This window comes from Poecile atricapillus, chromosome 10 (assembly GCF_030490865.1).
Source record: "Poecile atricapillus isolate bPoeAtr1 chromosome 10, bPoeAtr1.hap1, whole genome shotgun sequence".
Taxonomy (NCBI): domain Eukaryota; kingdom Metazoa; phylum Chordata; class Aves; order Passeriformes; family Paridae; genus Poecile; species Poecile atricapillus.
The window spans coordinates 4,538,623-4,826,980 of NC_081258.1; the positions used below are offsets into that span (position 1 = coordinate 4,538,623).

Sequence of the window (288,358 nt, forward strand, 5' to 3'; positions counted from 1 at the left end):
AAGGCTAAAGCCAGAGAGATCCCTCCATAGACAAATTACCTTCACAGGCAAAACAGCCTCATGGACGATTCATTTATTACTAATTAAAGAAGATTTAGGTGGTGAGAAACAGAGGGAAACCCAAAAATGCCTCCCCTCCACCTCCTTTTCCCAGGCTCTATTCCAGTCCTTCATTCCCAGCTCCTCAGGTGCCTCCAGGGCTCTGGCTCAGAGGGGCTGTGGTGTCTCCAGGGCAGCTGCTGCTTCCTCCTGTGCCATCCCCAGCTCCAGCACAGCTCCCTCTGTGTGCTGCAGCCCTTCAGGATAAAGCTGCTCTGAAATGGGCTCTCCAGGGCACATCCACTGCCCTGGGATGCAGTGTGGGTGTCTCTCCAGGGACAACACTGTGCCACGACAATCCTCTGCCCAGGCTGCAGGAATGTCCACTCCAGAACTGGGAGCGTTCCCTCCTGCACCTTATTCCCACCTCAGCACCCACAAGGTTATTTATTTCCTTGCTTTTCAAGTGCTTTTTCACTTTTCTTAGATGCATTTTCCCAGAGACATCAGTGCCTTTGTTTACTGTCCCAGCTGTGACACCTCGATGTTGTCATCAGATGGATGTCATGGATGGTGTTATTTCTCCTGAGGATACTGGTGGGGGGGGTTTAAATGTTTGGGGGAAGCTTAAAATTCCTCTGGTACATCAGATCCAGTCATCTGGAGCTTAGAGGTTTTTGAAGGCTTTAAACTCATAGTTTAAAAAGGAAAAAAAAAATATCTTTCATTCTTGTGTAATTGTAGTGATTTGAGTCTGTGGTGGTGCTTTCCTGCTGTAGATTTGATTAACAGGAAGAAACAGGGTTTATTTTATAAGTGGTACTTCATGATTTTATCAATTCACATCTTTTCAATTTCAAAAGGGCTTGAAAGCAACATTTTATTGTAGTGTAATATTAAATTGTAGTCCCTTAGCAATGCTTTTACATGAATGCTGATTTCACTTAATAGCTAAAGGCAGGACAGGTAGCCAGGAATTGGTAGTGAGCGGTTCAGGTGTGGAAAAGCTCTGTTAGACAATTTCTCACCTGAGGAGGGGCCTGGGCTGCCAGATAACATCATAGGTGAAGCATTTGCTTATCTGCTTTTAGGAGACAATATAGTTTGTTGGGACCAAAATGATATTTTTTCTTTTTTTTTTCTTTCATTCTTACGTTGTCTGTTTTAGTAATAATGCTATTTTCCATGTAACATTTGCCTTTTTATTCTCCTCCTCCCTCACAAAATTTCTCAGCAGTGTCCTTAATTGTCTCCTGACTTTACTGGTATGGCCCTTCACACACTCCTATAGACAGCATGGCTCATGGAGCTTAATGAGACTAAGTTCATTAAATTAATCCTAGTAATTAACAAACTTGCTGCTTACTTCTCACTTGTCTGATTTGTGACACTCTTGGCAATTGGTTTCCTCTGGAAGCAGAATTGCATCCAAAAAACCCATAAAAGTGAAAAATAAATTAATCTTCATTAGAATTATAGTATTGAATGTAAAGCCTTTTGCTGATGTCTATTGACTTAGAAATGTGGGTTTTTTTCCCCCAAGGAAAAGAAACCAATAAAGAGAGAGTTCACTACAGGAGCTTTTATTCTATTTTCTTCTTCTATACACCCGTGTCTGGAACAGGTTTGGGATATACTTCTGATAGATATATATCTATATATAGATGTCTAGAAATAATATACTGATATTCCTGGAGTCCTTCTGATCCATTAGAATACACCTTTGGGCTCTGTGGGAAGACCAAGTGGAGAGGATGGGGGGCAGCCCATAACTCCATGAGCAACCTGATCACTCCTGAAGGTAGCAGTAAATCTCAATCCTGTCACATCTGGAGCTTAGACTAAACTTGTACCAGATCAGCAGCTTTCTCCTCAAAGGAAATGCTAGAAAAATATCTGAAAAAAAGGCACCACTTCCTTTCTCTTCTCACAGCATACATGTAATATTGCAGTGGTGGGGCTGGCTGTTGCTAAAACAAATTTCTTGCTGCTGAACTGCAGCTCCTGACCCTGCAGCATCCCAATGTCTGTTCTGTAAGCTGTGGAGCCCACCTGCAACCACCTGGGGTGCCCTGACCAGCTGCTTCTGAAAAGCTGGGACTGTGCAGCAGTGAGAAATTCATGGAACAGGAAAGCAGTGGGAACCAGGAGTGCATTGCTGGAGGAGTTGATGATGCAGAAACAGGATGCCCTGTCCAGGGCACCGGGCAGGATGAGCAGCTGTGATGATTGCACTTTGTATGGACATGTGGCACTAAAAAACCCCAGAAAACATCCTACTATGCTGCTAAATGAAATTCAGCTTCAAATAACTTCTCCAAAGCTTAAGGTTGTTTTGTTGGATGTCCTGCTCCTAAAATAGAAAATAGCTTTAACTGCAGAATAAACAAGGCTAAGATCTGTCTGATTCTACAAAGGCAGAGTAGTTAGGGTGATACCTACTCTTGCAGATGTGAATTTAGTTTTAATTTTCCTGTTGGGTGAATGATTAACCATTTTGAATGATAATAGTACCATTTTTAACCTGGTACTATTACAATAAGTATTTGTCCATGGAAGAGATTCATGGTGCTTTTAGGCAGGTGGTCTAAATCACCTGATCTAAAATCTTTAGTAGTGGCTGTATCTGCCTGGATTGCAGCTTTATGGGTTTGCAAATCAGTGGCCTGCATGTGGAGGGAGAGAGTGGTTTTCTTTCTTGAACCAGCTTTCTTAATTCAGCTTTCCCAAGGGGATTCTGCTAATGATGATCTAATTCAAACCAGGATGCCTGGCTCGAAGGCAGGCTGTTTTTCTGTTTAAAAACCAACAGGAGGTTTTCTGCTCTAAGGCAGAGAGGGGCTGAAAGCAGCATAGATCAAACTAAAAAGAGAAAATTTCTCTAAGAAAATATTTCTTCCTAAGATCACTGAAAAATTAGATTTAATCACAGAATCATTTGGGTTGAAGAGACCTCTGAGGTCATCCAGTGCAAGCTGTGTCTGATGCCCACCCTGTCCCCAGCCCAGAGCACTGGGTGCCACCTCCAGGGATGGGCACTCCAAACCTCCCTGGGCAGCCCCTGCCAAGGCATGAGCTCCCTTTCCATGGAGAATTTTTTCTTGAAATTAAAAAAAAACCAAAAAACCCCACAAAAGCAAACAAACAAACAAAATAAACATGGAACCAACTGCTTTTTTTTTTTCTCAAACAAAATTTGTGAAAAAGCCCCACAGCCTGACTTGTTCATGCTGCATAGAGCTGCTGGTCTGTGAGAACTCAAAATGTGGTTCAGGCTGTTGTATTATGAGATCTTCTGCTTCCATCTGGTTTTTATGGCTTTTGATTTCACTAGTTGAGAGGCATCACACCTTTCCAATTTCCTTGATTAGCTGCAGTTAGAAGGTTCTGAATGTGTGTTTATTTGTAATCTTCTATGATTGACTTCAGGCAAAATGTTTATTTTTAGTTTGTGAGTAACTGAGATCAAAATTATTCTTCCATTGTTTGCACTCATCCAGGTGCTTTCTTTCATTTAAAATAATGAAGTGGTTCAAAAAAAGAACTCAAACCCTTTGTGTGTGAACATGTGCTGCATTTCTGATTTCCTACTTTAGAAAAATCCAGAAGCAATCCTCACATTTAAAGACTTTGAAACCCTTGTTGAAATTTTGCAGATAAGATTCACCTCAGTGGTTTTGAGTATGTTCCCAGGCATTAAACTTTGCAAATTTGCAGTTTCTAAGATTCACAAATTGTTTTTTGTCTTTTCAGATTTATAAGTGCTGAAGCAAAGCAGTAAGTACAGTGGTAAACATAAGGGGCAAAGCAACAGTAGTGAAAGCATTTCAGACCCAAGTTCAGTTATTTCAGTAGTAGAAATTTAATAAAAGTTTGTGCAAATTTTCTAGGCAACATTGCAATGAAGAGTTGTAATTTAGGTGGTCTGGATCTGCCTGGTATAAACTCTGTCTGTGAATCAAAATAGATCTTTAAAGAAATCACTGCAGGGACATTAGAAAACTTAATACTTAATGTTACTCGGTGAAACAGGGTATCAGTTTTGAGTGATAGTGAGAAGCAAACAAAAAGTGTTTGGGGGGCAAATAAAAGAAAATAAAATTACAAATAAAAGAAATTGTAGTGTCGCTGGAGAACTATGGAGTATCTATTCCAGGTGGATAAATGCCTTTCTGAAGGGATGGCTGGATGGAGATTCCCAGAGTGGGAAGTGCAGTCTCTGTCATCTCTCCCTGTGCTCTCCTGGAGAACCTGGTTTGCAGTCCAGGGAGTGGAATCAGCGCTGCACAATGGGAATGCAAATCCGTGCTGACAGCAGCACAGCCAGGGAAAAGTAGGAGCTTGAAATGTTTTTAATTAGAATGCAAAAATTAATTTGCCAGTAGAGGGGCCTGTGGAATTTTGCTGTGATCACTGTGCAAGAAGGAAAGAACTGCTGAGGGAGGCTCCTACTTAGGAAAGCAGAGCAGTGTTGTATCTAGTCTGAAAAATGAAGTGTCTGTGTTTCCTTTTACCCTATTTTTGTGGCTATTATGTTTTGATAAAACTGATGAATAAAGCATGATAACTTAAATAGAAGAGTGAAATTAGCATCAGCCTTTTAATCTGAATGATTGGTTTAAGACTAAGTCATTAAAATCATAGTTGGCAAAAGTAATTTATTCTGTAATGAATTATGTAATCAATAACAATAAGAGATTTTGTGAAGTCATTCTTTTCCTGAGTAAAATGTGTTTAAATCCACATTTTAAAATTATTATTTAAGATCTATTTATTGCTATTCATGTTCTTTATCCTTGCATAAAGTCCCTATTTTGTGCAAGTTCACAAACAAGAATCCAGCCCTCAGTTAAGTGGCTGATTTAGTAGGGGAATAAAGCTTGTGGTTCCAGAATCACCTTTCCTGTAATAATTTACTCATAATTCTGAACAATTTATTTAAAAAAACAAACAACCAACCAACAACAAAAAACCCCCAAAACACAGCACCTCTTATATTGTAATTAATTTGCCTGCTATGAAGCAAAAATATATGAATTGTATTTTCAAGATGAAAGGATTACTTACTGAAATAATTGGGCATATTTTTCTCAATTTAAAATAAGTATGTGTTCAATAAGCCTGAAATGCAACTGGTTCTTGTTCTAGAGAATATGGAACAGAGCCAGGAATTTCCTGAAGGCTGTACTGGAATATGATTGGATAATGATGGTCAGTATTGATCTAAAAGCCTAAAACATCTTTCTATATTTTTTTCAGTGATGTGAAGATGATTTTGATACTGAGGAGAAGGAAGAATTAAACTGTAGAGGTGATACAGTGTTTTCTCAGTCAATTAGCAGATAGTTTTGAGTTTTCTATTAGCAGAGTTGTATATATCCTGAAAGCTCTTTCAGATGTGAAGAAAAGAATTCAGCAAAATCTCTTTTCTGTTATGAGTTTGTCCCTTTGGCTTCATGTGAAATGGGAGCTGCAGGTCATGCACAGAGCTGCATGCTGACCTAAGATAATTGTCCCTGCCATGCTTGATACTTGTCTGCCATATCAAATGCAAAAAAATCTTGATGTAGATAGAATAGTCCACTTGAGACTGAACTGAGCTGATTCAGTGTTTGCTTGGTAGAGGTCAAGAGCAGAGACACAGCTCTTGTGGCTGGGGGGGATGAGAAGCAGCTCATCCATGCTCCTGCAGCACTCTTCAGTGCAGTATTAGCTGGCACTTTTTGAATTGCATGTTCCACAGATCTTGGCATTTTCAAGTCATTGCTTTGATGGCCAAACAAAAAGAAATAGTGAAAGGTGGGTGCTGTTTTTTTTTGTGGTAAGTTTCTGATAGCGGCTTGTGTGCTGCAGTGGTGAAAGTGGTGCTGAGAAACAGAACCGAAACCATTGCTGACCCATTCATTTTGTGTAGAGTTCACAGACTCACAGAATGGTTTGGGTTGGGAGGGATCTCAAAGCCCATCCATTCCACCCCAGCCATGGCAGGGACAGCTCCCAGTGTCCCAGGTGCTCCCAGCCCCAATGTCCAGCCTGGCCTTGGGCACTGCCAGGGATCCAGGGGCAGCCCCAGCTGCTCTGGGCACCCTGTGCCAGGGCCTGCCCACCCTGCCAGGGAACAATTCCTGCCCAAGATCCCATCCAGCCCTGCCCTCTGCCACTGGCAGCCATTCCCTGCCTCCTGGCCCTGCAGCCCTTATCCCAAGTCTCTTTCCAGGTCTCTTAGAGCCCCTTTAGGCTCTGGAAACAATTCTAAGGTCTCCCAGGAGCCTTCCCTTGTCCAGACTGTCTTCTCTAGTTTGTAAATTTGGAATAATGCATGAAGTCCTCATACACTTTCTTAGTGGTTGAGAAGCAGGAATTTATTTCCTATCTCTTTTCTGTACTTTTCAAGATACTCCTTTATACTGTGTGTGTTTTTCAATGCTGTGATTCCTAAATCCTGTTATTTTCTTGTACAGTGACCAAGTCACAGTATCTACTGGGAGTTCTCAACTCCTCTCAGGTTAGTACTACAAAACAGAGTCTGTCTTATGCTTTAAAGCAACAGAACCTGGAAATTGATTCTTTGTGCTGTTTCAAATTTTCCTTGCTTCTTTAAATAAGTTAATGTTTGTCACAACACTGTAATGTCTTGGTAGCCTTTGTATTTTTGTTGTCTCTTGAAACCTCACGTACTCAGCTCTTCCTAGGAAAATGTAATAATACTGCACTGTTCCCCAGCTGTCAAATCCAGACATTTATTCATGATTCAGATTGTGTGCATGTGTGGGCATTGAAAATATGATCTATCATTCAACACCTTTGTTTATGCTGGTCCTGTCTTGAAACATATGTTAAGTGTTGTTGGTTTAATCCTGTGTTCCCCTTTCCCACTGGATTTAGATAAAACATGAAAGGCAAAACAGTGATGAGGAGAAGTGACAAAAAGCCTGAATTTCTCCTGATTTCTATATTTGTGCTTTTTTCTGTGCTGAATTTCAGGTTAAGGCATGTTGTACCAGCCTTTCATCCCTCTGAGTGTTAAAAGGAAGATCACCATTATGTGCTGTCATAAAACCTTTTTTAAAGGCAAATCTTTCAACATATTTGAGATAGGGTAAGAGGATAAAACAGTACAAAAAACTCTCGAAGTTGTAAATAAATCTATCTGCCAAAACAAAATTTTAATGACAAAATTGAAGCATTTAAAAAGACAAGGAGCACTAAAAACAACATAAAGCTCCCTGAGAAGGTGGAGCTGTTTTTAGTTTGGGGTGGTGGGGTAGAGAGAGCCTTTGGTTTCTGATATGATTGATCTGAAAAGTTTCCAATCAGTGGAAAATATCCTGAGTTTTGTGCATATTAAATGGCTGCTTACAGAAGGTGGACAACACGAGCGTGTGCTTTTCTTTTCTGCTTGTGGATATTTTTCAAGCTTTGTTGGGATTTTTGGGTTTTATGATCACTTGGGAGTGATTGAGTTCATGGTTTGATTTCCACCCTCTGCCAGCAGACTAGTTTGTGCAGGTTTTGAATCTCCAAACAACTTTCTGTAGCTACTCCGTGGGGCTCAGAGTAATTTACCTCATGGCTCAGCCTTGACATAAGAATGCTCATGTGATTTGCTGACCTTTATCTCCTACCTCAATGCCAGACCCCTTTTTTCCCCTTATCTTGCTTTATGTCTCTGTGGAGTGAATATTTTTTGGCAAGGTGAATAAGGCTCTGTAGTGCTAAAACACACTAAAATTGCAGTGTGTTTTCTTTTCTCAATAATGATTTCTCTTTGCAAATTTTTGTATTTTCATATGAAAAAGGCATCTAGAGAAAGCATCATTTATTTCTTATATTAAAAGATGAACAAAACAAACAAGTGGAAACTAAACTGAGATATAGCCAAGTATTATGTTACTCCTTTTTCTTGTTGACAGAATTGGTGTTTGCTCTGAGAGAAGATGTTTCCCTGCAGAGTCCAATGCCTTTCTCCAGGTTTGAATTGTTTGAGGAAAACAAGTGGTTTTGGTTTTTTTTCGCTTTTGCTTCTTACACAAAGGCAATAACTAATTCAGTTAATCGATGTGTGCTGTCCTTTGAGAAGGGCTTGGAGATGAAATTTTTAGTTGTATTTTTCATGTAAAGGCTTGTACCATTTTTTTTTTCTTAATTTTAATAATAAAAATTGTGTAGGTGAGGTTAAGCAGACTTTGTAAGTGCGTGGTGAAGCCAGAGGTGTTCCATGTCGATCTCAGTTTTCAGAGATACTCTTTTCAAAATCAGCCTTCACATACTTGAAGCCTTTGATTGTGAGCATTTAGTAGTGATACCATTATTTCAGAATGAGGCTCACAGGGTGCTTGTATATAAACTTCAGTTTAAAAGATTATTTGGCAATGGATATAAGCATAGAATATCTCAGTTCTGTGCTCTGAAACACAGAAGATGGCAGATATTTTGAGTGATTATTGCTTAATGATAGCTGTTGACTTACAGGAACAATAGAATTACAGTCAGCTGTAGAACTGAATATAAATTCCTGCATCCTGTAACTTGTACACTATGGAGTTATTGCCTCTGTAGTTTTTAGCTGCTCGTTTGTTTGAATGGTCTCTCGCTGGTCTGTAACCAATTTCTTGGTCTCTTAATGCAGAACAGAAGCAGTAACAGTAACATTCATGTGATACTTGGGATAAATTGAAAGAGTAGTGCCAGCAGGAGCTACTCTCTAATGCACTGGTACTCTTTCAGACCCAGAATGTGACAATTTCTTTGTCCTAGATTGCATTTCCAGCAGGAAAGAATACTCCAACTCTGTGGCATAGTTTCCTCTCTCCAAAGAGTGCGTGTCCTACCCTGTTTGAGTCTGAGGGGGGATGTGATTTATGCAACCAGCAGTTGGTTTCAGCACCACAGAACAACTCTTTTAGAGAGAGTCAGATTATTTACGTGTTGTGGTAGCATTGCTTATATCTCTGCCTGGTGACTTCTGCTTCGATTTATGTCACTGCAGAAAGCATCTGGTTGTTCTTTCAGTTCCCTGACAGTTCAGGTTTGGGTTTCACACTCTGCTTGCACTGTTTTCACATTTCTGCCTTCTCTGGCTGACTGTTGTTATAAATCAACGTTTGGTCAATTTGTCTCCCACTCTGTCTCAAGGCTCCCCTAGATGCATGTTGACAGTCTGAAATAGTTTCTTCAGGCTGACCCAAATGGTTGCTGCTTGCATGTAAAACAAATTAACTTCTGCCTCCCCAGGATGAGAAAGGATTGATTGGATAAATTAAATCCAGGCTATATTTATCAAATAAGTGCTACAGGAATTTCCTGCATTCCTTGAGGTGCTTTAGTACCTCCCTGTACTTCACTGAACCCCAAAGTCCCTCATAGTTGTCTCAGTGGAAAGTGCCACCACAATGGTTCTGCCAAAGGAATGGTTGCTTCATTTAAAAGTTTTGTATCAGGAAACAGAGTCAGCTCACTGCAGAAGAATGCATAAGGTACAAATGTCAGAATGACCATTTCTTAGAGAATAACAGGTTGTGCAACTCCAATACTAGCTGAGAATTTGAGAGCTCCCCTGTGCAGCCAGGCTGGGAGAGCTGGGGCTGCTCAGCCAGAGAGGAGAAGGTTGTGTGGAGACCCCAGAGCTCCTTCCAGGGTCTGAGTGGCTGCAGGGAAACCAGAGAGGGACAATTCCTCAGGAGCTGCAGGGCCAGGAGGCAGGGAATGGCTGCCAGTGGCAGAGGGCAGGGCTGGATGGGATCTTGGGCAGGAATTGTTCCCTGGCAGGGTGGGCAGGCCCTGGCACAGGGTGCCCAGAGCAGCTGGGGCTGCCCCTGGATCCCTGGCAGTGCCCAAGGCCAGGCTGGACATTGGGGCTGGGAGCACCTGGGACACTGGGAGCTGTCCCTGCCCATGGCTGAGGTGGGAATGGAGGAGCCTTAAGGTCCCTTCCAACCCAACCCATTCCATGATTCTATGACACAGCTGAGTGCAGAGCAGATTTTTAATAATGGTGAAATGGTTTGTGGATGACATTATTCTCACTTCAAGGGAGAAAAATGCAGAAACACCTTTGAGCCCTACAAAGCCCTGGTCTCATGAAGTGAATGAAGCCTGTGAATGCAATTTGCAAACAAGTGAATTCCCTGCTTTGTCAAAGGATGAGCTCTAAGCAAAGCATTGTGTATTTACTCTCAAGTAAAACCAATGCTTTCATCTGGAATGTTGAGCCTATTTTAGTTGCTCTGGCTGTACAAACTCTGTAAGCTGTTTTTAAGTCTGCATAGGGAAAAGGTAGGAAGAATTCACCACAGTTCTGATGAAATCAAATTAAAAATTCATGGAAGTAAAGCACTGTTCTGCCTGATCCAGTAAGAGTCAAGTTTGGGAAATAAAAAAGCATTAGGAGATGCAGAAGCCTCTGGTGCGTTATTTTATTTAATTTTAAATGTAACTTGTCTATTTTGTGATGATATTATCACTTGCCTCTTGAATACAGTAATTCTCAGAGGAATAATCTTCCCTCCTACGCTGCTGATGTAGGAATGTGCTGTATTTGATGATCAACAAGAGTATATTCCATAAAGGGCTTTAAGCCAGTTGTGCTTGGAGGAAAGAGAGCTTGTATCAGTAGCAAATCAATACTTTCTTTTTATATTTGTGGAACATACATATTTGTGCTAGATAAATACAACACTGCCTAGCTCTGTTTAGTTTGCTTACCTGCACAAATTCCAGAGACCACATCTGCATTTTTGTCATTACCATCTCACAAGTCTATTCACAACAGATAGCTACAATACTAGGGTGGGATTTTTTAACATTCCCTTTTGTATGTTGGAAGAAGGCATGGCCAGGAAAAGAATTGAGAAGTAATAGTAAACCTTTGTTAAATTAGCTGTTGCAGTTGGAATTAGCAAGGAAATTTAAATATCCCTCACAGGAAGAATTTAGCTTTTTTCAGTGGGATACCTCATGGATGTCTGCTATAAGCCAGAACAAGGCAGGAGCACTATGAGACTAATTTGCAGCATAGAAACTCAATTAAAATGAGAAAAAACACAACAGTATGAAAATGGAATGGTGTGATGAACAAGTGCAAATTGTATCTCCAGTTTCATGCATTTTGATAATTACAGTTTCTTGACAAAGTCTCTGTACTTCCAGCAGTGTGTCAGGCAATTTACAGCAGGAGAGAAGGTCAAGTTCACTCTAAGTCCAAGCGTGGTCTCACATCATTCCAGCAGAAATAAATCAAGTTCCCAAGAAGTTTGGGGCTGCCCAAACACATACTGAAGTTTGTAAACGAGAACTTCATATTAGCTGGGCAATGTTTTGGGAACTGGGCACCTTGCTATGAGATTTGAGAGCAGCAGATACCCTGAGCAGGGAGCTGGAGGGGCAGGAATGTGACCAGGAGCGCTGGGCATGGAGGTCAGCAGAGCACAGCTCAATCCCAGTTCAGGGCCCCTGGGCTGCAGGGAGGAGAGGAGAGGTTTTGGTCACACAGCATAAGGGTTAAGGGTCTGGTTCTTAGTTCTGTCCATGCTCAGCAGTGCCAACATTTCCATAAAACAGACCTAGGATCCAGGACTCCTGTCCTGGAGTGGCTGTCTAAGCAACAGGAGACATCCAAACTTTTAATTAAAAGAGTAATCAGCACTCCAAAGAGCCATCTTTGTGGGGATGCATTACTGCTGCCACTGCAGAAGGGCACAGAAGGAGGTGCTGTGGCCTTTTATGAGTGCAGATTTTTTCAGTTGCTTAAGTTCTATGTCCCACTTTAAATATTAATGATCTCCATGTAAAGACTTGATATGGCTGTAATCTCTAGGATGTAAATGGTAGCCTAAAGGAATAGATTTTATAAAGTACTGGGAAATTGCTCTGCATTATGTTCAGAGGAGCATTATGGAATGGAAGCAGTACTTAAAAAATTGTGCTTTCCTCTCAAGATGGAAAAATGTTGGGAAACCTTTATTGTCTAAAGTGTTTAGTGCCTGAGAATTCCACAGAAGCTCCATTCTGGATCTTGTAATAAATATTGTCCTAGTCTGCCATAGGAATGTGGCAACTTCAGCTGTAGTAAATGAAGAGCATTGTCTGAGTGCTGTAAGTGGATTGGATTTAAAATGGTTAGATTGTGGCTTTGTCAGGGAGAGAAAAAGGACAGCTTCTCACTGAGATAGCTGTCGAACTGAATAGTCCTTTGGAGATAAGGCATCAATAACTTCCTCCTAATCTTAGTTGAGCTTAATCAAACACCTCACTTATCAGACTTAGCTGCTCTCAGGTAAAAGGTTCCTTATCTGGCATTCACAGGGTTTTATAGGAAGTTAGTTAACATCAAAAGGCGCAGATTTTGAGCGTGACAAAGTCACCCCTACTCCCCAGAATACAAGCAATCATACTGCTCCCAGCCAGGAAAAGCAGCTCAATCTGAAATCTTAAAAGGTTCCAGTCACAATTGGGAAATTTTTCTTTATTAATAATGATAATGGCTGGGAGTTTTGTTCTTTGGAGCTGTTGTGCTCCTGAACAGAATAGCACCAGGTTATAGGAGCAAAGAGGGTTGTAATCCTTCTTGCTTGGAAAAAGAAAAAATCTACAGGACAGGGAAAAAGACATAAATTTACATTGTTGGAGGGTTATTTTTATAATAATTCAGTATGCCAGTGGGTGATACTAGAGAGTCTCCATTGCCAAGCCAAGTCCTACATAGCAAAGCAACTGTTAATTTTGCTTGTTTGATGCACTTCTATCTCTGAGATAGAAATTTCACTTATTGAACATGCCCACCCACAAAGCAGGGGAGGGCTGCCTTTGTTCTGATTCTGCTAATTTTGGTTAGAACAGTGTCCTTTTTTTGTGAGTAAATACCCTGGGAAGATCCAGAGACAGGACATTGTTTGCTAAATGGCAAAAAAGATATGAGAGGAAAGATGAAATCCAGAAAGGGAATTGACTTGGCACTGATGTAAGGTAATAGGGGTGATATGAAAGTCTAAGGGAAATGTTTCATTTCAAAAGATAAAAAGCATTATGAAGATTTCAAAGACCTAGACTGCTACTGAACTGTATCTGCTGAAAGAAGAGTCTGAAATATTAAGCATTTGAAATGTTTTGTTCATATGGGAATTCATTTGAAATTGTTGTTGATTTTATTATGCAGTTCATGTTAATGGATATTTGACTGTAAGGTTGATTATTAATGAAGGACAAATGAAATCTATGCTTAATGTAATGCCATAGTATGTCACCTTGAAACTTTAATTGTAAAAATTCAGTGGGGCCAGACTTGATCAGTATTTCAATTGAAAGCCACGCGACAGCTGAAGTACTGCTGTGACAGGGCCCTGAACAGCTTCATTGCAATTCCTGCCACCTTTAGAGACAGGGACAGAATGGCTGCAGCCTTTCATGAGAGTATTTTATTTTAAGATGCAGAAAAAAGTAACCAAACCAACCCACAACCCACTTTGGAAGGTTTTGGTTGGCCACCAATCAACAAAACCTGTGTAGCACTTTCTATAATAAACAGGTTTTTTGCAGTCTTGCTGACTGCAATATTTATTTCAAACTATTCTGAGAATGGTTGTTTTGTTCCTTTCCATGATCTACAAGTACAAATTCTTCAGAATTCTAAGGCTCCCTTAGAAAATATTTTGCAGAGGTACAGAAATACCCATTGGAGTGGGCCAGGACTTTGAGGGTGGAGGTCTTTGATAACTTGGTGTTTTTTTCTGCTAGAAAATATTGGTTTGTCAGAAGAGTTTCACTGAATATAAAATATAAAAAGTTAGCTCTAGGATGGGGTTATTTGAAGGAAAAGCAGCATTCTTTATTCCCTTTCCACAACCCCAAAGCACAGCTGCTGTCAGTCACCCAGCTCTGGGATTGCCCCTTGCTCCCACAGGAATTCCTGCAGAATGGGAGCCCTGGAGCCTCTGGAATGGGATCCAGGATTGCAGGTGATGGGGACAGAGGGAGCAGAGCTGCAGAGCCACCCAGCTCTTGCAGGTCACCCAGCCCAGGCGCTGTTTTGGGGGCTGTATCAGGAGCCTGGCTCCAGGGAAATAAAGCCAGGTTTGCAGTTGGAATGTCACAGTGCCACGCTGTGGTGGTTTGCAAGATCGATCATAGGCAGGAAGCTCATCTGAGGACCCCAAAAACCCCGGGACAAGGCTCTCCGTACCTTGCTAAGCACTGGTGTGACAGATCTGCACAGGGCTGATACCTGGAAATTTTGCCAGCATGGCTCTTTGCCTCCTGCTTTTCTTCTGCATTTCACTGAAACCTGCACTTGTCTTTGGGAGGTTTTTATTTCCCTGTGAGTAACTTCCTCTGAAGTCAGCAGAGGGGAATATCAGGAGAAACAACATAAATTCAGTAGTCTTCAGTTTGTCCTTGTTTTCATCTTTTTCTAAAGAAAAATAAATTTCAGTATCCAGTTGCTTTAGTCAGGCTTCAGATGTAACCTGTATATTTAATATAATCTAATATTCATTAAACAAATCTTTGGGCTGATTGTTCAAAAATATATCTGTCATTAGGGTATCAGATGGATTCTCCTAGGTGATCCCGGTGGAACTATTCATCCTTAGAAATCCCTTTCTGATCTCATCCGTCTCTCCACTCAATGTGCTTGTGAAATTAAAACCCTACACAAAATCAGAAGAAATAAGCAGGGTGGGAAGGACAAAGCTCTCTCTTAAAGCTGCTGCTTTCCTTGTCTGTGAGCCAGGCCGGGGAAGGATCAGCCTGTGCCCCTGAAACAGCACAGGGCTCGCTCTGGATAAAGCAAGAAAAGTCATAGTGAAGCAATCATCAATCTATTTAAACTTCTGTATCTCCAGTCTGATTTCTTCAGCTCAAAGCAGACAGCAGGGGAAAACAAGTGCAGCCACTTGCATTGTTATGTTGTTTGTGCAACAGGGCCTCAGGTGCTGGGCACAAAAATTTCAAATCTTCTGAATTATTTGCAGAGTTCTAAAAGGTAGAAAGTGAAAGAAGCATAGTCAGGAGTATACAGTGGCTAAAGCAGAGCTAGAAAGAGAATTAGGAGTTTGCTCTTCCACTTCTATACATGAGAAGAGATTTCTTTAATGGTGTCAGGCCTCAATATTTTTCTAGGAGTTGAGGAGAACAACTTAAATTAATTGGAATTTTCAATAAGATTTTAAATGAACAAATTAGTGCTCCTTTGTGACATGGGATACTACTGCTACCTTTATAATTGAGATATATGGCCTTAACACAGGTTAGGCAACCTGTTTACAATTAAGATTATAGAAGCCTTCTCAAGTTATAATTACAGTGTTGTCTTTTTGCATTCCCTGCTACCAGCAGCACATATGTGACTTGGCATTTAACCATGTGCATTGTTCACATGGTATCACATTAATAAGGTCAGTGCACCTGAGGTGGAAGGAGCTCTTGCACAGTTTTCCCCCTCTCTGTTCCTGCCTGTGTCACAGCAAAGGCTCCCCAGGTCATTGTGCTGGTATCTCTGGGCTTTCTCCTGACAGATGGTTGGGTTGCAAGTGAGGTCTCATTTCTCATTCTTCTTTTATTTTTTTCCCCCTCCTTTGGAATATCTTTAATTCTGGAGAGTTTGTTAAATCTGAGTGCAGCAGGTATAATTTTCTCATTAAATCAAAGGACAAGGTCATTATATGTTAAAAGGAGGAAATAACTAGTTCACACGTGTTATCTTCACAAAAATATGAGCTGAGCAATTCTGTACTGACCTTTCAATATCATTCAAAATTAAATTCCATATTCACTCTGCTACTGACTTCTGCTGCTATGATGCTAGAATGGCTTTTAGAAAAAATATAAATGGGAACTGTTTCTTTAGAGCTAATCCATTGCAGTCGCTTGGCCCTGATTTTTTATTTGTTTGTCCATATTTAACATTTTAATGTAGCACACACATGGTCTCACTGTATTGATCATAGCAACATCAGGTAGTTTTTAACTGCAATAAAAACCACGGTGATCTTTTGCATGCACTACTGTCTCCAGAAATACAGGCCTTGATATGCTTAGGAGTAACAAGTGGAAGGACTTGCATCATTAAATACTGTAGAAAAGGCATTAATATAGATTTGTAGTCATAAAATGAATTGGTCTGTCTCAGTGGCAGGAAGCAATTTCTGCAGGGTGTAATTCCAAACACAAAAGAACATTGCTGCAAAGGTGCTGTGAAGACACAGAACAGTAACAGATAACCCCCCAGAGAACACACTTACTAGAGGAATATTTGAGTGATTTGAGAATGAAGGAATGGAGTAGTAACACTCAGGGCTGCAGTGTTCACATCTGTGAATATGTTTAATTTTTTTATTGCAGTGCTTTAAGTGTGGTGCCTGACAGGTAGGACTCTGTAAGATTCCTCCTCATCCTCAGGCCTTAGGATGGAGGTGTTTCTGTTTGCTAGCAGGAGTGTCCTGTGTGAGGCAATCATTTATGAAAATTTGGAAACTCTGCTAAGGGAGGCAGGTACTTTGTGAGGAAAGCTTTGTCTGGCTCTGCTTTCAAAACCCAGCAGAGCTGGCTTGCAATAGTTCCTGTGGTCCTGGAAAACAGCAGAACATTGATAAATATTTGGGGTTTGGGTAGGCTAATGATGACTGTAAATGATGACTTCTGTACCTAAAAATGAGGCACTTATGCCGGAGAATGTGTTGGATAAATGGGTAGTATTTTATTGAAGCCTCTTGACTGAGACTTGCTCTGATGGTGATGAAATTAGAGATGGGTAAGAAAGTGTTTCATCTTAATGTAGGCTGGCTTTGGAAACTCAAGGTACAAACAAAAGGTTTGTACAGGAGGAGAACAAACTTTGCCAAGGTTGAGGGCAAAATATTAAACAGCAACAGGAGTGCCATGTTCAGATGGTTCTCCTCTGTTCCAGATTAATGTCCTGACCTTTGTATTTTATTAGTCGGGGATATCTCCATCTCTTTCTGGGTTTGACCAGAAACCTTTTCCAGCACAGTGCTGTAGTTGGTCTATTCTCAGCCTTTTGTCTATTGTGCCTAAAAATAGTTGAGTTGAGCGAGTCAGGAGTTTGGCTGTTTCAAATACAGAGAGGGTGACTTGCCAAACTGGAGGGAGCACGATGAAATGGCTTCAGTTTGAAGTTGAGTTCATCCCTTTGCTTTAAGATAAGAAATTCCTGAACTGAGAAGGCAGATACAACTTCCACTTTAAGAAAGGACACGAGGAAAGGTCAAAACAATTTAGAAGAGATTTGTCTCTTCAAATAAGGCAAGTAGTTATGTTGTTTTAAAAAAGGAAATGAAATCTTCATTGTGGAGGACTTATTCATGTAAAACAGATTAAAATATGCATTCATAATATGTAAATATAGAGTCAATTAATATGAAGCTTTTTTACAGTATAAGTGATTGTAACCTGCAAGTGTCCTCTGGGACGACTTTGAAACTGAAATGCTTCTTCTCTATAGTCACAGTTAACAAAAATCAATAAACAGTAAACATAAAGCAGTCTGTTGCCAAGTGAGCAGTGTCTGAATAGGACAGTTTAATTTTCAGCAGATGAGCAGAATTCACCAGGAGCAGATAGGCTCAGGAGCCTGGTATGCATTCCAGGACCAATTCCAGTAGGTGACAGAAAGAGTAAAATTCAGAAAGGTTTAAAATCTGTGGGTTTGGGCTGACTCCTGTCTGGTTTCACTCGGATTTCATCACTTACACCCCTGTGAAGTCAAGATGAAGAGGGCATAAAAACACTGAAGCATTTATTTCCCACTTCCAGTTTGATCTTTTCTTTGATCCTTGAAAGATTCCGTCAAAGCAGGACAGCTGGAATCTGTCAGGAGGCCTGTTGGTGAAGGAGGTCGTGGTGTGTCAATTTAGCAAAGGTGACATCTCTCCCCTGCAAAAGATGGTTCTGCTCACAGGGAAAAGGGTGCCAAGGGAACAGGCAGAACTCATTGCAGTTCTCACTGTTGCCACAACTCCCTGTAAGCCTGGTGCTGTCAGGAATGCTCAAGTCACAGTAAGGAGATAACATTATTTATACTTCAAATTATACAAGGGGATGTCTGAATATTTTTCCCTTGAACAGGTGCAGTAGTTGATAAAAATAATAAATCATGCCATGTGATGCAGTGTTTTAAGTGGTCATGCTCTGTTCCCCTTTCTAAAATTTAGCCTTTTGGAAGTCATAGAATCTCTTCAGTTTGGAGATCAGGGATCATTGACCCAGCTCCTGTCCTTGCACAATCCCGAACAATTCCCCGGGCATCCCTGGCAGCGCTGTCCAAAGGCTCCTGGAGCTCTGGCAGCCTCAGGGCTGGGACCATTCCCTGGGGAGCCTGGGCAGTGCCAGCACCTCTGGGGGAAGCAGAACCTTTCCTGATCTCCAGACTGAGCCTGCCCTGGACCAGCTCCAGCTGTTCCCTCTGGTCCTGTTTCCAGTGACAGCATCCAAGGGAACAGCACAAAGCTGTGTCTCCTGTATGAAGTCCCCTTATAGGAACACAGGTAAGAAGGTATTTGTCCATTTCTACCAGTGATCTGCTTGTGTACAATGTTCTGTTCATTTCTCTGATTTTCACTTGTATTCATCACTGCATCTTTAGTTGCATTAATCCAAGTTGCAAATAGCTGCATGTTTCTGGTGGTGCACACGCTGGCTCAACTAAGTACAAAATTTAATTTTAAGTAGATTGCAGAGGGTTTTGCACACTTGGTATGTTCAGCTTTTGAAAGCAGTTTCTGCTGAAAGTCTGTCTACTTAAAATTCAGGCACTCTGCAACTAAGGAACTCCAAAAAGAGGTAATGAACCATAAATTATTGCCGTTAGATATTTAATACTCAATCAGTATGTGCTCTCTCATGCATATCCCACTGGCATTGCATTTATTCTGACAGTGTGGTACTGGTTCAATTACTTTGCTCATTTACAATAAAAGATTAATGAAAAGAGGTATATTTTAGTTCACAGAGATTAATTGCATCCCTTACTTTCCCTACTCTAGAAATATTCAACCCATAATCCTGATAGCTTTTTCGTCAACAAGTACATGGAAAATTAATAGACTTCCTTCTGCTGGAATCCTCAGTAGGCTTGCAGATACAAACATCCAGGGAAAAGCTGACTGAAAGTTGGCTTTTCTGGTATGGAGGAATTAATTTACCTCCTCTCCCTCATTCTTTCTCTTTCCTTTGCTCTTTAATCCATTCTGATGACACTTTGAATTAGCCAGAAGAAGAACAGGTTTGTGCAGTAAGTGTTGAAACCAGCATGTCCTTTGTCTCGTGTCTTCCAACCAAAACTTGTGGTGTCTTCTGATGCATGGCCAAAGACCATTGTGAGGGGGAATAGACATTCCAAGAGCTTACTGGGGTATTAATGCCTTATAAAACTTAACAGCCTTTATATTTGCAGAGTACCTGCCAAGGTAACTAGTAAAACATATTTTTAATCTTGCTATGAATGTAGCTGGTACTTGTTTTCTTATTTTATTTTATTTTTTATTATTTTTATTTTAGAGGACTTCTGTTTACATTAAGAGAGTGAATCTAAGAAAAGGCAATAACTACAATATCACAAGAAAACACACCAGTGGCTATCATTTATAACAATACAAACTGAAGTTTACATGAAAGCTTACAGAACCTTAAGGTAGATTTTCAGCACTACATTTATAGCAGGGCAGGTTTTAGAAGGGATTGCTTTGAGTTCAGCTTAGATAAACATCCAAAAGTTCATAACTTATCACAAATTTCTAAACCTGCTAACCTCACAAAATTAAAAGGGAAATCTGATTAAATGAATCATCCTTACAATGTTATGGCAGTTGTGGATCTGCCTGTTACTGGATATTATTAGTGAGGGAAAAAGGGATAAAATATTTAAATATTTTAAACTTTAGACGTTGTATAAAAATAGATGTACACTTTGAATATGTATCTAGCACATGCACATGTTTGCCTCTCCATGGTCATATAGGAAAGGCTCTTGAAATTGCTTTTGAAAATGCTCCCTGGAAATCCTTCTCTAAAGCTACAGTAAAATATGTAACAGCCAGCTAAAAGTCTACATCCAGCTCAACCTCAAAATGCAGTTTTATGCATTATGATCCTTTTTAATCTGCACTATTTTCCATCTTATTAAAGCTCAGCACTAATTCAGAGTGAGCCCCACAGATTTAGGGAGTAGAAGGGAGCTGAACTGGTTTTTGGTGGGGCAGCACAACTTATGGCTACCAACAACTGCCAACTTTTGGGGCAGTTTGGGCTGAGGTGAATGAAGAAGCACAACTTCAGGGAGTCCACATCCTCGGTGGTCACTGCACAGCCAGATTTGCCTCTCCTGAGGGCTGAACAAAAGACATGGATAAAATATTCAGCTTTGGATTGTTCGTATCTTACTAATGAGGACTTGAGAGATCTGTGGAATCCATCTGGAGTAGGGCCTGTGCCTCCCTCTTCAACCTTGTCTCACTATCAGTGGATGGGATAAGGAATTCTGAGTCCTGAGCTTGAAAAGGAGAGTTAAATCACACATGTGTGCAAGTTCTGAAGAACTGAGCAGAGACAATATTGCTTAATCCACTGTGCTCTCATTTTATGATGCTGTTGTTCATTTTCCTCCTCTTGCTAGGCATGGGAATCTTTCTGGAAATTGTTTCACTGGGGGATAATTGTTCTTTGGCTGCTCTTCAGGATAGGCTGGGTTTATTTCTTAGTTTGTTGTAATGAGAGCTGAATAGTTTGCTGGTAGCTACATCTGTTTTAGAAAACTGCAGCAAAACACTGCTGCTGCATATAATTCTTCCTGTGTAAAAACTGTGTTTTAAATCTGAATAATTTAGCTTATTTCATGTCTGTCTGTGCCTACTTTTTCTTTGAATGCTGGATGATTCTATATTTAATTTCTGATCTTTCTACTAGCAGATTTTTTAATTTAATAATACAATAATATGCTTTAGAGCTGCCTGTAATTACTTGGAAGATATGACTTCTCTTTGTGTAAGTTATATGTCTGTAATTAAAAGAAGATCTGGCACATATATCTCCAGTTAATAATACTCATGATAATAGAAAACTTGTGTCAATTTTAATAGGAAACAACTTTTTAATTTGCTTTTATTGAATCCTGTGTAAATTGACACAAAACTATTTCCCTCCCATTGCACAGTATGTCTTAAGGAGAAAATTTGATAAAAAAGACAGTTGTAAGTTCTGCAGAGTCCTACTTTAAACACCTTTGCAGAGTGCCCCAGGGAGCTGTGCCCAGCCATTGGGTTCCTCTGCAGGAAGATAATGCAGCATCTGAAATCAGAAGCTGGTTGAGTGTTTTTGCTCAAGTCAAAACTTGTAATGCTGAAGAATCACTTGTTGCTTAACCTTATAGACACCAGAGCTGCACACACAGCTCAAATTTTGACCTTCAACCTTTTGCACAGAGGTGGAATTTTAGATGTTTGTTATCACTGTGTCACTCTCCACAGCCTGAGTGATGAGCCAGGAGCCTGAGAATAAGGCCAGAGCTGGTGGATTTAAATCCCCTGTGGCAGAGAACAGACCTGAGATAAGAAGAGAGTTCCAAGACCAGTGTGACAGCAGAAACTGGAACAGGCAAAGGAGATTGTAGAGGCTTTTCTACGGCATCACTTATTTTCCTGATAAATGCCATAAAATCATGGAATGGCCTGGCTGGGAAGGGACTGTATAAATAAACTTCCAATCTCAGCCATGGGCAGGGACAGCTCCCAGTGTCCCAGGTGCTCCAGCCCCAATGTCCAGCCTGGCCTTGGGCACTGCCAGGGATCCAGGGGCAGCCCCAGCTGCTCTGGGCACCCTGTGCCAGGGCCTGCCCACCCTGCCAGGGAACAATTCCTGCCCAAGATCCCATCCAGCCCTGCCCTCTGCCACTGGCAGCCATTCCCTGCCTCCTGGCAATTCCTGCAGCCCTTGGCAATTGTCTCTCTCCAGCTTTGCTGCAGCTCCTTCAGGCCCTGCAAGGCCACCCTGAGCTCAGCCCAAAGCTTCTCCTGTGCAGGTGAACAATGGCAGCTGTGGCAGCCTTTCCTCCCAGCAGAGCTGCTCCATCCCTCTGCTCATCCTGGAGCCTCCTCTGGGCTCTGTGCAGCAGCTGCAGCTCCTTGCTGTGCTGGGCCCAGGCTGGGGCAGCTCTGCAGGTGGGGTCTCACCTGAGGGCCAGAGGGGCACAATCCCCTCCCCTGCTGCCCTCGCTGGCTCAGCCCAGGCCAGGGGCTTTGGGCTCGCAGCGCCCACGGCCGGGGCAGGGCCAGCTCTGCCCCACAGCTCCCCAGGGCCTTCTCCCAGGGCTGCTGCAGCTGCTCAGCCCAGCCCGGACGGATCCCGGGGTGCCCTGAGCCAGGGGCAGCCCCGCACTCGGCCTTGTTCAGCCTCAGCAATTCCCAGCGGCCGCTCCTGGAGCCGGCCCTGTCCCTCAGGAGTGTCCCTGTCCCCTCAGCTCTGTGTCACCTGCAAACCTGCTGAGGCTGCCCTTGATCCTCTTATCTTTTTATGCCTTCAAGCCTGCAGGACCATGTGAGGAGAATATTTTGATGAAAATCCTTGTTGTGTATGGATGCTAACTATGAGCAAAAGCAGGGAGCACAGTGCCTGTGGAAAAGCAGGCAGCATAACTCCCTCAGTCTGCCTGAGAAAGTGGCCTGGGAGATCATAAAGAGGAATTCAAACAATCCTCAGAGATAGAAGACAGAGATAGAACAGCCTTGCAGGTGCTGTTTGTCAGTTTGTTGTTTCCTTGCAAGAGAAGGTCGAGGGGTGGTGAACCCCACTGACCAATGATGATGATGTGTTAGTTCACTAATGAATAAGAGTTTTACCTTTCTGTACTTTCATGTATCGGTCTATAAAAGAAGATCTGAGGTAATAAACCTCGCTCTCCTCTTCAACTCCCAAGAGAGTCCATGTCGTGCTTCTCACCATTCCCAAGAGAGCGACATTTGTGGGCTTCTAGGCTATCAGACAGTGAGGAGTTACCCACAGCAGTGTGTCCCAGTGAAAATCCACTTCATTTGGCTGTACTTGCCCTTTCCACTCTGTTGGAAAATGGAATGCCTGCACCTTGGACAAGTCTAACACTGAGCTTTTGTTCTGCTGCCTCAGTCTGATCCCCAGCTGGTTGTTAACATTCTACGTGGATATTTATATCTCTGTGCTTCTGTTTCGTAACAGAGAAGGAACTGGTGGTCTCTAATTTGAAAATGTAATTATTCTTTAAGCAGTGCTCTTGTAGCGACACCCCTTAAAAAAAATTTCACAATTTATCAAATCTTACATGCTTGTACAGTTGCACCCCAAGTCCTGAACCAAAATTCAGTGTGGCATTAAAAGATAAGAGCAAAGGATATTGAGGGGGCAAGATATTTTTTAACTGGGTTTGGTGATCTTGTCTCACGTTTTCTCTGTCTTCTACCTTCTATCAGAGATCACATCTTAAATTGTAATATTTTAAATTTCCTTGAAACTCTTCCCAAAAATCTGCTGCAAAACTATGTGGTTTTCTTCATCTTAAATCGTAACTAAGTCTTTATCTAAAATTTTGGACAGATAATTTTCCACAGTCCTCACTGAATAAATAAAAGCATCTGTTTCTTTAGCATTTGATTTTCTTTCTGTTGCAGTCAGGGATGGACCAACCAAGGGAGAATAGAACAGCATTGATCTCTTTTCTTCCACTTGGCTGAATAAGATCTCTGGTGATGTTTGTTTCTGGGACATAATTCAAAAGTTCAAGAAAATCAAAAATCTTCCCATTTGCTTCAAAAAGCTTTGAATATGGCTTTTAGAGGATAATTACACATTTATTTTTTGTGCATGTATATAAATATTAAAGCCAGAAAAATATCTGTGCAGAACCACCTTGCTTAATTAAAAATTGGCTTATACAGATATCGATTCTTTAGCTCAGCAAAAGCAAAAATGAGGCTAAGAGTGAAATGATGACGTGTCTTGGCAGGGGGGATAATATTCCAGCAGAGCACGTTATATCAAGTAAGTAAAAAATAATATGGAATAACAAACAAGGCCTGATGGGCTGGGTTCTTTCAATGGACTAGAATGCTGACTCAGATTGTACAGGATCTTAATTATTTTTTAAAGGGGGTGGAAGATCAGCTTAGTACTAAAAAGTGTAATCAGATGTAGTTCTGCTCTAATTTTAAGGAAAGTAAGACAAGATAAATTTTAGTCATTTTACTTAAAATTAAATTCTGTTGAAACTTAGTGTCTTACCTTTATTAATGCCATATTTTAAGTCAGAGCAACTCTCTGAATGACTTTGTGAGGCAGAATAAGCAGAAATCAATCACTGAATTAATAGCTGTATAAAAGAGTGGTTCTTGGTGTCTTCTCAGAACTGTTCTCCTTTAACAATGTCTTTTTTTACTCTGGAGTGAATAGTGAAGGAGTTGCTTGAATGCATCTGCATCAAATATATTTTAACATTTTCCTAAATCTGTTAGATCCTCATCCTGCTCCCTCCATACTGTGACACTGCCCAACTCCATGACAATAAATGAACTAGGTAAGGCTATAGAAGGGTTTTATTGTGGAGGCTGTTGGATCCTCAGGAAATTCTGTCTGCCTCTACATGCTGGGGAAGAGCATGCACAGTCTGAGCTACAGAGCTTAAAATTACTAATGCATTATAAATCATAGAGGAGTGAGGAAGAGGTCTAGAAGCTTAAAAGGTAATTTAGGTCAAGCCTAAGTATCTTGTTCCAAAATCAGGCTGCAGTGCTACCATGCTCAGCCTTTACATGGATGAGATCCTGGAGTTCTCAAGATTGGTCTAATTTGTATTTTATTCAATTTCTGAACTTTCTACTATTGTTTCTTATCCTCCAAAAGTAATAGCTAAGGGTGGTAAAATTGATTACCATTGGGGAAATTCACAGATGCTTCATTAAATGGATTCTCTTTTACAGAGAAACAATGCATCTGAATCTCCATATCTTCAGAGATTTTGTGTTCAGTTTCATCTCCTTGTGAGGAAAAGATGAAATTTTATTGCCTGAATCTTCTGTATAAAAATGTTACAGGAAAAGCACCATATGCTGATACTGGCTATTCCACAACATGTTGTGTATTGCTTTATATGACCAAAACTGTTGGAAACCATGATTTTAAAAAGCTTACATTAAACAAACCCCTAAAAATATCCCCAAAACAAACAAAAAAACTTAGAACTTTTGGTAGACAGTGTTTATTAGCTGAAGAGTAGGCATTGTTACTGAAATACCAAGCAAGTTGTTATTGGTTGCTATCTTTACAAAAATATAATCAGGTGGGAAGGATGATCAGGGATCATTATCTTTTGCCTTTTATCACAAATTATTTAGTATTTAATTCTATGTGATTATGTGAAAAAAGCTGAACACCTTTTATGCCAAGAAAGCCAAACCAAACAATACTGTTTGGACAAATTGTTCTACATAGCAGCAATTCTATCTGCATATATTTATTTATATCTAAAGAGCTGTCACTAACTAGGTGATGATTTCAAGGAAAAGTACATAGCCATCCTCATGAGGGGGAATTATATCAGTTTGTTTTTCTTGCAGCAGTAAGAAACACCAAAATATATTAAATTAAGCTCTAAAAGCAGTTCTTTGTGGTGTGCTTTACCCTGCTGTTGCTCTTAAGCCCTGGCATGTCTGAGAGCCCAAACACTGACTCAAATGCTCATTTGGGAGCATTTTCCTCATGAAGGTAACATGGATGTGGTCAGCAGTTCAGCTGGCCTCCCTAGTTTGTTGTTCAAAAAAAGAAAAGGACAAAGCAATGAGTGTTTGAGGGGGACCCTTCTATAAAAAAGTGTCTTGTGTTATCCCATTGCAGCTAAAGCCAATGTTGCTGCTACAAAGCTGACTGGAGTGGAACTTAATTTGAAAGTAATAAGGACTAAACAAAACAATTTAATGTGAGCCCAGGATGTTTAGTAAAAGTGCTGGTTCTGTTGGGTGAACAGGAGAAAAGCAAAGCTCTTGGAGCTCTCCTTTTTGTTTGGTCTTTGTCAGAATATTATTTTACTCAATATTTATTAAATGGTCATTTTATAGACTTAAAAAGCCATCAGGTTTTGCACTTAGCTGCTCAGGTGGTCTACTCAGTTTCTGTACCCACTGACTCTCTTGATCTTAGTGCCAATGTGTGGAAGACAATGCTTTGGAAGGTTTATTGTATCATCCTCTAAAGGAGCTCTGCACCATAATTTATAGTCATTAGGATTACATTAAAAGGGTAAAACCCCCCAAAGTTTCTGAAGTAACATTCACATTAATTTGTTTTGTGGTTCTGAGGAGGAGTTAACTCCCAAAGGTTCAAGAATATAGACCTGCTTTGAAGGACAAGAATAAAAGCAACCAGGAGGTTTCTCCTAAAAAAAAAGAAAGAAAGGGCTGGGGAGTAAACAAGAGAGTGGTGGGGGGATCTGGAGAGAGTCAGGTCACTGTAAATGGGGGATGTGCTTCTGGGAAGAGTGGTCAGACTCAGACCTGGAGAGAGGCAAAACAATTCTATGAAAGCTAATGACACTATTGACAGTTACCAAATGTATTTCAGCATAAGACTTATTGTGAATACACCTGAAATGACCAGCTGGTGCATTTATAGTCCCTGCACCTTTTGAGTTTATCCTCTTCCAAACTCCAGTGATTTCCCTTCTCTGAATTGTTTTTTCTTTGCAGTCTCTATCTCACTCTAGGGTTCTCTATTCAAAGTATAAAATGAAAGAGTGGAAAAAAGGAAACTGAACCATTTCACAAGAAATTTATTGCAGATAGCAATTTAGTAGACTCATTATCCCAGTGTGAGGAAAATATAGTAGAATCCTAAGAAAACCAACACAATAGAAATGCAGTGAATATACCCAGGGATTGAATAGACAATTTCATAATTTCTCAGTTCAGGTTAATAAAGATTGTAATTCATTTTGCTCTAACAGAATGTATTAAGTAAATGTTAAGTGCTAATTAGTATCCTGCTATTGAAAATGCAAGAAATATATCACAAGAGATAAGTTGAAACTGGTAGAAATTGTTAAGTTTCTGGGTAATTGGGAGTGGTATAATGAAGGTCTTGGCAGAAGCTTCAGTAGCAAAAAGGTTAAAAATGCTTCTGAGAATTTTCCAAGCAAGTCTAGTAACAAAAATAAAATATACCCAGTGCTGAGAGAAAGATGGAGAAAGGATGGTTTTACGTGTTCAATATATATTTTAAGACTGCAGCAAACAAACATGAAAGGCAGTTTCAGCATTGCCAGTGCTATTAACACAGCTTTCTGGTCCGCAGCAGTTTAATGTATGCTGTTTCCTGGTTCCTCCCTATATCCCCACTAAACACTTGTTTTGAAATGCAAAGACACTCTTGTAAGTGGAGTCAACAGAGCTGGTCAAAACCAGTGAAAGGAGAGTCAGTTTGTTAGACATATTCTGGGGTGATGAAAATCAATAACACTTCAGACAGTGCATTTAGATATATGCTCATCTCCGTGGTGTATCTCAGCTTTTGGCTCCATGGGAGGTATTTCTGCCATGGATGTCCAGGTCATGCAGTAATCTCTGGTGTCCTGAAGTGAATTGTGTTAGGCAGCTTTGACAGCCTAACCTGTGCCCTTCCAAATCTGTGCTCTCCCCTCATTGCAGAAGCAGTAATTCTAATTTAGCAGGTGAAGTGATCAGTAGTGCATCAATTTTATTCTTAAAGGAAACATTTCACAGAATCATAGAATGGTTTGGTTTGAAAGGGATCTTAAAACAAGCTCAATCCCAGCCATGGGCAGGGACAGCTCCCAGTGTCCCAGGTGCTCCCAGCCCCAATGTCCAGCCTGGCCTTGGGCACTGCCAGGGATCCAGGGGCAGCCCCAGCTGCTCTGGGCACCCTGTGCCAGGGCCTGCCCACCCTGCCAGGGAACAATTCCTGCCCAAGATCCCATCCAGCCCTGCCCTCTGCCACTGGCAGCCATTCCCTGCCTCCTGGCAATTCCTGCAGCCCTTGGCAATTGTCTCTCTCCAGCTTTGCTGCAGCTCCTTCAGGCCCTGCAAGGCCACCCTGAGCTCAGCCCAAAGCTTCTCCTGTGCAGGTGAACAATGGCAGCTGTGGCAGCCTTTCCTCCCAGCAGAGCTGCTCCACCTCTCTGCTCATCATTTCAAGTTGCTGTCCATGATATAGCAATTATGAGCTGATCTGTGCTCTTAAATTTACCTTTTACTTTGGGAGAGTCTAGTTAGCAAATTAAAATATCTTCATTTCTATCTCTCCAGCTCCTCTGCCACTGTTCAGTGTTCATGTGATCACTGCCTCAAACCCCTTCCTCTCACTTATTCTGACTTATAAAAACTTGGGCACTTGCTGCTTCCTGAGAGGTAACACCTGCAAATCTAATTTCAGACTTCTGCTGAACAAGGGACTGCTCCTGTTCCTTCAAGGATTTCCCTTAAGTGCTCGACAGACTATATCCATGCAATTGTTTGCTTAAACTGTGGGTTTGACTGACCTTTTTCAGCCTGTGGATGGTCTGGAGAGGGTTGAGGAGATAACTTAGCGATGCAGAGAGCAAACTGCAGGAGTGCAGTCTGATGTCTCATAAAGCTGACAAAGTAGGCAAAAAGTAGATACTCTTCCTCAGTTCATTATTAAAGAAAAAAGAATAGATGACCTTAATCCTTCCTCTGTCTAGAAAAAAAATGTGCTCTTATAATTAGTTATGTCAACTACTTGCCAGAGTCACTTTGTACCATCCAGAGACCTTGTAAACCTTTCCCTAAACTGAGCTATTGAAATACACTTTTAGATAGACTTCCTCTAATGGATTTGTATTTGTACTGCTGATGCACTCGAGAGAAGTTATTGAGTCCTTCTGTGCCTCTTTTACTCATTCATTCAAACAGTGCCATAGAAAGGGTTTTCCAGGGCTAATGCTATATTTTCTGTGAATATATTTTTATAAACTCATTAAAATTACTTTTTATGTGGGTGCTCCTCTTTGATGATGAGATTTTAAAGTCTTCTGCTTGAGAGCAGCAGGGAGAAAAATAAAGACCATTTAACAGTGCACCAGATTTGGCTCTTTTCTGTACAATAAAGCATTACAGAAATGAGGAAAACTTGTACCAAACCAGGTGCTTCAGCATGTGATATGGGGTCCTGTATGTGACACAAATGTGGGGAAACTTACTGTTGCTGTGCTGCTGCAGAATTAAGGACCTCATTTTAATTGAGTTTCCATGTAATGATGACTTCAACAGTAATTTACTAACTTTAATTAAAATACTTTCCAGCTAATCTTTGGACATTATCCCTTTAATTATAAAAGGCATCTGTTATATTAATAGCCTTGGAGACTGCCTTATTTGCTTTAAAATGTAGGTGCATGTACAATTAAACTTTTGCCATGTTTCACTGTGTTCTGGGCAGGATCAGTGACCATTATGCATTACAAGGTTTACAGAGCTGTGATAATGAAGCAAATTTGTGCTGAAAACCTGTACTTCAAGGGAGTATTAAAGCTCATTAATTTCATTAGCTGAATGTATCTTTTTCAACATAATTTTAAAGAAATCTTGCAACCCATGTGAGAATACTCTGGCACTGCAGAATGGACCAATTTGTTTAATAGCTGTGACTTCATGGCAAATAAACATTTTCACATGATTAGTCTAATAGTGTGCTAAGACAGGATTTTCTTTCAAAGTTTGGCATTTTCTCTTTTGCATATTTCTTAACTGCATTCAGCAGTGACATGTTATATTCCACATCATTAGGAACCAGTAGAATCTCAGGAAATGATATTGCTTGGTACAGAACAAATGAAGCTCAGAGTTGCACAGAGCAGGCTGGAGCAAAGCTGTAATCTAGGATGGGAGGACAAATCAAATTGATGTCTGAGTAGCCTGGAGTTGGCTCTTTCAGCTCAGCTCTTGTGCTACTCTTGCAACTCTTTTGAGCTTCAGTTGTTGTGTTTACCATGGATGTGAATTGGAAAACTCCAGTCTTGGAACTGCTGTTGTAGCTGAACATCTTTCTTCTGAGCTCTTGTGTTTCTTGAAGTAAGAGAAGATCACAGCTTTTTTACACTTTTTTTTTTTCTTTTTTCTTTTTTTTCTCAGTAGCTGAGAAGGATACAGAGCATGGAGAAAGCAAAGCAAAGCTGCTCTTTTGCAGAGGGAGTTAATGGAGAGAGCTGGAAGGTGCACAGCTGTAGGACAGAGGACATTGAAGGTGTCAGAGGAGTTTGTGATTAGAGAGAGGAATTTCAGGAGTGAAGTGGACTGAGCAAGGATGGCCTTGAGCATGGCCTCAGTTCAGTAGGAGGTGATGCAAACAGAACCTGGAGTTCTTGGAGGTGGAAGGATCCTCCCTCCCACTGTTGGGGTGGGCAGAGGACAGGGTCACTCATACCTGTTTGGGTCAGCTCTAAGTACCTTCCCGAGCATCATTTTGAGGAACCACGCACTCAAAAGACAAATTTCCCTTTTTCTAATGAACCCATTTCCATACTGGTACAATGGAAACACTAGAATGTCAGGTTAGAAGGGACTTCAAGGATCATCTGGTCCAACCTTTCCTGGCAGAAGCAAAAGTTGGTTTGTGTTTTTGAAGGTGCTGTCTTCTGGGCTATGGGGGTGGCTCTGTCCAGTTGCCACACTGGGGGATAGCAGAGCTGACTCCTCTTGAAGGCTGTCTCCAGATTTAGGTGGGTGTCTGTCAGGCTTTGGTTTATCTTCTCAAGAGTTTTGTGTCAGCAATGAAAGATGGTTCTCTAAAGGATGAGGTTGTGGCATCTGCTGTGGAAGGAGGAGCAACTCAGGCTCCAACACTGGGTTCAGCATCCCACTGAAGGCAGTGCTGCTGTCAGGCAGCTGATAAAAGATATCAGAATTTAACCTGAGTCAGTCTCCCAGAGATTGTACAGCCTCAGCCACTTAAGCAGCTCTGTTGCCTTGCTGTTATTCCAAGAAAGGCTTGTTTTACTAAAATAACATTCTTCTGGTGATATTAAGTACTGCAATTAAGGACTGAAAGTGTCTAAATATCCTTTCTTAGACAATGCACTATTACATAAATATTTTCCCCTCTTTTTCTCTTTAATGCAAGTGAGATCGAAGTGTTTTGTGCTCTAAATTTAAAAAATCTCCATAACCCAACTGTGTAGCTAAAAGTACTTATTAGAAATTGTTGCCTTCATATCTTCCACATCTTAATTGTTATTTTCATTAAGAGCTAAAAGCAAAGAAACCCCACCTGTTAAAGTCATGACAGATTAGTAGTCTGAAGGAGATGAATTTTGCAGTGATAACATAATCCAAATAAGCAGTGCTTTGCTGTAAGCTGAAGAGCACTATCCACTCAGTTACTAAAAATGTACTCCCCACAAATAAACACAACTCTACACTTTTAGAGAAGTCTCATATTTGTTTCTGTATTTAAGGAAGTAATTTAAATAACGACTTATAATGATCATAATTCATCCTAAGATTGGTTTAGCTAATATTAACTCTAAGCCTCCTTCCGTAGCTGTTGTTCATCTGGAGTAAAACCCTTCTGTACTGTCTGAATTCTGGTTTAGTTTCTCACAGATCATTCTCCCTGCTCTGAGGTTTGGTACTGTGGATTGCCAGAGATGTTCCTTTCTTCTTTACATAGACACTATTCTTTCTCAATATGCAGAAGATACAATAAAGAATTCAGGAGAGCCTAAAAGTTTCAACTGTTTCTAAAACAAGGTAAAAGTTTGGCTTGCAATTATGAAAAATAGGTTTAAACATGATCCCATATTTAATCCTATCAAATAATGGCAGTACATTTTCTCATAAAAATTATAGAACTGTTATTACTTTTATCTCAAGAGAACAACTGAGGGAGTTAGGATAGGGAAACTGCAGCCCATATTATTTTCCTTAGTGTTGATCATTTCCAAGCTCTCTGCATTCATTCACACACAGCAGAGCCCCAGTTACAGAAAGGACAAACACACGGTGTAAGGAGCAGCCAAAACTGTGATGAGTGAGGAAAGCCTTCCTCCAGAGCTACACTGGCAACTCCTGGTGCTCACCCAGAAGACTACTCTGAAATTTTGCTTCTTTCCTTAATCAGTATCTTGTGACTCCAAGTGTTTGTGTAAATCTTGTATCCTGGTTGAGAAGGGTTTGCATTTCAATACCTTTTCCCTGAACTGCATTGTTTACTGGTTTTTGTTGGAATGTAGGTGTGGTTGGGTTTTTTTTTCCTTTTTTGTCCAGATTTGTCTGCTGTAAGCTACAACACAGCATTTCCCTTGATTTACACATCCAGGAGAAATCCTCAACCAGAAAGCAATTGTTGTTAATTAGTATCACACTGCCTTAAAGAAGAGTTGTTGAGTCTTTTAATTTTGCATAGTTGATTTTATTTTAACGTCCCTGCAGACTGCTTTCTCCATGAAGTTTAATGATCTTAATGATAATAAAGTCATTTGCAATTACTGTGATACAACTTTGGTTAAGACAAGCTAAAAGGAGAATTGAGCTAGAAACTGGTGATCCTCTCCTTATTCAGTAGCTGTTTTTATTAACTAATATAGTTACAGGGTATTTATGAATGGCTTGGGTGGTAAGTTTGGATGTTTACCTAAAATAAATCAATCACCTGAACTTTCTGACACAGACAATATTTCATGGTGATAAAACTGTGGGCCAGGCTCTCTGCTTCACTTAACTTGATTTGACCTCACTGGAGTCTATTAGTTGTGCTGCTTCAAAGTGACTTCAAGTCCCATTATCTTCCATGGAAATATTCATCCACATCCTGATCTGTTTTGAATAGAAGCCCACTTGGCAAAAGAGAGATCATGTGCCACCCTCTCCCTCATGTTTTCTTAATTTTGTTTTTAAAGATCAAAACACTGCTTCTATTGCAGTATTCCAAAATTTTTGTTATAAATAGTCGATACTTTGAGGGAGAGTAAAGGTGAAAATACAAGGCAGCATATGTTATATCTGCTTTTTTTTAATGTTCAAACTTTTTCTGGCAACAAAATGAAACAACAGGGTTTCAGTGCACTGTGGATATTTGTAGAAGTAATATTATCTACACTTACTGTGATAGAAAACTGGACAGAAACAACTCTCTGGAGTTGTTGAAGACAAAAATAGAAGTTTTTTCATTGTAGCTGCAAGCTCTCAATAATGTCCCTACCCATGATTATACCATTTCTTCTACAATGCTGATATCAAACTTGGAGTTGTGTGGTATCTCACTAACTTCTAATTGCTCTGTCTCTAATGGAGTGTTACTTATTAGGTCTTGATCTTTTCAAAATTATCTGTTTAAACCATCTCAAATGCAGTTCTTTTCAACACTGAAATAGAAGAGGACAGATTTATCCTATTAATGCTTAACTCTTGCACACTACCTCCAGCTGGTGACACGGCTGATTAAACATCATGCATTATCTAGTGGGAATGACTCCTCTCTCTCTCTGAATGCCTTGTTCTCTCTGTCATCACCTCCAACTTGCTGATACTCAGCATTCTGAGGCTTTTTTTTTTTGTTTTTTTGTTTTTTTTTAAGCCATGGTTTAACCTGAGGTAACAGATGAAGCAGTGTGTTTTGTGTAAAAGGGCTCATGCCCTTAAGAATTAAGAAATTCTGACTGTTTCTGATATATGATTCTGTTCTAGGATTTCCAGAGGTTTTGATTTATAAAAATAAATCATGTAGTAGATATTTTTACATTAGACTTAGCTGAATAGTCATTAGTTGCTTCAAAAATCATAGAATCATGGAATCATAGGAGGATTTGGGTTGGAAGGATCCTTAAAATCATCAGGTTTCATTCCCCTGCCATAGGCAGGGACACCTTCCACTATCCCAGGCTGCTCCAAGCCCCATCAGACCTGGCCTTGGATATTTCTGGGGATGGAGCAACCACAGAGCACTTCCTGTGAATTTGGTGTCATCTGGTCTGGAGCAAGTTCATAAAAAGGCCTGTTCATTCAACAGCTGCCCAAATAAAGTATGGAATTTATATTTACTTTTTTTTTTAGCCTGCATGTATCTTCATTTGAAAATCTTTGTAGTTCTTGCAGCCTTGGCGATGTTAAAGGCACTGCCTTGTGTCTCTTTAAAAAACAAAAATAGGATATTTACTTTTGACTTCCAGTGCTATAGAGTTTTGAACAAACTGCATTGATACCTTCCTATTTTAGAAATATTTTACACCACATATTTCTGAATTACTCTGTGTTTTGATAAGCAATCCTTCAGTGGCTTTTAATTAAAAAAAACAAAAAACCAAAGCTGTTCTTTTGTCACTGGGGGTCACTTGATAATCAACATCCATCAGATGGATCAGCTGGACAACACAGAATTATGTGCTGTGTTCTTGCAGGTATATGTGGGATGGAGACCTAAAGCAGAAAAAAACAAACGCTGGATACTCAAGGAACAGGCCATGGGAAGTGAGAAGAGGACACTGGACACTTAAAATTAGGTTGGTTTTTAAGAAAAATAAACCCAGAAGCTGAAGGCCCTTGATTAAAAACAAGCAGTGTGAAAAGATTTCAAGATTATCCTAAAACAAATATCTATTGAATATCCTGTAACAATTCTATATTATGCTTTTCCTTTGAATTAACTACCTGATCCAATCACTTTTTCCTTCCAAAGGTCCAGCAAGGCATCTAAAATCATTTGCACTAAACTATTCTGAGTTGTATAAATATTTGATGACATGAACTCCTGTGGGCGCTGCAATAATTATACAAATTGTAATGCTAATCCGTGGTATCAATAATGCCTTTGGAGAAAATAGCATTATATACTTCAGTCCCAGAGAATAATAACAATATTAACGCAGCGCTGACACTTGGCAGAACTGCCTCCCCAGCCTGTGTTCACTTGGCAATTGGAATTGCAAAGAAGCAGGGAAAGCAGACATTTCTGGCTGCAGTTCTGCTTCCAGAGTGGCAGAAAGAATTTGGCATTTAATGATATGCAAAGTGTTGTTCCTGTTTGATTGTAGTATACTATACATGCCTTGGAGCATGACTTAGAGTAATTTAACAACTGGAATAATAGGCGTTGGGGAAGAAACTAATTTCATAGGAAGGCAGATCACAGACACTAGGCTTGTTCATAAAAATGTTGCCTTGTCATGCTTTGTGATGTTGCACCTCAAGCTAGCAAGAGGATGTGGGGGGCAGCATCCCTCAGCTCAGACTGCATGATCCACTTGAGAAAACATCATCATTAGTGACTGTAAACATGTCCTAACCTTTACAGACCCACATTAAAGATCAAAAGGTTGCATTTTTTTTTTTTTTTTAATTTTTTTTTTGTCTGGCAGTTTGGACTCTTGCACAGGTTTCCCCATGGCTGCCCCATCCCTGGGAGTGTCTGAGGCCAGGCTGGATGGGCTCTGAGGAACCTGGCACAGTGGAAGGTGTCTCTACACATGGCAGGGGGTGGAATGGGCTGGGGTTTAAGGAGGTCCCTTCCAACCTTCACCCCTTCTGGGAGGTCCCAGGCTGGGTGTGGCTGGAGGGGCCCACGGGGGCTCCTCTGGTGCCACCTCCCTGCTCCAGCAGGGCCATCCCAGAGCCCAGGGCACAGCAGTGTGTCCATGTGGCTCTGCAATATCCCCAGGGAGGAGACTGCACAGCCTCTCTGCACAATCTGCTCGGGGCTGGCCACTGCCCAGGGCACAAGTTCTGCCTCCTGTGCAGGGCAGGGCCTGGGCTCAGCCCCTGCCCGTGGCTCTGGGGCCATTGCTGGGCCAATCCCTGCAGGATGGATGCTGTCAGGAGAAGCCCATCCGGACCTGTGGGTGTCTAAAAGGCAGAGCAGGCCATTAGCCATTGCTCCTGGCTTAGGGGGGCTGGGACAGGATGATTTTAAGGTCCCTCCCAAGCCAGGGTGTTCTGTGATTCTATGGGGCTTCACTCAGTCATCAGTTTCCAGCTCTGGGATCTGGGTATCCTGAGCTTTGGTATTCAAGAGAGAGGCAAAAGGGGCATGAAGTAGCTCAGCCTTTCCCACATCCCACGATGCCCTGCCCTTTGCATCCAGCAACGGACGAGACTCTCCTGAGCCTTCCTTTTGTTGCCAGTGCATTTATACAAACTTTTGTTCATTGTCTTTACCTGCAGTGGCCAAATTAAGTTCCAGTTTGGCTTTAGCCCTTTCAGTTTTCTCCCTCCATAGCCTCTCAACATTATTTTAATCTCTCCAAGGTACTTGTCCCTCCTCCACAGATGATAGACCCTCTTTTTTTTTTCCCCTGAGTTCTCTATTTAAGGAGTTTCCAGACTGCAATTATCTGCAGTCTTTTTCCTTGACAAAATATATATTTTGGAGCTCTGTGATTATATAAAATACCTTTCTGTGAGATGCTTATGTATCCTTACTTAATGAATAGGATTACCATATAAAATAAAGAGAAAATAACTTGGAAAAAAAATCAATTTAAACAACCTTCAATCACTGGAGTTTATAATGTCTTGGTATGAATATCTTGCTTAAAAAACATCCCACATATTTCCTAAATCAAGTAGGAAATCAAGACTGAAAGTGGTATATTCTTGCCATTTCTGTATTATTATGAAGACTTCAGGGTGTCTGATGGTGTAATAGAAAAAATGTAGTAGGAGATGGGTGTTCTATCCTGAATTTTGTTACAGTTGCCATTTTTGGTGAATATTAATTCAGTTCTATGTGACACCTCTCCTGAAACATTAGAATTCAATGATATAATAAAATTCAGAGTAGAAGATGCCAATGCTCTTTTGAAGCCTGTTTATCATATTTCTGTCAGTTGAATAAAAAAAGATCACTTAGGAAATGTTTTAGGTGAAATTACAGATTAGTTTTCTATCTGTTCATGCTAAAAGTTGGGTTCAATTTCAGCTGTGGTGGCCTATAAATTTGGTATTTTAGAGGCTTTTTTCCACTTTAGTTCTTAAAGTTCATTGGGTATCATCAAGCGATCCTTTTTGCTGCATTTTTAGCAACTAATCTCTGATCAAAGGAATATAAAAACCTAAACATCAAAAGTGCTTCTTAAGGGTTTACAAATCCCTGCATTCTTCTATATCACAGAATGTGGTGGCTAGTTTGGAGGATGCTGCATATTATTTTGGGGGAGGAAGCCTACAATCACTTAAAAAGTAAGAGATCTACTGCTTATTTTTATTATTCTGTATTATATTAGCTTTTCCATTTGTTCATCAGAGCCATCTGGAAGGTAGATGGCAATAAAGACATTGAGTATAATTATAGTAATTCAGACCCAAAAAAGAAAAAAAAAGAAGTTAAAAATTCTAGTATGACTTTCGGTTTCTGAAAAAGAAAAGCAGCAGAACTGGCTGAAGGAATAACAAGTGGAGCAGAGAAGACAGATAAATATCAGTGCTGAACACTGGGCATCTCCCTGGCCCTGGCAATAACTGATCATGTCCATGCAGCAAAATTGTACAGGATTTGTTTTTTTAACTTCACACATAGATCCTTTATATTCATTCATTAGTGTTCTTCTCTTCAGGAATTTTACCACAGTGAGAAAATCTGGACATCCTCACATAATGGAACATTTATCAAAGCTGTAGGCATGAAGGAGCACGGCAGCAGTGTGGGAATGTGGGAATGTGTGTTTGTGTGTGTGGCTTGATGGGGAAAGCACTGGGATCCTCAGGAGTGCTGGTGTCCCCCCAGTGAGGAAGTCAAGTGTTTGTCTGGCTAAATCATAGAATCATGGACTCTCAGAATGGTTTGGTTGGAAGGTTCCTGTCTAGAAATCATCCATTCCCACCCCAGCCATGGCAGGGACAGCTCCCAGTGTCCCAGGTGCTCCCAGCCCCAATGTCCAGCCTGGCCTTGGGCACTGCCAGGGATCCAGGGGCAGCCCACAGCTGCTCTGGGCACCCTGTGCCAGGGCCTGCCCACCCTGCCAGGGAACAATTCCTGCCCAAGATCCCATCCAGCCCTGCCCTCTGCCACTGGCAGCCATTCCCTGCCTCCTGGCAATTCCTGCAGCCCTTGGCAATTGTCTCTCTCCAGCTTTGCTGCAGCTCCTTCAGGTAAATCCTAGGGTCAGTCATTTGTTTTATGTGTGCTGCCTTCACTATTAGAATCTCCAACAGACCTCAAAAGAATTTTCAGTCAGCTCTGCTTTCTGAGGTTTTTCAGTGAAAATCCCCTAAAATCCTATGTTGGCTGCCAAACTTGTTGTATTGTGATGATTTCTCATGTACTTTGCCATGACACTGCATCTCTGAAAGCATATCTAATCAAAAAGCTACCATGCATGGAAGAGAAAACAGCATCTATTTCACAGGCCAGGTGAGATCTCAAGGTCTGTAAGACCCTCTGATCTCCTCTCCTTTGTGGCAAAGTTCAGGTGTGGTCTCTGCACTGATTCCTTTGACTTTTCTGCTGTTTTTAACTCTTTCCTTGCTTGCTTTCTACTGGACACAACCTAGCATGTCCTCAGCTCCTGTTATTAACCACTGCTGGTTCTTTCAGATTGTCATAAAATCATAGAATATCCTGAGTTGGAAGGGACCCACAAGAGCCATCGAGAACAACTCCTGGCTATGCACAGGACACCTCATTATTCTTCCTTTCTCACCTAATCTACAGGATATCCACTTTTTTCTCCCTTTTTTTCCCCTTCCTGCTAGAGATTAATGCTAGTGTTGTGGTTATTAGGTTTTTAATTTACTCTGTATTTTCCAATTTTAACTTTTGGATGCTTTTTTTTATCTCTCCCTGCTCTCCTGCCACAGTGACACAAGCACAGGGAAGAGTGAGCAGCACCTCTGGGAGTTTGCAGAGCTTTGCTGTTTCCTGTGTGTAGGTGGTGGGAGAGCTGTGTTTTCTCCACTTTCAGTAACATTTCATTCAGGAGAAACATGGTTTAAACCAAGTTGTGACAGGCCATCACTTCACACTCATGGAGGAATAAAAAATGAAGGCGATAGTAACAGTGTCTAGGGAGAGGATCTGCTGCCAAACCCTTCTGAGGAGGTTTTGTGACCACCTGCTATCAACTCCTGTGAAGCACAGGGGTCCCACACTCTGTTTCTGAATGCAGAGAACATGGGGTGGCCCAGATGTACCAGGTACAGATTTTTAGGAGGTCTGTAGTTTTCCCATAATAATCCAAAGTCATGGCATGGAATTCTGCATAAAATAACTGCATGGCTTTTCCCTTCCTGTTGCTACTGTCCTGGAAAGTGATGTTAAATTCCTTATTGATCTGTGTGGGAGCTCAGCTGGACTAGCTCCAAAATGCTTTTGAAAGTCCTGCTGGTTCTCCCCACACTTTGATTTATCCAGTCTATTCTAAAGGGCAATTTCAATCCCTAATGGAAGCCATCGGTATTTTCAAATGAGGCACCTTTTAAAATGTGGAAATAGCTTGGAGAATAATTCCTGGTAAAGTAAACGTTGAGTGTTGGCTTTTTGTTGTTGCTGTGCAGAAAAATACAGTTTTGCTTGGGGTCGATAAGAGATTGAAAAGTGTGGGTAATAATAAAAGCTGAAGTGGGAGTTACTTTAATAATGGGATGTCATGTGTAAGCCTATAAAATAAACAGTAATTATCACATTTGAGAAACGACTCTGTTAGAATTCACATTGCTCTTGACAGCTTCATCTGTACATCAAGCCTTTCTGGAATATGCACTTTCTTGTTCCTAATGAGCAAACAAATGAAACAGGAATTCTTACCCTGATAGAAGGTGTTGATTTCAACAAACCTAAACAAAAAACTAGATAAAAGAGAGCCAGAGCAGCAGAATGCTGGATTAGTTCTTGCTAACACGTTTTGCTTTTACAGAGCAAGATAAAAAACAGCTGTACTTTTATTATCTATGGTTTTCCTCCATCTTTTATATGGCACATGTTGAAGTGGGCTTTATGTATTGCAGCAGAAAATCAGAAGTTTAAAGAGCAGATTGAGAATAAACTTTGTATATTTTGCAAAGACATGGTAACATCTCATGATTGTGAATCATAAACTTGGGTGTATCAGATTAGGAGGAAATAGTGGGCATTTTATTTTGTTTTTATTCTTTTTTTCTCTATATCCTCACACACTCAACATTTAATGTAAATGCCAGCAGTACCTGTCCTTTGAGGAATGTTTTGGAGGTTTTTTTTGTAATTTAATATAATGTTAAACTACCGAATTTTTTTCCCCAAATATAAATGTATCCAAGAAAATAATCTATAGCTGTTTGCTGTATGTCTTTTATAACTTTTATGTAATAACTTTTACTTTTTGTTCAGCATTTCCAATGGAATTTAGGTGGGTTTTGTATTATTGAGAGAGGTTGAAAGTGTAACACTGATTCCAGTAATGCAAAAAGCACTTTGTCTTATCAAAATGAGCTTCATCAATACCTAATTTATAAGAACAGAATGTATTTAATTTGTCAGTCAATAACATATATTTGGTTCTAAGAAAATTAACTTCAATAGATATTAAAAGATATTTCAAAATATGTAACATATCTTCTACACATTATTTCTGAATGTAGACTTCTGAGGCTTTGAGAGTCAGTCTGAGTTGAGGTGTGTCAAGAAATAGGAGGAGTTAAATCAAGGGAAGTAAAGAGCAGCAAATAAATTGTTGGAATCACATTACACTGTCCCTTGGAAAGAGTTTAGCCATGTTATCAATTTTCTTCTTTTATGTTTATGGGGCAAAGTCTGTGAACCTGAGGTGTGTGAGAAGAGCAGGTAGGGCACACACCACACGGGTGGATTCACTACACCAGCTGGTTTTTATTTTTATTTTAATTTTCTTTTTTTGTTTGTTGAGGAAATATATCTTCAGTAAAAGTGATATCAGTGCACTGACTTCATTCACAGGGATGTTAATGGCAAAGCCATTGATTTGGACATCAGCAGGATTGCAGACTTCTCTGCAGTTTGCTGAATTCAGCCTTGTGTCCGTGGGCACGCTCTGGTGCCAAGGAAAACGGGGAGATGTCTGTCCAACAGGGCAAAAATGGGACTGGGCTTTCATGGAGCAGCAAAGGGAAGGAACAGCAAAGGGAAGAGCAGCAAAGAACAGGAGCAGCAAAGAACAGGAGCAGCAAAGGGAAGGAGCAGCACCAGCTGAGCCCTGCACGCTGCTGTGGGCAGAGGGAGCCCCTTGGCTGGGCAGAGCATCCCTGGGCACTCCCCGGGTACCACCCAAGGCAGGGCTGACACAAAGAGCACCTGGGGGAGCGGCAGCAGCACCCCTTCATTCCCACACCTGTTTGTCACCCCGCTCAGCACAAAGGATGTTAAATTAGTCCCAGTGACAGCCTGGCGGTGGCAGGCTGGGCTGTCACTGATGTCACCCCAGGGCAGGGGTTCTGGGAGCCTCCAGCCAGCCCCAGGGCTGCTCTGGCAGTGCTGAGGGAACAGTACTACTGCAAAGGCTCCACAATTCCCTGGCAATTACACTAGAGACAGAAGCCTTGGCGCAGCAGAGATCTTTTTGGGTAGGGATAATGTTTGAGCTGAACGCCTGATGCGGAGCTGTGACACGAGAGGAGTTCCAGGGCACAGGTGGCAGCAGGGCAGGCTGCAGCTCCATCAGCTGCAATCTGAGAGCAGCACCTCAGCCATTCATTTCCCCCCATGGGGCTGGCTGCTGGCCCCCAGCTCCACACAGGGAGCTGCAGTCAGATGTTCCCACTCCTGGAATATGGCACTGTGTGCTGACAGAGGGGACCAGGGCCAAGCACTGCAGATGGCACGAGGGGCTGGAAAACGCCAGGAACATCTTCCCAGGCAGGGTTTGAGCAATAGGTGTCTGGATGGAAGAGCCATATCCGAAATCTGAGGAATCTGGGGAGTTTATCTTCAGCTGTGCTTGGCTATTCAGTGAGCAGTCAGGGAATGTGCAGCTGGAGCACTGTGGCAGGTGACTGGTTTGGGTTTCCTGCTGCTTCTGACACAGCTCCCAGGCACTGGAACATGGTCTGCAACTCCCTGGCTGTGTTTTCCCCAGTGAAGTGTTTTAACCTATTTGATGGTGCCTTCATACAACATTTTTTTTTTGTTATGGAAGTTTCCTTTGTGGTGATGATGCAAAAGAAAAACACCTTAAAGCCAGGGCAGGTTACACACAAGGAACAACACGTGGCTTTAGGAGATTGATGTGCTGTGGAAGCCTGGAAGGAACAATCACACAGGACTAAAACACTGCTGAATATATTGAGCTCATGGATTGATGTTTTGGGGTTTTTTTTGTGGTTTGTGTCAATCTCCATCCCCTACTCAAAGCTTTATAATGTTCCAGAGAGCCAAATACAAAGTCAGAAAGGTGAAGAAAATCAAGGGGACAAATTAGCTGTGGTTTTGAAAGGTTGAAATGAGGAAACAGAATGAATGCTAGGCCACTATTCCTATAGCATGATATACCAGGAATCTTGTGTCCAGTTTTTGTGTCCAAGTCGAACCCTTTTAGCTTCAAAAAACTTCATAAATGCAGAAATGTCAGCTGACTGTGGGCTGTAATTTGTGTTCGGTTTGTGCTGGTTCATTGTTGCATGTAAGTATTTGCACTTTAGCCGTGGAATAAAACATCTTTAAAAATAGTTGTGATAAATCAGTAGCAGAAGACAGAAAAGCACTAAACCCTAAGGATTAGGAATATTTTGGCTACTCCACACTGTGTCAGGCAGTCAGGCCTGGGCTCTGCTTGGGCATTCTTTTCACGGGTTGACTTCTGTTCTCACTCCGGTCTAGAGCCAACAGAAAAACTGGGAAACTGATATTTTCTGTAGCAAATATCAAAGGCACATCTACAGGTGGGGTGGAGAAGTGATTGAGAGCAGATCTAGGGAGAAGAGAACAAGGTTCCATGGGATCTTGGGCAGGAATTGTTCCCTGGCAGGGTGGGCAGGCCCTGGCACAGGGTGCCCAGAGCAGCTGGGGCTGCCCCTGGATCCCTGGCAGTGCCCAAGGCCAGGCTGGACATTGGGGCTGGAGCACCTGGGACACTGGGAGCTGTCCCTGCCATGGCTGGGGTGGAATGGATGGGCTTTAATGTCCCTTCCAAACCATTCTGAGATTCCATGATTCTAATTTCAGTGGAAAACATTTATTTTCCACATGTCTTCTTTTCTGCTGGTCACAGATAATGCAAGTGACTGTCTCTGGTGTTTGTATTTCTTTTCAATCAATGTAATACCTATTCTTTGCTTCCTCCTTTTTAAAAGCAAGGACCATCCCATATGTGGTGGTGCTATAGCTCTGCAGTAAATTTTCCCTGAATTCACAAACCCATGGGAGTTAGTTTGCATTTGAAGGAGAGGTGCTAGTTTTTCCTTTTAAAAATTAACATTCAGAGATGTAAGTCTTATTTACCAATGTCCTGCAGTGTTGAGAATAACATTAATATATGACATAGCTTCAACTAAGCTAAGATTTCTATCTGGTAATTATTTTTTTTCCATCTGAATTTTTCTGTCCCTCACAGAGAAAATGCTTTGTGTTATACAATGGAGTTTAAAAAGCCACAAGCTGATCTGGATTTGTGGTGCATAATTTCTAGTCATTTTTATGTATATTAATGTTAAATCATGTTCTTGATTTCCATAAATGACCCACATAACATGCCAAATTTCTTCCACGTTTTAAACAGCCCTGGGTTTTGATGAACAAAAATTGATAGGTATGAGATGAACAAAAGAATATTGATGACACATAATATAAGCCTTGATCTAAAGTTGTGAACTTGTCAGATGATCTGCCAAAAATGGATTATTTTCTAAAAGTTTGAAATATGGCTGAGAAGCCTGCTGGCCATTATTCAAAGGCATTAATTTATTACATTGATGCTGTTAGACAAGTAATAATCATAGGCTTTAATTTCCTGCAGAATTGGACATAGGTGTAGAATGCTTTATATCATTTAATATGCAAAAAACCCCTCAGATCAGAGAATGGAATTTCTATCTGTGTCACTGCAGGCTGTCTAATCTGACACAGATTGGTATTAATACACTACATAAAACTGGAATTTTCCTAGACCTCTGGTATTTCTTTGCATTCTTGGTGTTCACACTTTCAAAAAATGTCTCTGTTCAAGTTCATGTCCATCTTCAGTATTATACAAACTGCACAATTTTGCTTCATTAAATGCCCAATAATTTTCCTCTGCATTCAAAATACTTTTGTTCTTTACTCGAGCTGGATTGTTGAGATCTTTGGTGGGTTGCACCAATCATAAACTTGTTGATTCTCTTGTCTTTTCCTGCAGTTAATAGTAACCCACAGCACTGTTCCCAACGTGACAGTCATCCAGCAAAGACAATTGTTTTTTTTTTGTTATAGGTTTTCAGATTCTGTTTGTGTAGTTTTGTCTTTTGCAAGAGATAAAAAGACACTTGGTCCCCAGGGCACGGCTCCCCTGGCTCTGCTGAGTGCCTGAGCAGCTGAATGGAACTGATAATCTTTGGCATTTACCAATAGGTTGATTTCACTCAGCTACATATGGGGTTCCAAGAACAATAGGTTTCCAAAGATTTTAATTTTTTGGAAGGCTTTTGTGAAAAATATTTCATACAAATTGTTTTAAGCTTACTTTAAAACAGCTTTTTCCCTTTGCAGATTTACAGAAAACTTTCCATTTCCTTCCTGTGTGTGTTGGTTTTTTGTTTGTTTGTTTTGTTTTTTTCTTAAATTTTTTAAATTAAATATTCTTCACAACATTAAAAATATTTAATGAAAATTATCAATTCAGACTGGAGAAGAGGTGGTTTCTTAATTGTGGTCCTTGAAGAACCTACAAGAAAGATGGAGAGAGACAACTGACAAGGGATGGAGTAACAGGACAAGGGGAATGGCTTCCCACTGCCAAAGCACAGTTTTGGGGTTAGGTTGTATATTGGGAAGGAATTCTTCCCTGTGAGGGTGGGGAGGGATTCCATCATCCTAATAATTTCATGGTCTTTAGTTTATATTACTTGAGAACCTAACACAGTATCCTAGCAAGTGAGACATTTTTCTATGTCATGTGTTTCTTGGTGGACTGAGAGTATAAAAGGATCTGACTTCGCACTGCAGACTAGAACAGGCTATGTCTGTTTGTAAGTAAAAGCTAATGTTTTGCATTTTAACAGGGAAGGAAATGAACAGTGGCACTAAAACCACATCTGCCAGAGCAGAGCCTGGTGGCAAAAGTTACCTCTTGTTACAGTGATGACAGTATCCAGATGTCACACAGTTAGGGGCATTTGCTAAAATCTTTTTGAAGTAGGAACACCTGTGACCGTCAAAAGTGATAAATATTAGATAATAAAATGCATTCCTGGTAGGTGCACAGTGTAACCAACACAGTCAGGGATAGAACAATCACATTCCCTCCACCTCCCTTCAAAACACCTGCTTGCCTCTGTTTATTCCTATTTATATAGTGCTGAATCTTTGAGGGCCTCCTACTTTGCTTTTTTGCAGCTATTTTGTCAACATTTGCGTGGTTTAAACTATTGCATGGTTTCCCATGTGCTTTCCTGGGGCGTTTTGGGGGGAGTTTTGCATGTGGGGTTTTTTGTTGTTGTTGTTTGGCTGTTGTTTTTACACTGATATTCTGCAGGACCAAAGTTCAAACACCTGGAGTTTTAGGTTTGGGTAAGCACTGAGAACTGAGGGTGAGTTTTTTCTGTGCAGCTGCACATTTGCTTGGGGCCTGCTGGGTGTTGTCCCATTAAAAGTGATCAAATTGGATGCACACGTTGCCATGAGCGACATTTAAACTCAAACACTTGAAATGTCATTCTGTGGGCTTTGCTCTCCTCACTTTCAGTGAATCTGAAGCAGAGTTTTAGGCTATTGTGGAAACAGCCTACAGCATGCCTGAATTCTTTATTCATTTGAAGATGGCCTCGTCTAAAGCAAAAAAATCCCAAAACAACACAACAAATCCCTTTGTTTTCAGTGGATCAGAAAAGCTTGTCCACTTGCAATCCCTCCTTCTGGAGAGTTAACTGGAGCCATTCCTAGCTCAGATATGCTTTGCTCCCTCCTTACAGCTTGGAAGAGGTTGGTAACTCCCTCTGTTCTCCGAAACAACAAAGAGGGCAGTAAAACACCATCCTCTTGCCATGGAGGAGAATGTTGTCTTCCCTAACTGCACTTCTTTCAAATGTGCATGTTCAGTTCCAAGAGAATATTCAAGTATCTGAGTATCTGTGTTTAAATGGAAATGGATGCAATTGTGCTCTTCAGGGGGAAAAAAAAAAAAGATTACACTTTAAGTTTTTGAATAAAAATGGAATTATTTAAGTCCTTGCAGCATCAAAATCCACTGTTTCTGTTTGACGCATCAATAGTGACCTCTGGGGCTGCTGTTCTGCTTCTCAAGGGGATTTTGTCTCTGCTCTTTTGGCTGGACTCCAGGTTTGGATGACAATTTCAAGGTTACAGTTTGTTTATTTTTTTTATCCAGAGACAGGGGAGATCAATCCTAATCTATAGAGAGACTGAATCTCAAATGCCAGAGTGCCAGAGGCTTGACCCTCCCAAGTGCTGTGTCGTGTGGCACCTCACCCACCCCTGCCACCCTCTGCTGGGCCTGGGAACTGAATTAGTCTCACTTTGCTTTCAGAGCAGAGAATTTTCTTCCAATAGACTCAGCTGAAGTCTGTTTTTCCAAGTAAAGCGGATAGTAGCTTTCACGAGTTTCTCTTCATTCTCAAAGGTAACGTTTGAGACTTACTGGTTGTTTTCCTTTTATTCTTCAACTGTTTTCCACTAGTCTGTTCTGCTTTTGCATGCTGTGATGCTTTGTTTTCTATGTTAGCTCTGAAATATAAGAAAAACAGGCTACTGGTTCAGGCAGCAGCTCCTTTTTAAGGAACTAACCTTTGGTCTTTGGTGGACTTGAGGCAGTGTTGAAGAGCAGAAGGCTCTACTGTTCTGGGTGTTGTCAGCACCAGCAAAGAGAAACACAGACAAACTGATTCAATTCTTTCTACTTCAGAGTAATCCTGAGAACATTTTCCTGTGGTCACCCAAGTGGAGGTCTCCCTCCACGTCCCCGGTGCTCCGTGACCTTTAGCAGTCCCAAAAGGAGGCTCAGTGCTGGTGACAGTTGGGAGATGTCAGCAGAACCTGAGTGAAAATATCACAGCACAGCACTTCTCCAGGATGACTGAAATCCTATTTTTGGAGACGATAACATCATAACCTTTTAATTTTCCTTTCTATTTTTTCCTGGGTGACAGATTGACAATCCTAGAGGATGAGGCTGTCTATTCTTAGAGCAGGTCTGGCGTGGGCAGCAGCCCCGGTTGTTCCCCACGCTGTCCTGCTGGTGTCAGGAGCTGCTCCCGAGCCCAGGACTGCAGCCAGCAGCCCAGAGCTGGCTCCTGCTGAGCCTGCCCAGGTGACTGATGCTCAGTGCCAGAGCAGAAGTGGCTCTGCAGAGCAAACAGCTCCTCCCAGACATTGCATTGATCACTCACCAGCCGAGCTGCTCCGAGTTTGCACTTCCAAACAACCATCTGATTTCCTGCCCCAGCCAATCTTTTCCTCTTGGTCTCCAGTCTTTCATGCTCTTACCCACTGCTCACTTCAGATGGCATAATTAAAATCTAGGAGCAGAATGTGGGTCTTCTCTCAAGCAAAATTATTTTAAGTATTACCAGTACAGTCAAAGAAATAAGAAAATATAATTTTACAAGTTGTTGTTTATTTAATGCTTCCTTAACATAGACAGCAGGTTATAACACGGGATAAGAAAAAGATGTGCCATAAAATAACCTTTAAAGTTCATTTTTCTCTTTGATGGTTAGTTCCCCCTCTCTAATCCTTATTTTCAGTGCTGATGTTAGCACCATCTCCATTTGTTGTATGTGAAAGATAACGCTTCCTGATAATGTAGATATTAGTCAGACAATTACCAGAAGTGCTGCTTGTGAGTGTTTTATTATGGCAGTGTGTGTGTGAGGGGGGGTTTGCAGCAAGAGACTGAGCACAAGGACAGAGACTGTGCTGCCCCTGCTCGTGCTGGTGGGGATTCTCATCCACTGCCTCTGAGAATGAACAGCAATAAAGAATATCCAGAACAAAGATAGGATAGTATCTAATAATTTCCTGAATGGACAAAGGAAGTTTTAGGGTGAATTTAGAAGGGTATTACTATCTCAGCTTTAATGATATGATACTTTATATTAATTTAAAATTCCTCAACTTCAAAATATTCTTATGGCCTCCACTCTCAGCCCACACAAAGCTGCTAAGACAAGGTACCTTTCCAGGCTGGAAAGAGCCATCAGTCAGCAGCACACAATAGATATCAAAGACATCTCACTTCTAAAGATATCATTAATGCCAGTGCAGAACAAAGTGCACTGCAGCTTTTCATGCCTCATCTGAAAGAAAACCACAGTCAATCCCACCTTGCCTAGCTGAGAAGGAGGAAGGGATGTATGCACTTTAAGGTTTCTCAAGGATGAACACAAATTATGTCTGTTCAGGCAGTGTTACTTGGCTTTCTATTTGCTTATGGATCACTCCAGTTATTCCTTTAGGAAATAAAGCATTATACTGTCAGTCTTCAAAAATATGTATTGTTAACATTAGCTTTACTTTACATTAAACATTTAAATTATATATGAGACAACTCAGGGTAAGGGTGTGCAGTGAACTGTGGGGTGGAGACTGGAAGTCTGTGTGAAGGCACTTTCAGAGAGCTTTGTGTGAAGGCCCTACACCTGGCCAAGCTCATCTGGGCTCAACTACAAAGGAAATGATAAACCCTCTCTTAGTCCCAGTGACAGCAGCCTCCTGCTTTTCAAGAAGGAAGGTTTGCAGAGCTCCCACTGAGCCCTCTGTGCATGTGGGTATGGTTTGGAGTGTGTGCTTGGGAGGACAGAGCCTGGGAATGGTGCTGGGAGTCACCCTGAAGTGAAAAGGCAAGGCAGAATTGCCATGGGAAAGCTTCCTCAGTTGGGTGCTTCCAGCCCTCCTGTCTCTGCTGGCACATCTTCACCTTTACCCTGTCAGTCCAAACACGCAGAGGATGAGGTGGAAGCCCTTCCAGAACGTGCTGAGGTAGATCCCTGAAGCACACCCAGCTGGAATCTTGGTGGGGGCACAGCTGGAAGTGGTTGGAATCTCCCACATTCCCTTCACCTTGCTGGGCTGTAGCTGTGCCTAGGCAGGGTGCTTTACTCCACATTTCAGTGCTGAGCCCTTTGGACCCACGGTATCCATTTTATTCCTCATTTGTTCTGCAGATTAAGCTTTTTATTTGTGAGCATAGTGTCACTTTTCACTGTTCTGTACCTTCCCAGGCAGAAACAGGTTTCTTATTTGTGGAAACTTTAAAGCACAGTGAAACATAACACTAGTGGAAGTATCATGTTATTTCTACAGCCTCTTGAGCCTTAGTTAAGTGAAGTGATAGGATATGACAATGCTTTCTATTTGTTTGTTTGTTTTTTGGTAACTTTTCCAAATAAACAATCTCCTGGAAATAAGGTATGACATTATCAGGCAGGTACTGAAGTGAAAGCTCAGTGCTTGTTTGCTTTGTAGCATTGTTTTACCTGTGCAGTGAAAAGAAAAGGATACTGTGGCAATGTGAGTGGCAGCTACACATAATGGAATATGTGTTTATCCCTGTTTATGTTTGCAGCATCAGGAGTGTTAATTAGAAGACTCCATCTCCTGTGCAGCCCTAGCTGCCGTGTATAAATAAATGTTACCTACTTTGAGGTGAGTTATCCCATGTGTAAACAAGCAAACCAGACTTAGTTCAAACTTTTTGATAATTCACAAGATTATTCTTTCACTAAGATCTGATTTGTATGATTCTTTAATATTCTGCACAGTATTTGGATTGCATAATGGCAGTACTCCTGCCAGCAACCCTATGCATCTGTCTATCAAAAAATAACATTTCTGTAATTACAGGATGGGTGATGATGGATACAGGAGAGGGAAATGCTGAGGGACAGCAGGAAGACAATCATAGCAACAAAACACATAATCTACAGAAGTCAGAAGAGTATTACAAAAATAAACAAAAACTTGTGGGAATTTAGATCAGAGTAAGTATTACTGTGGTAAACAGAATGGTTTAACTGCAAAAAGCACAGTCACTAAGCAGAGAGGGCCTCAGAATTTTGTGTGCTTGCAAATGAAGAGAATTTCCACTAAAGCATCGTTAAACTGTAGCCTCTGATAAATCTGAAATGCTGATGAGTTAGATTTGATTTGTCACTGTTTGCCATTTGATTTTAATCAGTGTTTCTGCGAGTGCATGCAAAGCCTGGCTTTCCAGGGGAAAGCTGAGACAGGCAGATGCCCTGGCTGTGGGGTTTGTGTGCACAGCCAAGGCAGAAAGGGGGGCTGGAACACTGAAAAAACAGAAATGCTGACTTGAAGTGCCATAACTGAAGGGGAATGTTAAAAGTTTTGGAGGTGTGCTATAAAAAGAAACTTCTTTCTGGTAGGAGTGCAACGTCGTGGGCTGAATTTGGGTTGATTCGGGAACTTTTTGCTTTAACTTTTCTGCTGTTTGTAGAGTAATTAGAAAACTTTAGGGAGATGAGGTGAGCTGAATTAACATTGAGAACAGAATCTGTGGCATCTCCAGAAGGATGAGGAGGGGATTTTTCCCCTTGCAAAGCTTGTACCCCCTAATCCTTTGCTATCAACTTGACTTTTTCTGTTGTTTGCAAGGTGTGGATTTCCTGAGGATCCCCTGGGAGTTCCCAAGTGCTGCTTTCACCTCTGTGTCCTGTCAGGGACAGGTTAGAAGCTCAATGAAATGCTACAAACATGGACAGAGACGAGGTTTATTTGTGCTGGATTAACTCAACTTCATCAGCACAGAGAGAGCCAAGCTGGACCTAAAAAAGAAGAGAATAATTGAAGAAAAATGCTTAGCAAAGACACAGCCCCTCACCAGCCCATCCAAGCAGGGAGCTGAGGCTTGTGGAAGCACAAATTGTTCTCTCCTGAGAGCTGACCTTGAGTTGAAGAGGTAACATTTCTCACTTTCTTTGTATTTTCATGGCTACTAAAAAAAAACCCAAAAAACCCTTCTTTTTTTTTTCCCCTGTATCTTAAAGGCATTTTACTAATGTAATAGATAAAAAAGAAATATGTTAAATAAAAACATTTATTAGAGGACATAATTTTAAATATTTAATGATATAATTAAGTCTTATTAATGTAATGGTCTTTATTCTTCAGTTTAAAAATTCACAAGGTTAATTTCCCTTTCATCTTTATTATGCAATGTTTGCCACAATTATTTGTTATATATTCTTATAAATATTTGATGAATATTAGAGATTTTAATTTAAATAAAAATATAGGTCATGTTTTACCATGGTGTTACTCTGGTGTTAAACTGGAATTAGTGAAATTAGCACAGCAGTGAGTCAGGCCCTGCTATTCCTCCAGTTGTTCCAGAGCTGGCTTCTTTGACTTGAGTGATCCATGGAAAACACACCTTTCACTACTCTCTCTCTTCACTTTTAAAGGCTTGCAAAGAAGCTGAGGATCACCAAGCTGGGGATCAGTCACATCATTTCCATGTTGCCTTCTCTGGGGGACATTATTTGCATCATCTCAGTCTCAGATATTTATTCACTTGATTTTACTGCATTTGACAATAAAAACCACCTATCAGCATTGGTAAATGAATTTAGAATATATTTCAGGAGGTATTTACTTGATTCATTAAATTCCTGGCATTAAAAGCAGTTGTTTTGAGGAACATAATCCTCCCTCTATATGCTCTGCCTATTTAGCTCCTTATGGAGAAGGAAAGTCCTTCAGCACAGAGTCCTGTGCATTTAAATGATTGATACTCTCCTTCATTAGCAGTATTTCTTACATATGCACCAGAAATATTTTTAGGGGAAATGGATGCTTTATTTTACCACAGCACTACGATTTTTTTTAAGATCAGTCTGCCAAACTACAACGTCAGCAGCTGCTGAAAAAATCACTTTATGGGCAATATGTTGACTTACCTTCTTAATTAAATAAAGAAACAAAGCAGAACTCTCTAGAGAAAAGTACTTTGAAATAAGCATAAACTCCTGTCACTGCACTCAGAATGGAAAAACAAATACCATTTGAGCTAGCAGCTAAATTTCAGCTTGTGCTGCTATTAGATTTGGGTTATGAGGTGTCCAAAAGTACTTTTTGGTGAGTTTCTTTGGGTGGCCCATGCTGAAACCTGGGCTTGTGCTGCTTTCCCTCCCATGAGTAACCACGGCTCCCTTTGGAATGTTTGCCTGCTGTACCTGTCACCTCACACAGACCCAAGATCTGCTGCTTCTCCTCCAGATAAGGAAGGCACTCCATCAAGAACTGGACTAAATGATTATCCTCAGGACAGAGGTGGCAGAATGCTGGCTGTTTTTAGGGTATCCATTTTACAGCATGAGGCTGCCCTTGCCACTGGCTGCCTTTTCCCTTTCGTGCTGCTCTCCTGATGCCCAGAGCAGGTGAATTTCTGCTGCTGCAAGAACAGCTCACTCATCCCTGCAGTGATGAGGCTGAACACACCTGGGGAAGGTTACTCCAATCTGATGGAAATGAAGGCAGTTTATTTACCCAGATTACTGCCAAGACCCGTCTAACCCTGATGTACTTTAGCTCTAAATGATGAGAGCTCCTATTCCAGCCTTGTTTCTGGAATAACTCTCGTTGTTGTGTTACTGGCAGCATGGTGCCTGGGTGCAGAGTGGCTGTTAAAATAGGGCATTATGTGTTAGAAAACCATGTATTGGCAAGGTGTGGTGCTTTTTCTGTCCTGTTTGCCTCCTATGGATGTTAAACTGCACCAGAACTGTGTGTTCTCTTCAGAATGCATGAGGAACAGTCAAGGTGCAAAAATTAACCTTCAGCAAAGCCAAGCTGGCAAACGGGAAACAATCCTGTGGGCTTCTCTCAGCACCTCACTTGGAAACCACAACTCTGCCACCACAGCCCAGCTCAGAGGTACTGATGATGTCTCTTTCCACTTATAGGAAGTCCAACTGATTTTACAACTCATAAAAGATTCAATTCTCTCACCTTGTGTAGCATATCCCTATTATAGGCAACCATTTCATCTCTCCTGGGATTCACCCATCCCTCTTACCTCAGCTTTCAGAAGTCCATTAAAAATCTGTTTTGAGTATGCTTAGGCTTGCTATTATCTTGGAATTTTATGGTAAATCCTGCCTGAAAGTGAATACTTGGCTTTGAGGTCAGGCCACAGTGAAATGAGGAATGGGGAAAAAACTCTTCAATAGTTCCCCCCAAAATGAACTCATTTGTGCAGTGGAGAAAGTTATGTGGGGAACTCAAATGTTAAGCCTGCTTTTTAAATGCAGGGGAGCCCTGAGAAATAAGCTCAAATAAGAGAAACTTATTTAATCTTACAATTGAAAGTTATTTGTAAGTTAAACTCCCTCTTGCAGATACCCTTCCTCACGGTTTTTCATTCTTTGTTTTTGGAGCTGCAGCTGGTAATTTTACCTCTCCACACTTTTATCCCCCAACATCTTCTCACTTCTCCTGCTCTCACTGACAGACAGAACTGGATTTGTCCAGCCAGGTGATGCCAGAATTTTGAGGGAGAACATCAGCATTACAGGGCAGATGAGAACGCACAAAACTTGTTCCAAGTGTGCCCCAGTCATTATTATATTTATTATATTCATGTAGATTTGCCTGCTTTCTAAATTGTAGACAAAGAGTACTTTTTTTTTAGACCCTAGAAGCATAATTAGCGTTTTGTTGATGAATATCAACAAAATTTCCTTTTGCAGAGAGAAAATTGTTGTTTTGGTTCTGATAACACCAAAAACTGTTTGTACTTTGACATTTGCACAATGCCCAAAAAAATTATTGGGCTTTAACTTATACCCTTGTGAATAAAATCAGACAGCAACGGGGGTAATTTGATTTTGCATGGAGGAGATAATTCATTTCTAGCCACACAATTAAGGCAGTGAACATTGAATTTCTCTTTCCTCTCGAAGAAAAGCAGTGTTACATACTACTTTGGGATTTAGGAGAGTAGCTGTTAGGAAAAAAAAGGAGAAAAAAAATTATTTTAACCTACTTAATTACTGCACACTAGAGGGCACTTGAGGTAGAGCAAACAATATTTGCACAGCTCCTGCGACCGATCCTGTTCCTGATGCTCACAAGGCAGAGTGAAAACCCACAGTGAAATATTAACTTCCCAAATTGCATCCTGTACAACTTGTATCCTTCTGTACATTAATGTACAAAAAAGAAAAAAAAAAAAAGCTTGAATGCCTTGCTGGATGTAATTTTCTTTTGTCTTTCTCCTGGTGTTTGAAGTACAAAAGGAATAATTGTTTTTATAGCAGCCAACCTGACAGCAACTAGTCAAAATTGCAAACAGTGCCCGAGGAATAATAAAATCTGATAATGCATTGTTGTTTTTATGCACTCCATAATATCACTGGTGCAAAAGGTACACAAATTAGTAGTTGGGGGGTTTATATTTTATAATCTCTAGAGAGTGGAAGCAGCTCAGGGCTAGTTGTGTTTTATAGTGCTAAATGAAGTGTTTGGGGATGGGAAAGGATATGCTAAGGGCCCTTAAGCCCAGGGCTGCTGCTGGGTTAAACTTTTGTTTCTGTCTGACAGAACAGACTTTTCCTTGGGCTGGAGGAGGAATTTGAATGGTTATAGGAATATGTTTGTCCAGTCAAAGCTAAAATAACTTCAAAATCAAAGCATCTGGTTCTCCTCACATCTCAAGTAACAAGGGAATGGAGTTGGATTAATGCTGTCCCCAGAAGGCCCAGACTCAAAAGCAAGGATTTTTGGGTGGTTGAGAACCACTTCTGTCACTTATGGCTGCTGCTGCTGCTCTTTCTTCAGTGAGGCTTTCCAAGCTTTCTGTTCCAGTGCTGGATATTGAATTTTAACCATGTGTGATCTCTGAAGGAATCTGGCATTCCTCTGCAAATCCCTCACTCAAGTCTCTCAGGGTTTTTAGCCTTGCCTGTTAAAGTGTAAACATGAATTTCTTTCAGAGGAAAAAAATGGAAACCAAACCTACCCCAACCCTGTACCTTTATCTCAGAGGCTGCTGGTATCATTTCCCTTGTTTTAATCTATAGGATCACTTGTAAGCATTATATAATGGATCTTTTTTTTCAAGTTACACATGTCTTCAGTGACTTCCCAAACACAGGAGATCATTATTTTTCCTGATAACCAAGTTGTGATAACTGTATGCAAGCAGGTTTTAAAGGTTGCAAGACAGTGATAAGAACCTATGTTCTAAAGGTAATTATGTCTGTGTGCTGACACAGGGAGCTGATAAAAGTGCATATTTTATTCAGAAATGTTCTGGACTTAAGATAAACCTTCTTGTTTCTTTTTATTTTATGGAATGTCAATTCTACCATACAAAGCAAATTAAATTAAGGAAGAATCCCTCATGTAATCGGAGTAAGAGGTGCCAATCATGTAAAGTGGGTATTGCCTAAGAAAACAGCATTTAATGTGTTTAAAGCTTTAATGCAACAATGGCAGGTGACACCTCTAGTCTATAAACTTGCTTTAGGAACATTCAAATCAGTTATTAATTTCTTACTACTTTGAAGTGGCACTTTAGTGGCAATCCCTGTAAGCAAAAGTAGCTCGCAGTAAAGTCATTTATCTTGATCAAGCAATTCACTCTGGACTCATTAATTGCATGTAATTTTGGATCAGGCCCCATTTTCCGTATTAAAAACTGAAACCAGCTACTGATGCTTTGAGGGAAGTATCTCACTGGTAGGTGATCTGATGGAGTAAAATGTGAATATGAGGAATTAGCACAGTAGTTTCTTTTCCCCTCTCAAGCCCTGACTTTGGCACTGTTATTTAACTGGGATGACCCCAAGCACTGACTCCACAGTAACCCTGGCAAGGCTGTGCTGTGACTGAGCTGCCCCTGAGGAGCTCATTTTAAGCCACTTCTACTGAATATTTTTAAGCAGCAAAGTCTCTGTGTTCAGGAAACAGCTGATTGCACTGCTGAGGAACAAAGAATTAAGTGGTCATCAACAACTGTTTTCACAGGCACATGAAAGTGAGGAAAGATGGTGGAACTCCATTATTCCACATATTTTAGGTGACAGATACTTCCTGTCTGTATATGCATGGGAAGTCACATTGGGGTTTTTATCCTTCTTGCTCATAAAAGAAAAGCAATATAGAAGAAAATCTCCTGGTCCTCTTCCAAGCTGAGGTTAATTTTTTCCCAATTCTCCATCACAACCAGTCAAAAAACCAGTCAAAAAACAACCCCAAAAAAACTAAAACCCAGCTAAGAGAAAAAACAAACACACAAAACTCCCAAAACCACAACCAAAAAAAAAAAGTAACCAAAAAATTACCACAAAACCAACATGAAAAAAAACCCTGAAATAACAAACCCAACAAGCAACCCATACCACAAGCCAATACATTTTGTAAATATTCTGGTTTGTTGTTGTTTTTTTTTTCCCTAATCCCAAAATTTAATATGAAAAATTGCATTCCAGTTTGATCCAGGATGGGATTCAATCATATGCATTTTGCAGATGACTTCTTTCTTCAGTACAGTCATTAAACTTAAAATCTTCATCCCTTTGCAACTGGAGTCAGATCTGATTTTTGCTTAAAAAATGAAATGGCCGTTTAGAAGATAGAGGAATAATCTTCCTTATAATATTTATTTAAGGGGAAACAATTTCTAGCCAGCATATTCATCAGTGTTATGCAGTAGTGTGTGTATATATATCTCCCTATGATAAATATCATTAAATCATTTTGTCTGGATAGGATGCAGAAAGTTGCAAATGTTCATTTGCTATGCCAATCTTATTTTTAGATTAATTTTAATCTACACTCTCCTTCCTGTCAAGATTTACTCCATGATCTGAAAGGCTTTCCAGCAGGGGAATCCATGGATGGCATAATCCATTTTAACAAGACACTTACCATCCTCTCCTACAACCTGAAGATGAAAGAGCACAGCTTTTGCCCTGGTAATTTCCAATTGCAAGAAAGGTCACGTAGAACAAATGGCACAAGTCAAAGGTTGAAATCAAAACAAAAAACTAAACTTTTAAGCTGCACTTGCAGGTACAACCTCTACCATTAGCTTTCTTCCCACACACAGCCGTGCTGCCTACTTAAAGCAAGGACACGAGGGTTCTTATTAGGAAGATTTTTTATTCTTGGTTGCTTCCATCAGGTGTTTTCAATAGAAAATAAAACCAGGTGTGCAACCACTCTTACTGAAACCTTAAAAAAGTTTGAAAAGTGGCATTAATTCCCAAGAGTCAAGCCAGGCTGAGCATCCTCACGCTTTCTTTGTGGCAAGATCTGTATTTTCACTGTGCTGTTCAGTTGGTGGAACGGTGGGGGAGAAAAATACTCTGCCTCAGCAGAACCCCAGGTAAAAGGAAACCACATTTCTGATCTTATCTATTGCACTTCCAAATGTTTTGTATTTCCCTCAAGGCTCCCTGCCTGCTTCAAGTATTGTGTGTTTTTATATCCATGCTCCTCCAAGGAACCCTCCCAGGCTCACAGCTCAGAAAGTAAGAGCTTGGGCTGAGAGAAACAAAGCGATACTTGGATGTTTCTTCATTAACCTTGAAAAATGGCACATTCTAGGTGCATTCTGCTACATTCCCGTGAGTCTGAGACTTTTCAGAAGGGGGATTTGTGCAGGTAGAAATGCACCTGTTATCTGCAATAGCTTGCATTTAGTTAAGATAAAGTTGAGCAAGTAAGAGCTACACATGGAGGGTCTCATGCTCTGTCTCACACACGTGCATGCACTCGTAGGGTCAGCATGGAAAATAAGATTAACAATCATGAAACTGAATTATATGGCATTCTTACTATATAAAAGAATATTAGGGTCCACTTTCTGCAATCCTAGGTAGATCAGAGTAGTCATCTTTTGCTTAAGGTGGAGAGGTTTTCAGGGGCTCTGAAGGAGGTTCAGATGACCAGCCCTTTAAAAATAAAAGCAACGAACCTGCTTCATGAATGTAAAACCACAGCATGTTCATTTCAAGCACACCATCGTACTGGTCAGGAGAGTTGGAGAAGGATGGAATTGAGTGCAATTAAACTTCTCCAACAGCACTAGTTCAGTGTGGAATCAGCCCTCCATTTTAAGAGTCCCTGCTCGTACCTGACCACGTCTCCGCCTTGCGCTCTTACCCCTTCCCCTTCGGCAAACATCAAACTTGGGCAAGATTCAGAGCTATGATGTATTATTGAAAATGATACATTTAACCAGCTAACAGAAAATCCACGCAACCTGAGAAGGAGCAAAGCTCCGCGGATGAGGAAGGATGGCAGGGGATGGCAGTGGTCTGTCCCTCGCTGGCCGTGCTGTTTGTCCGTCCGGGATGGGACGAGCCCCCCGCAGCTCCGTAAAGCCAAGGGCAGGTGTCTGCCGCCAGTGCTGCTCTCCCTGAGCCTGCACCCAGCGCTCCTCCAGCCGGGCTTGTGGCTCACAAAGAGGATTTGGGGACGGGGCGAGGGTCAAGGACTCACTGCGCGGTGCTGCCTCCATCCCGCTGCGGCTGCCGCTGCCCTGGGGCCAGCGAGGCAGCGCCGGGCCCGACCCGCCTCGGGAAAAGCCCTTTCAAAGGACGCCCTCCGTGTCCCCGGGCCGCCCGCCGCAGCGCCGTGCCACGGAGACGAGCGGCTGCCCGCGGCCCCTCGGGGTGCTGCCGCATCCAGCCCGCGTCCCTCTCCCGCCGGGCATCGCCCCAAAGCACGGGCACAGCGCCGGCTCCTCCTCGCCCACGCTCCGGGCACGTCCTGGCCCCGGCCCGGGTCCGCCCGGTGCCCACCCCCGCCCTCCCTCCCTCATCCCTCCCGCATCCCCCCGCACTCCCCCCCGCATCCCCCCCGCATCCCCCCGCATCCCCGGTGGCTCCCGGAGGAGATGCCCCGGCGCGGAGTTGGCGGCCCGGGCTGGCGGCAGGAGCGCGGGGAGCGAGCGGCGCCGCCGCCCCTGGAAAAGTTGTGTGCCTGGCGGGGGGAAGGCGGGCAGCGGAGGGAGGGGGAAAACCACCACCCCAAAGTGCTTACACGAATTTCCCAGCGCTAGACCTGCCTCCGAGATCGGCCCAATAAGAGCTGTCAGGGGAGGCTCCCGGCTCACTTTTCCACATCGCTTCACAGTTACGTTTGGCAGGCAGGCGGGCACGGCGGCGCGCTCAGCCCCGGAATTAGCGGATTTATTTGGAATATCCCTGCTTTCCTGGAGACGTGCGGCTGCCGCTGGCTTGTGCGAAGGGAGAAATTAATAACTGAGCTCCGGCATGCAGGCACAGAGACCCGGGAAGCCCAGCAAGCGGCGGCTCCGCCAGCATCGGCAGCCTCGGAAAGCATGAGAAGAAAATCTGGAGCACCCTGCCCGTTCCCAGGGACTGGCTGATGTTTTTTACCTCACCCTTTCAATCCGTGAGTGAAGTGGCTGTGGGCGAGCGGCTCCCTTGCTCCTTGAAAGAGTGAGTATTCATTTTATTCAGACAATTTGTGGCTGGCTGGCAGAGGGCTCTGTGGCTTTCTGCCTGACTTGGGCTCTGTGTGCGTGCAAGGTGCGCTGGGCGAGCGCCTTCCTCGTCCGTAGGTGCGGTATGAGACTGAACTGGGCTGCCTCATTAAGTCGGATGTTTTCAAATTGCCCATAATGAAAATGTCGTGGGATGCTTGTTAGTATTTTTTTTATTATCATTATTATTCTCTAGGGAGAAGAAGTGGTGGTAATTGTATTTTTCCTCCCGCTTGTTGGTGGTTTTTTTGGGGGAGGTTTATTTTTTCCTTCCCTTCCCAAACCCTCCTTTAAAGAATCGGGAAGACTTTGGATCACAGAGGGTTGCTTTTAAGGCTGGCGAACCCGTCTCTTCTCCTTGTTTTCTTATTTGGTACAATAAGTCTCTGGGCTATTTCACTGCGTTGAATAGATGCAGGGCTGCATTCATGCATTGAAATAGATTGCAGTTTTCGTGCTGAGAATAAAAATCACCCACCAGCCAGATATGTAAATGAGGGAGGAGGAGGCTGGAAGAACCTTTGGGGGGGGGAAATCCCCCCCGGTTTATTATCACCTTCCCTCCCCCCGAAGCTTTGCACCCCCTAAGTGAGTAAATAAATAGGAACGTTTTCATAGCTTCCTTTCCTACTTTGAGAGAGGGAAGCATCCCAGAAATACAGCTCTTCTTGAAAGCTGCGATGGGAATGAATCTGTAGCCATAACTAGCCAGGAGTCATCCCTGTCCCACAAGTTGTTTTCCTTCCCATCCTTTGGCTGACTAAACAGAGGATGCACCCAGCTGAAACTTGGGAGAAGGAGAAAGCCCCTTATCCCCAGCCGCTCGTTTGCTGCCAAGGCTCCCAGAGCAGAAACGCAGGAGCCTGTGGCCCCCTGAAGCTGCTGTGCCACTAAACGCTTCATCTTCTCTTTGAGGAAGGCAGAGGAGGAACACATCCTTCTGTTCTGCTTGGCTCCGGTATCTGCTGGGTAGCAGCATCCCAGCCGGGAGCCCCGAGCCGCCAGCCAGCATCCCTGCTCGGCAGCAGCAGCAGCAGCAGCAGCGCCGGGCTCGGCTGGGAGGCACTGCGAGGCTCCAGCACAGCAGCCTGTGGCAGCTTCTAGGTGGGTAATAGAAAAGAGATTAATTCAAATCCTTATTTAGGCTCTGCCTACCGCCATGAAGGTGACACTGCTTAACGCAGGCAGGAATTCCTCTGCGGTTCGCTGCCGTTCAGTCATGTCTTGAATTTGTCTCAATTCAAACAGTTCGCGTTTCGTAGCAGACTAAACAGGGTGGAATCAATCCAAGCTGGCATTTAGCGGCGCTGCACAAACCCGCTCGCCTTGCCAACAGGTATCAAAGTGTACCCTCGCTCTCCTCCCTTGCAGACAGGCTCAAGCACACGCTCTCCCTGCCATGCAGACGAGGAAGGAGAAGAAACGCTCATACAACTTTTATAAAGGCTGACACCTCTAAAGAGGCAGCCTGGGCTCGCCCGTGTGGCTATCGCGGCCAGGTGTTTTGTGGGGGATGCTGACTGCAGGAACTCAAACAGAGACAACTGTTTATTGTTTGCAGTAAATGTACAATAAATGTAACGTGTTAGTGCTTAATGGGAGGGGAGTTAACAGCTGCTCACTTCAGTTTCAATTAAAGAATAGAGCTGATCACTACCGAAGCTACGGATAAAGAATCCTCTTAACTTCACTCATCCTCTTTTGGAAATTCTTCTAGAGTTTCTCTGCAAGAAGGATAAGGAGAAATATGCAATGCTCTCTTCATATTCCCCCTCGATGTTCAATACTAGACTGCTGTGAACAAGTAGAGACTTCACAATAGGCTTCTCAGTATATATAAGTAAATAATAAATAAATTCAGAAGAGTGGAAAATTACTTTTGTGTACATTTTACCTGTCTTAAACAAGATGATGAATCTTCTGGAAGAAGTTAGTATTTGGCATAACCGTGAAATTAGCAAATTTCACACCCATAAAATGTGATAACATCAGAACCCAGAAGCTCTCTGCCTGTGGTGTTACCTCCCAGCCTAAATGTATGGATGGTTGTGCCAGAAGAACCCTAGCAAGGGAAGTGATTATTACACGATATTTTCATCCTTTAAACCTTATTGTTCCACCTCACTGCTTACAGAAGGAGCACAGCTTTCTGGTAGCTTCCTCCTAAGCTTTTTATTAACTCCCTTCTTTTTCCAAACTTGCATCCTGGCTATGGAGGACTTTGATTTCCATGCTTAGTTGTAAGCTGAGGGCCTTCCGTGCCCTTGGAGATTGAAGCATTTAATATAAGTTGGTTCTTAAATTATCCAGGTGAGCAATTTGTTAACTGGGCAGGCTGCTAGCCAAGAAACAAACTTTGGACATTTTCTTCAATATTAAAAAATCAATAACACTCCATGCGCCTGCTTAACAAATGCAACTGGTTTTAACAAGAAGTTCAGCTGTATATGACAGCTACTCCTTTTATGCCTTTCCTTGAAAGTAAAACAGAAGTTTTAATCTCTCTGAAGTGAGGTAGAATCTTCCTTAGATTAAGTCTTTCAGTGCTTTTTGAATATTATTTAGTCATTCCCATCACCTCCTGCTACTGAAGACCAGAAAAGAGTTGTAGAGGAGGAAGTAGTACCACAATCAGATTTAAATTCACTTTTTTGTGAAATCTGTTATCTTTTGAGTTTTTGTCATTTGTGATCTTCAGGATTTTTCCAATAACATTGCACCTTTATCAAATTGATTTAATCAATCCCTGGGCACTTTATTTGCACCACTGTTAACATATGATGTATTATCTTTGAAAAAAATATCCTTCTCCCTTCTTCAGGATGTGGAACCATTTCAAGTGAGGATTCACAGTCAGCCATGGACTTGAATTTAGGTCTGTTAGCCCCTGAAGCTCTTCTTGAATTTCCTTTCTATTTCCTCTCATATAATTGCAGATTTAATATTTAAATCCTCACTTAGGAAGACCATTCCCAGACTTTAGCTGTGACTTTTTCGGACATTTATTGAAAATAGGGGCCTGGAACCCACCCACTTGACTCTTGGTACGCACAGATAATTTGATTTCCAAAATCTGGGGGAGGTTAAAGGGAGAGAAATACTGATCTCTGAGATTATGGACAGGAAGGGATGTGAACATGTCCTATAATTTCTCAGAGCTGTGTATTTCTAAGTGATGATTATGCATGTTTTGTTACAGAAAGCGACTGCTCATCGAGGTATTTCTTATAAATCCCCCATACCTATCAGATACCCCATCTCTCAGCAGTATTCCTTTTCCATTTTAAGATTATTAGAACCTGACCTGCTATTAATGCAATTGTATGCTTGTAGTATACACTAAAGTGGTATCATAAGAGTCTTTCATCTGTGAGTATAAAATAATAAAACCTAAATTCTTTCAGTGGGAGGCAAATGCTACGGCAATTTGAGCTTGGAACATTTTAAGCATCATTGCTACCATAAGATCACATCAATAGAATTAAATTAGATCATGGAAACTCAACATTTTTCTTAGTGTTGTTGCCATAGAAAAGGTGGCTCACTTTAGAGCTTTCTGAACATAACTATTTGAGCAACAGACAGACAGAGAACAAAATAAAGTCCAATTTGAGATTACAAATGTGTCTATCTATCTATCTATCTATACATTTTCCTCTCCTTTGTTCTAGAATCTGTTCAGCATGTTTCTCATTTTGTCAGCCACGTAAATAACATCAGCTCAGTGGCATTTCAATTGCATTAATAAAATTTTGTTCCCAAAATACATTGGGTACTGATGGTACCTGGAGTAGTAAGTGCCAGCTGAAAAGGAAAAAAAATAAATGTCTGTGAACCAGTTCAGTTACCAGCAGATAGTCTTTTACCTGGAGTCAGATGCTATAAAATCTGATTTCCACCTGCCTTAGCCATGATAGCAGCCTTTATCCATGGGTTGGTTGCAGTGATAGCACTCATAGAATTGATTTGCCGAGGTGTTGATCATGATGTGCCTTGTGGAAATCATTTGAAATTGAGAATGATGAGCACCCTGGCTCAGATTTGAGATTAGCAATGTCTCCCAGTCCCAGACCTGAGCAGGGAAAGCTCCCATGGAAGTGTCTCCAGTACCCTGTGGTGCCCAGTTCCTAGGCAAGCTCACAGAGGTGTTTCTCAGTGTGTCTTGGTCAGGTTTTTGCAACAGATGTGGAAGTCCAAAACATTAGCAAAACAGTTTTGGCAGTCCCTAGTCCACAGTTTCAGCTTTTGTGTGCATTCCCCCAAAGTGGCTTTTTCCAGGGAAGCAAGCTCAGCCTCATTTGAGAGCTCCCATTTATACCCATTTCCTTTGCAGTCACTGATGATCAGATGCATGTATTTTATGTATTTATGTTTTATAAAAATATAAATCTTACATATTTTTATACATATCTATTATTTCCAAGCCCTAAATAATACAGCAAATGGTGTGCATGCACTCAAGAGGGAGTGCAAATCTCTAATTGAATTTTGCAACTCTTCAGATGTGAATCTCTCTTATGGATTAAATGTAACAGCTATGATTGCCCTTTAAGTAACAGAGCATCAAAACTTCATGTCACTGAAGTTTAGATTGAGCCCTGTATTCTGGTCTCTGACCTTTATTTTTTGTGTGTTCCCAACAATTAGATGAAAACGAATGGGGGGAAAAACTCCCATAAAATCTCAGCTTTGCAGCTCCCAAAGAAATAAGTGTAACATTGGAGAGCCCTGATTCTTTCCAAACAACTCATCTAAATTGATGGTAAAACTGTCATTAAATTCAGTGATGCAAAATTAGAAACCTTCACTTCTAATTTCACCTATCTCAGCAGAGATTTGAGGTTTCCTGCAGTCATACTGCATGGTTAGAAAAGTCCAGGTATGTTCAGAATTTTCCTCTTTAAAGATTTTTTTACTGCACACACACTCATGCATATGGGTGGAGAGTTTATGTAGCTTTCATTAAGTCATGATGCCCAGTCATAATTTTATAATCTTAGTTTAATTGGAATACATGCCAGGAAAATGTGTGTTTTTCCTTAAATATTATATTTTGTTTAATTCTGTAGAGAACACCCATTGTCGGTTAAATAAAGCCGAAGAATATGAAAGTTCTGTTGTACGTATTTATACATTAAAAAAAACAAGGCTGAAAAAGAAGCCCAGAAAGCAAGATATTTATGTCTTCCATTAATATTTAAAGATTTTTTTTTCAGAAAGTACAGGATAAGCACATCCCAGCTGCTGAAAGTCTCCTGATAAACAATGCCCCAGGCAGAGCACGGTAACACCTAATTCTCAGTCGCAGGCCAATCTGTTTGCCTTTTTATGAGCTGGCCTCATGTTGAGCACAAGTTGCCTTTTCTCCCTTCTCTCCTGTCAGTGACAGAGGTCTCAAATTATGTAATGCACTTTCCAAGGGGGGAGAGGGGCTGGGACAGCTGAGGCTGAGCTGGTGCAGTCTGTGCAGCGCAGTTCTGGTTTAGACACAGGAAAATCGCTTTTATCAGTGGGCTGGAGAGAATAAAAATTACTTCAGATCATTTCTTCCTCTTGCTATAGGATGAAAACAGTGCTGATGGAACTGTTTTTCTTCTGGTTAAGTTTTTGGACCACTCTGGAGGTCTTGTCTGTCTCTCCTCTCTGTTTTGAACCTGCATCATGAGATGATGTTCACACATCAGTGGAGTGTCTGACTCCCAGAAACCCAAAACTTCCTTTTTGCCTAAGTATAAGAAGGTGAAAGGGAAGGTTGCAATTTCCTTTTGTTCCTCTGTAGAGCTAAAACAGCTGTATTGCCATTTTAATGCCTATGGCTTTAGTACCAGCTGTCATGAAAAAAAACAAACCAACCCACACAAAAAAAACCAAACCAAAACCCAACCCAATCAAACAAAAATCCCACCCAGCCAACCAAAACCAAAATGACATTAAAATATTTAAAATACTTATTTCATTAGGGGGGAAATTTCACCTTCAGCTGCAAACTTTGTAGCACATGCTGTCTCTTTGTCCTGCACCCAAGGCTGTGTAGCACACTGGAAGTCCAGAGCACTGCACAGAGCAAGGAATAATAAAGAATAAAAATAGTTTGAAGGTTCTGACGACACCCTTGGTGGGTTTCTTTAAAAGCATTCTGGTTCTATAAAGTAGTGGCTGCTTCTGGAAAGACTGACAGAATTATGTACAAAAAGTCTAAGGCTTGACAGCTTTAAAGTTTTTCCATATTGATTTTACTATTGAAGAGTAACAAAAATAAGAAATTATATGGATACCAAGAGAAATTGTACAGTAAGTATGATATCACTGGGTCAAGATACTCTTTTGTGGTTTGGCTTTTTTTAATAAAGGATTACCTAATAGTAAATATTTGTCAAAAATCATAAAAAATACTTAGCTAGTCACATAAACCAGACTTTGTAGATACGATAAAGTATCATGTCAAGCAGGCACATAATAATTTTTTATAATAATAATCATTGAGATATATTTCAGTGTGATGGATGTTGTCATTTTCTCTCTATCCCAAAGCCTCAGTGAAGTTGTGACAAGTAAGGACCTATCCTATATCCCAAAACAGCCTCATCTCCACTCCAGAGCACCAAGTTATGATGGTTCCCAGTTAAAGCACCAAAGAGAAAGAAGGATGAGGAATTTACCTTAGAAAAGTTTTTCTAAACCATCTTTCTGTCTGCCTCTGAAGCAGACCCCTAAAACTGAAGTAACCTGCTTTTGGTAATGATCTTCTAGACAGACAAATCCTTCATTAGGAGCTCTAAATGTTGAAGAAACTGTTGCATTTCTGTAGCTGCATGTCCATATTTTCCCAGTGCATGGATTCCCTCAGCAACATGTGATGCAGAGGCTGACAACTGTGCCTAAACCAGTCATTTAGCATTTGACACAAGCTCAGGAACTCACTTAATAACCTAAAGAACTGTGCAGAAGTCTTTAAAGAGTAACAGAGCATGACTAAGCTTAAAAAAATAAAGTGACATATCTTTGCTCACTGAATTACTCTGTGTGTGGGTGTAGGGCAGAACACCTGAGCCAAAAGCAGGAGAAAGGTGCTGCCTGTTGCTGCTGAAATAAATAATGCTTTAGGAATCTGCTTTTGATTTCCCAGGCAGCCATAAGCAAATTGCCACAAGTGGTACATCAGAATAAAGTCAGACAGTTGATTTGCAGTTGGATTGGCAGGAAGCTCTGATGGCACAAAGGGCTCCTGGCCCCGCTGCCAGAGCAGAGTTTGTGGAACATTCCCCATCCCCTTTCTCACCCTGTGCGATTCCAGGTGCATGGCCGAGGGAAAGGATGTGTGGATAATGCTTTAATGCTTTTCTGTGTTACAGCTAACTCCAGGTGACGGAACAGTCCCTTAAAATCACTGTTAGTGGAATCTACTGCAGCTCTTGTGGTGTGCAGCGGTGCCTGGGCTGTGCTGCCCTGCCCAGCCCCTCTCCAGGGCACTGGGGTGTGCTGGGCCACAGGAGCTCCCTGCTCTCACTCCAGCTCCTCTGGGGGAGAGCTTTCTGTCCCTAAAACCTGCCAGCATCCATCCAAAACCACGGCATGTTACCATAGCACAAGTCCATCAGACATTTCTTTAAGTACTTTGCTTGTCCCTAATTGCCTGTTTCTCCTCCAGAAGTTTTCCTTCACTCAGTTTTGTTGATTCAACTATTTCTGTGCTCTCTGAAGTATATAATGAAACTTCATATGCTTTTTGTCAGCACAGTTGCTCTCAAAACTTCCTGTTGTTGTCCTATTGTTGATGGGTTTTTTAGTTCTGCAATGATCTGTTTTAGAATCTTGAAGGAAAAGACTTTTTGGAGGAGGATTTTGTTGCAAATTGTTTCTGTTAACTCACATTTCACTGGTCTGTCTTACAATGCTGATTGCAAATAGCATGACTGCAGGGACAGTGAACTGCAGTGGAGAAGGAATGGGAATGGAGACCAATTATTTGGAATGTGTAGCTTGCATGTTGTGGGGGCTGAGGGGGGGGTAAGAGCCTCTTAAATGAAAATTGCTCTTGGTGGAATTACAGCATGAGCAATGGTCTAACCCAGCTCTGTCAAAATGATTTGGTTTTAAAAACACCTTACTATTAAAGGCGTTTAAGTTAACAAGATGATTTTGACAGAACTGGGTTAGGGAGTGACTGCACGCAGTTCTGCTGGCAGATAAGAGGCAGGAGAGTCTCGCCAGGGCATGCAAGTGGCACTTTGCAGTGGGCACTGTGAGCAGCATCTGAGCCACTGCCATGGCAGCGTGGCTGATTACAGCCTCAATCCCTCCTCATCTTGCTCTTAGGTGGAGAACTGCCTCTTAATTTGACTGTTCTTTGAGTAAGTGAGTAATCTTTACACAAACAAATAATCCACTGAGGAAAAAGCGTTATTTTTTTATGGCAAGAAGTATTCATTCCTTTTCAGAGGGAAAGATGAGCATGCTGCCTTATCCAAGGTGATTTAAATCAAGTTCAGGTACAATTTAATAGATCTGTACTGGAAACAGGATGAGTATGGAGCTAAATTATGCAGGCGAGGATGACAAATTTATTTGTTGGATATGGTGACTTGATAGCTCTTTTCTGGTGGAATTTAGGATTGTTCTGTTTTAATGGCAAATTAAAAACCTTTACCACAGTTCTCTTGTGAGCAGAGGGATGGAGCAGCTCTGCTGGGAGGAAAGGCTGCCGCAGCTGCCATTGTTCACCTGCACAGGAGAAGCTTTGGGCTGAGCTCAGGGTGGCCTTGCAGGGCCTGAAGGAGCTGCAGCAAAGCTGGAGAGAGACAATTGCCAAGGGCTGCAGGAATTGCCAGGAGGCAGGGAATGGCTGCCAGTGGCAGAGGGCAGGGCTGGATGGGATCTTGGGCAGGAATTGTTCCCTGGCAGGGTGGGCAGGCCCTGGCACAGGGTGCCCAGAGCAGCTGGGGCTGCCCCTGGATCCCTGGCAGTGCCCAAGGCCAGGCTGGACATTGGGGCTGGGAGCACCTGGGACACTGGGAGCTGTCCCTGCCATGGCTGGGGTGGAATGGATGGGCTTTGAGATCCCTCCCAACCCAACCCAACCCAACCCAACCCAACCCAACCCAACCCAACCCAACCCAACCCAACCCAACCCAACCCAACCCATCCAGTGTTCTATGAAGAAGAGTAAGAAGAATTCCTAGAAGTGGGACTGGAGCATTAAGGACTTTTTTTTCTGTTGCTGAAAATGTAAGGCTATGTTGTGCTGCCCAACAGGGATGAGTGAAGCAAAGATAATCACTCTTCCCACTGTGGGAAGGCTTTGCATCATTTTTGCTGCTTTTGGTGGGAAAGGACCTTTTCTGAATCCTTGAGAAAGGGGCAAGGAAGCAAAAGTTGTGGTGTAGCCAATGCTTAGAGAGGTAAGAACAAACCTAAAAAGTTTAAGAAACAAGAACATAGTGAAGAAAAAGAAATTAGAAAATCAACAGATATTCCACAGCTGTCACACCCATGGGGACAAAAAAATTGGTAAGAAATGGCTCTGGCTGGCACCCTCTAGGTGATCATTAAATGAAGGCCTCTCTTCAATTATTTGAGGTTGCTTGTATTGTAATGAGGATTTGCTTATATTAAATTAGCATCTAAGATAGAAGTTATGTACTTAATGTACAAAATATAGTGGACCCTGAAAATTCTACCATAAAAACCCTTTTGGGTAAAAATCATCAGTTTGGTTTTTTTTTTTTGTATCTTTGATGTAACCCATTTAAAAAAGCATTACCCAAGGGTTTTTTTTACCTTAATAACCTTATTTACTATCTCATAAATTCCATCACAATGAAGTAGTTAGGTCAGAGGGCTGAGATGCTGCATATCATCGCAGCAAATGAAATAATGAAAAAACTTTGCTGCAATTAAGACAATCCTCTATGCCTCTTGTGTGGAGAAACACTAGAGTGGCTCTAAAATCTTTTAAACTGAGATCATGGTGTAAATCAATGCACAGGCATTGTAATAAAGTGCTTTATTTGACCAGATGAATATTCTGTGCTTTGAAAATGAAAAAATAAAAAAATTGATTTTTGTTAAAGCTTTTTATGATCTTTTCTTTTTTTTTCTATGGGAAGTTTATACCTTCAACTACCTTTATTAACTTAATTAATCTTTTTAACAAATTACTGCATTGCAGTGGTCACTTTTTAAAGCAACAAGATGATTTTAATATGATTGTAGTGAGATGAACTCTCTCAGAAGCACTTTCCTCCACTCATACACAAAATGAGCTTTGTATCTCTGTGTCCACTGCCATACCTGGCTCTAACTCTATGCAGGGGATGAACTTACAGCATAACCTGCACAGATCTGAGTTCAGAAGAGGTGCCAGTGTGTATGACATTGTTTTCTGAAGCTGTGTGCTGGTTTTGTCCTCCTGTTAGGTTATAAACCTCATTGTAATCACTTTGGGTTGTACTTGTACAGGACTTACACACTCCATGGCTGAGTTTTATGAGTAGTGTTCCAAGATGCAAGTTCCTGTGAACAGAATAATATTTTTCTAAAACTCTATCAGCACACAGAGTGGAAAACAAACCACTCTGCTTTATCTGTACTCCTCTGTAGGCTGTGCATGGAGAAGAAAATTGATGAATACAGTCCTAAGTTTACAAAAACATAAGGCAGTCGTTTGAATCTGTGCTCCATGACATAGTGGAGCATTTTCTTTCATCTATTTGCTACATTAAAGACATTCTTTATATTTTAAATATCACTTTCCCCTCTTAGGCATGAATGGAGAACTAAAGCTGTTTTGTAAACAGCTTTGCTGGATTAGAGTTGATCTGGAGTTGTACATATCCAACGGTGTACAGGGAAACCACTCAGAAGATCACTGAATTTTTATTTAAGACAACAGCCCAAGGGCATCTGAACATGTGGAGATTAAAAGCAAAAATTACACTTTTATCAAATCCAGCAAAATCTTGATGAAGGTGGAGCACTGCCTCCAGAACTGGGCCCAGCACAGCAAGGAGCTGCAGCTGCTGCACAGAGCCCAGAGGAGGCTCCAGGATGAGCAGAGGGATGGAGCAGCTCTGCTGGGAGGAAAGGCTGCCACAGCTGCCATTGTTCACCTGCACAGGAGAAGCTTTGGGCTGAGCTCAGGGTGGCCTTGCAGGGCCTGAAGGAGCTGCAGCAAAGCTGGAGAGAGACAATTGCCAAGGGCTGCAGGAATTGCCAGGAGGCAGGGAATGGCTGCCAGTGGCAGAGGGCAGGGCTGGATGGGATCTTGGGCAGGAATTGTTCCCTGGCAGGGTGGGCAGGCCCTGGCACAGGGTGCCCAGAGCAGCTGGGGCTGCCCCTGGATCCCTGGCAGTGCCCAAGGCCAGGCTGGACATTGGGGCTGGAGCACCTGGGACACTGGGAGCTGTCCCTGCCATGGCTGGGGTGGAATGGATGGGCTTTGATGTCCTTCCCAACCCAAACCATTCTGTGATTCTGTGAAATACACTCTTGAAAATCCATGTTCTTCTCTTATTTTTATTGCTTAGAAAAAGGTTGTTCTGGCTTCACTGGAATAATTTTGCTGTAATTCCATACTCACCACTGCTTTCGCTATGGCATAATAGAAGAAGGGAAAGTGCTACTGTGGCTCACCTTGTGGTCTTCCTTGATTTCCAAGTCTGCCTTTACATACAGTTTTTAATATGTTATTGCAGGCTGGTTCAGTAGCCCTATCATCCCCTCCTACACATCTAATCCAGAGGATTACAATTTAACTGCTAGGCACTTTTCAATTTTCCTATTGGCCAATGTGTAAATTGCTGGGCCACACATTTAAAATGCCTTCCATCAGCTCCCAGCCACATACACAGAGTTCTGTTCCCAGGAATGGGGCAGAAGAGTGATTTCCAAACCTGGTAAAGCAATCTGGGAGCAATCCCACCTCCATGCATTGCATAAAGTGCATGCCCTGATTCACTGAGAGAGCCTGAATCAGAGTCTGTTTCTCAAATAACTCTAACAAAGCTCCTGCAGTCCAGATTGAGCTGTAGAGAACTTTCTGCATCTGGATAGCTCCACACTGATCACATTCCTGTGCAGAACTGGGACATGCCAGAGTCCCATTGGGTTTTTCTCCTTTGCCCTGCACTGCCCAGCTTTTCAGTGCTCAGAATCTGGCAGCTCTGTGTGCTCTGAGCTTGTGGAACTGCTCCTCACGGGGGGTTCATGGCATGGTGTGTGCATTGCTAATATTTCTGATGTGCTTTGGACTCGTTTGCCTTAAGGTATTGCTGAGCACACTGAGGACAGCCCAGTCACAGTGAATCTTCTGTATTAGTGTGAGTGGATAGCACCTAAATTTGATTGGAGTAAATGAAGAGTAACAAGCAGGAAGTCTGGGGGAGGAACCGAGGAGGGATGCACTGAAATGAACTTAATGCTTTCTAAGGATTGAGAGTGGCAGTGTGAAAAACAAATATCCTGTTCTTTCTTCAACCAAAAACGTTTCTGGGAGCTTCCTATTGTTTTAGCTCATTTATTTAATTTATTTTAGAAGGCAGGCTGTAGAGATTAATTGGGAACTGTTTTCAAAAAGCTTCTTGAATATGAAAGGAAGTGCTTTATTATTATTTGGTCCTGTTGATTAAAAGAACTATAGCAATTTATGATGGAAGTGTAAGGAAGTCAGTCATGCCCACTTGGGTCCTTTTCTCTGAGAGGTTTTTGGGGTTTATGTACAAAGTGATTTTTCACCCAGAAACAGAGTCACACTGGAAAGGGAAGGGAACATTATATTTTGCTCTGTTCAAGCCCTAAAAAGGTCCCTTAAGTTGTGTTTTCAGTTTCTGCCCCCCATTTTGAATTTAATCCTGGATGTTGAATGAAGATGCTGCCTCTTGCTCTGTTTGACAGTGGTTCTGTTTCTCCTGTGTTTTGGTCCTTGCTCCATTGAAGAAATCAGGAAAATCGGTGTCCTGGCAGGTACAGGCACCCACTCATCCAATCAGATGTAAAGAGGATCCCATTTGAGCAAAACCAATCACTTGGACTGCAAGTTTGGCTGTTTCTCTCTGGATACCTTCTAGCACCAAACATGCCCTGGAAATCTCTGTTTAACAAGTGCCAGAAAGCAGCAGTAAACTCCATTTAATTCCCTGCACTGAAGGGGCTTTTCAGAGGGTGGCTGATGCATCCCATCATTAGACTGTTTGCTCCTCTTCCTTTTCTGGCACTGAGAGAATGCCAAGACATTTCAAGCCTCTCTTGCTTCTCTCACATTTCCCCCAAAACTTTCTTGCAGGAGCTTGCTGTATTCTCTGATTCCTTTATTTCCACCCCAGTTGGCAATGAGGCCTATAAAGCTCCAGGTTTTCCTGTAATGGATATTCCCCTCATTCTGGATGCATTGTCAAAGCCCTGCACTATTAGCTCACCATTCTTCCATGCTGCTTGAGAGATTGAGTTTCACTTTGGTAGCAGCTCCTCTCTCCTTCTAACAAGACAAGTTTCTCACAGTTTCAGGCTTTCATGCAACAGATTTCACAGTTGCTTTGGCAATTACTGAAGTTTAAAAAAAAAATACTTTCTACATTGTTTGCTTTTAAAATAACAACTGATTTTTACTGGTCATGTAAAAGGTGTTCTGCATGTTTTATGCCACAAGTGTGTGTGAACCTTAAAAAAGAGCAACAAAGCATCCCCAGCCCCCCAAAAAAATCAGCCAAGCTCTCAGGATTTTCATAAACACACATCACTAGGAATTAATCTTAAAGTAGAAGAAAACCAGCCTAAAACACAGTGCAAGCTTAAGAACAGGCATTCCTTCTCTCTTGTATATAGTGGTTTCTCCTGAGATTGTTTGGCTGTGAATCAAAGGAAATGTACCCAGACTCTTTTCACATAACCCTGTAATGCAGCCCTTCTCTCTGAGCCACATCCCATCGAGTTTTCCGTGTGATCCATGGCTGCATTTCTGGGTTTACCCATCCTTCTGGCATCAGCCCTGCTATGTTAACTTGCCTTTCCATTTCAAGGAATATTTACTCTGAGATGAAACCTGGTGTGACCTTTTAGTACATCAAAGGGTGGGCAAGGAAAGAAAGACAAAATGCTCCCAAGTGTCCATCTAGGAAAATGGCTTTGAAATGGAACACGGCTGTGTGTGTTCTCTGAGAGTCAGGGGGACACAGTGAGACCTGGAGTGCAGATGTGCATAAATGAGTTTCCTTAGGTCCTGATAGTGGTCTGGTGTGGGAATCATGGATTTCACAGAGGATTTAGCAGTGCTGTTTCTCTGCTGGGCTGTGAAGGGTTTGCTGGGCAGTGGTGCTGCTGCAGAGAGGTGATGGCTAAACAGACAATGGCTGCTGGAGCCTTCTACACTCAGGAGAAGTTTTGTTTTCTTTCCTGTGGAGGAAAGGAGCATAAGAATGCTCCTTTAATGCATCAATGCTAATCAAGGAATAAGAACATGATTTTGATTTGCTTATATGACAGAGTATGTATTTGTAACTGGCCACATTAACAGTGCAGGCTAGTGAGAAGCTTGGGAGCTTCTTCAGACCCTCAGATGAACTGCAAGATCCCAGGATGGTCTGGGTTGGGAGGGACCTTCATGATCCTCCATTTCCACCTCCCTGCCACAGGCAGGGACACCTTCCACCAGACCAGGTGCTGCAAGCCCCACCAATTCTTAGGCCTAAATATTTTCCTAAGTGTGTGTAATCATTCATCTGGGTCTTCTCTGTCATTTCAGGCAATGCAAGAATACACAGAATCAATTTAACTGTGCAATAATATTATGAACTAAAAATTCAAAACCATAACGTGGCTTATTTATGATGTAAAAGTAAATAAGATGCTTCAGAATGCTTTCCTAAGCTCTTTAGTCACTGATTTGAACTTTCTTCTTTTCTTTCCCCCACTAGGAATCTTTAATGACTGGAAAACTCAATGGATCATGTTTTTATCATCTAAGCTATTTTTACATTGACTGTGCTGTAAACACATGGAGGAGCTGTAAGTAAATGTTCTGTACTGCGTGATGAATTGGATTGCTACAGTCTGGAGGAAAGCAAAATAATAATTTAATTTCTGTGGTAATTTGCGTAGCTTGTGGTACAATGCCAGAAAGACTAACGGAAATGCTTATGGATACATGGACTCCATTAATAATATTATGGATTACTGTCCTTCCTTCCATTTATATGGCTCCCATGAATCAATCTCAAGTACTACCAAGTGGATCCAGTACAGGACTAAAAAGGCTAAATGAAGAACAAAGAGTTTTGCACCGTTCCAAGAGAGGCTGGGTTTGGAATCAAATGTTTGTATTGGAAGAATTTTCTGGACCTGAACCAATCTTAGTTGGCCGGGTAAGGCAAGATTTGGTTTTTTTTTCCTTTGAATGCATAAATGTATGACATGAGAAGGTCTTCAGTCATTTGGACTCTTCTAAGGAATTTCAGACTCAGGTGCTTTGTGGTTCTAAAATAGTTCTCTAATATCCATAGATTTGTGCTTTAAATGTACCCGACTGTAAGGACATTGTTTCCTAGTTAGACAGCCTGCTATTTCCAAGAAAAATAGGCATATTCCATTTGTCAAGAAACCCCACAAGTGTGTTCACATCCTTTCTTTTGTAGCATTAGTCACCACTCCTTACCTCTGTCAGCTGAAGATTTTTACCAAAGCAGCTCATTGCAATGTGTTCCTGTGCATTCCTGAAGGTTGTTACACCTATAGGTCATGTTCTGTCTCCAGTCTGATGAATCAAGTTGCTTGTGCTCTGAGGATTTTTAAAAAACAAGAACCAAAAAGGAAAGTGTGGACTGTACAGCAAATGATGGGGTCCTAGTGTATGTGGAGGTCTGTGCACACACATGGAATAACATTATTGCCATGGATTTTGTAATTTACTTTCAGAGTTAGGAAAATATTGCACAGGGCAAATGATCTTATTTTTCAGTGTCCCAGCTTTTCTGCTGCCCTAAAGCTATGCTTGTTGCCATGCATTAGTTTATTCTGTAGCTCAATGTGTTACCTCCAGTCAATGAATCAGCCTTGCACTTGTATGAGCCATCTGTATCCATCAGGGATGAATTATCCTTAGAATTATTCTTAGAAAAGAATGATCTGTTCACAAATGCATGTTTGGCAGGGAGCAGGTATAAATACCTTCATTGTTTATCAGTGAAGTTCAGTTCCCTCTGAACAACCAAGTGCATTATTGTCTTATTAGCTGGCCACTGGGGTTGAGTAAAAAAAGAATCTAGACAAAATTATGGATAGCAGTTAACTTCACGGTAATCTTGGATTTTTTATGGCTAAATGGATAGCATATAGTGTAATATAGGGACTGTCAATAGCTCCATCTATTATTGAAGAGAACACAGATCAAGTGCATTCCCAAATCTTCCCCATTGTAGCCACTTTCAAGGCAAGACTCAGGGTCTGAAGGTGTAATGAGCTTTTTATCCAGTGACTTTTGGTGCTGTGTCAATTTACATTTATATCAGGTATTTGGTATCTGTTCTCATTTGTTTCTCTGGGGTTAGTAACATATCTCAATTTCACAGAGACAGCAAAGTGCATATTTCACATCTTAAAATGTTTTATTCAACCCATTCTTTCTGGAATATTTTAGTTGAGCTTCTAAAATTATTTTGAGTAGCTGGGGATAATCCTGGGTTTGTACTTTGTGGTATTTTGATTTTCAGGGTATATCCAGGTCTAAATATTTCTACTATTTTAAGGGTTTTTTTTGGTGGTTGTAATATCCTGTTTGAGTCATTGGTGAATAGAAGTGGGTAGGTTAAACTCAGCCAAACCAAGGAAGACATTATCCCATCTTCTGCTGGCATTTTAAATAGAATTAGCTAAAATGCTGTGACAATCTATTTGTTGAGACTGCTGCATAATTAAAACACTGCATGTTATAGACGGAAATGAGCAAGAAGCGAAGTTTGTTCCCATAGGGAGAAATTTTTGGTTTATTCATTAAAATGTCTTAGAATATTTTTGGAATTCTTCTCTCTATTTTTTCTCCCTCTACAGAGAAACCATCCATATTTCTGACTTTTTTTTTTCTTTCCTAAGGCTGGTGAGTAGTGAGAGAGCTTTCAGGCTGGTGTGCAGTCGCTGGGAGCAGAGGTACTCCACAGCTTTTTCTTAATCCTTCCTGCCTGGAAAGCAGAGACTCCCTCAATTATTCCTCTTGGCAATCCTTCCCAAAACTTAAGGGTGTACAGACTGTCACCCTTAGCAGCAAAATGCTCTCCTTTTCCATGAAGTTGAGCTGTGGTTTGTCCTCTGTCACCCTCATTGGTTTCTCATCCAGTGCAATTTAAAAATAACCTCCCTTTCAGAACTCGCAGTAGCTTTGCACTCACCTGGTTCCTCCTCCTGCCTTTTCCACTTACACTCTTCCTCCAGCCTTTTGAGTTTTTCCCCTGCCAAAAGATTTGCACACCTGGGGTATCTCCTTTGTTCTGGGACTTTTTTGACTGTTTTATTTGCCCCATGACTTACCTCGATTCTCTTTTTTCCTTTTTTGCCAGACTTTGAATGAAGAATGGTCAGCAAAACAGGCTGTAGTGAATTAGTGCAGAGAGACTTAATGTTGTGAAGAGAATGATATCAAATGTCTGCCCCATTTTTAGTGCATTTTCTGTATCTAAATGTGCCTTTTTCCTTTTACTATCAGTATTGTTTGCCATGTGCTTTTTATGTGTTGAAAGTTCTAGTATAATCTTCAACAAATCTTTTATTTGGTGGTTAATTGCTTCAAGGAGAACATTCCAGAAGCAAGTCTAATTATGCAGATCTTTGTAACAATTTTTGTCTCTACGCTGTTGTCGAGTGTACCTGGTGCTTTTCATAGTCATGTATGTTTTGTACAAACATTTATTTAGGTGCTTTGGAGAATAAATACAGAAATAAGTTTTGCACAAACAGAAATGATATGCACACAAGCAGAATTTGTTTTATGTTCTCAAATGTACCTTTAAAACCCACTGAAAATTCAGCTCTTCAGAATTCTCAGAATAGAACTGATACTTAAATAACAGTTTTTATGTTAGTGGGTGGAAAGGCACTGAGTGGAAGTATTTGGTCCTAATGGATTTGATGGAATATATCAGCAAAATAAAACTGAAAACTGAGATTAATTTTATAGGATACAAAAAGAACACAAATCTCTTTGTAAATAAAAGCCTGAATGAAGAGTCTGAGAGTTCCTCCTGTTGGTTGGAAGGTCTCATACCAAAGTTTGTGAAGTGCAGAGAAATTTAGCAAGACAGGATTACAGAGGTCTGCAGTATTTTTTATTAAAACTGCTCAGTTTTTCCAGAGGAAACATCTTCCAGACTCTTCTCCAGAGTTTGAGGTGTTGCAATGCAACTGCACACACTTCAAAGGTGCTTGTTCATTGCTGTTCCGCATGGATATAGAGTAATAAATGCACTCCCAGTGTATTTGCTCTAATAAATGAAGTAATCTGGGGTGAGACTAATAGGAGGAATTAATGTGAACACCTCTTAAAGTGTGGTGTCTTCCTTCAATGGCTCGAGTAAAGGACCGTAGCAAATCTTTTGCTTTCATTCTTGAACCTCTTAGAATGAATTTGAGCAATATGCACTTTTAATGACAATTTTTGTCATTATGTTTGGCAGGATCAAGCTCAAAACGAGCAACTGTACTTGAGCTCACACATCTGTAAAGAAGAGTATCCTGAATTTATGAGATTTCTCTATAAAATGCCGCAGATATTCTAGTTTTTATTTTACTTTTTTTTTGGCTATGTTCATATTACATTTATTTTGCCACATGGTATACTGATAGAATTATGGACTAGAATATCCTGTGTTGGAAGGGATCCCCAAGGATCAGCCCATCCAGCTCCTGTTCCTGCACAAGCACCCCAAAATCCCAGCCTGTGCATCCCTGGCAGTGCTGCCCAAAGGCTCCTGGAGCTCTGGCAGCCCCGGGGCTGTGCCCATTGCCTGGGGAGCCTGGGCAGTGCCAGCACCTCTGGGGAAGAACCTTTCCCTGATCTCCATCATAGCCATCCCCTGGCACAGCTCCATGCTCTGTGTCCCTCCTTTGGACATTCTCTAATAGCTTTAGATCATTCTTATTTTAATGAGTCACATATTATTTTGATCTGTGCATGTAAAAATGCATCTGTGCATTTTGAGAAACCTGCAAAATAACCTTTCTTGTGTTCATACAACACAGGCTAAACGAGTTTGGGTTTATTCCCAGCAATAAAATACCGAGCGACAGATTTACAATCACCCTTTTTGTACTTCATTTCTTTTTCTCCCCCTTTCACCCACAGAAGCAGGTACTTTACAAAGCTTCTGTGTCTCCTTCAGAAGCTCCCCATCCTGCACAGTGCTGTCAGCAGTTTGCAGCCTCCCCGTGGCTGACAACCTCATTCAAGTGTAGAGTGATATGTCTTGTGACACCGCATGCTGTCCCTGTGGACTTGATTAGTTAGGTAGAACTTCTCCTTGCTATACACTGCTGCATCTTCTCCATCTCCTCTGCATGCACTTACAGCACCACGGCAGATGTGCTGTGAAATCTGGGCTGTAGCAAATGCCACTGTTCTTTCACAGGAGACAGCCTCCGAATTCACAATGACATCGGTAATAAAGTGAAAAAGCATTAGGAAGCTGCATTTGGGGTATTGCAGTTCCTGCTTTATGGAACATGTGTTGTTCATGATGCTTTAAATGGGTTTAATAGATGTTTTTAAGCAAAAATCTGGGATAGTTAATGTAATAGCAGTTTGTAATTAGAATAATAGAATGTCCTCAGGTAGAGGGGATCCACAAGGATCATCCAAGTGCAGCTCCTGTCCCTGCCCAGACCCCCCAGCAATCCCCCTGGGCATCCCTGGAGCGCTGGCCAAAGGCTCCTGGAGTTCTGGCAGCCTCCTGCCCATCCCTGGGGAGCCTGGGCAGTGCCAGGACCCTTCCTGTGTCATCTCTCCAGCTTGTTCCAGCCTGTCAGTGCATCCTGGGTGCCCCATCCATGGTGCAGAATCCAGCACCTGTTTGTCTTTGTTAAACCTCACAAAGCATGGAGAGAACGAAAGAGGGAACAAAGGCCACAAAAGTTGCTTGTTTGTGTTTATGTTCTCTGGCATACCAATAAATGAATCCAAATTTAGGTCCAGACACAAAAATCCAGCAGCAGTCACTCAGGTTGGTGCTGTGTCACACCACTCCACTGGCAGTACTTTCCAGGTTGTCCCCAGACTTTCTGGATTTCCCTGTCTCCAGTCCCAAAATAACATATTGCCTGTTTTGTCTGAGGAGAGGTTTGGGTGGTGAGCGAGGCAGGGAAGAGCAGCCCCTGTGGCACATCTGTGGGGTGGGATCTCTCCAGGATCATCTCCAGGGCTCTGCAGAACATCCAGGATGGGAGGAAACCAGTGGGGCTGTGTTGGTGAGGCTCAGAACCAGCGTGGCCAGGTCAGCTCTGTATTGTGGTGAGCTCAGGGAGGCGTTTTCCATCTCTGACTGTTTCTGACTTACATGGCTTGTGTCTCTTCACTGCCAAGTGCAGATTTTCTTGTTTGGCTTGTGGGATGAGAGAGCCAGGCAACTTTCAACTTTTGCTGTTTGGAGCACCAGAGATTTTTCCCTTGATGTCTGGGGCTTGGGTTCAGGCCTGTAGAGAAGAAACAATTTTCCTGTAGGAGGAGCAGTGGAGAGCATCGTGTTTTCACAGTCAAGGGCTTCAGGCTGAGCTCCTGTAAAACCCAAACCTGCAAACGCAGAGAGAGCTTCTAAATAGCTTGGAGCTGTATGTTCTACATTATCCATGCTCTGTGCAATCCTTGATTTCTTCACCAACATGCATTTTCTGTCTTCACCAGGAAATGTTACTTGTTTAAAATCATGACTGGTTCAGTTGAAGCTCCTGTGATGGAAACAGGTAAAATAAATAAGGTTTTAATTCAACCAGTTCCTTCCTCACATTTTGCTTTTCATTCCTGCCCTGAGCTTGTGATTATGATGGCTGCCTGAAAATACTGTTGTACTCAAGTGATGCAAAGCAGAAATGTACAGAACTAAGGCTAGCAGTGTTTTGAGGGATGAATTACACGCTGCTTCTCTGAATGAAAAAAAAAATCTTTGTGACATGTAGGAATAGCAAAGTCCCAGCCTAAGTTTCACAGGATGTAGCATGGTTGTACATTAATGCTTTGTTAAATTTTTCACAGCAATCACTCCACCATATTAAATAGATTCTACCCTTTTTTCCCCCTAATACACACTTGTATGTTTTTCTATGATTTAAATGCATGCTATAAAATATTCAGTATCTGAAATGTTGCAAAGTCAACATTGCCTTCTAAGCCTTAGATTTTTGTTGTTGTTTTGCAACCATAATTATACACTAATTTTTCTGCTAAATAAATTCCCAGAAGCTGAAATGTATCAATTATTTTGCTACTGTATTCTTTATGAAAAATACTAATTTCCCCCTCCTTTTGTGTGCTTGAAAGGGGAGAGGTGACTGTGTACTGCACAGAATGTCCCAGTTTGCATAGTCACAATCAGCTTAGTAAGCAGGAGGATAAACTAGAAAAGAAAGAAAAGAAAAGAAAGAAAAGAAAAACTCTCTGTAATTAAATGCTACTGCAAGGATAATAAACACAGCAGACAACATTTTGTAGAAGTCTGATAAAAGTATTGGGTTTTTAAAAAGTGTTCCTGAGCCTGCACAACTTTCATTTGTTTCTTTTTTAAATGAGAGCAAGTTCCAAGAAGAAGTTTAAATATAAAGCATAAATGAAAGCAAGAAGAGTTTGACTATCCCAACAGTGTCTACATTTTCTACTACAGTGTAAAAAATACTTTACTGATTTCTCTAAGATTTAAGGCATGTCTCCAGACACTGAAAATCTCATTTCTGTATATTTCTGGGAGTATTACTGAATAAAGTTGAACACTTTCATGCTCCTTCATCTCCAGCCTGGGGCATGATATAACCACAATTTAAGTAGAGACACAACTTAAACCCCTTGAACATCAGCTATAGAACAGGACTGGTAATAACTTCAAAGAGGCATTTTATCAGTTACTTATGAATCCAGCATCTTAAAGGGTCAAACTGCAAAACACCAGGCACCTCCTCAGCTGCCTGTATTTTCTTTCATGGAGTAAGAAACCATCTGTGATGTGAAGAACAACTTAAAAGTTGGAGGTTGGGCAGGGGTTTTGCTGGGTTTTTTTGTTTATGTTTTCTTTTTGTTTTGTTTTGTTTGTTTGTTGATGCTTTTTTTTAATTCCCTTTTTTATAATAAAAAGGAATGGTATATGTCACTCTAGCATTATTCACTTAAATTTCTTTGTAATGTTTTTCTAGAGCCACGACAATATCTGATATTTTGAAAAAGTAATAGCTAATATTGAGCATTTTGTTTGTTTGTAAAGAATTAGGAGCTTGTGTGCTTCTCAATATATTGATCTGCAAGCTTTATCATTCAGTGAAATGTTGGCCAAGTGTGCATGCAAAATGCTGAAGTGACAGGATGAAAAATTGAGTTGAGCCTTCCCCATGATATTCTGAGATGCCCTATGGTTGTTTAGCCTTTCCATCATTGCTTCAGTAAATGGTTTTCAATTTCTACCTGTAGGGCCCACCCCTCGTGCTGTCAGGATGTTTCAGTTCCAGTTGTCAATTTAACTACCAATTAGTGCCAATTGTAAGGGGAGTTTTTTGCTAAAAGTTTGTCCTTGCTGAACTTGACAAGCATATTTCCCATCCATCCATGAGCTCCCAGGTAGCTGTGATTTCCCAAAAGTGCCAGGATGTGTCTTTCAACCAGTAAAGTGAAAGGGAGGTTTTATTGTTCTCAGGTCCTGATAGGATATTCCTCAATTTGCCATGGATTTGTGTAACAAAACTCTTAATTTTCTATGAAATGAGAAATGCTTTGGGACCAATTCCTTTGGTGACTGTAGGATTCCAGTAAGAGCTGTGGAGCTGAAGTGGGTGATGCCTCATGAACTGAGCCACATCTGAGAAATCTTTGTAGCTGCTGTATTTTTAGCATGCAATAAATATACAACCAGAGGAATCACAAGAAAAACAAGTTTTCAAGTGAAAATAATGAGTTTGCATAAATCTTGTTTCTTGAAAGTTCTGTTTTAAAAGTTAGGTTTTCTTCCTATGCTGGTAAAGTCAAAGAGGAAAAAGCCACAGTGTGTGTGGTGCAACAGACCAAGGAATTCACAGCTGAGGGTCTTTTGCTTGGTGTTTGGCTTTTGGTTTTGGTTGTGGTTTTGGTGGTATTTTTGGACAAAGCCAAGGATGTTGATGATGGGAAATTTACAGTGTCAGTTTCATTACAGAAATAATTTGCTGCAATAAATATTTTAGGTGGTGTTTAAAGGTAACTATTATTTGCAAGCAATGTGTGAGGCATGTAGAACTTTAAAATAAATGCAGATAATTTTCCTAAAGATATTTAGGCAAATATTAATATGTTTGAATAGCCTCTCAGTGATCCCCGAGGAACACCTGTAGTGATCCAGAGTTCTTTATAACTTTCCTTTTTCCCGAGGACTCCCTCTTAGTGTAAAAATTCCCCTGCAAGGATTTCTTTTAAAGCCTTTATTTTACAGCAGTCATGCCAGCAGCTAAGCAAAAGTAAGTGTAGCTCTCCCTGGAGACTGTCACTGGCATTCCTGAATTAACCGCAGGAATCATTAGGAGCCGCAGAAGACATCCCTTGCCTTGCTGCGGGGTCTGAGCTCGGGAACTGCTTCCCACCCAGCCCCTGGTGAGCAGAGGCAGAGCTGAGGTTTGTTCCAGCCTGGGAATGTGCTGGAATAAAAGGCTGGCTCACTGGGGGCGAGCGGCAGCGTTGCAGGCACAGCCAGCAAAGAGGATTTCAGAGCGGTTCAGAGGGCCCCAGTCGTTTGCTGGTTTCAATCCAGAAGCCACATTAGCTAATTCTCCTTTCCCTGGCCGAGGGAACTGCGTGTGTGCAACGGGGCTTCTGCTGCCAGGGAGAAAAGGGGCATTTTGGGATGGGTGAGCTGGTGGTGGCCATCCAGCTGTGCAGCACAAGAGGTGCTGAACCACACCACTCATCTTCTTCCATCCCGTCGTTTTCTAAGGTCACCGTGCCACAAGCATCAGCAGGATCGGGACATGTTGTACACCCAGCCTAAGCAGGCAGGATTTTAAAGCCAATGGGCAAACCTGCTCTATTTTTCAATTAGTTTGGGATAATTGGCAGCAGAATTGGTGCAGCATGAACCTGTGTATAAAAGCATGATGCGAAAGGCTCAGAATCTCGTAGTGCTCACCTCAGAGAGCTTAATGAAAATCTGCCGTATTTTTACAGAATAAAGTTTCTAAATGGAGTTACTGACACACTTGCTATCTTGCTATTCCCTTTTCACTCTTATTTCCTTTTTTTTTTTCTTTTTAATTTTAAATTGCCTGTTTTTCAGGCCACCTGTTCTCTAATTAATATGCAGTTTAAAGCATTTCACACAGACCACTGGCACACTTTGCAATTCCAGGTGTTGTCCTGCCATACTGACAAGAAAATACAATGTCCAGAGGCAAAGGGAAAATGCTTGTGCTTATTTCTTCCCATAAAATCATCTGAAACAAGACTTAATGCCAACACAATATTTCCAAATTGTTCATTTATTTCTGCTAATTAATGGGTCTTGATTATGCTGTTGGTTATCCCACATGAACTGAGAGCAGGTGCTCTAAATACACAAAGATTTTATATTGAGCTTTTGTATGGAAAAAATGGAAGTTATTTTAATAGTTATTTAGTTATTTAATAGTTATTTTATATCATAAACCAGGCTTTTACTTGGTCTGTAAGACCAAATTGATATTTAAACTATGGGGATTTTTAAAGAAATCTCAATGTAAAATTGTTTCTTGGGGAAATTTTTAAAATGTACATATCCTCAAAGCCCTCTCACCATGAGGACTGGTGCACCAAGCAGCAGTAAATGTGAAAGCTGTTAATGCTGCCATTTATATCAAGAAGCCTTGGCTAAAATTTTGATCCATTTTGATGAGTAGGAGACGATTCCTGCCTCAAAGCTGTTGCTGTCTAATTGAGATATGCGATTTATTAATAACTGAAATGAGATATAATAGGAAATATGTGTATACTTCAATGTGTTGAACATACTGGCCCAGTGGAGTTAGCAGAGCTCAAAAATAAAGAAAATGGACAACACTAAATTGCCAGGCAACATTAGGCTTCTCTTTCTGTGTAGAAGGCAACCACACTGATCATTTCATTAAATAATTATTTTGTAATTGATCTAAATTCTGCCCTTCCAAAAGACCACCTGCTCCTTCCTGCCTATCACTGATAAGCCAAGGACTGCATGGAACTGAGCAGTCTGTATGCAAAACGAAATATCTGGATTTTTAAGGGAATTTTTCAGTGAATGTTTCTGTCTAAATCAAATGCATTCTGCACAAATCCTGTAGCAGGCAATTCTCTGTGGGGGACAGACTGATGAATAGTGAAGCAAAACTTTGCTCTGTCAGGCTGGAGACAGAAGGTTCATTGCAGTGCTTTGAATGGGGGACAGAATGCATGTGTTTTATACTCAAAAAGTGAGAAAAACCATAACATGGCTGAGGCAGTATTTATCCCACAGACAACATCTATTCACAATCAGGAATGCATCTGTAAGTTCTGGTTGAATAACAGGATAAGACAGGAGATAATTTTCCAGCTGCAAAGCAGGCAGATGTGGCTCTGTTTTCCAGTTTCACTAGGCATCCAGTCCATCCTAATGTATTTTAATTCTAAAATACAGATTATGCAGGGTCTGGTGGAGCCAGGGAGGTGAAACAAAGAGCACTGACTGATGATACACTGTGATGAAAACTGGTGTGTGTGATGTATGAACAGGTTGGTAGTGTAAGGGAATATGGAAGGGATTTCTGTTGAGGGGGACTACAATAACCAGGGGCAGGGGTTTCATGAGGGAAACTGAGGCTCTTTCTGGCAGGAAGCAGGTGTAGGAGTTCAAGAAAACCACAGTACCTGGGTGGGTTCCTTGCCAGGTAGAATGGCCATAACGAGGTCACTGATTGTTCTCCAGGTGAACAATGGCAGCTGTGGCAGCCTTTCCTCCCAGCAGAGCTGCTCCATCCCTCTGCTCATCCTGGAGCCTCCTCTGGGCTCTGTGCAGCAGCTGCAGCTCCTTGCTGTGCTGGGCCCAGGCTGGGGCAGCTCTGCAGGTGGGGTCTCACCTGAGGGCCAGAGGGGCACAATCCCCTCCCCTGCTGCCCTCGCTGGGAGATCAGTCCAGGGTGAAGTTTTGTAGAATGGTTTGGGTTGGAAGGAATCTCAAAGCCCATCCATTCCACCCCAGCCATGGCAGGGACAGCTCCCAGTGTCCCAGGTGCTCCCAGCCCCAATGTCCAGCCTGGCCTTGGGCACTGCCAGGGATCCAGGGGCAGCCCCAGCTGCTCTGGGCACCCTGTGCCAGGGCCTGCCCACCCTGCCAGGGAATAAATATTTTCCTAATATGCAACCTAAACCAGTTTGAAGCCATTCCCCCTTGTCTTTCTCCAGGCTCCTGTGAATAATCTCTCTCCGTGTTTCTTGTGGTCTTCCTTCAGGCACTGCAAGTCCATGGAGATTGACCCCTGTAATGTTTGTGACCTTTCCCATTCTTTTAGAGATGCTGTTGAACTTTTCTCTGGTGTCTGTGCCTTCATCCTCAGTGCAGCAGGATTGGGAGCTGAAAGGGAAAGAGAAAAAAAAAAAAGAATGCACTGAAGGTAATTTTGCACATGGTAGCATGTTCTGCTTTGCAATAAGAAAGGATTTGCAGCCACTCCGAAATCCTTTATTTTATAATCTCCCCTATTGATCACACCTGTATTGAAATCCTGAACGTGGGAGCTCAAACATTCTTTGCTGGGCTTCTCAGAAATAATTGGGTTATCATTTATTTCATCAGAGTATCAAAAAGGGGTAATGAGACATCCTTTAATCTTTAAAAGTGTTTTGTCATTCTGTGCCTTACCAGTGGAACACCGGTCTGGATTCTTTTGGAAGTGCAGATTGCTTATTAGGAATGCGTGCAGTGCAATAATTTAAAAGAGGGAACATCCATCCTGTGTATTTCTAAATCTCCACTATTTTCAATTGACTCTTCATATGAAACATTTCTCGTTAAGGCTGTTTGGAGAGGCGTAAAGTGTTTTGTGTGCTAAATCAAAGCTGCTTTGGTTTCACTTATAGGAATTAATGGTGGGCTGTGTAAGTAGAAAACGTATTGTTGTGTATAACCTGTCACAGCCAAACTGGGGAAAGGTTTGTCCTTGCTACTGTTCTGGCCTTTTATTACAAAGAGCAGGAAGGACAGTCAATAACCACTTATTAATGATTTTCTCTGTCCTTTATTGTAGCTTTAGGTACATTAGGCTCTCAGTAATTATCTCATTCATAATCCTCCATAACAAGTAATACTTTCTGCATCTTGTGAAGCATAATTGGAAAATATTTTCTTTGGATGTACACTATTTCTGTTCTCTCTTTAATATAACTTTCCCCAAGAGTATCTTGCCAAGGCAAAATGAGCAAGCATAATTTTATACAGGTAATCAAATCTCTCAAATGCTGGCACATTTTCCTTTATCTCCATGGGACCAAAAGCTAACCTTCAAATAGACCTAGGCATTAAAAGGGAGAATTTCAGCACACAATTAGAACTCAAATAAGCTTGTACAAGGCAACTTGAACAGAAGTGCTATTTTGAATTATTAGTACTGTATTTCTACTACAGAATATTCCATTTGATTAATAGAGAACTGCACGGGAACATACACACACACACTATATATTAGTCTAAGTGCATATGTTGTGTCTTTGTGTATATATAGATATGTCTAATACATTATTTAAGCACTGGCTTATAGCAGGAGTTTACAGCCTTTCTAAACAGTTCTATTTTTGCCCACTTAGAACTCCAAACCACATCTTGATGCAGGTTTTATCTTACTGTGTTGAGCAAAATAAATGTGAGGGGGAGGGAAATAAAGAAAGAAATGAGCATGTCTTTAGATTCCTCTCAGTTGCAATACCCAGCAGAACAGTTAATTTATTCCAAACTTTCTGACATGAATCACGCTGAAAGGGAGACAAGGAAGCCCTAAGGGACTGCAGATACAAAAGTGAGGACTGGTTTCAGGCTGAGCAGACACTTTAATCTGTGCTGGACCTACAGTGAAACCTTTCAGCCTCCATTTTTGTTGTGGAATTGAACATTCTCATTTCTATTCTCACTCATTTCACTATCAAGGACTCTGGTGAGTACAGAACCCAGGGAAAGATGATACTGAGAGAGCATTTGAGTCCCCAGCTGTAAATAATTCACCAGGACTCTGTAGTGTAGTGTATAACCCAGCAAGATAGCTGCCATGTTCACTGAGCTTAAGCTAAAGGAGACTCTAGATGGCTCAGGGAAGATAATTTTTTTTTTTTTTCTATTCTAGTCTAAAAGTTTGGCTTGACTTTAGTTGCATATTTAAGTGCAGCAGTTGGTAATTCAGAATTTTATGATGTGAATATGCTCATTCTTCAAGACCAGCTTTTGGATGATTTTAAATTCCATTTTCAGTTAGCTAGTTTATTCCATGGCTGTCCTATGTTAAGTCTGATAACTGAGGTCAGAATTTGGTTTTTTTATGTGCTTGGGTCCTGATTTTTCTATTTTGCATTACCATGAAAATATCCACTGAGTTCTTCCAGTTATAACACTAGAATTCTAAGATAATATGCTTAATGAGTTTTTTGTTAATTATTGTCTTAATTAACTGTGAAAACATTCATAAAACCAGGATATTCAGTAATTGGCTTTTTAAATCTGGTGCAAGTATGATTAAAAAAAAACAAACCAAAAAACTCCAAGAAAAAAGAAGAGCCCTCAATACAGAAGTTATAATTTTAGCCTGACTTAAAACAGCAATGGAGATGAAGTGACTTGATAATAGTTTTGATAATCTGTTGGGTTTATCTGGTGGTGGAACAAGCTGAGACCACTTGTCTCTGTCTGGAATTTAAGGGAAGGTAAAAACATGTGTAACACAACTTCAGTTCTGACCCTGTCCTGAGGCAGGCTCAGAGCTCAGGCCAGTATTCCTTCTCTGGAGGAGCAAGGACCTTCTGCCAAGGGGTCCTGGCAGTCTGAGGTGGCTCTGTTCTGAAAATTCTCACCTTTGCACAGGGCAATTGACCATCATGAGCAGAATGAAGAGCAGGGATAAAGACAAAGAGTGTAACTGGGGAAGGGAACTGAGAAGGGCCAGAGCTGCTGTTCAGCTTTCTGTCCTGGGGAGAGGAATTGCAAAATCCTGCCTGATTATATTAATTAATATAGGTGAGGACACTGTCAGCACGTTTCCCGTTTCTCTGAAGGTTGGCTGTGGATCTCTGCCCATCAGGCCCTCTGTGAGAGTTTGTGGCTGGTTTTACACCCCAGTGATGTGGAAGGCTCACATGTGTACAAAGTGATGGCTGGCAGCTCTTTCCCGACTTGGAAAAAGGCATTTTGTTGTTTCAGAGCTAGAGAGAGTTCAGGCAGAGTTGCTGAAGCTGCTGGTGGATTTCTACATCCTTGTGACACTCAGAAGCCATCTGCCAATGTCCAGATTAGTGCTAGAGAGCTGAGCTCACCTGGACCTGTCAGCTAAATGACCTGGGCGTTGCTTAGGAAATCAAATTTTGTCATCCTCTGATGGCACTTCTTCTTTGTAGGTGAGATGACCTCTAACACTCCTTATTTCCTCTCAATATTCTTTGAACTATAGCTCAGACTATTTTATATATAGCTGGGCTTAACATTAGTCAGTGTTTCTTGTGAAGCTTGCACAAGCTTTGAGCCTGTCTGTAAATCAGGCCTCGCAGGTAAAAGAATGTGTATTTGCACATTTTGTCAAGTCTTAGAGCTGGATAATGGATTCAGTTTTTAAAATACAAATTTAAAATAACAAAAAACCCCCTTAGAGGGCAGACAGTGCAAAGGCCACAGCAGGGAAGTCAGAGGGGTGGCACATTCCCTGGTAAGAGTCAGAACATAGTGGTGACATCTCTCTGAAGAGCTGCTGGGTGAGCTTGTACAAGTTCTGCATTATTTGCTGAACTAGAGATGGTACCAGGCACTTTTTCCAGCTGCATTGTACCTCCCTGCTACTGAAATGAGCTTCCACAAACTTCACTTCAGTGTGTTTGACATTTTTATTGTGTTTTGTATCCTTTTGTCCTGTAAAACAGGACATTCAATTCGTTGCTCACAGGGTCAGCTTCAAAAGGTTCAAGAACTTAGTGGAGCACTTCTGTTGTAAGATGATGAAACCTTTGCTCCTCAAACTTATTTTTTTCTTCTCTGCATTGCTTTATGCTGATAAGGAAACTGACTTTTGAGAGAGATAAAGTTTTTTAAAAATCCTTTGCCTTTTACTTTCATTTTGTCCAAGTGCAGCATATCTGTGCTGACTCCATGCTGAGTATTATCATTAGGACAACTTAGGGAGCGGGAAGAAAGGATTATGGGAATAGCAAAAAGGAAGATTTCAAAGGAATTAATCTTTCTTTTTACTTCTTTTTTTTAATTGTCCAGCTGCTTATTGTCATTTAAGATACTGGTCAGCCTCACAAATGGATGAGACTTTCTCTGTTGGAAATAGGAATTTCAGAAAATTCTAAATTTAGGAGATGAATATTTGAGCTGAATAGAGACTCTGTGCTGTTGTATTTGTTTGTTTGATACATCCATTGTTTCTGGAATTCTTTTGGAGCTCAGTGAACATTTGCATTACAACAAACACACCTTTTATTACCAAGACTTTGACATTTGGGCAGGTCTGGAGCAGGGAACTTGCTGCTTCTCTGTTCCTCTTAGTATTCATCTTAATTCATCACAGTGGGTTCACGTGGCATAAAAATGGGATGCACTTCATTGAAAATATGTGAATATATCCTCAGAAATGTGCAGTTGTGTGAACCCTGAGATGAGATACTTTTAGTATCTATATTGGCCTATGAAGCAGCAATAAAGGCAACTCTGCAATAATAACTGAGCACTTGTGACTGGCAAACACTCTCCTGCAGTTCAGAACTGGAATATGAATGGGCACCACAGGAGGTTTGCCCATTTCTGATGAAAACAGTTCTAACAGCATGAATTTATGAATCTACTCAGTGCAAATGAGAGTTTATTATGCTGAGAGTCCAAAAATGATGCTTCATTTATTGAATTAATACAAAAATTGTATTCAGATAGTGTTGAAGAGTTTTGTAGACCTTCCTGAATATCAGAGCTGAGGTTGAAACCATTGACTAGGGTTATGGGAGGTAATGGTGAAAGCAGGACAAACTGCCAAAAACTTATTCTCTGCTTGATTGAAATGAGTGTGTATTTGGAACAGCACCTGTCACAGTTTCCCAATCTGTGCACTAGAGAAAATGGTGCTTGCCCATTTTGAAAATTCTGGGTTTGTTTAATGAAAGCTTTTTGTAATTTTTTTTGCGTTACGAAAAAGCTTTTGCCCTTTTCAAATTCAGATTATTCCTCCACCACTTGGGTTAGCTGCAGTTATTCCTGCAAGATTTGAAGCATTGACATCTACTGTAGACAGTCTGAAGTAGCTTCAAATTTCCATGGGTATGGCAGAATTCATAAGATAAAATTCAGGCAAATTTGATACCTAGTGCCACATAACTGTGAGTCTCATTGCCAGATTTGGATATCTAATCTGCCAGCTGCACTGTGCACTGCCCAGCTCATTCAAACCATATGCCTTGAGCAAACAATCAGCAAAGTGTGTTAAAAGCTCTGAGAAGTACCACATTAGCCATACGTCAGCCAGCTGCATGTCCTGCCCTATTAATTTCGATACAAGCTTACCCCTTCAAAACTGATTTTTTTACTTCTTTGTTCTAAAAATACAGTTTAAATAAAATCTGCGCATCTGCAACTAGGTTTACAGCAATAAATTAATTCTATCTGCAAAATAATATTGAAATTTTGGTTCGGTTTTAAAAGTTTCCCTAGAGACAGAAGAATCCATTCCGAGCTTTTCTGTAGCTGGAAAGGAAACAGTCATTCATGAACACCCTAAAGCCATTTGTAGCACTTATTCTTCATACTCTTGAGGGACTCTTGCCCCGAGTAGAGTGCTCAGTCTTGTGCCATAAGAAAAATGAAAAATGTATGTATTGTTTTTCTTCCTTTTGTTGGATTTAGCCGATGCTCACCCTGCTGGAGTCGCTACCCCGAGGCTGTTTGCAAGAGTGAGGCAAGAATACACTGGCAGTAATAAACATGTAAACTGTGGATTTGTATGGCTTCCTACATCTGTGAGGCACTGCTTTGTCTCTACACCTCTGTACATTTGTTTTATGTGTCCTGGTTAAAACTGATTCTCTGGTATACGTTAATATGGCCATGGATTGTTATTATCTGCATATTAGGAGGAGTGAGGATGAAAAAAAAAAGATAGCAGTGCCATTGTGACAGGTACAAAATACTTCCTCAGGGTCCAGTGTAGTATTATTTTAGACTCAATTTTGTGGGGTTTAAAAACCACAAGAACAATGCATATTAATACAAATGTTACAGCATGTCGGAGCAGGAATAAAATATTTTGTTTCAAGCTCTCTTAGCTAAATAAAAAAGGGTAGCAAGTATATTGTGAATTTTCATTGCTGATTCTTACCTACATAGCCTTCTTCTTTGATCCTCTGAAATATTTTATCAAGAGAAACCAATGTTTCAAGTGCTAAGGCAGAACAGCAGAGCAGCCTACTGGGCTTAGTTGTCTGTTCTCCACAGTGCTCACAGTTAAGCCAAAGTGAGGCATAATTAGGCAGGTAAATTCAATCTACTTTCTATCAGTCAAACTGATTTATGCCATTATTAATATCACCGTGCAATGCTAGGGAAAAAAAATAAATCTTTAAATATTAGGGGTGGTGGATAATCTGACAAACTTTTATTGTTTCTTTTGACTGGAGCATCTCGGTGCCCAGGGGAGGCTGAGGGAGCTGGGGCTGCTCAGCCTGGAGAGGAGCCCCAGCTGAGAGGGGACCTCAGCCCTGGCTGTCCCTGGGTGTCCGTGGGTGTCCCTGGGTGTCCCTGGGTGTCCCTGGGTGTCCCTGGTGTTCCTGTCCATCCCTGTCCATCCCTGTCCGTCCCTGTCCGTCCCTGTCCATCCCTGTCCATCCCTGTCTGTCCCTGTCCATCCCTGTCCGTCCCTGTCCATCCCTGTCCATCCCTGTCCGTCCCTGTCCGTCCCTGTCCGTCCCTGTCTGTCCCTGTCTGTCCCTGTCCATCCCTGTCCATCCATCTGTCCCTGTCCATCCCTGTCCATCCCTGTCCATCCCTGTCCATCCCTGTCCATCCCTGTCCGTCCCTGTCTGTCCCTGTCCATCCCTGTCTGTCCCTGTCCATCCCTGTCCATCCCTGTCCATCCCTGTCTGTCCCTGTCCATCCCTGTCTGTCCCTGTCCATCCCTGTCTGTCCCTGTCTGTCCCTGGTCCCATGGCCCCTTCCAGCCTCACCCATCCTGGCATTGTGTTTTATTTCTCTGTTGACCTGGGAAAGTTCTCACAGTAAATACAAAGGACAAGGACACAGTTCCACTCCACAGGCCTTGGACTGTGTGCAACAGATGTAACACACCATTGTTTATCCTTTGTGGCTGCTCATCTCATCTCGTCACAGACCTTTAATGACTTTATTGGGCAGTTTATCGACTCAGCTTCCAGTTTCCTTTTTCCTTCCATTTGAGGTCATTGCAGACAGAATACATCTTGAATTGGCACAAGATATCTCACTCTTCTACATAGCTCAAAATTACTAAAGCTCTTCCTTTGTGCAGTAGTTCTGGATAGCTATTCTCCAAATTCTAGTCCCCAGTATTAACAATATCAAACATAGTTTAATATACTGGCAAATTCTTGGAGCTTTACTCTACTCGTGGTGGAAATGGCTGAAAATCCAACAGCCTTTTACCAGGTTTTAACTGTGGTTATGAAGTCTTAAGCCAGGTCTGCAGACTCATAATAACTGATAAAAATACATGTTTATAAAGGTTGCTTCAAGGTTGGGGATGTGGCTCCCTGCAGAAGAATTCCTCCAGTGTTAAACTTGATACTACACTGGATGAGAGCCAACAGGCTCTAAACTTACTCCTAAAAACCTGGAGCTGGAGATCTTTTCAGAGAATACATCTGTATTGCTAATTTGCACCTTGAAGGAGGAAATTGGCTGGAGAGTTGGTGAGAATGAATAAATTGATTCACAGTGGGTTGACAACTCCCTGTGTCTGACTTTCTGTGAAACATCTGTGGGTGATGCCACCACAAAATTTGACTGCTGGCTCGCAAGCTGGTCTGCTATCAATATGTGATTAAAAACCTGTTGCTCAGATATATGAACTGGATTCATGGCACTGTTTTCCAGATTACTTTGTCTTGCTTTGAATGGGTGATAAAGGGGCTGGAGCAGAGCAAGGAAAAACCTGCTTCTTCAAAAAATGTCATCTCTGCTGACTCTCATAGATGTGCAAGTGGAATAATGCAGCAGAAAATCGAGCCCAGATCTGAAAGTAATGATTTATTCAGAAAATATTTTTCTTTATAAAAAGTTTTCTTTTTACAGTTTTAGAGAGAAAAATAATGAAGATGAGGAAGTTTTATCAAGTCTTACAAGGTGAAATTTCTAGCAGCTAAATCATTAAATGCACTCATTTGTAAATATCAGTGATGGAGATGACAAGTTGTATAGATCACTATTCTTCTCTTCTTGTCATGAGGAGTGGTGATTTATTATTTGAGTAATCATGCAGCACAACACAGGATTTAGATTCCCCAAGAAAAAGATTTGAGATGTTTATGAATGTATTAGTATTTCATCATTAGAAAATTATGAGCTCAGAAAAAAAAAAAAAATCATTAGTTTCTAAAATGTGATGCTTGTACACTGAATAAAGCTGTAATGTAAATCAGACAGGCAGACATGTGAATCAAATGCTCCTACACATCATATATTAAAGATTTTCCTGAATTGTTTTTGCTGTAGACAAAGAATACTTATGTTTGTGCCATGATGAAGGTGCAGCATGTACACAGAAAATGTCCTTATGTTGAGCACGCTTAATAAGTATAACTGCACTGTTTGGTCTATTTCATCCTGAGAATTGTCCAGTTTCATACAAAGATTAAATGAGACAAGACACTCAGATGTCCTGGCAGTCTACACTCGGTGCTGAAGAATGAACAGATTAAATATATGAAATTCTTAGCTGGTATCTTTCTGCAAAGGAAAACATAACATTATGCAATTACACAATATGGGCATTTAAATTTATTCAGCCGTTGTAGAATCTGCCTGTGGCTTCTTTTTCCCCCGAAACAGACATTATTGTAGCTTTACTCTGAGAAGCAATTTGCCATATCACAGCTGGTCATCAGTGAGGCATTGTAGGGCCTCATTCCATGGCTGGCCTTCAGTGAGGCGTTGTGATTCCCTGGTGCTGCTCTGTGCCAGGACACACACTCTGTTCTTAATGCAGTGAGGAGCATTGGATGAGGATTTGTCGGCAGCACAAGCTGCAAGTTTGTTTTTTCAGGCTAAAGGGCAGGCCTATTTACTACAAACTCTAGAGCCTCTGATTTTATAATTGGAAATCAATTGGGCAGAGCCTAGTTTTGCATATGCGACCTCTTCCTGTGACTGTATCCCAGAATGGTTTTTCTCCTGAAATGATTTGCTTAACAATTTTACATTAACACTTAATCTCTTTGCAAAATCAGTTTGAAATACTAAATTACCTGTGTGCTTTTGGTGACCATATAGAAAAAAGAAGTTTAACCAACATGGAATTATCTGAATGGTGTTTTTTTGGTAATTTGCATGTTAATCTCATTGTTCATTTGCTTTAATTAAAAGCCATCACAAAAGTTATTGGCACTGTGGAGTTGCTGTGACTTTGGTAAGGGCACAGTGGGGCCGATTGCATCTGGAGTTTCTATTGTTCTCTTGTGTCCAAGGAGGGTAAAATGCAGCTGGAGTGTGTTAGGCCAGACATTGCTAAAAGACTTTTACTCAGCTGATTTGGCCACCATGGGCCTGTGTGGGCTCATTTCTGTCCTGATTGCCCTGCTGTTTGGGAATGCTCAGGTGGCAAGGATCTAGCATTTCCCATTATTATATTTCCTATTATTATTTCTCTGGCATTGTGCACAGAATGCTGTTTAGCTCTCTGAAAAGAAGGAGCCTGGCCAGGGTATTTAATACCAGTGACCTTCAGATTCAGGGCTGGGGGAACAGGACCCAAAATCTGTTTTGTTTGCTGGAAGGTGAACTACACAAACTGTTAAATGTGACAAGTTCCTCAGGGGCCAGAGTGGGACCAGTGTTATTAAATATCTTCATTTAGGACACAGATGAGTGGATGGAATGGGTGGATTAGATCAGAGATTAGGAGGAGGTGAGGGTGGGCAGGCCCTGGCACAGGGTGCCCAGAGCAGCTGGGGCTGCCCCTGGATCCCTGGCAGTGCCCAAGGCCAGGCTGGACATTGGAGCACCTGGGACACTGGGAGCTGCCCCTGCCACTGTTGCTTTTTCCTGTATTTACAGCGCTTGATTTCATACAAACATATCAATGTGGCAATGTATAAAATATATTGCTGTTCTGGTTAATTTTATGCTGGAAATTTTCCATATTAAAGAGGAAATTCCTAATCATTAACTCAGTAATTTCTTTTTTTTTTTTTTTTAATTTTTGATTTGCAGTAATTATTTTATTGTGATGGTAGCAATTTATGTTCTGGGAAGCAGGAATGAGGAAATAATCTACTGGGTTTTCTCTTTTTGCCTGAGGTCTCATTATCTGTGCAAGCTTATTATATTTACTACCCCAGAGTAGTGCTGTTGTAAAATGTGCAAGAATATCTGAGATTTGTAGTATGATAGGGCTGAATTCAATTGAATTGGATCTAAGTAACTGCAGATGTGGCTGGTTTCATCTTTATCAGCTTATCTAAGCTTTTGCACTTAAAGGCTTCTGTCAGTTCAAAGCACAGGCACTGCTTGGTTGAACAGAGCTAAACTATGGTAGCACTTCTTAGCCTTTCAAAAATAATTCTAATTTTAATTCAAACATATGTACTACAGAACTTGGAGGAGTTTAGATATGCATCAATTAAAAATTCCTTTCTGTTTTTATAATATAAGGAGGCACAAAAAAAGGAAACATATCAAAGCTAAGTTTAATTTTAGTTTTCTCAAAAAAATGTGTCTTCTTTCCATATGAACAAATATAATTGAGATTTTTCCCCATTCCCTTGCTTAAAAAAAAAAATAAAAATCACTAAAATAGAAATCAAGATTTAGCATCAAAGAATGATTTTGTCAATACAGGCATTTGGGGTGATTCTTAGAATGTCGGAATAATTATAACATTTCTGTTCAGCATGGGGATAGACAAGAATTCGCTGCTCCAGAGCATACTGAGATATATCTAAGTGCATTTCTGCTTTTGAAATGATGGCAGAGCCTGCAAATACAGCAGGCTTAAAATGGCTTTTTTAAAATTTTTTTTCGTGGGTTTTGGTTTGTCTGCATCTCCAATTTTGATAGTTTGTACTTCAGCTGAACATCGTGGCACATTCAGAGGAGAGCTGAATCCTTTCTTTTGATTGTGGGTTTTTTCTTTCAAAGGGCAGAAGGATGGTCCTGATATGGATCTCAAATAGATCACTTCAAAAAGAGCATCAAATTTATGGCTGGAGATTTCCACAGCGAGAGCGAATTCAGCCTAATTCATTTTCTAGTGAAATATATTCAAATCAATCCCAGAAAGGGCTGTGCACAGGAATGGCTGAGTTTGTGCATCAAAACTTGTAATCCAAAATCCTTTGGCCAAAGTAGCATCTGTGAAAGATAAGCAGGAGGAAATTATTAGGAAGAGACTGTTAAAGAACTAAGCAGATCTCAGGTCTAATAATTGCTTTTCCCTTCCCAAAACTCAGTCCAGCAGCTTTCACACTCCTGTGTGGTATTTACCATTTATGAAAACTTTACTTGACTCTCAATGATATCCTAGATAAGGTGAGAATATGTTTTGAAAATGTAATATTCTTATCCTTGGGAAAAAAACCAAGCAGTTGGATCCCCTGTAGTGTTTGTGCAGTCAGCGTGGGGTGATGAGAGGCAAGGGATTATGTCCAGGAAAGTGCCTGTGGTGCTCTTGAGATCAGTGCTTGGCACCAGGGTGACCCTGAGGAAGGGATCCTTCACCCACAGTGGCCCTGTCCCCTTTCCTGTGCTGCAGCACGGTCCTCGTCACAGGTGGGTCCCAGGGAAAGCAGCAGGATGTTCCCTTATGCACAGTGCCCCAAATGATGGGGGAAAAAGGCACACTGGGAACAAAAGGAAGAAAAAAAAAGAAAAAAGGAGGAAAACAAAACTTGAGAGATTGAATATGTGCAGCCTTGACCCCGTGGGGTGACGGTGTCACTTCACAGCCCCTGAGCACAGGAGTCAGTTGTGCCCATTCCTCCCCAAAACAGCACTGAGCTCCGTGTTCCCTGTGGAACATAAATATCCATTTCCAGGGATGTTTTCTGGGGGAAAATTATTGCCTTCACAGGTGAGATTTCTCCGTGCTCACTGTGGATTGCTGAGGAACTGGAAGGGATTCCTGTCACTGGGAATGATGTAATGTAATTTAGGAGGAGATAGTATGGGGATGTTTGTCATCCTGTGATACAGCTCAAAGATTTTCATTACAAACTACAAAAAAAGTAATAATTTAAAGGTCTTTCTAAATCCTACACAAGAAGGAAGCTCAGCAGGTATTCTAAATGTGGAATTTACTCCAGTCTTAACTCTTCCTGCTGGGATTATTTATTCAAATTGTGCAGAAAGATGCCAAGTCATAGTTGTGGCATCCTTTATCACAGACACACAACACGCTTATTTTGTTCATTAAGATATCCTAATAGGAGATCTTTTGATCTGTATAACTCAGGAGCACAAACTAAGATGTTATTGTAGAGATAAATTAATGTGTACTAGATAAATGATTAGGATGTGGTTATTTAGCTTCTGTTAATTTGATGTCAGGTGACAACAGGCTCAATATGAGTGAGCAGTGGGTGCTGCAGCAAAGCCAGCAGGCTGCTGGGTCACACCAGCAAGGGCATCAGCAGCAGAGCCTGAGCCATTATCCCTCTCTACTCACTGCTTGCCCCGCCACACCTGCAATGTTGGGCTCAGATTTGGTCCCAGCTATGCTAAGAAGATGTGGACAGGCTGGAGAGGGCCCAGAGGTAATCCAAGGGCTGGGAAGATGCCATGCAGGTGTGAAAAATGAGGTTCATGGTTTTTTTACAGAGTTTAAAATTTTAATAGAAAGACAATTAAATAGAAATAAAGTAAAATGTACAAATACGGCCGGGTGTCTCTGCATTCAGCTGAGAGCACACCTTAATAACAAAGGACTGTCCCTTAAAAACAGACCCCTATTACATATTCATAAACTCTCATACATATTCATACATTCTTCTTAAGTTTTTTGATGTTCCTTTGTTTAGTTTTTACCTTGCCCCCTTCCCAATAGATCAGTCTTCTTGGCACCACTGGGATTTCTATCGTCCAATAAGGATGCAATAAATCCTTCTCTTGGAGGTCTTGGCGGACAAGATAATCTTAAGAATGCAGGGGGGTCTCTGACTATCTTTTTATTCTCTGGGTTATATAAACAAAAAGTAGTTTGTGCTTTAATATGTTATAGCCTAACATATATATGTATTATACCACTATTTCTAAATTTCATCAATAACAGAAATAAAAGAAACTATATTAGTACAACAAAATTTTCTAACCTTATACATATAACATTCATTATAATATTTGTGAAAACCAATAATATAATATGCACTTATAACACAGGGAAAGGCTGGGAGGACTGAGTTCAGCCTGCAGAGAGGAAAGGTTAGGGGAGAACTTATCACCGTGTTTCAGTATTTAAATGGCAGCTGACAGGGAGATCTCAGAACCATGGATTGGCCTGAGCTGGAAGGGACCACAAAGATTATCCTGTTCCACCCATGGAACACATGGGCAGGGACACATTCCACTGTCCCAGGCTGGCCTTGGACACTTCCAGGGGCAGCCCCAGCTGCTCTGGGCACCCTGTGCCAGGGCCTGCCCACCCTGCCAGGGAACAATTCCTGATCTCTAATCCAGACTGCTCAGTTTGAAGCCATTCCCCTTTCTCACCAGGAGTCACATGGAAAAGATGAGGGGTAATGTGTAAAAGTTCCTTGTGGGGAGGTTCCAGCTGAACATGAGAGGGATAATTTTCACAATGTGAACAGCCAGCCACTGGAATAATCTCCCCAAGGAAGTGGTGGATTCCCCACCACTGGGCATTTCTCAGATTCAGCTGCACAGGGAGCTGGGCAATCTTGTCTAGACCATGCTTTTATCATGCTCTGGCCAATAAAGGTTGAACCAGATGATCTTTGAGGTCCCATCCATCTGTGTTCTGTGATTCCATGAAGTCTTTAAAGCACTCAATAAAATGAATATTTGCTGTCCACCCCCGAGTCGAATGCCAATTCTTGTTCATAACATTATAAAGTTAAAAAGAAAGTCCGATAATTGTCTCCAGCAGACTAATTTGCATTATTTCCTCCTAGTAATTATATGAACAATGGGGATTCTCTACCTAAGAGCAAAATACATGTTGATCTGTATGTGCTGAAATATAATCACAGCAAATGTGTTTTAATTATGTGCAGAAGTAAAGGCATGGCAGAAAGCTGCTCTAATATCTACAGAATGAGTCATCACCTAAAAGGACTAAAACATTAAAATTAAGCTGGTTCTAATAAGGAAAATAATTAAATTATGATAAACAAATGAAATGAAATTGCTTTATTTTTGTTGGAAGGAAAGGTTTAATTGGAGGATTTGTGTAGGCGGTAGGGAAGGCTTTGCTTTTAAAGGAAATAAGAATTTAATTCTCCTGGAACTTGAGTGCTGTTTCTGAGATGAATGACAGATTTTCATTTCATGTGCAGTTGAAAAGTTGAAGGGAAAAGATACTTTTGTGTCACTCAAAATACAACCTCTTAAATACCAAAAAAAGTTTTGGGGTAAGCATAGTACTTTAATTAGATGAAAACGAAACCCCTTACATGATAACAAATAAAATTCATTTAAAAGGGAATGTTCTGTTTAAATTTTAAACATACTAAAAAAGAGAAACACTTTAGAAGAATAAAATCAATGCATATACAGGTATAAAAAGCTTTTGAATGGAAAATAACATTGAAGAAAACAACACGTTCAGAAAAAATCCTGCCTTGGTTCTTTTCTAAACTTTTTTTTTTTTTCTAAATCAACTTTTTAGTAAAATTAACAGTTTATCTCACTGAATAATTATTCTTGTCCAGAAAAAAAAAAAAAAAAAAAATACAAATGTAAAATCCTGTGCAGCTCCAAAGGTAAGGCTGGTATTTTGGGGGTGTGTTTGTGGTGTGAGCAGCCATCCTTAGGACTTTTAACTACTCAGTTTGTTCTGAATGTTGGGCCTCTGTTCCTGTGAGTGTTTCCCCAGCAGTGGAATGGGCAGATGATGTGATTTGTGCTTAGCAGTGGTGTGGAGATGCTCTCTCCGTTACTGTGGGGACACATTTGGCATGTGGAGTGATGTACATGACACCCCTGTATTCAGATCTGGACCTTGATAACGTTCTCTTGATTGCAGGAAGACAAATAAAAGGGTTGTTGCGGTTTGTGGGAAGCTGGGAGTGAATTGCTGGTGTTCAGCATGTGTGATCACTCAGCACTGCCCCCCAGGGCTGCATGACATGGCCATTTGATGATGACTCTCTCTCTGCTTGGGCTATCAATATAAAATGTCACTTCTAGATGAGAATCAAGCCAGAAGAGAGCTTTAGCCACAGGGAGGGAGAAGAAACTAGCTTGGCAGGAAGATTCAAGGCAGAATAAATAAAGTCTGAGAGTATTAGCAAAAAAATACATTCACTATTGAATAGAATGTTATCCAAGTCAGGTATTTCTGGAAAAAAAAATAAAAAATAACTCAGAGGCTCCATATCCATCTCTTCTGCAGACAAAGAAGCTGTTGAAGTCCATGTTATCTCTGCAGACTTGTTGCCCACCTTACAGAATGCAATTCTTTGTGTTCTCCTTGGTTTTAACCAGCTGCTATCCTGATTTCCTCTCATGCAGATTTCCTGGAAAAGCTTCTTCCCATCAATCAACTCCACCATCACTCTGATGGTGAAGGATTGCTTCTCCAGCACTTCCCCACAGGCCTAAAGATTCAGTAATTGTCAAATCTCTTGTAGAAAAGAGCAGGAAATGGAAAGAAATGTACTTATCAAATGTAAAACTCTCCAGATAAGCAGTAGAGTAAATATTTTCACAAGCATTCCTGGATTGTTGGGGTGTTTTTCCTCTTTACTGAAGACTGTGGTTTGTTTGGTTTTTATTGAGGAAAAAGGGAAAAAGAAAAGCTCCAGCCATCTTGTAATCAATAAAGTGGCATCTGGAAGTTAAATATTCTCAGCTTCATTTTCTGTGGCAAGACTTAAATTGCCTAGCGTTCCTGTAACTTTTTTATCCTTGTGTTTAGGAGGCATATGCTTGGTATTTTTTTTTGTTTGTTTTTTTCTTCCTGCTTTCCCATGTATTTACTCTAGATATTTCTATTTCTTAGTTGTTTTCAGCCTCTAAACTGGCTGCTGTTTGGCCTTTCAGTTTCACTGCCAGTGTCCCTTTGGAACTACATTTCAGCAGACAGAAGAAAGCTGAGATATGAGGATTATTTTTTTCTTGTGACAATATAGCATAATTTAGCTGGAGGCTTTTTACATTTTTCTCTATTATCCATCACCTAATCTGCATAACCTCATTCCTTTTTATTAGTAAGGGACAGATGTCAGACTTGTAACAACTCTTATATAAAAGTTATTTTTGGAGGGATAAAGAGTAAGTACACTGCATGGAACACAATTTCACTACAGTTTTTCATTTTGTCTTAAAAATATAGATTCTTTTTAGATGTAGAGAATGGTTAGAATTAATGTGATGTTCCTCTAAACTGTTAGAATTGGACTGATTAGAGAGTGGCAAACAGCAAGCAAGGTTTAAAGTTCCAGCTGTAAGAAATCCCAGGTATTCATGGATCTTCAAAAAGGGATTTCCATCCATCCTTATGGATACTACAGTCTCCACAAATGGGATCCATCTGTAAGGGGCTGCTCGTGTAACACCTGAAACCTAAGAATTTTCCAGAATTCTTTCACAGACCTGGACCTGTTTGTTATACCTGTATATCAATAATATATGAAACTGAAGCAGAATATATAACTGGCCCAGGAACTCTGCTTTTCTTAGGATTTCTCTCCTATTATTGGGAATGTCAGTGCTGCAGCCCCACAGAATTGCTGTGTGTTTTCTCTCGGGTTTTGTGCTGGTTAGAAGTGCAGAGTTTCATTCAACCCCATTATTTTGTCTTGAAAATAAAGCTTGAGCTTGTTGTAGCACTGCATCCAAACTTCCTCATCACACACTCAGGAAAGAAAAGGAGACTGGAGGACCCAGGGGGTTTCCCTGCTCAGCCCCTTTGCCAGCACTGCTGCAGTTTAATCAGCAGCAGTTATGCACCAGACTGGAGAAAATGATGGCTCCAAGCACTCCTGTCCTTCTGCCTTTTCCTGAGAGCAGTGGAGTTGGCACAGCTGAGGCAGGGAGCTCTGGGCCAGCTGATAAACACACACCAACCCACAGATCACTGGTGAGCTATTTAAATAGCCTGGCACTGTTAGTGTTGGTGGAAAAAGAATTTGGTTTAATGCTGGTGTGATTGTGATTTCTGACTGGTCATGGTTCCAGCTTGTCTTGACAGTGCATTGACACTGCTGGTATTTTGTTGAAGAACTTCATGCAGCAGATTATTTTTCAGTTAACTTTGCCATCAATGTCCATTTACATACCCAATAATCCCATCTCCATAGGCAAACAAAACATTCCATCTCCTATATCCTGAGTAAATGTGAAAAGGCAGCTTTACTGACTTGATGAATAATCTCAAACATTTTACTTCAGGGTCTTGCTATTTTCAACACTTTATTATCTCCCAGACAAGATAATTGTTAATCTCATTATTTATCTCATTTGTATGGAAGTCAGTTACACCTCTATTAGTTACCAGAAAAAATATAAAAAATAAACTTGTAGGCCAGTGGTAAACTCTGACTTTAATTGGGCTATAAATTGTGGAATCATAATATGAATTAATAACTAGATGTTAGTTGTGCAGGGGTTTTTTTGAGGGGGTGTTTTTGCTTCTTTATCATTCTTATAAGTCTTTGTGCTTCTCATAGAGTTTTGTTCCTTTAAATTTGAGAGAGACTCCTAATGAGGTGTTTGTATCAGGCTCTAAAACCATTCAAATTTAAAAAAATAAATCATCTCAGGACTAGAAATTTGTGAAGGCATTCAGCTCTGTTTTTGCCATGAGTTTGAGTCATACTGAATCCTGAGGTGACAATTGTAGAAACTAGCCAATGTCTTAGAAAGTTGTTTGTTTGTTTGTTTTTAATTATGTGTTTTGGGTTCATTCTTCCTTGACTCTGGTTTAGAAAAAAGGAAGAAGAAAAACTTCCAAAGCTGTGGAAGGCTGTAGCACACGATGTAAGAGTCCTTGTGACAGCAAGGACCTCTAGGTGTTATTGCAGTACAAGTAATTAATAACTATTATTTACAGCTCAGTACTGACTGCAGTTGTCCCCTGCCCGGCTGCCATTTGGTGCTCTCAGTAGATTTCCCTCAGGAGCTCCAGCAGGAATAGCAGGAACCTTCATAAGATATTTGGATTTTGTTTTATTCTTGTATCCAGGGTATGATTGGGATCATTTAAGAGCTCCACTTCTCAATATTGTACCTCTTCCTCATCTTTTTAAAGGTAGCTTTTTTGTGGGCTTTTCATCCTGAGCACACTTTTTATTAGAGAAACCTCAGCAGAGTCCTTGGAGATCTTCAAAGTCCTCCCTCATGCAGCTGTTTCCCTCTTTTGTTGTTCCTTTTATGGAATTTATGTTCTCCAGCGAGCAGCCTGATGATCAGCTCTTTGAAGGAGGGGGAATACACATCCTGTGTATTTGACAGGTCCTCAGAAATCATTATTTATCTTGTACACCTCAAGTGCTGCCCCAGCCTGGGCCCAGCACAGCAAGGAGCTGCAGCTGCTGCACAGAGCCCAGAGGAGGCTCCAGGATGAGCAGAGGGATGGAGCAGCTCTGCTGGGAGGAAAGGCTGCCACAGCTGCCATTGTTCACCTGCACAGGAGAAGCTTTGGGCTGAGCTCAGGGTGGCCTTGCAGGGCCTGAAGGAGCTGCAGCAAAGCTGGAGAGAGACAATTGCCAAGGGCTGCAGGAATTGCCAGGAGGCAGGGAATGGCTGCCAGTGGCAGAGGGCAGGGCTGGATGGGATCTTGGGCAGGAATTGTTCCCTGGCAGGGTGGGCAGGCCCTGGCACAGGGTGCCCAGAGCAGCTGGGGCTGCCCCTGGATCCCTGGCAGTGCCCAAGGCCAGGCTGGACATTGGGGCTGGGAGCACCTGGGACACTGGGAGCTGTCCCTGCCATGGCTGGGGTGGAATGGATGGGCTTCAAGGCTCCTCCAAACCCAACCCATCCTGTGATTCTGTGATGCCTTTTCCATAGTGAGCATCCTCTCCTTCCACCCCAGCAGAGGGGAAGCAGGACAGCTGCTCACCCGTCCTTCCTGAGAGGAGCACTGGGGAATGGCAGGAACAGCTGAATGGGGACAGGGCCAGATGGGGCTTTGGCTGTTCCGAGCTCACAGAGTGCTACGAGCTCTCCCCAGCTCGTGTGGGCAGAGCAAACCGACAGTGATTCAGCCATCATTAAATTAGTACAGATGTCTCCCGCAGCCTCCCACAGGAGTCTTTCCATGAGCTCAGACAATTTGGATAAAGGTCTAGACTAAATCATTGCTAAGTCTATATGGATTCTGGCTGGTTTGAGATTGACATATGTTACACACTTGCAGCTCCTGGGATACTGATTTGTATACAAGTTGATGGTATCCATGCTGAGCCAGAGCTTCTTTTTTGATGGGATGCTGACCCCAATTTTGGATGTTTGGGATCACAGGTAGCTCAGGTGCTTATAGCAAATGACATAAATACTCTGAATGGTGCCGACACTTACAGCACTGCTAATTTTGCTTCCTTTGAAACAAATTAGGTGTGATCTGATGTGCCAAAAAATGGTGATAATTGTCCCTGAGACTTGAGTCTCCAAAAGTCCCGGGCAGGGGACTGCAGGGCTCGATACAAGTTGCTAGAGAATTAGAGGTAATACATCACTAGGAATTAAACCCTGCTGGAGCAGGCACAGCGGTTTATTTCTGCATATTTAATACTGTCGATGTGTAATGGTTTATGCATCCTCTCCGCATTCAATTCTTCCAGAAAAGCATTAACAAAGGCAGAAGCTATGATCTTTCTCTAGTGGTTTAAGGAATATTTCAAATTTAATGGTGTTGCAAATTGATCGCATTATGAGAGACATAACCTTTGCGAGTGAGTTTGTAAGAAATTCACAGGAATGCATGACTTAGTGGGAATGCATGGGAAATTACATTAGGAAGCTTTGAAAACCACGGGAGTGATGAGGCGAATAACTCCTTGTGAAACTCCATGAAATGATAATAACTAGTTTCAACCAGGTTCCTCCAAATAACTTACAATTCTGCATGAGTTATCCCTAATAAACATCTAACTGCAAGGAAAGAGGGAAAAATAATAAAATTATCCTCATGTTACATCTATTTATTCTGATGTATGACACTCTGATGTTGCTATGTAATTGCAAACAGAGCAGCTCTGAAGAACTGGTTCTGGTTTGTTTGACATCTCATAAGGAGTTTGTTTTGTAGCATTTCCTAGTTGTGGTTATTTTCACATTCTAAGTAATTTGAAAGATATTTCAAGTAAGAAGAAGCTGCTCCTGCACCCCTGTGAACAGTTCACAGGTTAGTGTAAGTGCACTAGAAATCAGTCACGTTGTCACCTGTAAGCAGATAGTTTATAAGAGAAGCAATATGTAAGTACCCACAATTTAATTTTTCAGCTCTCTTTATTTCACTATTACCTTCTCAACAGCTTTCAATTTTAGCTCGAGCTGGCTGCAGAGCTGATGTTTATATTTCTGCACTGTAGCTGTGTTTGACAGCCAATTGCTAGAGAAGAGCTTTCTATTTGCACTGCCAGCTTTATACATTATGTGGTTTTAGACAGCACTTACTTCCTTGTTCAGACACTGAAGGATGTTAAGCAGTAATCTTAAATTTGAAAAATTACCTTCCAAAAAAGGTATTTTGCTGCTTTCAGACTGGTTTTATTAAATATTATTAGCAGAAGGCATCCTGCATGGATTTGAACTTCTTTTATTAAAAGGGAAGACAGGTTAAATATATTATCTCTGGGACTCTTCCAATCATTTTGAGCAAAACATGAGAAAAAGCCAGGCTGGTAAAAGCAGCTGAAAGCAGGGCCTTGAAGGATTTTAAAATCATGACAACTTAAATATTCTTAAATAAATAGACATATCTTCTCCCCTTTGACCACTCTGGCCTGCTGTACTTTTCTGTGCCTTGGCTGATCTAAGCTTTGGCTTGTGTAGTTTGGCAGATTTTGTTAGCAGCCTTCAAATTACTGCTGTGCCTACGTAGTGATTAACTTTTTTATTCCTCTTCTGCAATCCAAAATATGGCTTTGACATTCACTTGAGGCAATCATTTCAACAACACAAAGAGGTCTTGGTGCTCAACTGCAGTGAACTCTGGGGCTGAGAATGGAGCCTGGCGAGTTCTAATGAGCTTTTAAGGAGGAAAAGAAAAGTACAGCTCAAACAACACGGCAGAAAAGCTCAGAACATGGTGAAGAAGATGATGATGATGATGAAGAAATGAAAAACAGAGTAGGATTTGGGATATAGGAACTGCTGAGCTTCTGGCTAGTCTGTGGAATGGGAATTCCTATAGCTTATGTTTTGGTAGAGCCATCTCCATATTTTCTATGTATTGAGGATGGATTGTCAAGTTAGCCTTTGATGGCAATAAAACTGACAGCCCAAAGGGAAGAGCCCTCTGAAGTCATTCCTGGAGGCTTCACGAACCTTACATGTAGCAAGAACTGCAGCAGAGTTTGTGTCCAAGACTGACAAGCTGGAGGAGGGAGTAAATGGCTTTGCTGCTCTTTCACTGAGTTGGGAAGAGAGTGACAAGTGCAGGAGGAGGCACTGTTAATTATAATGCCTGAAGCACTGGAATTGTTAATGTAAGAGCTTGACCCCAAACAGTGGGAGATGACAGATACTTTTTTTTCCCCCATAAAGACACAAAAGAGGGAATATGTTTTACAAGACTAAAGCCGCATGCAATTTTTGAGGCTCTCTATGCCCGGCTCTCAGATCTCCTGTGGTGAGGCACTGTTCACTGCAGATGAAATAATAGGGAAGTAAATGAGATGGGAAAGGATTCCTCTTCAGCAGCGTGACACAACTTCATCGCATGCTCCGAGTGTCAGGAACAGTTGGGTTAAAAAAATCCAGAGCTGCTTGCAGGAGCGGTGTGTGCTGGAACAGGGGAAAGGAACAGCAGTCTGGGTTCAGAAATAGTCTCATGAACTCCCAGCTGGGCAGAGAGCCAGCTACAAAAAGGTGCCAGCCATCTGAGGCCACTTGACACGGGACACTTGGGCGTTAAGAGCCGTGGAGAGCGGGGACTGGAGCGTCAGGCCAAGCTGCGGTGGGACACGGGGCAGGTGCGGCGGCGGCGTTCTCAGGACAGAAGGGAAGACAGATGGTATTCCCAAATGGAAAGGGCCAAGGCCAGAGCTAGGAAAACAGAAAGCTTAAGCAATCATCTGGCTTAACATAAGGACTCAGAAACAGCAAGGTATGTAAGCAATGCGTGCAGGAAAAATCAGCCTGAGAGCGGGGTCTGGGTGGGAGCAAAGCGCCTTGTCCTTGTTACCATCACAACCGGTGGGGTTGGGGAGCTCTTGCATCTGGGGATGTGGTTTCCTCCTGCCTAGGATGTTCCCCTGGCACAACAGTGAAACAACACCAGAAATACATAAAAATTCTAATTACAAATTCATATAGAGACTAACGAGATAAATGCATGAAGCTGTCTAAGAACGGCCTGAGTAGTCCCACGGTCTGGATGTTTTTTCCTTGTGTGAATCTTTGTGAGACTGAATGTGGGTTTATCTCTTCCTCTGTTCCTCCCACCTGTAAAAACAAGCAGAGTTATATTTTTTTTTTCTCCCATGACATTAAACAAAATTGGATATTAAAGATTGTTGATTCAGCCTGGTGAGGAAGGCAATAAATGGTACAGAAAGGACCAATGTCACTGTGACCAGCAAGGACTTGGATCAAGATTCAGGCAGGTTTCCTGAGCTCTTTCCTTACATCATTTGGTCATAATTGGTGGATTAAAATAACCTGAGTGTTAAAAGCCAGGCTTGTCTGCAGTTTTTACACAGCAGTTCACTCCAGTGTACTGTGGGATGATACCAAAAGGTAAGCAATGAAAAGTCATTTGTGCACAGTTGCAGCATGAATATAAACAGAGACAAAATTAGCAAATCAAATAGAATAAAAAAGCAGTAGCAAAGAATAAACAGAAACATAAAAGAAGCCATCTGGAATCAAAGATACTCAAATGACATGGTAGGAAACTGAGGCAGACAAAAGCAGAGATTACACTCTTAAATGAAATTGTTAGGGATATTACTGCTTTAATTCCCTTTGAATCTGGTTATGAAACTGCAGCTGAGAAGTGTGAGCAGTAATGTTTTTTGACAGTTACTCCAGAGGCTTCAACTTACATGATTCTTGGATCTTAAATGGAACCTTTGTCATCCACGGACATGTCTGTTTCCCTTCTGAAAGTGTTCCAAGGACTGACATTGTGTCAAGAGCATCAACTCTGTGCCCCAATTTATCATTACCCTGAATAATAATGCAGAATATTTGATTCTCCTCTATCCCATTGTGCACTTATAATTCCCATTACTAAAGATGGGATCAACCTATCCGTGGAGAAAATGAAAGATTCTATTAAATTGAAATGAAATTCACTTTATTAATTCTGTGTTGTGTGCGAGTGAATCAAATCTATTTATAATAGTTTAATTAGGAACGACTCCAAACCGTGGGTCAACAATAAACACGTTCATTGTCCGTGATGTGTCAGGGCACATCAACAATACGTAAAACAACCTTCTGTAACTCCTAAAGAGGCTCATGTTTTTAGGAAGAAAACACCTCTGCAAAGCCACGTACAGAATCACCTGAAGAATAAAGTGCATTACAGATTTTGAAAGCATTTCAAGCCCAGCATACAGTTTTTGATATATATATATCAAATGGCTGTAAAAGTCACTAAAACCCCTCCATACTTTCACAGAATGAGTGAGAGCTTCTTAGAACCCAGCAGTTTCAGAAAAGAGTCATAAAAAGCTGAAAATTCCATCTCAAAGTCCATTAAATGGGGTCTGCCTCATAAATGAGGAGTTTTATTGCAAGGCAAAGGTAAAAAATAGAAGAAGAAGCCAAAGCATTAGGACAGTGCTAGTGTGTTGTGTTTGTGTCTGTGAAACATCAGGTGAAAATCAGTGAGGCACCCTTAAAAGAAGATTCCAGAGTCAGGACAGGGAAAGATGATGCAAATTTTAAAATGAAGTTTTAAGGGCAGATGATTCCTTTTCCCTTGAAACAAGTACAGGGTAATTCCCTTGTAATTACATGAGGATGAATTAATTACTTTCTAACAAACTCAAATAAAAACTTGACTACATAATACCGCCTTCTCTTGCCTTAATTAAAAATGTCCAGGAGCATTTTCATAATGAGTAGAGTCCCTCACCCTTCCCCACGTGAATTATCTCTATATTTATGCTTTTTTTACTGATACAAGGAAATTAGGATTACAGATCCTCCCACTGATGATCTGTTATGGGCTCAAGTTGTGCAGCAGCACCAAGCACCAGAGAGGGTTGGAAGTGCCCAATCCTCCTGCAGAGGAAAATCAACAGCTTTCTGCTCATCTGGGCATGGCCCAGCCCCAAGTGCATGATGCACTTTCCTGATGGTGAACACAGAGAAATCTTCGTGCTGAGCAACCTGTTGTTTTGACTGCCATGGGTTTGCCAGGTAGCTGAGTGTGAGCAGGTGAGACAGTTCCCATCTGCAGAGGAGACTCGTAAATCTGCTCAGAATTGCAAAGGAGCTTCACCAGCCTCGCTCCCAGCCTTTGTCCATACATTAAATCCCTGGCTGCAAATGCAGTTTGGAGCCAAGTACTTGCTAAGAAAACCTTGTTTAAAATATGCTGAACAAAGAGTTATGGAATAGGAAAATTTAATAACAGTCCCACACTCTTGGAGTTGTGTTTTACTGCAGAATAGCACTATTGCATCTGCAGAATATAGAGGCTCTTAGAATAAATTTCATCTTTGCAGTTTCTCTGGCATGGATTTTAATTATACATGTTTGCAATATATATACATGAAAGACTATAAATGTGTTTTATACCCTTGAATAGTCTGTTGGTGATGCTTTTAGAAGTGCATTGGTCATTAGTGAAAATAATGTTAATTTTGTGGCAACACCCTGTGTGTGCTGTTCATGTCAGTCCTGGCTTCATTGATTACCATCTGTATTATCAGACAGAACAGCAAAGGAATTAATAAAGACTAGAAATTGCTCTAGTCTGAGGGTTCATTTGGAATTAAGTTAATTTTTTTAGGAAAAAGATCTGTGCTGAGGCTACAGCTATTAGTAAGGTATTAATACAGGACATCTGCATCACCATTAAAACTCTGAGGTGGTTCAAAGTCACTCCTGTCTCCATAAATCCAGGCATGAATTGGGTGATGGACTTGCATCTGCTGCTTTAAGAGAGGAAAGTGTTTGGATTTATAGTCCCATGGGCAGGGCAATGATGGAGGAAGAAGATTTCACTTCCTTTGAAGTTTAATGAAGTGAATCTCACATAATGGAAGTGATTTTGTCTCTCTCTGAACATGATGAAGTTCTCCAGTAAATGTGTTTGTTTGTTTTGGGGTGCTCTCTGGCTTACTTACATTCTCTAGCAGTGGGACATTGGGGCAGATATAGACATTTTCTGTTTTAAACAGAAATTCTTGTTGCATCTGGATGTTGCTCTGAAAAAGGTCAGCTTTCAAGCATAGGTGTAGCAAATAAAGCTGCAGATGTGGAAAGCAGTTTCATATTTACATTTGTGAGGCTTTTTGAGCAGAAAGCACTATTCATTTCTCATATTCATTATGCCCTTCTATCATTCACCTAGATCCTATATAATTATGTGTTTAATGATCTTCACCCTTCACACGAACACAGCTTGCTGAAGCTTGACTCTTGCAGTAAATTATCATTCATGTCTGGTAGAAGAGAGGAAATATTACTTGGGAAAAGTGCTGTGCTATCTGACTTAAGACTTCAGTCTGTGATATAACTTTGTAGGAGATAATGATGACTTAATCTTAAATCTAAGCAAGAAAATGATTTTGAAGAAGCGGCTCGTCCATTGGTCATTTGTTATAATATATTGATATTAAAGTGTAAGGACTTCAAAACCTAGAAAAATTATTTTAATTTTTTAAGTCAGTTTGGATGTTCTCCATAGATTGTAGTAAATCCCACCTTTATGTCTTGATTTTTTATTAAAGAACTTAAAAAAAAAATTGCCACTACAAATCTTTAGGTAAAAATCTGATCTTCCACTAATCATACTTAATTTCAATTAAGATTATTAATTGAAATTAATTTAGCATTATATATATGATATAATTAATTTAACATTATATATATTATTAATTTAACATTATAAAATGCTCCTATCTCTTGTACATTGTTTAATGTTTAGCCCTTCGCTTTATAATGTTTCAAATAGCAATATTTGAATAGCAAATAGCAATTCTTGCTTTTGATACAATGGAATTTAATTTATTAGAGGAAACGATTAATGGTAATCATAGATATTTTTATCATTTTAGCTGCTGGTATCTCACTAGAACTGCAAAGGTTTTATAGCTCTGTATTAATATCTACCAGAACTGATTTATGAACCATGACTGCTGTTGGATATTATGGGTAAAGCCTGAGATCACATAGACAGCCTCTCTTACTTATTAGCAAATAGCAAATTCGAGAATGTTTGAGCCTTCTCAAATGACTGTGTGGGATATCTGGTTTATTCCTAAAAGTTCAGATTACAGCATTTCGTTGTGTGGCTGGGTGAGCTGAGATGTTCCCAGTTCCTCTGCTGAGCTGTGGGTGTCCAGACAATGCTGTGATATTACATCACTCTAACTCAGCTCTGAAAATCCTGCCAAAACCTTCATATGCAATGGTAATGCCATATAGATTTTATTCAGGGAGCAAACAGATGCTTAAATTATAAACAATCTGTTTAAAACACAAATGCTGGATTGATCTTTACAGGCTCTGGGGCCCTGAAAATAAGGGTCATAAGGATAATAATCTTAAAGGCAAAAGGAGTTGTGTTAACTTTGTGAGCAGACCAAACTGTGACATGAGCCAGGAGGGGAGGGCAGTGGCTCAGAAAATGAATCTGATTGTTCTCAGGCAGGAGCTGATGGCAGGTGCAAAAAGAAAACCAGACTGAACTTTTGGAAAAGGGACTCAGCTGTCGCTTGACATCTCTGTGTGCATTCCTGTGGGCTGGGTAGGAAGAGTGAACTGGATTGAGTCATACATATTCACAGCTAAAGCGCTTTGGAAAAGTTGTTAAAACAATGCTGCTGTAATAAAATGCTGCCCAGCACAACAGAGAGGATGAGTTTACACCTCATGTGGTTGGTGGGAGTTCTGCCATTATTGCAGGGCAGGGAATGCACTGGTGGCCAGGATTTTGTGTCTGTAACAAACCAGATCAAGGGGGAAATCAGCCCTGGCTGCTGCTGTCCACTGTGCTCACTGCAGCTAACAGAGCTTTGAGTTTTCCAAGCTCTTGGACAGCTGAATTCCCAAACAGAGGAGTTTAGATAGAGCTGTTTGTGACCAATTCTGGACAGAAGGACCCGCAGAGCCTCTTGTGACATGAGAATCTCCCTGTGGTTTGGCCACAGCTGGTGTTTCAAAGCTTTTTTCCACACCTATTTTAATATCCTTATGCAAGCTCTTATATTAAACAATGCTGCTGCCTGGCCCTGGCAACCCCTGCTATCAATTGAGAGTAAAATGCGAAACCAGCAACACCTTCTGTTGAGCTGTGTGCACAAAATGAGCAAACAGGAAAAAGTCTTTAGTACTGCTTGTAACTCATGCTGCAACCTAAGCAAGTTGTACTTATTTCCTTCAGACTGTCTTTTGTGAGGCAGAGATAAATAATAATAAATGCAAGTTACATTTTTAATGATGTTATTCGCTTCTTATTGATCATATTGAGTGTGTTAGACCTAACAGTAAACAGAATTTAAACCCCTATTACTGTGTATTCAAGTTATTATCCTCTATTTCTGAATGTGTTGACAGTGATACATATGATCCAACCAATTCACACTCACACTCTCACAACTTAAAAATTATTGGAGATAATCTGATATCCAGTATTTGGTTCTGAGCCTACCAAAAAATCAGTGGAAGTCTTTTATCCTCAGGTTTTTAATGAATAAAAAAATTCAAAAGAAAGAACATGTTTCTCATACTGCTTCAGTTTATTTTAATCCTCTCTTGCTTTTTGAAAAGCCAAATACAAATTTAATTCAATTTTTTTTTTTTTTTTCTGGCAGGGATTTGAGGAGGATGGCAAGATGTGTGCAAAGGTTCTTCTACCAGGGCACATACTTTTAGAATAAAGATCTTAGAACCTTTTAAGTTCTGCAAAGATCTGAGTTGTGATAGACTCCTTAATTTCTGTGACTGCTGTCTGTGACAAGATTCCATAGATGCCAGTGTTCAATCATTTCTGGTCACCTGGAAATAAGCTGAAAGTAATAACTAAAAATAAGAAGTTAGATTAAAACGTATGTTATGGTTAACCCTTCCCTCACCCTTTGATCTAATAGGTTAAGGACATTTTGTACTTGTTCATTTGGGCTGATAATGGTTCTGAAGGCATTTACATTTTAGAATGGGGATTTAAAATATATATAACAGCTGCTTTTTAAATAGAAAGTCTAATTATGCCTATGATTGCATCCATTTTTGATTAGTATGCATACAAATGTTTGCTCTCCATGTGTATTCAAGCTGAGCTATGGATCACTGGTGCTGGCATTGAAGCACAAAGGAGCAGCTGACAAAATGTATAGTTAGACCAAAGCAAAGAAAACACCACCAAAACTCTGTGTGTACATTTTTTTTTTTTTTGTCTCTAAAATGCCTTTATTGTTTCTTTTATCCCCTTTTAGCTGCACACTGACCTGGACCCTGGCAGCAGCAAAATCAAGTATATTCTGTCAGGAGATGGAGCTGGAACCATCTTCGTGATCAATGACAAGACTGGAGACATCCACGCCATGAAGAGGCTGGACCGGGAGGAGAAGGCAGAGTACACCCTCACTGCCCAGGCCGTGGACAGGGACACCAACCAGCCCCTGGAGCCCCCCTCAGAATTCATCATTAAGGTTCAGGACATCAATGACAACGCTCCTGAGTTTGTGGAGGGCCCCTACCACGCCACGGTGCCAGAAATGTCTGTTGTGGGTACGTATGTGTGAGCAGCTCCCAGCTCTGGCCCTGCCAGGAGGCTGTTGAGTTGCTGATGAATAATAAGGTATTTATTATGTTGTTAGCATTCATTTGCATATTTGCAAATCTTTTCTTGGCCGAAGCTTTCATCTGCAGCACAATAGTTGAGTCCCTCAGTAGTAAGGAAATGACTAACAGCTGTATTAATGTGTCTTTGTCCAGCAACACTTTAATGGGCTAAATTTATATTTCCCTTCTGACACTGCAGTTAGAGTATTGTTATTGAGAAGGATTTATCAAGATTTGCTCCAGCATGACGCTCTAATCCTATTGATATTTTGTTGATGTTTAATTATCTGTTTGTTGTTTTCCTACACTTGCAGGGCATTGATACATACTTATTTGTTTTCCTCTAAGTGAAACTGTAATCAGGCAAAAACATTGAAATGAAAGATGCTATGTCTGGGAATTGATGGTTTGGCTGTAGAGTGGACTTAACCAATTAGCCACAGGATTTGCATGGATGATGAAAGGGAAAAACAGAGAAAGCTGTGGAAAAAGATGGTGAAAAGGGAAATTAACTGTGTGAAAGCAGAAAAGAGAAAGGAGGAAAACGTAATCTTCTTAATATATTTTACTTATATTTATTCTTTTTGTCAGATTAGTGTGAATCCATTTCCTCATGGATTAATATATTAGAATATTTTCTGCATAGTTTGCCCCTGTGTTTGCAAGTGAACATCCTTGCAGAGGCAGATATTGACACTCCCCATGACACACACCGAGTGCAGCTCATCTTCAGCTGTCACTGCAGCCAAAGGGAAGCAAAGCCACCAAACCAAGAGAATCCATTTTAGGGCAATAGAAGAATTCAGCAGAAGCAAAGGCATCAAAACCTGGCCGTGAAATGCAGAGGAAATTCTAATGCATTTTAGTGTTAGGTTGAGGATAATGTGCTTTTCAGTGATTTGTCTACATCTGTCAAAGCAAGGTAATTGAAGGAGTGCCAAGGCACTTTGTGGAATAAGCAGCATCCTATCACAAAGTTTCAAAAACACCCCTCTTTCTTATTGAGCTAAAAAGAGGAGGAATAATGTGAGGAGCCAGAACCATCTCTCACTCACAGCACAGAGAGTTACACCGAGACATTGTCAAATCCAAGTGTGATGTGCTGTCTGCATGGTCATACCTCAGGCTTCAGCTTTGAAATCGACTCTCCTCCAACAGATTTTCATATCTTCATTGTGAACTAAGAACAAGCTTGTGCCAAAAATGATACGTGAATTTTCGAGCCTTCATTTCAGTTCTTTTGCTAAACCACAGCTTTTATACATTGAGTTACTTTCATACAGCAGCACAAATATAATATGGATCTGCTTTCAGAAGATATTTCAGCCAAGCTCTAGGTGAGCAAATGACTTAATTAAATAAAATGAGAATAAGAAAAGCAAACCAAAACAAAGCGGTGTGAGAGAAGGAGGAAGGAAAATTGAATGCTGTCATTCCTTATGTAAATGGGATTTATGTAGTATTCTACAGAAAAAAAGAGAAATGTATGCAAGAGAAGAAAAGATGGTTTCTGATCACAAAGCCTACTATAAAAATAATTTATGTCTGCATATTTATAATCTGTGATAAAGACATGGCCCCCATCCAAGCTATATTCACTGTAAAGAAGAGGAGAAAAAATAAACCAAAAAATGAAAACTTTGAGAGGAAACTGATCAGGAGATGAATAAAAATTTAGTTTATTATTAACATGAGGTTTAAAAGATGGTAAATGCAATGAGAGTAAGGGAATAAAAGAGAATAAAAGATGAAATATTAGTAAAAGAGAGATAAAATTGGAGAAAGAGTGAAAGAGGAGGGAAATATGTGAATAAAGGCAATGAGAGATGAATTATAAGTTAAAACTTCATCTAGGAAAACATTATTATAGAGGATTGTAGGAGAAATAGCCAATGGCTGGATGTAGTTTAGGGAATAGTGAAAGGGGCTGGCTCCAGGGGGAAATGTTTCACCTGTTCCCCAAGCATGTTGGGAAAAAGAGAGACACTGAACTGCCTCTGGAAATGACAAAACTTCATGTTCTTATGGTTTGTTAGTCTGCATGAAAGAGTTTTGTCCAAAAGCCAGTGTGTTGTAACAACAAAACAGTTGTTACCATTACTAGAGCAACCTATATGGTAGAGATTTGCAATAGATCATCTGACAGGTCTGAGGTTTGTTCCTGGAGCTCTGGGAGTTTTGCTCATTTATCCCTTAGGATCCCTGGCCCTTCCCTGTGTTTTCCAGGACATTCCTGGGGGTGCAGGTTTCCAGGCTGCTGCTCTACAGAAGCACCAACCTGCACTCCTGCTCTTTTATTGACAAAAACAATCTATTTCTCTGCTGTTGCTTTGAAACTCAGAGAATGTTCCTGATTGCATTACATGGGACATGAATGGGTGTAAAATCTCTGAAGTAGAGGCAGTGGAGTCTGTGTTTTAATCTCTGATGGAACCAAATGTCAAGGCTGGATGAGAGTGTTACCCTTCATTAATGTTGCTGTTACTATTTCCTTCTGCTTTCTCCTCTTGATCCACAGGTAGCAATATCAAGAGATGAAGGAAATGATTCTCTGTAAATGATTTCAAATTTTTTGAAGATTTTTTTAGTCCTCTTAAAATTGCATTAACTCTTCTATAATGTTTATAAGAACAGAGTTCAAGGAATTTTTATTATTTTCCCCCCACTAAGAGCATTTCACTTCCATTATCCACTTAGTTAATTCCCTTACAGAGATCTCCACCCACTGCCAATTTCAGCCTTGACTTTTGTACAACCCAGGCATCACTAGGCAGGGTTCTTAGGATAAAACAAAGTTCTACTCAACCTTTTCTTTCCTCAAAATGCTTATATCAATTTTCTGCTCTGAAACAGAAGCTCATATGCTCCCTATATATAGTACTTATGTAATGAGGATGCAGTACAAGGCATTTTATTTTTGGGCCTCAGGGGAAGGCAACGCATGAAATACAGATGAGAGCTTTAACCTTTCATTGTTCTAAGGTTCTAACACGATAAAGTATTTCTAAGAGGTACCTTAGACCTGGTCTTATGTTCCTGGCTAGAAGAGATGTATTATAGGAACGTCAGACGTTACTTGGACTATCTAGAACTGGAATGAAACACTATGGGGATGTGACAACTGGTTTCCAACTGATAGAGAGCAGGGCTGGATGGGATCTTGGGCAGGAATTGTTCCCTGGCAGGGTGGGCAGGCCCTGGCACAGGGTGCCCAGAGCAGCTGGGGCTGCCCCTGGATCCCTGGCAGTGCCCAAGGCCAGGCTGGACATTGGGGCTGGAGCACCTGGGACACTGGGAGCTGTCCCTGCCATGGCTGGGGTGGAATGGATGAGCTTTGGGGTCTCTTCCACCCCAGTTCTGGGATTGTGTCCCTACCTGCAGTGTGTGCCAGCCCATGGGGGGCTCTGTGTGTGCCAACGTCCCAGAGCCGCACACGGCCACGGCTCCCCTGCCTGGTTTTTATTCTGTGTTTCGGTGCTCTCTGGAAAATCCTGCTTCCCTGCCGAAACAAAAGGATTTGCATGGCTCTCCTCCCACTGCCTGGTGCAAAGAGGATCAGTATTACCCGGAGCTCTCTCTGGGAGGAGAGCTGCTCACTTCTCAGCTGTCTCTGCAGAACACACTCCCACACCCGCGCTCGCTGCCGGCCGCGTCACTGTGCTCAGAGTTATTCTGAAATCTTTTATTTCTCTCTTTGAGCAAAGAGACCAGCACATTCCAGGGAGAAAAAAAAAAAACAAACCCAAAAAGTTTTGAGAGCGAAATTGAATTTTTTTTACTCTAATTCCTACATAATCTACCATAGTAAGCCCTGTTCCCCACCTCCAAAAATGATGAATTTGCTTGTGAAAGCTAATAGTGTATATGGAGAATATGTTCTTTGCTGAAACTGTGAACTTTAATCTTTTAATTATGATATTAATTTTCTTAAAGCATTAAAGATCAAAAAGCGAAATCTGTGGAATTACTTCATTATGGCAAATATTACAAATAGGAAATATTTTTTCTGTAAATCTTGTTTAATCACTTTTAAATGTAAAAGGGCACACTGGGGTAGAAACTCAGTTAAAACCTTAAAAAAAAAAATTATCTGTACTTCTGGGAGTAAGAACCCCAAGACTCTATTTTTTTCCCTCCTCATTTTTCTATGAGCTCTGTATCTATGCCTGCAATGAAGATAGATTATTATATAAATGAACGAGCAAGCTTAGAAGAACCATAAGGGTAACTGGAACCAGTTCTGTAGCTTATTTAAAGAAAAAGGAAAGAAAAGGGAAAAAAAAAAACCCACACCCTCTCTTGAATGTGTTCTGTTTCTGTGTTACCTTCTCAGCTACACACAGATACACGAATTCCCCAAAGCAGGTGGAGAGGTGGTAATGGGAGCCAAAGTGGATGTTGTCTCCTGACAGCAAAGTTTTAGGATCCCTTTTTTCAGGAGAGGAATGAGGAGTGAAATCTCTTGATTTCGCTCTCAGCGAAGCCGGGAGTGTTTAGACAGCGAGTGTCATGTTGAAAGACAGGAGACGACTGAAGCAGAGTGACAAACGTGTTGGTGAAATAAAACAGGACACAGATGGAAAAAGAACAAAAGCCATAAGGGAAGAGAATTCTCTCATAGTTTGCCTGAATTAAGGTAAACAGACAAACTTTAATAATCTCCAAATATTAAGGCTTCTCGTGACAGTCACAAGGAGAATAAAGTACACACAGTGGAATTCAGCCTGACATTGCTCTAGAAAGGCTTTTGCCTTTGCCACTTGAAAATATTAACAATATGAAAAAGCTTAGAATAATAATTTGTTTTGTCCTTAAATGCTTCCATGAAAGGTCTTTATTGGAAAGGGTTTGGGCTTTCAATTGAGTCAGAATATCAATTTTGAGTTTTGGCACACACACATCTACTTAGGAATGTTTGCTTGATTACTCCATTACCGATAAGAAATTATATCTTTTTTGTTTTTTTTAAAGCAGAGCAGAATTCTTTAGTCCAGTCAGGAGTATTAGGACCACACTGTACATACTGCAGCTTTGCTTTCCAGTTCTCCCAAAGATATTCATTCTCTTCCACTTACAAATTGTTTGCAAAAGGACAAAATCTGCTCTGTATGAAATCAACACACAACATCTGACATGAATAGTGATAAAATAATGTAAAAAATCAGAAAGTTGTGATAAAAATCTGACCTGAAATGTTGTGAAGATCAACCACACTGACTTGCTGGGGTTTTTGTCATTGATTTTTAAGGCACTGAGCATGACTCTTAAATCAATGATAGTTTGTCACAAAATTGTGGAGTAAAGGGACTGCAGCACTGGGGTCAGCTCCAAATTAGCCCAAAGGGTAAATGCAAAGGCAGTGCAGAAGCTAAGGGGAAAACCAGCAGATGTTTTAAAATATGGCAAGAGTGTAATAGCTGTTAAATATATATATATATACATATATATAGGCGTTGTCTTGTTCCTCTTGTGTATAATCTCACACAGTAGCTGTGGTAGCAGGGAGTTTTCTGGGAGATTTCTTTGGTGAGTGTGTGTGTGTTTAAAATGGTCACACACAAGCTTCAGGAAGGGCTCAGGACATCCAGCACCAGGGCTGGCTGGCTGCTCCTTAACCCAACTGGCTACTGAGCCTTGAGAAAACACAGTTCTGAGCATGTGCTGCTATTTTTGTGCTTTTCATTTCTCATGGAGCCTGATCAAAAATGTCATTATTTTTCTGTACTGTTCTTATGTGGTCATTATGGGCGTGAGGACCATGATGCAATTAATATTCTTTAGGGATTTATAGGCTGACCCTTTAGTCATCCCCCTCTATATTGTCCTATTGTGCTAAATCAGTTATTGACAACACAGAATTACCAAAATCAGTGGGATTGCTCCAAGTAGTTTGTGCCTATGGCAGGCAGTACTTGAGTGTTGAGGTTCTGGAGGCACTTCTGTGTGGCCCTTAGGAGCAAGGCCTGACTCAGCTGTGCAGGGTGTGGAGCTACTGATGTGTGCTGGTTTCTTAGACAAACCCTGCTTTTCTGCCTCTCTGTTCACTGGCAGAAATTTGTCACAAATTGCCCATTTTTGCACACATGCATTCCCTTGGCACAAAGAAAAGTTGTGCATATGACACACAGTGAAGATAAACTCTGCAGGAAAAATCTGCTGGGATCAGAGCTGAAGACAGAGTTCCTTATGGAGCTCTTCCAAATAGAGAAATCCATCTTCCTGTGATGTTCCTGGTTTGGGATGAGGACAGACAGACAGAGCTGTCACATGTTGATCATGTGATGGCAGAGCAGAGGAAATTTTGGCAGTCTCAGGTGAATGTCCTTTGTACCTACAAGAATCTGTCTTACTGTGGTTTTTTCTCTTGCCTCCTAGTCACAAGCATCTTGTTCTTGTTGCAGATATTCTGCTCCTGAAATCCTTTGTGGTCGCTTCCATTTGTACATATCAAATGCGTCATCGTGTTTGTGTTCTGTGACTGTGTGAAAATAAGTTTCTGACTCAGGTTTCTGATGCATTCTCCTCTGGTTACAAGTTTAAATCTATTCTCAGCATGGATTTCTCACAATTTCCCCAAATGTAAAATTCTGAAGGAAATAAAAAAAAAGGTGTTTCAAAGAGCGGTATGGTTTGGTTTTGCAGGCTTTGAAGTTGCGTTATCTCATTTTTCTAAGCAGCTTGGCTGGTGACATAAGCCCGTTTGATGGCTAGGGGATGATGGCTAAGTGGAAAACAGAGGGATGAGAGGAAGTAGAGCAGCACAGGTTCCTGCCAGACTGGTGCTCTGTGAAATGCCACAGAACTGCTCTGCAGCAGGATCTCACCTTCTTCAATCACAGGAAATGTAGACGAGGTCTCACCACAAGGTAGAAAGTTCTAGGTCAGAAAATAAAGTTCAGTGTGGTAATATTTTCACAGAAACTTTGATTACTGTAATTTCTATTCCTCTGCTAGTACAAAGACTTGGCTTTAGATCATCAGAGACCAACACTCCTCAAATTCTTCATTATGCAGCCTGTGTTAGACATCTCTCTGATGGACACACTTGATATTTGGCAAAATGAGATGCAATTCAGAATGCATTTTTTCTCTCTGGCACTGGTCATTCCCCACCCTGCCCTGAGCTGGCTCTGTTTCTGGTGAAGTGCTGAGTGTGCAGCTCTTGGTTTCCCATGAGAAGAGCTCACAGCTGCCTGTGCTGTCAGCACAGCTTCCCTGGGAATGGGCCCAGGGAGCAGCTGATGGTGCTGTGTCCCTTCCCCGGGGCTCAGAAGGGCTCTGCTGCCTTTTGCTGGCCCCACAGTGCCCCAGGGGGACAAGATTTCATACCCTGCTTTTGTGCCCTGGGTTACAGGCTGGCACTCCAGGCTCTCCCAAGCAGAGCCAGCAGAGCCCCAAAGCTGGAGGTGATATCAGCCACTTTCCAGTCTCACCACACAAAGTCAGAAATGAAAGAATTTCTGCAGTAAGCAGCCTAGGCTGCTTTATTATTTATTTCTATTTTTTTTTTACAATACATCTGAGCATAACCTGAAACTTCCATTGGAATCAACAAGACTTACGGTACCTTTTTTTCTGCTTGGTAATACAGTGTACAGTGATCATCCAATTTTACTGCCTTTGCCTGGGGACCTCACAGAATGAATGCTGATGAAATAGTCAATTGATTAGAGACAAGCAGTCTTTCAAAAAGTCCTGAACAGAAGAAGAGCTATTTCCCATTTCTCTCACAAATATCAATTAATATTCTATAGCGAGGGGGATATCTAAAGGGAGAATATAAAAAAATAGCATGAAAGGAAAACATAATTCCTTAAGCCAAACATAAAATATATTTTACCCTTCTGCTGTTGCCTGTGATGTTTCAAACCGTGTACTAATCCTAACAAACAGCCACCCAGGGGAATTTGCAAAGGAATACCTGCAGGCTCTCTAATGGCACCATCTCATAAGTTGTAGCAAGAAAGACCTGCCAGCCTTAAAACTGAAAAGGCAGAAGGTGACTTCTTGTTAGATCCACACAGGTAAACTCAGGTAAGATCAGCCAGGATAATTGCCAGGGAGGAATCCACATCCCTAAATCTGAATATGTATTTCTGTTGCAAAGTACTTCTGATTCCAAAATGTTATGTGAAAGAGGCAGCATCAGAGTTCCAAAACAATTAGTTTATGCAGACAAGAAATGGTAAAATCTGCAGTTGATTAGATTTCCCAGGCACGCTTCCTCCAGCCCTCATTACAGAGCTGCGAGGTGCGGGGCTGCCAGCTCGCTCCGTTCCCTGTGTGTTCACACAGCCTTTTTCTCCAGGCATAGCCAGCTCCTCTCATACTTCTGCAGTCACACATTTGCATACAATATGTTTTTCCCATTTCCCTCACATGATAAGAAGTCCTTAAAACGGCACATGAGCAATCTGCACAAACACTGTTGTGTTTCGTGTGGTAGGTCATGCGTTTGTGCAGAGATTTGGACTCAGACATGTACTGCATGACATTAACATTCTTTAAAGGTTTTATTAACCTCCTAAACTATCTACTCCAGGAGTTGCATTGAGAAATATGTAATATTTGGGAGAAACAGTCTGGATACCTCTTCTGCTTATGGAGCTAAACATCACTTAATGTATCAAAGGTATGAAAGGAATATTTTTCTGTTGGAACCAAGAAACAGCTTCTTGCATTTTCCTGCATGGCACTACATGATTTATTATAGACCAAGTTGATGGATTCTTTCAGATTCTTCCACTGAACCAGATTTTTAGTTTAGATCACCAATTCTTTAGGGCAGGATCTGCTATTTCCAATAGGTCTGTAAAGTACTGAAAAATCTCTCTGTGCATTTCAGTGACATTACATTCAACAGTTATATAAAACAAAGTGGCAAAACAAGCAAGTAACGTTTTGTCACTCATGTTTAATATTAAAAACAAAATATTAACTGTATCAGCTGCAGTTTACTTCAGAAAGTGTTTACAGGTGTCTATATGAGTATACAAGTGCACACAGGTATTTATTCAGAGATACATACAAGAGGAAATGGCCTTTAAATGCTCCAGGGCAGGCTCAGGGTGGACAGCAGCAGGAATTTGCCCATGGAAAGGGAGCTCAGGCCTTGGCAGGGGCTGCCCAGGGAGCTTTGCAGTGCCCATCCCTGGAGGTGTCCCAGGAAGGGCTGGAGGTGGCACTCAGAGCTCTGGGCTGGGGACAAGGTGGGCATCGGGCACAGCTGGGACTCCGTGGCCTTGGGGGGCTTTTCCAGCCTCACTGGTTCTGTGATTCTGGGATTCTGTGATAGAATTTAATGTAAACAAACCCAAACTTCTTGCAAGGTTCTCCTTGTCTGGAGTGTCAGGTTTACACGCTTGCTGTTCCTGAAATTAGAGACTGGGGTGGCCTCTTCTGGGTACATCCACAAAAGAGAGGAGTCACAGGATTGAAATTTAGGCATTCACATTAGCTGGCCAATTTAATTTCTGTTCCTCTCTGGTCAGCCAAAAAAGGGGGATGCCAGGAGAGGATGATTTTGTCTTCCTCCCTCAGGTAGAACAGGCAGCTGGTGCAGCTAGGTATCCAATTTAGCCAGTTGAGTCTAAAACTGAGTTGTGTGAATAACCTTCTTTTCCTTCTTCCTTACCTTAATCATCATAAACAAGATCATGACAGCATCACACTATTTCACTACTTAGAGTCAAATAAATTACAGCTGGGAAAGACAAATTACCCTATTAGTTAATCTTCCTGTCTTTCTAGGGTTTTCCCTTAGAATACATTATTCCAGCATCCTGTGCAAGAGAGTGAACTCTTCACTGAGGAGGATTTTGTTATTTCCCTTGGGAAGCTATTCCTCCTTGTACAATTTCTCATTGTAAGAAAGCTTTTGTTGTTTTTCTCATTGCAGAAGATAAAGAGAAGTCTTGTATCTGTGTATTTATGTGGTTCTCACCTCCAACACACCACTATTGCATCTGTAACATACACAAATTTTCTTTCTCATTTCTGCCTCTAGAAATGATTGCATATTGGATTCTGCCACAGAAACAGCACGATGCATACTGGCCTTCCTTGGCAAGCACAAGTTTTCCATTTTTCCCTCAGTGGACTCTTCTGGCCCATATCTCTATCCTTTAGCTCTGCTTAGGGTGACATCTATTGCCTCATTCATTTTTTTGTTCATTAAGGGTGTGCTGGACACTTAAAAAGCAGATTTTTAATTATTTTTTTTTTTTTAACATGCTTTCCTTAGTTGTGGGAATACCTAGAAAACTCACCCAAGCCCTCTGTCATCTGTTCCCAAAGGTGTCCTTGACTTTTTCCATGGTTCTGAGGTGCTGTGGGCTCTGCAGGTCAGGCAGCAGCAGCACCATGTGCTGGCAGCATTGCTTCCCAGAGGGATTTACATCCTCTCCTCACAGAATCATGGAATCACAGAATTCCTGGCTTGGAAAGGAACCTCAAAGGATCATCCAGTCCAACACCTCCTTGTCTCTCTTGTGTCTGTGTTTGTCTTTCCTGGCACTTGGCTCTCGGGGTCTCTGGGGAGAGAACCGTCCTGCACTGTGAGATCTGATCCACACATTGGACTCCCAGAGCTTTGGCAATGAAGTATCTGTTAATAAGAATAAAAATACATTCAAATACAGGTGCAGAAGCTAGGGCTGAAATAATAACATGTGATCTGCAAAACAATCCTTAAACACTCACGCAACATCCCCACAATTTATATGTGTGTATGTATTTATATATCTGCATGAACACCAAGATCTGCAATGATATTTTATGTGGGTAATTTGCATATGTTAACAAGTTCTGTAGTGCTTTAAACAGATTCCTATTTCAAATACATTTTCTTTATTTGGTTAGTGAAACCTCTAATTCATAGATTTTGTGTTTAGAAATGGTCTAATGCAATAATGCAGGATGATAAGGCTTAAAACTATGTTTTTGCATTTAAAAACCCAGCAACAATGAAAAACAAATAAGAATAAGTTCCTTCAGCTTTGAGGCAGTAATAATTTACATGTCAAGAAGTTATGCAGGTTTTTATGAGATTATTGCAGTTTTATTCAATAAAAAATTGTTACCATGACAACAACTGTCATGCTACCTGTGAGATTATAGCAAAGAAGGACAGTGAAGAAAAGGCTTCATTTTGGAAAGAATGCTTATCTGACCTGCTGGGTACAAACAATGCTTTGTGTGACCACCCCTGGCAGCAGGGCTTCCATCAGCCCAGCTCCAAAACCAGCTGAAGGTTTTTGAAGCACAGGATCCTCTTAGAAAACAAAAGAGCTGGTAAATAATGGCCAGGCTTTGTCATGCAAATACTCTGCTAATGCCCCATCAGGTTGGTAATCAGATCTTCAGAATGAAATTATGATTTCAGCCTGTCAAGATTTGGGAAGATTGGGAGAGAAAGAGTGAGTGAGACCAAAAAGGGCATCAGAAAAGAAAAAAAAAACAAAACCCAATAATAATATTAAAAAGAAAATTCCCCAGAAGTCCCTGGGAAGATGAGAAAACATGGTCCCACCAGGTTTCATTACGGTCACGTTATTTATTTTTACCAGCCATTACAAAATGGTTGTTCACTGAATATGGATTCATGTAAATTCTTGGCACCAACTATGCATTACCTCCTCTAGAACATTCAAATTTGATTTTTTGGAATTTTTTTTCCCCCCAGTACGCACATTTCATTGCCACACCAAAAGAATTTGCTTTCTCCCTGTGGCGGCATATGCATTTTTCTTTCTGACTAATGTGCAGAATCTGTACCCTGACTTGCACATAAAAACACAGCCAAAACAACAGAAAAGCAGTAGCTGAGCACACACATCTTATTTTTCATGATGGTTTTTAATCTTACTTTACCAGCAAACACAGGCTTTCTCACCTAGCCATATAAAAATAGTTCTGTTGTTAATTGTGTCTCTGATTGTTGCCCTGTTGTAAAGACAGAGTAAAACAATCTGACACTGACAGAGTAAAACAATCAGCAATGGCTAATGGTTAAAGCACATTAGAAGTGTTCATTAATTAAAATCTGTTGAATCTCTGTGCAGTCTATATTTATGGTGGTTAAATCCATATTTAAGGGTCATTAGCATTGCAAAATTGTACCTGAGGAAAAAAACACACAAAGTTTTTCAACAGAGCATCTTAAAATTTGCTTCATCTCTCAAAAAGAAAAAAAAAAAAGGATTTGGTTTAAATAAGGCAACATTAGGTACATAAAGAAAAAAGAAACTGTGATTATGCTGTTGGGCCAGATTATATAAAACAGCAATATTATTGTAATTAGGACAACAGTGACTTGGACTACAATAGTGGCTTGCTTATAAAAATGGCACCATTTCAAATTTATAGTCTCTGGCTAAATGAGTTTGTTGTAGCCTTGACAAAGAAACAAACACAAGCCAAATGCAGTCAAAATTAAATACAAACAGGAACCTTAGCAGTTGATTTGCTGAGCAGAACCCAAAATGTTGTTTTTCCAAGAGCATTTATTTAACAAATGCCCTTCCCTGCATTCTTACAGCCTTTTCAATGCAAACTTTTTATCTTTAAAACTTGAAGCTCATTGTGCTTGTAAAAAATACTGATGTGCATGTAGTTTATAACTCCATCAGTAATGGAGTAAAACCCTGCTTAAATATTGATAATCCAAAGCTTGGAGAGTCGTGGTGTGGAGGCTGCCTAAAAACAGCCATGGTGACTGTGAGTTCCTTTTTCCCTTGCATTGTTTCTCACCATCAGGGATCAATCATTTCTCCAAATCTGTTGGTGCCCAGGTTGTGCTCACCTGTGGGCAGGGGATTGGCTGCTCCATGGGAGCTCTCAGCACATTGCAGGGGAACCAGAGCAGCACTGACTTAGCAGCATCACCTGCAGCTGCAGAGAGAGCAGGGTTTGCTCCTAAATATCCTGATTATTGCCAGTGTGAACAACATAATGTAGCGTGTTTCACACCTGCAGAAAATTTGACTCAAGGCATGAAGAAAAAAAAAAAAAAAATTGAAAAAAACCCCGTCAAATGAAAGGTGATAAAATTTAAACTATGCCAAAGCTTAACTAATTTCAGTAGTGGAAGCAATTTCTTTAATTTCTGTTTCATGATCACTCACATCTTCCCTAAACAATTTTCATCAGTAAGATTGTTGGGAGCAAATGACTGGATTTGACAGGCCTCAGAAGGGTGTGTGATGGTTGGAAATGCAGTGCTGAGTGGCAGAGACTGGATGGGGAAAAAACTGATTTCTAGCAGGCAGGAGAGTATTTCAGTTGTCCATTCCCTCCATTAATTTTATTAGGTGAGATGATAATCACACTTCAAGAGACCTGTAAGGGAAAGAAGAAGATCATGCCTTTCCCCCTGCCTTATGTGTATTTTAACTGAAAATACTGACACACATATTGCCCATGTATTTTTAATATATACTTCAATTGAACTTTGTGTCTCAATAAGTGATTGAATTATTTTATATCACAAGAAGAAAATCTTGGTAGCTGAGCATCAGGATTGGAAGCAATGTTAGACACTGATTAACTCTTTTTATTAGGGTGTATTCAACTTTAGTGTCTAATGAACACTTAGGATAAAGAATGTGCTTATCAAAGAATCAGCATATCCATTCAAGTCTGGGAATCTTGAAATAAATATCTATAGAAAGTCTTCAGGAATTCTCAAGTGAAGTAAGATAAGAATAGAAATTATATATCAAATCTTTCTAAACAAGCAATGTAATTATTTCTGAAGGCCTTTGAAATGAGAGCCAGCTAGGAAAATCAAACACAATCTCCAAGAAGTCAACAGTTTTATTTCTTTTATTTTCCTTTTTTATATAAAGTATATAATGGAAACAAAATGAAGCCGTCTAGATAAAATACTCAAGTAAAATTTCCACTTTGTGATGAGCCTTATCTTTTTCCAGCCCTGTCCCATTGTGTGATGTTCTTCACAAACCTCTTCTGATTTAGGAGAGTACAAACCACAAGTTTTATGATAGCAGCCACAGAAACAAGCACATCAGCTGCTCCTTCAGCCTGGATCCAGCTGAAGGAAGCTGTGAGCCTGCATCCATGGCTGGTGGTGCCCTGGGGCAGGGTGATGGACATGGGGATGTGCTGGGATGTGCTGAGATGTGCTGGGATGTGCTGGGATGTGCTGGGATGTGCTGGGATGTGCTGGGATGTGCTGGGATGTGCTGGGATGAGTTGGGATGTGCTGGGATGTGCTGGGATGTGCTGGGATGTGCTCTGGGATGTGCTGGGATGTGCTGGGATGTGCTGAGATGTGCTGGGATGTGCTGGGATGTGCTGGGATGTGCTGGGATGTGCTGGGATGAGTTGGGATGTGCTGGGATGTGCTGGGATGTGCTGGGATGTGCTCTGGGATGTGCTGGGATGTGCTGGGATGTGCTGGGATGTGTTGGGATATGCTGGGATGTGCTGGGATTAGTTGGGATGTGCTGGGATGTGCTGGGATGTGCTGGGATGTGCTCTGGGATGTGCTGGGATGTGTTGGGATGTGCTGAGATGTGCTCTGGGATGTGCTCTAGGATGTGCTGGGATGTGCTGGGATGTGCTGGGATGTGCTCTGGGATGTGCTGAGATGTGCTGGGATGTGCTGAGATGTGCTGAGATGTGCTGGGATGTGCTCTGGGATGTGCTGGGATGTGTTGGGATGTGCTGGGATGTGCTCTGGGATGTGCTGAGATGTGCTGAGATGTGTTGGGATGTGCTGAGATGTGTTGGGATGTGCTGGGATGTGCTCTGGGATGTGCTCTGGGACGTGCTGGGATGTGCTGGGATGTGTTGGGATGTGCTGGGATGTGCTGGGATGTGCTGAGATGTGCTGAGATGTGTTGGGATGTGCTGGGATGTGCTCTGGGATGTGCTCTGGGATGTGCTGGGATTTCCAGAGAGGGGAGGTACAGCTGGGCTGGGGATGGCTAGCTGTGGGAACAGCAACACAGAGCCCTGGCAGTGGGTGTGAGTACAGATGAGCCAACAGGACTCCAACACATTCCCATCAGCTGCAGCTTCTCAAGCCCTGTAACTCCTGTGGCCAAGCCACAAAGGGGACTTTTGTCCCTCTCTTCCTGCAAAACCCACACTCGAGGTTCCTGCAGACCCCCTTGCTGCTGTTCTGTTTTCTGCAGCCTGTGCCATGGCCTCTGAGTGTGCCATGGCCTCTGAGTGTGCCCCAGGTTGTGCTCTTCCCCTCTCTATTTATTGAAGGAGGATGTCACCTGCAGGCTGAAGCTGCTGAACTTGCCACAGGGCTGGGCACCAGGTGTGTCACCTGTCCCCTTTATCATTTCCACTCAGAGCAGCCTCTGTCACTGTCTGGTGGTTGTCATGGGGCAGACAATACATTTCTGATGTTAATTCCTAACAAACTAAACACCAAGCTGAGGATAAAGCCCATTTCTCAGGCCCCATGACAGGTTAGAAATGATTCTGTTAAAGGTTAGGTATGAGATCACCTTTCAACATAAAATACAGTTAAGCTTCAAAACATGAACAGTTTGCATATTTATAAAACAGGCTCAGCAAGCATCTGTCAGAGAGAGATGTGACATAATATTCCTTTTCCACGGGATGTGCACCAGCTGCAGGACTCCTCTGGCCCCGGCTGAGCCCAGGAGAGATGATGGGGGGACACTTCTCCTCTGCCTCCCTTTGCTGATATTCTCCCCTGTAAGAATTGGTAAATTTACACAAAAGATAAATGGCCAATACCAGCCAAAGCCATTTTTTTCTCTTATGAGATGTATTTCTGCAACCCACATTCCCTTCACTGGGAATTATCCCCATAGCAAACCTACTTCAGTCTCTGCAGAGCTTGTGCTCCCTAAGAGAGGTGTTCTCCACCCTCCCAAATCCTGCCCTCCCAAACCCTAGCCCCACATCTGCTGTTCTTTGTGGGAAAGAGTGAAATGGCAGCTGTTGGGTCACATGCAAATTATATCTAGATATGCAAACATTTCTCTAAATAATTTCCATGTGCTGTAACCCACAAAACTGCAGGGAGAGAGGAGAAGGGAGCACAGGGCAAGGACCAAGGCTGTGCCAAGGGGATCTCCTTCCCTTTGCTCTGCTGTCCTGAAGGGATCAGGATTCACAGCACACCGAGGCTGAGAAGGAACAGGAGGCTATTTTTATTGACATATCCAGAATTGGGGGTTTTTAGTGGGTGCTGTAATTATTTTCCTTTCTGAACGTAATTCATCCTTTAACCTTTCTCCTTCTCTTGCTTTCTCTCCCTCTGTAGATATTGTCTCTATTGTCAACCTAATTAATGCCATCATACTTTTATGTCAGCCAAAAAAAACCTCTCTGCAGCAACCTTAATGCAACCAACTGAATTTCATTCCATTTTGCTTCTTACAGAAATGGCAAGTGCTATATTGTCTAAGAAATAAAAAGGGTAATTTCCTTATTTTTTTTTTTTTTCTATTTATTTTCTGTCAGAGTATGGAATTTATAACTCTGGCTGAACAATGGCCCCCTGAGTGGCAGAGACTCATTTCAGAGACAATTGCTGTTGTCCCAACTCTGTCACTGTGGCCACATCAAATCATTATCATGGCTGCAAGCCAAGGGAAGAAAAAAGAACCCTTTTTATTATTGTTTTTCTATCTGGTCTCTGTAACTTGGCAAAGTTCTTTCAAATGTGAGTTTGCAAGTCTTAAATGCAACATATTATACTGTATTATTAACCTTGTGTTTTGTATCCCTTTGATATGTTTCCTTTGCAAATGCTGAAGTCTACACAGATGTATCAGGTGGCTTTAAATGCATTCTACAAAGAAACTTTAAATAATACAGATACTAAAAGGGCTTTTATTCTACCCAGAAATTCAGGCTGCTGGCACATAGCAGCTTGAAGGAAAATGTTTTTGTTTCTGTTCCACAAGTAATATTTTAACTTGTTACTGATATTTTTCCTTCTTTTCTTATTGTTATACAGCTCACAAGGAAATGAATTTTTGTTTCAAATTAGTTTTTGAATAAGATATGCAAATTCCTAGTGAGTGTAAACATTAATTGTGTGTATTCTTTCTATTTAGGCACCTTTGTTACTAAAGTAACAGCTACAGATGCAGATGATCCAGTGTATGGAAACAGTGCCAAGCTGGTTTATAGCATTCTGGAAGGACAGCCTTACTTTTCTATTGAGCCCCATACAGGTAGGTGACTCTGAATAGCAACCCCTGGCTCAGGAAATCACCTCAGGCTGCTCCAGGGGAGGCTTAGATTGGGGATTTGGATGAATTTCTTCATGGAAAGGGTTGAGAGCAGGGGTGGGGTTATAGCTGTGTGGGGCCATGGGCAGGGTGGGCTTGGCAGTGCTGGGGAATGCTTGGCCTCGATGTCTTACAGGCTTTTTCCAGCCTGGAGTAATTCTCTGGTTATGTTATTTATATATGCAGAGGTGACCATCCCCTGCTTCCATCACCCAGGTGTAACTCGGGTCTCACTCGTGTTCCTCAGAGTCTGATCCTGGGGAAAACCAGGAAAAATAGGGATTAATGGTAGTGGGGGTGATGGCAATGATGCAGAAGTTTCTGGAGCAGCTGGAGGCAGAGGAGGAGCTGTGTGACAGAACTGGTGAGGGAATGCAGGGCTTGGCCTGAGGGGTGTGAAGAGCACAATGTGTTGTTCAATATGAGTCTGTAACATTCCCAGCTAAAGTACAGGGTAGCTTGGGAATTTCAGTGAATGTATTTTGTGTTTTCATTCAAATTTCTTTTTCTTTCTTGATTGGTTGGATCAATGTGGGGAGAGAAAGAGCATCAATTGTGAGTGTTGGTGTGAAGTTTTATTAGCATGCATTTAGGGTGATTTTATTTCTCTGTGGTTTTGTAGTCTTGAAAGTCATCTCCAAGAAGTGACAATAAATCCATTCCCTCTTGTTTTCTGTACATAGGTTGTCCATACAGAAAATTCATTTATTTATGTCTAAAAATCAAGTTTTAAGGTGATTTGATAATATTTCTAATGATTATAATAATATGATAATATGATAATATTCTGTCACTTGTTACTAGAAATCCTTTTTAATCACTGTGAGTTAAGCAGCTGTGATCTCCTAAGGAGAACAAAACTAAAACTCCTTTTACAACTTACAAACAAATGCCTGAATTTATACAGCTGTAAAGCACTAAAACAGTAGTAAAAATTCTTGCCTTTGTGCAGAGTAACAAAACTATAAAATAAATGCTCAGAGAAAATATTAAAGGATGATTTTGGTAGATTAAGTGAACTAAGTTTTGTCACCAACATTGAACACAGTATCCCTGTAATCTTTAAAAGCTTGAATTTCTTGAAATCTTTCTGATGAAATTGCATTGAATTATTTCCCATTCCTAGAAATGCCCTAACTTGATGGGACTTCATGTAAATAGTCTGCATCAATAAATATTAATGGATTAGCCCAAAATGGGTTTTTCTGGTTGAAGGACAGCCATCCTAAATGTGAAAGGGATCTCTGGAATGTGATTCAGCCTTTTATTTTTACCCTGCATGTAAAACAGAGTTTTGCAGAGAAAAATTCTAGCACAGTACAATGGAAAAAAGAGCAGTTTGTTCCAAAAATAAGTGTGTGAAGAGTGTGTTTATTACTGAAGGCCCTTAGCTCCTGTGGCTCATTTGTCACAATCAGTGGAAATATAACCCTGAACAGACCTCTGGTCATCAAGTATCTAAATACACTGTTTGGTTTCTTTAATATTACAAATTATTGCATGCAGTAGTGACTTGTGTGATCTATCTTAATTAGAGGGGAATTGACTGTAGGGTTTTTCTGAGTTTCTGCTAGGGGAAGTTAGTGCCTTAGCATGGGAACACATCATCTTTCCTGAAGGAGCTGAGAAGTGCATTCTCCACCTACACAGATTTTCTTTCACAGAAAAATGGCCTGAAAGAAATATTCCAAATGTTAAAAAAATACTTCATTTTACTTCATTTTCTTGTTTGTATTTCATTAAACCCTAATGCTCAATCCAAGGAAATAACTATTCCTCACCTAGGAAAGTGATTCCTGCTATCATGAAAGCAGAGAGTTCCAAAGCTTCTTGGTGAACCTGAAAATCAGAGTTTTTTTCCTGTTTCATTGGCCTTAATTCTCCCCTCCTCCCCTCATTTCCAGCTACAAATATTCCCTTGCAGAGCAGTTCAGTTACCATGAAAATGACATGTTAGTGTCTAAGGGGAATTTATTGACAAAGAATTCAACTGTGGCCACAGTTCCTAAGTGGCTTCATCTTATGGAGCTGCTTCTGAGTGAATAAATGGTTTCAGATCCCCCATTTTTCTACATCTGTGGAGAACATCAATTATCTTCTTTTCACTACAAGTGGCTGAGTTTCTGTACTGACGCTGTTCCCTGTTTCTTTGCCACCTCTGTGTAGTGCTCTTTGTCTGTAGTGGAATTACCATCCTACTCTCACCAAACTGCACACATTTGTTTGTTTAGGGTATAGAAAATAGAAATACACATAACATTTTAATCATTAACCAAACCAGATGCAGGTAGCTATGTAGAAACTGCAGCCACATATACAGGGTGAAAAAGATTCTTCTAAACCAAAATGTCCAAAGCAAACACGAAGTGTGCAGATGTTGGTTTCTTCATATTTGTCCAATCTTTGTAATGTGAACCATCACAATTCTCAGTAACTAAGCCAGGAAAATGCATTATCTTGTAGTCCTCAGGACCCTCAGGGGAGGTTTTCATGTGGGAAGGTGTTTGGATACTGTTGTGACAGTGTACAAATTAAAACAGAGCAGGTATAGTAGTGTTTCACTCCAAACAAAGCAAACCTGAAGATGATCCTCCAAATGTGATAAATATTTTAGGGTTTGAGGGTTGTTTGGGATATTTTTGGGGGTGTGAGAGGGAATGTGGATGTGTATAGCTGCATTTTCTCTGTGGTTACATTTCATTAATGCCCTGATAAGTTGAAAGCTTTTTCAGTTAATTAGAAACAGAATTGTTTCTGAACACAGGTATTGTGTCTTCCCCTAAATGGAATCAGCATTTTAAGAAATGGGCTGTGTGAGAGTGATCCACTTCAGAATGTAAATATTTTCTGTCATTCATAGGAGTGTATCAGGTGTTATCAAAAGGAATAGCTCTTGAGAGCTGATCTATTTACTGTTTTTCTAGATGACTGGCCATTTATTATTTTTCTTAGAAACCAAGAGTAAATGTAGATCTGTGCAGCTGCCAACACCAGGGCAGTACTGTCTGTAATTTTTTAATCTCCTGGCTCAGAGTAAGGATTGTCTCACCTTCCTGCTTGCTTTTAATGGCACATGGAGAGGGAACCATGAGGAATTACCCAACCCAAGCCACCTGATTCCTCTGCCTCTGTCATCCTCAGAACAAAAAGAGACAGCAAAGGGGTAGGACATGGCTTTGTGCCTGTGCTAAGGAAGGATTGTCACACCTGAGGGGAAATGTGAGGGAAGCAGTTTCTTATTCTCTGCCTTGGAGGAGCAGGATGTGGCCCTTGTGTGAATCACTCTCAGCTGGAACTCACATTACTCTGCCTCCTCACTGAAACAATTCTATAATGCTGGGCACAGAGAAACAAGTGCTGGTGAGTGACCCATAAAACAATAATTTTCCATTACCTGAGATGAAAAATGCATATATTGCTGCAGTTCTAGTTTGCAAGTTCTTCTGTAAGAGTTATAGACACATAAAAGGAGGTAATTCGGAAGTTATTTTACACTCAGTGCTCTGAACGTGGCTTAGGGTAAATGCTTGTTTTGATGGCTTGTTCTGCATATTTTTCACTTTTTGTAGGTGAATTTTCTTATGACCACTGGTTTGTTGAATAGAGGGTGGATATAATTCATACATGACAAAGATACAGATTTGGATTTTTCTATGAGAGACAAAACTTACAATGTGATGGCATCAGATTAGTAACAGAACTCATGGTGGGCTGAAATATATTCCTTATATCATTATGGTTCCATCTCAGTAACTGATGCCAGGCTCCCTGCCTAGTGTGTTTTATTTATAAAGGTACACGAGTTGTATGGATTCTCTCATAATCCAAATGATGACAATCCAAAAGCTGGGAAAGGGGGTTCCTTAAGACTGCTAAAAGTAGCTGGAGTACACTTCTCACTTTTAAGCTTTTTCAAGGATATTAAATCATGACTGTCAGCTTTAAAGTAAGATTATCATAATGAAAAGTAATATGAAGTGACACTGTGTTCTACAATATAGGGATGGCAGAGGAAATACATTTTCAGCTGTGTCTGACTTATTTACATTTCACATGAACTTAAATAATGTCACTCCTACACATACCTGAAATATAGTTACATGAATAAGGCAAATTACAGCAAAGCCCTACTGCACTGGGAAGCACATGGGATTAGTGGAGCCCTTAGTCTGGCTGAAAGAGAACAGCTTCTAAGCACTGCTGTCTTGGATGTGGGCATTTGGTACCAAGCCAAGGCTCAAGGAGCTACAGCTGAGATGGATGGAAGAGTCAGCAGACCCAGAAAGCTGAAGTCTCTCCTAATAGAATGTGGATATTTCTTTGGAGAGTGAATAATTGTGGGGTTTTTCCCTATACCTGCTTTAACTTTCAGTTGGAAGAGCAGAGGTTTAAACAGCAGAGTTTTTAATTTAGTGTGCGGCCCTCTCTGGTCCACAGTGTTGAATCCCTGAAATCACAGCATAAATGAACAGGCCTAGGAGGAATGAAAACTTCACTCAACAGAAGCCAGGTTTGAATATTTTATTTTAATTTGCAGTCTTGCCTCCATTTAGACCTTATAAAAAGAGTTCAGCAGAATGAAAACAAGCAAGGGAGGAAAGGGTATAAACCAGCACCTTTTCAGTTACGGATACATTTGTGGTATTCAGGCTATTTCTTCTGTCTAGTTGTTAATGCCCACCAATGGTACAAGGTGCCCTCAGAATATTGTGTGTGGGGCTGATGAGAGCTGTCATCATAAAAAATCACTGCTGAGATACTGAGAAAGTTCAAAGCAGCGTAGCTAAGGTCAGGAGAATATTACTTATAATGAAAGATTGATTGAACTAAATTTGGATAAACTGGATCAGAGGTGATTAAAGAAGGATATGAAATCTCTGCACAAATATTTGAGAGGTGTTAATAAAAGAGAGGCATGGGGACTGTTTTTGTAATTAGTCATGATACAGTGACAAGGAAGCACTTTAAGTTGGAGAGAAATAGGAAAGAGTTTTGGTACAGAAAGAATCTACTACTGTAAAGGGAAAGTAATGAGCTGCTAGGAACAGAACACATTCGTGTTCAACAGAGCCTTCCTAAATAGTTCAGCTTCTAAATACTTTAGATCTAAACCCTCGTGGGATTAGTGTAGAGAAAGTACTTGTTCGACATGAGTCAGAGCGAGGATTGAGCTGCTGCTTTCCAGCTCATTTTATTGACTGCTGCTGCTGCCATGGCTGTGCCAGTTACTGCAGCTTTAAAGTTAAGTAAACTCCCAACTGAAAGAATAAAAAGGAGCATGAAGTGGGATGGGTGGATGTTCTGCTTTAGCAAGTGGGCTGTAGAAACTCCTTTTCACAGAATTGCAGCGTCACAGAATCAGAGCGGTGTGGGTTGGATGGGACCTTAAAGCTCACATCATTCCAGCCCTGCCATGGCAAGGACACCTTTCCCTGGAAGAGGAGCAGGTGTGTGCAGCAGCCTCCAGGCCCATGGAGCCCAGAGAGCAGAATTCATCCCCAGGGCAGCGCTGAGGCTGCAGCGCACGCGAGGATTCCTGGAGCGCATCAACGCTCGGGCACGAGGCTGGAAACAGAGTCTGGTCTCACACTGCTGGGAAGCTTTTCATGTCTTTGTGTACTAAATAGTCTGTGCAAGGCGAGGAGATGTGTCAAGGTGTTTGTACGGAGGTGTTTGGTGGCCCTGTGAGTTGTCTTGGTGACAGCCCATTAGGAGAGGGCTGGGCTGACACAGAGCCAGAGCAGAGCTGAGTCAGTCCCGCAGCTCTGGCTCGTTAGCTGCAAGTATAAAGTGTATTATGGATCAGGAATTTAGGCCTGGGCCCTTCACTAGCACCAAGAGCTGTCCTTGCTGATTAATAAAATAACTATAAAATCACTGCAGAGACATTTGAAAACAGTTCTGCTGGTCTGCAGCTGGTAAAGCTGAGTGGCTTAAGATCGAGGCAGATTGGCATTTGGAAAAAAGCGATTTCTGCTTCTTGAGTTTATCAAATAATAGCAGTAACAAAAAAAGCTGATACCACACACATTTCTTGCGTTTCAGAGCAATAGCTCTATCATTTTAGAAAGCTCATGAGGTAGTTTGAACTTGACTGTTCCTCATGCTGAGTAGGAAAACGGGCAACATATCTAAATAAGGTGCTTCAAGGGCCTGAATTAGAGAGAGGAATTTGAACTACACAGCTGGAGCTGGAAAGCACCTGAAAAAGAATCCAAGGCTACTTTCTGTAAAGTGTCTGGTGTAATCACAGCTATTAGATTGCAACAAATGAAATCCTAAGGAAATGAGGTTGTAAATGCGGTACCAAATGTTTATTTACTGAATTTGTTCTCAGCTGGTGAGACAGTGATCCTTTCACCATGCCACTGAAAGGGTCCCAGGGAAAAGGGAAGGGCTGGGAAGTAGAGCTTAAAGCTTTGAACCCATCCTCTAAAACCCAGAGACAAGTTCTTCTGAATTAAAAAGGCAACATTATAATATGTGTTATCCAGTCATATCCTATAGGATATACTTCTAGCAGAATGCACATTGTGAGAGGCAGGTAATTTCACATGCAGTAAGAAACTTGCAGGGTCTATTTCAGAATGAAAACAAGAGCAGAAACTGCAAAAAATATAGTAATATGGGCTGAAAAAGGAAATAAAATAAACCCTAAGTTAAAAAACCTGAATTAATAAAACTGTATTCAACCTTGAGCTCTTTGTTTAACAAAAAATGCCATCTTCCCATACACTTTATAAAAATAAACATTAGAATGAAATAAGAGCATTATTAGATTCTCTACTAAAAATACAAAAATGTCACAGAAATATAAAATGTAATATAGCATTTGATTCTTCAGCTAGTCATTATATTTACTGTGTTTAATGTCTTTGTTTTGAAATAAATCTAGATCTGAATGTAGTTCATACAACTCCTGTAATTAATAACTTTTATAGAAAGTTAGGCAGCCTTGCTAGAGATTGCAGATATGTTTCCTGTCTTGCTTAGAAATGAAACAAGAAATTAGAATATTTGATGATAATTCTTATTAAGTAGATTATGATAAAGGTAAATAAAATTAAAAATAGTGGATCAGTATTCCTGTATCGCATCAAAGTGCTACATTTTTTTAAACTTGGAGCAAAGGTGGTTGTGATCTACTCATTTTTTAAGAACTATGGCACAGGTTTTCCACAGATCTCCAGGTAAAACTTTTTTATGGGCTGCTGGAACATCACTGAGGTCTCTGTGCTTCACAGAAATACAAAGAATGCCACTCATGGTTCTGAAGAAATTGCAAGATTGATTTTCAGAAGTTTGGGTCCTAAATGACAGTTACATTTAATGAGAATCTCCACCAAGATTCTAGCACAGAAGGAAGATCAAAGCAATTACTTAGCTCTTGCAAAATGAAGTAGGGAAAGTTCCAAAGTATCAAAGTATGCAAGTGGAAATAGCAGGAAGTCTTCACCAAATTGTGTGAGATGAATGGGAAGCTTGAGCAAAGCTGTTTGGGGCCAGGTTCCAATTTTGCATAGTGCTTGCTTGGTTTTGTTCCATGTCCTCAATTATTATTATGTATAGTTTTATAGCATTATCATAAAGAGATCCTTTAAAAAATGGAGACTAAAGTGAAAGCCAGGTCCTTATTTCTGTTGCATTTTTTGCTTTTCTTTTCATGAGCTGCAGCCTCTGCCACTTTGCTTCCTTTCCCCTGGACTTTTTCCGAGTGAGACAGTGGTTATTCTTCCAAATAGGTTTTTGAATGTAGTCCCTAGGGGTGCATTTTAACTGATTCAAGTTGTGAGGCAGATTGTGCAAATTGCTCAGTGTGTGCAGTCAGGACCACTGCAAAAGTAAATCCCCTTCTGCAGCTGCTTTATTTGCTCTTGAGCAGTGGGACACCGATGGCTGTTCGGGAAAAGCAACTCAGGCAAATAAAATATAGGTGCTTCAATATTTGGAGGTTTCATCCTTGGAAGGAATAGTTTGCTTCTTGACTTCTTTACCATCTAAGCTGTTTCCTGATCTTTGCAGCCTGGGGGAGAGGATCTGTAGGGAAATTCTGGGGGGTGCATGTTCAGTGGTTGTACCACATGTCTGTGAGTGTTTTCATAGCAGTAAGGTTTGGGAATTATTTCAGGCTACGAGGAGGCAAAGCCTTGACTTGGACATTATGGAGGGAAGGAACCTTGACTGAGAGTGCAGTGAGTGCCACTGGCCGCAAAAAGGATGAGATCTTCCCTTCCTGTTCTTGGCAGAGGGTTGACTGATAAATTCTTAAAACCTTGTGGGAATGGGAACACTGCAAATTCTGTTGGTGTTCCCCTGATGTTCAACTCAAGTCTCTCTTGGGGCAGCTGGAACCCATTTTGGGGTTTTATTTTAGGCCCATTATTTCTTCTCTTATCCCCAGTGGAAAAAGAGAGTGGTTCCCAGTAATCTTTACATATTTGGCTGTAAAAGCTTTCCTTTTACTTCCCTGACTATATAAATCAATATTTTTCAACACTGGACATGCTGTACCAGCTTCAGCCTTACCTGTGTGAATGCACTGGAAAGATTATTCCACAGTTCTTCCACATAAGATACTAACTAACATAGCAGGAAATGCTTGAGCACTTTTATCAGCAAATTGCTGTTGTCTCACATTCAGCTCATTTTGACTCCACATTCTCTTCTGTCTTGTGAGTCATCTGCTCTATTGTAATTGGGAAGTTAATTGTTTCCCTCACACAAAATGCTTTTTACTTGCCAAATTGAGTTGCATCCTGCTATTTTAGACTCTTCAAATTGTGAAAATTGTTTTGAACTCTAATCCTGTTCTTCCTGTACTTGCAATGGCTCCCAACTTTGTGTCATCTGAAAGGCTTGACAAGTTCTCCCTGCCTTCTGGCTTTCAGGAAATATTGAATGATTCTAGAAGCAGAACAAACCCCATGAACCACGTCATCCATCTCTCCACTTGACAGTATGCCATTGATAACTGTTCTGAATACAATCTTCCAACAAGCATCTACCTGCCTTACATTAGATTATGGTAATTCTCTCGCTTTCAGACTACTCCTGTTTGGCACATCTCCTCCTCATCCATCACTGCATGCTGAAAGTGATTATGATTTTATTCTCCATTTGTTTCTGGGTTGAACAGAAGCAGAGCAGGTCGAATGCTCAGTGAGTTAATGTTCTGTGTGCTGGATGTGTGTGTTGGTATTTGGTGAGCCTGGATTGTGTTCTAAAAATAAACAGATGGTTTCAGTACTTCCTGCAAGCCCAGCCTGAGGACTGGTGAATAAAGCAAAAGAACAAATAAATATCCTTGAGATTCTCTATGCAGAACTCTCTTGGCCTGTATTTGTCTTGATCATGATAAATAAGGATGGAGATTTTTGGTGTTTATAAATTTGCCTCCTAAGAGATACCAACACTTCCCTGTTGCTGACCCCAATTCTATGGATTCTGAATGTAGTGGGAACAATCAGCCCATGTAATTTGGATAGATTTGGTTCTTAAAAACCTTCAGTTCCTCTTATAGTAATTTAAACAGTAAACTGCTTTTTAGCTTTTTATTGTGTTTGAAATTGAAACTTGACTTTGACTCAGCTTCTGGCAAGTGGTTTATGGTCTGTGACAGAGGGTATGTATAAAACTATTGAAACAACAGCTTGTGTTAGTACCTTTATACAGAAAAAGAAACCAAACATTTTTTATGTCTTAAAAGCCAAAATTTTAATTTTTATTTTGGCACTTCTAAAGGTATTTAATCTGCTTGATATATTTCAAACCATAGCAAGGGCTAAACTGTTCAATACATCAAGAGACAAATTAAAATACCTGTCTAGGAAAAACCATCAATTTAGTGAAAGAATTGACTTTTCTCAGTGGAAACTGCAGAATACAAAATATGGCATCTCATACAACTCATCTGTAGGCTAGAGTTAACTATGTTAATTAGGTTAAAAAAACCAAACAAACATAGAAACTCTGCATAAAAAAATAATGGAGATAAAGTGTGGTATGCTTAGTACGAGCCCTATTGAAATACGAGTTCATTGATATTTGGATCTACTATATTAGGGAAAAAAAAGAATGTGGGCCAAATTCTGATAGCCTAGCTTTGCATTAGGATGCTTTTTATGAGTCATTTCACTTCTAACAATAGACTTATTTGCAGAGTACATCATTATTATTCATCAATAGTAACCCACTCAGTCCAAACCAGCCACAACTGTCAGGTACTTTCAGAATTAAGCATCATTTACTTTCCTTACCCAGGCTGCCATGGAGGAAATGACCCTGCTCTTTCACTGGCTGTATTTTGCACCTATCAAATCTGGTAAATGGGGTTTATTGTTCCCCTGCTTTCACTCACAAAACTTAACACAAGCATTTTCTTCAGTGTGTGGCAGAATAATGTGGGTTCCCTCCTGAGGCACTTTTACCTGCTGGTCCATTGGCCTTGAGGCTCCATATCCCACTCACCATGGGCTTTTTATTCCCTGTGCTGAGAACTGGGAGCTTTCCTGTCCCTCTGGACATGTTCCTGTGTCACCTGCTCCAGCTGTCCCTTCCTTGGCACTGGGGCTGGACCTGCTCATCTCCAGAGGTCCCTTCCAGCCCCAGCCCTCCTGTGGCTCTGAGTTCCTTTAGGAACGAGAGGTTTCTTTGCCTTGGCTGCTGCAGACATAAAACAGAGGTTTCATTTTCCTGCAGAACTATAAAATATGTGAGGCAACAACCAGAAATATTTTATGGGGAAAAAGTGGCAAGAGTGTAGGTTACAAGCCAGCTCTCATGTTATATTTGGTGGTTTATGGAGGAAGTGTATTGCTTTATCATAAATGCCTTACACCCCCTTGCTCTTAGCGTGGTCCTCAGCCATGAAAAGAAAGTCTGATCAGGTTCTTAGTGTTATATTGTTAAAGGTAAATGGATATTTAATAAATATTAGCATTTTCTTTATCATTTGTAAATTTTGGAATTTACTAAAAGGCGTCTCTATTAATGCAAAAAGAATATTTATTCTACATGAATAGGTAATCTCAGCATTTCAGCCAGAATGTCATTTCTAAAAAAATTAGTTACTAGAACCTGTGCCAGACAAAGGAATAAGAGATGGATGAAACCACCACAGCTATTCCAACTCCAAGAGAGAAAACAAAACTAAAACAAAGATTTGTTGAGTTGCTGTCAATGTCTACAAGGAAACATTATTTATTTTTTAATGGAATTTAAAAAAAAGGATAAAAAAAAAAACTCTCCACCATATTTCAATTAAATATACACAAGAGCAGATTAAATAATGGGTTTGGGTTTAAATTATTTTAAACACTCTAAAGAGATGTGGTTAACAGTGTTCACAGAGTCAGCTTTCTATGTGTTCTGTTTGGGAATTCTGTGGGGAAAAGATGGATTTTTGTGGGAGGTAGGGCAGAAACCAAGAAGTTTGTCAGGAATAAAATGTAAAACAAATATGTATTACAGCTACAATTAATTCTTGGGTTTTGAACCAGTTTCAGTGCACCTCTAATTAAATCAAGGTAGGTGACCTCTAATATAATTTTTTCAAAATCTCAAATTATTCATCCTTTGTATTAAGAGGCAACCTAACCGGGCCTTTGACATTTTTATATACCAATATTTGCATATATCCATAAAAACATCTGCAAACTGAATTAGTGTCTGTACCTGACTGTTTTCCCCCCCCGTTATTGTAGCTATAATTAAAACAGCTCTTCCCAACATGGACAGAGAAGCCAAAGAAGAATATTTTGTGGTCATCCAAGCAAAGGACATGGGAGGACATATGGGTGGACTCTCTGGAACTACAACAGTGACAATTACACTCAGTGATGTGAATGACAATCCTCCTAAGTTTGCACAGAGTAAGTGCCATTATATGTATGTGTGCTCCTATATAAGAAGTTATTATTGTGTTGTTGTTTTGTTTTTTTTTTTAATCAAGTATTATTTTTTTATCTGCATATTGCCTGGGTTTTTAATGTAATTTAAAAGATATAGCTGTTACTAGAGCAAGGTTAATAGTCCTCTGCCTGATTAAGAGCTTAGGAAAGAGGGAATTATGTCCACAGCAGTGTATGCAGATTTCTGCCTTCCTTGTTACCCCTCTTACATATACCCAAAAGAGCCTGGAGACTTCTGAAAACATATTTATTTCCTCTCAGTGCAGTTGTTTCTGTGTGCTTTGTTGCTTCCATCTCACGCAGACAAGTGACACCACTAGTAAAAGACACATATAACAGATAAAAGGAATAAAGCCTTGACTAATTAGGCAATACTGAAGAAAACAAAGAAGATAAGTCTGAATCTAGATAATTGTTGATCTTTAATTCAAAATCCATATTTTCTACTGTGGTTCCAATGGGTATCTTGCTGAGCTAGGTTAAAATGATTTGGCATCCTGCTGAGATTCTCTGCAAGCTTTGTAGTCTATTTCCAAGATGAAGTCAAAAAGAAAAAAAAGGGGAAGAAGAGCATAATGACTGGATTGATTTTATTTGGAACAGGTGCAACCTAATACACTATTAGAAACTTATTATTTTACTCAGCTTGTTCTGGAAAATTAAAGTTAATTTTTTTTGGGCCTGCATCTAGATTTTGCATCATTTTTGTTGTCTTAGAAGCATATTTTTCTAACAAGGTGCTCAGGGACACAGCATAAAGTTAATTTTTTTTCCATGTACAGATGACTTGAAATCCACTTTTGCCCTCTTCTGAAGACACAAAGTAAAATGGGTTTATCCTAGTGTTCAGCATATGATAAATATGCTTCTGTAGCCTGTAGAAAATGTCCATAGAGATGGAGAGAGAGAGAGAAATCTAATACAAATAAGCAGAGGCAAAAGCTTATTTTCAAAACATATATTTTATTACCTCATCTTAGTGGTTTTTAACAGATAAGCACTCTGCACAATAAAAGGTTTTCTCTCATAAAGCAGGAAATGCATAAATTTTTTCCTTTGTGTCCCGTTGCATTGCCTTTCCCTCAGTGTTAATGTTTTCCAACAGTTTCCCAAACGGTGCAATGGCTGTGGATGAACTCTATCACCAGCATGCAGAGGGATGTCTCTTTTATACCTGCAGAGTCCTGTGGCTGCAGCTCAGGGAGCACAGCCCTGCCTCTGCCAGCTCACCTGGCTTTTTAATGGTACCAGTATGGCAAAAATGGGACCTGAAAATCAGCAGGGGCAGCGCAGGAGCTCAGCCTGGGGACCTGAAAGTGCCCTTTCCCACTGTCCTTTCCTTTTGGGCACAGTGACTGGGGGCATCAGCAAACCTGCACTGTCATCCCTGGAATACATTTGCTCCTGGATGAGTTTTCCTGCAGCAATGAGGAAGGTGTTGCCTCTGAAGCTGTCGCAGCCCCTGCAGGATTCGAGCTTCCCTCTAGGAATAACCACTGACCATTATGCAAATTCTTCAGGAAAAAGCCCTGCATGTACCCTCACTGGGTATTATGTATTTATTGCTTTAATGATGAGCCACAGGAACATTAGAGCTGGGTTTATTTACAAATTCTGCCTTTTTAAAAGGCAGCATTGTGAACTGGCTGCCCAGCACCACGGATTAGCCAAGACTCTGCCCTTAGACAAGAGCTGAGCAGGTCTGACATTTTTTTTTTACACTGTTGAAGCACAGTTTGCATTTGCCTGGAAAGGAAAATAAGGAAGGATCAAACTTACAATAAGCCTAGCTAGAATGAAATCGAAATTCATAAGATGTAATACATGCTGCTTGCACAATAAATGGTAATGAGCTCAGGAAACAGGGTGTTTTATCGGGTTATTGTTTCCAGGCAGGACAGAAATGTATATTTATGGTTTGATTTCAGAGTGTTAGCCTCCTGGGTTTTAGAAATGAAAAAGATGAACTTTCACTACTTCTGTGATCTCTCTGAAATAATTTTACAGGCATTTTATAAGTCACCAAAGTTTTTAACCTGGCAGTTTACCACAGAATTGTAATGAGAGGAACTGTGCACTGCTGTGGAAACCCAGGGCTTTCAAAAATGCCCAGTGTGGATATTTTGGTCAGCTCAGCACTACAACACAATTCATAATTCTGGAGAGGAATTTGTGTAAAAAGAGTCAGCTGGATCATAATTTTTATTTTTTTTTCTTAATACTTTGTAAACTATTTTAATAAATCTGAGAGCTAAATTTCAGCTTAACAATGCAATCAGCTGTGCCTGGAGATTCAAACCACAAAGTGTGGACAGCAGTGTAAATGATGAACGCATAATTTAGTCTCCCAAGGCACTTCATTGCTTTGGCTGCTCATTGTTTCTGAGCCATTATGGATATTCTGAGGAATATTGATGATCTCCAAATTATCTCTAATAATTTAGCCTAGGAACATTAAAAACAAGTCACTTTGGGACCTCATTGTGTAGCTAATCCATGTATTTGTGAATTCCTCATAGTTTCCTTCCTAGTTTCAACTGTTGCTACTGCAATCAGCTACAGCAGGTAAAGCAATAGCTCCAGAACATTGTTTTTGGAATTTTATTTTATTTTCTTTATTTATTTTATTTATTTATTTGATTTTTAAAAAAAATTATTTTATTTATTTAAATTATTGCCTGCATTTAACAGATTAACAGAACAACAGGGAGGACACAGAAGAACAAAGCAAGAATCCTGTGTCAAAACTGTTTTAATTCTTCTTCTTTATCCTTATATTTATTCTTCTATTATCCTTGAATTCATTTTGCCTATTTTAACTCTTGAGCAGCATTTAATTTGATTAAATTATGTATTAACTTTAACTTCAATAAGTGTCTGTTATAAAGAGGTAGAAATGCAGGGACTCCAGAAAGATTTTTTGGGTGCAAAATGTCTGTCTTGTGGTTCTTAGAGTACTGTTAGGAACAGGGAGATACAAAAAAAATGAGTATTTTGGGTTTTACCTTAATAAAATTCCTGCCTAAAATAAAGGTTTAAAGGTTTAAAAGTTTTGAAGCATGTGTAACAAAAAATAAAATGCTGACAATTTGAACAGCGATTTCCAATGGATTTTAGTCTAACTCTACAACAAATAGTAAACACGGTAATGATTGCTATGAAAAGTTATTGTTTCCAGTAAAAAATAAATGTTGGGAGTTTCCTTGAATGTTTTCTGATTAGTTTCTTACCACAAAAGAGAGGTGGAAGGGTTTAAACAAACTAAATCAAATTGCATTTTAAAAAGTATTAAATATTTGAAGTTATGTAGTAAATATTTGAAGTTATGTAAGTGTTTACACAATAGGTGTTTAACATATTAGACCAATTTTTTGTGGAGTAAAAGCCAAAGTTTCTTGGTTCAGTTGTAACTCCTTGTCAATAAAATATCTGTATAAAAAGGTAAGTTCTGCAGTGTTGAAAGGAGCTCAATATTTGTGTTTGCCAAAACAAAACATCCCTGCAAGGAAGAAGCAGGAGACTGCTGGAAAGGAAAGGACACTCACCTACAGTACAGTGAATATTCTTGTGTGAGGACCATGCTCTGCTGCTTTCAGTCAATAACTTGTGTAAATGGGGGTTGGATCAGTGGCACATCTCAAGAGTTGGCGTTGGGGACGTGTAAACATTGAAGAGCACACAGGGGACACTGGGACCAGCTGTAATGTTTAGTCTTTTCCTCTTATTTGGAAGGTCTGTATCACTTCTCAGTAATGGAAGATGTTGCTCTTGGTGAACCAATAGGAAGGGTGAAAGCAAATGACCTGGATATTGGAGAAAATGCTAAATCATCCTATGATATTATTGAAGGAGATGGAATGGATGTATTTGAGATTACTACAGATGCCCAAACTCAGGACGGCATTATTAGAGTGAGAAAGGTAAATCATGTCTCTGTTAAAAACATAAATGTTTATTGTACATACAGCTACCCAGCCAGACTTTGCTCTGTGAGAAGATGCTGGATTTCCAGGGATTCTTTCATCTATGGATGAGGTGTCAAGCCAGTAGAGTGATGAAAAGGGATGTATTGGCCATGTTCCTCTGAATTTTCATTGAGCTGACAGCTGGGGAGGCATCCATGGGTGCTGGAAATGTGTTAATCTTGTCCTGTCTCCCATGTGGTCACATCACGCTGGTTTTGCTTCCTTGGTTCCAAAGAAGAGTAGATTACATTCCACTTCTGTGGTGTTTTAAACTTGTGTAAAATCTTGGCTGAGTATTCATCAAATATCTTCTCTCAGTTCTTTGATTTCCTGTGTAGCTGTTCAGAGAAAAATAAATCACAGTGCATTAATTAAATTACCTGATATGTGAGAGCTCAGTCTTCTACCTTTTCTTATGTTGAACTGTCTTCACTCAAAGAAAAGGGATTTCAGTGAATTTTATTAAGGAGATCAGTAGTTTAATGTGACAAGTGCCAAATTTGGGCCCTGAAGAAAACCCTGTTACCTTTTCTATGCTTGTACAGTCTTGATGTGTGTACAAGGTGAGGTATTTGCATGTACACAACAAAAGCACCACCCAATTATGTACAGAAGTATGGGGAGAGGCAGCACAGAACAAAACTCCTCTAGTAAAGCCAGGGAAACATTAATTGCAGATTTAGCTGCCATTATTTTCTGGGGAAAGAGAAAAAGCTGTTCCTCATGCTGTGTTCTGAAAAAGGATATGAATATAATTTATAGCAGCAGCAGAGGGTTTTAACTGCTTAGCATGGATCACTCTAAATGAATCTTTTTTATTAAAAAAACAAAACAAAACAAAACCCAAACCATGATATTCCAGGGAGAAAAGGTGAATCCAATGAGCACAGGTAATTAATATTCCACTTGTACCTGTCATTAAAGAGGTCAGGCAGATTGCCTGTCAAAACTTTGTATTTTCTCTTTCTCAGTGAGTAGGTCAGCTCTGTAGCTTTATAATAAACTGATGTATATTTATCTAAATTTACATTTGTTTTTCTAAAGAGAAAATTATGATATACATCCCAGCTCTTCCTTACTGTTATTTATTGTATGCTGTGGCCTCTCCTGTAAGCTGAGGCAATTAGCCTTTTGCCCCAGTTCCCCTGGCTTTATTTTATAACTGAATCTCAACTGTAATGTTGTTTCATATTTTCATTTTGACAGCAATAATAATTTTGGTTCTACTCCAGTAGATGATGTATGGAGGGTACTGCTCACCAACAGATTTTCTTCAGCATAAAATCATGGGCTTTAGACAATGCTGAGTAAATTTTCAATATGATATTCTGATTAGGCATGACTAAATGTATTGGGGTGCTGTCATTTCTGTAAAGCAAATGAAAAGCAGTTGCAAAAGTGCTACAGGAGCCATGATTGGCAAATTGTGAATATGCTGATTTATAAATCCCCATGCATAATTTCAAAAGCTTACTAATTTAAGAGCTGCAAAAGAAGCAAGATTTTCTTGTGTTTACTAGAATTTGTGAGAAAGAGCAAATCCCATTAGAGCTTGATTCATACCTGAAAAAAATCAACAGAATTTGAAAATACACATATTGAAGGCTTTGACAGACTTCCTGAAGATTCCTGTTTGTGCTCTTGCTGGTATTTGCATTGCAGATTCAGAGTGTCTATGTCCTCTTCTTTTTATCCCTGAGACATTATAATGCAAATCTTAATATCATTCCAATGCTTGGCAATTTGCATCTTTGAAATTTGAATCATTGTGAGACACAAGAGAATTATATAGTGAATATACTGATGTGCTTCAAGACACAAACTTGAATCTCCCATAATGAAAAAGTCTAACACTCAAAAGTGTCACAGATTTGGGGTTTATTTGGTATTTCAGTCCCTTAAATCCACTGAGTTTTCATCCTTTATGAGTTAATATGGAACTGTAAAATAGTAAAAACAGTGGTGACATGGCAGGTGTATTGATAGAATAAAGTAATTTGTTTTATGATTCTGTCTGTGGGAAAAGAAAAAAAAAAGAAAAAAAGAGAAAAGATACAGAAGTAGAAATTGCTACAGTTTTAAGAAATTCCTGAGAGATATCTACCTCATTTACTCCTATAAACTGAAATACAGAGGTACTTGTAGTGCAAGAATATTGAAGTACTTTCTTATATGATTAGCTCTACATTTTACCTCTCCTGTCCAGCAAATTATAATTTCTAGTTCTTTGCATTTCTCACATTGTTCTGGAAGTAATAAAATATTTATTCTTTGTGGAGCCAGTTTAATTTTTTTTTCTTATCTCCAGCCAGTAAAGCACTGATGAAGTGCATTATTGGTATGCAACTCATGTCATCCCCAACAAATTTGTAGTATTTGTCTGATATGTAATTGTAACAGTAAAATTCATGAGAGAGACTATTTCAGCAAATTCTTGTAAAAAACAAGAAAACAGTGCTGTTTTCTCTGAGTCTGGTAAATAAACGGGTACCAATATGTGCCTAGAAAATCTGGAGGTTGGGTTTCTGGGAGAGGCAAATGACTGCATTTTGTGTGCTTAAAAATGCACATAACTCCCATCCATCAGCATTGCTATCACTTATTGTGGCCATTAATAAAAGCCATTTCTCTTTGTCCTTCTCAACAGCCACTGGACTTTGAGACCAAAAAGTCCTACACTCTGAAGGTGGAGGCAGCCAACATTCACATCGACCCTCGCTTCCTCAGCGGGGGCCCCTTCAAGGACACAGCAACCGTGAAGATCGTGGTGGAGGATGCTGATGAGCCACCAGTCTTCTCCTCACCCACCTACCTTCTGGAAGTACATGAAAATGCTGCTCTCAACTCTGTGCTGGGGCAGGTGACAGCCCATGACCCCGATGTGTCTTCCAGCCCTATAAGGTAGGGCTGCTTGAATGTGTTTTTTGGGAACACTGCTGGCAGATCCCAAGTGTATTTCCCCACTCATTGTGTGACTGTTTTCATGCTGTTCTGCTTCTGTGAAAGTGCCTGGACAGCATTTGGTTTATGATGTTAGATTTATCAGTTCAGATCATTTTCAAAATCCCCAAAATACTCCTTGCCATAGTAGTCTTATGAAACAGAGGAATGCAGTGAAAATAGGAAATGTGAGTGGTTCTTATGAGAAATGAGATTGGATGGGCTTGAATCATCAGAGTGTATCTCTGCAGTGAATTTAAATAATCCAGTAGTGTCTGCTCTAACAATACTGAGTTTGTGCCATGCAGTTGTAAGGTTGTCAAAACATATTTTGTATTCCTTTGTCTAAAGCCATTTGTGGTGTACAGATACAAAGTCAGAGATGATTATACCCATATGACTTTCGCGTCTTCAGTTTATAATATTTTCCCTTTTTGATCTGATTTGAACAAAATCTTTTATTCCAGTTTGATCAGATCAGTGGGTTTTATCTAATTTGATGAGCACACATGTTCCACTCCCCCTTGGTGGTGATTGCATGGCGTGGTGAGTGTTCCAAAGCACATTCTGCTCTGTGTAGTACCGCCTGCTAAAAGCATTAGGAAAACCAACACCAAAATGTGAAATTCATAGCAAAAGTATATGTGGGGAGACTCTATTTGCTAGTAATCATCACTGTGCATTGCTGCCTCGGGGAATTTAAGCCAGACAAGTAGTCTGCAGCATCAGGAGGATGATGTTAGCTGTTATAATCCATCATTTTCTATCACTATCATTTTCTAATCATTGTCACTTCCATCGGGTTTCTTGCAGAGCTGGACTTGAAACCATTACATAGAGGCCCTACATGATGCATATCATAGTATAGATATCTTCAGAATTAGAAATTCAGAATTGCCAGCATGTCTGGATGCTTTAGAACTTGTGTGTGAAGATGTTGGAGAGTATGTTTGAGTTTTACACAACTTGCTTCCAAGGGGCAGCTCCACTGTCTGCTCTGGGGCAGGGACAGCACCCAGGCTGGAGCTGGGGCAGGCTCAGGCTGGAGATCAGGGAAGGTTCAGCTTCCCCCAGAGGTGCTGGCACTGCCCAGGCTCCCCAGGGATAGGCAGGAGGCTGCCAGAGCTCCAGGAGCCTTTGGCCAGCGCTCCAGGGATGCCCAGGGGGATTGCTGGGGGGTCTGCAGGGCCAGGAGTCAGACTCAATAATGCTTGTGGGTCCCTTCCCACTCAGAATATCCTCTATGATTCCCATTTCTAAATCAGACTTTCAAAAGTAGGTAAACACAGCATCATCTACCATACATTTCTAAACAAAAATACCATAGAATGGCCGGGTTTGATCTGTCACAGCTGAAGGAGTGGCTCCAGCCCTGATTTTTTTGCTGCTGCCCATTGGTGTCTGTGAAAAAGGCACTGCTGGTACAAAAAGGATCCTCTGAAAGGTGTGTGAGACCAGCCATGGTGACAGCAACCTGGCTCTCCTCCCTGTATTCCAGCTCCATAGCAATTTCCCTTTCAACTGAACCTCAGCTCCTTCCCTCTGCCCTGCTCTGCTTTGCTCTTGGCTTGGTCCTGGCTCCTCTGCCTCTTCCCCATCCCCTGTGCTCCTCATCCCAGCATGGCTTCCCCCTGCTTCCCTTTTACCTTTCCTGTTTTCCCACTCTTGTTCTTCCCTGGAATTCTTTTCTCATCTGCCACAAACTCTTAATAATTTAGACCATTTACAAACCTACCTCTGTTCTTAAACTTAGCCTCTTTATTCTGTCCAAGCCCAATAAATGGATCTGAGTAAAAGACTTACCTAATTTCCACTTTTTCACTATTTTTGAAATCAAGAGACCTTCAAACTTTTAAAACCAAAAATACTTCGTGTTTCTAAACTGAATTAGAATGCTTATTCATATAAAAACACTTAGCATACATGAAACTGAACTGGCCAAAATTAATTACATTTAAACAAAAAGGTAATTTATGAATATGATTTCTATATTTTCTTTAAATAATAGATACAGTACTTCATAAGATTTAATATTTTCTAAAATTTTAGCTTAATAGCTAATTAAAGAATGTACAGAGCTCAATTTTCTGTGCAACTTTTTTGCTCTTGTTTGCTTACCTGATTAATTTGGATTCTTGTGGGAGAGCTCTAGAAAGCTCAAATTCTTATTTTTTTTTTAATTTTTTGCATAAAAAATATTATAAGGACAGAAGAAAATTCAAGTTAGTAATTCTACTATTAAAAGAGGAAAAATACTAGTTGGAGTAGGGAGCAGGAATACAATTCCTTTCTTTCCAGTTTGGAATAAAATAGGAACCTAGCAGGTTCTAACAGAAATATATTCAAACACTGCTTTATTGATTAGAATTATATTTCAGGTTATTGTATGATGTATATAAGGCAGGTTTTATGCATATTTTCTGTGATACCATTTCATAAATATTAAACTTTAGTTAAAATTCGGAAAAATGATAACAAGCTGCTCTAAAAGTGATGGACTGTTTTAATGTTAGTGTGGCCTTTTTTTTTCCTCCTTCAAAACAGAATTTTAGCAGCCAACAACAAATGTAATTTCAAGGAAATTACATTTTTTCAATAGATATCTGTTCTATCAATATTTTGCTTAGACAGAGCTACTGTGTACATTTGTTATAAAAACCCAGGCAGCACAAACAAAATATGAATCACCTTCTGTGCTCCCAATACTGTCTGCTTTGCATTAGTCTGACACACAAAGGCTCCACACGTTCAGAGGATTGCAGTGCCACAAATGAAATCAAACTTGGATATCTCTGCACATGGGAAGAATTTGATAATTGAGTCAAAGGATAAAATGTTAAAGAATTTAGAAAAATTATTATAAAACAGAGCTTGGAAAGAAGCCTGTGGTCTTAGTGGAAGGTGACCCTTCCCAAGGCAGAGGTTGGAATGAAATGATCTTTAGGATCCTTTCCAACCCAGACTATTCAATGATTTTCTTTGAACTTTTTTTTTTTTTTAAGGGAAAAAAAATTGTTCATCCTCATTTCTCCCCAGTTCACCAGTAGTTTGGTTTTAATGCTTGCTTAGAAAAGATGAAGCATTGTGTGAACTTTCTCTCATTTGATCTAAAGGCACAGAGCCTCTCATAGGTTTACAAGCAGGAATGGAATAGGTGGATTTTTGGGACTGTCCTGAATTCTCAGGCAGAGCCAGGAGCTGAAATTCGATGATCCTTGTGGGTCAGAATATTCTGTGGTTCTATGATATTTTCTCTAATCCATCAGCTTTAAAATAAGCAGCAGAATCTCTTTTTGATCCTTAGCTGCCATTGTGCAGTGCACGCTGCTTAAGGGCCTCCTATTTTCGAGGCTGATGGTGCAAATGCTTTCCAGAGTTGGGTACTAATTGCAAAGATGGTCTGTGATTTGTTGTGTTCCAGCCCAGTAATTCTGGGACGGCGTGTCAGGCCACATCTGGATGCATGCCTCTCCTTTGGGAAAGGGGCCCAGTGAGTCCAGCTCAGCTGGGAGCCTTTGCTGTGGCTGGTGTGGGCAGGGTGGCACATCCTGGGAACAGCTCCAGCCTGGCAGCATCATCCCCTGTTGGCAGAGGCTGTGGGTTCCAGCAGTGCTCACTCCCTGTGTTAGTGTTCAGGAACACAGAATCATGAATGATTATATGAAGGTGCTTTATTGAAGAGCTCAGGGATACACAGACCCAAATCTGACCCAACTTGCTTTGAGTTCAACATGTTTTATACTCTTATCATTTTATAACTTTCACATTAATTATTAAACTTACCTTGTTCCATTGTATGCATTGATTTTACCCAAGCATGGATTTCTTGTGATCCCCCCAAACCCCTAACATAGTTTCTCATGATTCTTTAAACAATAATTATATCTAATCACATCTAACAATTATATAATTTATCATATACTGACTACACAAGTGCAGTTTGACCTGATCTTAGGAAGCACAAGGCCTAAAATTTCCCAGGGACTACTTTTAACACTTTTCCCAGGGCTTGTCAAGCCTAACTTTCTTTCTAACTCCCCAAATTTTCTATGATTTTAAAATCTTTTACAATCACATACTCCTGGTGTTACTTTATAACCATGCTTTCTTTATCAGCAGTGCATTATTTTGGATAAAACATGTTCCAGGCACATAGCAAAAAGCATGAGTTATAATGTTTCTTCCTGCAGTGCAACTGCCCTCCTATAAATCACTGCCCTTCAGTGGCTTCCTCTGTGGAGAGAGAAGATTCACTGGAGCAGGTTTTCCCATTCCTTTCAGCAGAGATTTCATCTTTGGCAGCACTTGATCATTTTCTTAATTCACAGCAGGTCTTAAAAACCCAGATCCAATATTTTGTGCCTCCCCAATGGTGCAGTTGTTTATCTGTCACTAAGTACCCTGTCCAATCCACCTGGCATTAATAGAAATGGAGATTTACCACTGCTGGGGTGTCAGCTGGGGTTCAAATCTCAGCAGGCACAACAGAAACAGGGTTTCTGCTCCTATTTACATTGGTGCAAATAAAGAGAAGATCAGATAAAGTCATAACAGCAACAGTGCAGGAGCAGGACTGACAATCATTTCCAGGCTTCTGTTAAACCACTGTGGGGTTGTTCCTATAATTGTCATAGCAGAGTCATAAACTAACCCAAACTTCCCAATAACCTGTGCTGGCTTTATGGCAATTTCAAAGATATTATTTCCCAAGATATTCTTTTCTCATTTTTAGAGAAATATATGTTTTATGTATGTTTTATGGATCTGACAATGCATTCCCATTAAAAAGAGTTACAACACCATTATCATGAAAAGGAAACTGCAAATGTACAATTAGTTTTCCCAGGTTTATGACACTGCAGATTTTATTTTTTGGTTTTGTAACAAATATTTATCACATTAAAATCAGGAGAGGGTTTTACCTCTTTGTTTTCCTGCAAAGACATGCAACTTATGTTAAAAACATTTCCCCCTGAGTTGCTGGGTTTGTGTTGTGAGTAAATACTGCTGGGATGAGATAAAATGTGATATAATAAACTCACAAATGTGTCACTCCCTCTTTTATAACTTCAAGACCTGCATGGCAGGAAGGCCGTGAGTGGAAGTTTAAGGCAAGATTGATCCTTAGAGAAAAACTCTCTCTTCCCTCAGTGGAATTTGTGTCAAGCCCAGGTCAGCTGAATAGCATATGAGCATTTCACATTTTATTTTGTTTGTGGACTGTGAAAATTTCATATATGTTTGATATCAGTAGAGTTCTTTCAGCATCATTACATAAAAGTCAAGAATGAAAAGACAGTTTTAAGGGATGACTTCTTAAAAAGAGCTGATTGCTGTCTTTTCTTACATTTTCTTGAGTGAAATCTTAAACCTGTGAAAGGCTGTAAGGTATTTTTTACTAACTTCACTAGTACTAGAATTTTACTTCTAATACTTTAATTGGAACTAGGGAGACATCAAAATATGGTTAAGATCCATTTTCAAAAATGATTGCCTGAAGTTAAGTACCTACAGCTTTATTCTTCCACACAAGTGACCTGATTTTCAGAAATGCTGAGTTGAGTGCAGTTCCCATTAAACCATTGAGAACTGAGTATGTGGAGCTCATGAGAAAATCAGTTTACTTAAATGTCTAAATATAGTTGCATGTGCCCAGCTTTAGGCACAAATATTTGGAATTTGACTTCATATTTTTCTGGTACTCTTCCTACCAAGCTAATAATTTTTCAATGAGTAAAACCAGCTTTTCTCTGAGTTTCAAACAAGGCAAGTAAATATCTAACAAATCCCATTCCTAGTTAAACTGGGGTTTTCCCTCCTAAATCTATTATTTGTTAAGTACCTTACCTGTGTGATCAGGTTATCTCTACAAATGCAGTATTTAAATGCTTAAACTTGGAGATTTTGTGAAGTTTTCATTATTTAGAGTTCTCTTTGAAAGTGAGCTGTATCTTACAGAATGCAGTGCACAAATAATCCAATTGCAATGTGACTTTCATTCTAAATATGAAAATATCTGATATTGAAATAATAAAATAATAATAAAAAAAAAGATGAACACAATAATCCTAAGCTTTGAAATCAGATGCTAATGCTCTGTCTATTAAAATCGATTGTGTTAGGCTGGAATGAGTTTGAGTTCATTGGAATATATTTACTGTAGTGTATAAAGAGACTTCCAAATCAGAATATTTTTTGGAAATTGCTTCTGATAAAGCACAAACCAGAATGGAATAGCTGATTTTTGGATAACTGTGCCATTCTCGCTGTAGTAAAATATGTTCTTTTGTTGGGGAGTTTTAACAACGTGCTTGCAAAAGGTAGAAAAGTGATGAGAAAGTGGCAGTCTGGAGTCACTTTTCTGGCCACTCCATAAGGTAATTGAGTCTGATACCAAATCCTAACTCACCTATCTATTGTGCCTTGCTGTAATGCAGAACAGATGTAAAAACTGCCAGTGTGTGCTGGTAGCTTCTGTAATACAGACACAAAGGCTTAAAAGGCTTTTATATAAATCCACAATTAGGATTCAGTAAAACCCCTTGAAGTCAATTTCTGTTAAACCATATCAATAGTTTATCACTCAGCTCCCTCTTTCCCTACCTTTCCTGTCAAGAAACTGAAGGCTCAATTTTGTGATTTAGTTTCTTTTGCAAATAACTCATTAATAAAATAACTCTGTTCAAATGGACAAACATAAAAGCTTTCTGGAGATCTGGACCTGAGCTTTAAATCATCTCCCTGCCTAATGCACAGAGCAATCCACTGCAGCTCTGGCTCCTTGTCAGGCTCCCCCTACTTGGGCTGCAGAATTTACCTGGATATTCACATTTGCAAACTCTGACTACCTGTCAGATGGAACTTCTTTGGTTAAAAATCACTGATGTCAACCCATAAAAGAATTGAGCTTCCAGTGTTTTCAGTGTTTTATAGGGAAAAATGGTGATTCACTGTGCTCTGCCCAAGGAGCTGCTTGAACCATAAGCAAATAATGTGCTTGATGAATCGTTCACGCTTCGTTGATCTGAAATTTATTGGTAAAATAATATTATTCAGCCCTTTTTTAAAATAATCACAAAGTCCACCACTTTTGTGGCTTAATACATTACTGCTGAAATTATCATCAGTTACTGTGAAATACCATAGAAACTGTCCAATAAATGTGATGGATTGTGTAATTAACTCTTGATCAGCACCGTTTTTCAGAGATGCTACCCAGTGAACCTGAGGGCACTTTACGACCTTCACACTGGGTATACAGCTAATTACTCCTTGGGCAATAATTATTAAGTTTTTTTAGCCTCAGTTTGTCATTTTGTCTTCTAAATTATTATGCTATTGAGCTTCTCAATCCATTTGGCTATAAAACTGCAGCTCTCAGAGGGCTTCCTAAATTGTCTCTGTGACTGTATGGATTACACCAACTTCATTAAGTAGATTACAGGGATGTCTGTTTTGCAGGTTTTCCATTGATCGCCACACTGACCTTGAGAGGCAGTTCAACATCAACGCAGAGGATGGGAAAATAACTCTGGCAACACCCCTGGACAGAGAAACCAGCACATGGCACAACATCACTATTGTAGCCACTGAAACCAGTAAGTGTTTGTGTACTCTGACTGTTCTGTTGGGTTTATAATTGATTTTAACAGGCTGTGCAGTGGAAACCTTACATAATTCAGTAAAATAAAATATACTGGGTGTTCAAGTTAGAGAGTTTTGGAAAGAAAGCTTAATTTTTTGTGCAAGCTCCATTTCTTTTGGTTTTCACAACTGCATTTTTTTTTTTCCAGTGAATATGATGATAGAGATTCTGAAGAGATAGATGAGCACATATGTACAGGGTATGCAGGGTAACCATTAAAAAATGGTTTAAAAAGCCTAAACCAAAGCCTTATAATTAGCTCTATTAAGACAGAAAAAATTAAAGCTTTACTATTGTAAAAGTAAATTGAAGGCTCAACCCAGACGTTCTTAATTCTGAGTGCTATTATGTTTCAGAGCCATAAATGATTAAGCACAGGGGTAATGTTGCATGAAAGTAGTGCTGTTGGATACATATGGATGAGTTTACTCACACCCAGCTCTCAACAAGAACCTGCATTGTTCAGGTCCACAGAGCCCTGGTGGCTGCTCTGCACACCTGAGGCAGGAGAGCTGCCCTGCCTGGCAATACGGGTCAGAGATTTTCATCAAGGAGAATTCTTAATTAATTTGGAGCTGCTGACAGGATCCCACACGACAGTGTAATTTATTATTCATATTAGCACTGTATTTTAGACAATGCATTTGACACAAGTGGATCGAGGCAAGGGAGCAGGTGGGGAGGGTGGGGCTGGCACCCTGTGTCGTGTCCTGGACTGGAACACAGACCCTGGAACGTCTCTGCTGATGCCTCAGTTCTGTACTCAGCGTGGAGCAGAACCCATTTGTGCTGGAGCCAGCAGTGTAGGAACATCTGTCTCCAGAGCCTGGTGATGGGTGCTGCTCACTCCTGCATGGAGAGAATTGCCTGATGAGATGTTTGCTTTGTCCCTGAATTTCTGCTTTGAACAGTACAGCATTGTGGTACAGAGCATTTGAAGCTCAGTTTCATGAACAGAATAAATTGAGCGATAAAATATGCTTATTTGGCCATTTTTGTTTAATATTATTCCTGTGGCACTTGCTTTCAAAACCAAATATATTAGGAATGTGTGACACACCTGATTGGGAAAGGTGGGTCTGGGTGTGACCTGACAATCCTTGGACTTACAATCCTTGTACCCCGTGTTCCCCTGACCCACCTCAGCAATGGGGGATTTCATTGCCAGCAGTGCCCACAGTGCCCTCTCACTGTTCCATCCTGCAGCCAAACAATACTTCAATAAATTAGCAGAAATGCTTTCTGCTTGCAGGGAAGCCAAGCACATCAGGAAAGAAAGGAAGGTGTGGTTCCATCAGGCATACTTTTTCAGTTTAATATCTAACCAGTTAATAATTTTAATAAAGGAAAAATATATAAAATGTCCATATTAATTTTCTCAGATCATGAGATTTACCAACAGCATGGAAAGCAGAATTATTAGTTTATGATCCAACACCCTCAGACACTGGAATAGTAAGATGTAAAGCGAAGTCATTTAACAATTTGTTTCCTCCAAAAAGTCAAAAAGGAACAAGATAAAAGGAATAATTTTGCAAGACTCTCCTCCAGTTCATTTTTATATCTCCTTTACGTGCGTGTCAGAGTAAAGTTGCCAGAACTGCACTTTACTAAGCCACAAGAGCATGAAGTCTGCCTGTTGCATTTTCAGTTTTTTGAAACATAATTATATTCAAGAATTTTGTAAGAAATCAGCCTTGTCATTAGACTTCATGGGAGCCTCAGCATCTACTGCTATTGTAAAATTGCCTTTTATCAGACTATGGCTATGAAAATAATAATGCCAGTCTTGTTCTAAGCATTTATGTTCCTGCTGATGGCTTATTTTTGCATTCCTAATATAATTATTTGACATTTACATAAAACAAGGACTTAATTTCATAGACTACTATCTTCGCTTATTTTAGTGAAATTATTTTTAAGCTCCTCAAGCAGAAATTAAATTTGCTTATGGAACTGTCAAACAGGGGGAAATGGGCATTTTTAGATTTTTTTTCAAGACAGCAATAGACAAAATCTCTGTTGTAAAATAACTGAAATCTGTTGGAGACAGACACAAGCAGCAAATGCAAATACAAAGTGTGTCATTACGATGCCTTCACTGACAGTCTTATTAATGGACTGCTGATCTCTTGCAGGAAAATAAATATGTCGGAATTGTTCTTGCAAGAACATTTCCTCTTCCTGGGCTGGCTGCTTCCCAGGGCTTGTGCAAGGCTCTCCTCTCCATCTGCAGGGCAATGACCAGACCATTTAATTGCCATTAAATTTGCTTACTACTCATAAGCCATCATACTGGATTTTTACTTCTTGATTCCCAGTGTGGTAGATCCTAAATATGCCCTGATTTAGCAACACTTTTATAAACAGCGACTTTTGACAAACTGTAATTCACTATTTCAGAGCTTTGTGCTGGTGAGGTACCTGCATCTAAATTTGTGCTCTAACCTGAGGGAATTTTGGGCAGTTTCCTGCTTGTCATCATGACAAAGTTATTTATTTGTATCATCCCTCAGCCACTGGCTTAGGTAGGAATCTTCCAAGGTAGGATTGGTGTGGCTAAATGGAGTGTTACTGCTTCTGCATTTTCACCTGAAATAGGGATGAAGATCCTAAGGCTCAGACTGGCTGATCTTTCTAAAAGTGATCAGATTTTAAATGTGTGTGGATAATTTTAAGCATTTGTAATCCTAATGCTCCAAAATATGAATTTAACCTTTTCATTCTAGCAAAACAAGGAGAAGAAAAGCATTAGCCAGTGGGGAATGTGATTCTTCTATGTGTGCTTAACAGGCAAAAGACCAGTTTGGGGTTTTTTTTGTGAAATTTTTGTGGGGTTTTTCATTTAGTTGGGTTTTTATTCAGAAGAAATACATTTTCTGTTCTCATTCATAGGCAAGTGTCTGGCTAGTGCTTGTTCAGAACAAATTCATGCTATTGGTGAGAAACAGCATTAGTTGTGTTGTGAGACCTGTATGAACTGAGACATTTTGGATGGTGCTGTTCCCTCCTTTACTTTCCCACTGCTGACACACTCTTTTGAAGGAGGTTCTAGTTTTCTGCAGCCTTTGTTTTCAGGAATTAAACTGTCCAGCCTGACTGAAGAACTGCCCTGAGTGGCTTTCCCTTAGACATTTGCCCAGATGTTTTATTGCCTTTACGTTCTGGCTCCTGAAAAGCGTGGCCAGTGCGCAGGGCTTTTGCCTCCTGTTTAAATCCCAGAAACCATGGTTCATTCTGCTTGTGTTGAGGGACACACCTGGTACAGGCAGCTTGGTTTGCAAACTGCAGGTTGGGCTCTGTGTGGGAGCCCAGAGAGACAGGACAATGTGACCTGTGACCCTTTGGGTGACAAGGGATGAGGACCTGTGGCACAGCTGGGTGTGGGACAGCCAGAGTCAGAGCAGGAGCCCAGGGCTCAGGAAGAAGAGCCAGAGCTTCTCTGTGCTCAGGCTGTGGGGGGATAAAAGCCCAGGGACCCCAGCCTTTGTGGGGTCCCTCCTCAGAGGCACAGGCTCAGGCTGTGTTACTGTGCTGGGAATAAATGGCTTTATGGAATGAGATGTCTGAGACTCTGCCAAGGGAAACCTGTGCTGGAAGCAGTGAGGAGACCTGCTCTGGCTGTGAGTGGGGTGTGGGGAGTCAAGAGGGGATCTGGATCCCAGCAGTGACAGTGTGGGGTGGTGGGAGTGTGCCTGACAGTCCCACAAATGGTCACAAGGAGGTTCCCTTAACAGTTACATGCCCACAAGAGTGAATCCTTTAATCTTTTTGTGGTTACTAGAGATTAAACCATGCAAAGAGCTGTCTGTGGAAAAGAATGAACTGATTAACACAGTACAGGTGATGGTTAGGTGCTGGTTTCAGTATTTCAGATTTAGTTATATGTTTTCCTTTAAACTCCTTCTGCAGCTTTGGTCCTCTCAACTGCTACCCCTAAATCTGTCTACTCCTAAATGTCTTCTGCACATTTTCCCTATTATGTGGCTTCTTATGTCTCTTTCTTATGGGATCAAATTAATTTTTGCTTCTTTGTTGCTTAACTCTATTCCTCACTCGTCTCCTCTGTGCTGATGAATTCTGCCATGAGGATTTTTAAGAGAAGATAATATTAGAAAGAACCTTGACATCTTTGAAAGATGCCTCTGAAATGAAGGCTTAGGGTGTGCGGAAGAAATACATTCCTGGCAAGGGCGAGACTCAAAGCTATTGAACTTGTGAATTGATTCTTAAATTTTCTTTCTACATTGCCATTCATCCAAGTTTACCCTGCTGAATGGAAAGGAGCAGGAATATCCAGGTGATGACAGGCTGGAGGAAGCAGGTCCACTGACAGAATGATTCCCTGAGATGAACCTTTGTGCTCTGTGGATATAAAGGGTGAACGTTGTCACTGACTCTGGACTTTAAACACTGACCTAATGAGATTTCTCATTAGTTTGTGGTGTAGCTGAGACTTACATGAGCTTAAAGTTGTAGCCAAGGTTGGGAGGTTTATTTTAAATTTAAATGCTTGAGAGAGGGGTGAATGTAGTCTTGCTCTGTAAGTCAGGGTTGATAGTGCTGCTCATGTGTTGGAGCTCACTGGAGCTGTATCCTGAACAGGAAAGGAATCTGGGGGCATGTGCAAGGATTTTTTGACAGCCTGAATTGCAGTGCAGTAAGAATGAATGATTAAATTACAGACGTCTCTTTTGGTGCATCTTTTTTGTGTGTACAAAGGCTCATCATATCTTTGGTTCTTTGCTACATGCTTGAAATGAATTTTCTACCATTCAGTAAAATCTAGTGAAGTCAGGATCCTAATAGTCAGATGCACTCCCATTCTTCTGAACCCACAAATACATTTCTTCGTTGTGTAGATTACAATTATAGCTGTAACTGCTGCTCCCATTGACATGCTTGTGTTGCTGGCATTAACTGGCTGCCAATTTTGCTGGGCAGTGAAGCAGAGCAGGGTTCAGGCTGGGCTTAACCTCCTCAGTATTCTCCCAGTTTCTTGCACAGCTTTTGCAGCACTTACCACGTTACGTGTTGTCAATGCTAGTCAGAGGAAAAGAAAATCAAATAGCCATGACTTATTTATTAGACCATTTTTTCCTACAGATTCTGAATGGAGCTCAGAATCACTGATCATTCAAGCGATCAGATTGCCAGACATGGATAAGGCATGTAATAATTAAACTCTGTCCTCTTTCTGCCTCCAGCTCCATGGATTTCCATTTCCATTTTCTAATGGCTGGAACAGCCACCTTGCAGATGCTTTCCTAGCACACTCACAATGTGGGCCATTAATACTAAGGAAATGCCCATCATTGCTGGTTAATTGATGTAACAAGAGCAGTAATAAATGGAGAGCTGTATAGTTTGAAACCAAAGCAAAGACTTATCTCAGAAAAGCTGGTTTAACTTAGCCTAGAAAGAATTTTATTAGCAACAGAATTTGACTGCACAACATTCTTCTGATTTAAATATGAATATCCTGATATTTGCATACTCATCCCTCCGAAACTGAAGCGGAGATCTGCTTGAGATACAGGATTCTAGTGAACTCTTTGGAAACAAAATATACTGCAATGCCTTCATTATTAGCATTGCTGATCTGAAATTCTCTTTTTAAAAAGTGAGCTAATCTTTTTCCCCAGAATATGTGTATTACATAGTAGAGCTTCCTTGAATGATACCACAGACTGCAACAAGTAAAGAGTTCTAAATATATTCCACTTGACTGGCTTAGATTTGTGACAAACACATCAATAAATAACAGAAAGCCTGGCTCATTATCTCTAAAGACAGCTAAATAATGATCCCTTTAAAGTCCCCAAGCTTGCTTTCACCTGATGTAGCACTGAGTGGACCACTCAAGTTTTATATTTTCCTCTGAGATGTGTTATGATGATTTACAGTGCTGGATTCTTCTCCCTCTTAGGTTGGATATTAGGAAGAAATTGTTCCCTGGCAGGGTGGGCAGGCCCTGGCACAGAGTGCCCAAGGCCAGGTTGGACACTGGGGCTGGGAGCAGCCTGGGACAGTGGAAGCTGTCCCTGCCCATGGCAGGGGGTGGCAGAAGATTATTTTTAATTTTAATATTAGGTCCTTCCAGCCCAAGCCACTCTGGGATCCTGCGATCCTCACACTCTGCACATCACACAGACACACAACAGAGCAGTCTGCTAGGAATTCCAAAGCCAGCACCTGGGAGAGGATATTTCTTGTAGTCTGGAGCCGTGCTTTTAGCCAAGGTTTAACTCTCTGAATGAAGGGTTTTAATGGAATTTTTGTTGTCCTATTCTGCAGGCACTGCAGTCACAGAGATATTATTTTCATTGGGATTGACTGCTTGATCAAAGGGTTCTCGTCACTCAGCCCCATGTGCCAAGCAAGCAGTGCTCCTGTGGCAGCCTCAGCCCCCTGCCCAAGGGCTGGGCAAAGCACCAGAACTGCCACAAGTAGCAATTCTCTTGAATAATTATTCAAAGCAAGAGGTGAAAATCTAGACAAGATCTTGAAATGTGAATGGTGATTTGACCACAATAAATATTTTCCAGGCCCAGAGCAGAGGCATCTCAAGGACAAAGCTGTGGGCTCTGACACAGGTAATTACCCACACCAACAGCATTCTTTGGAAATGAAGAAGTATGAGGCAATTTTGTCACCTAATGGGAAAGGGCATAAAGCCAGAAAGGCTCTATATGGTTTACCGAGAATATAAATAGAGTAATTGAATCATCACCCAGCACATGCACTGCTAAAGTTATCTATAGTGTGTATTCCTTTCAAAAATGCAAGGACACTAATTAAAAAGGAAGAGAGACATATTTCTTCAGAACGAGCCTTCAGCTACAATGTACTTTTTAATGCCATGAGTACCTTTGCTTTCATTATGCTTTCATTTATTTAATTTTATTTAGCCTTTTATGGTAAAATAACTATAGGCATTATTAACAATAATTCTAACATTTTAGGGAGTTACTTTGGTACATCATATAGTTATCTCTAACTTAAGGCTGAGTAAATTTTGGTAAGTTTGAGAAACAGAAGGAAATAAGCCTTTATGGAGGTTTAAAGAAGAGAAGCTCAGGAATATTAACCTTTCCTGCTTGACCCTTTTTGCTCTGGTTTAGTGGAACTCAAACTATATTATCTATAATTTTTACACTAAAACACAGAATTTGCTAAGGTGTTTTTTTGTTCTTTTTCACATAACTAGAGGGTTACACGGAGCTCCTCAGTGCCTAATGGATCACTGAAGGTTTGCCATTGGGGAGTGGAGGGGCTGGTGCATCTTGTTAAACCAGTTTGCAGTTCTCAGCTGTGAAAGTGTGTTCAAACATAGCACAGATATTCCCAGTAGTGTTTGACACAGCTCAAGGACAGCAAGAGAGGTGATCCACATGGATAATAGCATGGGAGTGGCCATAATATGAGGAAATACAAATGGGAAAGGAGTGGGCTTGTGAAACAATCTCTGTTGAAGTGGTCTCAGTAGTTCAGGGCAAGCACTAAAATTCACGTATGGGATGCTGAGTAGAAGTTGGAGACCTCTGATTCCTGAGGGAGGCATGGAAGACAGATGTGAATAAAGCATCTGAACAACACAGTAAAAAAAAATAACAAACCCAAAAAGGTGGAAGAAAATAGTAAACATCATTATGACAAGGAAAAGGAGAGAGGTTTGCAGTAACAGTCTAAATTATATTTCTGTTTCCTAGCCATTTTAACTCCAGGCTGGACATCTGAGTTCTAGTCTGGCAAATATTCATTTGGTAAAGTCATACCGGAGTTGGAAGACTGTTTAAAGCTTAAAACACAAAAGGTTGGGGCATTAGGTGGTGTTGTAGAAGGAAATAAGGTTTCCTGGGGCATAAAACAGGGAAGGATTCAGGAAAGGAATACAAGCAGAAATGTACAGGACTAATTAGTGCACAGAATATTTATTAGTTACTTTAGGGAAATGTAGAGGCTGGTTAAGATGACCATATAGATATATAGATGATACCCAGATATATTAGCAAAGTGTCTTTACCATGACCAGCTACCACCTGGCCATCTGCACTTTGAACATTTGAATTAGAAGTCTAAAGAAAGTAAGATTAATCTTAGAAATACTGTGTGGAGTTCACCTCATTTGAAAACCTGAGTTCATCAGTTCTGAGCAGATTGGGACTATCTGAAATCTCCACTGGTTTTTCTCCACTGGTCAGAGTAGGAGTTTGTAGCTCAGTATAATTTCAGTCAATCTTCTTGAGGCACATTTCTGTCGAGAATAAAGACTCTGAGCAGCATGCTCTGAACTTCTGGCAGAGGTGCAGGGCAGGAAAGAATGGAGCTATTTTCTGTCTGAAAAACAAAGGAGATGGTATTTTTAAAGGTGCATTCTGATGTGCTGGAGAGGTCTTATTTGCTTTTTGCTGAAGGTATGCAAGTAAGAAGGTTTGATGCTGAACTCCCAGAACCTGATTCATATCCAGGATATCCAGCAATATTTTATCTGTAAAGGAAACACAAGAGTAATTAAATTGCACTGTTAAGAAAATCAGTCTCAGGAAAGAGTATGAGCTCTAGAAGTAATGACATTTAAATGTTTCTATAATAAATTCTGCTTTAATAAAAATCTTTATTAAAGCATTTTGATGTTTTGTCTATGAGTAAGGGAGGGATTTCATTTGAGCTATAAATTATTTTACTTCAATCATGAAATAATTTCAAATAAAAATCCCCAAATATTCCAGACAATTTGTCCTCAATCAGTCTGCTTATTGTTATTATTATTGCTGCTAGTCATTAGAAAATTTCATTGCTAATTATAATACACAATAAGACCTTGCATATCTAAGTCAATATTTTTATAAGATTTAAATATGCATGAGGTATTAGCATATTAATAATATAATTGCTCTAAAGTGTGGGACAGATCCCTGACTGTTTTATGGCAGCACAATTCCCTTGGTTAGGCTGGAATTGAGAAAAACAGCGGCAAATCATGTCCTGGTACATTTGTTATGTCTGAAATTTTTTCTCTTCAGTTAATTTCTTTTCCTGCCTGTTCACTGCCTTATTTTTAAGTCAAATTCTTTTCTGCCATTTGAGGACACCATATTATTTTCTGGATTTTTTTTTTTTTCCTCGTTGTTATATTTAGAAATTAAAACCTGTTACTTCAACGATTTAAGGCATTCCACTGCCTCAGAAAATCTGGAATCCTAATCAGGCTTGTGGTGCTTTGATCGACAAAAGGAGAGATCCAGTGGAATTTCAACACACTGTTATTATTCTAGAGTGTGTAATGAAAGTATCAGGAAGATGATTCTGAGGTTCTTTGTTTTCCTAACTTTTTTCCTTCCTTGTGGTGCTTGCCACAAGGAAATGGAAAACCTTCACTCAAAATCTCTTAGTAGCCTCTGACTTTTGCTGAAATGCTTGGTCTGTAGAGCAATGCTTCATTCTTTAGAGATGCTTCCAGAGATCACAAATGTTGTTTTTCTGTCGCTAAGTCTTGCAGTTAGGTATCATTTTTCCATTTGTTTCATGTTTGTTTATTTATTTGTTTGATTTCCATTGGCCTTTTGCACAAAAAATTTAACTTAAAACTTCAAACATTTCTAGGTTGCCATTTCTTGTAATAGTTAATAAGTGCAGAGCTAGTAAGTGCTAAAACTTTAGCTGTATTTTTAATTTTTGCAGTTGTAATGATTCCCCACTTTAGTACATAACACAGGTAATTTACTGAGTGTGACATAACTGCAAACTTCCTCCTGACTTGTGTCCTCATTAGAGATAAATAAGGCTCAATTACACAGTGCTTTATATCACAAGCACAGGTTGTTTTCTGCCAGAAGTTGTTTCAGTTTGGTGTCTGGATAAATGTGTGGGTGAAGGATGTTGGCAGTGTTGGGTTTTTTTACCGTTTTCCCTTAATTATTTACTTAGGATTGGTGAATAAACTGGAGTTGTTTCATAATAATTGTCATAAACCTGATATGACTTTAGCAGCTTCCAATATACAACTCTCTCAAGCAACCCTACCAATACTTTATTTTGAATTATGTATTTGTTTTCTCATATTGATGTGTCACATATATCTTCATTACATGTCACTGTGAATATAAACCTTACTGTGGTCAAAATTAGATATGCAGAGCAGCCTCTTAAGGACATGCTGTTTGCATCCAGAGCTTCTGTCAAGAGACAAAGACCTGTAATTCTTACTCAAATATTGCAAAGATGTTACAATTTCTGATTAGATGTCCATTCCAACTTTCCAAGTCTCATCCCATCCATTTGCTCCCATTGTTTTTATATCTCATTTTTCTGTCCTCATGCATATTCCAAGCATTCACAGAGTCACAGAACCAGTGGGGTTGGAAAAGCCCTCCAAGGCCACGGAGTCCCAGCTGTGCCCGATGCCCACCTTGTCCCCAGCCCAGAGCTCTGAGTGCCACCTCCAGCCCTTCCTGGGACACCTCCAGGGATGGGCACTGCAAAGCTCCCTGGGCAGCCCCTGCCAAGGCCTGAGCTCCCTTTCCATGGGCAAATTCCTGCTGCTGTCCACCCTGAGCCTCCCCTGGCCCAGCCTGAGGCCGTTCCCTCTGCTCCTGTCCCTGTTCCCTGGCAGCAGAGCCCGACCCCCCCGGCTGTCCCCTCCTGCCAGGGACTTGTGCAGAGCCACAAGGGCCCCCTGAGCCTCCTTTTCTCCAGGCTGAGCCCCTTTCCAGCTCCCTCAGCCCCTCCTGGGGCTCCAGCCCCTTCCCAGCTCCCTCAGCCCCTCCTGGGGCTCCAGACCCTTCCCAGCTCCGTTCCCTGCCCTGGACACGCTGCAGCCCCTCCAGGGCTCTCTGGCCACGAGGGCCCAGAGCTGGACACGGCCCTGGAGGTCCCTCAGCAGGGCCAGCACAGGGGACGGGCCCTGCCCGGGGCCTGCTGCCACCCCAGGGCTGGCACAGCCAGGTGCCATCGGCCTCTGGCACACCTGGGCTGTGCCCAGCCCCTGGCACCAGCACCCCCAGGGCCTTTCCCCAGCAGCTTTCCAGCCCCTCTGCCCCAGCCCAGTTCCATGGGGTTGGGCTGAGCCCAGGGCAGGAGCTGGCCCTGTCCCTGCTGTTCCTCACAGCGCTGGCCTCAGCCCACGGATCCAGCCTGTCCAGATCCCCCTGCAGAGCCTTCCTGCCCTCCAGCAGATCCACACTCCCACCCAACCTGCTGTTATCTAAAATCTGCCTGAGGATGCCCCCAGATCATCCAAAAAGATACTGAGCAGGACAGGGCCCAACACTGAGCCTGGGGGACACCCCTGCTGCCTGCAGCCAGCTGGATGTGGCACCATTCCCCATTTCTGGGTCGGGCCATCCATTTTTTATCCAGAGAGCCTGTCCAAGCCATGGGCTGCAGGAGAATGCCATGGCAGACAAACTTTGCTGTGAAGTCCAAGTAAATGCATCCACAGCCTCCAAATCGCTCTCTGATGCAATAGGTGTGCTCCGTGTAATGGGCACTCGTGTTATCCTTTACATGGAGCTTCTCCTACCTCTTCTAGCATTTTCTCTTTGGAGCCCATGCCAGTGAATAGGAAGTGCTGACACCAAGGTGGAGTTTCAAAACATCCCCATTGTGATTAAAGACAAAGTCACCATTCAGAGTGATTTGGAATAAGCAGAAAGCTTGGAGTTTTGGGGCTGTTGAGTTTTTGGAAGGGTGGCATGAGGGATGGGGCATGTCTTTACTTCCCAATCCCTCCCAGCCCAAAGGTGAATATGAATTTCTTTCAGCATCCTCTGCTCCCTCCAGGACAAACTTAGAGCTCTCTCAATGTGGCCCATGGTCTCATTCTCATTGCAGCAGAGGGTAACTTCTCTCTTATTATGCACAGCTAAATCTAAATAGAACAGAGTCTTTTGATTTTCCCTTATAAGCAGGGTTGTGGTAGAAGAGGCCCTTTTCACACTTATGAACTATGTTTGAGGGTATATTTTGCTTTTCTGATCCAGTCTCTCCTTTCCAAGCCCTTTTGATCTGTCTGTGCACTCAGACAAGGCAATATCATGCAAATACGGCAAGCAAAATAAGATACTTCTGCAGAAAATTACAAACCTTTCTGGGTTTTGCAAATGGATCTTACAATTCACAGAGTATCAGAGGTAATTACAGAGTAACTATTTGTGAAGCTGCTGAAAAATGGCTGGGCCTCATGGCATGAAAAATAGCAGAGGTTGCATCTGAATGTCAAATTACAGCCTGACCTTGGATAAGCAAAATGAGGGCTAACTGATTCTATCAGCATGCATTGTACCTGTAAGAAAGGAATAGACTCTCTTTTTAAAATTTGAGCTTATTATCAAGTTTTATAAATCAGTGTTGATCCTTTGAAGTTAACAAAGTACCCCGTTGAAATCCCTGGTTTAATTTAAAGTATATTTATATTTGAAACCTTAAATTATTTCAAATGTAGGAAATAATTCAGTATTGCTACTTAGAGTGCCAAACAAAGAACTGAGTGCAGAGCTAGGTGGAATACCATTTATAAAAAAGAGAAAAATTGGTTTTTTTGAAGGCATGTCTCCATTTTCTGCAAATAATAGGTAATTGATTCAGAATCTGATTGGTTCTGGGTTATATGAAATAATTGTAATGTCTTATGTGCACTTATGTACAAATAAATAAAAAGTAATCCTGCAGAAAAAGAAAGTGATTGAGAACAGGACTTGAAGACTGTGGTGTATTTAATTAACATTTTCTGGCATGGTACGTTTCAAAGAAATTTTAATCTTTTTTTTTTTTGTTTTGTTTTGGTATTGTCAGCAGCCTGAAAGTAAAATCAGCCCTTTAATCCCAAGTGATACATCTCATATATTGAATAAAGGGAGGTGAGTGTGGCCTTCCTGAGTCACCTCTTTACAGATGGAGTTGCTGAACTTTGGGAACCTCTTAACTCCAAATTCAGATTTGAGGAGGTGGATGATATTAAGCCACTTCTTGATTAAACCTGTGACAGTCTCTTGGTGAGGAAATAGAAATAGAGTGTGACAAAGCTTTGCTCTTGCCTCATTCATCCTTCTGGAGCCCACAGCAAAATAAACCCAGGGAGCTACTGAAAGGAGACAAAACTTCTCAACTCTGTTATTATTTCTCTCCCAAAGAATAACTTAAGGAACAAACCTGAGAAATATGTTCCACATCCTTTCCTTTCCGCGCCCCTCCCACACACATGTACACACAGACACTCGCCGCAATCTGTGCTCCTCCAGCGTGTTCCATGTGCTAAAGAAATACAAATTGAATAATAATTAGGAGACTGTGTTTGTTTCTTGTCTTAGCAGCTCGCACAGGAACCTTCCTGCTAAGTACTGATATGTTTATATTGTTATTTCAATAATCCACAACTTCTCATCCTTTAAAAGTACAATCATTTCAATGGGGAATCTAAATCTTTCTGGTGAGAAGTTCTGTCTGGGTTTTTAGTTTGGTTGCTTGAATTTTTTCCTAGCTCAGAAATAGCTTGTGTTCTGGTATTTTTAAGAGAAATACTGGCAATTACTGCTGTCTTCCTGACAATTTTGGAGTGGGTTTCAGGCATTCAGCCTCTCTTGAATCAGATCATTACACAATGCTGCAGACAAACGAGCCCAGTATTTGCTGCACTATGTGATTTCTAGAGTTAAGTTTCAACATAAATAAAACTTCCTTTTCACAACAGCATCTGTGTATCTAAGGATTCTTTAAGTCAGATTTGTCAGTTTTATATGACAGAAAGATTGTTATAAGCTGTGGCATTCTAGAAGTAAAGGATTGCTTAAAGAAAACAATATCATAAACTCTAACAGGAGAAATAAACTTGTCCTGCAGATTATCTTAATAAAGTCATGAGATAAAACTTTGATAAAGTCATGGGGACTGGATCTGTTAAAATACGACTTAATAAGTTTGAAATATAAGGGATGTAAACCAAGCACTGTTGTTTTTATTGTCAGTGATTCAGATTTTGTTTTGATTTCTTTCTTTGTTAGGATTTTCTTTCTTCTAATTTCAAGTATTGTTATCATAGAGATTTCATTGAATCAGAGAAGCATAAACTGCCCATTTCTAAACCATGTGATGGTGATGGTGATGATGATAATAATGATATTAATAATTGTAATAATAATATTAATATTAATAAATGGGTTATTTTATAGGAATCTACTTTCTAGTCAGGTAAAATTTAGGTAAAATGCAAGACAGCTAATGACTATTTAAAGAGAATGTTGAAGTGATCTTGGATGATTTAATTACCTAAAGGAAAACTGAACTAAACTGAATTTCTTTGGGTTAAATAAATAATAAGCTTAATTTTGGTCCACAATAATTCTCTTTATCTCAAAAACCATTTTATCAGTCCAGGGAAGACAGGATGAAAAGTTTTGAGCAAGTTTATAAAGTCTTTAAGTTTTTATGGGAGTTGAAAGCTGTGTTATATTTTGTAACTTGCGGCACAAGACCAAAAATTATATTTATGAGCTCTAGTTACTCCTAGAAACTCTTGCTGTGTGCAGTAACAATGTTGACAACACTCAGTGTTTTGTAATACAAATTTCCTACAATACAGACATATCTCAGGTAGGATTTTTTCCAGGAAGGATGAAAAGTGTTGATCCCAATAAGAAGTGGTAAAACATGGGATTGTAGCCTCCAAAAGTGCAGGTTTGGAGACACTAAGTTGCTTGATAATGTTTGTTGTTTGTTTGTTTGTTTGTTTTAATTTGACTTTGGTTATTTGATCTGCCTCATGATTTTGGTATCAAACTCTACAGCATTTTTAATCCTGAGTGGGTTTCAATGAGATACTCAGAGGAGTACCAGCAAGTTGGGTATTTCAAGCATTTAATGTTCCAGTAGAGTCTTGTCAACTGGGGAGAAAGCAGAAGAGCTTTTTGGGTGCTTATAACCCTTGTAAACCTTTCAATATGCATTTTTAACCACAGATGGATTGTCTATAATTTCTAGAAGTTTATTTATCAACCCAAACTACATTCCACTAGTTATTTTTGTATTGAGTCTTCCTTTCCTTGGATCTTTCTAGATGCTCCTTTCTCTGTGTGTGTGTTCTGTGCTCATCTGGATCTCACTGCTGGAGTTCAGAAATGTTCTGTGCTCATCTAGACACAGAGTGGTGTCCCCAGATGACCAGCTAAGTCCTCCTGTGCAGCCTTAGCTTGAAAAGACTTTTATTTAACTAGACTAGTGGAAATTTTCTCCATATTTTTTCAGTCTTGCATCTCAGAGTGTTAAATTTTCAAACAAAGCTGATGTTTCTCAAGTGACAGCCCTAATGATACTTTTATATTGCAAAATTCAGACTAGGTCTTTTTAAACTGTGCATCACGATAAATGCAGGTAATAAAGCTTTTAACAATCTGGTTAGTTCCTTAGAGATTGTCTAACTTTTTAAAATGATTTTGCATAAAATAACAGATTGGAAGTTAAGCAATCAGTCTTGCCGTCCACCTGGTGCGTGCAAGAAGATTCAGTCTCCCTTAAATCTACTGACTGAGGGGTTTATTGGGCAAAAAACCAAACTAAACAAAAACCCACGCAGTCATTAAACTCAGTTTTGTTCCTAGTCTAGAAAGAACTGACTGTCCATTCATACAAATGAGGGAAAGTTCTGAGTGTTGAATACTAAAGAGTGAGACACCCAAAGGCCTGAAGGGCAGTGACCATACAGCCATGGCAGTTTGTGACCAGCCTGGATCCACTTCAATCCCTTCCTACTCCCAGTTCGAGCACTTGGGGCACTGCCAGCAGATCTGGGTTTAAGCTTGGACATCCTCTGTACATGTTTTACCACCCACAGTCTGCAGACATGAAATGAAATGGGCAGATGGAACTATTTCATCCTGACAGCGTTTTCAGCCTGGGTTTGCTTAGTGAGGACTCGGCGATGTGTTTGAATAGGTGTGCTCAGGGCGAAGGAAAGCACAGCACAAAGTGGAATTTCCCTGGGAAGTTTGGCATGACAAAATAATGCAGTGTATTCAGGGTGGTGGGCAGTACAAGCTGTAGATACATTTCCCTCTTCATCTCTCTCTGTCTCTTTCTCAACAGCAAATGTCACAGGAACCCTAAAAGGCAGTGGATATCCCCTTGTTTGGAGATTTCCAAACCAGCTGGGTCTCTCTTGTGTTTAGTAAATTAATTTTTTAAATGAGTTCTCATCAAGTTTCTAATTATAATATCTTTAAATTTAATGTTTGTATTTCTGATGAAAGACAAACATTTTGGGGGCAGTCACAAGGGACATGAATAATTTCTTTAGAAGCTTATCTAATTAATTACATTTCTCTGTAATGTCTTTAAAATTTGAACTGCCATCATTTCATTAATTTAGATAAAAGTAAATCTTTAGTGTTTAAATATGACACTAGTGCTGAGAATTCTGATAAGCTTGAGATTCATTGTCTGTATTTTTATTAAGTGAAGATAAAAAAAGTGTTTAAAAATGTTTGGAATTCATGATTTGCATATTAGGTTTTATTTGGCTTCAAATACATTATTATTTCATGGCATAAGTGTTCCCCTCACCTGTTAGTAAGTAAGATCATAAGATGCAAAATGACATAAATATTGCTCATCCAATATTTTGTGTAGGTGTTTCTTTTTCTTCTGTAATAAGTTTCTTTCAATATTAAAACTTTCGGCTCCTTAAGATGAAAAGCATTTAAATTCTGATGTGTGGTGATCTTCCATATCCTGTCCAGGAGGAATTTTGATATTTCAGATGATCCCAGAATTTTATAGCACTGGTATATTTGAGTTTGCATTTTTAAAATTGTTATTTTTATGCTATTTCAATGTCAGTAGGACAACTGAAATTTGCACATTTAGGTTTATGGGTGCAGCCTCCCACACTGTGGAAGTCTTTAGTCCTGATGGAAACCCCAAAAGCCACAGTGCATATAGTGATTTTGCCTTTATTCATCTCTGTCACTGTAGGGCTGCCAGCAATTGGTCCCTGAGCACTGGTGGGGCCTGATCTTCTTGTACTTTGTAGCAATTTGTGCTGAGAAGCTCACTGAATATTGAGATTTGTCATTGCTGATGATACAAACCAGTCAGAATACCATGACTGGAAAATAATATTCACTGAGAAATGGACTTTGAAACTGGGATTGAGTTACCTGTGGAGGTGTGCATGTGCTGTGGAGCAGTTTATCAAACTCTCTAAATCAGCTGGTGACCTCGGTTTAAACTGAATGAATGTGTTTGCTCCTTGGGGAAAAATAATTTAAAATATTTATAAGTAGTCTCTAAGCAAATTAACGATGCTGAATTGAAGGAAAGACACAGGCAGCTGCCTCTGAAAGCTATTCAAAGTAGGTGCAAACTGTTGGTTTAGCTTTTCTTGCCTTACAGCTCGTTCTACTCTTCACAGTGATAAGCAATTGTATGCAAAATAGCTCTATATTATAAATAATGAGTCATTACTTCACTGAAGAAAGAGGTTCACAGGTCACGGTTTTGGTCAGTGGTAGATGATCAAAGTGCTTTAATAGTCCAAATTACTGTCTAGTTTCATCCCTGTCAGTCTCCCATCCATCCTTTTCCCAATGTGGGTCAGCACTTTAACCGTGTTTGCAACGAAGAAATAATAGATGTGCAGTCAGGACAATTAATGAAGTAAAATGTGCTGTTCTCTGCCCGAGGTAAACAAAGAAATAAATCTCTGCTGTTTGCAGCCTTCCCTTTTCCATATATAAAGAACTTTATCAATAAAACAATACAAACTTCATCAAAGAAAAATCTTACCAATTTAGACCAAGAAAGGTCTTCATTGAGCTAATCTCCAACAAATGCTGTTTGCAGCAGGGATGCCTTTATTCTTTTCAACCACAAAGCCCTGGCCATCCTTCTTTATCTCGCGCTCCAACTCCACGATCCGTGACGGACGAGGCAGCCCCGCTGAAGCAAGGGCAGCAGACAGGAAGGGCACGGTCACGGTGCAAGCACTGCTGTATTTAATTCCCAATTAAATATGCTTACCTTGGGTGCTTTCATTTCTTTCCTTAGGGAACCACAGCCAGGTGTCCCGGGTGCCTGTTGCTATCAAAGTTCTCGACGTGAACGACAATGCCCCCGAGTTTGCATCAGAGCACGAGGCCTTTCTGTGTGAGAATGGGAAGCCTGGACAAGTGAGTATCCCAGGTTTTATGTGGTGTGAGACTGGGCTGCAGTTTCTCCCTGTCGCCTTATGTCATCTTTATTCTCCAAATGGGTGCCCATGTGTTGGTGCTAACAGCTTTTAGCATTAACTTGAGATAAACCCATGATGCCTTTCTGGGGGATGTCTCTCTATAATTAAACAAACTTTTTTTTCCCTTTAAAGTTTTAAATTAAAGGTGAGTACTTTGGGACAATATCCTGAAAAAATCCTGAGTGTCTTTAAGTTCCCAACATTACTCTCTGTGTGGTGGAGCTCAGCACTTTGTAAATTCACATGTGTTAGTAGGTGAAAGTATAATACAACCTGAATTCCAGTTCAGTTATTGACCTACATTGCAGATGCTCCCAGGTATAATTTACAATCAACAGTTAAAACACTAAAGCTGTTTCCCCTTGACCTTATCTCAGTTCTAATCTCTATTCAGTTCTTACATTTCTATGACAGTTGGGAAGAAGATAAGACAGCAAACCAGAACTTGATGGAAAGTGAAGGAAATTGTAATTGTGTTTGAAGATAGTGTTGGAGAAGGGAAGTTCAGGTTTTTTAAGTTTATGTTAAAAAAATAAATTGAAAATGTTAAAATGTTATTTGTTTCTTCATTTAATGAAGAAAAACTTGGTAAAGGAACTCACACAACACTTGCCAAGGTGATGTAAACAGCCACATGTCAGAAGCAGGATTTAAACTGTTTAGTCTTTTTCAAAGAAAATGAAGCAGATTTCTTCAAAGGTATTCCCTTTGAAGAAGAAATGTGGAGAAATGGAGAAAAGTATCTCATATGCCACCTAAATGACAAGGTGAAAATACAAGAATGTGCACAGACGTTTAGAAAGTAATGCAGTGTAAATGAGATGTAACTTTTGTCCAGCAAGAGAAACACTGGGTGTTACAACAATTTGATGTTTTTAAACTTCACAATTTATTTCTAGATTGTGACATTTTATTTAAATAAACATCAGCTGACAGCATGACATGGCTTGTTAATCCAACTATTCCTGTGTCTCATGTGGGTGTTAGACATTAAATTCACTGTTCTCCAAAGAAGGTTACCTGACAATAGAGCTAGAAGTTATTTTCTTTTTAGCAGTATTAAATGACAACCTATATAGCAGTGTATGACAACCCATTTCTGCCAGGATTGTATTGTTACAGAGGATGATTTGACTTCTAGCACCCCTTTTTGTTTAGTAAAATGGTGTCAAAAATGTGTCATTTAAGGGATGAGAATTCTCTGTATCCACTGAAGAGGAGATGTGTCCTTATGGGCAGACAGTCATGTTACTGTTGGCATTTTAGTTCTTCTAGCTCAAAGTGGATTTCTGTTTAGCTCAGAGTAGATTGCTGATGCTGAGTAGTTACATTTTCCAGGCTAGATTAAATCCTAATGACTGTGCCTTTATCCAGGACTCTGTGAGCTTCCCTAAAATTAACAAGTTCTGTTGTACAGTGATTTCTGACTGTATTTATCTAGGTATTCCTATTGCTATTGAATTTCAGGTGGTTTAGGAGATGGTGAAAAATGTTCACCCTTCATTCTGGAATAAAACAATAAATGAGATGATTAAGAGTCAGCAGGTAAAAGAGGCTTTTACTTAAACACTTGCAGAAAACTTTCATTAAAACATGATTTTCTTTATGTACCATTACCTTTTCCACTCTTGATCTGATGGCAGATGTCACTCTTGAGCATGAATCTTGTGTGAACTTTACAGATTTGTTATTAAATATTTGGCTGCCAGCATGGATGAGGTGGCACTGATCCTGCAATTTATTCTGTGTTTAAACAAATAACACTACTGGAACAGTAACCAGCCCAGATTAATCACCAAGGTTAGGTTCTGAGTTGAAGACGTCATTCAAAAATTATCAGCTCCTGTAAAGATTTTAGTAATTCCCCCACCTTATTGTATTTTCTAATGCTTATTTCTATATTCAAGTTTTGGAAGAAATCATATTAATAAGTCAGCATGTAGAATTCAAGACACTACATATTCTCAGCTATGAAATAGCTGATATGAGAAAGATACCCCTCCTAATACAATAGCAAAAGCCTAATTTGGATGGTTGTCCAAAGCTTAAACTCCAATGTTAAATGTGCAGGAAAGGTGCAATTGTCTTAAGCTATTCCTGTCAACATTTGCAATTCCATTTAAATCTAAGTTTGTATCAAATTTGATTTACCATAAAGGAAATTATATTTGAACTATTGGTAAAACCTTATGTGCAGCCACTAAATATGTTGTACCATTTATTCCAGTTCACTTTCTAAGTGTTCTGTTCTCAGTTCAGATATAATTGCAGTAGCAAGTACAGCTGCTAGTGAGGTGACACAATGCATTAAAAACTCCTGATGTACAATGCTGCCAGATGCATTTTCCTTGCCTTGACCTACCCCTAAGAGTGAGGGTACCACTGACTGATAGGAGAGGAAAGGGAAGGGGGAGGGAATGTATTTGTCTATGCATGTACTTGTGTGCTCCTTGCACATTTCTACACACAACAGAAAGTTTCCAGATATTTTTTTGTCAGTTTTAGAGAGGGGGGAAAAAACAACAAACCAAAATTTGAATGTATTGTTACAGTACCTCTAAGTTAGCCACAAATCAGCTCTTGCCTTTTCCTATTATCCCTTTTTTACTGCATAATTCCAATTCCTAAAACCAGAACATTCATGGTTTGCTGATTATAGCTGTGCTATTGTGCTGTTGGTTGTTCTTCAGCACAGTAAAATTATTTTCCTGTAGAAAAGGAACAGAACACAACTTCTGTAATGTTGAGTAAGAAAAGTGCCTCATTCACTATTCCCCAGTCCATCCTCAGACTTTTCCAGGGAAGTGCTGTTTGCTGGAAACAAAGCTACAAAATGTTCACTTGAGTAGTGAGGACAGCGATATATGAGAGCTGAAGCCAGCTTTAAACCAGAGCAATATAAAACTGAGTACAGTGCTCCTCCAGTCTCCCACAATTTGTCTCTATTTTATTCACTTCTCCTACCAGATTGTTTTTCTTTCTAATGGGCAAAATCTTCAGGTGGATTTTTGCCTTTTCAGCTAGAGCCATCCCTTTACTGCCAGAACCTGCACTGGACTCTTCAGAAAGACAAAGTTAAAATTGCTCTGTGGTGAGTTTACTCAGGGTGTTTAGAGGCTGAAAATAACACAGAAATAACCATGAGCAGGAATGGGAGTGCAAAAGCTTTTCCAGAGTTGGAAGATCAGCCTTATTAAATCAGAAAAGTGTTTACTAGTGATAAGGATCCATTCTTAGTGAGGTTAATGAGTTACCTGACAGGAAAAGTCTTTTAAACAGTACCATGTATTAAAATGGCATGTAGATAGTTATGATGCTTTGAAAATAACTTTGTTTTTCTATTTATCCTTGTATATATTATTTCAGGCACATGTGGCTTTGTAGAACTGCAATACAAACCTACAAATTAGAAAGTCAAGTTGTCCTAGGGGACCATTTAACTATTCATTACAATCCAGTGCTGTCTGCTAAACAAAATATGCTGATTTGCAAAGTTTCTGCTAAGTGTATGTACAGAATCAAATGCATGCATGAAGTATTAATACAACATCAAAGTTGGAATTTTACATGTAAGAATTTCAGAAATTTCAAGACTGAGCAGCCAAGGGGTTATTAACTTTCACTGGATATGGAGTGAAAAAAAAAATCACTTCTTGTTTTCTTTATGACAAGTATTGAACAATTTTTCTATAATGAAACACCTTGGGGGTGCATGTTGTTACCAGGAAAGAAAAGACGTCTGTAGTGTGCCAGAGGCCGATGGCACCTGGCTGTGCCAACCCTGGGGTGGCCACAGGATCAAGGCAGTGCCTGTCCCCTGTGCTGGCCCTGCTGAGGGACCTCCAGCACTGGGGACAGTTTTGGGTCCCTCACAGCCAGAGAGCCCTGGAGGGGCTGCAGCGTGTCCAGGGCAGGGAACGGAGCTGGGAAGGGTCTGGAGCCCCAGGAGGGGCTGAGGGAGCTGGAAAGGGGCTCAGCCTGGAGAAAAGGAGGCTCAGGGGGCCCTTGTGGCTCTGCACAAGTCCCTGGCAGGAGGGGACAGCCGGGGGGGTCGGGCTCTGCTGCCAGGGAACAGGGACAGGAGCAGAGGGAACGGCCTCAGGCTGGGCCAGGGGAGGCTCAGGGTGGACAGCAGCAGGAATTTGCCCATGGAAAGGGAGCTCAGGCCTTGGCAGGGGCTGCCCAGGGAGCTTTGCAGTGCCCATCCCTGGAGGTGTCCCAGGAAGGGCTGGAGGTGGCACTCAGAGCTCTGGGCTGGGGACAAGGTGGGCATTGGGCACAGCTGGGACTCCGTGGCCTTGGAGGGCTCTTCCAACCTCACTGGTTCTGTGACTCTGTGATTTTGTGATTCTCAACCACATTGTGAACCTCAAATTAAGAGTTGGAGAGTTACTTCAGTAGTATTCCACTGCATGACTACACAACACAGAATAGTAAAATATGCCTATAAGCCCACTAATAAAAACTCGGAAATAGAATTACTGGACTTTTCTCACCCCTATGGAGTAAAAGATACCAGTTTCATATCACTGCATACATATTATGTTTTCTGTTGTGGTATTTGTGTTTTTGTTTTTTTTTAAGAGCTTATCTTAATGCAAACGCACAAAGAAATAAGGTTGCTATGGGAACTCTAACTCTTAATTCTGTCATGTGTGCATGTAACACAACAAATGTAGTATTGCACTAAGCCTGTCTTTTGCATAAAATTTTTGGTGCATTTTCAGAGAAAGAAGGATTTTGTAAGCAGTGAAGGGAATGGATGGAATACCAGTACATACAAAATATCACAACCACTTGATAAAATGTACCTGTCCTTCCAGATTTCACTGTGCCATTATCCTTTTTCCTTATTGCTTTCCCATTCTATCAGTGTTTGAAAAATTGAATAGCCATAAAGTATTTCTGTCTAAAATATCTGTCTTGCTCAGGATCCCAGCCCAAATTGCACTCCCCTATGATGATGAATTACTGGTACCTGCTCCAGCCCTGGGCACATCACAGTGGGTGCTTTAGTGCCTGACACCTCTGCAAAGAGAAAGCTGAAAATATTTCCCATCTGCAAATGGCTCCATCTCTGCATGGGACAGACAGAAGCTACTGAGATATTTTTCCACTGTTTATATTTTTCCCACTTTAGGATTAGGTCATTCACCTATTAAATTGGAGACCAACTTCTTAAAATAAAAAAAAGCAAAAGCTGATTTAGGCTTTTTTTTTTTTTTCCATCTCTTCTAATACATTTTTTTGAAATCCTGTCAGGATTTCCGCCTTGAAAGATGCAGCTATCAAAATAAACCCAAAACTATTAATGTGGTATTTAAGCAATTAAATATTGTTTTATTAGATTTTTGATAATAATAATGATAAAGCTTACCTATCTAGAATATGATTAGGCCAGGAATTAATTGTCTCACACTCCTTCCTAAGTTGGGTTGTCCTACAAATATCACTACTTGCTCAAACATTTTTTTACTTACATAATTTCAAATATTTATGTTTTGGTGTTGATCCCTGTGGTTATCTAGTAAGATTCTGTTCTTTCTTTGACTCTTGAAGAACATAAATATGATTTTGATTATTGTCATATATATAACACATACAGATTGATAGTCCTGGTGGTTAAGCCAGAATAAAATGTTAGTTATTGGCAGTTACTTAGGGAAACGTGGAAATTTTTAAATAAAAGTTTATGAATTCGGGCAGCATCAAACCCTGCTTCCATTTTTCACTCTATACTTTAAAACTAAAATTTTTAGTGATTCCTAATTTGAATTTAATTGTGCAAGAAATTATTGGTGCATTGCTTCAGGCATTGCAGATAAATACATAAGACAATTGTTATTGGATTCAACAGACATGGAAAAGGTCAATAATTCTAATTACATTTCTTATAAACCTCATCTAGCATGAGCTAATTAGCCCTGAAAGTCAGATCTGAGGGTGGGATATGAATCCATGGCTGATTTTGTTTCTGTTTCTTTGGAAAACCTTTGGAATCAAAAGCAAGTGCACCAAATATTTTTTAAATCCCAACAAAACAAAATAAAAAATCACAAAAAAACCAAAAAAATCAAACAAAAAAACCCCAAACCCCCAAACTTCTTGGTTATTTTAAAATAGTATTTCTTCCTTTCATAGTCCTGTGCAACTTTGTATGATTTGAAGATGATCAGCTGCAATACCTGAGTAATGTAGAAGGTAGAAATTGTAAATGTAGGTAAATCCACTTCAGATGCTGCAGTTGGTTATGAAAATCATATGAGGTACTTCATAAAAAGTTATTTGATTATTCAAAGTTACCCAAACTATCCAAAACACTCTTCTCACCTAATTATCTTCCATTATTCTAGGAATCATTAGTTAATAATGATGTTACCAAAAACAAAGAAAGGAACATGTCTTCCTCATTCAGGAATAACTGAGGTTTTATTAGAATTTAGGGGGAAAAATGCAGCCCTCGCTATTTTCTTTTCTTTTTTTAAATTTTGAGTTTTTCTCATCTAAAATCTCACATCTAAATTAATTTTAAAAAATAATAAATTATTCAAATAAGTGAAATGTGGGGTGGGGGAAGAAGAAAGGCTTAAAGGTATATTATATATCCAGGTCCAGTGAGAAGGTGTGGTCATATAAATGAAAGATTGCCATAGGCAATATGAGTGTTTCCAAAATCCAATTTTCCTTTTTTTGTTGAATAATAATTTATTACTTGTCTAAATCAGCAGAAGTTTCTTCTGTCCTCTCTTACCTGTCTCTCCTTATTTGCTGGCTCTTTGTTCTGGAAACATTTTAAAAGGAGCAGATACAGTTCCTCTTCCCAAGGTTTTCATTCTAACGTCTATAAAAGCATTGCAAAGTTGTAAATTATCATTTTTTTTCTGGCATGGAGAGAAATGAAATGTCTCCAATAAATATAATTTTTTTTTTCAGCACTGTCTGTTTATCAGGAGTGTGAAAACTTAATGAGCCCATTTGTGTTGCAGGTAATTCAGATTGTCAGTGCTGTTGACAAGGATGATCCTAAAAATGGGCATTATTTCCTCTACAGCCTTCTTCCTGAAATGGTCAACAACCCAAATTTCACCATCAAGAAAAATGAAGGTAAATAGAACAGATGTAAAATGTGTATCTCAACTACTTACTTTCAAATTGTTTTGTGACTTCCAATTACTTTACCAATGTGTCCTTTGGGCAATTAAAACATAAATAATCTGCTGAATGGTGCCTTCATTATAGCTCTTAAGCTATTTCCAATAATTTTAAAGTAGATAAGAAGAAAATAAAATAAATATGGAATTTAGATCCAGATGACAGCTCACTGGTTTAAATAAAATGAAGGGATGGATTTACTGCCTGTATTATTCCTATTAATTTGAAATTCCAGAGGTACTGTGTAAGATGAAAATCTGAAACTATGTTGATAAATGAATGTTGATTCCTACATTGACTGTTTGTGGATGGGAACATAAAATTAAGTGTCTACTAAAGCTCCCAAAGAAAGCACTTTTCCAGCCTGTTTGTTGTGTGTATAAAGGTCTCAAAGTATTTTGGTGAGGAACTTTTGCTAGAAAGAGAAATCCCTTAGGTCAGCAAAGCCCAGAAGGGCGCTTTGAGTTCACTGTGCTTTGAAACACTTCTGGAAGGGCAAAATGTTATTTTGCAGGGCTCTAGAAGGGACCATTCACGTGTGATGGGAGCAAAAAAAGACCCATTTAATATTGTTGGGCAATAAATTTATACTGATCCTTTTCTTTGGCACCCAGATCTGTTTGAAGGTCAGGTGAGACAAGGAGCTAGCACTGATCCCAAGAATGTTGTAAGGAGTGCTCGATGTGTTTGTACTTACTTGAATATTCAGCAAAGTTGTTCTATCCTGGTTCTTTTTAATAAAGCACATCCTGCCAGGAATTCTAGTCAAATTCAGTCACTTATTTGAAATGGTAAGAAAGTAAAGCCCTTTTTAGCTCATTGCTAATAGGAAGACACATGTGTGAGCTGTATGTGCAGGAGTGTAAAAGCAATACGTGAAATGCCAATTAAAGAGGAAATGCTGTTTGCATTTTTTTTATTCTATCTGTTCCAACCTAGAAGCATGATGACAGCTAAATGACACTGCACCTAAATTCTTAAACCTGCTTAAATTTATCCTATATTTTCCTTTTCTTTAGATGTTTTTTTCTCTTCTAGCATTCACAGAGTGTGTCTCTACTTACATCTCTATTTTCTTGTAGTAAATGAGTCTCTGTGTGTTTTCTGGAGAAGATAAAACAAACCTCTTCAAAATGCATTTCATAATCATCAGCAGTGTAACACAAATTGAATTAAGCATCCTAAATGTCAGGTGGTTTGCTTGGCACAGCATGACAAAGTAAAAAAGATCTTAGCATTTCTCTTCATGTTAAAATACTGAGCTCACGTCGCTAATTACCCTTGTCCTGCCAATCTGTTACCTATTTAAGACCCACTCCTGCTCCTACTCACAGACAATGGCAAAACGAGTCCTGAGCTGAGTGGGAGTGAAGAAACTTTCTATGTAACAAGGTTTACAAAAGTAAGTCAAATTTTGTGACTGCATTGCCACTCAGTTTTATGCAGTTTTTAATGTGTTTGAATCACTTGAATGTGAAAATCCTTTTAAAACAACCACCTGAAATCTCTTGAAATTAAAAAGCTGCTTGAAGAGAGTTTTCTGATTTAATCCTTCAGTATCCAATAATAAAATTCCAACTATGCATGCCATCCTTGTCTATCAAGATTGCTCAGTCAGGGATGCAGTGCATGGTTGATGTTAGAACATGATCTCCCACAGGAAGCAAACAGCCCTGTCAGAGCCAAAATCAGGGTATAATTTGGCAGAGGTGAGTTTTTATGTCCTTTAAACATCATAAATCTTCAGTAAGTCTTTATTTAGTTATGTCACTTAAACAATGAACTTGACCATTACTTTGTCTTGAATATATCTCTCAGATAAGCATGAGTGATTATTCATGTTAAAAAACACCAATATCCCTAAAAAACCCTGAATTCACAAGTCAAATTTCTCTGGTTTTTTTCTATTACTGAGTGTTTGGGCTGTCCATAACCAAGTTAGTGTGGTCTGGAACTGTAAGGAAATGCCTGTAACAAACCTTTCTCTCCTTTCTGGAGATCAGATCAATGCTCGACACAGTACAGCTTGGAACAGAAAAACTGGTGAACAAAATCCTTGAAATCTTCCTGACTGTGTCCTCAGCCTCAATTTCCTCCCAGAGTCTTGGCTCTGCCAAATTAATTCTTCAGGGCAGCAGAAACTTGATGGCTGCCAAAGAAATGCCGTCCTCTTGTGGACACCATACAAGGACTGCATTTTCTCAGGAAGCCTCCTGTAGAAAGCAAATTTTCACTTGCTAGAATTAGCACATTTCTTTATTTCATTCATTTTTCATACCTTGCCTTTCTTCAAAACTCTCTTGAGGGTGGAGATAAATACAAGTAGCTCTCCTCAAGAAGAGATATTGTCCTTTTGGGTTCCTTTGTGCTTTAGGTAACTGTGTGGGATTTGGCCACCACCTAATGATGACATTGAGTGACATTGGGGTGCCAACAGGGCAGTTTGGCACCTGCCAGGAGAAAAAAGCTGCAGTGTCCTCTTTCTGTCCCTCATGCCAAAGAGTTCATAAGATGCCTGTGATTTGGAATGTTCCCTTCCTGTGTAGAACATAAGCATAACCATTAATCAATTCAGTTTGTTGCACACAGGCTGGTTCTGTTGTTCAAACCTTCCAAATCACCCTAGGGCAAGTTCCCACGATAGTCAGTAATTAACTGTGCTGCTGACATACACTGCAAATATTATGATTGGCCAGGTTGTTATTGAGAAATGTGTTTAACTAAGCGACACAACAGGTATCTTCATCAGGAACCACACAAAAAAACCCCAAAACACTTCAGAAAATTTTGTTACGTATATAGAAGTTGTGCTGTGCTCACAGCAGAATCTGTGCCTTGAGATGGTGCAGTGGTGCTCTTCATTTGCTTGTTTTGTTGAATTTCCATATTTACAATCCCTTCTGTAGACAAGATACCCAAACCTGTAGAGGCTGTGGCACCTTTCTGATGTAAATAATGACAAAATGTAAATTTAAATGCCATCCTGCATCCCACTGAATGTCTGTAGATCATCTCTTAGCCATCTTTATTTTCCATGTCTCCTGATGCTTTTCTTCTGTCCTTTTCTGAGCTCAGATGTCCATTCCTGGCTGGGGTTTGTAGGTTTAGTGCCTTGAGTTCCTGGGCAGTGAGTGATAACCCGAATCGAGGCAATCAAGCTGTAATCAAGGCACACTGAGCACTTGGTTTGCCAGCTGCAAAAACCTTTATCCCCTCCCAAGAGAAATAATAAGAGTTATATAGAAAAAATGTAAGAAGTTAATGCTACATGAAAATCATGTCATGTTTTCTGTGTTAGACCTGTGACTAAACCTGTGACTCTGTGACATAACAAGTCCCTGACTGCACAAACTCCTGACTGAATCTCTGGGCACTTTTCACGTGCCTTTGTGCTGTGTTTTCTGCATAGGAGCAGAAGCAGAGAAAAAAAAGAAAATCCGTGTTTTGTGTGGTGTGTCTGAGAAACTTCGAACCAGAAAAACCTCAGATTTCAGATGAGAATATCTGATGTTTAGACAAGTGTTGATACACTCTAGCAATGTGTTGCAGACTGACTGGAATGAACCCTTCCAAAAAAACTGTAGGCTCACAATAAATAACAAAAACCTGACAGGAATTTAGAGAACTGATGAGGATTTTGCACTGTCATGGCATGAGAAATGAGACCTCTGGAAAGGGAATTAGAATTTGTTGACAAGTTTTTTTCAGGTGACTGGTCTTCACAGAGTGTTACCTAAAATCTAGTGCCAGTACATGGATCTTCTGCTGCTCCCCAAACAACACCCCCACAGCAGTACCTGTTTTCAGCATTGAATTCTTCAGGTCCTCTTAGATTGTTCAAGTGAGAACAGAATTCTGTAATAGGAGTGTTTTCACACATGCAAACATTTTGATATGCTGCCAATGCAATTCTTACTGTCAAAAACTACCAAAAACGTCTTTGCCATGAAGAGACCTAAAGTTTTTCCCATGAGAAGCTGCCGTTGCTATTCCATTTTTCTGGTGCCAGAATCTGTTTCCTAATGGAATAAACCCCAAACTGAACGTTCCACAGTGCCTTTGGATGCAATAATTCTTCTGACAGCAGAAATGGTGCATCTTTCCTGGATAAATGGGATATTCCATATTTCTTACAGGGCTTATGTAGCAGGGCAGTCCTGGAGTTACCTGGCCCAGGGGCAGGGCTCACCTTTGGGTTAAGAACCTCACTGGCATGAGCTCATATACCTGCAGAAACCCAATAGCCTGGTTTGGCTTGTAATAGGCTGATTATCAATAATCAGCTTCCTCTCTCTCTCAAATATTCAATGTCCATCTGGCAAGCTGAGCTCTGAATTTGGTCCTGATTCCAAAGTGAGTGCATAGTAAAATGTTTCGGATTTTTTTTTAAGTTGAAGCATTATATATCTGCTTAAGTGATAAACTGTTCTGCTGGTTCTGTCTAACAAAGTTCATATTTATTCTGAACCACACTTAGTCTATTACCTCTGTGATACATATAGCAGCTCCAAGAGTGATCATGTTTTAATATCCATTTCTTTTGTTCTTTCCTTCAGATTAAATCTTGCTTATGTCCTCCTTGTGCTGCCTTGAAAGTGCAGGCACTGTGTCAGGTGTTTTAAAGGAAATGGCCTGGTATAATCACGTCAATCACTGCCTTGCATGCCTTTGTATACTATGGATTATTTTATATTTCATCACCTCTACCATTAAAAACCAAATATTTCTAAACTTTCACAATAGCTGAGGAAAAAACAATTACATGCAAGCACTCTTAGATATCCCAAATAATAAGACAACTTATATCACTATTTTTTTTTAAAAGTACTTCTCTGTCACTGTGGTTTTAATACAATAAAACCTGGATTTTTCCCCATCTTTTTCCATGAAAGTATTTTTAGCAGCATCTGTCAAATACATACCTGGAGGGTGAGTCTTTTGTTCCCACCAGAGTAACTTTCATGTGTTAAAATAAGTCTTTCCCTGAAACAGTTTCTTTTGGCATTTCTGGATAAGTGTCTCTGCCATTGTCTCAGCTGCCAGCTGAAGCTCCTTCTGTGGTTTTGATTGACTTTTCTCTCTGACAATATCCCTCAGAGAGCTCTGAGGTGACTCCTCTGTTTCATTGCCCTGCTTCCACTTTGCCCAGTTTCAAAGTTAACCCCCTGACCCCAGGTACAAATTGCCAGAGCAAGGACATCATTAAACCCATCATTTCTGGGTGGATGTGCAGTGATCATCCAGAATAACAGCACCCAGACGGTCCCTTGGATGTGAGCAGCACATCCTTACACATTGCTGCAGTTTCAGCCAATTTTGGGAAACTTTGTGGCCCAGCTGCCACGTGCCAGAGGGCGTTCCACAATGGCACTGCTTGAGGGAAAGCACATGCTTATGTATTTCTAATGTGTTTAATTATCGTCCTCATTTCTTTTTTATATCAGTAATTAGACTTTCAAACTCCAAAACATACAAAATAACATCCTTGTTAGTGGTTTAATTCAAATTAAGTGATGTGCTCAGTCTTGCTTATAAATTATTATTTTTCTACCATCTGTCAATATTAGTGGTATGGAATAACATCCATAAGATGTAAAGGAGTATGGGGCATAATCTAAGAAAAAGCATTGATCAACATCTCTTTTAATAGACGTGGTTTTGTCACCAGAAATCACAAGGAATTCTTGCATAGCAAGGTGCAAGCAGTGTGAAAGGAGCAGAGTTAAAAATAAAGCATTGCAATGTATTAAAAAATAAGAAACACAAAGTACCCTATTATCTGGCACTTGTGTGTCAGGATCTGCCATCCACAGGCACACATCATGTTTCTCCAGGAGTGTTCACAGTGTGAAAAATGTATTATAAATATCATACTATCAATCTTTTTCTCAGCATGGCATTTAAAGTGGAGTTGTTTAAATAGCAAAGTTCAACATTTTTATAACCTGTGCGTGCCAGAAGAACTTCAGTTTATTGATTTTTTTATGAATAATAGAGTTAATAATGAAATTGCTAATACAAAATTATTGAAATATTTCTTTTGTAGCGTGGTTGAAAGATTTTGTTCAGTAAGTTCCTTTCTTTTGCTTCTGTTAGAAATTGTAAATTAAATTAAAACAAAAGCATAAAGATGTTACTTTGCTGAGTAGGAAGGTCTAAATATTATCAAAACTAATCATGTGATAGTTCAGGTAACTAATCTATGTGAAACATTGTCTTTCTGTGAATTAAGAATAATCAGGCATTTTTATTTTTTTTTTTCATAAAACAATTATATTTTGGATGCATACTTGCCTTTCTCAGCTAAAAAAAAAATGTGATTTACAGGCCTGAAATAACACATTTTAGTGATGGTCTGTAAGTTATCCTAAAGCGCTGAGCCCCTTTTAAGAATCATGCCTTGTTCTGCTGCTGGAAATCGTGTCAGGAACCCAGTGGGGCTGGGAGGGGAGCAGGGGACACTGTGCTGTCACTCCTCCCTCACTGTGGCAGCAGGCAGGGACACCATGGAAAGGAAAGGACTGATTCAAGCTTCCACTCCATGAATATGCAAAAAGTGATGTTCAGCCAGTGCAAACAGCTCTGCTGGAGCGAGTGGTTGTGCATTGGGTGACAAGTGGCAAGTCCCTGAAATAATTCATGTGGTTCCCTGTTTATTGTACTCGGGCTCCTTTACCCTTGCTCCTTAGACAATTCACCTGCCTGGAAGTGCTTTGGATCAGAAAACATGCTGGATCATCCTCCGTGAGAAAGTGATCAGTTTTCTTATTTGCATATCTGCCAATTCTAAGATGCAATGACATCCTGTGGAGTAACAGACTGCACCTAAGAACTGGAAGAGAGGAGCTCTTTCTCAGTGACAAAGTGATTGAGCTACGTCAGGAGGAAATCAGTGCTATACATCTTTAGATTATTCTCACATTCTAGAAGACTTGGTAGAATTCCAGGTTAATGATAATATTCCCAAGGGACCCCAATATATTCCAGTATCTCTCTTGCCAGGTAGTGGATGCATTTCTATTTTCACTGTACAATTTCACATTGCAGTTGAAGTAATGTATCTGACTGCTCTCTGCTATTCCTAGCAAGGCTACACTTCTCCATGGTGCTGCAGTGTTAGTCCCACCTAGCTGAGATTGCTGGTGCCAATATTCTCAGTATGTATCTTGCTGCTGATAACTTTCTGCTTCCTTTCCCCCTTCTTTCTTCACTATCATCACTATCAGCTGTGCTCTGTTATACCCTGAAGTTCTGTTTTTCCTTGATGTTGACTATCAGTTGAGTGAGATTTGAAAGAACTTCTCTGGCAGGGATGGCTGTGCTGTTGTTTCCTGAAGTGATTGCATTAATGTAGATGGGAAGGCAGCATTTTTCCACTCCAGTCCTTTGTCCTTCACTGACACCTGCTTCTGCTGTCTTTCCCAGCTTTCTTCTTGCATGCAAATCACTGCTCTTTCCAGACTTCTTTCTGATTAGAGCCACAAACCAGGTGAAGACTCAGTGCAGTTCTTCTGCAAACACTGCTTAGCCCTGTCTGGGTGCCAGAAGTTTCTTACAATGGTTATGTGCTTTTCAGCACTTCAGTAGGCTAAAGAGGTGACTCCTTGGTGCACACAGCTGAAACAGAGAACTAGGATCAGCTCTTCAAAGGCTAACTCAGCAGCCAGCTCCTCCACCCTGCAACCCTTCTCTCTGTTCTGTCCATCTGAATCCTTATTCACTCCTCTCCTGTATTCAGGATGCAGGACTCCAGACAGATTCCCTCTCTCCTCCGCCCTAAGCCAGAGGTGATCCATCAAGTCTTCACTGGACTGCACAGGCCAACCTGGTGGATGAACCAGCAAGGAGGGGGCCATCTGGTAAGCTGATTGTCCTCTTCCAGGCATCTCCAGCTCCTCTTCAGCTCTGCTCTGCTCCCCAGCACATCTGTACTTTTGATGCTTTTGCACTGGCAAAGTGTTTCCTGGGAGCTTCTGTTCCACGTGCTGTTAAATCTTTCCATCCTGTTTCAGTTTAGCTCTGTGGTGACAACTTCTTTCCAAGCCTCCCAAATGCAAACTTTCAGACAGCTACAGAGGAGTTGTATATGCACATTGGAAAATCAGACTAATTCCCACAGCATCCCATCCTTTCAGAGACTGCCTTTTTTTGGTCATTTGAATCAGCCACAATTACAGTTATTGCAGAGCATTAGTGCAAACATGACCCAGACCCAAACAGCATCCAGTGGGAGTGATGGGACCCAGGCTAATCCCAAATACATGCAGCCTGCCATTATGCATACATGACTAAAGAGACTTTTACTTCACTCGCTCTTAATTTATTATTTGTGCTGCTAGCAACAGAATGTTGCCAAGACGTCAATTATGTTTCATTTTATAAATCAAACTAATTGAGAACCAGATGCAATCTGAGTGAAAAAGATCTGAGGTCAGTGTTGTGCACCATATGCATGACAGTGCTTACTCATGATGAGGGAATGGATTCGACAGCTGTGAATTTTCCTGCTGTAGAGTTTCATCAAGCTCAGTAGTGTAACGTCCTTAGCTCTCTTTTCCCAGTTTATTGCATTGATTTCATAATAAATCTAAAGGAAAACAGGCAAGGGATAAAAGGTTGTGAAAACAAAACAGGAGAACAAAAGAATTTGGTCAGTAAGTTGGCTTGAAAATCTGGTTTAGTAATAACATGGATGAAAGAAATAGCAGAGAAGAACAAATTGAATCTTCAGTGTGACTTAATTTCAGACACATAATGGAAAATAGACATTAAATCAAGGTCTCAAGACTGAGCTGCTTAGCAGGCAGAAAGGTGGTGGTACTGAGTGCAGAACTTCTGCACTAACAGCAGTAAGACCTGCTGTACCAGGTCTGCCAGCACAGAGAGGCTGTGCAGTCTCCTCCCTGGGGATATTGCAGAGCCACATGGACACACTGCTGTGCTCTGGGCAGTGGCCAGCCCCGAGCAGATTGTGCAGAGAGGCTGTGCAGTCTCCTCCCTGGGGATATTGCAGAGCCACATGGACACACTGCTGTGCCCTGGGCTCTGGGATGGCCCTGCTGGAGCAGGGAGGTGGCACCAGAGGAGCCCCCGTGGGCCCCTCCAGCCTCACCCAGCCTGGGGTTCTGTGAAACATTGCTCCACCAGCCTTAAAGGTTCCCTAAGTGAAAACATAACTCCTTAAAAACACATAGCACCCATGATTATGATATTCTTGGACTTTATTTCATAGTAGTATCTATAGTTAAGTGAATATATAATATTTGGAGATAATTTTCCAGATTTTTAATCAGCTACCTTCTGAAAGAGTTAAGAGATTTGTAAGTACCACTTCTGGCTTGATGGGTATCAGATCTGACACCTCCAGGTTTCTGCAAAAAGCAATTTTTGTAGTGGAAATCTTCATGGACAATGCACTGACTATGTTTGATTTCCTGGAAATTGGTTTAATTCTGAGTAAGTGGAATGATGTCCTGAGGCCAAAGGTTCTGGTAGAACCTCTGCCCTATCACCACCACAGTATATTACCCAGCAGAGTCATATTGTATCTAAGTTCTCCTGTGTTCTCCTCATGGTTAGCTTTTGTTTTGTTTCAAATATTTGGATTTTATCCCTAAACATGAATCCCTCCCTTCCTCCCTCCCTTCCTTCCTTCCTTCCTCTCTTTATAAATGTATTGGTTGCTCTCATTAGGGAATATCTCTTTATTTTGTCATATCCTAAACACAGACTGTTGAGGATGAATTTATTAGTTGCTTTAATTGCACTTTTGTCAATTAATGAGAAACTAGATAGGAGTCTCATTTTAAACTTTCAGTTGCAGTAAAGATTAAAAGACCACCAACACTGTTCTACTAGAGGAAGAATAAACAGGCTAAAAGTGAAAACAATTTAAGCAGGAATCCTCACATATTAACTGTTAATTTTTCCTTTGATTAGGAAAAAATCTCCTTTTGTCATTAAATCAGACTATTTGCACATGGATCTTCTATTAAAAATAGAAGGTATTGATTTTTCACACTTAGCCTTAAGGCTTATCTGATTAATTATTACACAACTGACATTATAATGTGAGCTTAAAAGGCTCAGATCATGTTCCAGTTTGCATCTTGTTTTGAACCAATTCCACAAGTGTTTTACACAAGGAAGGAGTTACTGCTGGAATCACAGTCATTGTTCCTACAGGGTGACCATGACATTATTATGTGAATTCTGTGTCTCTGCATTTTTTTCAACCTGTCTGGTGTGCTGAAATAAGTTTATATTTTACATACCCTTTTATTTCCTTCTTACTCATTTTGAAGAGGTGACTGTTTAAGAACGGGTTGTATTTCTCTGTCACAGCAAATAGAGCAGTGACACACTGAACGAAACATGAAATTTTTTAATGATTTTTTATTACAGCTTCTGACATCAACCTTTAGAGAACAAGGGAGACAAAACTTTTCTTTTTAGTTGGTTGGGGATTTTGTACCACTTAGGTTATTTTCCTATCAACTCCTGATTTTGCCATTTTTATGGGTGATCTTGTTGTAAAATATGTCACTTTGTTGGTCTTCATTTAATTCTGTCTAATTAGGACGTACTTTATTTGGCAAGCAGCCAGTAATTAGCGACATATTTATGGAATTATTAGCATGTAATATTTATATAATAAATCTGCCTAGAAGGCAATCCATTCAGAGGGCAGGGAAGAGGTAGAATACATGATTTGACTGATCTTACCCACAGAGCCAAAGGCAGCAATGAGATGAGATGCATCAGTTGACCTGTCTAGTCTGGGGAGAGAGTTTGCATATCCTGAAATGATAGGATGTGCACACTTGGTAATCAGCACTGATTAGAGAGGGAGTGAAGATGGGCCCCTGTTTGAAGTGAGATAATAAGGCAGCTTGTTAGGGAGAGATAAATAGAACTTGAAGAAAAGGACCAGATGTCTGCTTGATGGCATTGAAGAGGAAGAGCTCGTGGGGTCCTCCAAAGGTAACTGATGGATGCGGAGCCGATTGCAGGAATCAGGGAGCAGTGGGAGCTGTTTGCAGAGAGCAAAGGCTGAGCCCCAGCCTGGCCTGCCTAGCCCTGGGCTCAGACTGGCAAACTTCACTCTGCCTGTGGGCTGAGGGCTGTGTATGTGATAAACAATAACGGGAACTCGGGAGGTTTGGGATTTTTTGTGCATCTGGCTCCAAGAGCTAAGCCAGGAATGAAGTCCTCTTGGTGGAGTTTTGAGGAGTTTGCTGTTGAAGTCATAAACCTTAAAAAGAGCACCAACAGCAATCTCTGAATGCTGATGGAAGTTCTCTGTTCGAAGGATATTGGGCTGTCTGGAACATGAACACTGAATTTTTTCTTCTCTTTAATGACATAACAATTTCACATCACTTTGGTAAACACAGGTAAAATTTTCTGGCTTTGTGCTGTGCAAATTCTCATTCAGTCTAACCTAAAACTGAAGCTGAAATATAGGTTATTTGAAATAATAAAAAAATAAAATGAATTCATGTAGCCTTTTTCCAACTTGCTGCTCCTTAACCTTGCTTAGCTGGGTCCTGTCACTTTCTATAACATTTTCATCCATTATATGGGACCTTCCTGTAAACTATGCAGTGTTCCCCAGCGAAGATTAAGACTTTGTGATCTCAGAGCAGTCTGCAGAAGTGATGGATTTTTGCTTGAGGAATTGTTGTGGAGTTTGGAACACTTCTGTTTAGCTTGGCTATGGGTTTCCTGTATGAATTTGGATAAAACACTGAATCACTGTGCTGCCATTGTGCTGTGCAAACACTGCAGAGCTGTGAGCAGTTCTCTGGGGGCTGGAAAAGGCTGAGTTTCAGGAGTTCTCTCAGGGAGAGGTATTTTGGATTCTTCTGAAAATCCCAGACAGGAAACATGAGGAATTTTCTTGTCAGGGGAGGAGATGGTGGAGCCCAGTCTGATGGCAGCTGAGGTACTGTGGCATCTTTGATATGAGTACTGAATACAGAGGGAGGTAGTTTAGATTCAGTCCTACACCTGCCATCTCCTTCTGTATCATCTTTATCTAATCCACTTTGTTACAGCTTCTTTGTACTAATATTTTCTATTTTTAAATGAGAAAAAAAGAACAAATCAACTTTTTCTTGTCTTGTGCCTTTTTTGTGCTAACAGGCAAGATCAAAAGATGTAGTTGCTAAAAACTTTATAGAGTTCTAATACAGTCTATCTAGCAGAACCACTTGCTTCAAAAATTCATATATAGACCATAGATTTTTCAAAACTAAAATGATTTTTCTTAATTTTTTTTTTTTCCCCAGTAAGGAAGCATAACTTTTTCAAAGTATCTACTGGGTTTATTCTGCTCACCTTTTTTGACTTTATATGTTTTTTCTTCATTATCACAGAGATTTTTTTTGGCATATGGAGATGTATTTTCTTCTGCCAGCAGAATCCCCATCTCTTCTAATATTTTTATGTGATCATGCTTTGTATTTTTATTGTAGCTTCTGCCTAAACACTTCACTTGTACTTTATCAGACTTTTCATCACAAACTTGTAGACAACAAGGAACCATTTACAAGGTGTTCCCTCAGCTTACAGATTCTTTGTATATTTATACCTCATAACTTCTCTTCATGGGATGAAAAGAAGCACTGAATAAGATGTCTCTTGTTTTGTCCCAGTTATATTTCAATTGTGAATACAAAGGTTTTACTATTTTTAGAACTCCCATCCTTGGAGATATTCAGAAGCCACCTGGACAAGGTGGGCTCTGGGTAGCTGTGGTGAGCAGGGGTTGGACCAGGTGACATCTGGAGGTCCCTTCCAACCTCACTCATCCTGTGATTCCATGAGAACTCTAAACAACTTCTGAACTGCTGCTGTAGTTTTCATAAATTCACCCATGTTAGCATTCACTTTGTAACATCTCTGTGGTGAATTCATGTGCTGACATCTTTCCCTGGCTCCTCCTTTCCAAGTTCTGTGCTGTTTCCCACCATGTACAGAGCTAAGGCAGGGTCTTGCACTCTGTCCTGGGCTTGGAATCTAAATTCACATGTGTGTGTGTTCCTGCTTTGATTCTCCATAATCCAGCTGTGTATCCCAGTCTGGAATTTGTGGCTCTTCTAGGCTTTTTCCATGTAATGTTTCCATGCTGTCTGGAAACATTCCAAGGAGTATCTGTGATGTTTCATTTGAAAACTTTTTCAAACTATTCCACTCTATAGATGGGTTATTATTTTATTTTTCACACACTGGAATTCCTTCTCTGGATGCCTTTTGCTCTTCCCTGCATTTTAAAAGGCCATGAGTTTTCCCTATGGAAATCACATCCTTGGTGAGAGGTGTGCCTGTAATAAGGCATCCTGTGAATCCTTTGGGTGTGAGACAGAGGTCTAAATTACTGCCATTAATGGTCTGATGATAAAAAATTGTTATTGTTATATGTAATCTGCATATCAGAATGTCTTCCCAAAGTCATTATCATGCTGCCTGTGTGCCCAGGGGCAATGTTAGACCATAACATTTCAGTCTTTCAAATTACAAAAAGCTAATATAACTCTTGATGACATTTACAAAAATGTATAATGGCACTCCTTTCAGGGCTCTCACAGAAATTATTCTCAGGGAACTTCAAGGGAGTTCTGCATGTATAAGAACTGCAGAATCTGGCACTTTTTACAATCAAAGCCACATTTTTTTCTTCAGTGGCACCAGCTCAAGAAAATGTTAAGTCAGAATTGTTTTTAATTTATTTTCTGACTTAAAATGCCCCGGCCAGCGTAAGCTGTATTTAACTTTCAATGCTCTTTGGCAGAGAGTCCACATTCTAAATTTCTTTTCATAGGAAGTTGTTATGTCAGAGTTATAAACCTCTGAAAATTGGCATTTTGTAATGGAAGTGCTGACAAGACCTTTATTACACCAGTACAAATAGGCAGCATTCCAATAAATGCTGGTTGCTGTTTTTATAGTCTGCTGGTTGCTTTCTGCTGCTGTATTTCAAAATGGACATTAAGTAAAAAGTAAGTGGCATAATAGAAATACATTGGTAGAGCTGGAATTTGGCTTTCACCATTGCAGCAAAACTTCAGTGTGGTTGAGAGGTCTGATTAGAGATTTAGTTTTTAAGGGCTGGTGTATGATTTACTGGTAAATTGTTTTAAATCCTTACCAAGCCCCTGTGTACATTCAGCACAGAATTGGAATGGAAAAGGTGATTATCATGGCATGGAGAAGTGGATGTTAAATTACTTCAATGGCAAGAACACATCACATCTAAGACCTAAAAGGTTCCTACTTAAGTTTTATGTTTTTTACTGTGATATTCACAGTCCACACTGTAGAAAGAAAGATTCACTTCAAACATCCGTGATTGTCTTGGTAGTCACAAGGTCTGTGAACTTTTCCAGACCTAGAAGTCACTGATGTAAGAATTGGAGGATGTGTGAGAAGTGGGGAAGCTGAAGAATATGGGTGGGAACTCTTGGAACTTTTCCATTACCTACCAAAAGCACTCTGAATTTCCCTGAACCTGATGGAGATTTAGCTCTACACAGAAGAGAACAGGCAGTCAGTGCAATGTTTAAAGCTGTCACTGTGGCCTGAGGGGCTCAGATCCCTGTCTGCCACCAGCATCTCCTCCCACACTGCATTTGTTAGGTAGGTATTCATAGAAAGATCAAGAATCCATTATCCCTCCAAGGAAAAGCAGATGGCACAGCCTTGGGATAGCTTGGCATTTTTATTTATCCTTGCAGCATTTTTGTTGGAATCTGGTAATACAGTAATGGAAAGTTCTTGGTTCAAATGCAAAATATAGGCATTATTTTATCAAAGCACTGTAAAACACCGTATCACTTTCTGAAACTTTTTGGTTAAAATAACAAGAGAATAGAATTAACTAGAATATGTAGATTTCAAAAATGATCCATCAGTCTATGCAAATTGCTGTGTTAATAATGTATTTTTAATGCTGAGCACATTTGACAGCCATTTCATCTCTCTTTCTAAACCAGAGCTTGGCAACCTGCATTAATTCTTACACTTTACAGATGTACCATTCAATGCACGTGCCATGTAGTGATGTGATCCAAATAAAGTAAAGCATGTCAAAGCAGTGGCATTATTAGTAAACAGCTTTGTGACTGGCTGCTGGAATACAGGAGAGAAAAAGGAGAGGCAAAAGCCAGTGCTGTTTTAGCACATCTCACACCCTCTCTGGCCCGGATTTGCTTCCTATTAATAATAATAATTGAGATGATAATTGAATGCCAAGCCTAAGTGGCAGCAGGGCCTTGGAAGAGATGAGTGGACAAAGCAGAGTCAGTGAGATTCACTCAGGTGTGTTGGTGCAGCTCAGACAAGGTGGAGCTTAAGCAGACCCAGAACCCAAAATTTCTTGCTTTGACTTGTTCTATGTGTCTGTAAATTTAGAAGAGAGAGGTATCATGTCCTAATTATTCTCTACCCCATTACCAATAAAACTGGTATTATTTCACTCAATGAGTGCTTTTACATCATTATTTCTTTGGCAGGGATTTTCTGTCCTTTCTTCAGTGAGTTAAAAATCCAAGGTACAAAATACAAGAGTTGCTGCTAGACTGCAAGGGACCATATAGTTATGTTTGATTATAGCTCTGCTGGACTAAAGGTCAAAGGAAAGTTTTAGAATACTTAAGAGACAATTATCTAAAGTTCAGACTTTTCCAAAGGAATAGAACTAGAAATTATACATACTATTATCTAAAGTTCACATTTTCAAAGGAAAAAGGTAGGAGGAAATGCTTATTCATCATCACTTTGCTGTTAATTTGTCTGGCTTTTTTTTTTTTTTTTTCTCTTCTGTCAAGAATTTATTTACTACAAGTTCTGTATTACACAGTAGTGCTAACATAATTATTCCCCTTTCCAAGGAATTTTAACATATGAGAATGATGTATACACGATTAAATATTACTTTGCTCATGATTCAAAATTCCCAGCAGTACTTTTTATTTCTGCAAAGGACTACATGGAAACGTGTTTAGGTTTTTTTATTCATTAGTTGATTCAGCTGCTCAGTTCTGGCATAAACTGTTATTATTTAAGCCAACTGGTACAGAGGAGAAAATAATCAAAGATACAAAATATGTGACATTTTCCAATTATTCTTCTACCAATACATTTTCTCACATGAAAAACTTTGTCTTTCCCTGTGTTCTTATTGGTGTTTTAAGGGATTGCAGAAATTCCAGGTCTATTAAAAAAACAAAATCCTTCAAGTGTTTGTTAATTTGTCATAGGAATGCTTTGTGAATTGCCATTAAATATGCTAGTGTGGAATACAACCTGCTGTGGGGCAGGAAAGAAAATTTGATCAAGCAGCTGAATTTTTATGACAAAAATTTTTTTCTTCTGCAGCTGATGTCTGCTATCAAATTTGATAGCAACCATCAATCTGCTTTTTTGAAGACATCACAAATTTTTGATATTTATGAAAAGCAGGTCAGTTTGGAATACCTGTGGATGCTTCAGTGCCCATATGGTTTGGCCATCATAAATCAGGAAAAATATACTATAAAAACAGTCTCTCTTCATTTTCAGATGATTTTGTAAGCCTTCTGTTTGACTAGAACATTTATGCCTTATTAAGCATTTATTAGATTTATTTATTAGGTTGGGCAAAAGGTCCTTTTTCTTGTAAACTGCTGTTCAAGAGCATTTTGTTTGAGACAGTCATCAAGGAGGGCCTGGTACAGCTGTAAAATACACATGACACAGTTGTATATACTGATATATTAATATATACATATGTTATCATAAAAATGTATTTTTTATAAATAGAGCCATATTGAAAATGCTAAGTTTAATCACAAAACAAAATTGTTATAGCAGTTCTAATGAACAAATAGGTTATTTTTCTGCTACTAACTATTGCCAAATTTGTAACTTACAAACTTATAATTGTACCCTTTTAATCAAATATTCCTTTAAAATGTGTTTCAGCCTGAGGCAGAAAAATTAAAAAACCCTGTATTACATGGGTGTTTCTCATAAAGCATTTTAATTTCATTCTTTTGGAAACAAGGAACTGATGCTTCCAACTTGTACTAAAGTGGAGCCTGAAAGAAATAAATCAGTTTTTCAGCTCAGGGCCGGTTTGTGAGCAGTGTTTTTTTACAAGGTGCACATGGATGAGGGTGTGCTTGGAGTTGTCACTTCTGGTTCTTGTGGTGAATCACAAAGATCAGGACTGTTCTTTCCCAGGGATTTTGTAATTACAAACAGAAAAAAGAAATTTTGCAACAAGAGAGTTGGCACGTGGGGGACTGTGGGCAGTGACTTGGGGCTGCTTTCTTTCTGCAGTGCAATCCCACCAATCTAAAGAGGTGTTACTTGTAAATCTTCTTCTAGAAAGAAAGCATGACTGAGAAAACATTCAAAAAGAATAGAGGTGACTTATACAGTGACTTTTTGAGACACCTCTGTGTCTCTGGGCAGTTTTATTCTCAGACTTTAAAAAGGGGATTGGAATCTTCCTATCATCCACATTTCTCTGCCATTAGGTTTAAATTCTGAAGAAAAACAAAAATACCAATGTCAGAAACCATCTTTTAAAAATCTGTGTTTGACATTGTAAGGTCTCCACCAGTGAATATTAACAATTACAAGAGGCATATGCATATTAATTGTAGTTATTAATGATTATACAAAGCTGAAATGGCATCAACATTCTCTTGAATGTTCTCTTCTGGTGCCTCTGTAGCTGGCTGCTGAGAGTTCTAGATCTCACATGCCTTCAAATGTCATGTGCTCTGGCTTCTGCCTGTATTTTGCTAGTTTCCACTGAAACCTTGATGATAATAATTCAGTTGCTTGGTTATTTCAAGTTTGGAGTTTCTATTTAAGAATAGATGGTGCTTTTGAACAGAGATTGGAGATGAATGGGCTGTCTGTGTCTTTTTCTTATCAAAAAAAAGCAGGGAGTGTCACAGTGAGGATATTCCTGCTGCTCTTCTACTTGTGTCAAAGAGCTCTATTTTACAGAGAATCTGAGATTTAAAAATGTACAGAAAGATAGGTCCAATAAACAGGAAGAAACATATATTTCTGCCATTCTGCTGTTTCCAGCTGTAGAGCTTCCCATTAAAATTCATTCTTCACATAAGTAATATATCCAGCATAGATAACAACTTCTACCACAAAGTCCTTAATACCATTAATTATTTGATCTTTCTGAGGACATTAAAAAAGGGATAAAAAAAGAAAGGCAGAGTTCTGTAGGTGTAAGGTGGCACAGCAGGGAAATCCACTGATCTCAACATATGAGAGACTGCAAGGGAATTAAAGAATTGTAATAATGTGTGCAGAGAAAATGATGCAAACTCACTGCTTCTGATTGTTACCTTTGTTCTGTTATTTTATTGTCTGGCTTAAAATTGCAAGTTTCATTCTTGCACAAAGTGGGAGGTGAAGGAGTTGACTCCTGCCTGCTAATTTCACATCCTGATTGCTGTCAATGCCATTAAAGTCACTTGTGTCCAGAAAATCCAGAAGTAGCTCTGGATTAAAATTATTGCATTTACATTTTCTCAGAATCTTTCATCTAATAACCTCAAAAGAGATCTGGGTGATTTGAGAACAGTTGTGGAATCTGCAGAAAGTGCTTGGCCCTGTGGTAATTGTTGTGGTTATGCAAACTACCTTTGTCTAGAAACCACACTGCACATCTTTCAAAGACCTTCTGCATTGTCATTCTTTGTTCCAGCTGTGAGGAAGATATTCCCCAAACAGTCACAGTTATTTCAAGAGGCTGCTTGTAAATTTTAGAGACTGAGAGTCAGCCAGGGAGCTGAGCCACCAGGTTTTTTAATGTGTAGAATAGGCAGACGCGAGCTCCAGCTCGGAGCTGTGGTTGTGCATGCCCAGAGCCGTGTCTCTCTGACCTGACACCGATGCTATGATGATTATTCAGATCTTACACCATTCCTGGAGCCTGCAGGACAGGCTGCAGCTGCTGCTCCTTCCTGGGTGGCTGGTACATCACCACGGAGAGGGCATTCATAGGCTCATGACCTTCTCCAGCCCCTTCCCCACGGAGAAGGGCACAGAATTCCAGGAGATTCATTGTGCCAGGGAATGTCCAAGGCCCCTGGATGTGCCTCACTGGCTGGAGGAGCACACTCAGTGTCTCTTTGCCTGTGGCAGACAGCTCAGAGCTCTATGAACAGAGAGCTTTGGGCGCTTCCTGCACGTGCTTTGCCCTGTTTTGCTAAAAGTACCATGAATAAATAAACAACCTGAGCAGTGCTATAATGAAGGATCAGTGGGTTAATTGGGAAGATGAGGGGAAGGAGATTGTCCCCTCTCCTGCTGAGCACCTGCTGCCAAGTTAATTCATGCAGCAGTGCTGGAGGCTGTTCCTGGAGGAGATTCCTGTTGTTTTGTCAGCTCCAGGAGAGGGGAAGGTCCACAGAAAGGAGAAAGCAAATCAGATAAATTGAGTTTATTGCTGATCAGCTGCTAGGATTTATCTTCAAGTTCTAGGAACCAACTAAAATGTCAGCAAGGGAGTCACTGTTCTTCACTCAAAAGCCACATCTTCAGCAACACCAAGGTATATTTATTTTAAGACATAGCAATGAAGGGGAAAGAATTTATTGCTTAACAAAATTCCTAAGTCAAATGGAGGACTTGCTACCCATTGGCAAAACAATTTGGTCATTTAATTTTGTTTTTTGTATTTTCTGCTTGTCAGTTTCTTTTCTTTCCAGGCATAACATATTCACTTTTAGTCAAATATGGTTTCTAACAAAAAACAAGCAAACAAACAAACAAACAAAACCCCAACTAACAACAAAAAAATCCAACCAAACAAGTTATCTGTAAGAAAAGAAAGTTATTCTCTTCTCCTCTTCTGAATGGTTCTGACTGTCCAGCCATTGCAACTTATTTTGCACTTAACTAACAGTTACTATTCCAAATATCTTGCACCTCTTTTGCTTTCTCTCATTTCTTCTGAACTTGAATTGATAACCAGTACTGGTACCAGGTGGTTTCTTACACTCAGCAAAGCTTCACTGCTGGACACTTTATTTTCTCCATCTCTCCTCCCTTTCACTTTTTCTGCCCCTTTCTGTTTGTCTCTTTAGAGTACATCCTTCCTTTTTTCCCTCGGTTACACTCTGGTTTTGGCTTATTAGAATTTTCTGCAGCAGACAGGATGGCAGGGAGTGTCTCAGGAGGATGGAAAGGATCTGAAGCTGTTTCCAGCAAGTGCAGCTTCTCTTTTTTTGTTCCTTCCTAAAGCAGGTGCCTTTGCTGTTTTGCATATCTGTAAAGTGCAGGGCTGTTGGGCTCAGCACATCAATCCTGTGCTCCAGCTTGGGCAGAGAAGGACTGCAGCAGGTTCACAGGGAGGAACAGGCTGTAGCAGTAAGGATTTTAGAGCTCTGTGTAATAGAACTGTAAAAGTCTCTGGAGTTTGGAATAAATGACTACAGATGTGACACCTCTGAGTGGGATTTGTCTCAAAGAAAGAGCTGGAAATTGAGCACCACTTAGTTCTTTTCTCTTTTGAAAGGTTAAAGCAAAAGGATTACGGATGCAGCTTATGCTGGGATATTTTTAATTTTGCAGGAGAATGACAATGGACAGATGAATTTATTTTCCAGTATTTGAAAGCAGGGAGGGGTGCCAAAGGGGAAAAGAAGGCTATCAGATCAAAAAAGGAACTTTAACACATCATGTAGTCACTCTTACTTTAGTAAAGCTCTACACACCCATATTCAGGGAAACTGAGCTACAGGATTATTTTTCCAACATAACTTTTCCCTTTTTTCCCTGCAGAGAGCAAGGATGGCACTGGAAGTGGTTTAACCTGCACACGTGTGTTAACACTTCTGGCACACCCGCCCAAGGAGGAGTGCAGGGGTTTGTTCATTTCCAAATGTGTGTTAATTATTGACTTCAGACACACCTGACTTTTCCTCTGCAGCACACTGGCACATGTGACACTGGGTGTCATCAGGGACTTTGGTCCTATTTGAGTTGTCAGAATTCTTAAGAGCTTATCCCTGAAATTTGTCTTCAGTAAACACATATGCTTCCTTTCATTTTAAAAAGGGCACAAGGAAGAGCTAGACTATTTATTTAGCTCCAGGGTGCCATCAGTTTTGATGTGACTGTTTCCAACTGGAATAGATAAAACCTCAGGATTCCTGTGGGTAAAAAAAAAATCATTAGGATTACTTTTTGTTCTGCAAAGTGACCATATTTATTCTGCTTTATGAAGGAGTTAATTTTTAGATTGACCTTCACGTGTTGCATAATCTAAATGTATGAAAAATGCTGAAATGGTTACATCATCTGCAATATAAATTATAGCAAGAGCCTCTCTAGGCCAAGTAAATGTGATTGGTAAGTGATTCTTCTGTGGAAGGGATAGAAAATTATAGAATTACAGAATGGGTGGGAAGGGACCCGATCTTCAGGAGAAGCCTATTATCATATGAGCACTCCCTGTTGTTTTCTTTCTTTCCATGGAATGACATTTAGCATTGCACGTGTCCATTTTAGAACATAAAATATCAGGAGCTTCCTTTTGTTCCTGATGCATCAGGAAATGAACCTCAACTCCTTCTTCCAAACAAGATGTGCAGCTTTATTTTTAAATTGTCATTGGATCCCACAGCAAGACTCTCACACACTCACACTCGCACATTCCTCTTCTGTGTGCCTCTGAATCTTTTTATGAAACAAAACACAAACACCAAACTAATGCAAGTCAACATACACTCTGTTAGTATAATTCCTAGTATTGAATTATTACTTTATTCCACAGAATAAAGCAGTCCAAAGTCAGAGAATATTTAAGTATATAAAGAAATCAGAATTTTCTGCATATTTGACATGCCACTAACCATGGTTTATACCTGAGCACTATGACACATACAAGATTATTGGTATCTGTGTGTGTTTGCAGTTGTCTAGAACCTGTAATTTGTATAACTATACAAATTAAAATCTGTATCCTTACCCTAAGAAAAATCAACCTGTATTCATTTGATGGTGAACTGAGAACTGAGTGACTCTGAGAGATTTCACTGTGTAACTCTATGGCTATGGAGGATGCCATGCAGTCAGATGCATGACATCCTAAAATTAACTTTCTTCATATGTGTGCAGAGGTAAGAATGTCTTAGACTCATTTCCTGTCTGCCTCCATGGGAGATACAGCCTGGTTTGATCTCTTTTCTTCATTGAGGCCAAATAAATGTTTAGATCACTCAAAATTAGGCCCACGACTTGTAATGCGTTTAGCTTTTCTTTTGTCTTTGTATTAAAATGAAGAACTTTTTATAGCAGTGGGAAATGTGCAGTTCATGGTTGTAAGAAAAGGAAGATCTGTGTTAATTGGTGAATATGCTTAAAGTTTGGGTTACTTTAATATCTCATTTCTCTCTTGCTTTACTGGCTGGATTTTTATGACTGTGTGACTTGAAAAAAATGTGAATCATGTTGGGAAGATATCTGTAGTGCTGAACGCAGAGGAGAAATAAGGGAATGCCATCATGGTCTTCTGAGCATGTGGCACAAGGAAATGGGTATATTGCACTTCTTCACACAGCTGGACAGAACGGGGAGGCATTTCTGTGCCACATGCTGCTGGCACGAGGAGCTCGTGGAACCTCGCTGTCACTGGAGGACACAAAATGATTCACATAAACACCTCTCAGTGTCAGGACAGAAAAACAGTCCCTTATTCTCTGACTCCAGTATTTATAGATTCTCGACAATAACCAGGGATTGGATAATTAAGTTACCACCTTCCCAAGCACACTGGTCATGAGAAATGTCCATCAAAAGACATTTCTTAGAAGGAATGTGATAAACAACTTACGTTTATAGAACTTTCATAGGAAAGTAACTAGAACTATGAAAACATTATCAGAAGGCTTCAATTTCTAGGGCGACATTCTCACCCTTTCTCCTATAAAAATAAAAAAGAAAAATGACCAATATTCCAAACAATCAGAAGGCTCTAGTTTCAGGGTGATCCCTTGAGGTTTCCTGCACGGGGAAGAGCTGTGCGCTGAGCCGCTGCCGATTTTTCCTTTGCAGATAACACCCTGAGCATCCTGGCCAAGCACAGCGGCTTCAGCCGGCAGAAGCAGGAGGTGTACCTGCTGCCCATCGTCATCAGCGACAGCGGCTCGCCCCCCATGAGCAGCACGGGCACGCTGACCATCCGCGTCTGCGGCTGCAGCAGCGACGGCATCGTCCAGTCCTGCAACGTGGAGGCCTACGTGCTGCCCATCGGGCTCAGCATGGGCGCCCTCATCGCCATCCTGGCCTGCATCATCCTCCTGCTCGGTGCGTGCACGGGGAACCCCTTCCCACCGCCTGCCAGGGCTGGGCTTCCCACGGGAGGAGGGACACTCTGCTCACACAGCACCTGCTGCAGGGCTGGATCCCTCAGGTGCTGAGAGCTGGGCACAAGCAGAGAGAGCAAAGTCCAGTGCTGAAGCAGTCACACACACGAGTTACAGGAGAAGCAGGTGTGGAATGGGAAAATTCAGATCAGGGTGTTGAGCAGCAAGGTGAATAGTGGACTACCCCATGAAAATGGATCTGTTATATGTTCTTAGACTTGCATTAATCATGGAATCATAGAATGTCCTGCATTGGAAGGGACCCACAGGGATCGTGGACCCAGCCCCTGTCCCTGCAGACCCCCCAGCAATCCCCCTGGGCATCCCTGGAGCGCTGGCCAAAGGCTCCTGGAGCTCTGGCAGCCTCCTGCCCATCCCTGGGGAGCCTGGGCAGTGCCAGCACCTCTGGGGGAAGCAGAACCTTCCCTGATCTCCAGCCTGAGCCTGCCCTGGCCCAGCTCCAGCCACTCCCTGGGTGCTGTCCCTGCCCCAGATCAGAGTGGAGCTGCCCCTGCAGCCCTGGGGAGCTCTGCCCTCTGCTCCTCTGCTGCAGCTGGACCAGCCCAGTGTCCTCAGCTGCTCCTCAGGTGGCCCCTGCAGGCCCTTCCCGAGCCCCAGCTCTCTCCTTTGGATGCTTTCTTCCAGCTTTACCTCTTTCCATGATATATATTTGTATTTGTGTATTTCTATTATGAGTTTATTCTGGATTGTAATGGCACAAAAGACACTAAAGCTTTACAAGGTAAGCACTATGGTATGTTTTAATAAAACATGCAATGTTTGTATACAACATCAAGCAAGTGAGGGAGAGAACAGTGAAAGGAGATTCCTATTTCTGCACTTTGCAGCTTCACTTTGTGACTGAGGTTTACATCAGTAACTGAGGCTTCAGCATTAAGCTGCAAAAACAAGCAGAACTCATTTAGACTTTTTTATGCATCCATCCACGATTCTGAAATTGAGCTAAGCTCTTTCTTTCTCACTTATTTTCTCACTCTCTTTTTAGTTACGTAATAGAGGTCTTGCAACAGGTAGAAAAAACACTGATTTCATTCTCCCCTTAGGGCTATGTTTTCAGAAAAACACTCTCTTATTTTTGAAAACACCATCCCTAATGTAGATCATTATACACTACATGAATAATGATAGCCCGACTTCACTTCCGAAGGGAAAAGTTGAGGCTCAGAATTAGAAGTATGAGAAATCTTATTGCTTCTATAAAATTGAGCTTTGGATGTAAATACAAGCTGATAATCAAAGATTATATGACCAATCAGAGCTCCTGATCAAATTTCCTTCATGTGAAGGGGGTTGAAGTCGTAGGTCTTTCATCTTTTCACCCTCACTACTCCCAATTCCACCAAAAGCAACCTCTCACCTCCCCCAGCTGCACTCACCGTGTGGTGTTTGGATTGGAAGTGTTGTGCCTAATCAGCTTGTGGTGCTCTCTTTGCAGTCATTGTGGTGCTGTTTGTGACACTAAGAAGACACAAGAATGAGCCTCTAATCATCAAAGATGATGAAGATGTGAGGGAAAATATCATCCGCTATGACGACGAAGGAGGTGGAGAGGAAGATACAGAAGCGTTTGACATTGCAACTTTGCAAAATCCGGATGGAATTAATGGATTTTTGCCTCGCAAGGATATTAAGCCTGATCTTCAGTTTATGCCCAGGCAGGGTCTTGCACCTGTTCCTAACGGTGTTGATGTTGATGAATTTATTAATGTAAGGCTTCATGAAGCTGATAATGATCCCACAGCTCCGCCATATGACTCTATCCAGATTTATGGCTATGAAGGAAAGGGGTCAGCCGCTGGTTCCCTCAGTTCCCTCGAGTCCTCCACATCAGACTCAGACCAGAATTTTGACTACCTCAGTGAATGGGGTCCTCGCTTTAAAAGACTCGGAGAACTTTACTCAGTCGGAGAAAGTGACAAAGAAACTTGACAGTGGATTACAAACTTTTTCCCTGTTGACTTAATGATCATGTAATATTCTAGGGCCACTGCTGTTAGTTAAAACTAATGTGGCTTTTTGTTTTAGAGGCAAGTTTAGCGCCAGTCATCTATAAAATCAACTACATTGTAATGTTGAACCAAAAAAAAAAGTATATGTTAGGAGGTTAAGTCTTGTGGAGTGTGAAGTAAAGTATGTGGAGTGTCTAGAAGTCTTTGGATATTTGATATTCACTTGACCACTCTGAAGATGGAGATTTGGATCTTTGATTATCTTCAGTGAATTGAAAAGAACAAAAAAAGAAATTGGTGCTCTCTTAGGAAACGGACTTGCAGGGATTTGCTGTTGAACAGTAGCTCCTGCCCAGTATGTGTAAAACTAAAGGTTTGTTTCTGCATTGCCAACAAAGATCCCGCCACAGAAATGTTCAAAGCAATATCTTGGTCTTCTTAGCAATGCTGAGCAGAAATGGCATTGCCAATTCCTACTGGCTCCTACTGTGCAGTGACCATCCATTGTACATACGGTAATTGTTGGCCACGTAACCACAGACTGAATATCATCTTTAAATATTGTGTCAAGCCTTAAAATATTCACATGTTCTTAATCCATTCCAGTGATGGGTAATAAATACTACTAATGTGTAGAGATTCAGAGGCAGGGCTGCAAAACCTTGCTTCACAAAAGGATCTTTTTCTAGAAGAAGGATCAACCCTGTGCTTCGTCTTCTGAAAGAAAAAACTGTGAAATGGGATGGACTTACATAAATGAAAGAATTGCTGATTTTATTGCTAAAGATCGAATTTATTTGTTTAATCTTTGAAATAAATATTTTATTGATGTCCATTACTGCTTTTATTTATTAAGACTGATAATCTATAGAGTAAGATTATGAAGAAAACTAAATTATATCAGTTAGATTTTTTTCTCTCTATATAATGAATGTTTCATACATGTACATTTTGAAAAGAAAAATGACAAATTGTTGCAGGTTAAAGCAGTTCCCTGTCCATTTGCAGTAGCTGAATTTTAAGAGAATGCTGGCAGGCATTAAACCTAGCCAGAGAAAACTTTTGACAGTTTTATATCTTCTTCATAAATCTAGTACCTGGTGTTTTTAATACAAGCACAAACAGCTGGAAGTAAACTGGTTCATGTGAATATTTAAACTATAGACTTTTAGAAATCCACACATAACACAGTACAGTAAAAAAAAAAAACCATGCTTATAGTTCTCCACTGTATTAGAGCAGGAACCAGTGTGTACATAATTTTACTGCTTCTGTTATTAGCATTTTTTTCTATAATATTCATAGTGATGCACCAGGGCTCTTGCACACAGAGAAAGAACACTAGAAGCTGCAAGCATACTCAATTTGTAATGCAAACTTGCCATTTAGAAGTAGCAATTGTATAAGAAAACTACGTATTACATGCAAATCATTTTAATTTTCTACTTTGTTTTGGAGCTATATTATCGTTTGTTTATTTACTCCATGTATTGTATTCAGAGAAACTCCTGTATTGTTTCCTACTTTGTGAAATATATTTTTATAAATACTTTTCTTGTTATTGCTTTTCTTTCAGCTTTACCTGGGCACTGCAGAAATCAATCTTCCAGAATAACTTCATAGTTTTTTGAGGCATGTAGTTTCTTCAAAATCATTTATTTATCAGTTGAATACAGACAAAATAATAAAAAAAAAAAAAAAAGAGGAAAAAAAGGAGAATATTTGAAACAATTTTTACCAGTGATTGTAGAATTTTGACAGTGATGGGAGCACAGGAGTTATGAGTGTCTGATTCACTACACCATGCTGAAAAATAGCCTCACATGATTTTTGTTTAAGCATTGCTGGTTAAAACAACCCACTGACTTGAAGCTCCTCAATAACACTTGTTCTGCAAACAAAGAATTCTTAACACATCACCCCCAGTTTTGCCTGTATTTCAGATGTTAACATTGACTTTGCTTTAGCTGCAGCACGACTTGGTTTAATGACTGTAGTCTGTGGGCAACTAATACATTAATACCACTTTGATATGTATTATGAACATTTTATTGAAATTCGTGAAGTACCAAACATTAAGTTTGGTTAATTTACGTTACGCTGCATTAAAATAAAAATTATTTTGAATAACTGAATCTAAAACTTTTGGCAAAACACTGAACCAAACAGTAAAGTCCTCTAAGGGTAGGAAAGAAGCTATCCTGGAGATTTCAGTGAAATCAAAGATATTTCTGTAAATAACTACAAGAAAAGCCAAGCACACTCTTGCTCAGCACTTGCTCTGGGTGCCAGGGTGCTCTGAGCTGCCATGGCAGATCCAACACCAGGAAAGGGATGGGGAACTGAGCCACTTTCTGGTGCACATCCCAGTCCTGGGAGCCAGGGAAGGTGCTGTGAACGTGGATCATTGTCTGGGGCCACATCAGCGTCCAGGGCAAGGCACTCTGGAGAGTTTAGCAAAGCTCTTTTGTAGGAAAACTCACAAATGGAAACCCTTCTGATTGCCTTTCTGATTGAAAGTTCCATCTGAGACCACGACAGTGCATTCAGTAATAAGATTTCCAGGAAAAAAATCCCATCACTGGCCCTGTAGGAGAGGCAAAGCATGACAGAAATCTCATCATTGTCAGTCAAAAAGACATGGGAGTCACTACAGCTGGGCAGAGCTCTAAATTGGGCATTTCTACAGATTTTAAACAGGAATAGCTACAATGCAAAGGGGAGAGGAAGAATTCATGAATTTCTGACCTGTCAATAGAGATGCGTTGTTTCTTGTGTCATTGTCTCCCCACCGAAGGGAAATGATTAATTCTGCAAACTAATTCCATGTAATTTGAATATAAAATTTATACCAATACATGTTAGAGGGTTAAATGTCAATCATTCAATTTTTCCAGTACTTCTCCTTTTTCTGACAATTAACTCAGCATAGAATGATTTTGGATAACAGCAGTATTTAGGGGGATTAGATCATACTGTTCTACATTTCACATCTAGATTTAGCCATAATAGCGACACTCTTTTTAAGCATATAAAAGTGCAATCTTTTTCAACAACATTTAATTAGCAATTGACTCATTGCAAGTGACAAGGAAAATGCATTAAATTAGAATTATTAATACTGATACATTTGAAAAGTAAATACTCAAAAATCTTTTGCAAGTGCCGAGTGCCTTAAGGTCCCATTGATCCTGGCCTGCCTTCACCTGGCTGTGCCTCACATCGTTTGTCACAAGCACTGAGGTAAATCATCCCACCCATGAGAGCTGGAATTCTGTGCACATTGTAAGGACACAAAATTCAGCTGAGGCATTTCAATACGAAAGTGCTGTGAAGGGAATGTGTGCACATGTTTATTAAATATAACTCGGATGGCTGGAGGTCCTCAAGGTGCCCTGTCCTTTCCAGCAGCTGAAAGCAGAGGCTGTTTGTGTGCTCTGACCTTGAAATCAGATCATGGCAAGCTCATTTAAATACATTTTTTACCTGGTATCATTACACCTTTTTGTCTGTGATGACTTTGAAATGACTGTGAAGTAGAGAGGAGAGAAAATGGCTCAAGACTTTCATTTAAAATCAGCAGTTGCTGATCACAGGAAAAACATTTAACACTATGGCAACTCCAAATCCCATCAGCTCTGTGGCAGCGCAGCAGTGACAATTCTCAGTCTGGAGAACAGACAGGATGTCTGCAAAATAGTCTGCTTGGAATAACTCTATTTGTACAGCTCTGCGAGAGATGGAGCTGCTGATTTTAATAGAAAGAGAAAAATAAATCAGCTCTACTACATTCATGCAGTTACATCTCCCTACAAACATGCGTGGCAGCGTTTTTTAACAGCCTGCATGGCCATGGAATTCTAGAACTGGATAAGTGGGTTTAGAAAGCTTCTCCAAGGCCTGTCCAGCTGGGGGAAGTTTTTGGCAGATATCCTTTTCCTGTATCTGATTTTCTTGGGATATAATTTCAGTCTGATGGAGCTGTTGGGCTGTTTGTCCTCCTCTGCCTGCTCCTCTCTTCACCACATCATCTATCCTGAGCAGGAATGCTGGGACTATAATGTCAGGAAGTTCATTCAGACCATGCAGCTCTTTTTCAGCTGGTCTGTGTTCAGGGAGTAGAAAATGCAGCTCACCCAGGAGAGTGAGGTTCCTTCCTCCTCCAGGGAAGACTGAACAGTCTGAGTTTCTTATACAAAATGACTGTTCCAGTTTTTAAATTATGCTGAAAATTCTGAAGCTAATGATGGTGCTTTTAAATTAATAGAAAAGTATAAATAATAGAAAAAAAAAAGTTCATTAGCGGCAGACATCCACAAGTGTTTCTGATCAAGAGAAGTGAAAAGTTCATCAAAAGTTCATCAGAATTGCAGTGCCAGGAGGCAGGGAATGGCTGCCAGTGGCAGAGGGCAGGGCTGGATGGGATCTTGGGCAGGAATTGTTCCCTGGCAGGGTGGGCAGGCCCTGGCACAGGGTGCCCAGAGCAGCTGGGGCTGTCCCTGGATCCCTGGCAGTGCCCAAGGCCAGGCTGGACATTGGGGCTGGGAGCACCTGGGACACTGGGAGCTGTCCCTGCCATGGCTGGGGTGGGAATGGGATGAGCTTTAAGCCTCCTTCCTAACTGGGCCATTCTGTGATTCTGTGTAAAAAGGTTGCTCAAAAAAGTGTTTTTCAGATTTGGAAAGTTTTTAGCAGTGCAGGATGTTCTAATAAATTGAAGCTTAGTAAAAATAAAAATATGAAAAAATAAAAAGTGAGACCATTCACTCTTGTTAGAGTTTGCTTTCAGACCACAGCATGTGTCATTAGCAGAAAATAGCAAGTACTGATGGAGTGAGCAATGAAAGCTTTCTGTGCTCTATCATTCAGATAAGTTGGACTTGTATTATTTCTACATTTGTATACTATTTGTGCTAGATAATATTCTGGCTTTGCAGAAGGTGGAAACCAATTTAACTTGCTGTATAATTCACAGAGATGGGTTTTGTAATCACACTGCAAAATGAGTCTAGCTGCTGTATTACACAATACTGATACTGGCTTATGTGCTGCAGAACCAGACCCTCTCCAACTAATGTCACAGTATTTTAAATGAGAAAATATAAAAGTCCTGACAATGCTTTTTGTGCAACTGCAACTAAGACATCTTCCAAAATGGCTAATAAAAGCGAGCTGAAGCTCAGTGTTGCTGGCAGAGCCCTGTAAATGTGCTCATTAGCATTGCAACACAAGCATCTCTTCTTTTTTCCTTCTTCCTACCCCCCACACTGCAAACACCAAACCAGTGAGATAAACAGCAAGAAAATCTCAGCCTTCTCTTCAGAGGGGATGTGGAATAACTTGCAGAATTCCCTTTCTTCTCCTTCCACTGTTTCTGGTGCCTGCATGACAGAGGTCTGTGGGACCACAGGCACAGGGGAGGGATGAGTAGAGGTTGCCTCTTTCATTCTGTGATTGCAGAAAGCATTTCTGGTATGGGGACAGTAGCACCCCCCCAATACTTTTCTGGGCACTCACAAAATACAAATTAAATCTAATACTGACAGCTCCAGTTGCTGGTCATCAGGAGGTCCCAGGCCAACCATTCTGAGTAGACCCATGGAAGAGGTGGGATTGGAAAGGACCTTAAAAATCATAATTTTCCACCCCCTGCCACAGGCAGGGACAGCCCCAGTGTCCAACCTGGCCTTGGGCACTGCCAGGGATGTTCATCCAGTTTAAATACAAACTCGTTCCATGGGGCTGAGGAACACAAAGATTTCCTGTTTTACTCCTGTGGAAATGCTCTGATTTGTGAAATCTGGACTAAACAGCCAGAAGGGCAGAGGCAGGCAGCACTGATACCTGGTGGTGGCAAAATGATGGGTGAATCTGGACTGGGCTCTCATTTTGTACCTTGGGTCTTTGTGTTGGCCAAGCCTAGCCTTGATTTTTTTGCCTTCAAAATACTTAACAGCAAAAAAGTCACTTCCCTGCCTTTCATAACAGCTTGGTTTTGAATTATAAAACAGGTCTTGTGGTTGGGGGGCCTTTTTGTCATTTCTTTCTTTGTTAGTGGAATGTTCCCTGATGGCAACACTGACACAGTTCATTCTGCCAAATTTCACAAGCTGGCAGTTTTACCAATGAATATGAAAACAAAAGATGTGCATTTTTAAACTGAAATATTATTTATATGATTGGGAGCAACAAAGCCAATTGAATCACCTTTAAATTAAACTCCACTTCCACATTTCCTGCCACAGATGGGATTGTTTTTGGACTCATTTTCACATACTGATATATCAGTGCTGGGAGTTTTATATGCAAGGGAATACCTCTCTAGACATTGCTGAGGAGTAAGTTTCCCATATTTCATAAAAGAAATATCATGACTTTAACCCAGGAATAGAGAAATGGGGTGTTTTACTTAAAATCACATGAACAAGCAGAATTCAGAGCTGAATTCCAAGTGTCTCGGGGTAAGATAGGGCAGGTAAGAGAGGGTAAGTTTTGGCAATGTGTGTGACCTCCTCCTGGACACTCTCCAGCACAGGGTGGTTCTGCAGGGCTTCATCCCAGGCTCTGCCATGGCAGGGTGGGGAGGGTGGCCGAGAGCTGTCACCTCCAGAGGGACACATGGACCTTCTGCTCTTTGTCCCAGGGTGGATTTTACAGCTCCCTGCAACTCCTGCAGCGCCAGCCCTGAGCTGGAGGCAGCTGTGGCCACCCAGAGTCACCTGTTACACCAAATAAAGGCAGCTTGGGTAAAATGGCATTGCAACACGGACAGGGAGAGACAATTAATCCTCACCAAAAAAAGGTTAAGAATGAATCATCAAATGCTGTAGGGTTTTAATGGATATTTCCCAACCCTCTTATATTACATGAAACAGCAGCCAAGCAGCCATTCATTTTATTCTATATAATGCTTCTTCCATCAATAAAAGTAGCAGAGGATGACAAAGGGGCTTTATTTAAATTTATCATAAATGTCTGCTGCTTCTGTTTTCATAATTTACTGAAAAAACCAAAAACTCAGGGAATTTTCAGCCCATGATTATATAGACACAGTCCAATATTTGGCTAAAACAGAAGACCCATTACTCTCTTCTTTCTGTCCCATCCTCATGAATGCTGTCGCTTAATTAATTAATTAAATTTAGCATTGTGTCTGCTCTTGTCCATGTGGCAATTCATTTGAAAGCTTTTTAATTCAGAATCTAGTAAGAACCTGTCCTTTCAGGCAGCCTGCTAATATCAGAGAGGGAGGGAAAATGTTATCTCGCAAACCTGTGATTGCCTTAATAACTGTTTTCAATTTTTCCCACAACTTCTGTTTCTGAAAATATTTTATCCCTTAAAAATGCACGAAGGAATTAGGTGAGTGGGGTTTTTTGCAATCCTAATATGACACAAACAGAATCTAGGAATTTTGAGAATTTATTTCCTCTTATGCTTCGTGATGGGCAAATGAGCACATATTGATGTGAAGACTTTTATTACCAAAAACAACTTATAGTTGCAAAGAGAAAGAAAAAACATTTAAAATAAAACCAGAAAGATATAATTTCCTAAATTTTCAGAATGATTCTGTCTAGTTTAAATTTTCATATCCAATCATGTTTTCACTGTTTTGTGGATTTTTTTCTGGCAACAAAGGCCAGTCAAATACTGTCAGTCATAGGAAAATAATTTGAAGACAAAGCACATTATTGCTGCAATCATGGAATTTGATGGTCTGATAGGAATTCAGTTTTTGGCAGGGAATTTTGGGAGCTGTAGTGCTGGTGGAAAGCTTGGATGGAATCATTTGTTCTGAGCTGGGTAAGGCAGTGGCAGGCCCAGTCCCACCCAGTGCTGCCAGCTGCTGAGGGATAATTCCTCTATTTCTGTTTTATGTTTCTCTTTGCTTTCAGGGGACAGGTGAAGCACAGGGAACTCAGCAAGGCACCAAGTCAGTTCTCATTCAATGCATCCTCATCTATCCTGATTCCTGCTCAGGTAAATGTGTACCAACAATATTTATATTTACTGGGAGAATTTCCCTTAAAAGCTGGAATTCAAATTTTGGAAGTGCTGATAAAATATCATGTTCACAGCACTGGACTGTAACTTTATGTTGCACATAAAACATTCAAACAAGTTTCTAGAAGCGATCAAGAGCTAATGAGGAAAAAGAAGTACAGCTGAAATAAGAAAAAAATAAAATGAATTATTGCTGTGAGTAGTTGACCTGCCTTAAAGGGAAGAAACATCCCCCGTGCAGGGAAGCAGAGTGCGATCTATTCCGTGCTTAATTAACACTTAAACCCACAAAATACGGCCCTGTGCTCTGCAGTGATTTTCTCTGAGGACACAAGCACAGAGAATAAGTTTCAAACTTGCAGGTCTTGCCATTCCTCTGGCAGTCTCATACATCACTGGAACTTTCCTGCCTGCACCCAGTGGCTTCACAGCTCTGCAGTGTAAGCTGAAAATGCTCAGAGTTGTACCAGACAGCTGGGGAGAACTCAAATAATGTCCAGGAGCTGGAAGAGAGTGAGCAGCTAAAACATCAGGTGCCACTTGGAATCCAATCTCTGTGCTGCAATCTGGAGCTGAGTATCATTGCTTTTAGTGTCTATGCAGCAAGCCCCAAATCAGATTGGGAACGTGGTGATCTGTGGGATGAGTAGCAGAGCAGAAAGCAGAACAAACAAGAAGAAAAACCCAGATTTTTTTTCCTTGAAAATACACTGTAAACAAGACATACTCATAAATATGATTATGTGTGTGTGGGATGAGAGAGAATAACAAAGAAATATCAAAATTTTTGAAAAGATTCTCCAAACATGGACATTTAAATCCCTGACATTCACCCTTTATGAAAAGGACTGATAGGTCAGTTTTTACAGTTCTCAAGTGTTTCTGGTCTTGGGGGATAACTCCTAGAGAACTTGTACACCTACTCAGGTTATTTTCTTCACTGCTCCTATCTGCAACACAAACAACTTTATTTTTTCTTGATATAAAGGAATCATCAAGACGGTCACATGGTCTGAACCATAATACATGACTGACAATCTGACCATGCCTTAAACAGAATTTCGTGTTTCAGATTGCCTTTTACCCAGGGGTGAAAGAGAATCAAACATCTCACAGGAGCTCTCTCTGGTTTTACAGTGTTTTATCCCTCTGATTTGATGATATTTATATAAATCCTTTCTCTGTTGCAAACTGAAGGAATGATATGTGTGGTGGGCTTTTTTTAAAAGAAGGAATCACTCTGACAGGTCCAATTCAGAAGTGAAAAAATTGTTTTCATCCAGTTTGGTAGAATTTCACAACAATCAAAGAACATTATATATTTTTTTCTTATTGACTGTTTTCTAGAACAAATGGATTTCTGTATCACCACTGATTTGTACGTGTATTAGGGGGAGAAGCACAATGATCCTGATGATCTTATTTTTGATGCTAAAGGAGAGCTGGATAACTCCAAGTTTTCCATGAATTCAGAAGTTTAAGCCTGAATTTGATTGCAGATGAATCCTTCACTGTGATGTGCACAACGTGGGCAGCAGTGACTGAGCTGGGAATTGCATCCCCTGCACAGCTGTCTGCAGGCACTGAGCATCCCCCAGTCCTGATACCAGAGAACACTCTCATATTTTCCTTAGAATCAGAGGAAAAATGCATTTTGAGGAAAGCTCCTGAGTCCTGCTTCCCTGCTGATACAAGTTCTAAGCAAGTCCAGACTTTGTAGTGGCTTCTTTCCCTCTGTGAGGCTGGAATGTCATTCCAGGAGAAGCAGTGGTCTGTGTATGGACACAGGATGCATTCCTGGACCTCTCTAGCTGGATGCAGCTTAAATCAGTTCAGCTATATCAGAAAATGTTCTTCTGCATCCTCAGGGGACCAGAGCAGGACAGTTCTGCTCTCTCACAGTAACACAGAGCACATTCCTAAGTGTAAATAAAGAAGGGCATTAGAACCCGAGCCACAGCAGGTGAAGATTAGAAGTAAAATTTCTAGTCCTTTGCAAAATTAATCCCTCTTGGCAGCTAAGAAAAAGGACTTTCTGATCTTGTTTTGTAAAAAATATGCATTAAACTTAAAGCAGATCTGTGGGACTATAAATAACCTGAATTTTTGAGTAGGAATTGTCATTGTAATACATGGATCAATAAAGAGGATTTATACAGTCCCCGAGCAGATACTTCAGAACAATGGTCAATTCCTCATTACCCTTTACTCTGAGCCTGTCTCATTTTATGTGCTATCCTCTCAAAAAGTGTTCCTGACTGATGCCTGTGTGTTTTGCTGATGATGTTCCTGTGGAATGTGTTGCCAAACCTTTACATGGCCAGAAATAAAGAAATTCACCCTCCTGCCAGTTCTCCTGTCCCATCTCTACTCTGGTTTCTGACAAGAAGGCAGATGTGCTTTCCTGAGCTAAATACCATTTAGTCAGTTATCTTTTTACTTATCACCCCCTTGGTGCAGTAGAGAAGAGCTGTATGTTCATCACGTGTGTTGTGTGATGTTTGAGTGTGATAAATGATTTTTAAACATGCACCATTCATTTAAATGAAAATGTTATGTGTCAAAATAGTGTCCCTTTCAGGAACTGGGACTGTGTGATCAGATAACTGTGCAAAGAGAGAAGAAGATAAGCTTGGTTTAAATGATAAAGTCTCTGAAAAAAAAATAAATTAAAATGTGGCATTCAAGCTGGATAAATTCTGAAATCCATCTCAACAATAAAGAAAGAATTAGGACAATTTTCTCTTCTATTGTCTGAGATTAGTGAATGGTAGAATGGAAGGGAAACAGGAGCAAAGGATACTGGATTGGTGAGACAAAATGATGGAGGGGGAAACATCTCTGCTATTCACAAGAGGCTCCTCAAGCATTAACCTGGTTATTTACCTCCCCACTGGAGCAGAGAAAGAGCACATTAATAGTTTAATTAACAGCCAGGCTTTAGAGGCCCCAGCATTGCAAGGCCCTGTAACAATTTTTTCTTGGGAGATTGGTTCCATCAAGAGTCAAAGTGAATTGAAGGGGAGCAATAGACTTCTCTCTAATGTACATTATTATAAGTTTCCATTGTGTAGTAGCTGGATGCCTCATTTTTTTCAGTCACCTGCACAACACCTCAGAGCTGTAACAAAGTGTTGTTTGACACCTTGCACAAATTTAACACCTGAAACTGAGACACTGAAGGAGCTGGGCAGCGCTACACAGAAAGAGAAATAAAGCAGGAACATTAACCAAAATCCTGTGCATGTACTGTAAGGACAGGAGAGATTTCTTCCCTGTTTGTGTCAAAGCAGACAAGAGCTGGAACAATCTAACAGAACACACTATAGCTGGAGAAAGTGTAACAGAAAACAGCAGATTTTGTGTTTCTGATGTTTGATTACTATTTCTTGTGTTAACAGAGTTGGGATGTTGTTCAGCTGATGTGAACAAGAACCTTCCACTGAGTCTTACCAGTGTGACCAACTAATAATTAATGATTTCCCAATATTCAGATAAGTGAGTGGCCTCATTCCTTAGGAATATTTTAAATGAACCATTCTGAAATTTCTCAGTTCAAAATCTGGGTATCTTTTGGTCTGCAAATTAGTTTGCATGTCCCTGCACTCCTGAGAGGTACCTCTGAGTGCAAAGGAAGTACTGTGTGGGAAAGGTATTTCTGAGTAGTCTAAATGGGGATGGTAGTCTCAAGAGATGAAAAAATTACTCTGGTTTGCTTTTTGTACCAAAGGGATGCTCTGGATAATCAGTTAAAAAGCCTTTGAAATGAACCTTCAAAAATTTTAGAATCATCCCTCCCTCACAAAAGGCCTTTTTTTCCATCACATCAGTGAGATGAAATGAAGATAAAGGTTGCTCTGTTTAAAATTATTTCCTTCTGACATTAGTTTGAATTTGGCTTTTTTTCAGTCTCCAGCAATCTCAGTGGAAATCAGGTGGCAAGGGCTGCTGTTCCCATGCTCAGAAATTTTACATTTCAATGGTATGTTTGTATGCCTAGATCTAAGCAGATAAGTAGTGATTTGAGCATGCCCTGAATGTGGGATGTGCTGTGCTGGAGTGATGAGTGAACTCCTGGTGGGTTTGTTGGTGTTGCAGAGGGAGCTGGGGCTGGAGGAGAGGGTTGGGGATGTCAGCGATGCTGAGCTGAGCCCTGCCTGTGCTCAGGGGGTGTGCAGTGAATCCCTGGCGGGTGGGACCTGCTGGGAGCCCCCTCTGGAGCCCACTGGCACCCACAGCAGGGCTCTGCTCCCCTCCAAGGGGCTGCTTTGGCATGGGGAGGTCTTGGCCAAATGGCCATGGTTGGCACAGGGGCCTTACCTTGGGGAAAGCTGAGGGTGCGTCCTGGGGGGAAATAACTCCTGGGGGACACTGGGAAAAAACTGGCAGGTTTCTCACTCAAATGTGATACCCACTATGGGTCACAAGCCTATTCCTCTTCCTTTTCACTACTTTTTTTCATTACTTGTCACCTGTTACTCTTCCTTTTCACTACAAGGTGTGTGACAGAGCTGAGAGTCATCAGGTGTGTCCCCCCTGCCTCCCTCCTCTCCCTCGGGACTGGCTCTGATAGTGTGAATTGTCCTAAGATAAGAACACCATGTGGGAATTGCAGGAGGAACTCTCTGGGTGCTCAAATAATGAATATATTCCAGAGATGGGGAGCTGTGCTAATTGACTTCGGTGCCCAGCAGCCTGCAAAAGAGTATAAAATGGTATAAAATGTTAGTGGAGACTGGGCCAGCTGGATAAACTGGTGTCCCAGGGCTGCAGGCAGGTTCTGGGTGGGTGCCCTCCTTGGCAGGGACCCTGCAGGGTCCAGCCAGACCCCAGGGGACACTCCCTTTGGGATGGGGGAATAAAAGCACTCAGATGGTCACGGGGGAGATCAAACCCCAAAGCAGCTCCCCAGGGGCTCTGTGCCTGTGCATTCTGCAAGGCCAAAGGCTGCCAACCTGTGCACTCCCACCCAAACCTGCTTCTGTTTCCACCCTCTGGACCTGCTCCTATTATAGACTGCACTGGCAATATTTCTTCACTGTATCAGCAATGAATCTGATCATAATCCACCACATAAGCAGTGCTGGGTTTCTCATGCCTGAGTGAGAGCCTTCTCTCCACTGCTCTGATCCAATGTGCCAGCTGTGACCCAAATAAACAGGGGAGCTTTCTGGACAATGAGATTTTTTTGCAACAGTCGTGATCCAGAAGGCTTTAGGTAACAATATTCCATGAATTATCCATCCTGATTCCCAACCATTTCCTCCACCAGTGAGGATCTGCTCTAATTTCAGTGGAGTCATCCAGAGGCAGTGAAAGGAGCCGTCAGTGGCTTTGCCTGACATCCTGCTCCTCGATTTCCTCTGGAGGAATCAGGCCCACATATGGACACTGACCCTGGTAATGTCTGTGTAACAGCCCCCATTAGCAATTCTGCTTTCATCTTGTTTGCTGTTTCATTTGTCCTGTATGATAAAAGGTCCTAGATATTTTTTCCTTCAGTCATAGGGAAAAGCAGGCCTGAAGAGAATGCAAATGACTTCTGCTTGCTTTTTGTGTTGATTATGGATAAAAGGATGAGATAATAGTAGCTCCATAAAAGATCGACATTCTTTAAAGGTATGACAGATTATGCATTCTTTGTTATCTAAATATTTCCTTCTCCCCGTTCTCTGTGTTTTGAAAATAACAAAAGTTATCAATCACCTGGATCTGTGCTGATGTTTCCATGGCAGTTTAACAATTAGGTCTGTTCACCAGGGGCTCTGATTAGTCCAATAAAATCCTTTGTACTATTCTTCCAGACAGAATATTACCCTGTGTTGCCAGCCTAGGAATAAAATAAAATTATTCTGGCCACAGGCACTTATTTTCTCATTGATACACAACCCCTGAGCCTTAAATGCCTTTATTGTGTTCTTTTAGGCTTCTCAGGACAAGAGCCCGTGACCAGGAGAACAGCCCTGTGAATGGTTTGTTGCATTTTTCCCGGCCAAGCTGCACATCAACTTCTAAAATTGCCCTTTCTCCTGAGCTCTTGTAAGCCAGATTTAGGGGTGGAGTGATTAAATAATCTCAGTTTATTAGATGGGTTGTTCTACCCACTGTCAGTGTGCTCACAAATCTGCCCTGTGACCTGCATCTTCACGTGGCCTTGGCTTCCACAAGGAAATCCCATCCCCACAGTTGTGCTGAGTGAAGTTTCTGTCACACTTCTGTTTATGTGCTCCTGTCCCTCCAGCTGACATTGCTGAGCTGGGACATTTCCTAGGAAGGGGCTAGGGAATGTACAATTGACATGGAAAAAAATTCAGATTCACATTGGACAGAGTAATAAGCATAGTAAGAAAAATATTGCAAGTAATACAATTTTTTGTAGGGCTGGGTGTTTGTCACTTTATGATTAACTCCTTCTTTGGGGATATTTTAAATAAAGAAACTGATATTTACTGTGATTTCTTTGAAAAATTCTCCATTCCATTAAACAGAAAAATAATGGTGTCTACTGTGGATTAATTACATTTGCCTCATTATTTCTTGACATCTTCCCCACACTAGAAGTTTGTGTGGTGTATTTCAATGTGAAGATGGTACAAATCTGTGCTATAGACTAAAAGAACACGAATCTTTTGGGAAGGTACATCCAGGTGATGCTTTAGTATAAATGCCCTGATAAGCACTGGAAACCATACCCTGGAATATTAGGTTAATGTTTGTAGTGTGGCAGAGCTGGCTTTTCTTGAAAAACAGAAAAAGAAAAAAAGAGGGGCTTAAGAATAGGACACTAAGCAACCTACTCATTCTTCTTGTTGCTTTTTGTCTGTCAGTGCAGGATTCCAAAGTAAAAAGAAACTTAAAGGTATTTGAGTATTTCATTATTATTTTAGTGAAGGGTATAACACAGAACTCAATATCAAGCACAAGCAGAACAGACTGGGGGACACAAGCATCATAAAGACACTCTAGGACATGTATCTGGTCTGAAAACTTGTCATCCTTACTCTTTTTTTATGCCCAAGCAGGCAGCTCTTGGGTTTTCTTCCTGTCAATTAATATGACATCTCCACTTCTCTAAAATCCAGGGAAACCTGATGGAGTGTGAAGTTCTCATAAACAACCAGTCTGTGACTATACCCAAAGATAATCAATGCCAAGTAGATTCAAAATCCGATCATTACCTTTTATTCAGAGGGAACAGATACTCAACCTACATCATTACCATGGAGACCTTGGAATTCCTGCCCTGTTGTTGAACCCTCAGAGGTGGAAATGGGATGTGCAGAGCACACAGCTCTTATTAAGGTTTGCATATGCATAAATATAAAGATGAGGTATTATCTACCTACGTGCAGCCTATAATTTCCTTCAGATATCAGTAATTTCCTTTGTGATATCAGTGCTGGTTTTAGTCTTTCTGAGAGTGTATGTTGCATTTTCTAGGAACTAAACACCAGAGGCTGCCCTTTGAAAGTACCTTGAATTTTCAAACATGTTCCCAGGAGCTGGAGCAATGCCCAGAGTTATCTGGTGTAAAATCAGTAGACTTTGCCAGGTGGACCATTATTCTGCACTTTTTATATTACCAATATTTTAATAAGAATAATATATGACTACAAATGGTTTGTCTTGTGGAGATGCTTTCCCTAGTAGATATCAGGGGTTTACAAAGGCACTGAGATACCTCTCAATATATTTGATGTATCTGAAGTATTCCTACAGATCTGTCCATGGATGTCTTGATCAGATAGCTGGTTATGTAATCACCATGATTATCCCAAATTAATGTGCTGAACATTATAATGTATTACACACTTCATTTACATTATTTAGTTTTACTGGATTAAGCCAGATCAGTAATGCTTGTTCTCTCTTGTATTGGTTAAATATTTCTCTTTTGGGGTTTATTGTTCAACATCAGCCAAGTACCACATGATTCAGGGTGGGCATTGGCACAAAAGCCCCAGACAATCCCTACTCAGGGAAGAATGCTGGACTAATCTGGAGGCTTCTTGCATGAGTGCAGAAGAAAGAACTATGAGGACAAGTTCTGTGGTAGGTGCTGAGAAAGTAGAAAGTGGCAGAAAGTATAATGTGACACTGTAGCCTCATGCTTAATTTTATACTATATTCAGACTACTGAGCACATAGATTCTGAAAATTAAATATTTTTACTGTATTGACCATTTTTAAGTCAGGAATGTTGTCCATACAATTTTGCCCCCTAGTGCACTAAGCTGCCTGAGATTCTTCTAGCCACTCAATATTAAAAATGCAGGCAGCGGCAAAAACTTTCCTAATATAACAGAATATAACACAAGCAAAACCTCTGTAAAACCTCCTTGCCCCACTCACCTCACCTTGAGATGAGTTTTGGAATTGAACTTGATTTTAATGAAATGAAATATTGAATGTTCACGTTCAGACCATGCTCACCTTTGCTATTGTACTTGCTCACCAGATATTTTTCAGTGTATTCATCTCTCCCCATTGGAGAGCCCCATATCCAGCAGCTGCCTTGGTAGCAGCTCAGCCCGAGCTAACAATGTTTATCTCAAACATGAAACAATGGCAGAGTTCTTCCAGTAATGCACTGTTTTTTTTGGTTTAATGTCTTGTCACGTTATGCTCAGATGTCAGTTTTCAGTTAGATGAAATGAAAATTATATCCTTAAGCAAACAATGGGGGATTCTGCCAGTGTGACCTTTAGGGTCAATCATCTCATTTGCAGTCAGCTTTTACAACTGCATGTTATTTATATGAGAGGGATTTACAAGCTGTTACTAAATAACAAATTAAATTGTCCATGAGCCATCGTCATCTGATAGAGAAATTCCCCGTGGGTAGTAGGCTGCTGCTTTCTCAATAGGAAGTTTTGGAAAAATTTAATACAATTTATTTTTTGCCAGCATAACCTTTATAGGGAACAGTCCCTTTTTTTTATGATGACGGAAAACTGTGCCACCAGTGCAAACAGCTCCAGATGCACAGTGAAATTCAACAGTCACAAACCACAAGCCTCATTTTAATGAATGCTCACAGGCATCTCTCTCATCTGCTAATTGTTTTCAATCAAATTTAAAATACCACAAATAGAGAGCAGCTCAGTAGTGCATTTACAGTCTCCATTAAGTAACATTTTTTTATTAAATATATTTAAAAAGCAATAATCTGGGAAGATTTCTTTAGGAAAGGCTTGCACTTCTGCATTTTGAAAATAGTAGTATTATTTTAAGTAAGATGTCAGCAGGAGCATGATGTGATATAATAAAGAAATATGTTGTGACATCATAGATCCAGAAGATCAGGAAGGGCAGATTTCTGCTGTGTCTAATGATGGTGCTTTACACTGACACATTTCTGCACAAGGACTTTAATTACTCTCACAGGGACCCTTCATTTTGCATGTTTTGCTGTTTCTGCCTTAATCTTTCAGGTATTTCAGTCTTAAATATTAGTTTTCTCATACAAAGTCTGGTAATTGTTCTGTTTGCAATCAAATTGCTTAAGACTTTCAGAAGTCTTAAGTCATTGTGCTGTTGTGTGTTTGAGCTTACCTCACTGTTGTGCATTTTGTTTTACTGCTAACCTTTTAAAAAAAGCCCAAAACCCCCATGGTCTGGTCCTAATCTATCATTTTCCCTTGTTTCCAGACTTCACTTTTGACTAAGAAGCACTGATATCAAGACAAGTCCAAAGAAAACTTCTGTAAGTCCCTGTGCTTGTCCTGACTTCTCTTGCACATGGACAGGCAGAGATGTGGAGAGCTGTGTCCAGGGCTTCTGAATTCCTTACAGGCAACTGGTTCTGGGAAAGAAATGAAAGAAACAGAAGGAACAGGATACAGTCAGGTATTTACTTAAAACAAAAACACTCCTAACTTTCCTACACTTCAATATTTAGTGTATTAGATTTTGGAAGGTGGGGTAGGGGAGACTCATCCCTGATGCTGTAAATTCAAGCAAAACAATGCTCACTTTGCATAAGAACAAAATGCAACTTGTGAGATCTGCCTTAATCTGTGCCACAGTCCAGTCAAATCAGCCAGTCCTTGATAATTTACTTCCTCTATGACCTGAAGCAATGCCACAGTAACTTCCCAAATATAATCAAAGCCAATGATTTTTGAGAAGTCTGGTGACTCTGTAGCTGATAACAGCACCCACAGCTGGCCTGCATGCTGACCTTGTGCTTAAATTCATGGTAAACATACAAAAAATGCCCTGCAGGACATACAAAATGACACAAAACTATTCTAATTCCTCACACAGCAGGACTGTAAACCCAGTTATTTGCAGAGAGAGCTTTTGTCAGGGTAGTGGCTCTACAAAGGTTATGATTTTTTTCCAGGTTTCCATGAAAAGATGAATCTGAGTTTAAACTGCTGAGAAGCCTAAGAGAATATGGAATTTTCACTGCAAGAAGAGAGTCTGTGCCTATCTTCTGATACATTTATCATGGACTAGAAAACTGAACAATTTACCATGTTTCTGTGGCTGTCCCTGGATCCCTGGCAGTGTCCAAGGCCAGGATGGACATTGGGGTTTGGAGCACCTGGGACACTGGGAGTTGTCCATGGCTGGGGTGGCACTGGATGAGTTTTAAGATTCTTTCCAAACTGGGCCATTTTGTGATTCAATGATTCTGTGATCAGTTCTGGATAGCTCTCAACTAAACAAACTGCTTCTCAGCCAAAATTCACAGTTAGATTTACACTGGGTTTTTTTCCCCTCACATGTCAGAAGAACATTGTCTAAACCCCACAGCTGGAGTTCATGTTAAAGAAGGAACTATATTAAAGGACAGTGCTTTTGGAAAACAACTCAGCAGAAAAGAGCAAAATAATAATCATTACTTTAAACTTGTGCAACTGCTTTAAGAGTCAGGCATTCCACATTCTCCAGTGACAATGTTGTGTCCCCCATGCTCAGCTCCAGAGAGAGCATCTCACTGAAGGACTTCTGCCATTTCCTGGGTATCAGTACTGACATCACTCTGTTTGATTCAAGTCCCTCCCAATCACTCGAGTGGGTTCTGGTTTTTATTCCTCCAATCCGATATCCAGCCAATGGCAGGGCGAGCCGGGGTGTTTTGTTACGTGCGTCAGCACAGGATTGCAGCTGGGGCTCACTTGAGAACTTTTATTAGAAAGATGATGTATGAAGCAGAAGGAACACAGCTTGACTTTCAGAGCCCAGACTGAGGCTGCTGCTCGAGCGCTTGGAGGAGTTTTTGACATGCAAATTTTGCATGGTTTTGGTACAGAGGCAAATGATGGATGACAAAAAGCACGTCCCAGCACATGGCCTTTGCAGAGTGCAGACTGAGCCACGCCTTGGTACCTGCACCCGGGGCAAGGAGCCAAACAGGGACTGGGACAGGAACACCAATGGCTACAAACAGCTGAGCTGCAGGAATCCCAGCTGTGGCACTGACAGTGGCTGAAAAGGGAATAATAAGGAGCAATAGTGTGAAATGACCTCATAAAAGGGAACAAATCAAACATTAGGGAGAAAGAAACCTTACCAACCAGAAAATTACGCAGCGGAAGTAGCTATTTTTAGAGATATTCGAAACATCACTCTGTGCTGCTCCAAAGTGTGATTTCACTTGACAAGGAGTTATAAAAATTGCAGTTTCTTTACCCATTGTGTCTGTTTAGTCACATTCACTGATTTTTAGTGACAACAACTTGGTTTTATACCATGCAGTTCTTGTCATGGGCACTGACAAGTAGCAGAGGGAGAGAATAAGGTGAAGTTTATTGGGCTTTGGTTAAAATCAGGAAAATTGGTGTTCTTTAGTAGGTTGACAGTCTTTTGGATTCTTGAAATAATATTAATATTTTAGGATTAATTTTGTAGTAATAGCAGTAAACACGTCACATGAAGTAAAGTGCAAAATTCAGCCATATGGCTGCTCTAAGCAAAGCAAAACTTTAAAACTTTGCAATAAAGAGTTACTGAGACTTGATGTAAGAGTGTGAAAAAATCAAGGGGTCTTTTTTTGAGAAAAAGCATCTTAAATTAAACTGCTGTTAGTACTCCAGACCCTCCTTTTGTAGTCTAGCATGGTAGTAACCTTTAAATCTTAGTCTCATTTTGCCAGTCATAATGAAAAATGTAAAGAAGTCCAAAGTTTGGAGTAGTATGAACTTGCTGAAATGTGCAAGAAACAGTGAACTTTGGTACCAGATCCTTTCTACAAGAAACAATAAAGTTTGCATTCAGAGTTCCTTTTGTGTGATGAACTGTGATAACACTTTTTCTTTTATTATGAGCAGTCATGAAACACAAGAGAATCACTTTTGATATATCTATTTATATACATATAGGGGATGGGATAGGATTTAAAGTTGTAGTATATTGTGTTTAGCTTAGTTTATTTTTAGATAGATCAATACCACCTGCTGAATTTGAATTTCTTAATTTCCAAGGTGCTTACTGTGGCTAAGAAAATGAGTGCCCTATCACAATGCATATTCTTTTTTTCTTTTTAAAGATAATTCCAGTTAAAGAGCTTATGCACACTTTAAGAAAGACAAAAGCATTTAAAGAGGATTCAAGGAGAGAATTACTGAAATTCTGAAATCATGCTTAAAGGCCAAATTATCTACTATATATTAAACTATTCAAGGTTTTTTAACTTTCCACTTAGGTGATCGTTTCACATTTGTTCATTTGTTCTGGGGATGAACTCCCATGTCTTGCCACTTGTAAATCACAAACATGGATCCATGGATGGATGGATCCATGGCTGTTTCACCTTGCTGGGTCTTTCTTGAGTGGATTTATCCCTCAAGAAGGGGGATCTGGCTGCCAGTCTGCAGAACCCTGTGTTCAGAAAGTCTGACCGGTGTTGGTTTGGGGTTTTATTCCATTTCAAGCATTATTCCCAGTAATAATGAGTCTGTTTGCTGAATAAAGCTGCTGGTGGTACGCCTTGGGCAGTCTGGAGCTCTCTGGAAGTGTTTGGAACCCGCCAAAACACTTCCATCATGAACTGGCAGCAGCAGCCCTCAGTTAACTCCAGACCATTTTGGCTCTGCAGGAGCAATAGGAATGAACTTTTGTCACTAATTAGACAGGACTGGGTACATCTCTAGATCAGATTTGTTGGGGAGGAAGGTGCCATTGCAGCCTGTCACTTTGCAGAGCAGGGCAGTGCTGTAAATAAGAGCTGACAGAACATTGCTCTTTCTGGTGTCTGGGCGCAGCACTCGATGCATCGCTGTGGAACTGCACCATTTGTTTGCAGTGCTACAGCCAGCTCCCAGGCCAGCTGGCTCCTTTCCAAGGCATTTTGAATTACTTTTGGAAGATTGTGTAAGACATTCTGTCCAATAGTTTATTACTACAGAGATCTTGAGCCAGATCATCCTTTCAGAAACTCCATTTTTCCCTGTATTTTTCTATGCTTCAATAAGGGGGAGCAGCCCTGAAGCCAATTTGCAAAACCTTCAGAGGAGTTCTTCTGAGAGGAAGAGGAAATCCTCCTGTGGCAGACAGGGACTGTAGGGTCCCCACCTCTTGTTTGTTGTCTTCTCCCTTTCTTACACCTTCTAGAAATCCTTTACTCATTTGATATAGTTTTGTCTTATGATATTGTCAAAATGAATAAAGTTAATGACAGCACTGAAATGCATTGTGATGAACTTGATTTTCTTTAAACCTGCCCAGCTTCTACATGACACTGAGAGCTGTGTTTAATCTTTTGGACTTCAGACCTCAATTCCATTTCTTTGCCTGAACTCTTTGCAAAGACTTTTCTCCTCTTTCCTCAGTCCTCTCTTCCCCAAAATATGAGTAACAAAACTGACCTTTGTAAATCACTTTCTTACTCTGCTAAAAAGCGTAAATTGAAATGATTCTTAGTTTCTTTTTTGATAGGCTTTTTTTTTTTTTTTTTCAAAAAAACCCCCAGAAATTAGTACTGAAACATAAGGGGAGGGTGGGAGGACTGTGACTTTTTAAAGCATTCTTCCCAAGCAAGATGCACTAAACACAATTGTCCTTTTGGGGTTAGCCTGATCACTGAGGTTCCTTAATATTAATTAAAAGAAAGGAGTGTTATTTCTCTCCTAGCAGTGTCTCATCTTTCCTTTTGCCTGCACAAGTAGCAGAACAGAAGCTGGATCTGTTTGGTATTGAGCAAGTTCTGGTGTTGGAGGGGTTTTTTCCAGTGCTTTCGTAGGTCATTGTTCAGAAATATGCCAATGTTTTCTTGCATTGCTGAGAAAAAGAAATAACAGACTGGATAATTTTTAGCTTTCTGTTTTTTCTAAAAATGTAATGTCATAACTCTTCCATTTCCATGTTTTCTACTTCCTGTTATGTCTAAAAGAATGAGTCAGAGAAATGGAAACAGAGCTGCTGTGAATAATTTAAAAGTGGTCTGAGAATAGCTAACCATTACTTCTGGTGATGCTGCTTGTGATGGTTACACAATGATAAGATTATCAAAAGGACTGTGGGAGACAGAAAAATGGAAAGGATGCATTAAGTCATGCAGCCATTTTTGCTACTGTGGAATTATGCCCACATTAGTTTTACTAATGGCTTCTCTGGCCACCTTTAAAAAGTTTGAGGAAATGGATTTCCAGTATTTCTTTAACATTATCCCTATACCTTTAGCTTACATGAAAAGATTTTTTTCTTATTATTGTTTCATCCTATTATTATCCTAGAGCTGGTTTGTTCTGCTGAAGACTCTCCAGGTTAAAACAGTGATCGTTCCCTTTTCCCTTCATACAAGGGATGAAAAATATCAAAAAAATCACAATACATTTTCATGAAAATGACAGCAGTTCATAAAGGTGAGTGAACTTACTGAGTAATTGTCTTTACTTCTTTTCTTTCTCACCTCTTCTGCCTTGGCTTCATCCTTCCCACCACTGAAAATAAAGTAGGGTCCATAGCCCAGAGACTAGAACTGCTGTTCAGCCAAACAATTTCTGTTTTCCTATGAAAGTAGAATGTCACCATTCTTGTCCCAAATACTGTCTAAATAGAAAAAAATAAGATAAATTTTATATTTTTTTTTGTCTTCAGTAGTCCTCAAGAGCTTGTGTAACCTCAATTCAGTAAAAGTTTGTTACCAAGCCTGAGGATTGGACAGAATTTACTCCTTCATACTTGTTTTAGAAAACTAACATCATAAAAAGCAATTAAAAAGGAATTTATTCTAATTGGGTAACTGATTTCACTTTTTTTTTTTCAAACTTTGTCTTTGCCATAAACCACCAAATGCTGAGGAACCGTAAAGATCAAGTTTTATCAGGATGGGAGGATAAGGCTTTCCAGACTGAAATTTCAGAAAATAACTACCACCTCAGAACTAAGCTTTCCTGTTTGCTTTTCTCCTGTTAACACTGTTTTCATAAGAGATTTTAATCCTTAACTCTGACAGAGAAAAGGTCTGGAATTAGAGATATAAATGGCTTAGGGATACAGATAAGCATTGGGAAATTTTTTCTTCTGTGTTGCCTGCCAAAAGAGAGCACTGGATATTTCCCATTTGGCTTCCCTTTAATTAGTTGATTTCATTGTAACTACACAATTACCTATCTATTAGTATTGCTTAAGCCCTGCTAATTTTCAGGAAAAGTCTACCTGTGAAAAGGAGTCCCTTTTTCTGGCTCTGCACTGAGCCCTTTTCTCTGGCTCTGAGCTGCTCCAGCGCAGGGACGTGAGCAGGAGGGACCTGCCAGGGTGACCCCTGAGCTGTGAGTGTTTGCCCAGTGACACAAACAGGGACAGAAATGTCCCTGTGATGTCCCCAGCTCAGGGCAGCTCTCTGCTCCTCGCAGCATTGAGGAGCAGCCAAGAGATTTCCTCAGCCCTGAGCAGCACCAGGAACATCTCCTGCGCCGGCACCTGGGACAAAAATCATCCCTTTGGCTTGAGGATTGAAATTCCTCAGGTTTCATCAGTTCCACGTTTCCACCCAGTGCTGAACTGATCTTTTATCACCCCTCTTGCTGTTCCAATGGAAAAAGCAGCTGGGCAGCCTCCCCTTCTTCACAGCCTGTTGAGCCCATGTCTAATGGGCAAATATAAACTTGGAATGATGCCTTGGAAATCCCTCTAAGTTTCACTTAGAGGTCGAGTAGTTACAATCCCCTGAAGTGGTCTGTAATTTAACCCTAACAGCTGCTGATTTTCGGCTGGCTTCTCTCTTTATCCTCCTCTGGACTATTTTTCCTCATGGATTCAAGTAAGAGCTTTAAATCTTGGATAGAATTGGCCATTTGTTGTTGCTGCTGGATCTTTCAGCAGGATGAAATCTACCTCAGGGAAAGACATAGTCACCTCTCACTAAAGTTTTCTGATGTTGTTCTCTCCAAGAAATTACCTCTATTTGGGTTTGACTTCAGCAAGTTTCAATTATAGAAGTTAAAATGTTTCCAGTTTGGATGGTTCTCTGCTTTTGGGGTTGAGAGTGGCAGAGCTGACAGGACAAAAGGTTTATGAAGCAGCTACCAAAGTGGGCTCTTGGTTCTGTCTGTGTTGAGGGACAAAAGGTAAGTTTTCCTTTGGAAGTACTATGTTCTTTTATGTGGACTGGATATTTTCTCCTTTCTTGGTTAGGAGATGCCATTGGAATATTAATATTTGTGTGACTTTTTTCTCAATTAAAAATTGTGATAAAAACCTTAGGATCTAAACAGGCTTTTACACGTTAAGATGTTCCTCCTAGACAATAATTTTGTAATTAAAATTCTGCCCATACCAAAATTTCCATATTTGATTCTACCAAGCACATAGATTTTCATCCTCATTTGAGATTTGAGGGGTCAAAGTTTTACCCCTTTCAATGCCTCATTTTCAGTGCTGTGCTTAATGTAAAGCAAAGCAAGCTGATGAAACCATAGATTGAGGGGTCACAGCAATAAAAATATAAAAAAATTAAATAAATCAATATCTTCAATATTCAAGATGGTTTTCATAACTTCCTACAGTTATGAAAGTAGAACTAAGGAGTTCTACTCCTTTCTGCTCCCTCCTTACTTTCAAAGGATAACAGATTGTTTCTTATTTTAGGTGGTGTTACAGATGGCAATTTAAGGAATGCAGAGTTTGGCCAAAACTGACCCCCTTGGAGCTCAGGTTTTGTCCAGCAGTGGAGGAAAAGGGTCCTTGACTATACCTACAAGCAGCCTCTCAGAATTTTGGGGATGTTTAAGTAATCACCAAGTGGTAGAACCAAGATATTGGGACTTTTGCTTCTTGTCAGTGAACACTTACAGAGCAATTACATTGTTAACACACATTGAGCCTGTGTTTTTATTTTGAAACACTTACAAATGTAATCTGAAATACTTGTGTTTTAGCTGGAGGGGGTAGGGAGCAATATATAGTTGTTTCATATCCATGGCAACCCCTATTTTTTTATTACTCATTAAAAAGGAAATTTGCAATTCTTGAACTTCTTGTAAAAAAAATGATTGAAACAAAGGCTCTTTGTTTTGTATCAAAAATATATTCTGCTTATTACAACATTGAAGTAGTTCTTTCTTTTTAAAATAGACTAAAAAGAAAAATTATTATGGAAGATGAAATACTTTAAAGCAGTATCTTTCTCGTTTCAATTCAACAGCATTAAATATTTCAGAGCTGTGTAACTCCCAGTATATTTATTTTTTATGCTGGGGAAGTGAGGCCTATCCCTTTTTAGAGAATCAGTTGTAAACTTTGGTTTGCTTCCAACTTCCGATAAAATCCTGCTTTTTCTTTTTTATTTTATTATTTTTCCCTCTGAGATACATGTCCCAGATATTAACTGCTCTGTATATACCTTATTCACATTTAACAAGTGAAACTAATGTAGTACTTCAGCCCTAGCTGAAGCTGATTTTATGGAAGGTAAGAAATGCTTCATGTTTTGGGTTTGTTTGCTTTTGTTTGGTTGGGTTTCGTTGTGTTTTTTTTTGGGGGGTTGGGGGGTTGGAAAGAGAGGAATTATTATATATTAGAAAAATAAATCAAACCCTGTTGTAGTCAAGCAGCAGAACAAGGTTCTTTTTCATGTTGGCTCAAGTACACAAAATGTGGAATTAATCAGAGCAATGCTCTTTGAGTAAGGTTGGATTTACATCAAATTTAGAAAGAGCAGGACATGAAAGGGACAGTGTTAGTTGTAGCCTCTGTTATTACCAGGATACTTGCAGGGGTATGTCTGAATTGGGAATAATCTGGGTTTACGGTCTGCAGCAGCACCCTCAGCATGAAAGAGCTGTTCCAAGCTGCCTTTCCTGGTGCCCAGACTGCAGGCTGGGCCCAGGGGTTTAATTTCCATCAGCCTTGCCACCTTTGGCATGAAGAATGATTCCATAACATGGCCCAGGCACTGCTCCACCTGGGGAAACGTGACCCATCTCACCCTGGGAGCTGCTGAAGGAACGATGCTCCAAAGACTGGCATTTGCTGTGCTACACTGTGCTTCCCTCCTGAAGGGAAGGGACAGATGTGGGGTCAAAGAGATGATGCACAGTGGGTGCTTTGAGAAAAAAAAATACAAATTTCTTCTGTTTAATGGATTCCTGTCTTCTATTGCACAGGGAGTGGCTGGGCTGAGCCTATACAGGTTAAAGGGTTTGCTCTTACATGGAATCCTTTTGTAAGGTGTTGTAGATGGCAGTAAAATTCTGACTTTCTATTTTTTTTATAAGAAAATGTGGGGTTTTTTTGTAAAGTGAACAGTTTGGACAGAAACATTTGGGTTATGCTTAACACTCCTTTTGCTCTGTGTTAGGCTCTGTTGGTTTGGAGTGACTGCTGATGGAAAGCTCCTGGAGGAAAGCAGAATCAGCTGCCCAGGGAGCTGCTGTGCAGGCACTCTGAGCCAAGGGAAGGCTGGAGGGGCTGCAGGTGTGGTGGGGATGGTGCCACTGGAGTGGTCATGAGCGAGGCAAACGCAGCCAGCCCAGCCAGGGACAGCCCAGCTGCATCCAGAGGGTCAGGAACAAGAGCAGCTCAGGGAATCTTCAAATGAGCAGCTCCAAGGCACCAAGTGGAGCCCAGCCTGGAGGGATGCAGGAGGTAAGGAAATATTCATATTCATTTAATAGTGAAAAAAGAGTGCAGTCACAGTTGCTTTAATATTTGATGAAACTGGTCTTGAAGCTTTGCTGTCCTTTCTACTGTGGAGTAGCTTTTGTATCATCCAAGTTTCTGTTTTTTAGGCTCATTGCTGGAAGGTATCTGAGAGAGGGGCTTGAGACTGTGAGGTACAAATTCTTATAAATGTCTAACCACTTGTTCAGTTTTTGACAGCTGAGAGCTGAAAATTAGAATTTACACATAGTTGGGAATAAAAGTTACAGCAGATTCAGCCCTATTCTGTTCTGTTTATGTATTCCATAAGGAGAGCTTGTGTGATCTGTACTTTATATCTGTAATTAGTTGTGTGATGCATTAATCATTGGGGTTCAAAGAGCCAATTGTGCCTATTCTTCCCAAATACCAGTATTTGGTGCAGTGGAAAGGGAGGAGAACTTTTTCTTTCAGAATCTCTGAAGTTCTTGAAATGCAGGATGTTTTCTTTGGGTCAATTGATTATTGACATCAGAAATTCCCGTTTCTCAGATGGAGAACTGGAACAAGGCTTGCTTGGTGAGAACAAAGGCTGTTCTATTACAGTGGATTATTACACTTGCAAACCTAATTATCCCCTCTGGGACTCAGCCCAGGCCTAATGCAGCCTGGATTACGGAGGCAGGTTCTTACTTTCAACTTTGTTCAATAGATTTCTGACAAGCTGGGTCTTACAGATGATTAAATTTCAGTACAATGATTAGAGAGCTTTCTGCAAAGGAATCACTGGAATTTTTTGGAGCCTGGAATGGGACAGCTCTTCTCTTTCACTCTGATGTTTTCTTGGGCTTTTCCCCACACCTTTTATTTTTATTCAGAGGGAAAAAGTAGGATTTTCTTTTCAAGCAGAGCGATCCCTCAGGTCTGGCATGAGAGGAGTGATTGATGTCCTGGGTACCTACAGACTGTATAAGGCTTGTGTTTGAGGAATTAAATTGTCATAAATTAGTGGTGACTGAGCAATATTATTGCCATATCTAGAATTAACTTGATGAGCAGCTGAATGTCACTGAATGTGTCCCCAAGGTGGGTTCTGGAGCTCCAGTGATAAAGTCACTTCATCCAGCTTTAGGTTTGCACTAGCTGATTGTTGCTAAAGCGTATAAAGGATTAAAGTGTACCTAATTTCCCAATATTAGAGAACAATAAATAAAAATAAAAAGGGGATTTTATTGAAATCTAAATCCTAAGCACCTCCAAAACTTACTTCTGAAGTATTAACAGTGTAAATGTGTCCTTTTTTCAGGCTCTACTTGCCACTAAATGCATGTTTTTATAACCCTAAGTCCACCTAGATATCAAAATTATCATGATTTTTAACATACTCTGCACTTACGTTGCCTCATTCTTGTAATGAAGGTAGGAGCACTCGCAGTTAAGCCTGCAAACACCAATACTGGAAAATTTGTGAGGGTTTGTCTTACAGAATTGCAAGATAATTAATCATGAGCACCCTCATACAGGAGCCTCTCTTGTGGGCTTTCTGAGGTAGATTTCCCTGTATCCTTTTGTCCCTTAAGAAGGGTTTTAATAATTTGTCAGCCTATTCTATTTTCTCTGAAATGTAAAGTGCTGTCATTTATTTGAGACAGACATCTAAAAAAAAAAAAAAAAAATGAAAGAAACTGACCTGTAGATTAAGGAGCGATTGGGAGGAAGAGGTAAACGAGGTGGCTGGGGTTTTTTTAAGCCTTATTTCTGTATGAAACTAGGCTAAAATATCTTTCCTTAAATTTGTGATGCTGTCCATGAGTGTTTTCTACACTGAAAGATGAAAAAAGCTCCACAGCCTTACAAACAGCTATTAGACAGTCACAAGTTTTTTTTGTTGCCTGTAAATAAATCATTCAGGTAATAATTTACTGAACAGTAAGGATTCATTATGCATAAAACTGATTAAAAAATTGAATTGAAATATCATACATTAATAAGGTCATTTTTAAATGTAGTTTGGTGCTGCTAAGAATATAATGATCAGTACACTGTGAATGTTATAAATATGTAGTCTGGACACAAATGTTGACTGTCCAAGTGTGTTGTGCTCTCTGTGGGGTTGTATATTGAAAAATCACTGCTGGTAGGGAAAGAAACACCCAGGAAAAGAGCTGAGAGTTCTGACTGCACTGCTCCTGGTACCTTATCAGTGGCTATGGATTATTGGCAGAACTGAGTGATTTAGGAAAGGGCTTTATGCAACATGGAAAGGGTGTTTGGATCCTTAGGAGCCTCCTGAAAATAGAAACCAAAACAAACCAATCTAAGGACAAGGCAAACAAACTCCAACCAAGCTGACTTTTCTTCTTCTTCCATGAAAAGTTGTGGGTGGCCTCCTGTGTGTATCCTCTACCCCTGTTTGGTGTTCATCCACATCAGAATTCCTGAGACTCTCCCTATTTCTGTGCTAGAGAAAGAAAACTACCAAGTATTTTGCCTTCTGCTTACTGGTAATGAACTGACAAGTGAAACTGAAAACTGATTCTTTCAGAGAAATATTTTGAAATATTTCTGAAGGTTTGTATAGGATGGAAGGTTGCTCTTGGCACGGAGGTGTAAGGAATTAGAGGAGACCAAGGTTTGCAATAACTTTTATAGGCCCAGCTGTGAGAGCTGGTAAAGGAAGGTGAATTTTAGAGCACATAAGCCCTCAGAGTCTGAAATAGAAACAGGGGGGTTCAAAGCTAAATGCAAGTGGAGAGAGACTGCTGAGTTTGCCCGAGCTTTACAGAAAATATTCCATAGGTAGGATCCCTGCTGGATGGCAGCCTCGGTGCTCAAGTGCACAGCAAGAAATTTGACTCCAGAGCTGTTATCTCTTAAATTTGTTCCTCAAAAGAAACTGAAAAAGGTTTAATTTCTGTTTTGACATGGAGCAAGAAAATATGTGCAAGGATGTTTTTCATACTCTCCCACTTAATAGTCATGTTACACTATTTTTCCTCAGGAGAGTTTGTGTAACTCAGACTAAAATGCACTGAATCTGTTCCTGTAAAACTGTTTAGTATTTGGACTTCATCTTTTGTTTTTGTGACTGGTTTTTTATGTTTAAGATCAGAATAAACACATTCATACTGCAGAAAGTTTTTTATTTTTTTTTTTAAAAATATAAATGTATGTGTTGTGGTATGTCACAAATCAGTTCTTAATTATTATTTCATGGTTTTTAATCTATTAATATATTGCTTCTTAGATAATGACAGTACTGAAAATAAATTACTTTGTTTACTTATAAAATTCTCAGTTGTTCAGTCATAGGCTACTTTCTCTGAAATGCAAGGGTAGTGGTAATTTGCTATAAAATAAGAAGTATCTGAGGGAAAATAAATTAAAAAACCCAACAAAACCAAAACCCAAGCCTGTCAGTGTTTAAATCACGCTTTAAGAGAACACTGGAATTCTGCCTTGAGTATTTTATCCAAGCAAGGGCTGAATTGTATTTACCTTTCCTGTGCTGTGGCTTGCCAAAGAATTTTGCACTTTGTCCTTGTACAAAGTTATGGTGATGCCAGTGGGCCATGTGTGCTAAGCCATGCAGAGCTGGGACTGGGTTTAGAGCAGATATCTGGCTCTGTCCCTGTGTGTCCTGCTACTGCTCTCTGATATTTGCCTTCAGAAGCATCAATTCTGTTGGAATAACAGCCCAGCACTGAGTGTATCTGATAAGAATCTGCTTCCACCTCAAAAAGGTGAAGATGTGGAAACTTTGGGCAAAACGTTCAGCAGGTGCTTTTTGATGGATCTGTCTTTTACATCACCTGATGTTTTCTATATTGTCTTCAGTGAAGAGAAATTGATGGAATTGTCAAAAATCACCAGTGTGGCAGCTGAAGGCTCGATTCATGGATTTTACTGACTTCAGTTGATATCCATTCCCGTATAGGAAATGATTTTCTTCAATTCAGTAGATTTCCAGGTAGGTTGACTTGTCTGAGTCCTTCCAGTTTTTAACCTCTGTGTTTATTTGGTCATTTTGCCTGAGGTGTTCAGCAGCTCAGAATGTTGGAGATACGTGATCCCCAGTTAAAGGTTTGTTGTGTCTTTGAAAGCTGCTTTGCTCTCTTCTTCCTTCCTCAGCTGCATGTAAAACATTCCCCAGATGATGTAGTGCCTCATTTTGGTGTTTGTGAGCCAGACTGGAACTCACCTGTTTAAAAGGTGGCCTCCTCTTAGGATGTTAGCAATATTTTCTAAATAATTGTAGTAGTTAAAGTGCAAGTACAGTGTAATTAAGTAGAAATGTCACTTTACAGCATGGAATTTAAGACAGAGGCAAAGCTCGCTCTCTGAAAAGAGCAGAGAGCATGAAATGCAGAGCTATTTAATTCAGTAGGAAAGGTTTACAACCCTCCCACTTTGAAATACAGAACAAAACTGTATTATTGGAATGGTAATACACAATACTTCTTAAAGCCAGAGGTGTCTAACCTTCTTTAAATATTCTTCAGAAGCAATCAGATGGCAAACACACATTTTCACAAAAGCAGTTTCTTTCACAAAGCAAGCAAGCTTTATAAAGCTGCTAAGCCTTATAAAATCTGTTATTACTTGTGTCCTTTATACTCTAGGTGTTTTAGCTTTTAAAGTGATATTATCAGTTTAATTAAAAACTTATCAAAGCCTACCTCTCACGCAGAAGCAATTCAGAAATTCCAAACACAAACATCTTACCGTGTAAATTAGATGCTAGAATCATATCAAACTGCAGGTATGTTAATTATTTAAGAAAAAAATAAATCTCCCAGGCATTTAATGAACTAGATAACCAGAGTACCTCGTTGTTAAAACTGGAAATGTCTTTGACCTCAGAGGGGATGGAAGCAGGTAATCCCTTTGGTGAAAGTCAGCTTTGATTTTTGTACTTAACCGTGTCTGGAAGCCTAAATCTTTTTCATAGAAGGTGATACTAATTATGGGCTGACATGACAAAAAGGCCATTGAGGCCTTCAGAAACATTCATCAACATTTAGAAGACTTTGGATCAGGTTTTCTGTTAAGGCCTGAGCTTCTGTAACTCCATTTGTGGAAGAACATACCTTTTTTCATTGTGGTGAGATTGAGCACCAGAAATAGCACATGTTTTTTCCTATGAATATAAAGGATGAAAAGTAAGATCATCTTATATCTATACTACATATATTCCTTCAACAAGGAACGTGGTTATGACTGAATTTTTAAAAAATGGTCCTTGTGGGGCTTTTTTTTCCTCTTGTGGAGGTTTTTTTGTTTTGTTTTCTTTTTTAAATTTTCTCTGAACACCTTGTATTGCTCAGATGAGTGCTGCAGTATGGGCTGATGAATTTGACTGGTCCATCTTTCCCAGGGTGTACCTGCAGCAGAGCACAGTCAGGCACTTTACTGACAGGTGATCAGTAACTCTGCTATTTTAAAAAACGTCTATTTTGGGTAAGATTGTCACTCTTACGTGGTGCTGCCAAGTCTTGGTGGGTGTAGGGTGAAAAATGCATTTTTTTCTGTGAATTCTGGCATTACAAAACACGTCAGGCCCTTGACAATTATCTGAAAGCCTTTTCTAGGGTCATTATACCCTAGGTAGAACCTTAGTGTGCTGAAAACTCCTGGGAACAAAAGTCCAGTCTGAAACTTGCTAAATAGGCAAAATCAGCTTGCAAATTTTGCCCCTTTTAAGTAGATTGTTAACAACATGCTGATAGACGTACATATTTATTTTAATGTCTATTTTCAAGGGACTAAAGTAATCTCAAGCCTTTCTTTGGCTTACCCTATACAGGAATCCTGATCATTGTTATTTATTGTGGCAAATTACCCAGACAAGGTCAACAAGCAGATATTTAAAACTTTCTCTCTTCCTGACATGGCTTCACAGTTCAGAGTAAATAGGGATAATATGATTTTAATAACTAAAATTTACACTTTAAGCTGTATTTTTGTAGACTGGATTATTTTAGACTGGCTGGTTTTTTTAAACTGAATTATTTATTTTAAAAAACAGTGTAAATAACGTGCACATTTGAGTGTTTAGAGTCCAGACAACAACCTGCATGTAGATACTATGGCAATCCAGTTTTTCAGAGAAAAATCTCATATTGATGTAAATTTCCATAGGTTCAGTGGCATAAGAGATGTGCCCCATCTGAAGATGTCTCTGTGGTTTTGGTTTGGGGTTTGTTTTTTGTTGGTTTGGTTTGGTTGGGGTGTCTTTTGATTATTTTTTGTGGTTTTTTTTTTTTTTGTTTGTTTGTTTTGCTTTTCTTTTTTTTTATTTGCATTTTTTGAGGGAGTTTATAGGTTTTCTTGGGAAGCTGGTTGGTGAAACTGAAGGCTTGCCTGGTTTAACATAAGAATGGAGTGTTTAGAAAGATAAACAAGATGTATGAAATCACCGAGTTATTTTAAATTTTGACTTATTTTTGAAAATTAAGGGTATTGTGGGTCTTTGGATGTTTGTGCATTATTGATTCCTCAGCACCCAATTGTAAACAAATATATGAGCAGGTGGAAACAATGCAGGGGGTCCCTGTAGTGTCAATGCACTAAAGGTACATTATATATCTCTTTGCTTTCAAGATATTTCAGTTTTTAGTGGCTTGGAGTAGATTGAAAGTTTACTGCTGTGTTTTTTGAGGTGTGTTAGGAGGATTTTTTGGTGGGGTTTTTTTATGCCTTTGATGCATAACAAATTGCTAATTCGCTTTCACAATAATCTCCTATATTTTTGCAAATCCTATCTAGCATTCTGATTAAATATTTTTGTTAATACCAACTTGAGATAAGGGGATTGGATTTAGCATGTCCAGAATCCTCTGGGGGCCATGGTTGCTGCTAGAGATGTGTTGTGGACCTAAAAACAAGTTGTTTCACAGTAGAATTGTCTGGGTTTCAGCTGTAAACCCAGGCAAGCTGAGTGCAGCTGAATTTCTTGGGGGGTTTGAAGCCTTTAGGTAATTGTATGCACAGCTCAGACCCCACAGCAAGCTGGGAGGGTGGCAGGAGGCTCTTACAGAATGGGTTTTCAGGGCATAAAACTCCATAGTATAAAAAAGAAATACTGACTAGATGATTATTAGGATGGAATAATTTTGCCTGGGTCTAAGGCAGAACTGTTTTTCTTCTGCCATTCCTAGGAAATCCTAAGAATCAGAGGAAAATCATTGATACCAGAGGTGCCACAATACCTTTATTTATTTTTTTTTACACATGAATTCTTAATAGTTTTTCACCAACCCAGTCCCCTTGCCAACCTGATAATACACTTTCACAGGGTGGTGCATTATTCTGGGCAATTTTGATATTGCTGATGAAAACCCAAATACTTTCAGATTTGTAACAAAGGGGTAGTTCCTAGCTGATATCCTCACACTCACTTCCATTGTTGTTCTAAAAGTGTGTTTTCTTTCACTGTGTTGTTTTAAAATGAGCATGTGGTGTACTCTCGACTTGAATGCTTGGTGGAGGAAGAAGAAAGGATTTTCCTAATGGCTCAACAAGAGCACTTGGTAAATAATTTATCATCATCAAGTGCCAGCTTTATCTGAAAGCTGACAGGTCTTTCTTTTATGATTCAGTGGTGTCTGTGCTGACCTGCTGTACACGCTGCCCATCAGTGTTTTAAATCTGTTCTGGTGTTATCCAGCCCCTGTTACACTGATCCACTCCCTTTTATGCTTTATAAAGCATCTACTGATATTTATGAGGTATGTGTTAGCAAATGTAAGAGTAAGTATTTTAAGGCTCATTAATATTTTAAGTACAGAAATACAACTTCTGTATTTGTGTGTGTGGCAGACGTCTTGTTTTATGAGAACTGTAAGAAAGTGATTTTGCTTATTGATTGACATTATCAGGCAGTCAGGCAGACACTCCAGCAGGTGGAATCACCTTTTTGTGTTGATGTCTGCCAGAAGTTAACAGCAAATGTGATGCCCTTTCTGCCAGTGAGAGCTAATGTGCACAGAGGTAATGGGTTTTAAAAATGCTGCAAACCTTAATGGTGTGAGATCAATATTCCTGCTGCTATGGGTAAAATGCTACTGCATATATTATTAAGACCTTCTTCAAAATTGAATTACTTGAAGCACTTTTGGACTCTTAGAGGATTCAGTATTTATCTTCACAATAAAATACTAATGGACTTATGTTTGGGGAAATAATATTAATATTTTTTCCTCTTGCTTAGAAATATGGAAACTTATTTTTTGAAAGTAGAGGTGAACACAGCGTTACCCCCAAATCTATCAGTTTCCCTGCTACAGGGCAATGTTTGAGACTGGGGGAAAGTTAAATTAGCTGGTAGAGGAGCTAGACAATTTTCCAAGGATTACATATCTGCCTATGTGTATTTTTGTCTCCTGGGAAGGGAATGAGCAGGAGAGCTGTGGTTTGTTCTCCCAGCAGAATGTTCATAACCCCAGTGCCAAGGGGGCAGGTCCCCAGTGAGGCCTCAGGAGTGCTGCAGGCTTTGAGACCTTGAATATTTTCCAAGCCCCAGTGCTGGAATATTAATGTGTGTGTGTGACTCTGAGGTTACGTGTGTTAAGTGCAAAGCATACAATAGCTCCTCACAGTGAATCTTTTTTTTGCATTTCTTATCTCAAGAATGTCCTCATGTGTTCTGCAGATTATCCTGTCAAGATTTAAACTGGGTCATAGTACCTGCTCTCATTTAACTATTTGTTTGGAATTGATGTTCTGACAGATTCTGGGAGAAGAGTTTTGCCTTCCTGATGGTTTCCCCAAGGCAGCCAGGGGAAGCCAGTCAAAGTGAAAAAGGAGGAGGTCTTTGATTAGTTAGACAATCACTGATAAAAAAAAGAGGGCGTGGCTTAAATATTTCACCAAGAAATAAACAGAACTGGCTTTGATTCAGTTTTGAACTGAGTTACCATTGAACCATATTACAAATCCGTAAATATTAATTGCAATGAAAAATCTGCTTCTTAGTGTTTGCTTGGTTTTGGTTTCCAGACCAGAAAAGGAATTGCATTTGCAGTGAGAGGTTTCACTCAGTCCCCTGCTGGGTTTTCCCAGTTGCAGAAGGCAGTGTGCTGACCCACCCTGGCAGGAGATGCTGAGAGGAGCTGTGCCATGACTGCAGCTCTCTTGCCTGGTTCCTGCACTGTGGCTTTGCCCTTCTCCCAGCACTGTGGGGCTTTTTCCCTGCGCCATGGGAGAGAGATCCAGCTCCAGCATGCTCAGCCTAACACATGGAAAATGAAATACTGTGGCATAAGCACACAGTCTACTTTCTACTCCTGGACAGATGGGCAAAATCATGATTCCCCAGAGCCTGAGCTGCGTGGCTCTGTGTTAGATCACTTGTCAAAGTGAATGTATTCAGCGTTCCATAACATTGGCATAGTCTAACAGGAACGAGTATCAATGCACTCACTAATCCTCCCCAAACCTTTCAAAGGCTGCCTTTACTGCAGGGGTTTGTTCAAACACGGGAACAAATGTGACTTTGACGTGGACTGGTGGGAACAAAACAAAGCTTATGAAAAAATGAGGTATAAATATTGTCATAAGGTGAGAAGCACATGGAGTTCATCCTGCTCAAAGCCATGTTTGGCATAGCTCTACCAGATCTTCTGCCAGCTATTTTTCATTTTATGCTTCCCCCTTCAGTGCCAGTTGGAAAAATATAAAAACTCGTTTTCTCAAGAGGAAAGGAAATAAATTTTCCTATGTTTGTGTATATGCATGCACCCACATACATATGTGTGTGTATATACATATATATAAAAACCTGCATGTGTATCTGTATATGTTAAAAACTCTTTTTCCATGCAATAGGAAAAAGTTTTAGTAAAAATAGGAGACAAAACAAGGTAGGGGAAAAAACATATAAAGACTTGGAGCAACTGAGGCATAGCATGCAAAATATGACCATTTTATTATTTTCTACTCTTGTGTTTGTCTGTCTGCATAAGGTGTCTTGAAATTATTTCCTAATTTAAAGTATGATGTTTATAAGAGATAATTCATGGATAAATTAGTTCCTGCAATATTCAGGCAGGAGAAGAGATGAGCCATGCTGGAAAATCATGAATTTAATCCAGTATCCCTGTTTGTCTGCTCTTTAAATATATGTGCTTGTAAATGGATTAAAAATGCAGTTAATACTGAACTATAATATGCACCTATGTTTTATTGCTAATAAGTTTAAATCATTGAGTTGCAGAAGGAAGTCACCCTTGTTCAATATTTCAGTGGGACGTGTTTTATATTGATCTTTATTTAGTTTAATATTTTTTTTTTTTAAATTTATTACTTTTTCTGCCATGGAGCAGTAAGACTGCCACAACCCCAAACACTGTCAGCAGTTCTTTAGATGCAGAAACCTCTGTTCTCTGCTGGAGAATCAGAAGTTGTGCAGAACATTCCTGCCTTGCATGAGCCACCCTCTTGCAGAGTCCCTGTCTCTATTAAGAGGTGAGGAACTGCAAATAAAGATGGGTTTTCAGAAAGCTCCACTCATCTGATGGGCATGTGAATATATTTGTAATTATAATGAGTCTAAATCTGTGGCTTAAGCCTGAGAGGCAAATGGCAGAATTTCTGATAAAGAGGAGTTAACAGTGACTGCAGGATATGAGATGCTGTGATGTAAACGGAAGAGTGTCACAGAATGCTGCATTTTCTGAATTAAGGAATATTTTGGGGTGTTGTTGACAGGTATATCCAACTGGGTTCATCTGGAGTTGCATCCAAGCAGGTTTAACAGCTGTGTCTGTGTTGATAACAAGCAAACCTGGATTACAGCATAGAAAGATGTTGAAACTGTATCTTCAGTCAATATTTTGTAGGATGGCTTCTTTTCATATTTTGGGTGTAAAATACTTCAAGGTGATAATTCACTGTCCTCAATCAGGTCCTTGTAGCTAAGATGGGTAAACACAGTAAATCTGCTCACTTAAGGACCATTTTCACTGTCCTTTGAGCTGTATTTACCTCAAGCTGCAATATGAAAGGCTCTACAGGGAGGTTGGGCTAAAAGTCCTGGACAGTGCAATGGACTCCTCAGTGTGGCTGTGCTGGCACCAACTCTTGTTATATGTGCACACCTGAACAGCCCTGAATTGCTTTTTATGGTCACTTAATTCAAACCTTACCCAAATATTTGTGCTCTCTGCTATCAGAGTCCTGTAGATAGGAACAGACCATTCTAGCCTTGAGCCCAGCCCAGGGAGGAGCTGCAGCTGCTGCACAGAGCCCAGAGGAGGCTCCAGGATGAGCAGAGGGATGGAGCAGCTCTGCTGGGAGGAAAGGCTGCCACAGCTGCCATTGTTCACCTGCACAGGAGAAGCTTTGGGCTGAGCTCAGGGTGGCCTTGCAGGGCCTGAAGGAGCTGCAGCAAAGCTGGAGAGAGACAATTGCCAAGGGCTGCAGGAATTGCCAGGAGGCAGGGAATGGCTGCCAGTGGCAGAGGGCAGGGCTGGATGGGATCTTGGGCAGGAATTGTTCCCTGGCAGGGTGGGCAGGGACAGCTCCCAGTGTCCCAGGTGCTCCCAGCCCCAATGTCCAGCCTGGCCTTGGGCACTGCCAGGGATCCAGGGGCAGCCCCAGCTGCTCTGGGCACCCTGTGCCAGGGCCTGCCCACCCTGTTCTTCAATGGCTTTGTAGTTTATCTACTTTTTTTTTATTTTTTTTTTTTTTCTGGTGAAGTTAAGTCTGCACTTAACAAATATTTGACTGCATCTATTTTGTTGGAAGCTACATACCTTTTTCCCCTTTTTTAACATCTGCACTTTAAACACATTTCAATATGAACATGTGAATAATAGAAAACATGATTTCTCATATTTAGTGGCACTTTATCTGCAGAAAAGTGTTTAGTTTTCTTTGAATTGCTAACCCTGCAACAAAAGCAAATGGTGCTTGCCTTTGTTACATGTCTGTTTAAGTTGTAAATTCCCAAATTCTGAAAATTGCTACCATTGCTTTTTTTTTTTTTTTTTTTTTTTTTTTTGTATAGATACAACTTTCCTTCTTGAAGTGCTTTTCTGTGGGTGAGCTGTAAAGGCGTATTTGTGCTGAGGTCACTGGCTGATGATACACTTAGTTTTTCCATACACTTACAGATACTTTGTGTATAGGTAAAACTTTCAGAAGGTGGGGTTTAATTCTGGCAAATAGATGGGACCGAAATCTTTTCCTACAAAGGATGTGATTGCTTTCAGTTCACCCCCTGTGCTGATTCTAATGCAGCTCTGCAGAGCATGGTCCTGTCTCCTTGTGTTGTTTTGGAGGAGAATTTGTATTAAGTGAGTCAATCCTACATAAAGGACACTTTGAGTCTTTACAAAGCTATAACTATTCTGTGACTGGGTATTTTGGCACCAAAATATTTGAGAAAGAAGGATTTGTGTCAGCCATCTGAAAGTTGGGTTTTTTTGTCCTCCTGTGTGCTGTCTTTCCTTGCTCTAGGCACAGGTAGCTGGATTGTAGGGAAGAATCTCCTTTATAACTTCAAGGTGATGGTTGTAAATCACGTGTTGTTGCTTACATTTAGGTTCAGTTGGCCTACAGGACAGAGGGGAAACATGGATTTGGTGAGAGTGTCCCTGTCCGTCCGTCCCTGTCCGTCCGTCCCTGTCCGTCCCTGTCCATCCCTGTCCATCCCTGTCTGTCCCTGGGCACAGGGAGGGGCAGAGCAGGCCCAGGCTCTGCTGCAGGCCCAGCAATGGCCCCAGAGCCACGGGCAGGGGCTGAGCCCAGGCCCTGCCCTGCACAGGAGGCAGAACTTGTGCCCTGGGCAGTGGCCAGCCCCGAGCAGATTGTGCAGAGAGGCTGTGCAGTCTCCTCCCTGGGGATATTGCAGAGCCACATGGACACACTGCTGTGCCCTGGGCTCTGGGATGGCCCTGCTGGAGCAGGGAGGTGGCACCAGAGGAGCCCCCGTGGGCTCTTCCAGCCGTTTTCTCCTCCAGGGTTCTGTGAAGGGAGATCCTCACCGAGCCTGAGGCTCTGGTGTTCTCATGTTTGCACTCAGTGTGGCTTATTTGCAATTGGGATCAAAACTGTGGAAAAATTCTGCCTTCGTGCTTTGCATCTGGGTGAACTGAATTGGAAGGCTGGTGGCTCACAGAGTCTGAAGCTGAACCCTGTGCCAGAAGTTGCATTTAAGTTTAGTTTAAAGCATATTTGTTAGAATTGCTTAGTGGCTTTGTCAGAAGTGTTGCACTGCACTAAACCAGTGGGATAACTGTGTTAAGAACAAAAAGGATGGAAGTGTGTGTAAACAGGAGGTGCAGAACAACTCATTTCACCTTCACAGAACAAGTTATAAATTTTGTAGAAGTTGACACAGAGAAATTCTGCAGTAATTTATTACTCTTGAGGCACCTCAGAAAGGTGCTCAGGATCTGATTATTCAAAAAATTGCTTGTGCCAGAATAACATGTTGGGTTTAGTCTTTGAATTTTATATGCAATATCCAATAAAATGCAACACTGATTTTGAAAATATACCTTATATTTACCTCAGAAGTTGCATTTGAATGATCTTGATTTCAATTACATATATTGGACATGTATTTTATGCGTGTAATAGCATTATTTAGACTTTCCTAGGGGTGTCATGACTTGTTACACTGGGGGATACAAAAATACAATGCTCAAGAAATTGCAAGGTCAGTGAAAGTGATTTTGGTAAATACAAAGCACTAATGAAGGTGTACTGTTGAACTCATAGTGAATTGTTTTAGTGAAATCTCTTATGACATGTGCCAAAATAAGATTTTCCTCTGCAGCAGGAGTTTGGAAACTTTCATTTGAAAATTAATATTTGCTATTGAAAACTTTTATCCAGATGAATTGAATGGATAGAATTCATAGCAATATAATGCTGTTCAGGTTTTAATGACCTGAGAGCCTGATATTTAGAGGTTTTGTATACAGATTTCCTTTAAAGACTTAACCCTTGCAAAGAAATTTTAAGAGACTGATGGAACTTGGTTTATAAGCTGGTAATTAAAGTGTGTAGTAATGGGACAGAGGAGTACTTTTGAGTGTTACTACTCAACTGAGTTCACTGGAACTTGTATATCAGGTGCTTCTCCAGATACAGAGTTGAATTCTTGAGGCCCTGATGTACAGTTTTTATTTATATCTGTACCTGAAAAGTTATGTCAAAGAAATACAAACAGCTTGAACCTCCAGGCTGCTTCATCTCAGTCCCATCATTTCCTCCTGTTATAAAATCTGTCAGCTGGCATAAAAAGGCATCTTAAAGCCATCTTTTACTTTTATTTTAAGCAACAGTCATTGATACTAAGCAGCCAGGTAGGGGAATGGAGTGTTTCTGGAAATTAAGCTGTTTGCATACACAAAGCTTCTACACTGAATATTTTAAATGTGAGAAGAGGAAAAGAAAAACATAGGCAGAAAACATGTAAGGATATGATGGCAGTAGAATGAGTCAGCAAATGCATTCCTGGTTGCTCTAATTATGTAATGATAATGGCTGTTTAGAAACACAAGAACTTAATTGTTAGCAACAATTGCTTTGGTTTGGGGTTTTAGCAGCAGTTGGATAGAGGCTGATAGTGGTTTCTGAGCTATTAATAGTAATAACCAGCTTTGTATCCCTTGGCTTTTATACAGACCCCATAGCTCTGAAAGTGCTGTGATTATCCCCATTTCACAAACAACATTAAGAAATGTGAGTGGAGTGACAGATCAATGTCATTGAGGTGTTACCTGGAGCCTGAAACGGAGCTTTGGACTCCAAAGTCCTGTGTCTTTGCCAGTTGGGTTGTTCTGATGTCAGTGGTGTTTTCACCTAGGAAGAGTAGCAATGTTTGGTTTCCATTTTAGCTATCAGTAGTTTCTGTATAGAACAATTGCTGTCCTAACTACAGTGTGTTATAGGAGCTCCCAAAACATGAAAGCTCCCAGTATGAAGCAATACAGACTATGGAATGTTGAAAACATTTTTTTTAATCTGGTGTTATTCCTAATTCACTTATGGATCATAGAAACCTCAGTGAGCTCAATCATCAGAGCAAGGGATTGTAGTTTGATGGAAACAGTGTCAGGTGTATTACAAGGGAAAAGGATAACTCAGGAAGACAAAAGTAGATCAAAATACTCAAAGATTAAGAAGGCTGAACATGAAGATCAAGAATGTCCAGAATGAAGACAGCATTTGTGTGCCTGAGCTGATAGGATCAAACTATGCATTGTTTTTGCATCCCTGAGAGTGAGCCAGAGCCTGGTCTGGGAGAAACCTTCCTCTACTGTTCTTTTGTCCAGCTTGCCTCTTTGTTGTAGTTTTTTGTTTGCTTGGTTGGGTTTTTTATGCTGTTTCTCAGTGCAAGATTCTGAGTTTGAGAGACACCGTGATGGTGAGGTGTTTCCAAGCAAGGACAGGCTCTTCCCTTGGGTTAGAGATTGAGGACAGCCCTGGCAGTTCTCACTGCTGAGCTCCTCAGAGAAGGAAAGGCTGCTGGAAGTTCTATCTTTGGTAGGTCTGGTTAGCTGGGTATTGAGTTAAATGTTTTTATTAGGCTTATCTCATAAAGGTCTGCTGGTTTGTTTGGTTTTGGTTTTTTTGAGATTTATTCAATTTCCATAGCAAGTGTGGATTTTCTAGTGGATTGCCAGGACTAGAGGAAAAAGATGCAGTATAAAATTGATTAAAAACAGTGGGGCTGATGCAAAGATCCTTGCACATATATCTGATTGCAGGCTAAATCTGACATAGGAATTGTGTCCAGGCTTGTCCTTTTATCATATTTCTTACTCAGTTAGTCCCTAAACTTTGGGTTTTTTTTCAAATACATAAGCAAGAAAAAAATACTCAGCAATTAAAAAAAAAAAGTTATTGATTGGGTTTTCTTTTGTTTTTAAGTTGATTTTTTTACAGAAATGTTATTATTAGGGAAAAGAGACATGAGAATTTATGTATATGTAATATAAATAGTTAATATAATTATGTTCATATAATTGAATAACACTTATGACTTTGGATTCAATGAGCAAACTCTTTTTCCAAAGAAGCATTACTTTAAACCCCAGAGAACACATTTTGCTTTGCTAATTGAAAAGGTGGTGTTCTGCTTTACGAACTACATACCTTCTGATATCAATTTTTTATTTTATTTTTAATGTTTTTTAATGTTTTTGAGCAATATTTTGTTGTTCAATGCAAACATTGTCATCTCTTGCTGTGTAAATTTTCCAGGACACACTGGTGACCAGTTGCTGATAGATCTGCCCAGGAATTCCATCCCTGGATAGAGAGAGCAACGTGCTGCAGCTGCTGCGAGCTACGTGTTGCTCTCCCTACAGCTGGGAACAACTGCATTTCTCAGCAAGCAGTGATTAGCATTTTGATCTTGACAAGCTCTTTCCTGTCTGAATACTAATGTTTGAATGATTGTCTCTGCCAAGCAAGGCATGAACAGCCAGTGCATCTATAGCTTGTAGTTAGCTCCTGCTTGCTAGAAGCATTTGATCAAATATTTGCATACTTGATTACACCTAATACAGTCTTTAAAAAATCTCCTCTGATTTATAGTTGTAGGAAAAAAATGTAGGTTTGTATGTCTAAATATGCTAAATCAACTAATTCCAGGATGAAATGCTGGAAGAAATGCTGAAAGAGCATCCAGTGTCAGGTGTTGTGATCTAATATGTTGGTGGTTCATGCCAGTACTCCCAGCTACATGCAAATTAACAGTATTCAAGTGTAACCACAAAGCATTTATAGTCTACAGATTAGCATACTCTGAGAAAAATCCAATTATCCTTTCCTTGCTTGTTTGCCTTCATTATATTTTTGTTTCAGGGTACCTCTTGTATTAAAAATTCAGAATTATTTAGAGAACTAAAATCAGATTTATAAATAGCAAATGATAATACAAATCACCAGGCTGAAGTATGAGAGTGTTTTGTCTTTCTTTTCAGGAAAGGAAACATCTCACAAAGGAAGCCCAAATCCCAGGGAACAGGGGAACAGAAGTTAAGCTTTGCAATGTGTTTCTGCTTTGCTGCAAAACAGGCTTAAACAAAAACCAACTTATGCTCCTGGTCCCATTTTAACTGTTGGAGAAAAGCCTCCTGTCCTTCAGTCAGGGACAAAAGAGCTGTAGAACGCTGTCCTGTGGAGAGCTGATAATAACAGAGGGAGGTTTCGTGTCATTACAGAGAAGGTTTTGAGTGGAAGTGACCTCCTGGACCATGCGGATCTGGTCTGCCAGAGTGGTTCCTGGAAGGCTGCATGGGGAAATCTCCTCAACACCACTGTGTCATGTCTGGTGAGGGTGTCCCGTGTATCCAGGTGGCCAATGGCAGCCTCAAATGAACAGATTTGGTAGAAGGCTGGCAGGAGTTGCAATTGGAGCTCACATCCAGTTTGCTGAAAAAAATAAGAGCTTGGGCTGGTAGAGCTTCAGCTTCTGGGCAGGGCTTGCAAGTTGCCATATGCTGATGGGCCAGGCTGCCTCTCAAGCCAATTTCCAGCTGGCCTGAAGGATTTGGGATTGTCCAAATGCAGTGGAAACTGTTTGTTTAAGCAGAGAAAAATGATAGTACTTCATAGAAGTGTCTCTAGATTGCTGTAAGCCAAATGCAGCCTTCTGTCCAGGAACTTTGTTGTTTGTGGTTTTCATCTGTATCTGAGTCAATAGGAAAGAAAAAATGTTTGGGAATTGCTTAATGGGGAATGATGTTAATAGCAGTCAAATGAAATGGATTAGTTTGCCAGTTGTTCAAGATAAGCCCCTGGTCAGCGCCCTGCAGCTTTATTAGATAAAAAAAGGGAGATCTGATTGTGACAGAGCTCCCCAGCTGTGAGACTGGGGGTGAGAAGGAGCTATGTCGTGATAAAGAAACTGCTGAGGATGCTCAGTTATGGATACCTGTGAGGAATTTAAATTATTGATGGGAATATCCATCAGCAAAGAGGTCTTAGCCTGTACAGGTTACAGAGCTTGTTGATAGCTGGTGGCAGAACATTGAGAGAGATGCCAGTGGGAACCACAGGGGGACTGTGAGAATACCTTGACATGTAAACAACAAAAGGTGGCGTGAAAATTGCATGAAGAACAAATATATATATTTGTGTGGTTTAATAGAGGATATAAAGGAGATTAGAAGTACAACTGAAGGGTGTTTTTGGGGATCATGAAGAGCAGGGATATTCATCTTTATATTTGCACATGCTGGAGCTTTTTCCCGAAGTGGGAAGGCCTTTGCAAGGTCTCAGACAGCATTGATGCTACCTTGGGGGTACTCAGTAGAAATGTAGTGGAGCATGAGTGCTCCTGGAGCCCTTGTGAAATGGAGCGTTCTCATGGCATTAGAATTGGGTATTGTGAAGAAATCTTTCATCAAAGTCAGGCTGAAGTAAATGAGGGAGAAGTACTTAGCAAGAAAATTCAGAATTAACAGGGTGTTAAATTGCTGCCAGAGACCCTTGTGACACAAGTGGCCAGGGAATGCATAATGTCCTTGCAGGAAAAAAAAGTTCAGAAGGTATAAAATGGATGTAGCCAGAGCACTTTTACTGCTGCTCGGTCTGTGTGACAGCACTGTAGTTTGTGTTTCAGCTATATATATAAGTTTGTGTGTTCTTCCACATTATTCCTCTTTGAGAAGATTCCATATCCACAATTTCATTTTAGAATGGATTTTTACAAAGAATCATAGAATGGTTGGGCTGGAAGGGACTCAAAAGATCAAATTATTCCAAGTGCCCATCATGGGCAGGGACACCTTCCCCTGGACCATGTTGCTCAGAGCTCTCTCCAGCCACGTTCCCCTAGAGATTATTGAGCCCCCTTTAAAAAAACAACAAATAAATACCCCACATTGCTAAGTTATAAAACCAACCTCAAAAAACATCCCCTACCCCTTTTTTATTGCACATCACGTTCTCCCCAAGTGGTGAGGGCTTCCTTGGGTTACAATTCTGTTGTTTCACTGACCCACCAATAAATTGCTGCTCTGCAGTGAACAAGATGGAAAAACCAGAATCTAAGTTGGTGGTTTTATACAGAAATCTAAGGGCCTTTAGTATGCTGACCTCCTGTTTAATTTCTGTGCCTTACTAGATAAATATACTTTACAAATATAAATGGTGTTAGTTAAGCTTCTCTTTGAGAGCAGTATAAAATACTGGGGTGGTAATTGATGATGAGATTGCATCCTTGGGGAACAGGCGAGGGAGAGGTGGGGGGTGTACGACAGAATAAATGAGCTGAGAATCCAAAATCGTTGCCAAGAACGTAATTATAGAACGTTTGAGGTGGTTGTGTAGTGAGTCTTACTGGTGAAATAAGTAGGGAGCTATTTTCTAGACAACTGAGCTGTTTGTGAAGAACTAGAACGTGCTGAAATTCAGGAGGCAGTGGCAACCCTTGGGAATAACAAAGCACCAGGTGCTGTTAATGTCACCGTAGGAACTCCAAGAATTATCAGTTTGATTTTGTTAGCCTGGGGCAAAAAAAGCCAAGGAACAGTGAGTAATGGCCATAATGAATAGCAGATAAGATTTTGATTGCATAGAGAAGAGCTATTTATTTGCTAATACAGAAAGCAAGTGGCTGGAACTAACACAGGCCAAGTCCTGATGGAGTGACCGCTGAGTCACCGCTGGGCAGGGAGTCACCGCTCAGATGGAAAGGTAACAGCCTGTGCTGCTTGCTGGAGTGTGAGGATTCTTGATCTTTCCAAACTGCCACTTTCCAACTCGTTTTTTGTCTCTTCACATCCGTGTTTTTCTCTTAACTACTACCGACTTGAAAGTTTTTGTTATTTGTTCCTAGCTGCTGTAAAAATCTCCCAGCTCTTTATTTTATGTGTTTTCTTTGGGCTGGTTCAGCAGCAGTCTTGTGCCTCAAATCTAGCAAGGGTCATAGACCTGTGCTTTACAAAATTTGGCCATGTATTCGGGGTAGTTAATCCTTATTATAGTGGGTTATAGTCCATCCATCTGCAAAACAAACTCAATGATGCTTTTATTATTTGCCCCCCCTCCTCCCTGCCAAGGATTTTCAGAATAATAGAGGAGCTTTGAGAAGTTTTGATGAGATACAATGATTGAATTAAGAAGTTCAACAGTAGGCTAAATATAAGTAATATTAATTTCTCAAATCTCTGAGAAATTTTGTACCGGTTCATCTAAGTAGCAAAGGATTAATAATTCATATAAATCATAAAGGTTCAGTAAATCATGCATCAAGTTAAGATCCTACTTGCTATTACATTTTCAGACATTATGAGTCAGCAGCTTTATAACTGTAACCATCAGAATTTCAAATGTTAAATGTATTTTTAACACTCCTTAAGACTGCATAAGAAATTATAGAAGGTCACCCTTTTGAAAAATTTACCTGTGCATGTGTAATTTGATATATGTAACATGATCTATTATGCACATGAGGTTTGTATTGTGCAATTTTATTACATTAAGTGCAGCACAAGTTGTGTTTTATTTCACATTCTGCCAACAAAGTCACTGACTGAGAGTTGTATTTCCAAGGCAAAGATCTGCTTTTGAGGAATTTCAAACACAGAAATATCACTTTTACTAGATGTGTGCAAGGCCAGGCACAACTTTTCTCAGAGCTCTGCATCATCTTTAACTGCAAAAGAATTAAGTGGTGTGATCATGATTGTCATCTCAGCCAGAAAGGTTAGGTATTAGAGGGAAGAAGTCAGCTTATAAAATCTGGTTATTTTTTCCCATCCATTTGCCTGTCAGTAATGATAATCAGAATATGTCTGTACACATTAACATTAAGGTGTTTGTATTTACATATGCAGTAATATGTCTATAAAGACTTTTGATTTCTCTTCAAGGAAAAGGAAATTTGAACCAATAATCCTTTCTTAATAGAGAGGTTTGGTTTATCTTTTGACTAAAGATGTTAAACCCAAGGGCAGTTCATGTAATTCTGTCTTTACATATGATTATTTCAATCTTAAAGAATAACCTTAAAGTTATTTCATGTAAATTTTGACCTTTGTAATATTTGTGTATGATAGATTTAGGGTCAAAATCTATTTTGAATCATCGCTTCATAGAATCACAGACTCACAGAACCAGTGAGGTTGGAAAAGCCCTCCAAGGCCACGGAGTCCCAGCTGTGCCCGATGCCCACCTTGTCCCCACCCAGAGCTCTGAGTGCCACCTCCAGCCCTTCCTGGGACACCTCCAGGGATGGGCACTGCAAAGCTCCCTGGGCAGCCCCTGCCAAGGCCTGAGCTCCCTTTCCATGGGCAAATTCCTGCTGCTGTCCACCCTGAGCTTCCCCTGGCCCAGCCTGAGGCCGTTCCCTCTGCTCCTGTCCCTGTTCCCTGGCAGCAGAGCCCGACCCCCCCGGCTGTCCCCTCCTGCCAGGGACTTGTGCAGAGCCACAAGGGCCCCCTGAGCCTCCTTTTCTCCAGGCTGAGCCCCTTTCCAGCTCCCTCAGCCCCTCCTGGGGCTCCAGCCCCTTCCCAGCTCCGTTCCCTGCCCTGGACACGCTGCAGCCCCTCCAGGGCTCTCTGGCCAAGAGCAGCCCAGAGCTGGACACAACACTCAGAATCACAGAATATTCTGCATTGGAAGGGACCCTCAAGGATCTTGAGGTGCCTCCCCAGTGCCTGGCACAGGGGGATGGGGTCTTCCCTAGTCATGAAGTAACATGACCAAAGATGACCCAGAAAACTAATTTGATGACAGGAAGTGACTTGGATTAAGATGCTTGACCAAATGAAACACTTGGGTTTTGAAAAGAGGATAATAAAAACTCAAAATTTGAAGCTGCTATTGCAATGGCTTTGTCATGAATTCTTCCTCTGATGGATCTGTAACTAAAACAAAATGGGGACTGAGTGCTGTGCATAAAAGTTTCATTCACATTGTGCGAAAAGTTTCATAAGTGCTTCAAAACTGGGTAGTGGCTCAGAGCTGGGAAAGTTACCAGAATGAATAGTGTGTTGAAGTGAATGCTAGGAGGCCCATTTCTTCAGAGAGAAATTATTTGGGAATATTTATAGTGAACAAGTGAGCAGGTGAGAGTACAGTCATTAAAATGTATTTAGATATTGCACTTTTGAATGTGTGGTTTGACACAGGGCAGCACAATCAATTTTCCCAGAAGCAAGGCAGAGGGAAGATGTCACATTTACTGTCGAAGAGCATCACAGTGCACTAAAATCCTTGTATGGCACTAAAAGCACTGCTCACATTGAGCCAGGTAAATGCTTCTGCTGGTGATGAAGAACAGTCAGTTATGCTACCTATAATAAAAACAAGTTAGTCTCCATAGGCAGAAATTGGCTTTATAAATCCATAGGAAGCAGCTCAGTGTTTCTCACGTTGTCAGGCAGTGTAAGGCTGGAAAAGGCAAACAGCAAAGCTCTCTGAACGAGGAAAGCTTTGTGGGCAGCAGTAAATGGCAACACTGGGACACAGGCAGCTGTTAAAAAGACGTGCTCTCAAACACTGAACTGCATTATTCATGTTGACACTAACTACCAATGACTGCTTCACAGCTGAAGGTACCAAGGCACGGCCACACAGCTGAGCTTCTCTTCAGAGGAATTCAAGGGACAACAAAGGAGTGATGGAGAAAATAATTAGGGGAACTAAATAGTCTTCCTACAGGAAAGTGACACAACTCAAGGTTTTTTTTTCAAGTGCTCAGGTGATTTGGGGAGCACAAAAAGTGAAAAGTTCAGGCAGAAATTAAGACTTAAAGCCTTTTACTAAGAATTGTTAGCAGAAGGGGAAAAATGACCTTATGAGGAAGGAGTTGGGGAAATTTGGAGTGGTAGGGTGGGAATGAGGTTATAAAGATATTTACAGTATTAAGCATAGCACAGAGCCATGAGGTAATGCTTAAGTTAATAAATACCTGTGTACTTTACCTTTGTCCCTAGCAGGTTCTGTTGTATGAATTACACAACAGGGAGAATCCACATACATTTTTATTTTAGTCACAACCTGAGCATTAATGAGTGTCATGAGAGGGGGAGGAATCCCCCTCCTAATTATGGCTTAGTGTGTTTGACTTCTGAGAAGAATCTCAACATTTTCATTAACTCAGGTATATCCCAGCTGCCTGTGAGTAACAGACATTCACCATAACCAAATATTCACTGAGGATAGTGTTGACCTGTGGCATTTGCCAGTCATTTTTCAGTCTGGTTAAAACTTAGGGATTGATTTATGATTACATTTTTAATGAACACAAATATTATACACATAATCAAAGAATGGAAGGTTTCCTGTAGCTCCTGTGCATGCACTGTGGTGATTCCTTTCACAAGGTGCACATATGAACCTTTTTTGTTGGAACACAAACTGACTTGTGCTGGGAACTGGGGATGGACTGCTTGGGACCAGAGCTAAGGGCCTCTCCATAAGCAGCCAAAAGTCATGTGGAGTTTATTTAACTTTATTTCAAAACATTGATAATTTTTCATCTTCTAGTTTTCGTGTTGCTAGGTTTATATATGTGGTCGTTTTTTTGTTTTGTTTTGGATTTTTTTAGGTGTTGTAGCTGAATAAATGACTGAGCCCAGGGGATGGTGATGCTTTTAATAACTATAAACAGCATTACTTAGGTAGGAGGTTTATTTTATAAAAATCATTCATACTTTCAGTACTGACTTGCTCTATAAAATAATTTATGTATCAGAAAAGGTAAGAAGAGCTATTCTCCTTCTGGTTGTACTTTTTCTTGTCAAAGGTGAAAGCAGAGTGCAAACTGGAACCTTAATGAGTGTTTAACCATAGTAACTAATTAATACAATAACTTATGTGACTTGAATTATTTTCTGTGCAGAAATTCCAGTTGATTCCACTTAAACTGGCAGATCGTGCATTTTGATCTTATTTTCTTCCATGCTTAATCCTTAAAACTTTATGCTGTGGTGGTTTAATTTGTTTATCAAAGGAAACATCTCTGGAGAAGAAGAGTTATGCAAGGATGAGCTATCTTGATCTTCCAAATTTTACTTTAACTATCCCACTTGATGAGTGGGAAGCATGTGAGAAAGTAGGAAGGGCCCACTGTAGACCAGAGGACAAGGTGTCACTCTGCTTTTATAAATAAATTAGAATTATTCAGTTAAAGAAGTTGTCTACTTACAAATATAGTAGTGTGAGTACTTCCCAGTCGTGTGCTCCAGCTTCTTGAAGGCCTTTAGTGGGAATTCCCTCAAACAGGTCCCAGAAAAACAAAACTGTTCCTGTCAACTACAGCAGCAGTTTTCTCCAGCATTCTGGAGCTGAGTTAATTCTAAACTGACAAGTAACAGTTTCCAGGGAATCTTTGTTCGTGCTCACATGAAGCAGCTCACTTGTGATGATGAGTAGTGTGCACGTGAAAAATTGTTTTGTTTATATGGGTGGAAACTCATCACCTCCATCAAAATTTACAGATTCTACAAACCAAACAGACTCATCTAGTCTGGAAAATTTCCAGTAGTCAATGGTAACCAAGCCATATAACGGTATTATGGTAAATAGTAAAATGGTAATATAGTGAGATGTTGATAAACTCCCTGTTCAGAGAGTATGGAATCAAAGGGTAGGACAGAGAAGTGGAGTTATTTACTTTGTGTCTCACTGCTGTCATTGCAAAGTGCTGAAGTTCTCCTCCTCTTATTGATATCAAGCAATTTTACAAAGAAATGAGATATTAAGAATGGGGAACTTTATTCTCAGGTAAAAAACCTGAGATAAACTGGAGATACTTTTTAATCTGGAAGAGGGGAAGAGAAGAGAAAAACCTTCCCTTGGGCTTGTAAATGGAATTTTCTGGACAAAGCAGAAGCTGGTATTGACTCTTTTCATGTTGATGATATTTGAGTGAAATTTCTGCTGTTTTCAGGTCTGATTTTTGGAATGACCCAGTTTGTTACGTTTTGTCTGAAGGAACCACTCTCTCAGACACTTTGCCTGTCTTCCATCAATCTCCATGATGAAACTAGAGGCAAAGATGACCTGGATCACAGCACTGAGAGGGTCTGATGCCACTGATGTCTTTAATCATCATTGAATAGATGATAAGGGCACAGGAGGAAAGATTTTCAGTTTATATATATGGCCGCAGATGACCAAAGTAGTTCAAAACTATCTAATATATGTGGCACTCCTTAAGCATCTAGAAGGTTCTGTATGTGCTACCAATTAATTTCTCATTTCTTTTTTCTCTTTGAAGATTTCAGAAGTCTCCAAAGGAACATGTACTAGATTTGTCACTTAAAGTTAGACTCTTACAACACTGGAAAATATAGCTTGGATTTTTTACAAAGTCTTGGAAAGTGTCTGTGAAGGCTGAAATCCAAAACTGGCAGCCAGTTTCTGCTTCTGTCTGTTACTTCTACTGTGGCTGACTGAGAGATGCCCAGGAAGCCAAAGATCTTTTTCTTCTCTTGGAATTCTTTCTTTCACCAGCTTCTTTAAAAATGTTTTAACTGCAGATTGATTTACAAACTCAGGGTGCTCAGAGCTGGAAGCATTCTGTTAATTTTAGCACTGATTTAGTTTTATTTGGTATTCAGCTGTATGTAAATGTAGGCTGGGCACGCCAATACTTAAATAATTAGATATTATAGAGGCTTCCATACATTTTACTTTTACAGGAAAATAATGTGTTGGTTGCCTTTATATTTAAAAATTTCTCTGTTGGTTGCAAGAGAAACCTTCATACAATATTGGAACTGGATGATCTTTAAGGTCTCTTCCATTCCAAGCCATTCCATGATGTATTGATGAACATTGTGAGAGCACATTTAAGCAGATTATATGTTCACTGAGCACTCAAACCCTACTCTGAATGGATGTCCAGCTTTTTAAAGCTCCTTATTAAACTGTTAAAACATACATTACATACAAGTGGAACAGATTATGTAGAATTCTATTGTTGCTAAAACAGTGGTGGATTAATCACATAGGAACTCAATTATATCTTGTAATTCATAGATTTCTGCCTTGTATCATCAGTTCATGAATATTTGATATGCCAAGCATGCTTCATTGAAATAACTAATTGCAAATGCTGTGATTTATTGAACAGACTTTACTGGAGTTTTAATAGAAATATCCATTCCAAAGTAATTTGAACACAGATTGTGTGTTTGCTTTTTAGAAATTCCATCCACTATAATAAATTTGCTGCTTTAATTGCATATTAACCTTTGAGAAATCATACCTCTGGGAAAGCCTCCTACTGGAATATACACTTGCTGAATTTGGTGGTGACACACTTGCAGGCAACTGCTGTGGCACAAAAGCATAATTTGCTCTTCTGATCATGCTGGATCCAGACTTTTTAGTCTGTAGGCATTTGTATAAGGCCTCAGCTTCTGACAAAGCTTCTTCTAGGCTGAGTTATGTGATAACATTTATCCTCTGTTTATGAGCAGGGGGAAAAAGTCTGTAACCTGCACCTGGAACCTAAAGAATCTCATGGATTTTCTTTTCTGGGAGCTCTCTTTTTTTTTTTCAGGCTTCTTTAAGATTTTCAGATAAAAAACCTCTATTTCAAATGGGCAAAAAATAATGTTGCATTTGAAATTAAGAGCACATGAACATTCCTGAGCCTTGCACATGGAAAACAGGGAAACTCTGGAGTCTTGCCCAACATGCAGGACTCTGGTACCTGGTTTTTGTAACAAGGTCCAAGAGAAGCACCAGCAGCAGGAACTGGAAAAGAGTTTCTGTTTAAAGACCAGGGGGCCTAGAACTGAGTTTGGAGAGAGCTCCTATCTCTTTACCTCTATCAAAGGTGGTGTCTGTGGAAATTTGATGCTGCATTTATGCCCTTGAAGGTCTGAAAGGTCTCTGACTCCTGGAACCCTATGGAACTCGGGATTTAGGTTGCTGCAAGACAGTTTCATTAAGTCTGGACATGGTGTTTGAGGAAAGTCCTCTTTTATCTAGCTGTACAGAGAGATGCTCAAATACTGCTTTTTATGAAATTTAATGGTGAAACTGCTGTTAGTTGTATAATCATACAGATTTTGCTTATTATAAAATTTACCATCACTTTGAGTAGACTGAAGTATTTTAATTCTTCCTCCACCCAATTGAATTGAGATAGTGCTGGTGTGACCTGTGCAACACTCTGATTTGGGCTGCTAAAGGGTGACTCTCCCAAGAGCAGACTTTGCTATAGTAAAAAAAAGAGAGAAAATACATTCACTTCATGTTTGTTGGGGATTTTCTCAAGCTTTTACTGCAATTCCTAACAATGTACAATGATTTTTGAGGGAGTTGTCCAGTTTTCTGGTTGTGTTAAGGTGTGCACTGGTTAATTTTATAAGATTTAAAATGTTTTTTTAACTTGCTGCTGAAAGTTCATGGTTTTACTCTGCCATTCTCACCTCCTTTTTTTTTTTGTTTTTTTAAACTACCAGGACAAAGCTGACAATATATTTACTGAACTAATGAACTAATTAGCCAAGGAGAAGGGATGTTGTCATTAATGTATTTTACCCCTTCAGTCTTCCTTTCTGATGAAAGAAAGGTGATTGGTGGGGCCCAGAGACAAGACAGGAAAGATGCAAAGGACATGTGGGTGTGAATGGTTGATTCTCTACACTTCCTGTAAGTAAAATTAAAAATAATAGTAATAATTTTAAAAAAGGGAATGAAAGGTTGTTGAAAACAACATGAAAATCACTCTAAAATAACATAAGAAAGGGAAAAAAAAATCAAAATATTAACCATATATCTTTATTGATACAATACTTTATTGTGAGGATACAAGTTGGGAGCCAGATAAAATCAAGGTGAGCCGTTGACATTTGTCCTACCCATAAATGGGGAGCATTTTGAGAAGGCAGAGAGGTGGAGAAGAGTCAGCTGAAAAGGGCTTGTTAAAAGAGAGGGAGACACTGAAAACTCCAGCCTGAGCTTCTCAAATTTTCTGAAATATTATGTTCTGGTACATAAATTAAATCTTTCACAAATTTTTTTTGGTTCTAATCCCAGCCCCCTCTCAGTGTAAAAACTGGGTTAACATGTCAGAAACAAAGGTATCACTGAGTAAAGAGTCTGCAAGCCTGTCATTCTACTGTTATTAAATATATTTAATGAAGAGTAATTATAAAGAAACTTCATTTGATTGTTGGTTGAACGTCTGACTATTGTGGTAGAATACATAAATATAAATCTACTTGGCATGTAATTAATTCAAACTAGAAAACCAGTAGGTACATGATCACATTTCTATTGTTACATTAGATTTCTGAGGATAATTAATTTAACCATTTAATTAGCACTTAACTACATATCTAAAACTCTGAGCTACTGAACTTGCTAATTGATTTGTTGCAAATATTTGTCAAATAATGATTAAATATCTAAAGACTTTTGATCAGTTTTTAAGTTCAAATGTTGAGCAAGTTTAGTGTTGTGTAATATCATATAACTCTAGGTTACTCAAGTGCAATGAAAGAATACTGTTAGCTGTTAAAATTTAGAGCAGATGTCTGAAAATTTATCTTTTGTTTTCAAAGTTTTCTGAAAATTGATGTCCTGCATAAGCCTGAAGCGAAACAGTTGTGGGCTAAAGGGGATGGCAAGAGGAGGGAGGAGATGGTTGAACCATTGTTTTTACAGTAAAAAAGGGGTCTCCTGTGATATTGTTTTATTGTTCCTAGGACAGACATTCAACAAGTTCACAAATATTGGCAGTTGAAAACTCAAGATTTGGATTGTTTCTGTCAGAAACAAATGACCTGTGTGTGCCCTGTCCCCTGGGAAAGGTAATTGTTGTTGGTGTGAGGTTCTTTGTGCCTCCTCTGGAATGTTTTCCTGACAGCTCCAGCCTGCTGAGGTTTGTGCTGGAGCTGCATTGCCTGCTCTGTGCTGCTCCTCTGGGGAGGAGGAGAGACCCTTCACATGTCTGATCACCAAACTTTGGGCTCTCCTGAGGTGAATGGCTCATAACCTTTGTTTTCTCGACTATTCCATCAGTGTTATTCAAAGTGGAATTGAATTGCTTGAGCCTCAGAGGTCAATTTTGCCGGGATGTGAAACAGCCTGACACACCTGGCAAGGCTTGGAAACATAATTTGAAGGCTTAGTTGAGAATCAGTCAGAGGGAAGGCTTAAACCTGAAATGTTTTGGTTCAAAGATGAACTAAACCCACTCATTCTTCTTCATAACTTGTTGCAAACGTTATATTCCATGATTCATTATATCCAGCAAGAAATCCAATTTATAGATCCTTTATTGACTTCTGCAGCAGTCAAGAAGCTCAATTATTTAGCTAATTGAAACATCTCTGTTTTGCCATCCTGTGATAGTGTCAGAACAGTAAAGTTCATTAAAGCAACAAAGCAAACCTTTTGAAAAGGGAATATAATAATAAATGAAAAAGATCTGGCAGACTGTGCATGATTAGGTTTAAAGGCCAGATTCTTTTGATGATAATTTTTTTCTTTAAGCACTAGATTGTGTTTTCCCTCTTTGCCCTTTCCCATTTTTTTACTTGATGGCTGGCAATAGCACCTTTCTTACATGCTTCTGCAGCTTCATGGGTATTAACTTCCTAGTCTGAAAATCTCCAAATCTTTTTGTTTGCACTTATCTGAAAAGTAGAGTGTGGGGCTCCAGTGTGAGGTGCCCCCATGGAGGTTTTTAGCTTACTGTCAACTGCTTGAAGAAATGCAGGGCAAATTTAAAGGGAAAATGGTAATGTGGTAAAGGAGGCAAAATTAATTTTTCAGTAGGAAATTGTACAAAATGACCAGCTGAGCAGCAGAGCACAGGTGATGAGTATCTGTTGGTACTCCTGCAATAAATCTGTTGCTTAAAGGCTTTTTTGAGAGGCTTCTGTTGTACAGATCACTGGAGAGCCTGGTCAGAAGAGCTCCATCACTGTCTTCCAGAGCAGGAATCTATTCCAGAGCTTCAGTGCCAGTTGCAAATGAATGTTAGCAGAGATTCAAGGCAGCATGTCCCAAGAAATTTTTGTTTTTTCTAACATGTGCAGCAGCTTTGTGTTTTGGCTTTAGTTGTTGCAGACTTTTTTTAGATGAGCCTGGTAATGAAACACTTCTAAAATTTGAGAGATTTCTTTGCCTAGAGTAGGATATCGGTGTGTGAAATGCCTTTATTTTTATTTACTGCCTCAGGCAGTGAAGTAGAACTGCAGCTCTATGTTTTTTCCCTGATGGTTTGCATGCCACATCCTGGAAAATCTCTCTTAAGAGAGAGAAGTGGGAAGAGAGATTTGGCATCCTAGAACAGTCTCTTTCCTTTTGCTGGTATTTAAGGAAATTCAGGTGGCACAGTGATATGTGCTGGGCCCCGGTGTCACAGCAAAATTTCAGCTGTGATGTTACATATTTGTTCTGTGTTTTGATGGGGGTTTTCTTACCCTGTAGATGTTGTTGGTTTGCCCTTAGGTGCACCAGAAAATTGGATTTCCCCCTCCTAAAGAACCACCTTCTTGCAGCAAGAAGCAGTGAGAGGTGTGCATTGTCAGTGGCTCCTTGCACTGCCTGTGATTTTATTTCTGGTGGTAGAAAAAATCAGAGCATCAAAAGCTTTTTGTGTGTGTGCACACAGTAATTTTGCTTTTGTTTTCCTAATTTTAGAGAAACACAGAATCATGGGATGGCCAGGGTTGGGAGAGACTTTAAATTCCAAGTCCCTGCTATGGGCAGGGACACCTTCCACGAGAGGAGGTTGCTCCACACCCCATCCAACCTGGAAATGAAAATCTACTTTACTTTAATGGAAAGACTGAGAGTATTTTAAAGCTGTAAGTACCAGTGCTCCAACCTTCTACTTGTGGGATTCCAGGCTGTTATAAAATTTCTGCTAAAGACTGAGTTTTGTTAGGTGCAGTGATATCGTATTTTTTCCTTTCTGATCTTATTTATACATTATAAATATGTATGTATATAAAATAAAAATTATTTATATAATATTTATATATATAATAAAATGCAGTTATGCTTAACTATTTTCAGTGAAAGGGAATATGAACTTTTTTTGTAAGTTAGGAATACTGAGGATTTTTATTTTTATGTGGAAACTAAAATCTCAGTATCCAAAATCACTACTGTGTTCCATAGACTTCAGTAGAGAGCTAATTTATGTTCTCATCCTTACATGTCTTTAATCACTGAGAATACAGACTTTCCTTTATATTTTTTAGTCTTGCTTTTGTCCTTTCTCAAGGGTTGAAATTACTTTAGCCTTCCCAATTTTTTGTCTTGTCCAGCCCCTCCTTTACACCCCTCTTCTTTTCTGTTAGCTGTGTTCTGTGTTGTCCACTTCCTGAACTACTCTGATGCTCCTGTCTTCTTCCTGCTGTGTGAACTCTTCATACACTGAAACAGAGAGGCAATGATGGGCTAAAAGTCATTAATAATATTCAGTGTTTTCCAGATGAGAGCTGATGAAATTGCACCAGTGAAAGCTGCAGAAACAGAGAATGGTTGCTGTTTGGTGTGATGCCACTGCTGATGAAAAAATGAGGATTACATTGTACACAATTCTTGAAATCTGCAAAGCAGAGGGGAGTGATGTTCTCTGTCAATAGCAGGCACACACAGTGCTGGGTTTAGTGAAAGTCAGAGAATACCTTTCATGTGTACATATAAATGTATATGCCAATTCTCACACAGAAGGCTGTAACCTAATCTGGCACTCCAAAAATAGTAAGCTTTTGTAAAAGTGCTGTACTTTATATTTAGTTCTGCATGCTGGGCTGTGATTTTGTGGGAAAATTAGCCAGGTCTGAAAGTAATTTGGCAATCCTCTGTGAATTCTACCTCTAGAACATGCAGGAGTTGGGATCCTTGGGTAAGTCTAATTCCATGTACAAAACATATGCATTTCTGCCTTGGATATCTGATCCTAACATCAGCTCCAGAGCTTCCTGAGCAGGGCTGATTCTTTTTCTTAATTCAGTTGCTAGTTATCATATTTACAAATTTATTGCTTCTTTGTGTTTTTTTGGTTTGTTTTTTTTTTTTTTTTTTTTTCAGTGAGCCTGAAAAATGCAGGGGTTAACATTGTCTAAAAATCTCTTTCTAGATGGAACCAATGAGGATTCTGACTAACAGGTTTTTGTTCTTAATTCAGTGCCATGTAAATTCAAGGTAACCAGGGAAACCAAGAGCTTGCTATCCTTATATACTTTGCAGAGTGCTTTCTGGAAATAGTGTTCTCCAATCTGTCATGATCAGTATTCTTTGAGAACACAATAAATGAAAATAACGCAGGTAAGAAGCAAGAAGACAGAACCATCTTATTGTACAAGTAATCATGCAGTGCTCAAAACTTATAATTTCATTACAGATTCACTGGAGGCACTGGAAAATTACTAGATTGAAAAAAAAGCCCTGCTGAATGCAAGGTAAGATAGGGTGTGTCACAAATTCAGCCTTGGTGCCTGGGGGGATGCAAATAAAAATGCTCTTCATTAGGAATCAGCTTTTTCCTTGAATTTAGGCACAGTAACATTTACTCTGTTTGTTTCTGTGGGTTTCCTCACACATGTTGTTGCAGACTTAGCACATGGGAGCCAAGAGGGGCAGATGCTTCATTTTTTTCCTGGTACATGGAGTTGTAGAGCAGATCCTCTTTCCTTTCCCTCCTGAATTTAGTGTGGCAGAAACTAGGGACAAGTCTGGCCTTGCTAAGGAGGGCATGGTGGATAATAAACACCCAAAGCAGGGTCCCTGTACAGAGTGGTGTTGCTGATTTTACATCTCTGTGATGCTTTGTGGTCCCTGGGTGAGTAGAAGTGTGTTCTCAATGCAGGCAGATTTGTGCACATGATAAAGTGTAAGCATTTGCTGTATCAGAAACATAAAGTGCACTCATGCTTAGACATTGGTCTGAATTCAGATTCTACCTAATCAGTAATGCCAAACCAATAGTAACTATGATTTTGATTTTTTTTTGAGGGTGTGGTGTGTAGTTAACAAATAAAAGAAGAAATCTTTACCTACTTTTAGAAACAAGCTTTTTGTTTAATATATTATTCCTGGAGAGCCAGAGGGCTTTTTTTGTGGTGGGCTTCAGGAATGGCCTTCACCATGTAGGTAGTGTTGCTTCCAGAACAGTGGCAAACTCAATTCTGGGATCTGACATTTAGATTTCCATCTCTCTGCTGTTAACAGATATGTGCTGTACTGTCTCTAAAATTAATTGTGAATCCTATGAAGAAATGTAGAAAATGTTTCAAAACAAATTAAAAATTAATGACAAACCAAGTCAGATTTTTCATTTGTGGCTTGTATCCTTTCACCTCCAGAAAACTAGAAGCCATCAGAGAAATCAAGCATTAGATTCTAATTTGGAGTGACTTATTGAAAGAAAATAATCACTAAAAAGCTCTAATGATATTTTCTGACAGCTCCCTAACTCCTACATGTTGCTAGTAAGAGCTGCCTCGAGCTAGCTAAGAGCCCTGGCTCTCACCTAAGTCAAAGAACTGCATGGCCTGTGATCATGTGGAAGAATTGATACCTTTAAAAACACAGCTGGAGATGGTTTTTGGTTGTTTTCTTGGTTTTTTTTTTGTTCTTGCAGCATGTGGTAGAATCACAGCTGCTGGTTCTGCCATTCATATTCTGTTGCATCCATTGCCCAACAGCAAGATAGAATAAGTAGGCAAAAATATAAGTCTTACTCATATTGTATTTGCAAAGAAAATCCAATACCAGCCAGTGATTCAGTTCATTGTTTGTGTCTGTTATGTGCAAATCAATGTCTTGGGCACACCAAAATGAGGGGTTTATTCTTTCACCTTAAATTGCCTTCACCTGTTAAAAAATAAGGGGTTAAAAAGGGTCTGTGGAGTTAATTTCCCATGTGGAATTGCTGTAAATTATGAGAGCAGTAAGTAGGAAACATGTTTTTTTATTAATCTAATATTAATGAAAGGCCACCTACTCTGAGAGTCTTGCTACCTTTGTTCATGTTTAATAGATGTGTTTGCACTATTTGAAGTCTTCATTTGCATCTGAAGATGCAAAGGGGGGGGCACCCTTCAGTTGTGTGTAATGATCTTTTCTTTGGACCAACAAAACCAGGACCAAAGAAGGAATATGAGAACTGAAATCATACCTGTCTTGTCAGAAAGATACAAGCTGCTTAATTAACTGCTGAAAACATTCCTGTTTTCTGTGGCTCATGTAAATTCCAGTCAGACCTGCTGAGCTGGGCAGGACGGTATAACCCAAGATACAGTGCACAACCACACTTAAAAGTGATCTCCAAACTGTACCCAGCATGGAAAAGGTCTGAGATGTGGCTGCACATCTGAATCTATTTTATTACCTGTATTTAGGATTGGACAACAGAGCTGGGAAGGGTCTGGAGCCCCAGGAGGGGCTGAGGGAGCTGGGAAGGGTCTGGAGCCCCAGGAGGGGCTGAGGGAGCTGGAAAGGGGCTCAGCCTGGAGAAAAGGAGGCTCAGGAGGCCCTTGTGGCTCTGCACAAGTCCCTGGCAGGAGGGGACAGCCGGGGGGGTCGGGCTCTGCTGCCAGGGAACAGGGACAGGAGCAGAGGGAACGGCCTCAGGCTGGGCCAGGGGAGGCTCAGGGTGGACAGCAGCAGGAATTTGCCCATGGAAAGGGAGCTCAGGCCTTGGCAGGGGCTGCCCAGGGAGCTTTGCAGTGCCCATCCCTGGAGGTGTCCCAGGAAGGGCTGGAGGTGGCACTCAGAGCTCTGGGCTGGGGACAAGGTGGGCATTGGGCACAGCTGGGACTCCGTGGCCTTGGGGGGCTCTTCCAACATTATTTGTTCTCTGACATGAGAAACATTTTACATATGGAACAGACAAAGCAGCAATATGCACTAGATAGTAAATGGGTAGAATAATCACCTTATTAGCCCTGTTCCATAGGAGCACTGATTGCTTTTTCACCCCAGATCTACCTGAAACAATTACAAAGCAGCTCAGAAATCTACTTGGGCATTTTTAAAGCACGGGAAATGAAAAAAAAACCCCACAGCTTCTTGAAATCTTTTCCCACCCAGTTTCTGTGATTCTGCTATTGTGGCTGACATCCACACAGAACTCTGCTGCTGTTAGGGTAATTAGAGCATTTAGGTTTATTAGTGCATTACCTAAAGGCCAATTAACATCTTGTAGCATATGAAGGCTATTTTAGCTGCTAGTAGCTTCTTCTTGATGCATTTTTTAATAATTTTCTTGTGCTGTGTCTCTGCAGGTGCTCTAAATGACCTGTTGGTAAGAAGTGGGTGCATTAATGTGCAGTGGGCTTACACTTGTCACATGGGACTTGGAACAAGGGGAATAGAAATGTGACAGTCTCTATCCCACTGGATGCTGCAGTTGGAGCAGCAGGCTGATATTCCTTTTGGGAAGGAGTTCTGCATTTATTTCAAAGCTGCAGGCAGAAATGATGTATTTTCTTTACAGTTACTCACCCCACCCTAAGTGGTATCTTCATTTTTAAAGCGTTGCTAAAAGATAAAATCTTGACCTTTTAAAGGAGACTTCTTAGTCAGCTTAGTGAATTTATTTTCACAGTTTGGTGCATCAGAAATAAGTGATGGCAATATTCTTTGCAATAACAAACAAAATGTGAGCTTTGCAACAGTTGCCCATGTTTTTCCAAGGTACATTGACTTGACACAAACCAGCCTCCACTCGCACTTGTCACACAGGAAAATGCCACATCCTTGCTGCGTTTTACTCCCCAAGTTGTATTTCCCATTTTATTACGTGTAATGTTCTGGCATTTCAATCTATGTTTTAAATAAGGAGAAGTAATATAAATATCCATGTCAAATATTAAATCTTTCTTATGTAAATTTCTGCTCAAGTATTAATTTTTTAGGTAGGTTTGGCACTTCTTGTACTTGTTTGCTATTGGATTTTGAGAATTAATAATGCTAATTTTGAGGTAAGACATGATGCATTTTGTAAGAAACCTTGTCTAAATGGTAACACACTCTAAAAGAAATATAATGCTAAACACAAGCCTATAATTTGTTTAATAAATCACATTTGTAGCAATTTTACAAATCATCATTTCTGTAGAGAAGAAATCAGCTATGCCCTTTATAGATGGCATGTTAAAATGTGTCTATTTTTTAAGTCAAACCACCACATTTTTTGCATTCCACCCCTTCAGATTCCCATTCCTGGAGTGTAAAAAATACCATCTTACAGGTTTGATGGAGAAAAAAACCCTGCAGTGCCCTAAAGAAAAGCTCCCTGACAGTGGCCTAGCTTTTCCTTTCTGGAGAGGGTTTTCCAGTGCTGTGGAGAGGTTGGGAATGGTGCTCCAAGGAAACAATTTCACATTTTCAGACTCACATTGGTGGCACTAAAGCTTTGGGGCCAGTAGAGATCTCAGCAAAGGTTTTTGGAGGAATGTGGTGTGTGTTCACCTTCCTGCAGGGAATGCAGAGGGAATTTAAAAAATATATTGTGCAAAACAGCAACAGCAGAGATTATTAAAATAATGCTGGTAGAATGAAATTTAATTGCGTGTCAGAAAACCTGGAACAAAGGAACTTTTAGCTGTTTCCTGTGCAATGTTCTACACTCAGCCTGCATTGCCAGGTCTCTGCAAGTCAGGAAAAGCCCCTTGGATGTCACAGACTGTTTGATGGGATTTGATTGATAAGACAAAATTTTATATTGCTCCCCTCATCATAAACAGGAGGGTTGAAGCACAGAGGTATAAAACAAATCCTGCTGCGTGGAATCACAGGTCTTACCATTCCATATATCCTTGTGGTATGAGAAAAAAAAAATAGAAAGAAAAAAGTGGTTCTAAAGCATGTAAAGGAAAAATAAGAACAACTTGAAGTAGAAAACTGATTGCAGAGGTGGGTTGTGTTTCTATGTATTGAGAATTAAAGCAGAGTGGAAGTGAGAGAGGAGGTGCTGCATTGTCCCCTGGGACTGAAGGAGACCCTGGGAGCTGTAATGAGGCACCAGAGCTCTGATAGCAGGTGATAAACTGTAAAGTGGAATATTAACTTCCTGGGATTTGAATAGAAGCAGACTGAGTGAATAATGAGGCATTTCGGTAACAAGCCAGTGGTTTGAGCCAAGCCCTGAGAGTTCCAATAAAACATCCAGTTAAATTTGATCTCTCTACTTAAAAGAGAGGGAGTAGGGGGGGGAAGGAAAAAGAAAACTCTACAGAAACCTCCAAACACCAGACAAGCAAAACAGCCAAGTTCTTTCTGTAGGCAAAGGAAAACAACCATTTTCATAGGATTCTCCACCTGTACCATCCTGCCTTGGAGAAGAACTATAAAGCTGCAGCTGGATCTTATTTTTTTTTTCTTTATGCAGCAGCTAAATAGTCTTGAAAAATGAACCAACAACTTTCTGTAGCTGTTAGTTGTGATATCCTCATATGAAGATATCCTCAGCTTTGCCCTTTTTAGCTGGGTAATTTGCACTGGGTTAAACTCTCCTGTGGATTCCCCTGCTCTGTGGTTTGTCACAGCAGACCACTGCGCTTCCTTTGGAGCCATTTCACCATCCTAATTAAATTTGTGGTTAAGCTTATTCAGCTGTTATTTGCTTCATAGAATCAAACGTTTGAGAGTTTGGTGTCTGCTCATGAGAGCACTAAAAGTAACTGCTTTAATTAAAGAAAAAAAAAATGAAGTTTGTTCTGTGGTTTGAAGTGCAAACATTATTACCAACTTCGCCAGTCACTACTTATTTTAATAGAGAGGTGTAACTGCTACAGTAAATGCTAAATTGCACACTTTTATAAAGGAGACCTGTTCAGTGGGAGTTCTTTTTTTTCCAAAGTAAAAGTTGAAAAGTTCTTTAAAAATATAGACTGAAGTAAAAGTTGTAATTTTTTTGATTGAAGTTGATTTTTGCTTTGAATGGAAATGTCTCAATTGTTCTCTTAAAAACTCTCAGAAAACTGTCTCAGTCATGTTTTGGGGCGGTTTTCTCAGCCCTTGCTGTTTCATTTCAGAAAAATAAGGAGGATTTTTGTTATACTAACACTATTTTAATACTTAAAATTTTCAGAAGAAGTATTAAAAAAATCTTTGTTGTCTTAAAACACTTTAAAACTGATTATTTGAGAGCCATTTCCCAGATCTGGCTTGAGGCTCAGCTGTTTGCATTCAGCTGATTGTCTGCACTGTGAGCAGCTTCAAGTTGGAATGATTTTTTTTTAATGGAAGCATATAAATCCATATTCTTAAAGAGTAGAGAAACCATTCTAATGTTTGTTTGGTTTAAGGGATGGCAAGAAACAGGCTGTGCAGTTACTGAGACGAGCTGTTTATGAATAAAGTTATGATTCTAGCAGCTCATTGAAGCCCATATCGTATTTATTCATTGCTAGTGTGGGATTTATCTATTTATTACAATTGAGTTTTAAGTGATAATATTGTGTTTGTGATAATGTTGTGCAGAGAACTGGAATTTGGATTAATGGTGAGGACAGCCCTTAAGCAGAGCTGTGGAAAGCTGGAGGAATGGCTCCAAGGATGGCAAAGCACTCGAGGAGCCCGGATAAAATGATCACTGCGTTCCAGACATGTTGCTCAGTTTGGCATCTAACACTTTCTAAAAGACAAATAAGTTCTATAATAGCCACTTCAAGAGCACAGCATGCAGATTAAGACATGTTTAAACACTGAATTTAAATATGCAAATCACAGGCTGAACATAAGCTGCTGTTTCTGCTTTTGTGTGGGCTTGTTTAGCTTAAAATCACACAATAGGCTGGGATGAATGAGGGTACCCAAGGGCAGAGTGAGGCACCGTGTTCCTGCAGGATGGGGGTCCCTGAAGGGTATTAGGATAAGAGTCTCTGAGGGCACAGGGCCTTGAGGAAGGGTCCTACTGGTTTCCATATTTTCAAGGAATTTAGCAAGCCAGAGAATCCCTGCTCCACTGCCCCAGCCCCAGCTTTTGGCCCCTAGCTTGTTTTGTGCTCCTTAATGTCAGGATTTTATCAGAAATTTCATGTTCAATGGAGATATTTTAGCAATATAAATAAATCAGTAACTGTTTTAATTTTAATTAATGGCTATCTTCTGACAAATAATTCTATTCTATTGAATTTCTATTGAAATGACTGGTTCCTTAAGTACAAAAACCTCTGCATCAATTGAATCTCATTCAAGATTTCCTTGAAGAGGAGATTCTTTCCCCTTGTAATGAAAACAGTGCCTTGGGAAGACCAAAGAGACTGTTCAGTCCTCGAGAAGGGTTTTTGCAAAGGAGTCCCTTTCACTTAGCCATTATCTGCATAAGCAGCAAGAGTAAAAATCTTCTAGAAATTGAAACAGCACTGCAGGTTTTGGCTAAATATTTTTAGCCAATGAGAATAAAATGGAAAACTTAAACCAAATAATTCTTTGCAGACTTAGTACTGTTTATAAATCCAGAGTTTTCCATGTGTTACCAGATGTTTAATTTACCATGTCAGCTCTTGACATTTTTCTGATAAGTATGAAAGATAAATCTATCACATTTTTTTCTTTTTAACTGCAATTGCATTTTCAGCATAGCATGCACTGAAATAATAGATTGCTTAGCAAAGTAAACACATGAAAATGGTGTTTAGAATTTCTGTGTAAGCAGTAATTAGGGAACTGCTTGTCAGTTTTAGAGCATTGTGAAATATTATGGCATATTGTGACTTTATTTTTACAGAATCTGTTACATACCTGTCACGTTAATTCAACTAGAAAGCATTCTTTATGACAATTCATATAATATCATAAAGGCAGCCAGTCATGTTTGTAACTGAATCATTGCATGTCTCAGTGTTGAAATTAAATTGGAAAGGAAAAAGAGAGTGCAAGAAGATTAAGCTCAGTATAAAACACATTTTAAAGGATGCAGATTTTAGTCTGCCATTCCTCTTGCAATCAAAAAAATTCTTAAAATGTGAACTTGCTTAATTAGACATATCTACACAAATTAATATTTTGCCTAGACTTGACAGAAGTGAGCACATGAACCACAACAAAATACCCAGCACTGATGAAAAAATGTGAAATTTCTGTTGTTGTTCAGTTCTTACAGGGCAAGAATACATTTATTGAGCTACTTTGACTGTGCTAATTCTTTGTTGGTCCACCTTTACTGTTGACCAAAGTGGGCTCATGGCTGTTCTCTCATACCAAGATATCAGGTTTTGATGTAACTAGATTTATTTTTTTTGTAAGTGATTGGATGGACCTCTGCAAGTGTGTCCTACTGGAAATTATCTAAGGTTTGAAAAATGAACTTTGTTTGCTGTCCTTGTGAAGTGCAGGCTACACAGATGAGAAGGAATGATCATTTCTTAGCTTGGTCATTGAGGTTTTGGTTATTTTGGGGTTTTTTTAAGCTTTCTTAGGCAGTGCTTGGAAAGAATCCAGTTTATGTGACTGGTGTCTCAAGCCTATCTTTTGATAAAAAATATGAATAGGTCTTATCTGTGCATCTTACTTGTTTTGTTTCCATCATTTACAGTTGTTTTTAGCAGTCTGTACATTGCTCAAACAGCACCAGGTGTCAGCTCAAGCATTTTTACTTCAGCATATCTGTGTCATCTTATCTCCTAGGGCAGGGACAATAAAAGGGTTTACAACATTTCTGTGAAGTGGATGTCTTGGAAAAACAGGCTTGCAATCTCTGAAGCTACTTTAAATAAGTTATTTGACTTTGTTGTGTCCTCACCACGTGCTGGAGTTGAATTACCTGGAGTTTCACACAGCTGGTGCTGCTGGGCAACCTTATCACAGTTTCTAGCTGGCTCTTTCCCCCTGCATAGCAGTTATAATGAATATTGTGTACTGAAGCATCCCTCTGCTGATTTGTTTCTATTAACATGGCCTAGAACAGTGATAGTCAATATCATTAAATATTTTTGGATATCCTTCCTGGATAGCAGAGTGGATATTAACTGAGCAAATAAAAAGGCTTTATGAAACATTGTTATATGGATATCCATGTACTTGTCTGGCTTTATTCCTCTCTGAAATGGTGAAGATTTTTTCCAATAATGTTTACCACAAGCTGAAGTGGTTTTTACACCAGTTCAAAACAGGAGCTGTTAATAACAGTGACAGTATCTACTAAAAGGAGATATTGCTCACTTAAAGGTAGTTTAATATTCAAGATTACTTTTTTCTTTGCTTTCCATCTCAAAGAGTTGAGCATGTTGGGGATTCTTGGTTTTACTTCCAACTTTCAGATTTAATTTTTAAAAGTCTTGCCAATGTTTTCAATTATAGCAGGACTTTAACTTCTATTCCTCGTTCCGTGTCTGTTCCCATCATGTTCCAAGGGACATGAGCTGATTTAAATGTTGTATTAATTAGCAAGAGAAGTACTTGGAAAGTGGAGACTGTGGCATTATTTTCTAAATTAAAACAGTGGATGTACTTCTATTTATATTTTATTTGATTTACTTACTGCTGTGTGCTGGGATGTTCAGCATAGACACCCAGCTTCAGTTGGACAGAATACAATCTTAATTAAATGATTCTGGTAAAACTGGTAGCTTTTGGGTTCAAATACTTTTATTTTTTCTGTCTGGTTTATATATTTGAGACAGTTTTTTGTTGGCCAAGTGGGAAATCTTAGGAGATTGTGACTGCTGACTTTGAAGATCCCAATCCTGTAACAACTGATTTGGATGGTTCCTCAGTACTAACGACTGCTTAAGCATTTGCTCTCTTTTATGAAACATTAAAAAGAAAAGAAACCACGAAGAAAGGTAGTGTTGTTTTTAGTTGCAGCTGAATGTCCTCTCTCATAAACACAGATAAATTTTTTCCTGTTTGTTAAGTAGTGTTTGCCACTAAATGATGCGAATATATTCTATATCATAGGATCATTTAGGATGGAAAAGACCCCTGAGACCATCAGCCCAGATGTTAACATGGCACTGCTAAGAATACATGTGTGGATATATTTATATACCTATACACACACAAGTATCTTATAAATATAGATTATCTATTTCTATTTCTATATCTGTGTATGAGTTACTTATGTGAGGAACAGTGCATCTGGTGAGTTTTGGTTAATCCCTAATTTTAAATTGCAACCCTAGGACTGAAAAATCAGTTCTTCTAATTTAGAATATTTTAAATTTTTTCTTAAATGAAGAAGAATGCTAGAGATTTTTTTCTGTGTGAATGGGGAAAACCTACCTACAAAGAAGCACACAACACACACACAGCTCCCCTCTGGCAAGATTAATGTCAAATGAAAATTGAGAAGTTAAGTCACCCTGCAGATGTTTTGAGACATGGCTCTCCAGGGATATTTGCTATAGACGAGGGGAATGACTGGAGACTGGAAGTTTGGTTGAAATTACAGCCCACATCAGGAATTCTTTGCAAAATTTCCATTTTATCTTTTGATAGTTGTTGAAGAAAAGATGTTCTAATAAGACAAAACATTGGTCTTCTGACAATGTAGGCACTGTCACAGAAATCTCTTTTCCATTGTATTTTTTGAGGAGGATGCTTTGGGCTGAGTTCAGATGTATCTCTTGGCACTCCAGTGGGGAAAATGAAATATTGAGAATGCTCTATTTCCTGTTTTCAGTTGATGAGGAAGGGGGAAAAAACTGGACTACACAAATTTTGCTTGGTCTTTACTCACATGCTACTGCTCCCCTGAATTGCACTTTATGTTAAAATGTTCCAATCCCCTTTTGTTCTGGAAAGCCAAAAGAGCTGCACCAAGTCCACAAGGATGGACGTCTTACAAGCAAGACCACCCCAAGTGTGGGGTCACTCTCTAAAGAGACACTGAAGATAAAGCTTTCCTAGAGGAGAAATGTCCCCACTGTGCTGGTGTAGGAAAAAAATACGGGTTTTGTGTGCTTGTCAATGGGTGGAGAGGGACTTGGGTACGGATGTGACTTGGCACCCCATGTGACCAGAGAGATGGCATGGGAGTCATTCCTGGGACAGAAAAATAAATTACTCAGCATTAGAGATGATACTTCTTCCCCAGCCCTGAAAGAAAGGATTTCAGCTTGATGGGAAAAAATTGCATGGCAAGACTCGCTGTTTTCACTACTTGATGCTTCTCATTGTTACCAGGAGTCTCATTTCAAGTGTTTTTTAAATATTTCAAATCAAGGTCCCTTAGGTGAAGATATTAAGATTGCCATCATTTCACAGAAGAATGTCCCTGGTGACAGGTAATTTTAAAATGTTCCAAACAGGTTTTCTTCTAATTTTTCTTGTTTTTCAGTATTCCTAAAATCTCCTAATTCCATTCCCACTTCTGTCTTCCCAGTCAGATTTCATAAAGAGGGTGGTAGTGAAAATGCATATTAGAAGGATCTTGAAATTTAAGTATTAAATGAAATACTGCTTGTGTATTTTACTGTGATTATTTTTCATGCAATCTAATATTTTTCTGGATTTTATGAGATTTTTTTTTTCACTTGAGGATAAATTCTTATGTGTAAGATAAGATATATATATATAAGATATATAAGGTGAAGAGACAAAATAAATTCCCTGGCCATAGGAATGTTAAGGCAACATATATTGGGGTAATATATTAGGGTAAGGTCTTACTAGATGAATATCTTGTAGGGAAAAGTAAACCACTTCAAAGTAATTTATCTTTTAATTTTCTAGGAGTTTTGGATTGTGACAAATGGAATTCTCTCATTTTTTATAAGTATGTAATTAGAACAATTTCACACGTCTTTATTTTTAGTTTTCAAGAAGCTCTGATTTTGTTGTGTAACTAATGGCAGAATGTAGAAGGATTACAGTGGATTAATTTGCAGCAGCTGTTGTAACAACATCTTAATAGTTCCTGAGTATAAAGGTAGGACCTGTTTATCTCTTTTTAATTGTGTAAAGTACATATCAGCTGCTAATAAATCTATGATGTCTAGATAGGCACAAAAGATGCTTCAGATATAAATTGTTGTTTATAATTAACAGCTGTGGGCTGCAGATGATTTTGATCCACCTTCTGCAGAATATATAATGATTACACATTTGCTATGATGGTCTTCTTCCACTTTAGAAGACAAATTTTGGTAAAAGTTTTGACATAATAATTTTCTAGTGTACTTCCTGTGTGTTTTTAAGGGAATAAAGAACATGTTGAAGTTCTGTGTGGAAACAACTGGATTTGAAAGGTGGTTTATCAGATTTGAAGCAATCACTGAATCCCAGAATGGTTTGGGTTGGAATGGACATTAAAGCCCATCCATTCCACCCCAGCCATGGCAGGGACAGCTCCCAGTGTCCCAGGTGCTCCAGCCCCAATGTCCAGCCTGGCCTTGGGCACTGCCAGGGATCCAGGGGCAGCCCCAGCTGCTCTGGGCACCCTGTGCCAGGGCCTGCCCACCCTGCCAGGGAACAATTCCTGCCCAAAATCCCATCCAGCCCTGCCCTCTGCCACTGGCAGCCATTCCCTGCCTCCTGGCAATTCCTGCAGCCCTTGGCAATTGTCTCTCTTCAGCTTTGCTGCAGCTCCTTCAGGCCCTGCAAGGCCACCCTGAGCTCAGCCCAAAGCTTCTCCTGTGCAGGTGAACAATGGCAGCTGTGGCCACCTTCCATCTGAAATGATCATTAGGTCTGGTGCCACCAGTCATGTACAGCAATGAAATATTCCTTTCTTAAATTTATGAAGATACATATAAAATACTTAATTTGTCCTTACAGTTTCTCATCTGAAGCTGCTCTAAAAGGTGTTCCAGATACTGATAGCTCTGATTGTAGAAAACTCTTAATTTCCTGCTTAAATCCATGAACCCTAATTTGCCTTGCTCTTTAAGGGAAACAGTTTTTCAATCCTTTAATTTGCTCCATCCCTTTCTTCATCTGCCTCCTATAACTTGTCAGGGCTGTGTTGGTAACACCCCAGCGTTCTGCAGCATCCTCTGCAGGTGCACCCACAGAACCTCAGCTGGAGCTCACATCAGCAGGGAGGGTCCCAGTGCTGGGGCTGCCCCAAGGGGAAAGACACAAACAGGAGATGTGAGCCAGGAAATAGCTGCAAGAGGCTGAGCTCTGCCTGCTCACCTGTTTTATTATTACTGTATTATTGTATATTTATATATATATATAATAGTAAATAAAATAATAATTAAATTAAATTATATTATTGTAAATAATATAATATCAATATATTATTATATAATACTATATTATTATTATTTATTGGCAGTCCTGCCAACAACAGAACAGGAAAAGGAGTTACCAAAGACATAACACCTATAAAAAAATCCTCTCTGTGTGGCAGGGCAGTGACACGATGTGTACACACCTATCATGGCTCATTCCCATTTAACATCCCTGCTGAGGCAGGAACAAATCAGGGTCATATTCTGTTTGCCCCACTCTATTTGAAATGATCTTTTGGCACTACACTTTCCCATAGGATTGATTCCAATACCTCTATATCTAATTCAATACCTTGTTTTTAGCATTACAGCATGTGCAAACGTGGTTTGTTTTTAGGGATGGCTTCTAATGCATCCATCTCCCTTTTCTCCATAGAAATTTCTCAATTTCTGATTGATGACATCTTTGGTGCAGCCTAGGATTTTTCTTAGTTAGCTGAATCCTCTTGACTTTTATACTTATGGCTTTCATTCCCACTCTGTATCTCCAGTCATGGAGATAATCCTGTTCATTTGCCATGATATCTCATTTCTGCTCCTTACTGACAATGGTCCTAACTTTGTTTTAGCAGTGCTCATCTGTTCCTTGTGCCAGGACAATAGAAAGAAAGTACTAAAAAGATGGGTTTCAAGAATAAAGTTGATTCTTCCATTTCAGAGCATGCTAAGGATTTAATTTGACATTTTTCATCCTAAATAACATCAAAATATCTTTTTTTTTTTTCTTATGTTGTCTGAGTGGTTATTGCATGTAAAATAATGAAATATGTGAAACATGCAACTTTCAAGTCATAAGTCAGAATAAAAGAAACCTTTTTTTCCTATGTTACTACCATATAATATATGAGTATAGATGTCACATTTAGAGAAAATTCACTTCCTTTCTGGTTGAATTGTTATCTTGAAAAATATTAATGCTCCAATTTGCAGAAAAACTCAGCTACTTAAACAGCATAATGCCCTGTAAGCATTAAAATAACATTCAAAGAACATTGCAACCAGCTCTTTCATGCAGGTTTGGTGCATCCTGAATATGTATTTTTCTTTGTCTCCATGGTCAACACATTATTCACTATAATATTAACAGTGTCAGAATTACCTATTGAGATACAGGTGATGAAAAGGCTAGACCAAGTGAAAACTGAAAATAATGGGAAAAAATAAAATAAAAAGATTAGTGGCTACAGGGCTGGCTTTCACGACAGATCTCTCTGTCAGCTCAGTGTTTTCTCTCTTGGACAGGGTAGAGTTTTGATTCTGAGGGTATTCAATGCAATATTGTCAGAATGTTTAAAACCCTCAGGGTGGTAACTGTGAACTCACTTTGTGCAGGAGGCAGAGTTCATGTGTTTCTGATGTGTGTTTGGGTCTTTTGGGAAATATTTACTATGCAATGTTTGGTGGATGTGTGCTCTGGGGTGGGGTTGAGGGTCACTTTTTGTTTCTTTTATTGTTTTGTTGGGTTTTTTTTGTTTGTTTGTTGCTTGTAAAGCTCTGTTTCACATTATCTCATTCCCCTAAAACAAATTCTTTGTGTCTTTCCAAAAATGCCACTTTGGGATCATTAATTGTGGCAAATTTCAGAGTGGCTGTTGAAATACACAAACTTTGTGCAAATTCCCTGTTGCTGTAAGCAGCTGCCTGGTGCCTCCCAAAGCTCTGCTGTCTTTTCTGTCCTCTGATATTGTAGGTTAGAGTCAATATTATTGAGTGACACAGTGGCACAGTGTGGTTGTGGATTTGGCAGCAATGGCAAGCTGCTTTTCCTCACCTTGGGTAGTATTTGGTAACCTCATCTTGGAGCTCTTGATTTCTGGGAAAATGCTCCTAATGCAGCACAGGGGTAAGAGGTTCTCCAAGCAGTTTGCCTTCAGTTGTGTTCAGCTTCTAAATCAGCTAACCCTATAAAATTGATCACTTATCAATCAATTTATTAATTCCATTCTCAAACCATTTTTAATTGCTTTGCAGCTCGAGTGGGTTATGATGTAAATATAATTAGCTTTTATCTAAATGAGCAAGGCTGGCATTGACCTTTGATACAGCATTGTAATTTCAGACAATATTTTCAAGTTTATGGCAACCTTTATTCATCACCATTGCAACCCAGAGCTAAACAATTTCCCCTCCAGTCATATTATTAATGTGGCTTTCTACTTAAATGTCCCAGTGTAACCTTCTGCTAATTAACATATGCACAGAAAAATTTATTCTGGGTTTTCAATACTTGGCCTCTGGCTGTCTCAGATGTCTGTATGAAAATCCCTTAAAACCAGGAGAGGATGTTTGTGCTGTGGGTGTGGTTGGGGTTTGGTTTAATTCTTTCTTGATAACACCTAAAGTTCATTACACACTTCCAGCTTTGCAGTAGAGATTAGGATAGAAGTATGAATCTGTGTTTAGAGATAGATGTGCTCAGTGCTGCTGCTCTCCATGAAAACTTTGTTATTTCAGAAGCAAAGATTGCAATTTGCTGGCTGTAACCCAGTTAATTTTGTCAATATTGAAGTGGCTAATGCAATTCCTTATTTTCTGTGTGTGCTCTCACGAGATGTATAAAGGAGTCCATAATTAAGCATGAAAACAAATAAGATGTAATAATAAATTACCTTATTTAAAATGAAGTAGTAATAGGACACCTCTGTCATGAGGGTTGTGAGAGTACTTTGAATGGGCAGTGACTGAACTGTCTGCCTTTTTGGGAGTGTCTTTATCATTTTATAAGAGTTCTGATGAGGACCATAGATAATATATTGATAGTTATGCCTGTCTGCTCTTGAGGAACATGTCGTGGGCTTTGGAGAAATTTACATGATAGGAGAAAGAAATCATTCAAATTGTGATTAAATGAAGATCCACATCCTTGTAAAAAATATCTTTGTTTTTTTGTCTTGAGGGCTGAATTCCCAGGCTTCAGTTCAGTCACAAGTCCCAAAGTTCCTGTGACTTTCACTGACTTTGCATGGTGATGTGGATGTTAAAATGTGCGAATCTGGGAGATTTATGCATGTAATAAGTTTGTAAGATGTGGTAGATATAAGAAAAGGGAAAAAAAGGAAGAGTGAACAAAATCACAGAATAAAAATTCACTTCTGGATAGAAATCTTTCTGAAAGGTTTTGAAATGAGAGGGGTTACTCAGGTGCATTTGGTATTGCTGGTTATGGGGAGAGACTGCTGGGTTAGTGTTTCACATTTCACTGTGGACATGTGCTATTTCTTGATTTGATGAAATGATGCAGAATCACATCAGCTGTAAAACCTGTTGTGCTTATGAAAAATTTATCAGACTTAGGTTTCCAAAGGAGAGATTTGAAACTTCTGCCTCTGACAGGGGGGAGTTTCTTTATTTAGATGTCCATCAGTGGAGAGAGATGCACCAAACACAATCTGCTCCCAGGGCAGGTGCTGCTCCTCACCCCTCATTTCAGCAACAAACACAGGCTGGTACCCGAGGAGCTGCACTGACAGGACCCAGGGAATGGCTCCCACTGCCAAAGGGCAGGGCTGGGTGGGATATTGGGAAAAAATTGCTCCCAAGGAGGTTCTTTACCTATATATGTACACCAGCCAAAGTATCCTGTTCTTTTGGGCCTTTAGAAGTTTTTATCAGCATGCATTAGACATCAAAATGGAGAAAAATGCTGTGGGAGAGAGAGAAGAACAGAAAAATGGGAGGTGAGAAACAAAGAGTTAATAAAATTATAATAAATTATACAAATTTCTAAAGCTGTGCAGTTTCTTTCAACAAAAACAACTTTAACTTATTTTTTTCGTTTCTACTTCAATTAATATAATAAGGTCTTACAGTTTAATTTACAACAGCCAGCTAAACTCCCTGGGAGGTGCTCTAGTGGTAATTAGTCATCTGAGAAAATGTAGCAAAATCCAAATAACTGGCAGACTCATAAACACATCACACTTACAGTGCTGTTATAATTTTAGGTTTTTTTTTTCCTTACAGAAATATGTACATTATGCAGTGGGCAACGCTGCACATGGACACATACCTAATGTTGTGGGGGAAGCTCACAGGTTTTCTCTTAATGCAGGATGGAGAATTGATGTTTTCCTTGTGGGTGACAGTGCTGTAAGCGATGTCATTACCCATTTGTAGAACCTTATCTGAAACTTTGGCCAGAAAAGCTGGATTTTGCTTTTTGCCTGTTTTTAAAAGACAGGGAATGTGGAGCTGAGGCTGAGCTGCCCCTGAGACAGGCCCAGCTCTGTGCCTGCTGTGCAGGGCTGTGGGCAAACAGGGGAATCCATCCTGCTCCTGGATGCTCCAGCCAGGAATGACCAACCTTGCAGTGAGGAAGAAATGTTCAATGATAAAGTGGTGATGTAGGGGAAGAGTGGGGAAAAGAATCTCCTTCCCAAAATTTAACACATTATTGCAGTTTGTGTTTTGGGAAGTCTGGCCTTTTAGGTCATCATTTTGGTCCTTGGCCTTTCACCATACAAATGCTGTGTGTTTTAGCCCAGGTTTCCTGCCTTACAGTGTGGTTCATTGAAATATACTGCAACTGCATATTACTCTTATTATATAAAGTCATATTAAACTCCATGGTGCATGGATTTTTCACTTGAATGTGAATTTGTGTAGTAAAAGGAATTCTAAATGAAGTAGCTGCCAAGACTTCTCCAAGAGCAACTAAGGGACTGAGAATAAAAATTTATTATCACATGTCAGCACATGATTTACCTTACAGTCACAGCTATATTTTTCTGTATTTCTTTTTCTAAAGCATCCACAGTTGTGCAACATAACTCATATGCTTTTTTTCCCCTAATAAAATGTCATTGTTTAAATAGTTTAGGTTTGGGCTTGATATTGGTGCTAATTCTCTACTAGAAGAGAATTGGGAATTACTTTTCTTGTGGAATAAAGTTAAACAAGGAATGAATTTGTAGGTAAATAAGTCCAAAAGGAAAGGAAGAAACCACACTTTCAGTGAATAATACCTAATAAAACAATCTTTATAAAAAACCAAACAGATACCTTGAGTTAAATTCAGTGCTCTAAATCATCACTGTAATATTACATTGGTTGTGTATGAATTTTCTGGCGAAGTTTAAGATGTTCTCTGAGATTTCAAAGCTCTAAATGTAAAAGGATAAAGGAAATCTTTCATTTTTTGATGAAGAGCTGTCACTGAGGTGTCTCAGCAGTAGGTGCTGCTACCTCTGTCCCTACAAAATGTCTCCAAGTTTCATTCTCAGTGGTTTGAAAAGCCTAAATTGTAAATTTAAAGGAAGAGATCGGCTGTTTGAAGTTACTGAAGTTGGGGTATATTTGTAGGTTGAAACAATTAACTCTTGAATCTTCTATGAATTCAAAGTAGATAGACTAATGCCATGAAATTAAGGTCTTATTTTCAATGTTTGGCCTTCAGAATCCCATTCTGCACAAACCACAACATGGATTATAGCTCCCATGTCCCACTTGAATGTGAAACTTGAGACCTGATGTTATAAATGTGCTTTTAGGAATTCAGCTGCTTAGTTACATTCATTTTTTCAGCCCTCTTTTCTGTGGAATCTCTTTTTATCCAAAGAATCTGCATAGTAAATGAAATTCAATGGGCTCATTTTCAAACTTAAGCTAATGTGAGACTGCTATGGAAAAAAACAAATGGAACTTCTTGTCTGTTCTGCACTGATAGGTTAGGAAGTAGATCAGTTTGGCTTTTGTTATGAGATTTATTTTTTAATATTGAGATAAGTTATTAGATTTTTAGTGCTCTAATTTAAAGATTCATATTATTTAATAGACAGTTGTTTGTAGTTGGTTGGTTGAGACACAGTTCTGACATTTTAATGTCAGAATGAGGGTTACAATCAATGAGGTATCCCTTCTGTTCAAGAGCAAAGGAAACATCCTGAACATCTGTTAATATTTTCATGGAAAAAAATTTCTTCTTTCAAGCAAAAGTTGCAACTACATACTTCTCCTTTTTTGAGTGGTGTGCTTTAAAGGAAATTAAAAATATTAGAGGTGCTTTAAAAACATGAAATTAAATGTAATTATTTTTGTGGCATATGAGTTTGATGCTGTATTAAAAAGATGCTTCAACAGTGCTTAAGCACCTTTAAGGTTCCTTCCCCTCTCCCCCATGGTGTGGTAAATGTGCCAAAACCTGCAGCATTATTCATAGTCAGGTTAAGTTCTGTGCCTGCACAAAAAGGCATTGAGAGTTTTCTGGGATCAAGACTTGTGGAAGTTCTGGGCTAAAGGAATGACCATGGTGTTACTGAGCAAACCACAAA

General features: G+C 40.2%; 1 protein-coding gene across 3 annotated transcripts; it reads left to right on the forward strand.

Annotated features, from left to right (window-relative positions):
* The first annotated feature begins 59,204 nt into the window (after positions 1–59,204).
* On the forward strand, positions 59,205–211,504 carry CDH8 (cadherin 8). 3 transcript variants are annotated; one of them, XM_058846238.1, is made up of 13 exons: positions 59,205–59,558; positions 74,509–74,599; positions 74,693–74,955; positions 115,161–115,455; positions 132,585–132,704; positions 144,464–144,631; positions 148,403–148,590; positions 151,283–151,536; positions 159,037–159,173; positions 177,260–177,381; positions 184,430–184,547; positions 207,678–207,929; positions 209,445–211,504. In XM_058846238.1, the coding sequence occupies exons 2-13, from the start codon at positions 74,518–74,520 to the stop codon at positions 209,936–209,938; spliced, it is 2,493 nt and encodes an 830-aa protein (XP_058702221.1). In that variant the 5' UTR covers positions 59,205–59,558; positions 74,509–74,517; the 3' UTR covers positions 209,939–211,504. The 3 variants fall into 3 exon arrangements, with proteins under 3 accessions (XP_058702221.1, XP_058702222.1, XP_058702223.1); XM_058846239.1 differs by lacking the exons at positions 59,205–59,558; positions 74,509–74,599; positions 74,693–74,955 and adding an exon at positions 108,496–108,649; XM_058846240.1 differs by lacking the exons at positions 59,205–59,558; positions 74,509–74,599; positions 74,693–74,955; ... (6 more) ...; positions 177,260–177,381; positions 184,430–184,547 and adding an exon at positions 196,518–196,542.
* The last annotated feature ends 76,854 nt before the right edge of the window (positions 211,505–288,358 follow it).

What these genes read in the sequence shown, in the direction of transcription:
- CDH8 (XM_058846238.1), top strand. Translation starts at nt 74,518, where the DNA reads ATGACTGGAAAACTCAATGGATCATGTTTTTATCATCTAAGCTATTTT. An exon ending in AACCAATCTTAGTTGGCCGG is followed by an intron (nt 74,956 to 115,160) that starts GTAAGGCAAGAT and finishes ATCCCCTTTTAG; the next exon opens with CTGCACACTGACCTGGACCC. An exon ending in GCCAGAAATGTCTGTTGTGG is followed by an intron (nt 115,456 to 132,584) that starts GTACGTATGTGT and finishes CTTTCTATTTAG; the next exon opens with GCACCTTTGTTACTAAAGTA.